The sequence below is a fragment of the Pinus tabuliformis genome, chromosome J (genome assembly GCF_031772625.1).
Source record: "Pinus tabuliformis cultivar Carrire ecotype Pingquan chromosome J, CPIR1, whole genome shotgun sequence".
Lineage (NCBI taxonomy): Eukaryota > Viridiplantae > Streptophyta > Pinopsida > Pinales > Pinaceae > Pinus > Pinus tabuliformis.
The window spans coordinates 406,227,869-406,516,226 of record NC_142295.1 but is presented as its reverse complement, the minus strand read 5'-3'; the positions used below and the strand labels follow the sequence as shown (position 1 = coordinate 406,516,226).

At 38.4% G+C, this 288,358-nt stretch overlaps 1 protein-coding gene across 1 annotated transcript; it reads left to right on the top strand.

Moving 5' to 3' along the window:
- The first annotated feature begins 71,638 nt into the window (after nucleotides 1-71,638).
- On the top strand, nucleotides 71,639-259,884 carry LOC149227542 (clavaminate synthase-like protein At3g21360). Its single transcript, XM_089380531.1, has 3 exons — nucleotides 71,639-71,698; nucleotides 258,774-259,213; nucleotides 259,554-259,884. Exons 1-3 carry the CDS (start codon nucleotides 71,639-71,641, stop codon nucleotides 259,882-259,884), a joined length of 831 nt encoding a protein of 276 aa, XP_089236657.1.
- The last annotated feature ends 28,474 nt before the right edge of the window (nucleotides 259,885-288,358 follow it).

The following is a 288,358-nucleotide window of genomic DNA, read 5'->3' as shown; positions in this document are numbered from 1 at the left end:
TAGTTCGGGGGGCTTAATAGAAACACAAGATCCTAACATAACTGTCAATGGAATTTTAAGTGCCTCAACTCTCATCAATGGAATTTTAAGTGCCTTGACTCCCTGGAAGGTTCCAAAACTTTCTAGGATTGTAAAATCACATTTTGAAGATTGAACCAGATCATGCATGGTTTTGGGATAGTTTCTACCACTAGTTTCAATAGTCATTTCTCACTGGATGGAAGGCATATCTATCACTGATTTCACCAGATTTTTCAACTTCAACAAACCGATTACTAAAGTCAAAATATTCTTCTAATTGCAAATTCAAAGATGAATGAATCAAAGATATTTCATGAGCAAGTCGATTTGAGGAATTTTCTTCATGCAAGAGAAGAGATGATGAGGGATGGAAAGAGTACTCAATGATTCAATTGTTTTCATTTGCATCATGGATAATCTCACTGACTTGTGTCAATTGAGAAGATAACTCATTGGATGAAGAACTTAAATAGCATGGAGTATCTTCATTGCAATTACATGCATTGAAACTAGTAGAGCACAAGGGATAGCGAGATGAAGAGGAAGTTTTGATGAGCACATCTTCTTTGACCAAATCAGATTTTAGATCTAAAGTAAAATCTTCATGAGAAACCAAAAGATTAGTTGATACACCTGTGCATTTGTGATTGCATACATCAATAAAGTCATCATCATTAGAGTTATTATTTCCCAACGCTACGAATTGATAGAAAGAATTGATTACATTTTATTTACTACCGAGATTAGCAGATTGAAAATCATCCAAGAATGGAAGTGCATCTTCTTCACGGGGAGGATTTTGGAAAATAGAAGAAAGATTGAAAGCATCTTCTCCTTCCTACTCCCCTACCTGTGTAATGTGATTGTCTTGTATCTAATCTCAATTTGAACCAACAAGACGGAAATCAAGAGAGCATGAAAAACTAGTTGGTGGAATATATTGCTCAAGCAGATCATGGTACAAAGAGTTATGTCCTGTAGATAATAAGGGATAACAAAAATTGAAATCAGATTCGAGACTCAAATTATGAATAGTAACATCTTCTTATGGAATGGAGGAGTTAATATTCACTGTAGGCTCCATGAGCCAAACTGGAATTTCCTCCATTGAATCTGAATCGTGAAAAGTAGTAGAAGAATGAGAAGATGGATTAGGAATTTGATTTCTATATTTCCCAACATTACAATCACCGTAAGGGGGCACCCACATCGGGACTGGAAAAGGGGGAGGATAAGGAAAAAAGTAATAATAGGTTCCTCCACTAAAATTAGAGGTGTCTCATGATTCACGAGAGTTGGGGAATTGAAAACATTATGAGGTTTAGATTCAAAATGATTCAAAGAAATCCAAACCAAATGTTTGAAATTTTGCTTACAGAAATCCTGATCCATATCTTCTTCAAGAAACTCATAATATAAATGAAGGAATCTATGAGGAAAACCCTGGACTAATTCTTTTTTGAACATCTCAATTATAATACTAATCAAAATCTTGATGAAGTTCCTTAGTATTATGATGAAGAGAATGAATGGAAGTGTATGGTAAGGTATGACACCAATGCTTAACACAACCTTCGACAATGAAGGTGAATAGAATACACAATATATTCATCATTGATATGGAGAGTTTTACAAAACCCAAGAAAATAATTTATGTGTTTGGATAAAAATATACCACCCTCACCATTAAACTTGAATTGAGAAAAGGCATGAACAAGTTCTGTAGAGATCGAAAGTTTTCCAGGGGGTAGGCTAGAAAAACACTTATGTATTATGATTTTGGAAAGAGCCATTTATGATAGGAGATTCAAAACAGAATCAAGGGGCTTAGTTTGTCATCTGGCCCTCCTTCTAGCGCCACTATTGACCGTGTTGGGAATCCATCAACCAAGAGGTCTCTGCGATGTGACATCCCAATTAGACCTCACATTGTTTGTAGTAGGAGCCCCATCCAGAATATCGACCTGGTTTCCAGTTATATAAGGGATATGCCTTGGCTCTAACTGTTAGCAAGAGAGAGGAGTGCACATGCACCTTTAAAAAGGAAGGGGGTGTTCCTAGTGAGTGTTTGATCATATGTGTGTCAAAGTTATTTCACTGCAGAGGCGAGGAGAAGTGAGCCTCTAAGAGAGAGGTAGTAGTACCACCCTATTAGAGACACACATGAACAACAAGGGTTTATGCAACATCAAGCGGAATAGTCCATAGATATGTGACAGTCATTGAAACTAATATAACGAGGAATATTTGTCTAATATCCAACATAATAATCCATGAGGATGCGACAACGATAATGGAAATTACATCAAATTCTCAATATGATAAGTACCAAAATAACTGAAATAGATCAACTACTTTAGCACAGATGAAAGAAAACATGAATTACAAACATTCAAAGAATAGTCTTACAAATATCCATAATCCATGCATGAAGAACATGTTGGCCATGAAGGATTTTGTAATTAAGTAAAATTTCCAACACACATGTATACAATGAACATCACTAACTCCAATAGTGGAGTGTTGGAGCCACTCCTTTCTCCTCAATAAAACTAATTTGTCTCTCTAATGCCTTGCCAGAGGAGCCAAGGTGAAAATTTCTTCGCTCATACAATGAGGGTGTATATATGACCAAGGAGTGATGCTTCACCCTCCTTGTGACTCTTTGACTACCATCATGACTGTTTGACTTCCTATGACTTTTCAACTTACATGAATCTTCATATTCCATTTGTGTCGTTTGGACTTCCACTTTACAATACATTTCGAAAGGTAATTAACTAATCCACAATAATTATGTGGCATATGATGACTTGTGACAGGACATGGCATGACAATGATGAAATGGACTGCATGATGATGTGATAGTGCCAATGTGTCCTTGTTGTTTCTTCTTTCCTTATGTCTTCTTGAACATATGATACATGTTCTTCTTCTTCCTCCTCCTTATGACTTGAAGATGAGAAGTCTTCCATGTGATCTTGATCTTCATATTTTGTTAGAGTTTGATGTTCCTTCGTCTTCTCTCCTACTGATCATATTATCTCTTTATCGTTATATGTGTCATCTAGCATGCCCTCCTTGTTCATCGCCTTCTTCATCATCTTGCCATAGCATGATAGGTTTCATGCATTTGTAATTCACTCATGACAAGATGAAATCAGTCTGATAATCCCCTAGTCTAAAATGTTGCACATTGATCCACTAACTGAGCCGGAACCAGGTGACAGGCTGGGAAAGAGGCTTAGTAAATGTAGAATAGTGTAGCTCAAGCAGTAAGGAGTGAAGATTTATCCTTGAGACTTCACAATGCGTAGTTGAGGCTGGGCTGAGGAAGAAAACTACATAGTCTGGAGATCAAGATGACAAGCTGAGGGGACAGGAAATGGATCAAACTATTGTATTTATAGAGGAAAAATAAGCCCATGTGACTACACAATTGCGTAGTTTAAGAGCTCAGGGATGAGGCTTGAGCCTTGAGATTGTGCAGTGTGAAGTTCAGGCTCGACAGAGGGAGAAAATTGTGAAATTCCGGGGGACAAGGGAGGCTGGGATATTTCAAAAATATGCAGTTCATATGCTCAGGGAATGATATCGTGGCTTTTTTATTCATAGTGCATACTTAGGGCCAAGCTGGGAGAATGAATTGTGAAATTCTGGGAGGCAAGGTTGAGCTTGAGCACTAAAGTTGCAAAATGCATTGTTCTGGGCTTGAGAACTGAAGTTGAAAAATGCGCAGTTCTGGGCTAGAGAACCGAGGTTGTGAAATGTGTATTTTAGGGCTTGAGAACTGAGGTTGCAAAATGCACAATTCTGGAGGGCTAGATGAGGCTAGGTTGCCAAGATTTTTTTGAAATTTTGTTAAATGTGAGGCCAAAGAGACTATTGTGAATAGTGACATGACTTGACTGTGATCACACACTTGAAAAAATTTGATGAAACAACAACATATATCATCCAGAGCGTGTTAACAACATATTTCCCTCAATGCGACAACCTTGCAACAACTTTACGACAAGTGCGACACTAAAAGTACACTTTGTGATGACCATGACGAAACTTTTGCAACAATGCTCAAAACTTTGGGAATGAGTGACTAATTTTTACATGATTAGACCAACTCATTCACCCAAAGATAACCCCTTGAAACCACCAGAACAAGTATACATACATTTTGCACCAGCTAACACGTGAAACGATGAAAATTTCTAAAGTGTGAATCACTCTTATGATATGTGAATCAACAGTGGAAGTAACACATGCCAGAGCAAAGATAACATGAAAAATCTACTAATTAAAGTGAAAGCAAACCAATGTGACAGTTATAAATGTTAATTTTTCATAGGGCTACATTGTTCTTTGCTTTTATAATTGCATTTCTTAATTAATACATTAATTTCACCCCATATCATCATTACATTATTCAGATCTACACCATTATTCATTAGCATATGCAATTATGTAGAAAGAAAATCATCATCATCATCATCAATGCAACTGAATATAAAGGAATAATAGAAGAAAAGCATGCATGCACATAGAGACACCAGGATTGGTCTGAGACCATGTTGGGTCCTTATAATACTAGTGATTACCCCATTACTATTGTAGTTATACCCCTTATTAATAGTGTTGTGCCCCTATTGCCCCCATATTGTTATTAGTGTGCCCCATAGAATCCCTCTATTGTTATTTTTGTGGCTTTATATTATTATTGTTAGGTCGGCTGGATTATATTGTGACTCCTTAGACTCCTATATATAGAAAGGAGGTTTTGTCATTTGAATCATCAAAGAATTGTTCATTTATGTAATGTAAATGAGGTTGCCCCCTCGAAGAGGCTGAATTCTAAGGCGTTGATATATCTTTTCTATCTTTTCTTGAGTTGGTTTCCTAACATTTGGTATCAGAGCTTTGGATTCTAGGGTTTTGCTGCTCCAAACAGGTCATCATGGCATTTTCGCTATAACTTTTTTTCTGTGAAGTTTCAGAAGTTGAAAAAAAAACCCAATTTAGAAGAAATCACGCTGAAACTCAGATCCAAATTTCAAATCTTTTCGCTCTATATTTGCAGAGATATGATCTGAGGAAGTTGGTATTTTTGCAGACTCCTGAATTACATTCCAAACAGGTGACCTGGGGAAAATCGTCATAACTTTCTCTCTGGGTATCGGATTGAAATTTCATAAGAAGGTACAAAAAAAGGATGGACTATAGTTTCATGTTTGCATTTTTTTAGATCCAAAGGTCGAAACAGTGACCCGTGGCACGTCGTATAATTTCTCTCTACTGAACTAGTCTATAATCAAGTCACTGTGGGAGATTTCGCATAAATCTTCCTTGGAGAATCCTATTTGGGTCAGACTTGTGGCATTGGAAAGAGGGAACAGAGGGCTGCTGTAGGTCACAAATTCAGAATTATATGATCTAAAAGTACTGAGATACATCAGAGGCAATATCGAGCTCCTACAAAGTGAAAAAAGGTGTGTAGATTTTCTTAAATTTTTGCTTAAGCTTGGTTTGAAAATTTATTTTGAAGGAATTCAAAGGGCATAATAGAGCATTATTATTGGTAACTGATGCCCCGAGGAAAGAAAATGCAAACACCTAGTAAGGAACCTGAAAGCTCTAGCATGACTCATGAAGAAGAAGAAGAAATGCTATATGATATATCAAAATTACAAGAACAAGTGCAACGAGTGTCACTTGCACAAAAAGCAACAGAATCTAAGATGGATGGTTTAAGGAAAGATGTAGAAGCTAAGATGAATGGTTTAAAGAAAGGCGTAGAAGCTAAGATGGATGGCATGGAAGCTAAGGTGAATGGCATGGACGCTAAAATTGATGGCATGGATGATAAGATGGAGGAATTGAAGATAAATATGAATAAGTTGCTACAAGAAATGGTCACTAAGGGTGAAAGGGTACTAAAGGAAACTCATGATGAGAACAAAAGAAATGTTAATCATGATTCCATAGACTCTAATGTTGGATCGAAGACTCACCATGTTCCAAAAATCGATATGAGGAAGTTTGATGGCAAGGATCCTGCCACATGGATATTATAGATGGAGCAATTCCTCGATCTCAATAATGTGCAAAACACACAAAAGGTACGTATGGAAACTTTATATTTGGAACCAAATCAGTTTGTATGGTATCAATGGCTTTGCTCTCGTAAACAATTTATCACTTGGGCAATTTTTACGGAAGAATTGATAGCACATTATGAGGATACAAAAAGCAACACTTTTTTTAGCCAATTGATAAGTCTCAAACAAAAGGGTTCAATAATGGAGCACATTGAGGAGTTCCAAAAATTGACATAAGGGTAAAAGATATTCTAGAGAAGCATAGGATTGATGTGTTCATAGGGTCTTTAAAGGATAATGTCCAACATGATGTTCGCCTTTGGGAACCTGATTCATTAGAGAAGGCATTCAGGTTAGCAAGAAAAATGGAAAGCAAAATTATGGCAACCAGGAAGCATACCACTCACAACTATAAAGACGGAAGTGTTGTTGCCCCTAGTCTTCCACAACCTATAAGGTTGACACCACAACAATTGGAAGAAAAAAGAGCAAAAGGGCTTTGTTACAGTTGTGATAGCAAATACACTAAAGGTCATAAGTGTGCTGAGAAGAAATTATTCTACATAGATTGTGAAGAGGAAGAAGAAAAGGAGCAAGAAAGGTCAAAAGAAGAGGATATACTCCAGGAACAAAGCCTAGATGAAGAACAAATAAATCTGACCATATCTTGTAATGCATTGGCAGGAATTACCACTCCTCAAACCATCAAGATAGAAGGACAAATCAAGAAGAAAAAGGTAATAGTGTTGATTGATTCAGGAAGCACCCACAATTTTATTCATTGTAAGGTAGCAAAAGAATTGAAGTGCTTCCTATATCCAACACTAGAGTGTCAAGTGATGACTGCAAATGGAGGAACAATAAATTGCTCTGGAAAGTGCCATAATATCAAGCTATCCATGGGAGAATATGTATTGACTAGCTCAATTCTTTCCATTCCAATGGGAGGTGCTGATGTTGTACTAGGAGTCCAATGGCTACAATCCTTGGGTACAATAGATTTTAATTTTCAAGAACTTTTCATCAAATTTTCTACAGAAGGAAAGGAAGTTGAATTAAGGGGTATTGCAGGGAAACCAGGAAAGATAATCAGCTCTAATGGTATGACAAAGCTTCTAAAAAAGGAGCAAAGAGGTGTAATTGCACAATTATGTTCGCTAGATGTTTCCGCATCAGAATCATCTATTTCTCCAGATCTCCAAAAAGTCTTGGAAAATCATTCCAAGGTATTTGAGACTCCCAAAGGTCTCCCACCTATGCGTGATCATGATCATGCTATTCATCTGATTCCAGGAAGTGTTCCTCCAAACATCAGGCCGTACAGATATCCCTATGTCCAAAAGAGTGAAATTGAACGTATGGTTGCAGAAATGCTAGAGGCTGGTATAATTCAACCGAGTCAAAGTTCTTTCTCTGCTCCAGTAGTATTGGTGCACAAGAAGGATGGATCATGGTGCATGTGTCCGGATTATAGGGAGCTCAACAAGCTCACTATTAAAGATAAGTTCCCCATTCTTATCATTGATGAATTACTGGATGAATTGCATGGATCAATTTACTTCACTAAGTTGGATATTTGTTCAGGATATAATCAAATCAGAATGAAGACTGAAGACATTCCGAAAACAACATTTAGAACTCATGAGGGTCATTATGAATTTTTGGTCATGCCTTTTGGCCTTACCAATGCACCTTCAACATTTCAAGGTTTGATGAATTCAATTTTCAAACCATTCCGTAGAAAATTTGTGTTAGTATTTTTTGATGATATACTAATCTACAGCAAGTCTTGGAAGGATCATGTTGAACATGTTGACAGGGTGCTACAACTATTGGAGGAGAAATGATTATATGCAAAAAGATCCAAATGTTTCTTTGGAGTCTAGGAAGTGGAATATCTGGGTCATATTGTATCTCATGAAGGAGTTAAGGTAGACCCTAGCAAAATTAAAGCCATTAAGGAATGGAAAATCCCCACATCCATAAAGCATCTACGAGGATTTCTCGGGTTGACAGGGTATTATCGCAAGTTTGTTAAGAATTATGGGAGAATAGCAACACCTCTAACAACATTATTGAAGAAAGATGCATTTTCATGGACTCCGGAAGCAACAAAGGCCTTTGAACAACTTAAAGAGGAAATGTGCCAAGCACCGGTCTTAGCTACACCGGACTTCACAAAACCCTTATTATGGAATGTGATGCTTCAGGAAATGGAATTGGTGTTGTTCTAATGCAAGATGAAAGACCCATTGCTTTTGAAAGTTGTCCAATCAAGGGAAAGTTTTTAAGAAAAGCTATTTATGAGAAGGAAATGTTGGCAATACTCCATGCACTTAAGAAATGGCGACCCTACCTAATGGGAAGACACTTCAAGGTAAAAACGGATCATGATAGCCTTAAATACTTTTTAGAACAAAGATTATACTTTGAAGAGCAACAAAAGTGGGTCACAAAGATGTTGGGTTATGACTTTGAAATCATCTACAAAAAAGGGAAGCAAAATGTGGTGGCAGATGCACTCTCAAGAAAGGATGAGGATGTGGAAGCATTGTTGTGCGCCATTTCTATTATCCAACCAGATTGGATAAACAAAGCAAGGGAGGAATGGAAGAATGACAAAGAAGTGTGGGCACTTATTCGAAAGTTACAACAAGATTCTAGTACGTCTGATACATTTAGATGGAAAAATGATTCGTTATGGTACAAAGATCGCTTATACCTCTGTAAAAATTCCCAGCTAAAACAAAAGATTCTTATGGAATTGCACACTTCTCCCTTAGGAGGGCACTCAGGATTTTTAAAAACTTACCACAGGGTTAAGAAGGATTTTTTTAGGGATGGCCTTAAATCAGATATTCAAAAGTTTGTGGCGGACTGTTTGGTTTGCCAACAAAATAAAGTTGAAACAATTAAGACACCGGGTCTATTACAACCTTTATCCATTCCAAGCCAACATTGGGAGGAGGTTTCAATGGATTTTATCACAGGTTTACCCAAGTCTGAGGGAAAGAGTGTCATCATGGTGGTAGTTGACAGACTTACCAAGTATGCACACTTTTGTGCATTATCACATCCATTTAAAGCCAGTACATTTTCTACTGCATTTATGGAAACAATTCAAAAGCTACATGGAAACCCAAAGATTATTGTAAGTGACAAAGATCCCATTTTCACTGGAAATTTTTGGACAGAATCATTTTCTTGTCTTGGTACTTAGTTAGCTCATAGTTCATCTTATCATCCTCAATCTGATAGGCAAACTGAGATAGTGAACAAATGTTTGGAAGGATATCTTCGTTGCTTTGTATCTGATAAACAGACACAATGGGTCAAATGGTTGCCTCTAGCTGAATGGTGGTATAACACTTCCTTCCATACAAAAACAAAAATGACCCCATTTATGGAACTTTATGGGTATCAACCACCATCCATCACATCATATTTAAAAGAAAATTCTAAGGTTCAGGTAGTGGAACATCACATCGAACATCAACAACAAGTCCTCCAACTCTTAAAGGATAACCTCGTGTTGGCACATAATAGAATGAAAAAACAGGCAGATCAACATCGCAGTGAAAGAAGTTTTGATATAGGTGATTGGGTATTCCTACGGCTACAACCATATAAGAAAATGTCCCTCAAGAAAGCTAAGAAGGAGCTATGGTCCGTACAAGGTGTTGCAAAAGATTGGTACTATGGCATAAAAATTGGAGCTTCATGCAGCTTCTCGATTGCACCTAGTTTTCCATGTTTCATGTTTAAAGAAGGTTATAGGCGACAAGCTCCCAATTCAAGGAATATTGCCAGAACTTGACGAGGAGGGAAAAATTATATTGGAACTGGAAGCAGTCACAGAAACAATAACTCGGCAGCTACGAAATCGATCAATTTCAGAGTATCTTATCAAGTGGAAGAACTTATCCGCTGAAGATTCCACATGGAAGGATGAGAATTTTATGCAGAAGTATCCAGAACTACTCAAGCGTTGAGGACAACACTTTTTTGAAGGAGAGGGGCATGTTGGGTCCCTATAATACTAGTGATTATCCCATTACTATTGTAGTTATACCCCTTATTAATATTGTTGTGCCCCTATTGCCCCCATATTGTTATTAGTGTGCCCCATAGAATCCCTCTATTGTTATTTTTGTGGCTTTATATTATTATTGTTAGGTCGGCTGGATTATATTGTGACTCCTTAGACTCCTATATATAGAAAGGAGGTTTTGTCATTTGAATCATCAAAGAATTGTTCATTTATGTAATGTAAAGGAGGTTGCCCCCTCGAAGAGGCTGAATTCTAAGGCGTTGATCTATCTTTTCTATGTTTTCTTGGGTTGGTTTCCTAACAGACCAGGTAAAAACCCACTATGGGGAAAACCCTTGGAAATCTTCTTCTTCTTAGATCGTCATCAAATGAATTAGAAAAATAGAGTACAATGATCCATAACTTTATCTATGCAAAAAAGACTATGATATCCATGAAACTATCTAATCATGCTTGGAAACAAAACCCTCATACTAATGGTTGTGATGTGCTGTCATGAACTGAAGTCAACTGTTGGATACTATTGTCACTGAGATGAACACTGTTGAACACTACTGTCACTTAGCAGAATCATCAGAATACTAAAGACTCATATTTGAGTCCTGGACATAGGGAGGAGGAGTTTTAGGGGCGTCTATAGCAGTCATGGATGCTCTCTGTGAACTGTGTGCCAATAGTCTATGGTAGCCTCGATGCTCCCATACCATTTTTTGCATGCGTCTGGGGACCAACTCATCAGATCTGCCCAAAAACCCTTGGATGCTCTCTTCTAGTTATTGGGAATGTGTTCGAGATAACCTAGATGCTCTCAAGACCTCTTTGTGCGAGCGTCTGGGGACCGACACCTCCATATATGCCTCTAAAGCCCTGGATGCTCCCATAAGCCTAAGTGCCAGCTTCCAAGGCTCTTTGGACATTGTCATGACCACTTTGTGCCAATGTCCAGGGACTAAATGCCCTGTTCTGTGCCAACATCCAGAAACCATTAAACCCTAACTCAGAGCGAAACTCACGCCTGTGATTTTTGGACCCTTGCACGAACTCCTTTCATCGAACTTGTGCGAACCAAGAAAAAAGACAGGAGAATATAGCTTGATCGAATGTGTCCAAATAGATTTAAGTATCTTCTATTTATAGGCTTTCCTGAGGGTCCACTTGGGGTTAAGTCTAACCCAAGCAATTACCCATGTGGTTATGGCCAACCCATTCCATAATATATGTATGAATAAAATAACGCAAAACTCAACTTCCGCTTAACCAAATTGGGTGATATTTAGGTCAATTTTGGTCCTCTCGAAAACAAGAATCTATTGTAATCATTATAATAATCATATAAGTTGTCCAAAGTGGAATTTGAAAGCAGTTGCAAAAATTAACACTTGAAAATTTGAAAATTGCTAAAGTGCAAATGACTCTTGCGATATGTTAATCAAAATGAAAGTAACACATGCCAGAGCAAAGGTAACATGAAAATGCTACTAATTAAAGTGAAGGAAAGTGAAAGTGACAATCATAAACATGAAAATAATTAAAACAAAGGTGTGTGGGAGCGACAATTTGCAAAAGTCACCAAAATGGAAGTACAAACACAGCTATAATGTGAAAGATTGTCGTTGTCAGTGCGCATTGACTGTCAACATGGATTGGACATCACACAAGTAGAGTATTGGTGGAACGTGCTATGCTTGTCCAAAATTTTGTAAAATAATGCACTCATGAACTTTTTGTAGTCTGAGCATGTGTGAGTAAGTGACTTCTACACTTCTGATCCAAGAAGGGAGCTTAAATGCATCAGCTGACCAATCGCAAGATCCACAGTAGGCTCCAAAATTTGAGTGTATGAAAAATTTTGGAGAGTGTTTGTCGCAACAACAACATAGTCACAAAAGGGAGATGAACAATCACCCATTTTGTTATAATTATGTCCTGATAGCTCGTGTAAAGGGATTTTGGGAGCCAAGCTTTTGGCTAGGATTTTAGCTTAGGATCAGGAGCTTGGGAGTTTTGTTGAGAGCCTTGGCTTCTCCGTAGCATATAGGGAGTATCTTTCTTTGGAGGAGCAGGTGTAGACTTCATGTTCCACTATTGGGACTAGATTTTTGTCAATGATATATGTATGCTTGGAACTTTCACTTTAATAAAAGCTCAGATCTGACACATTTTCATGCATATGTTGTGAATATAGTAAGACTATTCTTGTTATGTTTGAAATATATGTTATTTCATTTACACTAACACTTATGAACTATTTCTTTTGTATTAGTATGAATATTGTTGAATGTGTTCTATTATTTATTTTTATCATGGTTAACATGAGAACTATCTCACAGGCTAACTCATGATGTATTTTATGCTAATGTGTTCCTTTCAAGCTACGTACTTTTACAGGCTTCCAAGGGGATCATTCACTTTCCCTTCATCGTGTTAGAACCTTCATGCATTGCACTTGAACCTCCGTAGAGTCACACACTTGTTCACCAAAGTCATGAATACACCACTCTATGTGTTATTGTATCCAAGGCACATCATTAAAACCCACTTCTCAGATGGGGCTCCTACTCCAAATGGTGTGAGGTCTAATTAAGAATTCATATAAGGGAGACCCCCTTAGTGTTGGTGGGTCTAGCACTTGAATTATCTTGCCACATAAGAGATATGAAATTCTTACCAAATGATGGTGGATATGTGCCAATTTATAGTTTTTTCCACATATCAAGAGTCACAACCTTTGGGCAGGGTGACATGAAATATTATGAGTCTGACTTGTAACTTTGGAGGGAAAATCACAAATTCAAATTTGATAATTGAGGTTGACATAAATACTTTCCCATATAAATTCATGGCATATTAAATAATAATAATAATTTTTTTTATTTAATCCCATTTGAATTCTTTCTTTGTGGTGAGATGGAATCCTTTTTGGGTAGTTGGGTTTCTATTTGGGAAACTCAACCCATAATTGCCCCAAATTTCAATACTCATTCTCAACTAGGGAGAAGTTTCCAGTTGCACCATGTGTCTCATCCCGGATGTACATGATTCGTTATAAGAGAAGCTCATCTCATCTCATCTCATCTCATAAAAGAAGCTTAATCCACAGCCATAAGATATTGATTTGCCACAATCAAGTATATGACCTCATCTTAGTTGAATAATCATGACTTGATCCAAAGAAGAAGAAGAATGATACACATGACAATAGGGGAGATCAATTTACCAATAGGGTAACAATCCTCCAAACCTTATGTCATACCATGCATCCTGGACTTAAGGAGATCTCATCTCATCTCATCTCATCTATACTGAATAATGACATCCCGATCAAAAGAAGACGAATAATCATAGGGGAGATCAATTTATCAATAGGGTAAATATTCTCCAAACCCTATATTCAATGACAATAGGGGAGATTTATTTACAACTCCTTGGTAAAGATCCTCCATACCCTATGTCCATCGACTCATCCTCATCGACCATAGGGGAGATTGATTTACCACAAGTGGTAAATATCCTCCATACCCTATGTCATATCCAACATGATCCTAATTGATTAAGTGTTTGAAGACTATGCATGTTGGACTTAGGGAGATAAATTTACCAGACTCGTCTGCCATAGGTTAAGATCCTCCATACCTAAGTCTCATCACTCATTGGCCATATGAGTGGAAATACAACAAGCCTGACTTGTGGATAGGACACATGTTGGGGTATGTACCTCGTCAAGTCCTAGACTTGACTAGGGGAGATAAAATTATCAAAATGATATGGATCCTCCAAACCATATAGCTTCTAGGAGTAACCCATGCCCCCAGGAGCTCCCAAAGTTTAGTGTTCATGATCATCTAGGATCCATTCCTTGAAGGGATACTTTCTCCACAACTTCAACTTCTTCTGAAGATAAATAGCTTCCCTTTCGACAAAGGCTTGGTGAGAAGATTAGCAACCTTCTCATCAGTCAAGATTTGTTGGAGCTTGACTACTCCTCTCTATACCATATCCCGTATATAGTGATATATAATCTCAGATTTCTTTGATCTGTCATGGAACACAAGATTCTATGAAAGTCGGATCCCACTCTAATTTTCGCTATATATCGTTGTTGTGTCCAACACATGCTCAAACAACTCTCCAAAGATCTTTCTCAACCACAATGCATCAGAGCTATCCATGTTAGCAACAATGTACTATGCCTCTTCTATATAAAATAAACATACTTTTGATTCCAGCTCATCCAGGAAAACATGGCAGACCCCAAGCTGAAGGAGCACCCAAATGTTCTCTTCTTGTCAACAACATTTCCAACCTAGTCAACATCGGTGTATCCATGAATTCTGACAATGTATCTTAGTTAATGATTAATAGTTTCATGTAAATATATCAATATATGTTTAGCAACAACCCAATATACCTATCCAAGCTCTATCTGGCTCAAAGTACATGATACAAATAAATTATCCATTTGATTTCTTTCTCATTATGGAATTCATCAAATTTGAATATGAAGAGGAGTCTCTTAACTGCTTCAAAATAATCCATCATGCCAAGTCTTTGACAACATACTTCCCTTGACAAGGAAGTCCTCATGATCTCTCTTCAACCTTTAAGATAGGTTGTTATCCACATTAGATGTCCATCATTCTAAGATACCAAGTCTAAAGGACTTGATTCAATCCACAATCATGAGTCTCCTATTAATGCACTTCAAAGCCCTGAGGTAGCTCCAAATATGCTTCTTCACTTACATATGTTAATATTGCATCTGGCTACAGGTGTTAGGATCTGATAATAGTCCTTTATCACTCATGTGGAAGCATCTGACACTACTGAACATTTTTCACATAGAATGGTCCTTGCATGAAGTTCATATTGCTCCTAGCATCTCATTTTACAGTTACATTTATTTTGACAGTCTACTCCTTCTGAATAGGAAGCCTTCTTCAATCATAGATATCAACCTAGGAGACTAGGATACTTCCTTCAATGTCTGAGCTCTTTTCCATTTTAAAGTGCCACTCCAATCATGGGATAGCTCTACATCGTCCTCACTCTCGATATTGAGGACAAGGTCCTTACATCCACCTGATGTACCTGTTGACCCCAAAACAAGAGAAAGATTAATAATAACAAATTATATAAACATAATGAAGGTGTACCTGATTATGAGGTAAGGATTTTCTTTCTTCTCTAGATATGAGAGTGGCTCCTTCATTTTCTTGCTCCAAGTTCCTCTTGGAGATAACTCTTCCTACATTACTCCACATCTTGACAAAACTCAAGATGGATCTTCTTTCCTTAATCACGCTCTCATTCAAGAAGTCTGGGTAAGATGCATTTGGTTAGCAAATTATTCATGCAGGAAGAGAAACAATAATATAAAAGGATAAATGAAAAAAATAGTGTAGAAATTATGTGTATATTTTCAACTTCTCATGAAGTTTTAATCAAAATCATAAGATGCAAACCTACTCTATTGATCTACGGAAAGTAATGCACACAATATTTTTTCGGGGAAATAAATCTACTAAAAACCCTAATGCCTTCTTGCATTAATCAAATGAATAGAGATGTATTACAATTTCTTTGCTCAACTGAGCACAACCTGCAAGTGCATAAACTATCTCTCTACTCACTAAGAAGCTCTGACCCAGACTTAGTTAATTTCTACCTCTGATTGAGCCCCTATTTCCTTGCAATTCAATTTCTATCTTTGATTGAGCCCCTATTTCCTTGTAATAGAGATGTATTACAATTTATTTGCTCAACTGAGCACAACCTACAAGTGCATAAAATATCTCTCTACTCACTAAGAAGCTCTGCCCAGACTTAGTCAATTTCTACCTCTAATTGAGCCCCTATTTCCTTGCAAAATTCTTGAGGAAATAGGTCCCTATTAATTAGGAATTTCCTCCAAAATGCTTGCGCAATTCCTCAAGGGTATCATTTGACCTCATGCAACACCTATACACTCAACTAGTTTATAACTACTGGTTAACTACCTTGGAAAATCCACCACAACTGGGAAAATCATATTATTTGCATGCATGAGCTAATTAAAATCTAATTGATCAGTTAACTAGATGATCGCTGAGTTAGAATGATGACCCACTACTTAACTGACCACCAACTAGTTCTATTAACAGTTAGAACTAGTTTTATTGATTACAACTGAAATTATCTCAACCTAGGGTTTAGGAATCACTAAATACAACTGAACTTCATGCCCTTAAATTGATATAACTAAGATAATTGAGTGACAAGAGCTATTTCACTTCAGTTTACTCCTCCAAGTTGCTTATTGATGTGAAATTTTGATTTTTCTCAAATTTTTCAAGGCAAAATCAAATTGAGAATTTCTTGCTGCATTTTTCAACACTCCCTCCAAGAAATAAAGGGATTATCAACCACCCATATCCTATACTAGTGGAATGTACTGCATGAAACACCTCTCACTGTTTCTATTGCTACTGCAACATCTACAACTGAGAAGCATCCCTAAAAAAAATGAATAAACTGTATCTACAATTGTCTACTAGGAAAAAGTGTTGATGTTTATTCTGCTATTGAGCCTCTTGCTTTGTTGTCAACATTCCTTGGTATCTAACTAAAAATGATCCTCCTGCTACTGGATATTGTTGACCCCTGTAGCAAGGTAATGAACCATGTTGAGAATACCTCAATGGACCTTGCCCATTTTTTGGCAACTCTTGGACTAAGGATCTACATCGCCCCACCTCATACCTAGAGGTATGGTTGCATGTTATCCCTCTACCCATTTAGCTCAAACTCTCCCCCTACTAGAGGTCTCTGCTTGAGTGGATGTATCCATGCTGCCTCTTCTGTACCTTTGCATTTGTGGTTTCTCCACAACTTCCTTAGGCTCCTTCCGAGGCTCCATTTTGAGAGGTTTATCCTACTCCCTCTCAACCACCATATCTCTAATAGTTACCTTTCTCCTCAAGGTTGTGCATGCATATTTTACCTTAAGTGCATACATTTTCTTGACTCAAACCCCGATCTGCTTCACCTATCCCTTGGCTACATCTCTGAGGACTTCCTTTCCTTTTTTTAGTATCACATCATAACCACGATATTCTAAAACTATATAGAGATGATATTTTCTTTAGGCCTGAAATGAACATGACATCCTTGATCTTGAGGTGGGAGCCCGACTCCCTCTGAAAGGTGATTGTACCAATAAAGGTCACACTATACCTTTCGTCATTCCCAAACTCAATATTCATCTGGAGACCTTTCTCCTCCAGGTCACTGAAATATTATCTACACCCAATCATGTGGAAAGCGGTACCCGAATCCAAGTACCACACACTCCCCATCATATTGTTGGCCATGCATGTGATAAGGGTGAAATCTAGCTCAAACTGTGAAGCTAATTCTTCACCCTCTACTGCTACTGCAGACTCCTTCTTACTAGACGTTTTGTGTGGACTCTTAGTAGCATAATGCCCAAATTCATGACAATTGAAGCATTTCATTTTTGACAAGTTTTTCTTCTTTCCCTCTTGGATAGATTCAACCTCACCTTGGGACTTCTTTCCCTTGGCCTTCATTCCTTTGCTGAGTAGAGAAAATTCCTCTTCCTCTTTTTTGGATGAGGTTCCATCTCTGGTATTCTTCCTTATTTTCTCTTTTACCAAATCAGACCATAAACTTTCCCAATTTGGTAGTTTCTCCCTCACATTCACTGAATCTTCATAGCTATGCCAAGTTACTCTTGGGAATGCCTAGAAGCACTAGGCTTACCAAGTCCTCTTCTGTAACATTAACACAAACCCCACCAAGTTCATCACGACATTGTGTGAACCTGCCTAGATACTGCATAATAGTGCCATTCTTCTGCATTATGATACTTCAAATTTTATCCTTGAGCGTTATCTTCTTGTGGTCACTACTATTCTAAAAAAGAATTGTCAGTGATTTCTGCATTGCAAACAAAGTTCCTTTTCCATGGATATTTGAGACAATGTGATCCCATACTCCCTCCAAGATTATTCTCCTCGCCTTGGCTACATCTTTCTTCCACCGGGAAAGGTTATGGGAATCTGATGCTTGTGGTTTTGCAACATCTGTCTTGATTTATTCTAGAAATCCATTGTCATCCAATACTGCCTTCATGCGATCCTTCCATGCAACAAATTTAGAGGTGCCTTCCAAGGAATACTCTAGCATTATTCCATTGAAGGCCATCTTCTCAGCTCTGAAGAGATCTTGCTACACTGAACTCCAAATTCGAACCTCCTGAGAAACAATTTCGAAATTCCCGCTCTAATGTGTATCCTTCTCTGATACCATGTAGAAATTATGGTGTATGTTTGCAACTATTGATGAAGTTTTAATCAAAATCACATGACACAAACCTACTCTATTGCTCTATGGAAAGTAATTCACATTATAGAACAAAAAATTCAGACATGAAATAAGAAATAACACACATGCACACAATATGTTTTTGGGGGAAAGCAATCTGTTAAAAACCCCAATGCCTACTTGCATTAATCTGATGAATATAGATGTACTACAATTTCTTTTCTCCACTGAGCACAACCAACAAGTGCATAACCTATCTCTCTGGTCACTGAGAAGCTCTAACCCAAAATTAGTCAATTTCTGCCTCTGCTCGAGCCCCTATTTCCTTACGTGATTCTTGAGGAAATAAGCCCCAATTAATTAGGAATTTCCTCCAAAATGCTTGTGCAATTCCTCAGGGTTGATCACTTGACCTCATGCAACACCTGTACACTCAACTAGTTTACAATTGTTGGTTAATTGCCTTGGAAACTCCACCACAAATGGGAAACTCGTATTCTTTGCATGCATGAGATAATTATTATCTTATTGATTAGTTAACTGAGTTAGATTGATGTCCCACTACTTAATTTACCACCAACTAGTTCTACTAACAATTAGAACTAGTTTTACTGATTATAACTGAAATTAACTCAACCTAAGCTCCTAAAATTTAGGAATCACTACATACTATTGAATTTCATGCCCATAACTTGAATTAACTAAGCTAGCTAAGTGAAAAGAGACATTTCACCTCAGTTAACTCCTCCAAGTTACCTACTGATGTGGAATTTCAAATTTTCTCAATTTAATCAAGGCAAAATCAAATTGAGAATTTCTTGCTACATTTTTCAATGAACAATGTCATAGAGAAATAACATAAGCCTGTAAAGTACTTATCATTAATGAGGATTATAGAATCTTTAAACCCCCTCTTGATTTTGCTTCCTTCTTAGCCATGAGGCACCACTTTACATCAACCATCGTTTGCGAAAGAAGAAAATATTTCTCTTGAGCCTAGCTCAACTATCGAAGTATAGTATGACCATTGTATATGCATCATACCATCTCCTGTTGGGTAGGAGACATGCCCAACTAGGGTTACTTTGAATTTGTCATAGGTACTAGAATAAATCAATGGCTTCTCTTGAATCGTATTATATTATGAAAAATCTGAGTCATACTATGATTTTAATGCTATAGAACCCAAACCCAAGGCTACTCCTAGGGTTTTATTTGAAACCCTAACTTCTATTTGCAAGAAAAAAGGCTCCCAAGGGTTTCCTTCAAACATTAGAATTATTTTTAGGTCTCCAACATATTCATCTATTTCACTCTGCTTGATTAATAAATCCATCATAGGTATCTTCATAGGGGTGATCTCAATGACTTTTCTTCAGTCCAGCTCTGAAACCATGTTAATTTCAGTGCTAGATTGTTCTATGCTATAGATAATTTCATTTTTAAACATTTTCAACATTTTTTCACAATAGATTCACCCGATATCAACATTAGCAACTATACAGAGGGAATAATAACATCAACAATGCAGTAGAATAGTAAGAAACAATAGAAGAAAATCATACACAATAGAGACAACATGCTTTTTGGTCAGATACCAAGGCAAAAAAACACAAGGGGAAAACTCAGAATCAATTCTTCTACTTCTATAGATATTAATCAAATGTTTAGTTGAGATACAATATGCAAATATAATGAGACATGAGTCTTTCATCATTAACCATATTAGGCCTTTTACGACCAACCATGGATCATATAGGATCCTCAAAAGATGGAAGAAGACAAATATATCAAGGAGGAAATCATAATACCTCTGCTAGGGCTGTGTTCATATCACTGTATTATGATCATATCATTGTCATCACAATTATAAGTATCACTTCCATACTACCATACATCATTGTTACGAGGACATACCTTACATCATTGTTATAAAGGACTCTACCATAAATATCAATGTCACATAGAGACACAACCATACATCAAAGATACACTGCCATACACCAAAAGTCACTTCCATTTCAAGGTTATTACCATATCAAGTCACTGCCATACATCAAGGTCACTGCCATATCAAGGTCACTATTAGACATCAAGGTCACTACCATATCAAGGTAACTGCCATATCTAGGTCACTGCCATAGATCAAGGTCATTGCCATATCAAGTTCACTTCCATACATCAAGGTCACTTCCGTACATCAAGGTCGTGGCCATACATCAAGAAAACTACCATATCAAGGTCACTTCCATACATCAAGATCATTGTCCTACATCAAGGTTATTGCCATATCAAGGTCACTGCCACACATCAAGGTCCATATCAAGGTCACTACCATATCAACGTCACTTCCATACATCAAGGTCACTACCATATCAAGGTAATTTCCATATAAAACCTTGGAACAGAGAGAAAGGGTTGTATACACTATAGAGATAGGCCTCAGGCTCAGTGTTTAACCGTAGAGAATATAGGCATGAACCTTACATCACTTTCATAAAGGACTCAGACATAAATATTAATGTCATATAGAGACACAAACATACATCAAAGATACATTTCCATACATCAAAGTGTCATTTCCATACACCCAAGGTCACTTCCATGTCAATATTACTTCCATATCAAGGTCATTTCCATATTAAGGTCACTACCATACATCAAGTTCAATACCATATCAAGGTCACTGCCATACATCAAGGTCACTTCCATATCAAGGTCACTACCATACATCAAGGTCACTGCCATATCAAGGTCACTACCATATCAATGTCACTTCCATACATCAAGGTCACTTCCATATCAAGGTCACTATCATACATCAAGGTCACTGCCATATCAAGTTCATTTTCATACATCAAGGTCATTTCCATATGAAGGTCATTGCCATACATAAAGGCTACTACCATATCAAGGTCACTACCATACATCAAGGCCACTATTAGACATCAAGGTCACTGCCATATCAAGGTCACCACCATACATCAAGGTCATTGCCATAACAAGGTCACTTCCATACATCAAGGTCACTTCCATATCAAGTTCAATTACATATCAAGCCCTAACACAAAGAGAAAGGGTTTCATACATTATAGAGATAGGCCTTAGGCTCAGCCTTTGACCACATAGAATATAGGCCTGAGGCTCGACCCTTAGCCATAGAGTTTAGCCTTAGAAATTCAACCCTTTTATCAGAGATTTTGCCTCAGAAGTTCGACCCTCTACCATAGAGTACTAAGCTCAAATTAGGCCCTCTAACACAAATATCTAGGCCTCAAATTCAGCCCTCTAACATGGATATCTAGGCCTCAAATTTTACCCTCTAACACAAAGATCTAGGCCACAGTATTTGATCCTTTAACCCAAAGATCTAGGCCTCAAATTAAGCCCTCTAACATAGATATCTAGGCCTTAGATTTGGACCCTCTAACATAGATATCTAGGCCTTAGGATTCAAACATCTAACACAAATATCTAGGCCTATATTCAACCCTTTAACATCAAATATGACCTCAAGGTATTGACCCTCTTTCACATAGAATTATGCCTCATATTTGGGCCTCTTTCCACACCACCAGCCTTAGATCTCAACCTCATTTTGCACAGAAATATAGGCCTCATACTTGACCTCTTTCATAGTACTAGCCTCAGGAATATTCACATCACAAAGAAGAGTATTCTATAGGAAACTTGCCTTATCATGCCTCATATTTATGCCACAAACCTAAATTATCTTACCACACAAAATATCTGAATTTTTTTCCAAACGATGGAGGATAGGTGCCAATTTATAGTTGTTTCCACATATGAAGAGTCATAACCTTTGGGCAGGCCAACATGAAATGTTATGAGGTCAACTTGTAACGTTGGAAGGAAAAACACAAATTCAAATTTTCTAATTGAGGCTCACATAAATACTTTCCCATATAAATTTATGCCATATTAAATAACAATGATAATTTTTATTTAATCCCAAATGAATTCTTTATTTATGGAAAGATGGGCTCCTTTTGAGGTAGTTGGGTTTCTCTTCAGGAAATTCATCCCATATCTACCCCAAATTTCAACATATTTTCCCATATATCTTCATCTTCACCTCTCTCTCTCTCTCTCCCTCTCTCTCTCTCTTACACACACACACACACACACACACATCTAAGTCATGTGAGGAATGAGACTAAATATTGTCACTATACATAGAAATAAAGTAAAAATGGAATGATAATATGGAAAGAACTCACATATTTAATAAATAACAATCATATGGAAAATAAAATAAAGAGAACAATAATATGGTCAAATCCAACTCTTTATTAAATGGAAAAATATTTTACTTCTACATCTTGAAGTGAAAATTGTGTTCTTTTATAAATGAAACCCCATATTTATAATACTTATGAGTACCTTTTCACCAAGGAGTCATGCACTTTGATTATTTGTTTTATTTACAAATACCATGGGCTAAAAAAAACCATGGATGAATACCATAAACCACTAATGTTAAAACTAATGAATTATTATGCACATTAAAATAATTAATGATCATGCAATCAGATTTTCACCACTTCATTAAGATTTATTTTGTTTTGTTTTCTTCCACCTTGTAAATACCATGATTTACCAAAACCATGGGCTTGTAAACCTCCAATTGTTTTCAAAAAATAAATTTTCGTTGTGGTAATTCACTGATATCCACTTGGATCAATCATCCCCCCTTAGGAAGCAATGGTCCCTATTGCATCAAGTTCCGTCATCAAAAACTTATGTTTAATTTGACTCATGGTGAACCACTTTCCTTGATGTTTCCCTACTTTGGCAACCTAATAGAGTTTGATGTTATGTTGGTAGGTGTTTTTCTCTTGGTTTCCATGATTTGATCTGTTATGCCCCACAACCTTTGTGATAGTGTAAGGCCCATATTGGAGTGGCCTAAGTTATTGGTGGGGGCTTATGAGGAACTTTACTTTTATAAATGCAACCAAATCTCAACACCAACATCAAACTTGTGTGGAACCCACTATTGGTCATATCATTGTTTGCACTTGGCATTGGATTTTTGCAAGATATCATCAACCTATTTTTCGAGGTGTTCGAAATGTTAAGAAAAATTGGTTGCTCAATCTACTTTGGTTTGGGTCTAGGAGGAATAATGTTAATGATGATGCAACATGAAGGGATACATCAATGGGGGATAATGGCTAGAACCCCAAACCCATATGAAAAAAATTATTTCGAATAGAGTTGTGGAGAGTTATGTTATAGCCATGCTAAGAATATGGAAGGTTGGCATTCCATGTATGTGGAAGTTTGACTTGGAAGTGTGGATGGACCCTTCTAGGTGAGGTGAATATGTCTATAGACCTTCTGCAATCTTATATAACTAATATTCTATAGAGAAAATTTGTGCGGAAGTTATGGTGATTGTGATGACCTTTTTTTCTACTTCTAGATAAACCATGAATAGGACAACCTTGGAAGTACGAGAGACTATGTTTTGGCATTTTTTGCTAAGATCATTGGATTTCCAGTAGTTGTAACCACCTCTAGTATCCTATAGAGATTCTCCCCTAGAGTAATAATGACACTACAGGGTTGAGACTCATAAAAAATATAATGTTTACACATATAAGGTTGTACTAAAAGAACATAAAAAATTTCAAGTGGGACAACATCTCATAGTGCCTCATCTTGGAAGGATTGGTGCCATAGGACAAACAACATTGATGGCTAACACAAACATATCATTCTTGGCTCAACCAAATAGTTTTGTATGGTTGGGGGTGTGGCACTATTGACAGTTTCAATCTCTTGATGACTTCTATGGAAATCATTTTCTTTTAGGTCCCACTATCAATAATGAAATGTACAGGGGTCCTGAATGAAAGTGTAACAACCCTGGTGAAAATTCCATGTAATAAAAGTTAAAAAATAATAACCATGGTTGATGGCACACTTAGTCCAAGTTGAATGTTGGGTAAGACATCCTAGGGGGTGTTCATTTGGTTGTTTATGGCTAAGGAAATTGGAAAAGGCAATGGCTAAGGCTTTGGAAAGGCAAAATGGAATTTTTGGCACATTTATTTATGAAAATAATGGAAATTAGGAGAAAATGGAGGTGAAAGGTCATAGGTTGCATGTGAGGAGGAAAATGAAGGAAAATAATGGAAAATGAAGAAAATATAAGCCTCATTCATAAAAATGATTTTGAGGATCAGTTGGTAACCTTTTGTCAGTTCAGTTTTGGAGCTCTCTCATTATTCTCTCTCTCTCTCTCACTCTTGGACACTTAGATTTTTCTTGGACCACTTTGGCATTGGAGCAAGAAAGACAAAGAAGGCAAGAGTAAGCAAAGATCAAGCAGGAAAGGCAGGATCAAGCAACTACAACATGATTATTTATAGGTATCGATTTTCATGTGTATTTTCCTTGCTAGATTTGACATGCATGGTGTTGCATGTGGTTTTTTTCTATCATGGCATGGGTTTTTCCAGGTGTGACAATGTTTTCAGCCCAATGTTGCCATTTCCTAGTAGCCTTGATGAGAGGGGTTCTCATACTTTGGTTGAGTTGGATTGCCAATGGATTCGAAGCTGAGTGGGGTGGATCTCTGAAATGACAAACACATGGCCTAGTGGTCCCTAAAACAAACTATGGATCACAGTAAAGCCACTAGCCTAGTAACCCCTGAGCTAGATTGTGGGTTGTGGTACAACCAGGATTATGTGCCTCGGTGGGCCTAGGAATCCTTGTCAATGAATGGCAGTATATACGGTAAAGCCAAGAGGTGAATTTCTGTCTGTTGGGCCTAGTAGTATCGGGATGGGATGTACTGTAAAGCCTAGAGAGTGGTTCTCAGTGTAGGGCCTACTGATACCTAGATCAGACTGTGGATTACGATAAATCCTGAGAGACTAGGAGGCACTCAAATTCCTCACATTATAGGTGGAGAACTCCAGTAGCATCCATTCTTGATCGATTATTTTCAGTTGGTTATGAGTCCCACATTCATGCTTGGAATATGGCACAGGGGTGATTGGTTGAAGAGATACTTGGCTCAGCTAATCTATGGTCATGTGGAACTTGGTAGTCCCATCTCCAGTTGATTTTTGCATTCATTAATGAGAAATTCATTCCCATGGTTTTCATGTGTAAATGTATTGGTTTATGTGTGGATTTTATGGCTGATATATTTATGGTATTTATGTTGTTATTATGCTAGTTATATGTATGTTTTATGTGGTCAATCTAGATGATCATTTCAGGTGCTGTCACTTCTAGGTAGAATCTAATACCTTTCTCCTTCTTTTCATGGTTTCATTTTGTAGTTTCATGCACAATGTTTTGGTTTTTGGAGGCCCTAGGGAACAAATATTGTGCCCCTTGATCTGCACACCCCCAAAAGGTAGAAAGGTGTGTTGATCCTAGAGACTTAACACTGGAGGGGGTGCTACAATGCACTGCCCTCCCCTAGTGGGGTGTGTTGGGTACAAAACCCATTTTTTTCCCATTAGTTTCTCTCAAAATTTATCAAGTTTCTTGCATGGAATTTATCCTAATGAGTCTCTTTGTCATGTTTCAGGACTTCATTTCTACAAAATGTCTTTGATATTGTAGGAAAGAGAACATGAAGAAAAAGATATGAATACATCAAATGGTCGTGCTACCATCTAGGCACTAAAAAAATGTGGATTGCTAAAATTCTTTTGGCTTCATGGAATGAGGCAATAGATGGAATTACTTGAATACATTGTACGTGCATGGGATGTTCAAGCATAGGAATTCAGGCTAGGAGCACATATTCTTGAGATAAAGGTAGAGGATATATATTCCTTGACAGTTCTATCTAGATAAGGTGCGGTCACCTCTTTAACAGGCACGAGAAGGGGAGGAGAAACAATCAAGGATTATGTCGCCACTCATTGCAGAGCTCGAGCCAAACCGACCAAGGATGGGAAAATCAACATAAAATACATGGTCTGATTGCCTCTGAGAATGATACTATTCATTATTGCCAGATTAAAAGGTAGCTCTACACTATATGTGGCCAATAGGTCATACATGAAGTATGATCTAGAATGCATAGAGCCAATTTTCTTCAATTGGAGAGAGGGAGTGTTGGTCAGCACGAAATAACAACTAACTAAAGTAAAATATGGGAGACTAATAATTTTGGTTATGGACCAGTATTGGTCTCCTTTGCTCTAGAGAGGATTTCATTGCTATGGCCATAGCATATCTCACGACCTCAACATATCTCACTTGAGCCCATTGATGCGAGAGTTCCATGGATGAGGAGGTGGATAGATCTCATGTCCTTCCATGCAGGTACATATTCCATGAGCTTTACACTGATTTTCTTCAGATGGATGCACATGTAGTTTATCATGGTAGACGATTATCCATACGCAGGGGTATATTTTTGTGGAGACCCAAAGCTCGCACTTCCTGAGGGAGAGCAATGGGTTGCTATAGGTAAGATATTTTAACCATTTTTTATTTTGAGTTTTACAATTTTTTTTTTGTGTTTTTTGATGTTTCTAAGACAAAACTATTAATTTGTACATGCAGATATTGGACCTGTTCGACCTGTGGGTGTCTCGTATCTCCAATAAGCAAGAGACCCATAACCAGCACCAACACCAATATAGATTGCTGCAGTAGGACGGGAAGTATTACATGATCTCAACATAGTAGAGACCTTAGCAGAGGTATAATGTTATATGGTGTAGAAAAACATGTAGATTCAAAAGCTCATGTAATCTACTAAAACAAGAGACAAGACTCCACTTATACTTTTTACAATGGAAGCACATAAATATTGAGCAAAACAATAATCGAAAAGAGGAAGAAAATCAAGGGGACATAACACAATAAATATCCAGGGAAAGCCACATCTCAAAACCCCACTACTATATTGTATTAATCTGGAAAATCAAGATGAAATTACAATGCTTGTTCTCTCAAGAAGAATCCCAGCACTCAGCGAATTCAATCTCTAATTAATAAGCAAGCTCAAGGCCAAATATTAGCCTCTTCACAAGCTCTCCAAGTATCTATTCCAATGCACAATTCCTATGGAGGATAGCTTGTATTTAAAGGGAAATAAAGCCTCTAAAAAATGTGCAATCCCTTAAGGATCAGTTCCTGAATGTAGGCACTATCAGTTCAACTCATAAAAATATAAAATAAATAGTACACTATCCTTGCACTCTAGTCTCAACTGGGTCTTTCTCATAATTGACATGCATGAGTTTTTGATGAGGGAATATTCAGTTAACTGGAGTAGCACTAGTTGAGTGCACTAATGCATCAACTAACTATTAACTCACTATTAGTTCCTCAAATAATTTGGAACTAATTTAACTGGATTTAACTCAATAAAATGAGTTAACTAATTACAATTCATACTTAACTCATCCTGGACCCCTATAATATAGGGAGAACATATACATGACTTCAGAAAGACTTCCAACTCGAAATTCCTAAGTTAATTAAACTTAATTAACTATTTACAAGTTGCTATGAGAAAATAATTACAATTTAATTCAAGGACAAATTAAATTGGAATTTCTGGATTTTATTTTTAACATTTCTTGTTTCTATTCTCAACACTTCCTCTCAACAAGAAAGGAATTCAACTCGATCCTGATCCTGAACCTTTGGAATGTTTTGCACGCAACACTTCTCTCGAGTGTTGTAGCTCCAACAACTCCAAAAAAAAAACATCCAACCTAAATTAGAATGATGCCTCTCTCATCAAAGTCTCTGGCTACTATTGCCTCTATCAACTAAAAACTCTGTGCTTCTATTGACTCTTCCTTTATGCACTGTTGTTAACCCTCTCTACACTTCTTCAGTATCTGACTACTCTAGCCTCTGTCACTTTGATCTCTTGCTGCATTAATCTCACTGATTCCTCCCACTACTATGTACTTTGGGCTCCCATAGAAAGGTACAATCCATGAGATAAAACCACTCAATGGACCTTGCCCAATTTTAGCCCTCTTGGGACTAGCACTTCACATTGCCCCACCTCACACCTAGAGGTATGGCTGCATGTGATTCCTCTACCACCTGGCTCAAAATTTCCCCCTACTGGAGGTCTTTGCATGAGTGGATGCCTCTATTCCGTCTCCTCTCTGCTTCTATACTTGTGGCTGCTCCACAATTGTCTCAGACTACTTCTTCTGGGGCTGCATGTTGAGTGGTAATTTACTCTCCCTCTCATCCACCAAGTCTCAAACCTTTTCCTTGTTCCTCAAGGCTTTGCATGTATCTTGAACCTCAAGATCATACAGGTTCTTGACCCGTGCACCAATCTGTTTCACCTATACCATGGTGATGTGTCTAAGGAAAACCTTTCCCTTACTAAAAAACACATCATAGCCACGATCTTCCAGTATCGTGACTGAAACAAGATTCTTCTTTAGTCCTGGAACATACATCACATCTGTGATCTTGAGAGGGGAGCCAAAATCCCTTTGAAAGGTAACTGTACCGATCCCGGTAGCTCTATACCTCTCATCATCTCCAAACTCTATGCTCTGCTTGAGGTCTTTCTCCTCAAAATCACTAAAGAGATCTATATTCCCCGTCATATGGAATGAGGCACCGCTGTCAAGATACCACACGCCTCCCATGGCAGTGTTGGCCATGCATGCAATGAGAGAGAAATCAAGTTCGAATTGTGAAGCTAGAGCTTCACTTGCTGCCACTACTGTCGGCTCCTTCTTGCTTGCTTTCCTTTGTGGGAAGTTCTTGGCATAGTGCCCATGCTCGTGACAGTGAAAACACTTGACTTTCATCAAGTCCATCTTATTTTTTCCCTCCTCACCTTGGAACTTCTTTCCCTTGCCCCACTTTTCCTTACTCGCTAAGGCAAAATTCTCTTCCACTTCCTTGGAAGAGGTCCCATCTCTGGTGTTCCTCTTGATCTCATCCTACATCAAATCTAACCATAGTCATTCCCAATATGGCAGCTTCTCCCGACCATTGACAAAGTCTTGATAACTATGCCAATTCTTTGGGAGTCCAAGAAGAGAAATGCTCACCATATCATCCTTAGTAACCATGATTTTGACACTTCCATGTTCATCACAACATTGAGTGAACTCGGTAAAGTAATTTGGAATTGACTCGCTCGCCTCCATCTTGAGTTTTCAAAGTTTATCTTTCAGTGCCAACTTCCTTTGGTCACTGCTTTCTGGAAAAGGTTCTTCAATGCTTTCCACATAGCATGCGGAGTTTCCTTCCCATGAATACTCAAGACAATGTGGTCTCAAAATCCCTCAAGGATTATCTACCTCGCCCTTGCCACACACTCTTCCATTCAGCCAGATTCTGAGCATCCGATGTTGGTGGCTTAGGAATGTCCTGATGAATGAATTCCTTCAAGCCATTATCCTCCAATACGGACTCCATCCTGTCCTTCCAAGCTATACTATTTGATCTCCCATCCAAGGCATACTCGAGCAGCAAAATGTAGAACGCCATTTGTCGATCCTGAAGTATGTATTGCAAATTTGAATTTCACCTGTAATCCAGAAACTCAAAATTTCGAAATATCCTCTAGAGAGTTGATTTAAAATCAACGATATCTCCCTCATCCGAACTCCGATTCGATCGATTTGTTGCTTTGAATTTGGGTATATTTTCCCAAGGAATCCATATCTATAATTTGTTTCTAAAAAATTGTCACATAAATTCTCATATATTCTTTGCAAACCCTCGTCCCAAATTTTTTTTTGCTCTGATACCATGTAGAATTACTTCTAAAAATATACCTCTTATACCATGTACAAAAACCCGTAGATTCACAAGCTCATGTAATCTACTAAAACAAGAGACAAGAATCTACTTCTACTCTTTACAATGGAATCAAATAAATATCGAGCAAAATAATAATTGATAAGAGGAAGAACATCAAGGGCACATAACACAATAAATATCCAGGGAAAGCCACAACTCAAAACCCCACTATTATATTGTATTAATCCAGAAAAGTAAGATGAAATTACAATGATTTTTCTCTCAAGAACAATCTCATCACTCAACAAATTCAATCTCCTACTCATAAGCAAGCTCAAGGCCAAAGCTTAGCCTCTTCACAATCTCTCCAAGTCTATATTCCAATGAAAAATTCCTATGGATGATAGCTTGTATTTAAAGGAAAATAAAGCCTCTAAAAACTGCGCAATCCCTTAAGGATCAGTTCCTGAATGCATGCACTATCAGTGCAACTCAGAAAAATATAAAACAAATAGTACACTGTCCTTGCACTCTAGTCTCAACTGGGTCTTTCTCAGAATTAACATGCATGAGTTTCTCATGAGGAAATATTCAATTAACTGGAGTAGCACTAGTTGAGTGCACTAATACATCAACTGATTGTTAACTCACTATTAGTTCCTCAAAAAGTTTGGAACTAATTTAAGTAGATTTAACTCAATAAACTAAGTTAACTAATTACAACTCATACTTAACTCATCCTAGACCCCTATAATATAGGGAGGACATATACATGACTTTAAAAATACTTCCAACTCAAAATTCCTAAGTTAATTAAGATAATTAAACACAATTAACTATTTACAAGTTGATATGAGAAAAGAAGTACAATTTAATTCAAGGACAAATTAAATTGGAATTTGTGGATTCTATTTTTAACATTTCTTGTTACTATTCTCAACATATGGAGGGGTTGACACATGGCATAGCTGAGACCATGGTCGAACAACTTCCTATGTGATTACAATGACATACTATTGAGTGCTAGGGGATATTGGCTAGCTACTGCGCAAGATAGCTCGTGCAGTGGCATGTTATCATGAGCGCTATGATTAGTCTACTAGGAGACATATTTCCATATTTGCGTGTATATTTTTGGATATGATAGGCCGTGTGGCCATATGTGTCTCAAGCACAATTTTTTTAAAACCAAACATTATATATATAACTATCCTTAGTGTTTCCTACATGTCCATTATCTCTTTCAATTGATGTGATGTGCATTGAAATTATTTACATGTGTCACAAATGTCTATCTAAAACATGATCAGCTAACACATCTCTTAATGTATTTAGATTTCTAGAAATGTGTTGATAATGTATGTAATCAAAGTGTCTTTCTAGAAGGTGAACACTTAAGAACATGTGATGCATTGTTGGACTTCTAACTGATTAGACATTAGTCAATTGCGATACTACAAGCTGTGATTCTAATCTGATGACTATATGATGGATACCATGTGAAATAGAATCAGATAGTAGTTCGATCACAATGCTATACTCAACAATTTTATTGGTAGAACGACTTATACAAATACCTTGTAGACTCACTAACTTTCCATTTGGAGGGAATATGGCCGATACTGCAGAAGATAGGTTATGAGTACTACGACTAGCAACATCAGCATAATTAAAAAATAGTTCCAAGGATGTTGACATCTGAAAACCAAATGTAAACAAGATTAATAGAAACTGAAGGGAATTAAGAAGGGACAAACTACAAACACAATCAACACACCTATATACAACATGTACACAATGTACTATGCAAAATCAAGCATAGTATTTTTTAAGGCACAACCCATTTCTAGGCTACGCCAGTGGAACTCCATCAAAATCTACTAGCTCATAGGCCCCTTTTTCAAGAACACGTTTGAAAATATATGGACCTAGCCACATTGGCTCGAACTTTCCCAAACCCAATTTATCAAACTCTTGATTATAAAGCAGAACAAGGTCTCCTTATGAGAATATGTGAGGCTTGATACCCTTGTCATACTATGCCTTGATACATATTTTATGAGCTTCATTAACTAAAGTGACATCATTTCGTGTCTCATCTAAGCGCGTCAGATGTAAAAGATGTTAATCTTTCATAGAGGTGGCAGGAAGTAGTTCTATAATTAGTTTCAATCATTGAATCTCACATTCTACCAGAAGGATAACTTCCATACCATAAACCAACTGAAACATTGTAGATATGGTAGAAGTCCTAACGAAGGTTCAGTATGCCCACAAGGCAAGAAAAAGAAACAAATGTTAGTCTGATTTATAGACCCCTATCATACATTGAAGGATAGTTTTAAGAACTTTATTGATAGCCTCAACTTGTCCATTCGCTCGTGGATAGTAGAGAGTGGAATTTAATGGGAAATTCCTAGCTTGGAAGTCAGTTCGTTCATCATATGATTCCGGAAATGCTTTATGTGATCCATAACTATGGCTTTTGGAACACCAAACCATGCAATGACATGGTTGAAAATAAATATGTAGTTGTTTCGTTGGTATTGTTAAATGTAGGCATCACCTCATCCCATTTGGTAAAGTAATCAACCACTACAATGATATAGCCATGCCCCTCATCTGAGTGAGGGTTACATGTCATCAAATCAATACCCCATTTCGCAAAAGAACCTACAATGACAACATGATTCTTAGATGCAGGTGGAGCATGGGTCTTACGATAAAAAATCTGGCACTAAAGATACTTTTGGACAACGAGAATACAATCGCGAAAAATGGTGGGCCAAAAGTACACAACACATAGGATTTTATATGCAGTAGCATAACCAGCTAAATTACCACCACATGCTCCCAAGTGACATTCATTAGGGAATTTCTTGGCATCCTCATGGGTGAGGCACCTTCAGAAAACGATATCAATACCACAAGGATAGAGGGTGTCACCAATAATTATATAATCTTTCGCTTTATATTGAATACGTCACTGCTCGGAGCGAGAGGTATTAGACAAAAAAGTCTGGGTCTAGAGATATACAAGGATGTCTCCATACCAAGGGCCAGATGATGAAATCAGAAACAACAACCCATCTGGGATTGAATTTTCATGTGTTGATTCAGAACCACCAGTGGGAAGGTCGTAGATGCTCTCAGCGAAAACTAAGGATTTCTTTGACTGGGATTTAATGAATATTAGGTCAAAATATTGCAGGATGATGATCCATTTTGTGTACTTTCCCCCCCAAAATTGACGCGACAAAATGTATGTCATAGGGTCACACTCTGAAATGACCATAGTTTTTCGGAGTAGTATATAATGGTGGAATCTCTGGACAACGTGAACAACAACCAAAGCTAACTTCTTGACACGAATATACTTGACTTCAATATCATTGAGATTCTAACTTAAGTAGTAAATGGGATGTTCAGTCCCTACATCATCCTCTTGTACTAATACCATTGCAATGGTAGTAACTATAGTGACAAGATACAAGAAATAATCGTGCTTGTAATCCAGGGGATATAACATAGATGCCTGCATCAATGTATCTTCCAAGGCATCAAACATCTTTTGAGCAACATCATCCTAATAGAAGGGAACCCATTTTTTTAACAGGTGAGTGAATCCTTTAATCAAAGCATCGTAGTTAGGGACAAATTTTCGTAGAAATTTAGCTTTCCCTTGGAGTCGTTGGATCTGAAAAAGGGAAGAAGGCGCAAGCAGATCTATGATTGCTTGAACTTTCAAAGGATTGATATGAATTCTATGTTTTGAAACCACAAAACTGATAAGTCATCCAGAGCTAATGCAAAACACACATTTGTGAGGATTAATCGAATATTGTGATGTCTGCATCATAAGAAAATGACTCTAAGATGCATCAGGTGATCAACCCGATGTTTTGAGCGAGAAGGGAGATCATCCAGATAAGGTTTAAAAATGTGTTTGATATCATGGAAGGCACAATTCATCACCCTCTGAAACATAGCAACAACATTCTTCAATCCGAAAGGGATTTTCCAGTATGAAAATGTGTCCCAGGGACAAATAAATGTAGCCTTAGGTTGATTTGTTGGGAGAATGTTGATTTGATTATAGCTAGAAAATCCATACATGAACGAAAATATTTCACAACCAGCACAATCATCAACAATCTGGTCAATGAAAGCGGTGGGATAATTATCCTTTAGACAAGCATGATTTATGTCTCGATAATTAACACATACACGAATTTTTCCTAGTTTCTTCATGACAGGAACAATATTTGATACCCAATCAGTCAATGGAATTGGAGAGACGAAACTAGCACGTAGAAGTTTTTCAAATTTAAATTTAATTGTTGTATCCTTCTTGGGATGCACAAGACAAAGGTGTTGCCAAACTTGGTTTAGCATCAGGATACGTTTTTATTTTGTGAACCACAATGTTTGGATCGATCCTTGACATTTCTCTGTAAGACCAGGAAAAGACATCTCGAAACTCCTGAGATAGAGCTTTATAAGTCTTAATCTCATCTGGAGAGTAAGAAGCACCGATATGTAGATTCTCAACAATGTCGTTTAATTGAGATATTGAGAGGGGTGGTCTCTTCAATATTCAATAGGTTTTTCTCTGAATCCACTTCATGAATGGAGATAGAATTCATAGATATCTCAACGATATTGGGTTGATAAAGTTTGTTAGGCTTATCCTTGAAGGAAAATGATAAGGAGGAACAATGGTGATGATCATCCCATGACGCATTATCTGGCATCATGATCTCCAGGATGCTCTCATTGGTAGGGAAATTGTGAGAGAAAGGATCGGAAGACATGCCATAATCCAATGAGAAATCGACCCAATTTATCAAAGAGACTAAATCAGAATGATTTGAACAAGCTAAATGAATGGCTTCATAATCAAGCTCGATGGGGCCAAGAGGAATACGGTCGCCAAAACTATCAATGTTAGTTTCATCTGGTGCTACCCAAGGATAAGTTGGAATAGTAGAAGAGGATATCATATTGATATAGGAAACTGAAGGAGAGTTGTCAGGAAGCGAAGCAAGAGGAAGAGAAAAGGTTCCCATAAGAGAGGAATCCTTAAGCATTCTGACCCTGACATGTTGATATGGGTGTGGATTTTCCCCTACATGAGGGACACTTACAATAACAGGAGAATTAGAGGTGAAAAATGTGGATTGATCGATGGCTACTATGCCACCTATGTGGGGAAATATGATCATTTGGAAATAAGTAGAAACGATAGTACCATGGTGTAAACCCAGGTGCGACCCAAAATAAGATTATAATTGAGTGGTCCATCAATAAATTCAGCTTCTATGGATACAAATTTACCTCCCAATTCTACTTGTAAGGAGTTCCAAATCCCACAAGGTTTATACATTCTTCCGTCAAAATCTTTCAAGTGGTGGGTGACTGACTCAATTGAGGAGAACCAATGACCTTCCAACAAGACAAGGACCAAATCCCCTCATCCATAATATAACGATTTTTTTTACCATGGATGACAACCTGGATCATAAATTCTAATTGAGTTAGAAGTCTAGGTGTATAGTTCTCATGATTGAAAATGACTAGGATGGAATCTGAAGGATCGATGAATCCAATCGCGGAAAGCAAAGCATTTTTATTGGCAAGAAAATTTTGCAACACCTTGACATTAGACATAGTTGATGGAGACTAAGTCATGTCCTCAACTATGTTGTAATTCTGAGCAACTCTCACATGAGGGTTGAAAGAAGATTTATGGATAACACCCTTTGGAGACTTAATAGTCAATTTTGTAGGAATTGTAAGAGGAGCATAATCTAATGGAGATGCAATTGAACTGGTAGTTTGATCAGTAGCTTGACTGTTTGGGGAATTAACATTACCATAGTATTTATTACAGGTAGCCACCATAATATCAATTTTTTACTTAGTAGAAGAAAACATCAAAACTGAGTTAGAGGAAGTAGGGTCCAAGAAACCAAATGAGTCTCCTGATTTGGAAATAGATCTATCAACATGACATGTGAAGTAGAAGACTTCATAAATTGGTTTACTTCCACCTGGTGGGGACAACCATGAGTGAAGTGTTCCTTATTACAAATCAGGCATGGGTAATGAGGTTTCCATTTCTTGTTAGAAGATTGATTGTTTTGTTTATCTTGCGGAGGAGAATGTTTCTTCTTATTACCTTGTATTTCTTTTTCCTCCCAGTTGGTTTTGAGATTTACCTTTATCATAATGGACGACATTGATGTAGGAAGTAGAAGTCGCAGGAGGATTGGATGGAGGGTTTTGGGCAGTTGTGGTAAGAGAATTACTATATGGTTTACTCACTAACTGCGAACTGGAAAAACTAATCATGCCATCAACAAGATGAGATTATTTTCTAGGACCTTGAGGAAAAATGTTTGAATGTCGTGGAGCGTTTGGTATCTTATCATAAAGTGTGCAATATTGGGCATAAATGAGATCCAAGTATTGGGCACGAGAAATTACTTGCTCTTCAGTTACAACTCCACCTTTAGCTACATATTCTGTTATAGAGGCCAACAAAGACTTAGTAAACCATTTTGCTAACAATTGATCTAGAACATATGTCTTAACCAATCAATGATGATGTCTCCATTCATGAATATGATCAGAGATGTGAGTGGAATCATATTGTTTGAAGCTAGTCAGAAGTTTTGTTCCACTTTCGTATCTGATGGGAGACTAGAAATGTGTGAGGAAGGTGGTATCCAAGGAACTAAAAATTTTTACATGAAGCTCTCGGTAATTCAATATACCATTTAGTTACTGGACCAGTAAGAGTGCACTAGAAAAGATGTAATCAAATCGAATCGTCACTAAGGGAGTTCGACTAACACCACAAATGATAAGTCATGACATGCATCGATGGGTATTCTCCAGGATTCCCATTGAATTTTTGGATATCAGAAGGCAATTTCATAGGAATAATTTACCACTAAGGTGAATGAGTAATAGGATTGTTGGTGAGCCGAGTCAAATCAGGAAATTTGGGAGTTGCCACAAATGACAACTACTTGTTAAAATCCAATAGAGGATAACCTGGATAAGAGGGAATAGCCTGATCAACAGGTATCTGCGCTCCATGATAGGGATGGTTCTAATGAAGATGAACCTAGGCACTAGAATAAGGAGGATTCTAATAGCCAACTTATACATAACCTTGTTTTCCAACTCCAGGATAACCTTTCAAATGTTGGAGAGGTTGGGTTTGGACTTGCTGGCCCTAATAGGGCACTTGAGGAATACCACGATAAGGTTAATATTGTTGCCCTGTGGGATTTTACATCATCCCAACATAAGGTGGATTCAGTGCAGGTTGTACCATATTATAAGCAATATGTCCTATTGGAATTTGAGGAATACCTTTTCCAAGTAGTTGAGATTGTAAGGTACCTTGTAAAGGCTGGGTAAGTGGAACCTGGGGGGTACCAGATACCGATGGAATAGATTGAGTCACAATTATGGTCTGTAAAGGTTGGCTTACATGAATTTTAGCTTGTAGAGTTACAAATTGATAAGTAGGAATTTGAGATGTGAACTACACAGGTCGAGAATTAAAAAATGGATCCACAATTGAACCAGGTTGTATGGGCAAAGTAGGTTTCCAAAAATTAGAAACCATTCCAAAATATGGAGGATTTAGATAAAGTTGAGCACCAATTTGAGGTATACCAACAATAGGTTTCCCCCTTTCCAAAGGAGGAGGGGATGAAGAAGCAACACTAGTTGTCTTAGCCATAGTGGTGAACACATGTTGGAAAACCATAACCGATTTAGTCATGGTTAATTGTCCCAAAGAATATTTCTATGACAAACTCACGGGTGAGCGGGAAGAATCAGGTAAAGGATTTTGTGCTGGAGTTTGAAGAGGAGGAAGAGAATAAGCTTGATGAAAATGGAGTCCACTACAATTAACAAGATTAGAAGGATGGGGTTCTTCCTATGGGATCTCTTCGATACTCACAAGGCTAGGTGGAAGGGGTCCATCGTCAGGTCCAAGATATATATTTTGTGGTTGTGTCTGAGACAGAGGAAGAGGAGAGGGAAGTCCTGAAGTATTAGGTGAATATGGCTGAGGTACCTCAAGTTGAATAATATCAGGTAATAAGGTCTCTGATTTAGTAAATTTGGGTTCAATGATGTCAGGAAACAAAGTTTTAGGTGCTTCGATTTCAACTGTGTTAGATTCACCAACAAATGATGAAGTAATCTAAGGCTCATTACTCAAAGGGAAAGATGATTATGGTAGATCAGATTCAGGAGGATGACCATAAGTGTTCCCAAAGTTCCTAATTCGGTAGTTTGTGTCTTCTTATGCTTCTAACGATGGCCATGAGTAGCCTCTAGTGGAAGAGGAGGCTTATTTTTCATTATACGTGAACAATAGAGAGGAGGGGTGTGTTCTTCCACATTGGATTAATAAATTTTAATAATTAACACAAAAACAAATAAAAAAGAGGGTAAAGTAGGTATAAATATTTACCAAACAACCATGAACTGCAATATACAACTTGGTGAACAAAGGACTTAACGTATGTGCAGGAAATCTCTCTGAATGTTATGTTCAATGTATCATGGTATACAAGGCATCCAGCTTAGTTACCTATGGAAAGGATAGCAACCTATGGTGGAATCCTAAAATATACTTGACGGTACATGGAAATGTAGTCCGTAGAAGTGCTTTTTAATGCATAACTATCCGATGAGAGCGTTTCAATATACTTTTCATGCATGGAGCATCATCCAATATACCCAAAGGTATGGAGAGTATAATCCAATAAACTTACATACGTGGAACGAGATATCACCCCATGGATACAATGCTGGAAAACAATGATAGCTCCTATGTTTAACGATGATGAACACGTCTCTAGCCTAGACCTCTAAATGTTTGCGTTAATGTGATAAATCATCCTTAGGTTGATTCAAAATATTTTAAAGTTTATCTTTGATTAAGTTTTAATTTCACGGCTCACCACAAATTTCACCTGAATATCCTCAAATGCAAGCTAGCATGAAGAAATGGAAACTTTTACTTTCAATGAGAATCTATCTAAGGGAGGGAAGAGACAAAGAATATGCAAAAGCAATAACTAAGTGTAATTCTCTAAATTGCAACTATCCCAATTCAAATTTACTCACAAAATCCTAGATGCCAATGCAAAGAGATTTTTATTTTCAATTTCCTCTTAGTTTTCAAAATGAGAGAAAACTAAGATGCATGTCTAATCACTGATAAAAACAAACTTTTCAGAATGATGACTGGAACATGAATTCTTTCAAGCACTTAATGACTAAACAAATCAGTTTTCTAATGACCTAATGAAAAGAACAAAGGATAATCTAAACAAATTCTCATCAAAGGCAATCAAAACCACAAGAAAACCAAAACAAGACAAATTTTGGCATGAAATAGGGATCAACGTAGGTGCTTAAGAGACACCAGTGCTCTACAACGTGTGCATAGAGAGGGTTGGGGTGCTCTGCAATGTGAGTACAAGGAATGCTAAGGTGCACTGGAACACAATGTCTCCAAAATAGGGGGTGTGCTGATCAAGGAATCTCAATGACATGTCTTCCTATGTCTAATCAAGACTGAGTGAAACTATAAAGATCAAAAAAGAGGCAAAGTAGACACTAAGGGCAAGAGAAAACCACCAAGGGATTGAATCGATCCCAAGTATGGTCACCAATTTGTTATACAAAATTTATGACTACAGACATAGTGTCTTCCCTAGGCCTGGTGGGCTGACCTAGAACAAGATAAAGAAAAGGGCACAATGTATTCCTTAAAGCAATTTAATGATGAGATGAAGCCTACCTAGAATCTGTTGCAAGGTTCGCTCCTTCCTCGGCTTGTATGCTCCAATCCTAGCTTTGATCACCATAATTAGAACTTGCACAATAAAACAAGACAAGCCAAAGATATACAACACCTATGTAGCATAATCCAACCACTTCATTCAATATATCAACATCGTATTGAAATACATGAAATCATAACATCATATATAGGAGAACAATCTACTCTTTGTATTAATAGAAATGGAGAGAGTTACAACCAAAAATAGGAGTTGATCTTGTAGAAGAGATCCCAAGTTGACTTGTCTTTTCCTTCCCACAAAGTATGCCTCTATGTCACCCTAATTCATGGAATAATGACTCTCAAAAACATAGAATGAGGGTAGAATCAATCTCCAAAATCCAACCCCTTACCCATGGATGGTTGTAAATATATAGAGGAGGGAAGTAGTTCATGAATTCTTATCCATTTACCAATATAGACTTGAGATCCACTTGAGATGGGAGGATGAGATCAAGGGATAAGAGGTGAAAAATTCAAGATAGGATAAGATAGGATTCAAGACTCCTATCGAAGGTAAATAGTTGAAACAACCTCGGGAAGCTTCAGGAAGAGGAAGCTTCAAGATTCTTTTTATTTTTCCTGAATTTCTAGAATTAGTTCACCCCAAAGATTGAGCAACATGTTGGTGATTAGTGTAGGTGCAAAGAGGGTCAACCTTGTAGTCAACACTGGTCCCTAAAGAGCCATGGTGTGTTGGGCTTTAAAATATTAGAAAGTTAGTAGTCAAGAGAAAAAAATTAGGGATTCAACACAGTCATGGTTAAGGCTTTATGTAGGGATGATGACAATATGTTGAAGGATGTGAATTGATCCCATTTGAAGGCCTATTGACTAGATGCAATAAAATGGCCTATAAAATAGATGATGATGGAGAGAAGAGAATATTGTAGGGAAAGAAGAAGCCTACATCAGTGGGAATGGTTACAACCATGCAATCTAAGTGCAGTTGTAGGAAAGGGAATGTACTGTTTGTAGTGCATGTTTCTAGTGACAAAGAAAAATATGTTGAGAATGATGAAGTCTTGAGAGGTTTCCTGTTTTGCAATAGTTTAAGGATGTATTTTCTGCATATATCCCTGAGTTACTGCCTCATAGAGAAGTGGATTTTTCTATTGAGCTAATACTAGGAGCAACACCAACATCAAAGGCACCTTACAGGATGAGCACTCCAAAGTTGGTGGAGTTGAAGTTGTAGCTTAAATAAATACTTAATAAGGGATACATAATGCCAAGTGTGTTTCTTTGGGGTGCACCATTATTGTTTGTAAAGAAGAAGGATGGTACTCTTAGATTGTTCATTGATTGCAGGTAGTTGAGAAAGGTGACTATCAAGAATAAGTATCCATTGTTGCAGATTGATGACATGTTTTATCAGTTGAAGGGAGAAGTAGTGTTCTCAAAGATTTATTTAAGATCAGGATATCATCAAGTGTGCATCAAAGAAGAATATATCTACAAGAATGCATTCCATATGAGGTATGCACATTATGAGTTTGTGGTGGTTCCATTTGGTCTTAGTAATGCGCCATCCACTTTCATTTGTTTGATGAACAATGTGTTGTGTCCTTATCTAGACAAGTTTGTGATAATATTCATTGTTGATATATTGATATACTCCAAGAATGAGGAGGAACATGTAGAGCACCTGGCAACGATATTGAGATTGTTGAGAGAGAATTAGTTGTATGCCAAGATTAGCAAGTGAAATTTATTTCAGACTTAGATTCACTCCTTGGGACATGTTGTTTCCAAAGAAGGTATAACAGTGGTCCTGGAAAATATTAAAGTTATCATGGGGTTGCAAGCTCCTAGGAAACTAGACGAGGTCAGACCATTCATGGGACTAGCAGGTTATTATAGGAGGTTCATCAGGAACTTCTGAAGGATTGGCTATCCTACTACATATTTGCAGAGAAAAGGAAAGAAATTGAATGGACTAAGGAGTGTGCAACTAGCTTTGAGAAATTGAAGCATTTGTTTACAAATGCTCCAGTTCTAAAGATTACAAATCCTGATAGGAGTTTTTAGTTTTTATAGATGCTTGCAAGAAAGAACTTGGTGAGGTCCTAATGCAGGAAGGACATGTGGTATTATATGTGTTAAGGAAGTTGAATGAGCACAAGAAGAAACATGTGACTCATGCTCTTGATTTGGAAGCTATCATTCATGCCTTCAAGATGTGGAAGCATTATCGTCTTGGCAGGAGGTTTATTATGATGAGTGATCATAGTGGACTGAGGTACTTATTTAAACAACCTAATCTGAATGCCAAACAAGCTAGATGGTTTTATACCCTCAGTGAGTTCAACTTTGAGATTAGATACATCAAGGGAAAGGAGAACATGGTTATAGATGTTGTCAGTAGGAGAGTGCAGTAAATCATATTTCAACTGTGAGATCTTATGGGACGAAGTTACAAGAGCGGATCTTGCATGCAGGGCAACATGGTGAGAGGTACCAGTAGCTGAAGCAGAGGTTGCAACAATGGGTTAAAGGTGATAGAAATGAGGAGTATCACCTCATGACAAATGACTTGGTCAAATTCAAGAACAAGATTTATGTGCCAGATAGTAGTGAGATAGAGATCTTATCTTGAGGGAGTTTCATGTCAAGCCATATTTAGACCACCCAGGATATCAAAAGAATTTGAAATGTGTTAAGAAGTTCTATTAGTGCTCAAATTTAAAGAAAGAGGTGGCTGAGTTTGTTGCTAGATGATTAGACTTTCAACTAGTGAAAGAAGAGTGTAAGCACCCAACTGGTGTATTGTAGTCTTTTCTGATTCTAGTATGGAAATGGGAGGTCATTTCCATGGATTTCATTACAGGGTTTCCGAGGATATCAAGATAGCATGATTTGATCATGGTTGTGGTTGATAGGTTGAGCAAGATAGCTCACTTCATTGGAGTAAAGTCTACGAATTCAACTAGTGAGGTAGCTCATATCTTCATCGGAGAGATAGTGAGGATGCATGATGTTCCCAAGAAGATCATATCAGATAGATATGCCAAGTTCACTCCCAAGTTTTGGAAGGAGTTGTTTGCAGGTTTGGGGATATAGTTTTCTTTCAGTATGGCTTATCATTCGTAGATAGCTGGACAGACAAAGAGGGCCAACATGATTCTTGAGGACATCTTGAGGATGTATGTCATGCATCAATAGAGGAAGTGGGAGGATTATCTTCCATTGGTAGAGTTTACATAGAATAATGGGTATCATGAATCCTTAAGGATGATTCCATTTGAGGCTCTTTATGGGCAGAGTTGTAATAATCCCATCACTTGGAGTGATACAATGAACAAGGTGTTGATTGGACCAGACATGTTGGCTAAGATGGAGCAAGAGATGCAAGTTATTAAAAGGAATTTGAAGGAAACACAGGATATGTAGAAGAGTTATGTAGATCAACATAGAGAATTCAAGTAGTTTCAGGTAGGGGAGCATGTGTACTTGTGCATCAATCCCAAGAGGAGCTCCTTGAAGATTGGGTCATGTGCCAAGTTGACACCTCGATATTATGGGCCTTTTGAGATCCTTGAGAGGATTGGACTAGTGGCCTACAGACTTACACTGTCACCAATAGTGAAAGTCCATGATGTTTTCCATGTTTCATTACTTACGATATATGTGCATGATGTTGATCATGTGATTGACTGATCTATATTGTAGGTGCAACCAGAGGGAGAGTTCAAGCCAAAAACTTAGTCCATATTATAGTTGAAATAACTCATGCTCTGAAACTGAGAAATAGAGCAAGTTAAAGTGCAAAGGAAGCACTTTTTCTCGATGAAGCTACATGGGAGATGGATGATCAATTGTAGGATTTGTATCTTTTATTATTTGTTGGTTCAAGCAAATAAGTTTTTGGTGTATATATATATATATATATATATATATATATATATATATATATATATATATATAGTTGTAAATACTACAATGATTTGTGTTATAAAGCTTTAATAAACAGTGTGTTTGTTTTTCTTTTCAATATGATGACATTGTAAATATTGCATCGGGCTATGTTATAAATATCCATAGGCAGTATGTTTTGTTTTCAGTGGTTTTTTGGTCATAGGTGTCATAGAACAATGAGGACAATGTTCTTCCAAGGGAGAGGGGTGTATAACAGCCTTGGGTTAAAGTTTCCTATAATAAAGGACAAGAAAGGCAACATAAGACCAAGGTTATGGGACACGTATTCCAAGCTGAATGTTAGACAAACACTTTAGTGGGCATCACTTGTGGTCTAATAATGGATATGGAAATTTGGCAAAGGAATTAGAAAAGGCAAAGAAGCAATAATTGACATTTAATTATAAAAATAAAGAAAAATAGGAGAAAAGGAAGGTGAAGAAACATAAATTTGCAAGCAAGGGAAATTAGAGGAAAATGAAGAAAAAAGGGGATTTTAATGATAAAAAGGATGAGATAAATAGTTCACAACTTTTTCCTTTTAGTTTTGGCTCTCATTCACTCTTGCACACTTAGAGAATTCTTGGAGCACTTTAGCATTCACTTGAATTGGGAGAAAGGTAAGCAAGTAAGCAAAGGAAGGAAAAGGATAAACAAAGGAAAGTGAAGGGAAGCAACAATAAGGGTGGATCAATATCTTCAACAGGAAGATCTTGCAGGCAACAAGTTGCATGTGTGATTTCCTTGCTAGGATGTGAATGCATGGTACATGCATTTGGTTATTTGGTTCATTTGGTGTCATTGGCATGGGATTTTCCTGCTTTGACAGTGTTTTCAGACTTTCCTTGCCACTTCCTGGATAGCCATTATGTGATGGGATTTATTTTTCGTTGAGCTTTGGATTTCTGGAAGGTTTTGGAACTGATTTAGGTGGTCTTAGGAAAATCCCAAGGGTTGGGGGTGGAGAGGGTTTTCTTTAGGAAGCCCTCGACAGGTGAGTGGAGACAAGAAAATTCCTCAAGGTATGGTGAAGAACTTATGAGGCATCTAAGCTTGGTTTGGTTTTACGATCTCAGAACTGGTTTAGGTGAGATCACGGTAGCTTGAGGGTGGAGATGGTTTACCCTATGGATTCCCTATTTGATTATTTCTTGGTTTATCCCATAAGATCACACATTCATGCTTGGAATATGGTGCGAGGGTGATTGGCTGAAAGAAAGAATTGGTTCAGCCCAATCTATGGTTGGGTGGTATGTGGAATTCCCTGACTTGTTTGAATTTTTCATAAGTTAATATGGGTTATTCTTCTAACGTAATTAATGAATAAAAGTACTTGTTATTATGAGGATTTTATGGTTGATTTGTCATGGTTGTTATTATGGTTATATTTTGGTTATATACCTAGTTATACGATGTTCTCTAGCTATGGCTCTTGTTCATGATTTGATAGTTTATTAAATGGTTGATGAATGCATGGGAAAACAAGTGTTGTTTCAACTAGATTGAGAGGGATTGGGCCTTCCTGGTGATTCTCAGATGAAATTCAAAATTTTATGATAAGATATGCATTAATGACCTGTAACTTATATGTTTATCATGTGTTTGACGAAATGTCTATCATGTACTAGGCATGTTCTGGTGAGTATCTTATTCAAGTTTTAAATGGTTAGCCTCTTTATCATGTTATTTATGTCTCTAGAAACCTACAGGTAGTTCTAGGCAGTGGTCTGGAGGCTTGCCTGAAAAAGTTGCATAGATCTTGTGGCTTCATGCATAGAACAAGGGATTTTTGGTCGTAACTGCATGGATGTAGGCTTATGGGTGTGGTTGGAGCCTCATAACTGCATACACAAAAAAAGGGATTTTTGGTCGTAACTACATGCAGGTAGGCTTATGGGTGTGGTTGGAGCCTCATAACCGCATGCACAATGTATCAAGGATACAGTTGGGGTGTTAAGTCAGTGAAAAAGAGTTCCAACTCAAGGATTGATCACTTGGGGTGGTTTTCAAGCTCATGAGTGGTTTGTAGTCTATGAGGGATGTCAATAATTTTTTGTATTGTAGGCCCCACTTCCATCATTGGAACTTAGAGGTTGGGTCATTTCATAGTAGCACTCAACTCATGTTTACTCTGGAGAGCTTGTCAAAGCAGGTAAATGTGGGAGGAGGTGTTACATAATCATATCAGAGTTTCCAGGTTCAAACACTTGGACTTGATGGGCTACATGTGACTATTATGCATGCAAGTTAGTCCTATGTGTATATACTATGCCCACATTGTAGTGGCTATGGTTGTCATATACATAGTCGGTGTTACAGTTTGTGAGATTATGGATGATGTTGAGATGTAGATATGTTGATATGTTGATGTCAATATATATACATGTATATTGTGCTAATCTGGACAAATTTGTGCATATTAGATAGCCTCCCTTGAACTTCTTTAAGGTATGATTTTGATTATGATTTCTATTTTGTTTTTCCAACATGACATGTTTGTAGGAATGAGAAGGCCAAAGATGACCAAGAAGAGTGGTGGATTATAGTTCACGTGAATCTCCTTATAGATCATTTGAGAAACAAGGAGATGAGTATTCTCCTGATATAGAAAATACATTGAGAAGTTTGAAGGAAAAAATCAGAAGTTGCAAAGCAGATAATAATAAGTTGATTGAGACATAGGAAATGTTTTCCAAATCTCAAGAAAAGAAAGCTAAGGTTAATGCAATGATACTTCAAAGCCTATCATATTTGTAGAGATGGGGAAAACTAAGAATTAGTCATGGACAAGAGGAAAGGAATATTGGGGTCCATGGTAGCAGTTCTCAATAAGGATACATGTTGGACAAAGATGAAATAGTTAGAGGTGGCAGATGGTCGGATACACTTGATATGAGACGTAGTGTTTATGGGTTCTATTCTAGTTCTAGTTTGGAGAGACATCATCATCATCACTACCCAAATCCTTATCAGAGGAGTCAGAAGTAGTATTTTCTAGAGGAGTTTAAGAAAGTCAATCCTCCTACTTTTGATGGGGATGTGAAGAAATCAGAAGATGAAGAAGCATGTCTGCTTGGGATGAAGAATTTATTTGGACTGCATTATTATTCATAGAATATGATAGCCAAGACAGAAATCTTCAGTCTCAAGGGAAAAGAAAATATCTGGTGGGAAAATTTGAAGTGTGTCAGAGGCATCAAGGTAGAAGAGTTGAGTTGGCATGAGTTTAAAAGACTCTTCAGGAAGAAGTACTTGTCTAAGAGATTTTATCATGAAAAGGCCAAGGAGTTCTATGAGTTAAAGATGGGTTATATGATAGTTGAAGAGTAAACAACCAAATTTCTAGAGATGTTGATATATGTGCCTTATCTCAAGGATGCGAAGACAAATGTGAAAATTTTCATCAATGGACTTCTATTAACATTCAAGGATCATATTGATTATGATGAGCATTTTTTGTTGGAGGAAGTCATCGGGAAACTGAAGCATTGTTATGAGCATTCAAAGTGCAAGTATGAGCCTTAGCGTGATTGAAAATGGAACGAGAAGGCTATAGGAAGATGGCCTCACAAGTGAGGAAGACCTCAGGATGCAGGTGAGAAAGAAAATGTCTCTACTTACAAGAATTTTAATGTAGTTGAGAAGGGACATGAGCCTCAACTTGCGGAGAAACATAATAAATGTAGATGTAGAGAACCATTGTAGTGTTGGATTTGTGGCAAATACCATAACAAGAAATATTTTCCGTTGTACCAGGGTGGAAGGCCATAGATTTATAGTGCTTAGGAGGAAAACATAGTTGGGGATGTTGGTAAGAGCATTCCTTGGATGTATGCAAAAATTGATAACAGACAAGATGATCATTAAACATTCATTATTGAGATGGAAGGTAAGCTCTATGATCAAGTTTCTTCCATTTTGTTTGATATTGGATCTAATTATTGTTATGTTAGTCCTAACTTGGTGGATACGTGTGGTTTAAATATATAAGTGCATGTAGAGTCTTGGTTGGTGTAGTTGGCTATAGAGACCAAGAAAAGTGTTCATCATTGGCTAAGCATTTTCGCATTTGAGTTGAATGGTATGCCTACATCAACACATCTAAATTTTCTTCCTTTAGGATCATATAGTATTCTTTTGAGCATGGATTGGTTGTTTCCTCATAGGTCCAAGGAGACTGCTATGAGAAGTGTATTGAGTGCTTGGATGATGATGGAGGGAAGAGAATATTGTAGGGAAAGAGGAAGCCTACATCAATGAAAAAGGTTATAGACATGCAAGCTAAGAACAATTGTAGGAAAGGGTGTGTACCGTTTGTAGTGCATGTTTCGAGTGACAAAGGGAAAGATGTTATGGATGATGAAGTCCAAAAGAGGTATCATATTTTATATAATTTTTAAGATGTATTTCCTACAAAGATATTAAAGTTACAACCCGTTGATGGTGTTGGACCCACAAACATTCAAGGGGTCTCCCCAATATGTGGTCCCAATTAGAACTCACACCATTTGGGATAGGAGCCCCATCCAGAATATAGCCTGGTTGTTGGTTATCTTAAAGATATGCCTTGACTATAACTATCAGTAAGATAGAGGAATGAAAATGTGCCTTTGACAAGCAAGGGGGTGTTCCAGGTGAGTGTTTGATCGTATGTGTCTCAAAGTTATTTCACTACAGAGGAGAGGAAAGGTGAGCCCCTAAGAGAGAGGAAGTAGTACTACCCTAGTAGAGACAAACATAAATGAGAAGGGTCCGTGAAACATCAAGATGAATAGTCCACAAAGATGAGATGGTCAGTGTAGCCAATCTAATGAGGAGGATCTGTCTAATATCTTTTGAAATAGTCCACGAGGATGCGACGATAATAATAGAAATTACAACATATTCACAATATGATAATTACCAAAATAGCCAAAATAGTTCAGCTACTTTAACACAGATGAAAGCAAACATGAATTACAAACATTCAGATAATAGTCTTATAAATATTAATAATCCATGCATGAAGAACGTGTTGGCCCATAGGGCTTCTTATATTAAGTAAAATTTCCAAGACACATGTATACAATGAACACCACTAGCTCCAATAGTGGAGCATTGGAGCCACTCCTTGCTCCTCAAAAGAACTAGCTTATCTCTCTAAGCAGGAGGAGACAAGGTGAAAATTCCTTTGCTTTTACAATGAGGGTGTATATATAACAATGAGGAAGTGATGCTTCACCTTCCTTATGACTCTTCATCTACCCTCATGACTGTTTGACTTCCTATGACTTTTCAACTTTACATGACTCTTCATATTCCATACATGTCCTTTGGACTTCCACTTTACAATACATTTTTGAAACATAATTTACATCATTAACCATAATGGTGTGGCATGTGACAACTCATGACATGACATGACATGACACTGCTGACATAGACTTGCTTGATGATGTGGAAATTTCAAACTATTGCTGCCATTGTGTGTTGTAGGTATTTTGCTTTTCACCTCCGCATGGCTTGGTGATAAGGGATCTTCAATGATCTCAAGTCTTGAATGGTGATCGCAAAATGGTGTTCCTTTGATTTCTCTTGATTGATAAAATTGCATATTCTGCTATAGTATGGTATTCATCTCCTTCTTCATCATCTCATCATGGCATAATGAGGTACCTATTCCTGCAATTCACTCATGACGAGACGACATCAATCCAAAAACCCCCTAGTCTAAGATTGAGCATGTTGATCCATTGAGTGAGTCGAAACCAAGTGGAAAGATGGGAAGAGGGCTTAGTGATTTCGTAGTTGTGAAATTGAAGAAGGCAAGAGGAGCCTTGAGCCTTGAGACTGTGAGTGTGTAGTTCAGGCTGAGTTGATGGGACAAACTGCACAATTCCTAGGGTCAGTGTGACAGATTGAGGGATGAGCACTAGGTGAGCACATTATGCACTTCTTGGAGACAAAAGAGGTTGGGCCATTATGCAATTACGCAATTTAGGAAGTCAAGTATGAGCTTGAAGCTAGAGACTACGCAGTGCGCAGTTAAGGCCAAGCTGGGAGGAAAATTTGCACAGTTCTGGGGATTAAGGCTAGGGCTTGGGCACAAAAACTACGTAGTGTAGCATTCCTAGGAGGAAGAAAATGTGCATTGCACACTGACAAGAGGCAAGGTCATAGCTGAGGACTGAGACTATGCTGTGCACAATCTAGGGAGGTTAGGTGAAGGTAGGTTTCTTGGTCGGGGAACTTTCCAGAAAATGATTATGTACATGATTAGTGAGGCTGATGTGAATCAGTGATGAAACTCTTACTGTGATCACACACTTAGAATACTTGACGACACAACAAAATATATCATCTAGGACACATGAAAATTCATTTCCCTATGTGTGAAACCTTTATGAAAACTTTGCGACAAGTGCGACTTTAAGATACACTTTGCGATGACCATGATGACACTTGTGCGATAGTGCTTAAAACTTTGGAAATGAGTGTGAAAAAAGTTTACGTGGTTATAAAAACTCATTTACACAAAGGTGACCTCTTGAAACATCCATAATGGGATTTAATACATTATGTGACAACCGACATGCGAAAAGACGACATTTTTGTCATCTTGCAAAAGGGACAAAAAATAATCAAGGAAACACATGAAATCAGCTTCAAAGTTCATGAAAATAATGTACAAGACCAAACAAGGCTCCAAAATTGAGTGTAAGACAAAATTTTGGAGGGTGTTGTAGCAGTGACAACACTTGGTGACACACTGGTAGGATTTTAGCTTCTCTGCCTTGGTTAACTCTTCTGTGCAGGGTCTTATTTCTTTGGGGAGTATTGATTCATCGTGTGGATCACATTGGTCTCCCCAATTACCCCTTGAATAAACATGATCACCTCTATGAATTTCTCAGTTGAACACATCATAAGATTCAAAGATATCACAATGTTTCAAGTTGGGAAGGATAGTGAAGTTCACAAGATTACGATTTTCAGAGTATGTTTTTTTTTTCATCTTTGGTGCTACTCCGTTTCCAGCAAGCCTAGACAATACCCTGATGGAGTTACTATAGGAACACAAACATTTCTCTGATGTCAGGGAGCTTGGACAGTACCCCGTCAGAGTTTCTTTCTTCACCTCTCTACATAGAAAGCCTTTCTCTTCTTTTTCCTTTATTTATTTATTTATTTTATATCACTTGCATTGGCACTTATTCATTTTATGGGCAGAAGAGGGATCCTGAATTATTGAGAGCATAAGAGGTTTTTCCTTTAGAGAAGCATATAGAGACCTCTGATTTAGGTTTTCTTGTTTAGATTTTTATCCTTCTCCTCCTCTACTAATTGGATAGGAATGACAACACAACAACATAAAAACTGAGTGTGGGCATGAGGTTTTCCTGAATAGACACAAGTTCATGGTTTAACTAAAACTCTCCTTACGGACAAATCATATTTTCCATTAGAACTTCATCGACCAAAAGATATAACCAAGATAGGGAAAACGGAATGAAGGTTAGCTAAATGTTGAAGTGTCAAAAGACTCCCTTTTAACTCAACCACACACAAAGAAGTTAGGAAACACATTGGCAAACAAAATTTATTTATATGACACATACAAAAAATAAAGTTGAAACCAAACAGAAAAGAAGGTACTATGTACATAGTGTAGGGCACAAACCCAAAACTTCATTTAAAATAAAGTTTTAATTCTTGGCCATTTACGAGGAGAGAGTCAATCCTCCCATCAAGTGATTGCAAATGGTACATGTGTTGGCCGAGATTTTATTGAATTGTGAATGGTCTAATCCATAGGGATTGAAACTTGGTGTGTTTTCCTTTGTCCTTGTGGGTTTTGTCCCACATCAATTCTAAGTCACCCACACTGAAGTTTTTCTTTCTTGCAAACTTCTTGTCGAACCACCTCTTGATACAGTTATGATGAAGTGAAAATATTTCTTTTGCTTTCATCCTTTCTTCCTGCAACTTGTGACGAGTTTCCATCCTACGTTTCACTAATAAGCATGGCTTGCCTTGGGATTCTTATGAAAGTTGGAGAGTAGGCAGGTAGATTTTAGGAGGGAGGATGGATTCTTTTCAATATACTAGGAAGTAAGGGGAGGTGTTCAGAGAGAGATTTGGCATGACTCGGTCAGGCTACAAAGCATTTACCAAAGCGGAGTGCCAGTTCAACTGTTAATAGAATATAGCCTTTTTGATGATATGGATAAGGTTCTTATTTGTGGATTCAACAAGACCATTCCCCTGTGGATAATAATTAGCTAAATGCTTCAATACAACTCCATTTTCTAATGAAAAATCATATAATTTCAACGACGAAAAATACGTTGCATTATAAAAAACAAGTGAAGTCAAAATGCCAAACTTGGAAATGATGTTCTGTTTAAGGAAGTTGATGGCTTTTTGATCATTCACATGTTTAAGCAGAACTTCTTCTATCCACTGCATAAATTAATATGTGGTATTGAGAATATAGTGGTGCCACTTTGACGAATGCAGAAAGATTTCTCTAGTGACATCCAAGCCCCACTATTGAAAAAGTTCTTCCATTGCGATAGGTTGCAATGGGGTGGATGGCTTCTCGTTTTGGCTGACACACCTATGACAGACCAGACACTTCCAGGTGTAAGCGTGAGCATATTTGAATAATGTAGGCTAATAAAAATCAACCCGCATAACTTTATAAACAGTTGTGTTACTCACAAAATGTTCTTCCCTAGAGATCACACAATACTTTCTCTTAATCATGTGCTTCCAAACACTTGAGAAATATTCCATTATGGTTCTTTCTAAAAATCACCCCATTCACCAATTGGTTAGATAATGATTTGAGTATAAGTGCCCTCTTTTTTCGTGTGGATAAATGGGAGGGAAAAATTTTGTGCTCAAGGTATTGGTGCACCTCTGCATAGCAAGAGTCTGTAATGTTAGTGGGGGAGGCTCGCTCAACATTGTACATTTTGATTTATTACTCCCATCTCGAAATATCTTCTTCTTCCTTTGCATCCATCACTTCTGCTGCTAGTCAGCACAGATCGTGGCCCTTGATTATGCGAACTGGTTTGAAATCTAAGTCATATTCCTGTAAAACAATCATCCATTTTTCTCTTCTCTCACCTAGCTCTTGTTGAAAAAATGATGATCTAACTATTGGGCGTGGAACAAAGATAATACAATGGTTTTTCAAGAGATAGGGCCAAAAGTGATTCACCGCCTTGTATACTTCATAATCCTATTTATCAATGGCAGAATAATTGAGTTTGGGTCCTTGAAGGCTAAATCTCATAAAGGATATAGGTCTCTCATTGTTCTGATCATTCTTTTGCGTAAGCATGACGACAAGAGAAGTGTCAGAAGCAAAGGTGTAGAGAAAAAAATATTTACTTAAATCTGGGTTGTATAGTGCAGGCGCTTCTGTGATAACTTGTTTTATACAAGAGAATGCATATTTTCCCTTTTATCCCATTTGTAGGTTGCTTCCTTCTTGATCATATCCTGTATTGGCTTGACAATGTGAGTGTAATCAGAGATGAATTTACAGAGGAAGTTGATTTTCCCCAGAAAGGATTGCATAGATTTCTTGTTTACTGGGAAGGGAATCTATGTGATTTATTTGACCCTTTCCGGGTCTACTTTAATCCCACTCTTAGCAATGATATGGCCCAAGGGATTACCCTCAGAAATTGCAAATATACTCTTCTTGGGATTAAGATATATCATGTACTTGCGACATCACTCGAAAATTTTCTTCAAGTGGCGCATGTGATTAGATCTTTGTTTGGTGAACACCATGACATTATCAAGATAAACCACTATTCTCTATCCAATCAATCCATGGAATGTAATGTCCATGTCACATTGGAATGTTGCGCCAACATTAATCAACCCAAATAACATTCTCTTGAATGCGAACATTCCCCACTTTGCGAGGAATGTTGTTTTTCGTTTGTCAGGCTTTGAGACTGGAACCTGGTTGTATCTCGAAAACCCATCCAATAAAGAAAACATTTCTGACCTCAATATTGGTTACAATACCTGCTCCATAGACGACGTGAGGTAGTTTTCTTTGTCTGATGCATGATTCATATTATAGAAATGAACACACAAGAGGATTTCCTTGGATTTATTCCTTATTGGGACCAAGTTTGACACCCAAGTAGAATGTCACACTTTATAAATGATCCAAGCATCCAAAAAATTCCTTAATTCCTTTTGGATAAGAGGCTCAAGGATAGGATGTACCTTCCGCAACTTTTGTTGGAATAGCTTGACCCCTTTTTTTATTAGAATTACATGTTGGATCATTCGTCGTAAGTTATGAGCTTGTCATACATCCACGCGAATACATCTCAATAATGCTTGAATAAGAGGATAAAAGCTTTCCTCTCTTGTGGTGTGCAACAAGTACCAAGATTGACATACTTTTAATCTTTTTTTGTTCCCAAATTTATCTGCTCATGCGAAAATGTTGAGTTTTGGGTCTTTGCATTAACTAGCCCCCAAAAACGATTGTGCAAGTCATACAAATTTTCTAATGATATCGCGCATTTCGGCATGAGGTTTCCTTTGCTTGTGCTAGCTACATCTTGCAACGCCTTCTCATGCTCATCTTCATCAATCACTGCATCTTTGAATACATCAATGTTTTCCATAAAAAACAGTATCTGTTGATCATCATTGAAAACTCGTAAATTAGTAATATTACCAGGGGCGAATGGCTTATAAAGAATTTTTACAGAAAACCTATCCCTAAGTAGTGACAACCTAGCAACAGGATTTTCCAAATGCATCTACAACTGCGTTACACATTATATGAACAAAGATAATATCAAAAACTTGGAAATGTGAAATCAAATGCTATAAGTGTTGTTGGTAACTTTTGAGATGAAGTGAAACACAATGTATAGTATCACGTACTTGTCATACAATAATTTCTGAATCACCTGTTTCTTTAAGGACCACAATGTTGAGGTCGATGGATCTTTTTAAACCCAATATGAGTGCTTTGTATTCCACAATGTTGTTCATGCAATCGAATTCCAAGCGGATAGAGATTATATGTTTTCTTTGTCGCAGGTCTATTAAACAACAACCAACTCTAGGTCCCTCTTTCATTTTGGAACCATCAAATACAAAGTCCATATATCATATGTACAAGGGCTACATACTACACTAGTATTATTATTATTACTACTGCTAATTGTGCAAACATCATCTTCACCCGTTGGACTAGGAAGGAGCTCCAAATGTGTATTTTGTAGGTTTTAACCCTGTATAGAAATTACGTGCATACAACTTCTAAAAAACAGAAAATAAAAAATACTAAGCGAGAGAATAAAACATAAAACAAATATACACAGAGATTTTCCCCTGGATCCCGAAATCGAGACTACCAGATTGATTTTTCATTATGTTCCTTTCAATGTTAAAAGACATATATATACATGCTGAAGCATCCAATACCATGGACCAAAAACCATCGCACCCAAAACCATCTGCGAAAACCACACACAAAACCATAAGAAGGTTCGCCCACCTAATATAGGGTCCAAATAAAAAAATTCCCGCGGTGCTGCCCCAGACCCCATAGAGGGGGGCTACCGCCCCCCTCATAGCCCCTGTATAGGGGGGGCTTCCAACCCCCCCGCTGCACGTCAACACAACCAAGGGGGGGCTCCACCCCCCCTCTAGAACCCCAGTTAAACTATTGGGGCTAGTCATGGAAAGAATACAACACAACTGAATAATATCCCACTTGTTGTTTTCTTTCCACAAGGGGCCATAGGAGAGCTTAGTTATTTATCTAGCCCTGCAACGCCCATTGTTTCTCTACACCAAGAGAAATTCTTCGAGCTCACATATTTTGTCAATGCATCTGCAGTATTCTTCAAAGTGTCCACCTTTACCAACAACACCTTTTTTTCTTCTATCATATCCCTCACAAAGTGATACTGAACATCAATGTGCTTTCTCTTTGAATGGTAAGGAGGGTTCTTTGCCAAGAAAATTTCACTTTGGTTGTCACAATCTATCCTTATAGCTCCATGTACTAACCCCATACTTGAACACAATCTCTGCAACCAAACTACTTCCTTGCTTGCATGAGTAGCTACCATGTATTTTGCCTCTGTAGTTGATAATGCCACTACAGATTGTTTCTTACTCATCCAACTTACTGCACCTCAAAATAGGTTAAACACATACCCACTTATAGATCTTCTCTACTCCAGATATCCAGCCCAGTCTACATCAACAAAGCCACGGATATCCAAAAGTCTCTCCAATCCTAGTCTTCCTTGGTAGCACAAACCATAATCACTAGTGCCACGCAAATACCTAAAAAACTGCTTCACTGCTGTCTAATGCTCCTTCCCTAGTTTTGACATAAACTTTCTCAATACTCCCACTGCATGTGCAATGTCTGGTTTAGTACAAACCATCACATACATCAAGCTACCCACTGCACTTGCATATGGAACACGGGACATGTCCTGTTTCTCTTCTTGTGTCTTGGGACACAGTTCAACAGATAATTTTACACCTACAGTAATAGGAACCTTCACTGGTTTACTATCCTGCATATTAAACCTCTGCAATATTGTCTAGACATACTTCCTCTGGTTTAACCAGAGCTTCCTCTTTTCCTGATATCTTTTAACTTCTATGCCCAATATATAGTTTACAACACCAAGATCTTTCATGTCAAATTTGGAGGACAATTGGGTCTTCAAATCCTGGATAATTTCTTTGTCATTTCCAACCACAAACATATCATCCAGATACAAGACTAGATAAATAACATGGTCACCAATTAATTTAAAATACACACATTGATTTGCTTTGCTTCTGGTGAAGCCAATCCCCATATAAATGTATCAAATTTCTAATACCACATCCTTGGTGTCTGTTTTAACCCATACAGAGACTTTTTTAACTTGCATACCTGTTCTTTCTTACCCTTCACCGCAAAGCCTTCAGGTTGCTTCATGTAGATCTCTTCTTCCAGATCCCCATGAATAAATGTTGTCTTCACATCCATCTATTCTACCTCAAAATAAAAAGAAACAACAACAGATAAAAGTAATCTAATAGAAGCTACCTTGGCAACAGGAGGAAAAATATCACCAAAATCAATTCCCGGTACCTGGAATAACCTTTTGCTACAGCTTTGTATTTCTCCACCTTTCCTTCTACATTCATCTTCTTCTTGAACACCCATTTGTTGCCAATGGGTTTCCTTCCAGTTGGAAACTCCACCAGATCCCAAGCCTCATTTTTGTGCAAAGATGCCATTTCATCAACCGTGGCCTCTTTCTAGAGTTTTCCATCCTCTGAATCTATTGCTTCCTTCACAGTTCTGGGATCATCATCAGTAACAAATAAAACAAAATTTGAACCTAAATCAGATGGACTATACCTTTCTGGTTGCCTTCTTTCTCGAACTAATCTTCTCACAACCGGAGTTTATGGCTGTTCATCTTCTGATTCCTCTTCTGCTATAGAGTCTGTGTCTTCCTCCTGAAGTTCAAACTCTATCTTCTTAGGTTCCTTTGGTTGGAATTCATGTTTAATAACATCTTTCACCTCTTTGAACACCACATATCTGTTGTACACAACCTTCCTTGTTACTGGGTTCCAAAGCTTATAACCCTTTAAACCATCCTTATACCCAATAAAGATGCACTTTTTAGATTTACTATCCAACTTTGTTCTTTTCTCCTTTGGAACACGTAAGTATGCATCACATCCAAATACCCTCAGATGTGAAAGAGAAGGTTTCTTACCAGTCCATACCTCTTGTGGAGTCTTATCCTCCAACACTGATGAAGGTGATCTGTTGATCAGGTAACATGTAGTCTCCACCACCTCTACCCAGAATTCCTGTCCTAACCCGACACCACTGAGCATGCTTCTTGCCCTTTCCATCAACGTCTTGTTCATTCTTTTTGTAACTCCATTTTTTTGAGGTGTGTATGGAGTAGCCTTATGTCATGTTATACCACACTTCTTACAGAAATCTTCAAATTCCTTCTTGCAAAACTCTCCACCGTTATCTGTCCTTAGCACCTTTATCTTCTTCTCTGTCTAGTTTTCCACCAGAGCCTTAAATTCTTTAAACTTATCAAAGACTTCATATTTCTTCTTGAGAAAATATATCCATGTATTCCTTGAGAAGTCATCTATAAATGATGCATAGTACATAGACTTACCCAGTGATGGAACCTTCACAGGTCCAAACACATCACTGTGCACAAGCTCTAATATCTGTTTCACCCTCTTACCACCAGAGGGGAAATTCACCTGATTCTGCTTCCCATATACACAATTTTCACAGAAATCAAAATCTAGAGAGCTATTAGTCATGCCTTCTACCATACCTTTACCATGAAGTATTCAAAGTCCCTTCTCTCCAATATGTCCAAGCATTTTATGCCATATCATGGTATTTTCTCCAGAGACCACTAGATTTTTTGCTCCGCTTTCAGGAACCACAAAAATGTTGCACCCATCAATAACAGTGCTAACTTGTAGCTTGTATAGAGTTCCAATCTGAAATACCCACATCAATACGAGTGCTCCCTGAACCATCTTGTAGGTATATTTCTCGTACACTGCTTTTACACCTGCATCATCCAGCTTGCTTACAGAAATCAGATTTCTAGCCAATGCATGAATATGCAGAACACCCAGAAGTGTTCTAATCCTTCCACCTTGCAACTTCAACTTTACTTTTCCATGACCAATCATTCTAGCCTTCCTATCATCCCCTAAGAAGACATCACCACGATCATATTTCTCATACTTGCAGAACCACTCTCTATGGGGAGTGAAGTGAAAGGATGAACCTTAGTTAATCAACCATGCCTCATGATCTACATGTGTACTTGAAGAAGAAGCCAAGTACACATCCCCACCTTCATATGAGGTGGTTTTCATCTTTGTAGAAGGAGCATCATCAAATCCATTTCCTTGTCAGGAGCTTTAGATTTACAGTCCCTTTTTTAGTGCTCTTCCTTTCTGCATTTATAACACACCTTTACAAATTTTCCTGGAGATTTAGATCTCCCACTCAAGGACTTATTTCTGTTTCTATTCTGGGAATGTCCTTGTACAGGCAAGGCATCACCATTCTGGCTCTCCATATTTTTCTGTCTCATCTCCTCCGTCAGCAAAGCTGAGAGTATTTCATCAAACTGCAAGGTAGTTGCATTACTACCTATTGCAACAACAAGACTATCCCACGAATCTGGTAGAGAACACAAAAAACTAATGCAATTATCTTCATCTGAAATTTTAATATCAACAGACAATAACTGGCTTACCACAATATTAAATGAATTTATATGCTCTGTCACTGAGTCTCCATCTTTCATCCTTAGGTTATACAACTTTTTCCATAGGAACAATTTATTCATCAGAGACTTAGATTGGTACAAAGTCCCTAACTTGTCCCACAAATCCTTCATCGTAGCTTCCCTTGATACCTCAACAATACTGAATCTGAGACACACAATCATGTTGTGCTCTTAGCCTTCCGATCCAACTTCTTCCATTCTTCATCGGACACTCTTGTTGGTTTAGTACCTGGATCTATCGTAATCCACTAATCTTTGTCCACCAACAGATCCTCCATCTTGAGTTTCCATAACTCAAAACTTTGACCATTAATTTCTTGATCTCTATCTTTCCACTGCTCGCCATCTTATTTCACCACCATAATCGATCCCATAGATCTCCCACTGAACAGGGTCTGCCACAGGCCCGAGTGAAACCTCTCAATAACAAAGGCGTCCCCTTGAAGCCAAAATAGCTCTGATACCAAATGTAGGTTTTAACCCCGTACAGAAATTACCTACATACGAATTCTAAAAAAAAGAAAATAAACAATAGCGAGAGCATAACACATAAAACAAATATACATAGAGATTTTCCCCTAGAACCCAAAACCAAGACTACCAGATTGATTTTTCATTATGTTTCTTTCAATGTTATAATAAATATATATACATGCCAAAGCATCCAATACCATGGACTGAAAACCATCATGTCCAAAACCATGTGAAAAAACCATGTGCAAAAACCATGCACAAAACCATAGGTAGGTTCGCCCACCTAATATAGGGTAAAAAATAATATTCCCAAGGCGCTACCCCAGACCCTGTAAAGGGGGGCTACCTCCCCCCTCGCTGTGCATCGGCCCCCCGGTTGAACTATTGGGGCTAGTCATGGAAATAATATAACACAACCCAACATATTTGGTGGGACTAGGGATGGTTGAGCAAGATAACACCCCAGTTTAGTTTCTAAAAATAAGGTCCATGAAATCCATTAGTTCATTCTTTCCATTCAAGGGAGTAACAATATGTTTCATGTATCTCTTTCGGTTCACTCAAATCTAATTATTTCTTCCCTTGTGCAGAAGCTATAAATGTGAAGAGTATGTAGCAAAGAACCCTTGTAGCTTGCTGGACCAATGTTTGCTTAACAATACTCCATATGCTTCTGGTATGTCAATAACTAATATGTTTATACATTAGTGAAATCGATCATCGGATGATAAAGAGATAAGCACATCTCTAATTTCACCAACTCCATGGAAAAGAGTCTTGTCCAGTTGAATAATTTGGGCATCTATTTTGTCCCATTTTTTGTTGATTTTCTTTGTGACAGATAGAGGAATTACGTTTACTGATGCACCAGAATCAACTAAGAAATTGCATACATTATAATTGAAAATTTCAAATGTTAACAAAAATAGAGGGCAAAGAGTATTTACATCGAAATTTAAATCATTAAGTATGGACTCCAATGAACTAGAGGAATTACTAGATTTGGCTCCCTTTTGTGAAGAAGCATTGTTACCCGAGATGGGGTGTCCAAGTGCATATAGGAGCATGTCCCACTGATTCACGATCTTTGTTAGCTCAAATAGTGAGTATTTCACATGAGCCTTCTTGATTTAATCAACAATGTTGTAATCTAGTGTGGGAGAGCTTGTTGAAGTGTCTGGAGGAGTTGGATTGTCTGCTACTTCTGAGGTAATGGACTTACTTTTACTACTTGTGGAAGTGATTTTCACTGTGACTTCATTTCTAGACTTGTTATGAGTATTCTGTGTTGAGTTGATGGGCGGAATAATCTTTGATCTGATATTCACCCTATGAGTGACATCAGTTAAAGATTTATTAAACAAAGGTATTACAAACTCATGTGCTGGTGTGTGTTTTGTGTTATTGAAGCAACGGATCAATAATTTTTCCAATACACAGACAATAAAATGGAAAGACAGCAGAGAAATACAGTAAGCAAACACAAAGACACAAGCAATTTTAATAGGGAGTTCACCCTATTCTCCAGGGCTACATCTCCGGTCCAGCTTTCAGTGGTGGCCTTGTTTTATTATGCCTTTGGGAAGAGAATTTACAATACAGGGACTCAATGTGAGTTCACCTGAAGCAGGTTTTTCTTGGCAGGGTGGTCCTTGGATTCTCCAAGCCAGTGGAGTACACAGACTCTTCTTCTTCCTACCAACTCTGTGACCTTCTGGTCTACAGTGGAAAGAGCCAAATGTGATGCTCAGTCTGGACAGATTCCTCTATGGGATGGCTTGAATCTTCAAGCTCTCTGGTGCTCGATGCTGCTGCTGATCAGCTCGGCCCTCTGTCTCTTCTGCTTTGCTTTACTATTCTCTGTGTTCCGTCCTCCTCTCGGGATTCTGGTTCCTTTCTCTATCTCTCTTCATCTCTTGGACTTCGACTTACTCAACCGACTGTCTTCTTCCTCTGTTCATGGCTTTAGCCATTCGAACCAATTCCGGTTCGGTTCCTCTTCTGCCTCTGTCTCTTCTCCTTCTGCAGCTGCGATTGGAGTTCCCTGTTCGGTGTCATCATGAACGCTCAGGGAGTTGCCACTTACCTTCCTCTAAACGGCGCCAGCATGCTTCATCGGTTTGTTTCTTCAGTTACATTGTGGATGCATTCTTTCTCCACCGTGGTGGTCAAACGAATTTCAAATCCCTTTAAAATGCGGCTTGCTTCCCTATCGATTCCGCTTCTTCCCATCAGGCGTGATCTCAGCCGTCCAATCTGGGCCCTCCAGATCTGACGCCATACGCACGTTTCACGCAGTTGACTTGCTCGATGGATAACGCGCGATCAACGAATGTTTCTCTCACCTCCGCCTACCACGTGTCGATCGTTGTATGGAATTGCTCCGCTTTCATTCAAAACCTCTTACCATTTAAGGGCACCCTGATCAAAACCGCTGGTTTCCAAAGCACGGGTCTTGCCTTGTACGATTAGCACTTTTTCCCTTTTCCGCCCGCGGTCCTCTGGTTCCCCCACGTGACCGAGTGCTTGGGCTTTTCCATTATGGTCCTGTTTTCCCAGCGCATCAAAAATCACCTATTTTTCCCATTCCAGGGCTACCGAGGGCTACTTTGGCCTCCCGCACGGTCTCCATGGGCCTTGGTCAACGTGCTTTGACTGAGGTCCTCGTTGTTCCATGTTGGCTGCCATTGCCACTGGTTCAGGGTCTCTTTGATCGTTGTTCTGGAATTCTTTAGAGATTTGTTCGACCTGATACATTCATGGTTCTTTGACAGTCTTCTATGGATCCAATTCGGATCAATCTTACTCAACAAATGTTCCTTAAAATTATGCTTTGTCAACTCTTGTGTAGGAGCCATCCCTTGGCTTCTCAAGTTGTATCGAGTGGTCTTGTTATGGGTTGGGTCATTACTCAATGGTTTCTTCTTGGAATTTTTTTTCCAGCTACGAGTATGCAATTGAGTGTTTTTACTGCATGCCCTATGCTTGGAGTCTCTTCGGTCACAATAGTTTATTCCTTTTCTTTTGTAGGCTTAGTCTGCTCGTAAGTAAGAACTGTGTCAATAAAGTTCTAAGCCATTGCATTCATGCTATGGTTCCACTGTGGGCGTGTTTTATCTAAGTGATATTCTTTATGAAATGAACAATATTAATCCATGACCATACTTCCAATATTCATCACAATGTTTTAGCTTTGCGCAAACTTGGCTGGCTAGTTGTTGTTGCTGCCAGAGTTGGAATTCCTTCTAAAAAAATTAAACTTAGGAAGCTTGCTATTCACGGTGGCCTTGTTTGACCTTTGTTTCAGTTCTTCTAACTCATTGGACAGAGACTTGATAGTGTGGGTTAAGCTTTCAAGCTCAATTACTTCCTTTTCTTTGTCCTTGCTTACTGTTGGGTGCAGGAATTGCACTTAAGAAATCTCCTTCAACACTTAATTGTCAGCCCAGGGGTTTCATAAACTTAGAGACGAAGCACAGGTAATTCCAGAAATGGTATGAAATTTTCCTACTTCTTAATTGAAATCTTGCAGAATCAAACAGAAAAATCTCAAAGGCAACTAACGCCAAAGTAATTCTAGTGTTGGAATGTAAAAGAATGAATTTGCGAAGAAACCAAAAAAGGAACTTTCACACTGCTATAAACAATATTAATTGATGAAGTAAAACTCTATGTTTATCCTCAGTATAGGTGATGGCAGTTTAACAAGTGGGCTCTTGAAAAGATCTACCTTCTAAATGATTTTCCTTCATACTAAGTGGTTGTTCTTGTACTCTTGCAATTTGCTTTCACTAGTACAGTTACAAAACATATGTGAGAAGTATATTTTACACTTATACTGAAGACTTATGTCTTCATGTAGGGGCTCTAAGCCTCGAGGCTTGGGGCACTTTGTTCCTGTAACAAGACACTGGTCCTTGTACCAGAACAGAGCTTCCTACACCAAGTATTCCAATTTACTTTTGGGTAAAATAAAAGAGCATGTTAACTATAAAAGGAATTGAAAATGCGAGCAGAATCTGAAATAACTTGCACACGAAAAAGAATTCTTTAATCAACTGAATCTCGCAAATAGAAATAAACTTTTAAGATGAAAACAATATTCAAAAGTTAAAGAAGACTTTCTTCAGTCAAAGGGTTTTGCATGCAATCAAATCTAACTCAAAATGGTTCACTATAATATTTCATATTACTTTTAATCCTTTTCCTTAAATCATGAGGTGCAGTCATAAATTAAGATATTGCAACAACGTTCTTTTCTTATCTCATGAAGTCATCTTTAATCTTGAGAAGTTTAACCTTTAATATTAGAAATGCTTCCTTCTGATGATGAACGCTTACTTTGCAGAAATAGATTAAATCATATAAAGGGAAAAGAATAAAACACTTGCTGTAAATAAACTAGCAAACCAGAGTGTAGAATCCTACATGCACTAGTGTAGGGATAATCTTAACTGCACGATCCAAGCGAAAGCAAACCAGAAAGGAAATTATAGGGAGTAAATTAATTCAACTTAACTTTAAAACAATAGATCCATTCACACTTTGATTGTTTTAATGAAATAAATCAGAATTCGTAAGCAAGATCGAAAGTAAGATTCAAACCACGCTTCTACAATTAAACAGAGTTAACACACCTTTAAGATAATGAAAGCAAGAGGGTGAGTTGGGTTGGCTGTGCCCTGGACAACCAACTCGTTTCTTGTTTTAGGAAACAAAAACCTTCAACATGTTAATAACATATCAATGAAGAATTAAAACACAAAATAAAAAATCATGGCGCAGCTCCTTTTATTGATTCCAATCAGCAAATATACATTTGAGTTCAAGTCCAGCCTAGAACGAGGGTGGCAACGAGATTACAAATTAACCAGAAATTACAACTGTAATGCTATCGCTATCGCTTTCTAACCTAGTTCTATCTGAAAGATATATTTTATACAAGCCTTCAACCTGTGGTTGTAACCAAAAATTATATAGTCATTCCAAATCAAGCCTTTCGGCTAAAATGGAATAACAAACAAAATTACAAAATAAAGCCAGTGGTTATAATAAGGTGTGAACTATTTGTTGGCCGTAGACCTGATCCTCGGCTATATCCTTGACTATCCTCCACTTTGAGTTCAACTTCAGATTACCACAACTGAACTGTATGACATGGACCAAGATGCCCGTGTGAAGTGATCGAGATGTTGCGGAGATCATGGAACGGATATTTGTCGATGGTGCAGGAATCTACCTGCACTAGATCAAGCTAGTATAATGATTAATACTTTAGCTTATCAAATACTTTAGGAAAGTAAACATAAGTTACAAGAAATATTAAATGCACGAAATCTATTTAAAATTATTAATTAAGCACCTAATAAACCTTAAAAATGAAATATGAAGTTTATGTATGAATAGACATTATTCTTGGACTATTGTAGGAATGAGGAGGTTTATGAAGATAAACAAAGGTTAATGATTGTGGTTTTGTAAATAGGAAGGGGGTAAAAATAGAGCATTTCAGCTACCAACATCCTCCCATCCCTAAGTTGTTGTGTGTCCTCACACAACCTTTACCTGCTACAAAAATCTTCAACATAGGGAGCCATCTTTCAATCTTGCACTTGGATATTGATCCCTACTTTCACTACCTTCGTCTTCTTACCTCGGGCTTTCTTAAGTTGTTTGGTCACCTTCTTGAGGTGCTTGTAGCATTTAGAAGCCCGAAACTTCCATACCTTCACTTGACGTTTCTGTTCTTTGACCTCTTCTGCCAACTCTATCTTGCCTTGCTTCTACTAGGTCTGCTCCTTCATGACCTAGTTTAATGCCTCCAAGTCATGAACTTGTTGTTCGAGCTCTACTATCTGGTTATTCAGATAGAGGGTAGAGGTCTCTATATCTAGATTTTTTTCGTGTAAGCACTTTTTCTACAACTGATTCATAACATGTACCGTCATTGCCAAGATCAAAGTCATCTTGGCCATCCAGTGTCTACATCATAATATCACCAAAGGTTTCTTTGCCAGTAGCTTCCTTGTCACTGAGGGTTTCATTCCCCTACGCATCTAACTCATCAGGGGTTTTAGTACCCTGTTCATTCACCTCATCAGGGGCTTTAGTACCCTGTTCATTCAATTCATCAGGATTTCAGTACCCTATTCATTCACCTTGTCAGGGGCTTTAGCACCCTGTTCATCAAAACTATCGAGGGTTTCTATGTGCTGCGCCTTGTCATCTACCTGACCCTCTGCCGAGTCTCTACTTGCACTTGGTGCCATTATTTTCTTCTTCAAATTATTTAGGAAGGTCGAAAATGGTATGTTGTCCTCCTTCTCTGCATTTTCATCATTCACCACAGTATGAGCTGCTGCATCTACAAGAATCGAGAGGTTGTGATCTCTAGGTGAAGCCTGGGGTGACTCGTCAATCAAAATTGGCGAGCTCAGCTGAGCTCGACTTTCCCTCGAAGAGACAATACTTTTCTTTGTCGAGGTCTTGGTCGTTCTTCTTTTTGCTGAGGACGGAGTTTCTTCAACAAATTTCTCCTTTGCTTGCACCCAATTGTCCTTGATTTGTCTTGGCAGGGCATGGAGTCTCGAACTTTCTCTTCTTTCTTGCACTCTTTCCAGTTGACTCCCCTCCACTTCTTTCCCAAAATTCTTTCAAGAACGCCTCCCAAGTTATTTCCCTAGCCTCCATATCTTTCTTAACCAGGATTGCAATGAGCCCATGAAGATACAGTTTATCTACAACCCAGCTTGCACCCCCATTCTGCACTCCTTTCGCCATTTTCTCTAAACTTTGGAGCATGTAATAATTGAAATTGATGTGTTTCCCTGATTCAAAATGCAACAACAACCGGATATGGTATATGAATGTTAATGTGTAATGTCCCTCACAGATCAGAAGCTTCTATAATATGTATAGGAGGTCTCGCCGTTTCCCAAGCATGGCACTCTATGGAAGCCCTTTCTTCCAGATGACTTTGAGCTTCTAGTCGACCATAAATCGACGCCATCTTTTCTTTTCGATCCTCTCCTTTTGAACCATTTTTCCCCAGTGGTTGACAAGCCTGTAGCTCATGCTATAGATTCTTTCATGACCTCAAATTCCAGTGAGCTTACCTTAGCTCGGCCTTCCTCGAATGTCTTTGCAAATTCCAGAGCCACGGAAGTATCGAACCCGTCGAATTTATGCAAAAATGGAAGAAATCCTAATTCTTGTAATAGTGCAAGACTACTTCGATATTCGGCCATATGTTCTATATCCTTCAAAGATTATGGTTCATATCTCAGGGGAACCATCTTTGTTTGAATCCACCTAAATTCTCTATCACAACCTTAGGAAGGTTTCACACTACAAAGTGCAAAGGGGTTGCTGACAATTTTATGATGGTGTTGACGGTGTTGGACTAGCCAACATGTCAAGGGAATCTCCCTGGTAAGAAATCCCAATTAGACCTTAGACTATTTGGTGTAGAATTCCTAGCAATGGGTCATAAGTTAATGCCTTGACTGCGATGTTGCACAGAGGCAAGTAAGATAACTTTGTTACTAGCAAGGGTGTAATTGCTGTAGTGATTAAGGAAGGTGTATGAGAGGTTCTAACACATAAGGGGGGAGATAAGGGTGAAGGTGAGTTCCAGGTTGAAAGGGATCAGTCCCAACTCATCTAGGAACACACAACCCAAAAGGACATACACAGCTTTCGGTGGAGCAGTCCACTCGGATGCGGTAGTCAGGTAAGATAACATGTACAACACTCATGGATCAGTCCGAATGAGTGTAGCGGTTGTTACAACAAGGTTCAGGCGAAAGGTCTGTCTGGTGTCGGCAGAGTAGTTGACATGGACGGGACAACATTAACAACATGTACAACACATTTGCAACAAGATTCATATAATTGCATACAAATTAGTTCATACACAAATACGTAAGTTAAACAACATATATCATTAAGGCAATTGGAGCAGTCCAACTACAATAACAACATATGTATGAAAATGTGTTGGCTCTTATTATATAAAAGTGTAAGCTCCAATCATACAATACATCCATGTAAACTTGCTATCCCCATCAATGAAATGTAATAGCCACGTCTGCCTGCTCCTCCAAAGAGATGTACTAGCTCTGTGTAGTAGAGAAGCCAAGGCGCGTTACAATACTGTCCAAGATTTCTTCAAGATAGTCTTAATAGAAGCTTGGTTGACCAAAAGCGTCTACAATGAGTTATGAGGGACTATTTATAGAAAAGGGTGGGGTGACCCTTGACATTCCCCTTTGTGACCATTCAACTACCCTCATGACTCTTCACCTACTCTATGACTGTTACATCCACTATTGAGACTTGACTTACACTTGACAGGACTCAACATTACAATGCAAATGTACCCATGTGAATAATGGCTTGAACAAGCCAAACTAGACATCATTATGAATTAGACAACTATAGAAGTACAACTGCTCGACATCCTCATGTTGATCAACAATAACATATTGATGCCAAGATTGGTAGTCCTTGATAGTTTCTGTGTGTTCTGGCGTGACATCTATCTGAAACCTGAACCTTGCCTCCATAGCATCTGGGTATACTGCTCGAGCTCCTATGTCCAACTCATCTGGGATCATGTACATCATTGTCTTCAATATGGCCAAACCAGCAATGTACTTGCGCATGATGTCGCCATTGATAGGCAAGTTTGGGCTGGTGGTGGTGCACATCAACTTGTCGAAGTACGAGTCAAGATCCTGTCAGACCTGCTTCTTTGTATTCACCTGGGTGAGATTCCCAAGTGATGGGATCACATGAATGTGCACTATAACATCCATGCTCTTCAATACTCGTGCATGGGAAACCTGTATGCTAGCAATGAGTTACATTAGGTCTTCATAGTTCCGGATCTGACTCCGGATACGTGCTTGCAGCTCGACCGCATTGGCCCTCATCATATTTGGCAGGTGATGCAAGCCTCCCTTGTACTTCATCGCCCATGCTTGCATGTTATAAACAACAACATGTATGTTCCTTAATACGCATGCTCTTCTCACACATCGCTGCTGCCATCCATGGAGATGGACAATTGCTTGGTGCATGGTACCAAACTTGGAGTACAATGCTCGAATAACTGTATCAAGGGAAAATACTTCATCTAGTCATGCCTTCTTCAATTTAGCTCGGGCAATAATTGTCACCAAGTCTCCTCCTTGCTTGGCCACCTGTAGCTCCTTCGCCATTCACTCATTCTCAGCTATGAGGAAAAGAACACTTGAGCTAGTGGCTTTGGCATATACTCTAGTTGCATCGGCCAAAGCAGATGGATGCTTGTGCACATCAGTTACGATCACTTGTTCTTCAACTTGTGCAAGAGATGTTTGGTCCTTCGGAGTCGGTACTCTGTAGACTGCACAACTTAGTGATGAGAGTCGTTAAAGGAGATGTTGTGCACCTCTGCTTCCAGTTGACTATCAAGGATTTGAGTGCCTCCATGGTCATTCGAGACTTGGTCATCATCTAGATGCATCGAAGTAGGTGATTCAACCTATTTGTGGTGAGGCATGAGGTTGGTGTCTTGTTCCAACTCCTGTTGCTTCATGTCTACATCCAACTGTTTAAGCGCCTGTTCTATCTCATGAGAAAAGTCTTACCCCTACGATGGTCCACCCTATTCACCTGATGCCAACTGTTAAGATGAATCAACCACTTGTACGGGCGCTGCTTCGTTTGTCTACATGTGATGCACCCCCTATTATATCTGTTTCTGCTGTGCTTCCTTCTCCTGTTGGCACAACTCTTGTTCTTTCCGAAGTTTCTCCCTCAGCTCATGCAACTCCTTCTCTGCTTCTTCCATTCTCTTCTTATCCCTCTGCCTTCGTGCGATTCTCTTGTCACACTACTACCTCTTTGCCTGAATAGCCATAGCTGCTTGTTCTACAAGTGGATCTACTCGAAACTTGTAGCTTTTCTCCTCCTCCATGCGGTCGACAATTTTCCTCTTCCTTTTGTTGTGCATAGGTATGCTTGGCTCTACTACTACTATTGCCACTACTATTGCTGGTGCTCTCCATGATGCTGCTTCATGTTGCTTTCCTAACCACTCTACGGCGAAGCCGACCTGTTCATTGGATCCAGTTGAACTGAACTCTCATGTAGTGATCCTTCAAAATGTAATGTGGGTCATACAGGTTGAAGCTTCGGAGGTCAAACGGGTACTTCTTCATCTGTTCTACTTCAACATTCACTTGATTGATACTTAGGATCTCATATAACCCAATCTGCAATGAAAGAGTGGGCCAAGGTGCCTTCTTCTTCTGTTGCGGTCTAGTTGTCAATCCTTCTGAGATGTGATATGATACTTCTTGCATGACAAGTAAATCCAAGGCAAACTTTGGAACAACATGCGGAGGCTTCTCCGCACTGAACATTCGGATGAAAGTGTCGAACAGTGAGGCATACCAATATACAATGACTAACAACACCTCTAATGCTTTCCTTGACATGCAGGGTGGATCTTGTTCGAATATCAACCTGTACACTGGGGTGAAAAAATGGTTGGAAAACTGTATGATTACTCCCTTGAAGCTACATTCAGAAAACAACTTGAAATATGTGTTCACAACAGTTTTTTCCAGTGATCATGCCCACTCCAAGACCGAGAACTCATGTCGGGCACAGACTGCATCTAGGATGTAGGCCGACATGTAAATCTTTGCATGCATACCCTTAGGTTATTGTCGAGCCTTCGTGACTTGTCCCTTCAACTCATGGGCTAGTATGTCGGACTAGTTGCATGGTCTTCCTTCTCTAGCCAGTTGGTCCAATGGTGATCACCCAACTTTGAGGAAAGGTTTCAGTGCTTTCTTGGCGCTCAGTCGACATGCGAATATGACCAAGTATTGGTACGCCTTCCTCAATATCATTTTCTTGTAGATCTGGTTGGGTGTCATCCTGAAACAAGCTGGCTCCTTTACCCATTCCTTCAAAATGTCTCTGGAGTTATCACTGCTGTTGGGCAAGATGAATGGAGGAATCATGACTGTCGCGGGCTCTGACATCTGATACATCTCATCATAATCTCGTGCCCAAAAGGTTGCAAGCTTCATCCCATTGACACTGCTCAAGGTCATTGTCTCAGGGTCAGTGTGAGAGATGATCCAGTGAATCATGTCCATGCATGGGAATGCAGGGTATATGCATGCAATCCGATCCAAGTCGGACTTGTGAATGTTCACGTACACCTGGCTGTCTTTGAGGTCTTCACAAAAAGTTCATGTGAATGTTTCATTAAGCTCTTGCCACTTCAATTTAATGTCCTTGTCTAGATACAACTTCGTATCTTCATAGATTGGTAGACTAGAGGACACCTGCTCAACTATTGTTCCAGCTGCAACACGATTAGTGTCCTATGATCCTGTTCCCTTGGAAGCCACTGAGACAGATGAACACCTGAAATATTTGGAAACAAGCAACATGCATGGCGAGAAATACGTCAGTGGAAACAAAGAAAATCCAAGGAAGGACATAACACATACCTAGGGAATTGATGAGAAAGATTGCGCAAATTTCACTCGAAGGCTAGGTGACTAGCTACCAGAACTGTGCAAAAGGCAGTTTGGGCTATCTGGGGGGCAGGATTGGCTGTTGGATCTGCGAAATGCGCAATACAATTAGGCAGCTGGCTGTTGGGATTGCGCAATGAGCAATTCCACCTGGGAAGGACTGCTGGCCCAGGGACAGATTTGCACAAATTCTTGCGCCAAGCAGCCACTGTCCTCCAGAAATGCGGAAAACGGTCCTGGAGTCTAGTGCTGGGAAAGAATGCACATTTCTGGAGAGGAAGGTGAGACTTTCTCCCCCAGATTGCGTAATGCAGCCTTGGTGAAAGTAGAGTCCGAGCCAAGGTTGGCTCGACTCACCGATGGGCAACTGGAAGCAAATAAAACAGTGAATGCATGGCGACACTAAGTGATAGCAGAAGTGATTGACGGTGCATGCAAAACATGAATGAAAGATTCAGAAAACAGATCAACATGCATGTGGGTGATGCAGTTCGCTGGTTGGGTGAACATCCGTGCAAAACAGTTTCATGCATGCGACAGTAGTGAGATGGCAACAAAGATTGATACATGTAAACGATAACAAGCATTCAACGAAATCAAGCAAACAACACTCACACAAGCGAATACACAAAAAATGATAGAAATGCAGAAAAAGACAAGTTGAGGCCACTTACCCATGAATAGCTAAGTTGGATGTGTCTAAGCATCCTAGATGTGCTGTGGGATGTAGAGCTCCAAGATTGATATGAATGAATGAGCTCTGATGCGTCAAATAAATAAGTTTGGTCTCATGACGCGCATGCCACAAATCTAGGAAAAAGCAACACTTGGAGGGAAACTTCTAAAACAACTTTGCATGTAACCCCCGACTACTAATAATAGCTCCCTAAATAATGGGATGCCTTTTTCATGTTGTCTCTTGCTATTTCGGAAGAGCAAGTCATGCATGCATGCAAGTCAAGTTTCCTTGGTCTCGGATGGAACTGGTCAACCAGACTGTTCGTGCATGCAGTTGCTCAACTGCTTGGGAAAAATGTGCATTCCTGGCTGGGAGCTAGGCTGAATACCCAAGAGGATTGTGCAATTTTTGGGCAGAGCTAACTACTACCCAAATTTGCACAAATCCTGGGCTGAATAGCCATGTTGGGGAAATCTGTGCAAATACTGTTGGGATTGTTGGCTAGCAGGATTGCGCAATCTTGGAGCCCAGTAGGCTTCCAGAGAGGATTGCGCAATTTCTAGAGGGAAGGCTAGCTACCCTCCAGAAATGTGCAATTTGCAAGGGGAAGCTGCTCAGTCTGCAGCTGGACCAAGTCTGGGTGAACAACCTGTGAGGGAAATGGATCAACTGTGATCGACAGGCTGCCTTTGTGCGAGGAAAACACCAAAGCTTGAGTACTTGACGAAGCAAGAAAAAGTGTTGTGAAAGGTTGGTAGGGAGGCTCCAAAATAGGTTAAGGCAAAATTTTGGAGGGTGGTTGTAGCCGCTACAACACTTGGCAACACACTGGTAGAACTCCAGCTCTCTGAATAGACCTTGTTCGTGAAAAGAAAGTCTTACACCTCTGGAAGTATTTTTCAGTCTTCAACTCATCTTGGATTCACACTAACTTGATTGTAAAATGTAGCATCTGCCAAACTCTTGGTTGATTGACACACATTCCAAGCCAAGGAAACACACTTGTTTCAATTGGGTTGAGGGGTATATAAGTGCACAAGTAGTATAGTCGTCAGAGTCTTAGGTTCATCTCTGGTGTTGCTCCACTTCCAGCGAGCCTGGACAATACCCTGGTGGAGTCACATAGGAACACAAGCATGGCTCTGCTTCTAGCGAGCTTGGTCAGTACCCCAACAGAGTTACTTGCATCACCTCCTTGTGTAGGAAGCCTTTCTCTTCTTTCGACTTATTCATTTTTCATTTTTTTCATTTTCATTTTCATTGTGCATAGAACTTATTCATTTCAGAGGTGGAAGAGGGATCCCGACTTATTGAGAGCAAAAGAGGTTGTTCTAGCATAGAAGTAGCTTATTGTATCTCTGATGTGCCTGTTAAGGTTCCCCCCTCACCTTACTTTACTTGACTAAGATGACAAAGGTTAATCCAAAAACAACTGACTAGAGAAGGTGACACTAGTTAGCGCGCAAACGTTGTGTTTTCACCAAGGTTCACTTTGAACAATACATATTTTGCTTTGACGTATCATGGAATAAAAGCAAAAATATCATCATACAGAGGCAAGATGACAGATAACCAAGTAGTGATAACTGTACAAGCCCTCTTGTATTTTACCTAGCTTGCTTCAAGAGTCATATATGGTTTCATGCAAAACTATCCTACGAATGAAACAAGTGAACTGATAAACAACAAAGAAAAGCAAGAGCAGAAGAAAAAGTAAAAGCAAAGCAAGTAAACAAACAAGCAAGCAAACAAACAAGAAAATGAAGCATGTAAGCAAACAAGCATGCAAGCAAGCAACTTAAAGCAAACACTACTCCTACTTCTACACTAACGGTGTGTTGGTTTGTGTTATATTCTTTCCACGACTAGCCCACGTAGTTAACGGGGGGGTTAGAGCGGGGGCGGAGCCCCCCCTTCGTTGTGCCGATTGCGTAGCAGGGGGGTCACAGGGGGTTTGAGGGGTGTAGGTAACCCCACTATATGGGGTCCGGGGAAGCACCTCGGAAAATTTTGGTTTTGGATCCTATGTTAGGCTGGGCGGACCCACCTATGGTTATGTGCATGATTTTCACACATGTTTTTGGATGCGATGGTTTTCGGTCCATGGTATTGGACGCGATGGTTTTTTGGTCCACGGTATTGGATGCTTCGGCATGTATAAATATGTATTGTAACATTGAAAGGAACATAATGAAAAATCAAGCTGGTAGTCCCGGTTTTGGGATCCAGGGGAAAATCACTATGTATATGTGTTTTATGTGTTATGCTCTCGCATTGTTTATTTTATGTGTTTTAGAATTCGTATGCAGGTAATTTCTGTACGGGGTTAAAACCTACACGGTACATGGGCCTAATCATGTGAAGTGATACTTCCAACACAACCATCGATGCAATGGTAGACCCATGTTGGTGAAGGCTTGGTCCACGAGCAACCCAGTTGTGCGAACAAACAAGAAGGATATAACAATGAAGACAACCACACTTCATGTTTCAAAGTGCCCACAGGACATAAGTGAGTGCATGTGCATGAAGGGCAGTCTGTGGAATTACCATGGTGATGTGTGACACTACGTGCAACTTTGAAACACAAGCACATTCTTGAATATGACATGAAAGCAAACGAAAGAAACATAGATAACTTGCGTCACGAATGAGTGTTTGCAATGTAAGACTCCTCCAATGCATGGGCAATGGGATCGTGCAGTTCAAGTGGAGAAGTGTGATTTGTGAGTGAGATGGATCTTCAATGCATACAGATGAGTGATGAGGAGCCTTAGGTGATTAAACAATTTCATGATCAGAAATGAGACTAACCCCAAGAGAGTGAGGACCTGACATAACCATCAACTCGGGCTGAAGTGCCTCGACAATCTCAGGTGTCTCAACTTCATCATTAGGTAGATCATCATAAACTGGTGGCTTCGAAAGATCAACTACCATAGAGTCATGATCATGATAAAAAATGGGAGTAAATGGATCACGACCTCCACGATCAAGAAAATCAATGAATTCTTCGGAATCCTCATGATCAGATAAATCAAATAGAGGGGTAGATGAAAAGTGAACAAACTCATATTTTGTGTCTCTAGAAAATACAAATGAAGGATCAAGTTGATCTTCAATGAGTAACTTATCCTCTCCGTTGTTGAATGATGTACTAACATTTGGTGAGTCCTGCGAGTGATCAACAATGGGTGCATCTGTAGATGAAGACACACATGAAAAATCATGGATGGTAGGTTCACCAAGAGGTTAGGAAAGAACAGAGGGGGCTCAAACGAAATGGAGTCAGCGTTCGCCGAGTGTCGATGTTCAAGCTCCCACTCATACTCTTCATGAATGACAGTTCATGTTGGTTGTGCAACACCAACTCCGTCAATGGGTTTCTCCTCATTCACAACAAGTGAAGAGTTTGGAATAGACAAACACAAGACAACATCATTTGGAGGAACACCGAAGTACAAAGACGGAGGTCGTAGAAAAGAATGCATATGAGAAATCAATGGAATCACAACCACATCTGTGTGAAAATTGAGTGAAGTGATGTTGGGAGAGTGTGAAGGATGGACATGTGTGTGAGTATGCTCTTCAACATCACTCAACAATGGTGGAGCAGTTGAATGAGAGGGAGGCAGACAGTCAGTTGAGATGGTGTCTGCATCCACATGAGATTTCGCAGCTCCATCAATGAAGAATGTTGAACAAGGCTTGATTTCAAACTTTCCCTTGGGACAGGCAGATTTCTTAAGGCAATACTTGAACCGGTCCCAAAGATAAGGAAATTTCATCTGGCTCCTCAGAGCTTGAAATTGCAAGTCATAGAAACGCTACAAAAAATCAATAACCGATCCATGCAGAGCCCTCTGTTGTTGTAACCGTTTCCGGTCAAGATGGTCTAGATAAAAATGATAGAACATGTCTTCATTAAGATCACAAAAGTGCTCAAATGAGTGCACGGTGTGAGCCAGTAGGCTAAGAAACCAACGAAATGGAGATTCGTGAAGTGTGTATGCAAGCACAAAACTAGCATGTTTGTCAGAAAACTCATCTTCCTCATGAAGCATGGAAATAAAGTTATGTAAGTGCTCAGGCCAGGCCACTTCGCCTTCACCACCATACATGTGAGAGGAAAAGAGATTGAAAAGATTCCCCGTGATGGAGACATCTTCACGATTTGAAAAACACCGCAGGGGAAGAAGAGTGCAATGTTGAAAAGTGTGCAACAAGAAATGCTTGTTGAGAGTGCAACAAGATGATGGAGCTTAGTGAAAAGAGTCGCCTTCACTAAGTGGGCCCGCAGGCTATTTTTGGCGCAAGTCTATTTTTAGACTATGTCTATTTTTAGACATATGGATCATGTCTATGGATGATTGATCAAGTTGGGAAAAATAGATGGACTTCTATTTTTGATGAAAGTGTGAGTGATCACAGTGTGAGTGATTACAGTGTGAGTGATCACAGTGTGAGTGATCAAAGTCAAAAATAGAAAAGTCAAATATTATTATCTCACAATAATATTTGGACTATAAACTTAATCTTATTCTCTTGGAGCACTTCAGTTTGAGCTACGGAAGTGGCACATGCAGCTGTCAGAAGGAAATTCGTTTTTCTTATGAGTCAGTTGAGTTGTTGCATGCATGACTTCAGTTAGAACTCAAGTGAGTTGAGTTTAGTGGACTGGAGGTACAGTTGATGGAGTTGTGTTCAGTTTAGCTTTGTTAAACTGGTTGTATTTAGTCTAACTGATCAATAGACTAAAGATGAGTTGGGTGAATTAGTTATTAATTAATTCACAAGTTATTAACTCATAATGCAACTATAGAATACATCAGTTAACTCAGTTGCATGTCAGTGCATGTTCAGTTCAGCAGGGACAAGTGTTAGAGGATCAGATTGCTATCAGTTGTGACTATAGCTGTGCATGATGATTTGCACAATCAAAGGATTGAGTATGCCAATGAGTTTGCTCACGTATCTTCATGATATTATAGCTGTTGCTCACGTCCAACATAGTGTGGGTGACTATTTTGCAATGTAAAATCGAGTTTGGGAAGCAATTCTCATCAGTTCTCGAGCAGGTTTGAGCAGTGGAGGCAGGCAAGCAGTGGGATAGATTTGGAGATCAAATCTGAGCTGTATTGTGTGTAACAGGTGGAGATACTTGTGAGAAGTATTATGCTTTGTAATGTTACATGATTCAATCAATATAATATACAGATAGTGTGGGGTTTTTAGCGAGATGCTTTCCCCGGGATACATACTGTGTTTATGAGTTTGATTGATGCTTCTATCTGTGCCTGTGAATGTTTCTGCTTCTGTAAATTGATGATCAACGTAGAGGAGATTATGTATTATACATGTTCCGCTTAAATTGTATGATCAGGATAATCTCTATTGAATATGTGTCATATTATTCAAAATTTCTACATGGTATCAGAGCAGCTTGATTTGTAGAAGAGATTTTTACAGGATATCAAGCGAGGATTGATCATCAGATCTACTATTCAGGAAGTGTTTACATTCTATTTCTCTAGGCAGAGCCTGTAATCGGGCCAGGTAGCCTCTGGATTCATCCTTCCTTTGGAAGGTGAAATATCCGGTGAAAGCCCATACAGTCAATCTCTGTACGAGAAATATTTTGTTCTCACGAATTCTAGATCGGAAGCAGTTGAGTTTTGTGCTGGTGGAATTCGAATTTAATTCCAAAGCAAGAGATAAAACTCAGAAACATTCAGTTCGAGAATGGAGATAGTATGCCCCAGTATCTCACGAGGTTCACTCAGTGTCGAGATGAGCTGGGAAGTGTGGGGGTTACTGTTGATGATGAGGATGGTGAGTCTAGGACTCCTTGACCTTCCTAAGAGTTGGCATAGCTACCAGGACTCGGTGAATGGAAGGGAGAAACTGCCAGGATGGGAGAGACTTTGGTCAGATCTTGTGCAGGAGGAGATTAGACGGAGCACCAGAGACAGTTCTTCATCTATGCATGATGAGGAGAACTGTGCCTTAGCGAGTAAGGCGAAGAAGGGGAAGGAGAAGGTTTCTCTTTTCGAATCTTGTTCTTCCAGTGATGGGAAGAAGGTTGACAAGTCGAAGGTGAGATGCTTTCGTTGTCATGAGATTGGTTTACGGGTCAGGAACCTGTATGCTCTTGAGGTTCAAGATGCATGCAAAGCCTTGAGCAGCAAGGCAACTGATGGAGACTTGGTGGTTGAGAGGGAGCGTATATTACCTCTCAACATGCAGAGCCAGAAGAAGTCTCAGACGATTGTGGAGGAGCCACGATTGGTGCAGCAGCTTCAGGAGATTGTGGAGGAGCCACAACAGGGGAAGCTGAGAGGAGATCGAGTAGAGACATCTACTCATCCAGAGACCTCCAGTAGGGGGAAACTTCAAGCCAGGTGGGCTGAGGGATCGCATGCAGCCATACCTCCAGGTAGGAGGTGGGGTGATGTGGATTGATTGTCCCAAGGAGGAGGGGCAGGATCCTTGAGGTACCCAACCTCTTGGATGAGACCTTGCTACGGGAGCCCCGATGTGTAGTAGCAGGAACTGACTGATTGGGTAGAGACAGATGCAGATGGAGCGGCAGAGAGAGCGACAGTGCAGGGAATCCCAGGACAGCGCATAGCTAGCAGGCTGTAGCAATGCGAGAGGCACAAGTGTTTTGCACAGTGCTAGGTGGCACAGAGAGGTGTGCAATGGTGCGAGATGCATGGAGATGTTGCAGTAGCGCAGATGTCAGAGAGGGAGCACTTGTTAGCAGCAGGTAGAGCTTCAGCATCAGAGGATGTTTCTATCCCAACAGGGAGGTCAGTTGGGAGGTGCAGTGCGGATGCAATGCTGGGAGATAGAACTAGCAGCAGCACGGATGCAGTCAGAGATCAAAGTGACAGAGGCTAGAGCAGTCAGATACTGAAGAGCACAGAGATGCAGAGTTTCAGTTGACAGAGGCAATAGCAGTCAGAGACTTTGATGACAGAGCAAGTGGACCGGCCAGATGTGTTGCATGGAGAACATTCCAGAGTTACAGGATCGGGTTTGAGAGGAAGCCTTTCTTGTTGAGAGGGAGTGTTGAAAAGTGTGCAACAAGAAATGCTTGTTGAGAGTGCAACAAGATGATGGAGCTTAGTGAAAAGAGTCGCCTTCACTAAGTGGGCCCGCAGGCTATTTTTGGCGCAAGTCTATTTTTAGACTATGTCTATTTTTAGACATATGGATCATGTCTATGGATGATTGATCAAGTTGGGAAAAATAGATGGACTTCTATTTTTGATGAAAGTGTGAGTGATCACAGTGTGAGTGATTACAGTGTGAGTGATCACAGTGTGAGTGATCAAAGTCAAAAATAGAAAAGTCAAATATTATTATCTCACAATAATATTTGGACTATAAACTTAATCTTATTCTCTTGGAGCACTTCAGTTTGAGCTACGGAAGTGGCACATGCAGCTGTCAGAAGGAAATTCGTTTTTCTTATGAGTCAGTTGAGTTGTTGCATGCATGACTTCAGTTAGAACTCAAGTGAGTTGAGTTTAGTGGACTGGAGGTACAGTTGATGGAGTTGTGTTCAGTTTAGCTTTGTTAAACTGGTTGTATTTAGTCTAACTGATCAATAGACTAAAGATGAGTTGGGTGAATTAGTTATTAATTAATTCACAAGTTATTAACTCATAATGCAACTATAGAATACATCAGTTAACTCAGTTGCATGTCAGTGCATGTTCAGTTCAGCAGGGACAAGTGTTAGAGGATCAGATTGCTATCAGTTGTGACTATAGCTGTGCATGATGATTTGCACAATCAAAGGATTGAGTATGCCAATGAGTTTGCTCACGTATCTTCATGATATTATAGCTGTTGCTCACGTCCAACATAGTGTGGGTGACTATTTTGCAATGTAAAATCGAGTTTGGGAAGCAATTCTCATCAGTTCTCGAGCAGGTTTGAGCAGTGGAGGCAGGCAAGCAGTGGGATAGATTTGGAGATCAAATCTGAGCTGTATTGTGTGTAACAGGTGGAGATACTTGTGAGAAGTATTATGCTTTGTAATGTTACATGATTCAATCAATATAATATACAGATAGTGTGGGGTTTTTAGCGAGATGCTTTCCCCGGGATACATACTGTGTTTATGAGTTTGATTGATGCTTCTATCTGTGCCTGTGAATGTTTCTGCTTCTGTAAATTGATGATCAACGTAGAGGAGATTATGTATTATACATGTTCCGCTTAAATTGTATGATCAGGATAATCTCTATTGAATATGTGTCATATTATTCAAAATTTCTACATGGTATCAGAGCAGCTTGATTTGTAGAAGAGATTTTTACAGGATATCAAGCGAGGATTGATCATCAGATCTACTATTCAGGAAGTGTTTACATTCTATTTCTCTAGGCAGAGCCTGTAATCGGGCCAGGTAGCCTCTGGATTCATCCTTCCTTTGGAAGGTGAAATATCCGGTGAAAGCCCATACAGTCAATCTCTGTACGAGAAATATTTTGTTCTCACGAATTCTAGATCGGAAGCAGTTGAGTTTTGTGCTGGTGGAATTCGAATTTAATTCCAAAGCAAGAGATAAAACTCAGAAACATTCAGTTCGAGAATGGAGATAGTATGCCCCAGTATCTCACGAGGTTCACTCAGTGTCGAGATGAGCTGGGAAGTGTGGGGGTTACTGTTGATGATGAGGATGGTGAGTCTAGGACTCCTTGACCTTCCTAAGAGTTGGCATAGCTACCAGGACTCGGTGAATGGAAGGGAGAAACTGCCAGGATGGGAGAGACTTTGGTCAGATCTTGTGCAGGAGGAGATTAGACGGAGCACCAGAGACAGTTCTTCATCTATGCATGATGAGGAGAACTGTGCCTTAGCGAGTAAGGCGAAGAAGGGGAAGGAGAAGGTTTCTCTTTTCGAATCTTGTTCTTCCAGTGATGGGAAGAAGGTTGACAAGTCGAAGGTGAGATGCTTTCGATGTCATGAGATTGGTTTACGGGTCAGGAACCTGTATGCTCTTGAGGTTCAAGATGCATGCAAAGCCTTAAGCAGCAAGGCAACTGATGGAGACTTGGTGGTTGAGAGGGAGCGTATATTACCTCTCAACATGCAGAGCCAGAAGAAGTCTCAGACGATTGTGGAGGAGCCACGATTGGTGCAGCAGCTTCAGGAGATTGTGGAGGAGCCACAACAGGGGAAGCTGAGAGGAGATCGAGTAGAGACATCTACTCATCCAGAGACCTCCAGTAGGGGGAAACTTCAAGCCAGGTGGGCTGAGGGATCGCATGCAGCCATACCTCCAGGTAGGAGGTGGGGTGATGTGGATTGATTGTCCCAAGGAGGAGGGGCAGGATCCTTGAGGTACCCAACCTCTTGGATGAGACCTTGCTACGGGAGCCCCGATGTGTAGTAGCAGGAACTGACTGATTGGGTAGAGACAGATGCAGATGGAGCGGCAGAGAGAGCGACAGTGCAGGGAATCCCAGGACAGCGCATAGCTAGCAGGCTGTAGCAATGCGAGAGGCACAAGTGTTTTGCACAGTGCTAGGTGGCACAGAGAGGTGTGCAATGGTGCGAGATGCATGGAGATGTTGCAGTAGCGCAGATGTCAGAGAGGGAGCACTTGTTAGCAGCAGGTAGAGCTTCAGCATCAGAGGATGTTTCTATCCCAACAGGGAGGTCAGTTGGGAGGTGCAGTGCGGATGCAATGCTGGGAGATAGAACTAGCAGCAGCACGGATGCAGTCAGAGATCAAAGTGACAGAGGCTAGAGCAGTCAGATACTGAAGAGCACAGAGATGCAGAGTTTCAGTTGACAGAGGCAATAGCAGTCAGAGACTTTGATGACAGAGCAAGTGGACCGGCCAGATGTGTTGCATGGAGAACATTCCAGAGTTACAGGATCGGGTTTGAGAGGAAGCCTTTCTTGTTGAGAGGGAGTGTTGAAAAGTGTGCAACAAGAAATGCTTGTTGAGAGTGCAACAAGATGATGGAGCTTAGTGAAAAGAGTCGCCTTCACTAAGTGGGCCCGCAGGCTATTTTTGGCGCAAGTCTATTTTTAGACTATGTCTATTTTTAGACATATGGATCATGTCTATGGATGATTGATCAAGTTGGGAAAAATAGATGGACTTCTATTTTTGATGAAAGTGTGAGTGATCACAGTGTGAGTGATTACAGTGTGAGTGATCACAGTGTGAGTGATCAAAGTCAAAAATAGAAAAGTCAAATATTATTATCTCACAATAATATTTGGACTATAAACTTAATCTTATTCTCTTGGAGCACTTCAGTTTGAGCTACGGAAGTGGCACATGCAGCTGTCAGAAGGAAATTCGTTTTTCTTATGAGTCAGTTGAGTTGTTGCATGCATGACTTCAGTTAGAACTCAAGTGAGTTGAGTTTAGTGGACTGGAGGTACAGTTGATGGAGTTGTGTTCAGTTTAGCTTTGTTAAACTGGTTGTATTTAGTCTAACTGATCAATAGACTAAAGATGAGTTGGGTGAATTAGTTATTAATTAATTCACAAGTTATTAACTCATAATGCAACTATAGAATACATCAGTTAACTCAGTTGCATGTCAGTGCATGTTCAGTTCAGCAGGGACAAGTGTTAGAGGATCAGATTGCTATCAGTTGTGACTATAGCTGTGCATGATGATTTGCACAATCAAAGGATTGAGTATGCCAATGAGTTTGCTCACGTATCTTCATGATATTATAGCTGTTGCTCACGTCCAACATAGTGTGGGTGACTATTTTGCAATGTAAAATCGAGTTTGGGAAGCAATTCTCATCAGTTCTCGAGCAGGTTTGAGCAGTGGAGGCAGGCAAGCAGTGGGATAGATTTGGAGATCAAATCTGAGCTGTATTGTGTGTAACAGGTGGAGATACTTGTGAGAAGTATTATGCTTTGTAATGTTACATGATTCAATCAATATAATATACAGATAGTGTGGGGTTTTTAGCGAGATGCTTTCCCCGGGATACATACTGTGTTTATGAGTTTGATTGATGCTTCTATCTGTGCCTGTGAATGTTTCTGCTTCTGTAAATTGATGATCAACGTAGAGGAGATTATGTATTATACATGTTCCGCTTAAATTGTATGATCAGGATAATCTCTGTTGAATATGTGTCATATTATTCAAAATTTCTACATGCAAGACTCCATGAAAGGTGTGCAAAGGTTAAAAACTGGATCAGAGGACACAGTTGTCATCAAGCCCTCCTTCTAGCACCAGAAATGTTGATGGTGTTGTACCTACCAACATTTCAAGGGGATATCCCCGATAAGAAGTCCTAATTAGACCTCAGACCATTTGGTGTAGGAGTCACTGTAGTCGGTCGTAAGGTAATGCCTTGACCACGATGTTGTACAGAGGCAAGTAAGATAACTCTGTCAGTAGCAAGGGTGTGACTGCTGCAGTGAGTCAAGGAAGGTGTATGAGAGGTTCTAAAACATAAGGGGGGAGATAAGGGTTAAGGTGAGTTCCAGGTTGAAAGGGATCAGTGCCAACTCAACTAGGAACACAGAACACAAAAGGACATACACAGTGTCCAGTGGAGCAGTCCACTCGGATGCGGTAGTCGCAACATACAAGGTAAGATAACATGTACAACACTCATGATCAGTCTGAATGAGTGCAATGGTTGTTATAGCAAGGTTCATGCAAAAGGTCTGTCTGGTGTCTAGCAGAGAAATCGACATAGTCGGGACAACATTAATAGCATATACAACACATTTGCAACAAGATTCATATAATTTCATACGAATCAATTCATACACAAATGCGTAACTTAAAACAACATATATCATTAAGGAAACTAGAGCAGTCCAACTATAATAACAACATATGCATGAAAATGTGCTGGCACTTATTATATATAAGTGTAAGTTCCAATCATACAATACATTCATGTAAACCTGCAAGCCCCATCAGTGAAACGTTACAGCCACATCCGCCTGCTCCTCCAAAGAGATGTACTAGCTTTGTGCAGTGGAGAAGCTAAGGCGCGTTACAATACTATCCAAGCTTTCTTCATGAAAGTCTTAATAGAAGCTTGGCTGACCAAAATCCTCTACAATGAGTTATGAGGGACTATTTATATCAAAGGGTGGGGTTAACCTTGACATTCCCCTTTGTGACCATTAACTACCCTCATGACTCTTCACCTAATCTATGACTGTTACATCCACTATTGAGACTTGACTTACACTTGACATGACTCAACATTACAATGCATATGTACCCATGTGAAAAATGGCTTGAACAAGCCAAACTAGACAACTATAGAAGTCCAACTACTCGACATCCTCATGCTGATCAACAATAACATATTGATGCCAAGATTGGTAGTCCTTGATAGTGTCCATGTGTTCTGCCATGACATCTGTCTGAAACCCGAGCCTTGCCTCCATAGCATCTGGGTACACTACTCGGGCTCCTCTATCCAACTAATCTAAGAGCATGCACATCATTATCTTTAATGTGGCTGGACCAGGAAAGTACTTGTGCATGATTTCTTCACTGATAGGCAAGTCTGGGCTGGTGGAGGTGTGCATCAACCTGTCGAAGTACGAGTCAAGCTCCTGTCGGACCTGCTTCTTTGTCTTTGCTTGGGTGAGAGTCCCAAGTGATGGGATTTCATGAGTGTGCACTATAACATCTATGCTCTTGAATACTTGTGCATGGGAAGCTTGTATGCTGGTGATGAGTTGCGGTAGGTTTTCATAGTTACGGATCTAACTCTGGATATGTGCTTGCAGCTCGACCACATTGGCCCTCATCATCTTTGGAAAGTGAAGTGGGGCTCCCTTGTACTTCATCGTCCATGCTTGCATGTTATCAAAAGCAGCATGTATGTTCTTTAAGAGTGTTCTCTTCTCGCACATTGCTGCTGCCATCCATGGAGATGGACGACTACTTGGAGTACAATGCTCGCATAACTGTATCAAGGGACATTACTTTATCTAGTATTTCCTTCCTCAGTTCAGCTCGGGCAGACATTGTCACCAAGTCTCCTCCTTACTTGGCCACGTATAGTTCCTTCGTCATTCACTCATTCTCAGCTATAAGAAAATGAACACTTGATCTAGTGGCTTCAACGTATACTCTATTTTCATTGACCAAAGCAACTAGATGCTTGTGAACATTAGTCACGATCACTTGTTCTTCAACTTGCACAGGAGATGTTTGGTCCTCCGGAGTCGGTACTCTGTGAGACTACACAACTCGGTGATGAGATTCGTCAAAGGATATGTTGTGCACCTCTGCTTCTGGCTGACCACCAAGGATCTCAGTGCCTCCTTGGTCATTTGAAACTTTCTCATCATATGGTTGGATCGAAGGGGGTGAGTCAACCTCTTTGTGATGAGGCATGAGGTCGGTGTCTAGTTCCAACTCCTGCTGCTCCATGTTTGCATCCAACTGTTCAAGCACCTGTTCTATCTCATGAGAAAAGTGTTTCCCCTACGATGGTTCACCCTATTTTCCTGATGCCAGGTGTTCAGATGAATCAACTACTTTTATGGGCATTGCTTCATCTGTCTACATGTGATGCTCCCCCTATTGTATCTGCTGCTACTGCGCTTCCTTCTCCTGTTGGTGCAGCTCTTGTTCTTTCCGGAGTTGCTCCCTCAGCTCATGCAACTCCTTTTCTTCTTCCATTCTCTTCTTATCCCTTTGCCTTTCGCTTGTCGCACTGCTGCCTCTTTACCTGAATAGCCGTAACTGCTTTTTCTACAAGTGGATTTGCTTGAAGCTTGCATATTTTCTCCTCCTCCATGTGGTTGATAATCTTCCTCTTCCCTTTTTCACGCACAGGTATGCTTAGCTCTGCTGCCTTTGTTGTTGCTGCTATTGCTAGTGCTCTCCGTGATGCTATTTCATGATACTTTCCTAACCACTCTATGGTGAAGCCAACCTATTCGTTGGGTCTAGAGGAATTGTAGCAATACCTCCATGAGTCTTCCTCGGCCCAATGAAATGCCCCATGGATCCAGTTGAACTGAACTCTCATGCAGTGATCCTTCACAATGCAATGTGGGTCATATGGGTTGAAGCTTTGGAGGTTGAATGGGTACTCCTTCATTTGTTTTGCTTCAACATCCGCTTGATTGATACTTCAGATTTGATATAACCCGATCCGAAACGGAAGAGTGGGCCAAGGTGCCTTCTTCTTCCACTGCAATCTAGCTCTCAATCCTGCTGAGATGTGATACGCTACTTCCTGCATGACAAGTACGTCCAAGGAAAACTTTGGCAAAACATGTGGAGGCTTCTCTACACTAAACATTCGAATGAAACTGCCGAACGGTGATGCATACCAATCTACAATGCCTAACAATGCCTCCATTGCTTCCTTTGACATGCAGGATGGATCTTGTTTGAATATCAACTTGTACACTAGGAGACAAAATGGTTAGACAACCATATGATTACTACCCTGAATCTGCATTTGCACAACAACTTGAAATATGTGTTCACAACAGTCTCTGCTGGTGACCATGCCCCCTCTAAGCCGAGGAACTCATGTCGAGCATAAATTGCATCTAGGATGTAGGTGTACATGTAAATATCTGCATGCATACCCTTAGGTGCTTGTCGAGCCTTCATGACTTGTTCCTTCAACTGGTGGGATAGTGGACAAGTTGCATGGTCTTCCTTCTCTAGCCAGTTGGTCCAATGCAATCACCCAAATCTGAGGAAAGGTTTTAGTGCTTGCTTGATGACTCGGTCGACATGTGAATATGACCAAGTATTTGTATGTCGTCCTCAATATATCTGTCTTGTAGATCTGGTTGAGTGTCATCCTAAAATGAGTTGGCTCCTTTACCCAATCCTTCAAAATGTCTCTGGAGTTACCTTTGCTGTGTTGCAAGCTTAAATGGAGGACTCATGACAGTCACAGGCTCTGACATCTGATACATCTCATCATAATCTCGTGCCCAGAAGGTCGCAAGCTTCGTCCCACTAACACTGCTCAAGTTCATTGTCTCGGGGTTAGTGTGAGAGACGATTCAATGAATCATGTCTGCGCATGGGAATGCGAGGTATATGCATGCAATCCGATACAAGCTGGACTTGTGAATGTTCACGCATACCTGGTAGTCATTGAGTTCTTCCCCAAAAGTTCCTGTGAATGTTTCATTAACCTCTTGTCGCTTCAGTTTGATGTCATTGTCTAGATATAGCTTCATATCTTCATAGATCGGTAGACTAGAGGACACCTGCTCAACTGTTGTTCCAACTGCAACTCCATTAGTGTCCTGTGATCCTGTTCTCTTGGAATCCATTGAGACAGATGAACACCTGAAAGATCTGGAAACAAACAACATGCATGGCAAAAAATATGTCAGTGGAAAGAAAGCAAATCCGAGGAAGGACACAACACATACTTGGGGAACTGATGAGCAAGATTGCGCAAATTTTACTAGGAGGTTGACTGACTGGTTGCTAGAACTGCGCAAAAGGAAGTATGGGCTATCTGGGAGGCAGGACTGGCTATTGGATCTACGAAATGCGCAATCTAGTTAGGTATATGGCTGTTGGGATTGCATAATGCGCAATCCTAGCTAGGAAGGACTACTGTCCCAAGGACAGATTTGCACAAATTCTTGGGCCAAGCAGCCACTGTCATCCAGAAATGCACAGTCCTAGAGGCCAGTGCTAGGCAAGAATGCACATTTTTAGAGAGGAAGGTGAGCCTTCCTCCGCCAAATTGCACAATGCAGCCTTGGTGAAAGCAGAGTCTGGGCCAAGATTGGCCCGACTCACCGACGGGTGGCTGAAAGCAATTAAACAATGAATGCGTGGAAACACTAAGTGATAGAAGAAGTGATTGACAGTGCATGTAAAACATGAATGAAAGATTCAGAAAACAGATTAACATGCATGTGGGTGAGGTAGTTCGTTGTTGGACAAATGTCTATGCAAAACAATTTCATGAATGCGACAATAGTGAGATAGCAATGAAAACTGAAACAGAGCTAGGAAAAGCTAGTATACATGCAAACTACAGCAAGCGTTCAACGAAATCAAGCAAACAACAAATACACAAGCGAATACACAAAAAACAACAAAAATGCTGAAAAATACAAGTTGAGGCCACTTACCCATGAATAGCTAAGCCGGATGTGTCGAAGAGTCCTAGATGTGCTGTGCGATGTCAGAGTTCCAAGATCAATGTGAACGAATGATATATGATGCATCCGATAAATAAGTTTGGTCTCATGAAGAGCATGCCACAAATATAGGAAAAAACGACACTTGGAGGGAAACTTCTAAAACAAATTTTCATGTAACCCCCGAATGCTAATAATAGCTCCCTGAATCATGGGATGCCTTTTGCATGTTGTCTCTATCTATTCTAGGAAGAGAAAGTCATGCATGCATGCAAGTCAATTTTCCTCGGTCCCAGGTGGAATTGGTCAACCAGACTGTTCATGCATGTGATTGCTCAATTTCTTGGGAAAAATGCGCATTCCTGCCTAGGAGATGGGATTTAGCAATTTCTAAGCAAAGAAGCTGACTACTACCTAGATTTGTGCTAATCTTGGGCTGAACAACCCTACTGGATAAATTTGCGCAAATCCTGTTGGGGGTGTTGGCTGGTAGGATTGTGCTATCCTGGAGCCCAGCAGGCTACCAGAGAGGATTGTGAAATTTCTGGAGGGAAGGTTGGCTACCCTCTAGAAATGCGCAATTTTCAAGGGGAAGTTTCTCAGCTTGTAGCTGGACCAAGTCCGGGTGAACAACCTATGAGGGAAATGGACCGGCTGTGATCGATAGGCTGCCTTTGTGTAAGGAAAACATCGAAGCTTGAGTGATTGACAATGCAAGACAAATTGTTGTGAAAGTTTGGTAGGGAGGCTCCAAAACAGACTAAGGAAAAATTTTGGAGGGTGGTTGTAGCTGCTACAACAGATGGAGATCTGATTGTTCCACCGTCTTGTTGATACCTTCCATGTAATCACATTCAATCATTAAAATCACCCCTTCAGGATTGATGCACACACATATCAATCTGCTACAGGCAGGAAATGATAATTGGAGGAGGTTGAAATTTTTACAGCAGCGGTGTAACGATCATAGGGGATCAGATTATGAGGTAAGGCTATCATGAACAAGTGATGGAGGATCTTTTCAAATGGAGGTAAGTGTGGGATTTCGAGTAGATCTATACTATCCTCGTTTGTTGTAGGTTTTAACCCCTTACAAAAATTACCTGCATATGAATTCTAAAACACAGAAAATAAAAAATGCAAGGGCATAACACATAAAACATATATACACAGAGATTTTCCCATGGATCCCAAAACTGGGACTACCAGCTTGATTTTTCATTATGTTCCTTTCAATGTTACAATACATATTTATACATGCTGAAGCATCCAATACCATGGACCGAAAACCATCGCGTCCAAAAACATGTTCGAAAATCATGCACAAAACCATAGGTGGGTCTGCCCAACCTAACATAGGGTCCAAAACCAAAATTTTCTGAGGTGCTGCCCCGAACCCCATAAAGTGGGGTTACGGGTACACCTCAAACCCCTTGTTAACTACGTGGAAAGAATATAAGACAACCCAACATTCTCCCACTTGTTGTTTTCTTTCCACAGGGGGCCATAAGAGAGCTTAGTCATTTTTCCAGCCCTGAAATGCCCATTGTCTCTCTACACCAAGAGAACTTCTAAGAGCTCACAGATTTTGTCAATGCATCTGCAATATTCTTCAAAGTGTCCACCTTTACCAGCAACACCTTTTTGTCTTCTATCATATCCCTCACAAAGTGATACTGAACATCAATGTGCTTTGTCTTTGAATGATATGCAGGGTTCTTTGACAAGAAAATTGCACTTTGGCTGTCACAGTCTATCCTTATAGCTTCCTATACTAACTCCATACTTGAACACAATCTCTGCAACCAAACTGCTTCCTTGCTTGCATGAGTGGCTACCATGTATTTTGCCTCTGTAGTTGATAGTGCCACTATAGTTTGTTTCTTACTCATCCAACTGACTGCACCTCCAAATAGGTTAAACACATACCCACTTGCAGATCTTCTCTGATCCAGATCTCCAACCCAGTCTGCATAAACAAAGCCATGAATATCTAACACTCTATAAAATCCTAGTCTTCCTTGGTAGCACAAACCATAATCACTAGTGCCACGCAAATACCTGAAAACTGGCTTCACTGCTATCCAATGATCCTTTCCTAGTTTTGACATAAACCTGCTCAATACTCCCATTGCATGTGCAATGTCTGGTCTAGTACAGACCATTGCATACATCAGGCTATCAACTGCACTTGCATATGGAACATGGGACATGTCCTCTTCCTCTTCTTGTGTCTTGGGACACTGTTCAGTAGACAACCTCACACCTACAGGAATAGGAACCTTCACCGGTTTACTATCTTGCATATTAAACCTTTGCAGTATTGTCTCAACATACTTCCTCTAGTTTAACCAGAGCTTCCTCTTTGCCCGATCTCTTTTAATTTCCATGCCCAAAATATAGTTTGCAGCACCAAGATGTTTCATGTAGAATTTGGAGGACAATTGGGTCTTCAAATCCTGGACAATTTCTTTGTCATTTCCAACTAGAAACATATCATCCACATACAAGACCAGATAAATAACACGGTCACCAATTAATTTAAAATACACACAGTGATCTACTTTTCTTCTGGTGAAGCCAAGTCCCCGTATAAATGTATCAAATTTCTGATACCACATCCTTGGTGACTGTTTTAATCCATACAGAGACTTCTTTAACTTGCATACCAGTTCTTTCTTACCCTTCACCACAAATCCTTCAGGTTGCTTCATGTATATTTCCTCTTCCAGATCCCCGTGAAGAAACGTTGTCTTCACGTCCATCTGTTCTACCTCAAAATCAAAAGCAGTAGCAACAGATAAAAGTAATCTAATAGAAGTTACCTTGGCAACAGGAGAAAAAATATCACCAAAATCAATTCCCGGCACCTGGGAATAACCTTTTGCTACCAACTGAGCTTTGTATTTCTCCACCTTTCCTTCTGCATTTGTCTTCTTCTTGAACACCCATTTGCTGCCTATGGGTTTCCTTCCAGCCGACAACTCCACCAGATCCCAAGCCTCATTTTTGTGCAAAGATGCCATTTCATCAACCATGGCCTCTTTCCAGATTTTTCCATCCTCTGAATCCATTTCTTCCTTCACATTTTTGGGATCATCATCACTAACAGACAAAGCAAAATTTGAACAGCAAGTAGATGGACTATACCTTTCTGGCTGCCTTCTTTCTCGAACTGATCTTTGCATAGCCAAAGTTTATGGCTCTTCATCTTCTGGTTCCTCCTTTGTTGTAGAGTCTGATTCTTCCTCCTTTAGCTCAAACTCTATCTTCTCAGGTTCCTTTGGTTGGACTTCATGTTTAATAACATCTTTTACCTCTCTGAACACCACATCTTGACTGTACACAACCTTCCGTGTGACTGAGTTCCAAAGCTTATAACCTTTTAAACCATCCTTAGACCCAATAAAGATGCACTTTTCAGATTTACTATCCAACTTGGTTCGTTTCTCCTTTGGAACGTGTACATATGCATCACATCCAAATACCCTTAGATGTGAAAGAGAGGGTTTCTTACCAGTCCATACCTCTTGTGGAGTCTTATCCTCCAACACTGATGAAGGTGACCTATTGACCAGGTAACATGTAGTATCCACCGCTTCTGCCCATAATTCCTATCCTAACCTAGCACCACTGAGCATACTTCTTTCCCTTTCCATCAACGTCTTATTCATTCTTTCTACAACTCCATTTTGCTGAGGTGTATATGGAGTAGTCTTCTGTCATGCTATACCACACTTCTTACATAATTCTTCAAATTTTTTGCTGCAAAACTCTCCACCGTTATCTGTTCTCAACACCTTTATCTTCTTCTCTGTCTGGTTTTCCACCAAATCCTTAAATTCTTTAAACCTGTCAAAGACATCATATTTCTTCTTAAGGAAATATATCCATGTATTCCTTGAGAAGTCATCTATAAATGATACATAGTACATAGTCTTACCCAGTGACGGAACCTTCACAGGTCCAAAAACATCACTGTGCGCAACTTTTAATATTTGTTTTGCCCTCTTACTACCAGAGGGGAAACTCACCCAATTCTGCTTCCCATATACACAATTTTCATAGAAATCAAAATCCAGAGAGCTATTACTCATACCTTCTACCATACCCTTACCATGAAGTATTCGAAGACCCTTCTCTCCAATATGTCCAAGCCTTTGATGCCACAACATGGTCTTCTCTCCAGAGACCACTAGATCTTCTGCTCCACTTTCAAGAATCACAGAACTATTGCACCCATCAATAATATTGCTACCTTGTAGCTTGTACAGAGTTCCAATCCGAACTCCCCGCATCAATATCAGTGCTACCCAAACCATCTTGCAGGTATCCTTCTTGAACACTGTTTTTACACCTGTATCATCCAGCTTGCTTACGACAATCAGATTTCTGGCCAATGCAGGAATATGTAGAACACCTGGAAGTGTTCTAACTCTTCCACCTTGTAATTTCAACTTTACTTTTCCGCGACCAATTATTCTAGCCTTCCTATCATCCCCTAAGAATAAATCACCACCATCGTATTTCTCATACTCGCAGAACCACTCTCTATGAGGAGTGAAGTGAAAGGATGCACCTGAGTCAATCAACCATGCCTCATGATCTACATGTGTACTTGAAGAATCCAAGTACACATCCCCACCTTCATCTGAGGTAGTTTTCACCTCTGCAGAAGGAGCATCATCAGATCCATTTCCTTTATCAGGAGCTTTAGATTTACAGTCCCTTTTGAAGTGCCCTTCCTTTCTGCATTTCCAGCACACCACCTTTACAGGTTTTCCTGGAGATTTAGATCTCCCTATAGATTTAGATCTCCCACTCGATGAATTATTTTTGTTTCTGTTCCGGGACCGTCCTCGTACAGACAAGGCATCACCATTCTGGCTCTCCATATTTTTCCGTCTCATCTCCTCTATCAGCGAGGCTGAGACTATTTCATCAAACTGCAAGGCAGATGCATTGCTACCTATTGCAATAACCAGACTATCCCATGAATCTGGTAGAGAACACAACAAACTAATGCACTTATCTTCATCTGAAATTTTAATATCAACAGATGCTAACTGACTTACCACAGTATTAAATGCATTTAGATGCTCTGTCACCGAGTCTCCATCTTTCATCCTCAGGTTATATAGATTTTTTCGCAGGAATAGTTTATTCACCAGAGACTTAGATTGGTACAAAGTCCCTAACTTGTCCCACAAAGCCCTTGCCATAGCTTCCCCTGATACATTCAGTAATACTGAATCTGAGACACACAATCATATTGTGCTCTTTGCCTTTTTATCCAACTTCTTCCATTCTTCATCGGACACTCCCGTTGGTTTAGTACCCAGATCTACCACGATCCACTAATCTTTATTGAGCAATAGATCCTCCATCTTGAGTTTCCACAACTCAAAAATCTAACCATTAAATTTCTCGATCTCTATCTTTCCACTGCTCGCCATCTTCTTTCACCACCAAAATCGATCTCGCAGATCTCCCACTGAACAGGGTCTACCATAGGCTCGAGCGAAACCCCTCAGCAACAAAGGCGTCCCCTTGAAGCCAAATTTGCTCTGATACCAAATGTAGGTTTTAACCCCATACTGAAATTACCTGCATACGAATTCTAAAACATAGAAAATAAACAATGCGAGAGCATAACACATAAAACAAATATACACAGAGATTTCCCCTGGATCCCAAAACCAGGACTACCAACTTGATTTTTCATTATGTTCCTTTCAATGTTACAATACATATTTATACATGCTGAAGCATCCAATACCATGGACCGAAAACCATCGTGTCCAAAAACATGTGCGAAAATCATGCAAAAAACCATAGGTGGGTCTGCCCAATCTAACATAGGGTCCAAAACCAAAATTTTCTGAGGCGCTGCCCTGGACCCCATAAAGTGGGGTTACGGGTACACCTCAAACCCCTTATTAACTATGTGGAAAGAATATAACACAACCCAACATTTGCTTCATAATTCACATAAGGTGTACTTCGGTACTCATTAAAAAGATTAGACCTCAAAACCTAAAATATATTGTACTTTAAATGATTTCTCCCTAAACTAGTAAATGATAAGCAAAGTCTTAACCAAAATTTAAATAATATAATGTTATGATGTATCACTATGGTATTCATTCATCTGCAGAAATAAAAAGTAAATTTCATCAAGTGTTCTGCATCAAGCGCTCTTGTACTACGTTAATCATTTTTGCACTATGTTTTCACAGTCGAGCACCTGTTTGCACTAATCGTGCTTGGACTAAACTTTATTGCACTCCAATGTGCTTGCACTAAACCTGCTTGCGCTGCAACATGCTTGCACTGAACCTGCCTACACTGATCATGCGCGTTCCTACACCGGGGGATTCTGTAGCATCGAAGAAAGAGGGGATAAAAAATTCTGATAGAACTTAGTTCTTTGGCTGGACTAAAAAAAATTGCCTAAATATACAAGAGAAGTTTTATTCACCATTCTTTGGTGTTTCATGAGCATGCCTTTTGATTTGACTGCATCAGATCCTACAGTTGATCCATAAGGGAACAAAGAAGTGGGAAGGGGTAATTTTCAGAATGGGGAGGAATATCATAACAGGGATTCCAAGAATAATACTACCAAGGGGGATAAATGAAAATGGGATGTGGAAAAATTCAAGGGGGAAAAGAGGGATTTTACGAAATCAAATAGGGATAAATTTTTTTTTTAGAAGAAAAAGGAGGGTGATTCATTATGGAAATAAGAAAAGAAAATTAGTGGGAATTATGGCACTGGAAAATAGAAGAATGACATAATTTTGTCTTCAAGATCTGCTTGCACTGGTGTCGGAAAAAGTAAATGCAGCGGGAATTAAGCATTTACTTGGATAAAAATTTCCATGCTAGTTACCCCAAACTTGGGTAAGGGCTGGGTTCCTTGAACATGCTTCTTCTTGGTGATAGCCATCATATCTAAAAATCAAGTAACATTCCCTTTTTATTGAAATTTTGATCTTCCTACCAGCATGCTAGTTTTCAGGTTGATCATATATATATATATATATATATATATATATATATATATAGAGAGAGAGAGAGAGAGAGAGAGAGAGAGAGAGAGAGAGAGAGAGTCATTTTTTTCTCCTTTTTATTTTTATTTTTTATTTTATTATATGAGGAAAATAAAGAATAAGATATTCAGCGATTTGGTGTTTCCACCTACCAACTCCTTTTCAGATTGTTGTCGGACTTGCTGTATAAAATCTCCTTTAGTAAGGGGCTGAAAATACACCTTCAATCTATGCCCATTTACCAGGAACACGAAATTCCGTCCATCAATAGTTTTAATTTCTACCGCTCCATTCTCAAACATTTTGACCACCTCATAAGGCCCCATCTAGCGTGTATGGAATTTCTGTTTAAAATATTTAAATCTAGAATCGTAAAGGAGTACCCAATCACTTGGTTGGAACTGCTTCTTCCAGATAGAATTGTCATGCACTTCTTGCGCTTCTATTGAACCAATATGTTCTGCTAAACAACATCCCTTTGAAATTAATTTAACTCATTCAACTATAGAATACAATGTTGTTGTTCTTCAGAGAGATCTAGCCCCAATTGGACTGCAGTCCTAAAAGTCTTGATCTGGAATTCTATCAGCAAGAGGACTTGTTTCTCGTACACCAGCTCATATGGTGTGTGTCTCGTGCTATTCCTCTAAGTGGTTCGGTATGCCCACAAGGCTTCCGGTAATTTGTTAGCCCAATCCTTTTTGTGGATATTTATTGTCTTTGTGAGGATGGAATCAATCACCTCGATTGTGGACTCCACCTGACCATTTGCTTGTGGGTTATACGGTATAGATTTCATGTGCCAGATTTTTTACTACTCCATCACACCCTATACTAGATTAGAAATAAACTGCGGTCTATTGTCAGAAACAATTTCTCTAGGCACACCAAATATGGTAAAGATTTTAGTAAAAAGAAAATCAACAACAACTTTTTCAGTAGCAAAAGAAACAGCTTTAGCTTCTACCCATTTTGTAACGAAATCTGTACAAACCAAAATGTGCTTTTTATTTAATTATGTTGGATTTATTGGTGCTACAAAATCAATGGCCCATTTTTCAAAAGGCTCAATCATAACTTGAGGACATAAAGGCATTTCATCGGTTTGATTAGGTTGGCCAATTCGCTGATAGCTATTACATCGCTTGACATATTATTTGGCATCCTTAATCAAGGAGGGCCAAAGATAGCTAGCTCGTAATACTTTGTATGTAGTTTGCTTATCAGCGCAGTGACCTCCGCAAGGTTCGTCATGGGCATATTTTAAGATATTAAACACTTCTTCCTCTCTTACACATCTACGGATAATAAGATCTGGTCCAATGTAAAAGAGGTCTCCTTGAACCCAAGAATATGCAACACTTTTCTGTATAATACTCTGCTTTTCACGAGTGCATAAGTGAGGTGGTGTTTTTCCAATGACTAAATAGTTAGCTATGTCAGCGAACCATGGGGATTCTGTTGACACAGCAAAAACATGTTCGTCAGGAAAATCATCATCAACAGGAATTGCTTCACCAGGATTATTTAATCTTGAAAGATAATCTACTACTACATTAGATTTTCCTGGTCTATCAACAATAGTAATGTTAAATTCCTGCAACAATAATAACCACCTAGTCACTCTACCACTAGTTAATGGTTTATTCATCAAATATTTTATTGTGGAATGGTCAGTATGCACAACGACTTCATATCCTGTAATGTAATGTCTGAATTTATTAATGGAAAAATTTACAGCTAAAAACTCTTTGTCAGTAACCGTATAATTTAGTTTAGCGGTTGAGAAGTTTTTACTAATGAAGTAAATAGCATAGGATTTTTTGTCTTCTTCTTGTCCTAAATCTGCACCAATAGCAGTGTCCAAGGCATCAGAGGAAATATGAAATGGTAGGGACCATTTTGGTCCTCTCAAAACTGGTGCCTGAACTAGTTTTTCCTTCAATGTCTCAAATGTCTATTGGCAAGTTGTGGACCAAGAAAACTCACTATCCTTAGCCAAAAGTCAGAAAAGGGGGGTAGCTATCCTTGAGAAATTCTCAATGAATCTCCTATAGTAGTCTACATGTCCTAGAAAGCATCTCACTTCCCTTTGAGTTTTGGGTACAGGAAGACTCAAAATAATTTCTTTTTTTGCAGGGTCAACCTGGATACCTTTGTCGGAAATAAGATGGCCAAGAACCACTCCTGCCTTGCACATTAATATGCATTTTTTGTCACTCAAGGCAAGATGAAATTCTTGGCAACGAAGAAGCACTTTTTCTAGATTTTTGAGGGCTTCCTAGAATGAATCACCAAACATAGAAAAGTCATCCATATATATTTCCACAAACTCAAGGTAAGCAAAAATGGCCAAGACTTCCCTTTGAAAGGTAGTTGGGGCATTACATAGCCCAAAGGGGAGAACTCGGTAGGAAAATGTGCCCCATGGACATGTAAAAGTGGTTTTGTCTTGATCCTCGGGTGTAATCTGTATCTGGTTATAACCACTAAAGCCATCTAGAAAAGAAAAGTACTTCTTACCAGCAAGGGTATCGAGTACCTGGTTGATGAAAGGAAGGGGTAACTAATCATTAAGAGTGGCTTTGTTCAATTCTCTATAGTCAATGCAAATGCACCATCTCCCATATTTTTTCGGGACTAATACCAATGGAGAGACCCACTAGCTATCAGAAATAGGATAGATAAAATCAACATCCAAGAGTTTTTGCAATTCTTCCTTTACAACATTTCTTAGAGCTAGGTTCATATGCCTTTGGGGTTTTCGGACAGGTCGGGATCCATCCTGAATATAGATATGGTGAGTACAAGTTTCGAGAGGGATGCCTTTCATATCTTCATAGCCCCATGTAAAGGAATCAAGATGGTTTCACAACAAATTCACAAGCTTCTCTTGCTGGGATGAATCCAAGTCTGAACTGATATGCAAGGATTTTCTTGGACTAATCTCAACAAGAGTGGTATCAGGCTCAAGAGTACACAAAGGTTTTGCTAGAGATGGTGGTGAGGGAGGTAGAGAGTCGCGAATTTCCTGAAAATCTAGACTAAAAATCTGACTCAATAACTCAAAATTGGGCATGGTGTCTAGATTGTTCAGGAAGTCACCCTCCTGTGAAGACTCAACATACTGATGTATCAAGGAAACAGACTGAGTCTCCTCATCACTACTGTAGTCTAACCACAAAGTGTCTCGAAGCTCCTGAATGGATCTAGCAGGTGGATTAAGGTGACCTTCTTCCTAGAATTTCCATGGGAAATATACATGTCACCATAACGACATCCAATGTACGCATCAGTTGTAGCAAGCCATGGTCATCCAAATATCAAGGGATGTCCTCCCACAAGATTCTTTGGCTGAAGCACAATGAAGTCTGTGGGGTATTCCCAAGAGTTTAATGAAACTACCACATCATCCAACACCCCTTCCGGCTTGATTTTAGATCTATTCTGCCAATTCAAGCACAGTGGGAGTAGGACGAATATGGACCAATCCAAGTTGATCCATGGTTTGCTTGGTAATAGAATTAATGGTTGCCCCCAGGTTTATAAGTACATTAGAGACAAGGACATCACCTATATGAACAAAGAAAATAGGGTTTCCGGGGTCAATATATTTCTCCATGTGCATACACCGCGTCATTAACTCTGTTGCTCTACCAACAAATTGAATAGTTTGAGGTTCCAATATTCTCCTTCCTGGCTTATTGAGACATAGTTCCCTAATGATTTTTGTGAAAATGAGGATATCTTTGATAGCTTGGAGCAAAGGTACCTTTATGAAAAGGTTCCTAAGCTCAGAGGCTAGTCTAGACTTAGGAATGGGGCCATTCTTCTCCACAACTAACCTCTCCGGATAGGGAGTCCCGTTGGAAGAAGATGGCGAAGGATTTGAGGGTATAGGGATGGGCTGGATGGTGACATATTTTTTAGAATGATCAGGAGTTTCCTCCTCACCTTTCTTGTCGATAATCACCATAGGCTACTTCTGATTTTCTAAGGTTATTATCTTCCTTGGTCTCAATTGGAGATCATTGACTCCAATTGGCATGGACTGATATCTAAATGAAGAAAGCAGGTTCATAGAATGGATCATTTGTACCACTTTGTTATTGGGGTTGGGTAAGGGTTGGGCAGGTAGCTGAGGAGGTCGAAACGATGGAGGTAAAGGCAATGGTGGCATTAGATGACTTAGCTGAGGTAATGATGGTTGTGGCATTGGGTAAGGTGCATATATAGGTGGGTATGACTGCATAGGTGCAGGATAGGAACAATGTGAATGGTTTGGCCCTCTTCGTCCTTGTTGCCAAGATTGGGAGGGTTGTCCATAATGATATTGGTTCCCATGCTGCCAATGTTGAGAGTGACCAATGTTCGGATAGGAATATGAATGCGCATTATAACCAAAAAAATCCAGTGGAAGTTCAGGAGCCATACCTGCACTTACCTGAGGTCAGCTTCTTCGTGCTCCCATAGCATGCAATGATTTGGCTTCAGGTTGCCCTCTTTCAATTACATCTCTCAGCCCAGTTATGGAGGGACATTTTCCCCTGACATGGTTGTCTATACAAATTGCACATTTATTAGTTCCTTTAATATCAAGAGGACATTCTCTTAAAATATGATTTTTTCTACATTTTGGACAAAAAATAGACAATGACTCTTGTTCCTCTACAAGTTTTTGCTAAAATTTCAAAGAGTCTATTTGTTTGCTAACAATATCATTATTTCAATTTTCATATTTTTACATTTTGTTCTATAATCAAATAATCATAGCAGCAGTAGATTCTGTTAGCGCTTGAAATTTCACCTCAGGCTGAGAAAGGTAAACCTCAAGGCAACATCAAACCACTTAGCCTCGTAGCTAGCCCTACGGGGCAGGAGAGGGCTCTCTCCGGTCTATCTCGATAAAGATCTTTAATGGGCAAGATAACCAATAGGGTAACACTAATTTTAGGCTAGTAAACTGATCAAAAGGGTTGATTTGGGATTTTTAGGGTTTTTGGTGGCAAATTGAGGAGTGACAATTTTGGGCGCGGGGATAGGACACAGTTTTTGCAGGGGGTTCTTTGGGGCGAGGTAGGAGACAGTATTGATGCCTTAGTTTGAGGTGAATGGATGAGAAAGACAGGTGAGGAGCTAAGGAGAGCAAACAATAACTTTGAATTCTCCTTAAACAGTAGAAAACATTGAAATTAAACAAACTTAAAAGCAGAGCATGACAGTCATGAATTCTACTTTAACACTTCATTTGTTTAATGTGCAGAAGGAAAAGAAAGGAAATGATTCACATAAAACACTTACAAGTACATAGAGAAACACACCATCAATACATGTAACCACAAGAATCCCAAAAAGGACTGCAAAACCCTGGTCTTCCTTAGCCAAAAATTGCAGAGATACAGTGAATAATACAATGATAGCTTCTCCCTCAAGAGTCCAACCATGAAAATGAGCAAGAAATTACATAATATAGATCATCTAACATCTTTCCCTGCCTCTAGGGTCGAGCTCACTATCCTAGGAGATGTTTCAACCACTTCTAAACTAAGTACTGAAAACTAGGCAGTCAAAACAACTTGCCTCTATAAGCTAGGAAACCAATTCATTCATTTAATTTTCACATATTTCATGAATGAATCTTCTAGAAGAGATACATAAGTGTAAAAGTATCAAAAAATCACATTATTTACATCAAGGAGGATAACAATCCACTCCAAAAAGTCAAACATGGTCAAATCTGCGTTTTTCTGAGCTGTACAGTGAAATTTTGAGAAAATTGCCTGATAGGTCGCGCACCTCTGCCTGACAGGTCGCGCGCCTTTGAGGGAACTTTTGGGGCACTTCTAGGTGTCCAAAGTGGGCAAGAGTAGGCTTGTTGGAAAGGGCTATGAGTCTACTTTCCAACCCAACTGGAATTTCTTAATTTGGTGGTCATTTTCCCCTCCAAAATGGCAATCTCCCAAGACTGCTTTCTGTGTCTCAAAAATGTGGCAGAAAGTCATTTTTTGCTTGTTTTTTGACTTTCTAGAGGCCCAAAACTTCATAAAATCTCTTGGAAATGGATGAGAATATGTAACTTTTCATGGAAAATCTGGAAATGCTGAGTTTTTGCAAAATGAAGCTGCCAAGAGAAAGGGTCGCGCGGGGGGTGAGACTCGTTAAAGGGACAAAACCTGTAAATTGTCTGAAAAAACCAAAATTGACCCAAAATGTTCAAAATTTCTTTGGATTTGTGCTGTGGCTGAGCTATTTAGTGCCTTGCTCCTTCAAGGAAGCCTCGGCCAAAATGTGGAGGGGATCGGGCCTCTTTCTCCCTTTTTGTGCCTTGGCCAACCGCCTTTGGAACATCTTCATCTTCGCCTTGCACACGTGCATCCGCGCCCAATAATGGTTCTTCATGTTTCTCAACAATTTCTTATCTTGGTTGGCCTTAGCCAACAACCTCTCCAAGTGAGCATTGAGCTGGATAAGCATGGACTCTCGCTCAGCGGGCAATAGATCACCGGGTCTTCTTCGATTCAAGTTGCGGTCACTACGAATCCTCCACAACTCATCAAGAGCTTGCTCATCCTCCAACTGTTTGTTGCGCTGCTCTAGATATGAGATTGTCCATTGTGCCCCCTCTAATCTCCTCTGCAATGCATCATTTTCAGCTCTAAGGTGCTGAATGATCTCCTTCGACTCTAGGCTAGGAGAACTGACATCAAGATCAATAAGCTCTATAGCTGGAACACCTGATGGCCCCTCATCAATCTTGGGCTGCTTGCCCCTCTGTGCTGCCTGTGTTGCTGAAGAAAGCGAGGCCCCTTCCACCTGCTGTGGAGATAACACTCGCTGAGTCGATGAAGAAGGCGAGACCCCTTCCACCTGCTGTGGAGAAAGTACTCGCCGAGCTGCTGCAAATAAGGCCCTTTGCCCTCTCTGATAAGTGACCAATGGTGAGGAGCTGACATGTCTAGTCACGGGGATGTCATGCTGCTGTGATGGTCCTCCCTCCTCGTGAATAACCTCAGGATGTGGCGGTGGTGGTGTAAAGAACTCACGAGAGATGAACTCCTCCCATGAGATGCCCTGCTGAGCCAACTGATGTAAGACCACAAGCTGAATCAAACCATAATGGTAAAGGCTCCTATACTACTATGCTGGGCTCTTCCACTGCATCACAGACACCGTCCTCTTAATGTTCTGGCAGAAGAAAATAGGGATGTTCATCATCCGTACCCGTGTGAAATGCATCAATAGGCGGATATGGTACAAATATACCTGTGAAAATCTACCCTCATAGGTAAAATAGAGCATGATGAGCCTCATCATGGGAGCATACTCGCTCCTGAGAAATCTGAAGGGGAACACACCTGTCAAGTGTCTTATGAGTGCGGGTCTAACGAAAGGCTCAAAATGAACACTGTCCAACACCTTGAGCTTATTCCATACCTCTCCGACATTAGGTATCCCTGTGGCCTGTGCAATCATCTCGGGTGTCAATGTAAAGTCCACCCCGGCAAGGTTGACATGTTCATCATGAAAATGTAAAACAAATAGGCGAGCCAACTCTCTATGATGCTGAATCCGAGAGATCCTCTCGCAAAACTCATAACAAGACATATACTGGAAACATGATACTGCCATAGGACAAGCCTGTAAATCTGCCAAAGAAGTGGGCTCCTCTCTCTTAAGATGACCACCCTTTCCACCCTTATGAGGCCTCCTCTATACCTCAAACTCTGAAGCTGATGCCTGGTCATCACTTTGCTCGTAATTGGTTTCGGTTTCTGACATTGTTTAAGGAGCAAAGTGGCTGAAATGTACTGCTGTTTCTGCTTGATAAAATGCTGATTAAAATGTTGTTTCAAGGGGACAAGGAGAATGAGGGGAATGTTAGGGGAGGGACACTTTAAAGGGAAAATGGGAATAAATATATAAAACAGGGATTTTGGGAAAAATCATTACAAAATCATTGCATATGCATCATTATATAAATTTGTTTACATGGGTATTATGAGAGGTAGGATTAGGGCATGATTTTTTTTATTTTTATTTTTTAGGGAAGAGGGGTAGGGTTTAGTTTTTCTTTACAAATTTAAAAGGGAAATTTACATAGGAAGACAAGGAAAATAAAATGGGAAATGGGGAAAAATGATTACAAGGGAATACCTTAAAACAGCATAAAACCCTAGCCATTTTTTTACAATATTAAACCACAGCCATATGGAGCTTTTCTCTTGCAAATATAGATCTTTAAAAATGCAATCACGATTTCCTTTGACCATAATAGTGTTATAGACATTTTTGTGCCTTACAGCATGAAGCATGAAATGTCAATAATCTGAGGGATCCAAAGTCCATAAACATGTTGTTCCTACCCCTAGAGGAACAAGGTCAGCAAACCACAGCACTGAAAATCAGTTCTCCACCTGAAAGCACTCAAAAACAAGCTAATTCTGGATCATGTCAGCTGCTCCACTGAGCATCTGTGCTGAATGTCAACTGCTCCACTCTGTACCTGTGCTGAATGTCAAATCTAATGAAGGCTACCTGCGCTGGGCGAGATTGGCCAAGTGGCACAGTCATTCTGCAAGGTGTCAAATGCCCAGGAAGCTTCCAAAATGACACTTGGATCAGGGAATTCGCCTTGTGATGAGTAAGAGGATCTAGATCTCCAAGTGGAAGCAAGAAACTCCAAGTGGAATCAAGAACTGAAGTATAACTGAAGTGGGAGAGGACACTAGTCAGCTTCATGCCAAGCTCAAGCTGACTCATCCTTTCTCCAAAACTCCTATATATAGAGCTCTCTCATGAGGTCTATGGATGCTGGAATTTTGTGAATGTAAGGAAGTGCTGTTGGTTTGTGCATAGAACTATTGGGTGATTGCTTTGAAGGAGGTGAAGAGGAGATTTCTTTCTGCTGGGAGGTGTTGCTGGATTGGGCCTCTTATGGTTGTAACACTCTCAGAACTTTACTTCTTCCATTAATAAAGCATTTGAGGTTCTTCTATATGCATGTGTCTCTGTGGCGTATTGATGCTTGTATATTTGATTTATTCTAATCCTTGAATCAATTATGGATGTATGCTTCTTGTAGTTTCCCTTTCTTGTGCTTTTGCAGGATCTTTGCGTAGCTGGGCCAGTGAAAGAGCAAGGAGATGGGAGCAAGCAGCAAAGAGGGAAGATTGGATCAATCATTAGCGGAAGATAACGGTTAGTGGATCTCTTTCTCCTCTCTCTTACATCTCATAAAGAAGTAATCTCGAATAGCTTTGCATTCGGTTGTTGCTGAGGTACTATCACCCTTAGAGTGGGATAGGGTCATTCCGTATTGGATACTTTTCCCAACAACAAATTGGCGACTCCGCTGGGGATCGTATCTTGTTGGTTGTTTGTGTTTTTGCTATTCATTTCATAAACAAAGGGAGTACCGAATCGAACTGCATTTGGATCTTTCAAATGCAAAGTAGAGGGCAGCTACTCTAGCTCAGTTTCTGGGCAAGATTATGATTTGAAGAGCTGATCCACAAGGACTCTAATAAGCTCTTAGTGATAGCTTTTCATCCTCCTTGTCATCCCTTAGTGTGTCCTTGACTGATAGCTTCTGATTTGGCCAAAAACTGTGAATTTTTGAGCAATCTGTGACCCGGAAACCAAGAGAAACGAAAGTTTCGTTCTTCAGTGCAGCTGCTGTGAAGGCTGCCTGCATTTCAGCGCAGTTCCCGAAGGGGCTACCTACGCTGAAGGTCAAACAGACAGTGTCCCACCTGCGCTGGACCAGTCTTGCCTTGTGCTACTGGGGTTTCCTACTGTTTCTTGCCCTGTTTTCACTCTTGTTTTTGCTGCCTGTTACCAGTCAATGTGCCTATCTGAAACCAACTTTCCTTGCCACTATTCCGCCTCGGTTGTATAAAGAAACCGTGTTTGTTCTTTGTGTATTTCTTGTATCATTTACAGTTTCCCATAACGAAAGTGAACTAGTCTTGCTGTGACCTCTTAGATCTAGACCTGTGATAAAGTGTTTTTTTGATCTTAAGAGTTAGTTTATTTGTTGTTCATAGCTGATTGAGCTTTTGCTTTCATCATATGGTTTGAATTTATATATTTCTGGTGTCAAAACAAGTAAATCTTAAGGTGTCTTTGGATTTTGGACAAGCTTGTTTGCTTTCGCTTGAAATTGAATTCAAAGTTATACAACAGCTTTCTTTTTGTGTCGCACAAACATTAAGAAAGAGAAAAGAAATACATGCATTATTGCATTTTGCATATAAGTTTGTATGTTGATTTAGGGAAAAAGTGCATTAGTGAGTGCTCTTTGATCTGTGTGAAAAGATTTTGTCTCTCTTTTCCCTCAGTAGTTAAGATTTTCATAAGTCGAAAAGATTGAAAAAGCTTGCTTCTCATCTTAGACTGCATTTAGGAATTTGTATCAATACATCTCGTGGTGAACCTTGAAAGGCAAACTTTAAAAAGATCAACTTAAAATATATTGAATGAACCTAACAACGCTTTGAAACATAACGCAAACATCTAGAGGTCTAAGCTAGAGACGTGTTCCGGCGTCGTTAAACGTAGTGACTGTCGATCTCGACGAAGGTGGGTGATTCCTCTTGAGAGTCGGTGGCACTAATACGGATTTGTGCTCCCACGTACCGTCGCGTATATATTGGGAGACCCCTATAGGCATATATATTTTATCCTTAGGAAGCCGTGTCGTCCGCCCTACTGATCGCAATGCAGTGAACACAGCATTCACGAAGGTCGACCACTCGTACCGTAAAACGTATTCTGTGGTTTTGTGAAAGGTTTGGCACACCCTCTGCCTAGAACTCCAAGCAGTTTCTTTTGGCCTTTTTCAAACTCTATAACTGAAAAAGTCCATCCGAGCATTTGTCACTTCGAGCTCGTTAATACATCGAAGGAGACTAGAGTCATCTTTAGCTTTTTCTCGACTCTTAAAAAGTGAAAAAGCAAGTTGTGTCTAAAAGTGTCTAATAAAATTCATTCAATTCGGAAACACAAATTTCCCCTTTTAATATTTTAGTTGATCGAGTAATCCGCAATCGTGGAAGAAAGTCAATTGAAACCCCGTCGTTCGCGGAGGCTTACGAGTCAACCGTCTTTGTCTCCGGAATCGAAAATAGTACGGGCAAAACGAACTCGTTTAACTAGTTCAAAATCCCCTTTGAAAGTTAGGACAAGTGTTACAACTGCATCTGAGGTTCCGGTTACTCCTAACATTTTGGAAACCCTGCCTCTATAGAAGAAGTTCAACAGCCACAGAAGGACAATAATACTGATCCTAGTCTGGGGGCAAATACTTGTGTAACTGAACCAGTTCCATCTGTAACCGGTCCAGAAAGTTTTGTTCCTCAAACAACTGTCGCTGTCGAAGCAACCACTTCTTCGGCACCAGAAATATTTTACGGACCTGACGGTCTTCCTCTTCCACCGGGTTTGATTGCGATAGAGGAAATTGCGGAGGATCCGCAAGCAAGTACTCCAACCCATTTTGGAGTCGGGATCACTCTATTTCCTTCATCAGAGGTTAATCCACCACAAGTGGAAGTCCCTGTAGAATCGCTAGGCAATCTATTGGATAGACTTAAAATGTCTGAACAACCGTCATCGTCTAGGACTGTGTCAAATGACACAATGACAGCAGAAGCCCCTACCATCACTCCAACGATGTTTGCCGGCATACCAGCTGTCCCAAATAGCTCTCAACAGCTAGAAGGAGTCCACCAAGGGACTATTTCGACAGTATGGTCTGTTCCAGTTTGTTCATCCGGAGTAATACCCGACAACTCTTATGTTGAAACTCGACAAATTGATCCTCATGGAGGTCAATTTGGTCCATCCAGTCCTCAAGGACTAACAATCCCTCTGAGTTCCGGATTGCTACCATATGGGGGGCAGTATGCCCTTTCATTACCTCCTTCGGGAGGATATCCATATGGAAGTTCTCAACAGTATTCAGGTTATACTGGAATTGCATCAAGTAGTTGGGTACCTATGCTACCTCAACAACCAAGGGTTGTATATTCTATGCAACAGTGTGTACCTGTGACGAACATCCCAACCACACCGGCTATTGTAACAGTGTCACAAGTTCAAGCGATAACTGTTGCATGTCAACCTCAGGTTTCTCAGGTTGTAATGCAACAGTCACTTGATCATGGGTCACAACCACAATCGCCAGCTGGTGGGGCAACACAAGTACAAACGGGTACCATTACCCCACACCTCGGTCCAACGGTTAGCATAGCACAACAAAACATGGCGTTACAACCATGGCTTGTGCAATACCAACAACCGCAGTTCCAGCAAGTGTACCAAGGTTCTGAGCAGTAGATCTTTGCGAATAGTGGACAATCGTATATCCAAAACGGTCAAAACCAACCACTTTACAGTGGTCAAGTCCACCAACTGTATCAGTCATACCAACATCAATTACATTATGCTGGTATGCAAAGGCCCACTGCTCAAGCGATTCCATCGTACCCTGGTTACGCTTCGCCTAACCTGAATCAACAGTTACCATTTGTGGCAACTTTAGAGTTACCCGATTTACACCGTTTAACCAACGATCCGATTGCTTATGCCCCTTGGTGGCCAGCGATTCCTCATAAACTTCCATCTGACATTCCTAGATTCAATGGAAATCCAGGTGAAGACCCGTCGAATCACGTGATGACTTTTCATCTGTGGTGTTCGTCGAACACCCTAAACGACGATTCGATAAGGCTTCGCCTTTTTCAGAGGACATTGACAGGTCCAGCGGCTAAATGGTATATTGAATTGCCAAGAGCCTCTTTCGACAATTTTAGTTCCCTAGCCACGACTTTCCTAACCCACTTTCAATTACCGATAAGGTATGAAACGGGAACAGAAATATTAACCAACTTCAAACAGACAACTGCTACCCATATATCTGATCATATACATGAGTGGCGTCGTCGTCGTAGGATGGTGAAAACATATGTTCCTGATCAGCTATTAGCTGAATGGTTTATAAAGTCGTTACTTCCGGCTATTACAGAAGATGTGGCCAAGGGGGGAGTCGTAACAGAGGAGCAAGTTATTGCTCGCACGCAGTATTTGGACTTAGTTTATACTCAGTCCGGCACGCTCTATGACAAAATACCTGACGCCCCTAGACCGGAATTTTCAATTCCTCCCCCTCCTAAATCAAATAGTGACTCTCATGCCGGTGATGGCATGATTGGCACAGCAAACACGAAATCGATAAAGGCTTCGTCAAAGAAATCCCGTAAGAATTCGGATCAAAATGCAAAAGAAGAAATTCTTGCTTCGGAAGTAAATGCCGTATCAGAAGATAAAGGCAAAGAAACCAATCAACCAGGAAGCAAGAAAAAGCAAAACAGAGAGAAAAAGAAGAAACAGGGTGAGTCATCTCCTGGAAAAAATTCTTCGAACTCTCCCAGGAAAGGATAACCAAGAAGTCCATGTTTTATATGTGACGAGGATCATTGGACAGCAGACTGTCCATACAAAGCTGAGATAAAAAGATTCTTTAAGAGTCCGAAAAACCCAGCTGTGTTGACTGATCCGTTTCCCAATCCAGGTCAAAATCTGGTTGATAGTGAAAATGCTTCCCGGTGTCAGGTGCTAATGTTGTCGACCTCTGAGCAACAGGATGATGCTTTGATTTCGACAAGAAGCAAAGATTGCGGGAATCCGCAGTTGTCGAACGGCAAGGGAAAAGATCAACCAAGCAGTTCGACGACAGCTTCGGTAGAAGCTGTGCCACCTTTCATAACAGGAAGCATTCCAAAGATCCATAGAAGCAATCATCCTCTCCAAAATATCGGAGTCATTTTCCTAAAAGACCCTACTTTAATGGGTACTTTTGCCTTACCGCCTCCAAGTAATCTAGCGGAAATGGCCACAGTGGAATATGAAACCTTCTATTTCTAATGGATCTAAAGCTTCGAGGATAGTTCCCATCTCAGGTCAACCTCGTTAAAAAATGAAGAGTCAAGAGGATAGTTCTTTATTGTGTCGACCTCATTAAAAAATGAAACGACCCCCTGAAGTCTAGGGGGCATGCAAGCTTTTCGAGCAGTTTTACCGCGGAATTTATGCTCGTTAAAAAATAGAAAATCGAGATCCGAGCAATTTTAGCGCATAGTTCATGCTCGTTAAAAAATAAACATAAGATTGAGCAGTGTTTTGGCGCATTCAAGCTCTTTAAAAAATGAACCAAGTGCTGGTAAATAACCATTGTGATCGTAAATTTATTAGCCATAAAAGCCTTGGTCGTGTTTTGCACCCGCGACCTCCATTCCATTTGGCCAATCGTTCACCTCCATATGATTGTTTACCTATTTTGAGGAACAGCTGCGAAGAGTGATTTCACCTAGCCATCCTTGTGACACTGTCGTGATTGGAAAATTCCAACCTGTACCTGGAATCTGCTGCTATCCCTGTTTATCACTCGTTCCTCAAAAGACGAGTCTTCTTTGAGCTCTTTTCATCTGACTCGTAAAATATGAAAAGTTTGCCGAGCTTTGGCCTTCCAGCTCGTTAAAATGACCGGAAGAGCTATCCCTCCTCTAAATTTTAATCTTTTTGGACCTGAGGGATTATTGCACAAAAAGGTCGAGCGCTTGTTTTATTCGGCTCGTTAAAGTTATCGAAAACTCATCCCTTCTGTATTGTTTTATACTTTTTCGGACTTAAGGGATTAGATGATGAAAAAGGAATTTTGGAGTTAACTTTCTGTACCTTTTCAGACTCTCTAAAAATGAAAAGGACTGAGTTTTCCTTGTCGTTAGACTCGTTAAAATGATTAAATAGCGACAAACTTGTCTTTAGACGAGAACGAGTTTCCCTATCGCTAAGCTCGTTAAAACATAGCGATGGGCTTTCCCGAAGGGCAGGTTATAGAACAAGAATATGTTATCCTCCTCAAGCTTGACAAAAATAAAGAGGTACTGGTCATAAATGACTGGGGAAAAATTGGGAGAACCTCAAAGCTTTAATGGTAGCAAGTCGCTCTTGAACATGACACTTTGTCCTCCGTATCACATCGGGTTGGGTTGTTTCATTCACCGGTCTCATCACCACGGTCCTCGCCAAACCATCCGCATTTGGGGTAATGCTACCGATCCATCACATCAGTGTCGTTATATGTTCAAGAGATGTGTTCAGAAAGAGTTAACCGTGTCCCATCCACTGCCATGCATTATCCTTCATCCACCCATGATCGCCACCCTGAATCATATCTCACAGATTGTTTTCACCTCCACTAAAATCATTAGCTCCGTTCCGTGTCATTGATGTGGGATTCATTAAGGCCCTCCTTTGACGGATCGCTTCTTGTCGACTTCATCTCATTATCCAAGAAGTTGATCTAGGAACAAACCCCCCAGTACTTTGAAGCTTGCATGCCTCAATGGCAAGTTTCTCACTTCCGGTGACAGGTATACATCAATGACCTTCGACCAGAAGATTTTGCGTGGTGTTCGACGCCAAGTCCTTTATTCACACCACGTGAATTGTACTGCAGTACCTTGAGGGTCATTGTCATTATTGGTGATTCCTCTCGCGCTTGTTAACGGTTTAAATTATTGACCGGTAATCAAGCGATGTCTTTCCATGTTCGACTTCAGCGCAATTCTCACATGGATCGACTTGTACTTAGAGTGAAGATCGAACGAGTTTGAAGACCCAGGATCTAGTTTCATCCATCCGGGCTGCGATATATATTCAGGATATAAAGACATTTGATATGTACATCATTGCAGCAGATGATCATCCTACTCAAAGGATGATAATTTCAGCAGAGAATTATCAGTCTAACATCAGACGATCGTCTGTTCTATGTACCAAAATGAATTTATAAAGCTGAGCATGAGAATGCCCGCCTCAGCTAGATCATGAAAGCAGAATGAAAAATAATGTATTGTATTGTATTTTATTACAGGTACCTCTCAACGATTGAATGAACTTCGGATCCTCCTGATAAAGCATTTCACCCGATAAACGACCTCATACTTTAGGGGGCAGCTGTTATAGACATTTTTGTGCCTTACAGCATGAAGCATGAAATGTCAATAATCTGAGGGATCCAAAGTCCCTAAACATGTTGTTCCTACCCCTAGAGGAACAAGGTCAGCAAACCACAGCACTGAAAATCAGTTCTCCACCTGAAAGCACTCAAAAACAAGCTAATTCTGGATCATGTCAGCTGCTCCACTGAGCATCTGCGCTGAATGTCAACTGCTCCACTCTGTACCTGCGCTGAATGTCAAATCTAATGAAGGCTACCTGCGCTGGGCGAGATTGGCCAAGTGGCACAGTCATTCTGCAAGGTGTCAAATGCCCAGGAAGCTTCCAAAATGACACTTGGATCAGGGAATTCGCCTTGTGATGAGTAAGAGGATCTAGATCTCCAAGTGGAAGCAAGAAACTCCAAGTGGACTCAAGAACTGAAGTATAACTGAAGTGGGAGAGGACACTAGTCAGCTTCATGCCAAGCTCAAGCTGACTCATCCTTTCTCCAAAACTCCTATATATAGAGCTCTCTCATGAGGTCTATGGAGGCTGGAATTTTGTGAATGTAAGGAAGTGTTGTTGGTTTGTGCATAGAACTATTGGGTGATTGCTTTGAAGGAGGTGAAGAGGAGATTTCTTTCTGCTGGGAGGTGTTGCTGGATTGGGCCTCTTATGGTTGTAACACTCTCAGAACTTTAATTCTTCCATTAATAAAGCATTTGAGGTTCTTCTCTATGCATGTGTCTCTGTGGCGTATTGATGCTTGTATATTTGATTTATTCTAATCCTTGAATCAATTATGGATGTATGCTTCTTGTAGTTTCCCTTTCTTGTGCTTTTGCAGGATCTTTGCGTAGCTGGGCCAGTGAAAGAGCAAGGAGCTGGGAGCAAGCAGCAAAGAGGGAAGATTGGATCAATCATTAGCGGAAGATAACGGTTAGTGGATCTCTTTCTCCTCTCTCTTACATCTCATAAAGAAGTAATCTCGAATAGCTTTGCATTCGGTTGTTGCTGAGGTACTATCACCCTTAGAGTGGGATAGGGTCATTCCGTATTGGATACTTTTCCCAACAACAAATAGGCAACAATTTTTAAGTTGGAGGGCCTACCTTAGGCAATTCGGTGATTTTGGTGGTTCCTTGGATGAATTTGCAGGCAGTTTGATAAGGAGGGCGCTGACGGGTCGCGCGCCTCACCCAACGGGTCGCGCGCCACTGACGGGTCGCGCCCGTTAAAAAGTTGCACTGTCGGAGGGCGCTCAACGGGTCACGCGCCTGGTCTGACAGGTCGCGCGCCTGTCCAGCTCTCAACTTTGGCCAATTTCTCACCCAATCTCTCTTGCAAGTGACTTAGGTGCACAATGAGGCTCGATGGAGGGAGATTGGACTTTTATAACCTTGATTTGAATTAATTTCATGCCCAAACCCACTTTATAATGTTTTTCTTTGACACTTTATAAACTTGATGTTTTTGGTTTCCTTTTATCCTGAAATTGACTAATTTGATGCTTTTGCTCAATACTTTTTGCAGGGATAACATCTGAGGGATTTTGGCAAGGGAGCCAGGGTTACATGCTGTCCTTTGAAGCCTTTTGAAATTTTACCATTTTTTACAAAATTTTGAAAAATGACCTTGGCTTTAAAAACAGGGTTTTTAAATCCAAGGTGAAAATTAACTTTACAAGATAGAAATTTGCGAAGAAACACCTTGAAAATCATTCCTCTGGCTTGCTGAGCACTTATTGACCTTCAGAGACATGACCTTGAAGACAAACTTGACCAAAACCCTAGACCTAGAATTTTGACTTCAAGACAAGACAAGTAAGCTTTAAAAGAGTTTAAGGACTGAAACAACTTTGATCCAGAAATGCCAAGAGGGGGACAAAAATGCCAGCTCCTCCATCAGGGTTATGGCATGCCTAATGGAATGCAAAAATTGACACTGATGAGACACCTACTTATGCAAATGCAAAGAGTTTTGATCACTGATGGAGGGCTACTAGACTGACTCTAACATTGGCTCCAATGGGGATGGTAGCTCCGTGGAGGTACCAAGAACCTTAGACCTCTGGGAGAGTAGACCAGTGCTTTATCATCATTGGGCAATGGAGTCAATATTTACACATGTGACCCAAATTTGGACAACTTTATTGACCTTGACAATTGACTGAAATTTGAACAAACTTTGACACAAACTGACTCACTTTATGCAGAAAAAAGACTGATTAAACAGCTTGAAAAACTCACACAAACTAATCACCAGCTTCAGAAATATAGCCTTCACCGCGGGCCCCAAACTAAAGATGGAAGATCAGTTCACACTTGCTGCAGAATGAAAGTAAAATGGTAATTACAATGAGAGTGATTAGAGCAGAAAATGCTCAAGCATGATACCTTTTGAGCAGCCGGCCATTCACCGACCCACCGAGACAATCATCACCGTTCATTTCTTTGAGTAGAAAGGCATTAGGACCACGGTATGCTGCAATTTTGTAGGGACCTTTCCACAAGTTGTCGAATTTTCCATGTTTCCCTTTGTCTTCATTTCGGGCATCCCATCTCAGAACAACATCATCTATCTGAAAATCATCCGGCTTTGCTTTTTTGTCATAAATTTTCTTTATGCGCTCCTGCAAATTAAGGGAATTTTGAAGAACCTCCTCTCGTGTCTGCTGTAAATGAATCATTTGACTAATCCGCCGTTGCATAGGATCCTCCTCGCCACCGGCTTGCTGAAGCAACTTTGCTACCGGAATACTAAGAGAAGTAGGAAACACTGCATCTATCCCATAAACCAGTTCAAAGGGTGACATACCAATTGACTTCTTTTGACTTACCCGATCGGCCCATAATGCATTTACTAACTTTTTGTGCCAGCTCTTCTTATTGATTTCCAGCAATTTCTTTATGATGTTCACTAGAGATTTGTTTGAAGATTCGGCCAGCCCATTTCCTTGCGGATGGTAGGCGGTCGAATGCCCCAAGCTGATGTTATATTTGTAGCAAAAATCAACCATTTTCTTCGACTTAAAGGCTGTTGCATTATCTGTAATCAACTTATGTGGACAGCCGAAACATGACAATATGTTATTCTCAAGAAAAGAAATAATTACCAAGTCCGTAGCCTGCCGAGTGGGAATGGCTTCAATCCACTTTGTGAAGTAATCTGTGGCGATCAAGATCCATCGATGCTGCCCGGAAGATGCTGGGTGGATTTCACCAATAAAATCCAAGCCCCATTGCTGAAATGGTGCGCTGATTTCAATGGGCTTGAGAGGTAACGGTTGTAATTTCTGCTTTCCTTGAAAAATTTGACATTCATGACAACTCTTAACTGCGTTATAGACATCAGAAAATAAAGAAGGCCAATATAAACCAGCTCTTAAGATCTTATTGGTCGTGGTCTTCCAAAACAAGTGACCCCCACAGTCACCTTTGTAAAAATCCTCAACAGCTGTCTTAGCTTCTTCTTCGACTAAACAATTCAGCAATATGCCACCAGGTCTTTCCAAAAAAGTGCAGATTTGATAATGCAAAATTTGGCAGCCTTTAACTTCAATGTTCTAGCTTTGTTTCTAGGCATCCCAGGGGGTGAAGACAAATTTTGAAGCACATATACTATATCAGCATACCAAGGAGAGGAAACAAAGATATCTGATACCTGTAGGGCTGAATTCTCTTCATCTTCATCGGATAAGGCAACAATCAAATTGATGTCAAGGACATGAAGATTCGTTTCAACCATCAACTTAGCAAGACCTTGACCCTTGATCAACTTGGTAGGCTTAATTTCCACATCATATTCTAATAGTGTAGCGATCCACTTACCCCTTCTTCCTTCCGGTTCCGCTTGTACCAAGATATCCTTGACAACTGCGTTGGGAACATATGCCAAAATATGAGAATTCAGTATGTATACCCAGAAATCTTTCAAATCTTTTATCAGCGCCAATGCTTGCTTTTCAATGATATTATAATTCAGCGCTCCGTCCCTTATGATGCGGCTGAAAAAAGTTATGGGCTTCTCAACTCCATCTCTCTTTTGCATTAACACGGCTGCCAACGTATGCTCAGAAGCAAATGAAAATAAAATAAAATCTTGTGTATAATCCGAGCTAATCAAAGTTGGGGCTGAAGATAAGATTAACTTTACCAAGTTGAAAGACTTTACCGCCTCTTCGGTCCATTTGAGCTCGCTGTCCTTTTTGAGCATGTTGGTTATTTCTCTAAGATGTTCGGCAAGATTGGGAATAAAGCGACGCAGAAAATTCAATTTACCATTGAAGGACTGAATCTCCTTCTTGCTTCGGGGCTGCTCTAATTGCTGAATTGCTTCCACCCGTGCAGGATCGATACGAATGCCATCTTTAGAAATAATATGACCCAGCAGCTTGCCTTCGCTCATAGCGAAAAGGCTCTTCTTCGGATTCAACGAAATACCATACTTTCTGCACTTTTAGAACACCTTAGTCAAATGAAAAAAATGCTCTTCATCAGATTTAGAAAACACGGTCAGATCATCAAGATAAACGACCAAAAAGACATCTTTCTCATTAGCAAAGGCCATGTCCATTGCCCGCTGAAATGTGGTGCCTGCATTCTTCAATCCAAATGGCATCTTGGCATAATGAAATGTCCCCCACGGAGTAGTGAATGTTGTCTTGTCTCGGTCATATTCATGTACCAAAATCTGATTATACCCGGAATAACCATCAAGTAATGACATCCTTGATGCCCCAACTACCCGCTGCAATATATGATCCATTTTGGGCAGCGGATAATTGTCCTTCAGCGACACCTTATTGAGATTTCTGAAGTCTATACACAAGCGAATCTCACCGGTCTTCTTTCTCACGGGCACCAAGTTGGAAATCCAATCAGAAAATCGGATTGGCACTATGATTCCAGACTTATATAACCTGTTGAATTCCTTCTCGATCAATGGCAAAAACTTAGGATTAATTCTTCTCAACTTTTGTCGGAAAGGCTTTTGATTTGGCTTTATGGGAATGGTATGCTGAATGATACTTGTGTCATAAGTTTTCAAATCTGAATAGTCCCATGCAAAAACATTAGAAAACGAAGACAACAATCTGATATATTCTTTCTTTACCTTGGGCGACAATGCTTTCGAGAGCTTCACCATCTTTGGATTTTCAGCTGTCCCGAGATTCACATCTTCGACACCTTATTCCGTTGGCCTCAAAGTTGGTTTGCGGGCCACATCATCTTGATCGAACAATTCTTCTAAAGGAATTAATCCTTTAGGAATGTAATTGTCCTTGAGCTGCAACACATCCATCTGATTTACTCCTTTAGCTTCCATGTCTATTGAGATGTCTTCGAATTTACCCTCAATTTGTAGAAAATCTTTGATTTCTTCGTCATCTTGGAAAACTTGCCAACACCTTTGATTATCTGGAACTGTAGGACGATGCTTCACATATATCTCAAACTTATTGCTAGAATTCATGGGTATTTTCAGATTACTTGCTGCCTTAGCCAATGCATCCGCAACACCATTTTGAATCTGGGGCACACATGTCAAAGTATGTTCTGAAAACAGTTTTAAGATATCTAAGACAACATTTCGATATGCTCGCATACGAGGATGTTTGGCCTGAAATTCACCTTTCACTTGCTTTATAACCAACTCGGAGTCGCCATATACCGCTATCTTCTTTGCCTTCAACTTCCGAAGGATTTTCAGACCAACAATAAGAGCCTCGTATTCCGCCTCATTATTTGAACAATCAAATGCCAATTTATATGAAAATACCCGTACCTTGCTTGGAACTTGGTTTTGAACTGAAAATGGGCTTCGAATCCACACACCTATACCAGCACCATCGCTGCCCACCGCGCCATCAAAATCCATGGTCCAAAGACCATCCTCATCGTCTTCTAAGTGCTGAAAATGTGATGTTGATGCATTCTCTGTTTGCTGCCCATTTATTTCAGCTATTGGCTTTATGACAAAAGACCTTTCTTCACTTTCCTTTCTCAAAACTTCTCTGAAATTTTCTGAAATGTTTGGTATATCTTCTGCTTGAACTAACTGACTATCTATCTCATTGAAATTATCCGCAAACAAAACAAAAGATTCTAAATCTGTTTGTACATAATTTACTGGATGATTGACGGGCTTTTCCTTACTAGTGATCATGTATTTCATCTTTTGTTCCCGATACAACTTCCTCATCTGACCAAAAATGAGAATTGTAGCATAGGAAAAATCGAGCTGAAGTGTACCTTTGAGCTTGGCTCCCCATGACCTCGAAAGCAACATGCCAAATCGCGGAGGAATATCTGCCACCACCACATCCATCAAAACATTCTTTGTTGGGATTTGATCTAGACTCACCACCAAGTCCTTGATCAAACCAATACATTTCACCCGGCTGGAATCAAACGAATAAAAATCATGATACTTCCTTGTGATGTCAAGTCCCAGCTTCTCCATAATCGCTTTGGGCATAAAATTATGTGAAGCTCCCGAATCAAACATGGCATTGTGTAGCACATACTCATGTAATCGCAAACTGATATAGAACAGAGGAACATCACTCTCGGGAGACTCACCATCTAAAGCGGGCCCAAAAATAAGCTCAGGCTGATCATCTTCTACATTCACCGTGTCTAGCATTGGATCGAAATTCAGCATCTTGGAAATCTGGCCTCGGTAAGTGCTATTCTTCATGATTTCCGTCAAGGGAATAGACACCTTCAACTTTGCAATCTCATTCTCCAAGCTGAAAGCTGAAATCTTCTCACCTTCTTTAGCCGGATTGTCTCTTTTTTCACCTCTATCTCTTGGTGCATTTGATGGCTGATCTATCTTGGCTGCTGATGGTGATTGAATTGCTGAAGGACCAACTATGTCTTTTCCTGTTGTGTGTGGGGAAGCTGAATCATTCTTTGCTAATGTATCTTTCCTCTTCTGAATGGGATTTATGGGAACAACTCGGTTTCTCAATTGCCTTTGCTGACCTTGTTGAGCTGATAAAGCATGCAAATACCCTCTTTGATACTCTTCGGATTCTTCTTGAAGTGCTGCATCGTTTGACAAAATATAATGCTCATCTTGGGGAATGATGGAATTACTCACCAACTCTTCCTCTTCTGTAATATAAGTGGGCAGATCATCAGGAGTGAAGAAGTAATTTTCCTCTCCAACATTATCACCTTCATCCTATGATTCTTGGCTAACAAAATTCTGCTGAAAAGGAGGTTTCATTTGCTGCTGAACTACTGCCTCTTGTTTTGTTTCACGCTGCTTGATTCTATATTGCTGCTGCTGTGCACCTCGGAAATTAGGATTACGGATCTGCGGTTCCGGCTTGTCAAGACGAACATTTTCAAGTGCCCTCTTTAACTGTTCAACATCACGAAGTAGCTAATTTGAGGTGGATGCTTCCTCTTTGATTGTGACTCGCTTTTCTGCCTTCATTCTTGCCCTTTTATCATTTAGGTTTGCCTCAACGCTAACAACAATTTTCTGCATATCCTCCAAGGTAGGAGGATCTCTGTCTCTCAATGAGTAGGCCATCTCCGGATCAAAGCCATCCGGGAACTTAAGAAGTGCTGATTTTCTTGACGGCTTCAAATCATCGGGAATAGAATTATAAACTGTATTGAATCTGATTATGTAATCTTGAACGGACTCACCCGGATTACGCTTGAGGTTGTTGTATTCGGCATTAATCTGAAGCGGATCCTTTTTGATTTCCCATCGATCTAAAAACTGATTCTGAAGTGCTTCCAAGGTGGCAATGATTCTAGCTGTCAACCCTCTGAACCACTTTCTAACTTCTCCTCCAAATGTTTGCACGAACAATCGCATAGTAACATCTTCTTCATCTATCTCATATAGATCAAAGAAGGTGGTCATTTTGTCAATATGTTGCTGAGCAGAAATACTCTGTGGAGTACCATCAAACATAGGGATTTTACTTTGATAATCGGCTGGCATATCATCAAGATTTTGGGGAAGAGCCAGTGGGGCAAACCGGGCAACCATTGCTTTAGGAGGGGGAGTAGGATGAGTATGAGGAGGAGGAGCTGTGATAGCAGGGATTATAATAAGAGGAGCTGTAGTTTGTGGAGTTGGGGGAGTCGGAGGGGCAGGAGGAGTAGGAGGGGTATGGGATGTAGAAGGAGAACCGATTGTGGATTCGGGATAGGTGATTATAGGTGAAACTGAAACATAAGGAGGATAAGATTCTTCGTGAGCCGTGATAGTGGATCCAATATGATCAGAGATATTCTCAACAAAATCAGCAAGGGTAGTAGCTTGAATATGTATCTGGAGATGTCTTAAGATGAAATTTTCGACCAACCTGTTGTGTCTCTCAAATTCAATGACAGCTGCAAAATCAGGGTCAAGGACTAGAGAATTGAGCGCACTTTCAGACTTGGCTTTAAACAGGGACAACTCAAAGCTTTCGTCAAAGTCTAGATCTTCAAAATACTTGATAATAGCTGGAGATGAATGGGATTTAAAAATGGGTCTAGGATCTGTAGCCAGCTTGTTTTTCTCAAAAAGACTAGGAAAGAAAAACCATTCAGCCTGTGAAAACTCTCAACCTATCATCAACAACTCAGAGTTAACAATTATACTGGGACAAAGTCTCAATGAAGCGCTACGTTCACAAGCTCACGGAGATTGACTGAAGCAGCGTTTATCTACTAACGCTGATGTAAAACAAGAGCGTTTTCGAAGGCTACCTGGAGTAACTTCAGGCTCCGTCTAAGACTTATGAAATAACACGTCAATGAGCAAACGATTAATGTGTTCTCCCCAGTATGGTCGCCAATATGTTAGCGCTTGAAATTTCACCTCAAGCTGAGAAAGGTAAACCTCAAGGCAACATCAAACCACTTAGCCTCGTAGCTAGCCCTACGGGGCAGGAGAGGGCTCTCTCCAGTCTATCTCGATAAAGATCTTCAATGGGCGAGATAACCAATAGGGTAACACTGATTTTAGGCTAGTAAACTGATCAAAAGGGTTGATTTGGGATTTTTAGGGTTTTTGGTGGCAAATTGAGGAGTGACAATTTTGGGCGCGGGGATAGGACACAGTTTCTGCAGGGGGTTCTTTGGGGCGAGGTAGGAGACAGTATTGATGCCTTAGTTTGAGGTGAATGGATGAGAAAGACAGGTGAGGAGCTAAGGAGAGCAAACAATAACTTTGAATTCTCCTTAAACAGTAGAAAACATTGAAATTAAACAAACTTAAAAGCAGAGCATGACAATCATGAATTCTACTTTAACACTTCATTTGTTTAATGTGCAGAAGGAAAAGAAAGGAAATGATTCACATAACACACTTACAAGTACATAGAGAAACACACCATCAATACATGTAACCACAAGAATCCCAAAAAGGACTGCAAAACCCTGGTCTTCCTTAGCCAAAAATTGCAGAGATACAGTGAATAATACAATGATAGCTTCTCCCTCAAGAGTCCAACCATGAAAATGAGCAAGAAAGTACATAATATAGATCATCTAACATCTTTACCTGCCTCTAGGGGTCGAGCTCACTATCCTAGGAGCTGTTTCAACCACTTCTAAACTAAGTACTGAAAACTAGGCAGTCAAAACAACTTGCCTCTATAAGCTAGGAAACCAATTCATTCATTTAATTTTCACGTATTTCATGAATGAATCTTTTAGAAGAGATACATAAGTGTAAAAGTATCAAAAAAATACATTATTTACATCAAGGAGGATAAAAATCCACTCCAAAAAGTCAAACATGGTCAAATCTGCGTTTTTATGAGTTGTACAGTGAAATTTTGAGAAAATTGCCTGATAGGTCGCGCGCCTCTGCCTGACGGGTCGCGCACCTTTTAGGGCACTTTTGGGGCACTTCCAGGTGTCCAAATTGGGAAAGCGTAGGCTTGTTGGAAAGGTCTATGAGTCTACTTTCTAACCCAATTGGAATTTCTGAATTTGGTGGTCATTTGCCCCTCCAAACGTGCAATCTCCCAAGACTGCTTTCTGTGTCTCAAAAATGTGGCAGAAAGTCATTTTTTGCTTGTTTTTTGACTTTCTGGAGGCCCAAAACTTCATAAAATCTCTTGGCAATGGATGAGCATATGTAACTTTTCATGAAAAATCTGGAAATGCTGAGTTTTTGCAAAATGAAGTTGCCAAGAGAAAGGGTCGCGCGGGGGGTGAGACCCGTTAAAGGGACAAAACCTGTAAATTGCCTGAAAAAACCAAAATTGACCCAAAATGCTCAAAATTTCTTTGGATTTGTGCTGTGGCTGAGCTATTTAGTGCCTTGCTCCTTCAAGGAAGCCTCGACCAAAATGTGGAGGGGATCGGGCCTCTTTCTCCTTTTTTGTGCCTTGGCCAACCACCTTTGGAACATCTTCATCTTCGCCTTGCACACTTGCATCCGCGACCAATAATGGTTCTTCATGTTTCTCAACAATTTCTTATCTTGGTTGGCCTTAGCCAACAGCCTCTCCAAGTGAGCATTGAGCTGGATAAGCATGGACTCTCGCTCAGCGGGCAATAGATCACCGGGTCTTCTTCGATTCAAGTTGCGGTCACTACGAATCCTCCACAACTCATCAAGAGCTTGCTCATCCTCCAACTATTTGTTGCGCTGCTCTAGATATGAGATTGTCCATTGTTCCCCCTCTAATCTCCTCTGCAATGCATCATTTTCAGCTCTAAGGTGCTGAATGATCTCCTTTGACTCTAGGTTAGGAGAACTGACATCAAGATCAATAAGCTCTATAGCTGGAACACCTGATGGCCCCTCATCAATCTTGGGCTGCTTGCCCCTCTGTGCTGCCTGTGCTGCTGAAGAAAGAGAGGCCCCTTCCACCTGCTGTGGAGATAACACTCGCTGAGCCGATGAAGAAGGCGAGACCCCTTCCACCTGTTGTGGAGAAAGTACTCGCCGAGCTGTTGCAAATAAGGCCCTTTGGCCTCTCTGATAAGTGACCAATGGTGAGGAGCTGACATGTCTAGTCACAGGGATGTCATGCTGCTGTGATGGTCCTCCCTCCTCGTGAATAACCTCAGGATGTGGCGGTGGTGGTGTAAAGAACTCACGAGAGATAAACTCCTCCCATGAGATGCCCTGCTGAGCCAACTGATGTAAGACCACAAGCTGAATCAAACCATAATGGTAAAGGCTCCTATACTGTTGTGCCGGGCTCTTCCGCTGCATCACAGACACCATCCTCTCAATGTTCTGGCAGAAGAAAACAGGGATGTTCATCATCCGTACCCGTGTGAAATGCATCAATAGGCGGATATGGTATGAATATACCTGTGAAAATCTTCCCTCACAGGTAAAATAGAGCATGATGAGCCTCATCATGGGAGCATACTCGCTCCTGAGAAATCTGAAGGGGAACACACCTGTCAAGTGTCTCATGAGTAAGGGTCTAACGAAAGGCTCAAAATGAACACTGTCCAACACCTTGCGCTTATTCCATACCTCTCCGACATTAGGTATCCATGTGGCCTGTTGTTATAGACATTTTTGTGCCTTACAGCATGAAGCATGAAATGTCCATAATCTAAGGGATCCAAAGTCCCTAAACATGTTGTTCCTACCGCTAGAGGAACAAGGTCAGTAAACCAAAACACTGAATAGAAGTTCTCCACCTGAAAACACTCAAAAACAAGGCAATTGTGGATCATGTGAACTGCTCCACTGAGCATCTGTGTTGAATGTCAACTGCTCCACTGTCTACCTGCGCTGAATGTCAACTGCAAAGAAGGCTACCTGCGCTGGGCGAGTTGGGACATGTGGCACAGTCATTCCTCAAGGTGTCAATGCCCAGGAAGCTTCCAAAATGACACTTGGATCAAGGAATTCGACTGGTGATGAGTAAGAGGGTCTAGATCTCCAAGTGGAAGCAAGAACCTCCAAGTGGACTCAAGAACTGAAGAATAACTGAAGTGAGAGAGGACACTAGTCAGCTTCATGCCAGCCTCAAGCTGACTCATCCTTTCTCCAAAACTCCTATATATAGAGCTCTCTCATGACCTTATTGACCTTCAGAGACATGACCTTGAAGACAAACTTGACCAAAACCCTAGACCTAGAATTTTGACTTCAAGACAAGACAAGTAAGCTTTAAAAGAGTTTAAGGACTGAAACAACTTTGATCCAACAATGCCAAGAGGGGGACAAAAACACCAGCTCCTCCATCAGGCTTATGGCATGCCTAATGGAATGCAAAAATTGACACTGATGAGACACCTACTTATGCAAATGCAAAGAGTTTTGATTGCTGATGGAGGGCTACTAGACTGACTCTAACAGATTCAATTTTCTTATTTCTATTCTAAATTCCTTTACCGGATCTATATTGGTTCCTCAAGAATTTCCTGCACAAGTCACAGATTTGATCAAAATATTTATGAGAAATATCGCCTTGTCCTAACAGATTTAGATTATTCCTAGCATCATCAGTAAGCCCATGTAAGAACAAGGTTCTAATGGTACTTAGATCAAATTTGTGCTTTGACCTCTGGAGGATGTACATAGATCTCTCTAACTAGTCCTCTAGAGTCTCATCATCATTTTGCACAATAGTAAAGATATCATCTTGAATATCTCTAGTTTTACAATATTCTTGATATTTTGACAAGAACACTCTCTTCATTTGTTCCCAAGAAGATATAGTATTTCCTCCTAGTCCCATGAACCAGCGGGGTGCTGCGTCCTTGAGAGTTGCAGGAAACAACTTTAACTTCTAAGCATCATATGAATAATCATAACTTCTACACAAAATATCAAGCTCAAATAAAAAAGAGTCTGGGTCTTCATGTACCTTACCATATAAATGAGGAAGAGTTGATGGTGTAATTTTTCATTTGTACTTGTGTATCAAGGTCCACAATTGGGAATCCAAAAGTGGGTTGTTTCTCATTTACCTGATTTTCACCAGTTCCTTCTACATGGTCTTCATGATCTACCATTGTTGCTCCTCCAAGCGAACCACTCTCAACAGGCTGAGAAGGCTAACTATGGGTTCTAATAGTCCCCTTCTTCCCCTTTGTGGGTTGTGTCACACTTGGACCGTTTCTGCCAGAGTTCAAGTAGACTATTCCTGCATGATGACACTGGGTTTGTTTGGAATTATTTCCTACAAAAGAAGGCCCAATATGAGATTTGATTTCAGATTTATTAGTATTTCCTTGGCCCCTAGTGGGCTTTGGACCCTTACCTCTTTTAGGCATTCATTTCAAAAAATGACAAAACAAAATTCCAATAAAATGCAGCAACTCAAAAATAACTAAACACCTATAAATTCTTTCAAGCTTTAGAAGCACACTGCAGAAAAAATAATAGTAGACTTACTCTTATTGCAAAAATGGAAAATTCTTACCAATTCAAATTGCTTCCCTGGAAATGGTGTCAAAATGCTGGGTCCAAGAATTGCACTTAAGCAAGCTCCTTCAACACTTAATTGTGAACCCGGGGGTTTTGTAAACTTAGAGATGAAGCACAAGTAATGCCAGAAGTGGTATGAAATTTTCCTATTTCTATTACTACTTCTCAATTGAAATCTTGCATAATCAAACAAAAAAATCTCAAAGGAAACTAACACCAAAGCAATTCTAGTGTTGGAATGTAAAAGAATGAATTAGTGAAGAAATCAAATAAAGAAACTTTCACACTGCTGTAAACAATCTTAACTGCTGAAGTAAAACTCTATGTTTATCCTCAGTATAGGTGATGGCAGTTTAACAAGTGGGCCCTTGAAAAGATCTACCTTATAAATGATTTTCCTTCACACTAAGTGGTTGTTCCTGTACTCTTGCAATCTACTTGCACTAGTACAGGTACAGAATGTATGTGAGAAGTATATTTTACACTTATACTGAAGACTTATGTCTTCATATAGGGTCTCTAAGCCTCGAGGATTGGGGCACTCTATTCCTGTAACAAGACACCGGTCCTTGTACCAAAACAGAGTTTCCTACACCAAGTATTCCAATTTACTTTTGGGAAAAATAAAAGAGCATGTTAACTATAAAAAGAATTGCAAATGTGACCAGAATTTGAAATAAATTGCACGCGGAAAAGAATTCTTTAATCAACTGAATCTCGCAAATAGAAATAAACTTTTAAGATGAAAACAATCTTCAAAAGTTAAAGTAGACCTTCTTCAGTCAAAGGGTTTTGCATGCAATCAAATATAAATTGAAACAGTTCACTATAATATTTCAGATTACTTTTAATCCTTTTCGTTAAATCGTGAGGTGCAGTCATAAATTAAGATATTGCAACAATGTTCTTTTCTTATCTCATGAAGTCATCTTTAATCTCGAGAAGTTTAACTTTTAATATTAGAAATGATTCCTTATTATGATGAACGCTTACTTTGCATAAATAGATTAAATCATATATCGGGAAAAGAATAAAACACTTGTTGTAAATAAACTAGCAAGCCAGAGTACTGAATCCTACATGCACTGGTGCAGGGATAATCTTAATTGCATGATCCAAGTGAAAGAAAACCAGAAAGGAAATCATAGGGAGTAAAGTAATTCAACTTAACTTTCACACAATGGATCCGTTCACACTTCTCCTGTTTTAATGAAATAAATTAGAATTCGTAAGAAATAACGAAATTAAGAGTCAAACCATGTTTCCGCAAATAAACATAGTTAGCACACCTTTAAGATAATGAAAGCAAGGGGGTAAACAATTTGGGTTGGTTGGGCCCTAACCAACTAGCTCGTTTCTCATTTTAGGAAACGAAAACCTTCAGCATGTTAATAACATATCAATGAAGAATTAAAACACAAAATAAGAAAATCATGGCACAACTCCTTGTATTAATTCTGATCAACAAATATACATTTGAGTTCAAGTCCAGCCCAGAACAAGGGCGACAATGAGATTACAAATTAACCATAAATTACAATTATACTGCTATCGCTATCGCTTGCTAACCTAATTCTATCTGAAAGCTATATTTTATACAACCCTTCGGCTTGTGGTCGTAACCAAAAATTACACAGTCATTCCAAATCAAGCCTTTCGGTTGAAATGAAATAACAAACAAAATTACAAAATTAAGCCAGCGGCTATAATAAGGTGCGAACTACTCGTTGGCTATAGACCTGAAGGCCATATCCCTAACTATCCTCCACTTTGAGTTCAACTTCGGATGACTGCAATTGAACTGGACAACGTGGACCAAGATGCCCACGTGAAGTGATCACGCTGTTGCATAGATCACATAACGGGTAGTCGCCGACGGTACAGGAATCTACCTGCACTAGATCAAGCTAGTATAATGATTAATAATTTAGCTTATCAAATACTTTAGGAAAGTAAAAATAAGTTACAGGAGATATTAAAGGCATGAAATCTATTTAAAATGAATAATTAAGCACCTAATAAACCTTAAACATGAAATATGAAGTTTATGTATGAATAGACAATATTCTTGGACTAATGCAGGAATGAGGAGGTTTATGGAGATAAACAGAGTTTAATGATTGTGGTTTTGTAAATAGGAAGGGGGGTGAAAATAGAGCATTTCAGCCTACCAACACTTACGGAGGCCTGAGACATTTCCCTTGTGTCTTTGGAGTCTTTTGTTACTTCATCATCTACGATGCCTCTAATTGCACGCATGTCCTTCTCAACTGTGATTGCCTCTTCAAAATTTTCATCTAAAGTTGGTTTCATGGTTCTTTTCACAAATTGTGCAATGCTTGATGGTAAGGTAGACGTGAACTAGTCAATTGTGATGGAGTCAAGAGGTTTCGTGTTTGGTGTAAATATGTTCAAGATACGGTTAAACCTTTGATTGAAATCTTTCACATTTTATTTATGCTCTATCTTGAGGTTTCACGACTCTTTCAAAAGCATGGTGGGGGTCTTATCATCAATGATTTTTTCAAGAAATAATTTCTTAAAACCCCTCCAATTCTGGATCAAGTTAGGAGGAAGGTTATGATACCATACAACTGCTCTGCCATCTAAGGTACATGGAAACAATCTACGTGCAACATCATCATAACATACCTAAAGTGTTTGTAGATGTAGGTAGAAGTTGTCTAAATGGTCCTCTGCCTTTATTGCTTTGTCAGGGTCATACTTCATTAGTAGATTCTCCAAGTGCCTTGGAATTTTGTGTAACACACCCAATAGTGCAAGTGGGCCCTAAGTCATCCAGTACAGATCTTGGTCTGTTATGTCTTTGTTGTTTTCTTCCCCTTCTTCTTCAGAATTTGATTGGCCTTCTTCTTCTTCTTCTCTGCCCAACCGTGGAATATATCATCTGAGAGCACTACGTTATCACTGTCACCACCATTGAATGTTAGAGGTTGTTTTTGTTTTTTTGCGTTTTCTTCAGAACCTGCTAACTCTTCAAGGGTGGAAAGAACCAATTATTCAACTATTGAGACCACTATCCCTGTCAGGGAGTTTTGGTTCTTCTTCAGAAAATATGGAAGAGTTTCTATTCTAGGTATCAATACAATAGCTCTCGCGAAATTTTGGGTGATGGGGTAGATGGCCCATATTTGATCGTAAGAGATTAAGGTTGCATAGTTCCAGGCTAAGAAGAATTTCTAACTTCATGCATGTGTGTAGGGTATTTGTTGGGATTGTTACTACATTTACTAGAGGAAGTAAGATTGGGGTTGGTGGGGTTATCAACCATAAAAATTTGGCCTCCCTCCTCCTGGCACCAAAAATGTTGATGGTGTTGGACCCACCAATATTCAAGGGGTCTGTTATAGACATTTTTGTGCCTTACAGCTCTAAGCATGAAATGTCCATAAACCAAGGGCTCCTAAGTCCCTAAAAGTGTTGTTCTAACTCCTAAAGGAACAAGGTCAACAAATTACAGCTTCTCCCAGAAGTTCTCCACCAGAAACTGCTCAGAATTAGTCAAATCAGGATCATTTCAGCTGCTCCACTAGCCAAGTGCGTTGCATAGCACCTAAGTCCACTAGCTAGGTGCGTTGCAACGCACCTAAATGCACTACCAGGGTGCGTTGAGCGGGAAATGACAAGTGGCAGAGTCATTCCACGAGGTGGAGAGACAATGGAAGCTTCCAGAATCTTCTCCAATGACACTTGCCTCACTGAATTCGACCAAGGATGAGTAAGAGGCTCTCAGTCTCCAAGTGGAAGCAAGAATTGACAGAGAGAAGCCACTAATCAATTCATGAGCTGACTCATCCTCCTTGCATACATCTATATATGGATCCCTCATCCCAGAGATCCAGAGGCTGGAATTTTGCACATTGTAAGGAATTGCTGTTGGTTTTGAGATACATATCAGAGAATTGGGTGATCTATGCTTTGTTGGGGTTGAAGAAGGGATTTCTTTGCTGGGAGGTTGATGCTGGGTCAAGAATCATTGGTTGTAACTCCTCCTGGATCTTCTTGTATATCAATAAAACTATTTGAGTTTCTTCTCCATGCTTGTGTTTCATTGATGCTTGTTACATTTGTATGGTTAACTTAAATCTGATCCTAAGTTATTTATGAATATAAACCTATGTCTTTGTATAGTTTCCTTCTTCTGTGATCTTACAAGTACTTGGTGAAGCTGGGCAAGTGAGGGAGCAGGTAGCTGGGAGCTGTTGAAGAGAAGAGAGATTGAATCAAAGGACTAGCGCAAGACACAGGTTGGTTCATCCTATTCCTCTTTGTTTATAGTTCATAAAGAAGAATACAAAAGTAGTTTTCTCTGTTTGTTTCTAAGGTAGCTGTCACACCTTAGTGGGATAGAGTAGATCTAAATGGACACTTTTCCCGATAACAAAATGGCGACTCCACTGGGGATCGAACCCAGAATCTCTGGTTTCGCAGACCAGAGATAACAAAATGGCGACTCCGCTGGGGAACGTGTCTATTTAGTTTGTTTGTGTTTCTCCTGTTGTTTGTTTCATAAACTTAGAAGTAGCAATCAAACTGCATTTGCCATTAACAAATGCAAAGTAGACATTTGCTGCTTCAATCCATTCACTGGATCTGTTTATGATTTGAACAGCTGATTCATAAACTAACTGATTGCCCTTGTGATAGCTCTTAGAACCCCCCTTAGATCTACCTTTGATTGTGCATTACTGATTTCTTTTACTCGGCCAAAAACCATAGATTAAACTGCAAACCGTGACCCAAAACCTGGATAGAATTCTCGTTTCTACCCCAGCGCAGGCTCTGTGAAGAGGTTCTGCATTTCAACGCACTTCCCGAAAGGGCTACCTGAGCTGCAATGTAGTTTCTCTGTGTAACAGGTGCGCTGATCAGCCTAACCTTGTGCAGCTGAGGTTCTTTGCTTCATTTTTTCAGTTTTGTCTCTGATTTTTTGCAGCCTGTGATCAGTATTTCACTGTTTCAAACCCATTTTCCTTACTGATATTCCGCCTTAGTTGTACAAAAGAAACTGTAGATTTTTTTATGTGTTTGTTGCGTCGTTTACAGTTTTCCATTGCAAAAGTAGAATAGTCGTGCTGTCGTCCTTTGATTTAGATCTATCGCAAGTGTCGATTTTGATCATAGGAGAAAGTTTATTTGTTGTTGATAGTCGATTATGCTTTTACTTTTGCCTTTGGTTTGAATTTGTGACTTTCTAGTGTCGAAACGAGTATTTATTTCAAAATCATAAAGTGTCGTAATCGTCTCTACCTTTTGATTTCGAAAAGAAGCTTGTTTGTGTTTGTCACTTGAAAGCAAATTCAGATTTGTACATCAACTTTCTTTTTAGGCATCAATATTAATAAAGTGAAAAACAAAACACATGCATGTGCATTTTCATATTGGCAGTCTATTTGGCTTGGTTTAGGAAAAGTGCATTTACAGTGTGCTCTTTGCTCTTTGCGAAAAGATTGTGTCTTTCTTTTCCCCTAGTAGCTAGGATTTTCATTGCTGAAAAGAGATAAAAGTTTGTTTATCATCTTTAGATTGCATTTTAGGAATTACATCTACATCTCGTGGTGATCCCAAAAGGCAAACTTCATAAGAAAGATCAACTTAAAATAAATCCAATGAACTTAACAACGCTTTGTAACTTAACGCACAACATTTAGAGGTCTAGGCTAGAGACATATTCCGGCGTCGTAAAGCCTGGTAACTGTTGTCCTCACTGATGGTTGGGTGATATCTCCACTTTGAGACGATAAGTGCCAGTACGGACTTGTGCTCCCACGTACCATCGAGTATACATTGGGAGACCCCTATAGGCTTAAAACCTTTATCCATAGGAAGCCGTGTCGAACGCCCTACTGATCGCAATGCACCGAACACAGCATTCGGGAAGATTGACTGCCGTACCGTAAAAAGTATTTTGCAGTTTTGTGATTGGTTTGGTACTCCCTCTACCTAGACCTCCAGAGCAGTCCCTTTCGTTCCTTTTCAGACTCCTTAACGGAAAAGGTCCATCTGAGCACTTGTCACTTCAGGCTCATTAAAAATCGAAGGAGACTAGAGTCATCTTTTGTTTTTTCTCGACTCTTAAAAACTGAAGAAAAAAGTTATGTCAAAAGCATCTAAAATTCATTTAATACGAAAACATACCTTCCCTTTTATTTTAGTTGATCGAGTAATCCGCAATCGTGGAAGAAAGTCAATTGAAACCCCATCGTTCGCGGAGGCTTACGAGTCAACCGTCTTTGTCTCCGGAAGCGAAACCAGTACGGACAAAGCGAACTCGTTTAACCGGTTCCAAGTCTCCTATCAAAGTTAGAACAAGTGTTCCAACGACATCAGAGACTCCGGTTACTCCAAACATTTCTGGAATCCCTGCCTCAACAGAAGAAGTTCAATAGCCACAGAAGGACAGTGGTACTGATCCTAGTTTGAGAATAAACACTTGTCTTATTGAACCAGTTCCATCTATAACCGGTTCAGAGAGTCTTACTCTTCAAACATCTGTCGCTGCTTCTTCGGCACCAGAAATATTTTACGGACCTGACGGTCTTCCCCTTCCACCTGGTCTGATTGTGCTAGAAGAAATTGTAGAAGATCCTCAAACAAGTACTCCAACGCACTTTGGAGTCGGGATCACTCTATATCCTTCGACATCAGAAGTTAGTCTACCACCAGCGGAAGTTCCTGTAGAATCACTAGGTAATCTTTTGGATAGACTACAAATGTCTGAACAACCGTCAACATCTAGGACTGTGTCTTCTGACACAGCGACGACAGAACTCCCTGCTGTCACTCCGACAATGTTCGCCGGCATACCATCTGTCCCGACTAGCTCACAACCGCTAGAAGGAGCCCACCCAGGGGCTATTTCGACAGTCTGGTCCGTTCCTGTTTGTTCATCCGGAATAATATCCGGAAACTCTTATGTTGAGTCTCAACAAATTGATCCATTTGGAGGTCAATTTGGGCTGTCCGGTCCCCAAGGGCAAACAATTCCCTTGAGTTCTGGATTACCACCGTATGGGGGGTAGTATGCCCTTTCATTATCCCCTCCGGGAGGATATCCATACGGGAGTTCACAACATCATTCAGGTTATATTGGAATTACCTCAAGTGGTTGGGTACCTATACTACCTCAACAATCAAGAGTTGTGTATTCGATGGAACAATGCGTACCTATGTCGAACATCCCGACTACGCCAGCTATTGTGACGGTGTCGCAAGTTCAAGCGTTGCCTGTTGTATGCCAACCTTAGGTTTCTCAGGTTGTAATGCAACAGCCCCTTGACCCTGCGACTCAACCACAATCGCCGACTAGTGGGGCGACACAGGTCCAGACGGGTACAATTACCCCTCACCTTGGTCAAACGATTAGTATCGGGCAACAACACATGGCTTCACAACCATGGCTAGTGCAATACCAACAACCGCAATTCCAACAAGTATACCAAGGTTCTGAGCAGCAAATCTTTGCGAACAGTGGACAGTCGTACATTCAAAACGGTCAAAATCAACCATTCTACAATGGTCAAGTCCACCAACCTTACCAAACATACCAGCATCAAATGCATTATGCTGGTATGCAAAGACCAACTGTTCAGGCGATTCCATCGTATCCTGGGTATGCTTCACCTAACCTCAATCAACAGTTACCATTCGTGGCAACTTTAGAGTTACCTGATTTAAACCGGTTAACAAAAGATCCAATTGCTTACGCCCCTTGGTGGCCAGCGATTCCGCATAAACTTCCATCAGATATTCCTAAATTTAATGGAAATCCGGGTGAAGATCCATCGAATCACGTGATGACCTTCCATCTATGGTGTTCATCAAACACCCTAAATGATGATTCGATAAGACTTCGCCTCTTTCAGAGGACGTTAACGGGTCCAGCGGCAAAATGGTACATTGAATTGCCTAGAGCTTCGTTCGACAACTTCAGTACCTTAGCCACAATCTTTTTAACCCATTTTCAATTACCAATAAGGTATGAAATGGGAACAGAACTACTTACCAACTTCAAACAGACAACGACCACTCACATATCTGATCATATACATGAGTGGCGACGTCGCCGTAGGATGGTAAAAACGTACGTCCCCGATCAGCTATTAGCTGAATGGTTTATCAAGTCATTACTGCCTTCCATCACGGAAGATGTGGCAAAGGGGGGAGTCGTAACGGAAGAGCAAGTGATCGCTCGTGCACAATATCTGGACTTGATTTACACTCAGTCCGGCACGCTCTACGACAAGATACCTGACGCCCCTAGACCGGAATTTTCAATTCCTCCTCCTCCTAAATCGAACAATGACTCTCATGCCGGCGATGGCGTGATTGGCACGACAGACACGAAATCGACAAAGGCTACATCCAAGAAGGCCCGTAAGATTTCAGGTCAAAATGAAAAAGACGAACTTCTTGCTTCGGAAGTAAATGCTGTATCGACAGATAAGGGCAAAGAAACCAAACAACCAGGAAGCAAGAAGAAAGGCAAAGGGAAGAAGAAGAAACAGGATGAATCATCACCTAAAAAACCTTCTGCAAACCCTTCTGGGCAAAGGAAACCCCTTGCGGGGTGTCATATATGTGATGAGGATCATTGGACGAGATATTGTCCATACAAAGCTGAGCTTAAGAAATTCTTTAAAAGTTTGAAAACCTCAGCAGTGTTAACTGATCCGTTTCCAAACCCAGGAACGAATCTGGTTGAAAGTGGAAATGCTTCCCCGTCTCAAGTGATAATGTTGTCGATTTCAAAACAGCAGAATGATGCTTTGATTTCGACAAGGAACAAAGATTATGGGAATCCGCAGCTGTCGAACAACAAGGATAAAGATCAACCAAGTAGTTTGACAACAACTTCGACAGAATTTGTACCACCCACCATCCCTGAATTGACGATAAAACCGCCGAAGGGAGTAGTACACAAGTCGACATTTAATCCCTGCGCTAGAGCGGCGCAGCATTATAACATAATGGAAGATTTGGCCCAATCTCCATTCGCTATGTCGACTCTTGAAGTACTACAAAATTTCCCATCCCAAAGGCAGGCTTTATTATCGGCCATTGGTGGGATTGATCCAAAGGATTCCAATCTAGTATCCTTCAACCTCAAAGGATACGATCCACAGTTACCGGCTCAACTAGCTTTCCTTGTACAAGTGAAAGCCCTCAACAAAACTGTTCATCGAACAATTATTGATGAGGGGGCATCTACATGTATTATGTCGATGAGTTGCTGGAAAACTTTAGGATCTCCAACCTTGTCACGGTCTGCGACGACATTAAAAGCATTCGACGGAAGGACATATACCCCATACGGTATCCTAAATAACTTGAAAGTTGAACTAGGAGGGAAAACAGTAGAAATAGATGTTGAAGTCATCGATGGGAATTTTGATTACAACATCCTACTGGGACGACCATGGATATATGCCATGGCACCTGTTGTGTCGACCTATTTTAGAAAGATTGCATTTCCCTTTCAGGGAGGGATTACAATCGTCGATCAACAAAACTTCCTCCCCAATGGTTCTCAAGTTACAGGAAGCATTCCCATGATCCATGGAAGCCCCCATTCGCTTCAGAATATCGGAGTAGGCCTATTAAAAGATCCTATACTAATGGGAACTTTCGCTCTTCCACCTCCAATCAATCTGGCGGAAGTAGCGTCGATAGGAACCTGCAACATGATATCTTCTATAAAGATCTCAGAAGACGATATCAACATGGATCATGCAATGGTTTTGCCCCCGAGCCCAATAGAAATATTATAGCAATCAATGTTTCTAGCATGGGGGGCAAACCCAAATCAACGCTCATCAAGCATTTGGATAGATAGGTCTAGAGAATATGGTACTCCTTCAGATCCTTGGTCGCAAGTGCATGTCACCGACGAAGGAATTCTCCAAGCTATGGTAATTGAAGGAGCACCATGGAATGATTCCCACCATCGTTCTCTTCTTCCAGATTACGAAGAAGATACTCAAAATGACCTTTACCATCCTTCGGTAGTTGATTTTCTATCAAATACTGTAAATACGGTGGATTCCAAGCGAAACTTATCCAACATTGAAGAGACTATAGCCATAAATATCTCGACCAAAATAGATGTTGTAGAGAATATTTATGTCGGCAAATGTTGTTCTCCTTCAGAACTGGAAATATATAACGCTCTTTTTCGCGAATTCAGAGATGTCTTTGCTTGGTCATACAGTGAAATGCTAGGCATCGACTCGAGTATCGTTGAACACGAAATTAAGATGTATCCAGATGTCAAACCAATACGACAGCGGCTAAGGCAGGTTCACCCCAAGAAAGCCGCTGCCATTAAGGCAGAAGTTGAAAAACTTATCCATGCTGGTTTCATTTACCCGGTTCCGCTAATCGATTGGGTATCGAATATTGTCCCTGTTATGAAAAAACAAGGGACAATTAGAGTGTGCGTCGATTATAGGGATGTAAATCAAGCTTGTCCAAAAGACAACTACCCTACACCCTTCATTGACCAAATAATTGATGAATGCACCGGATGCGAAATCTTTTCATTCATGGATGGATTCTCCAGGTATAATCAAATAAATATCCGCCCATAGGACCAGTCAAAGACTGCATTTATTTGTCCGTGGGGCACATTCGCATATCGAAAATTACCCTTTGGTTTAAAGAACGCAGGGGCGACGTTTGAGAGGGCAATGAATTATGCCTTCCATGACATCAAAAACATCGTTCAACCATACCTCGACGACCTTCCGGATCATTTGCGAAAGTGGACTGATCATCCGCAACATTTAAGAGTGATATTTCTACGTTGACGACACTACAAGATACGACTCAATCCGCACAAATGTGTATTTTGCCTCAGTTCTGGTCGTTTACGTGGCTTTGTAATCTCCAAGGATGGGATTCGTCTCGACCCGTGTAAGGTCCAGGCAATCATAAATTTGCCTCCACCTTCGAATTTGCTTCAGATTCAGAAACTCCAAGGGAAAGAAAACTTTCTGAGGAGGTTCATTCCAAATTACGCTGAACTTGCTAAAGGTTATACTTGTCTCTTGAAAAAGGAAGTACCCTTTGTCTGGGATCAGGTTGCGCAAGCTTCCTTTGATGCTTTAAGAGATTCCCTAATGAAAGCATCATTAATGTACGCCCCTGATTATCAAAGAGATTTTAACCTGTATCTGGCTGCAGCAGATACGACCATCGCAATGGTTTTAGTTCAGGAAGTCGATGGAATTGAACATCCTATTTATTATTTAAGTAATAACTTAAATGATACAGAAAGAAAATATTCTTATGTTGAAAAACTAGCGCTTGCAGCTGTTCAAGCGATACAAAGATTTCGACACTATGTCCTCTTTCGGAAGACTACCATTCTGTCAGATTGCAACCCCATGACTTATATATTGTCGCGACAGTTGCTGGGGGGCAAATATTCAAAATGGATAGCAATCCTTCAAGAGTTTGATCTGGAATTTGTAAAATCCAAGTCAAAGAAAGCTCTAGTTTTCGCAGAATTATTATGCGATCTCCCATCGTCGTCCAACGATGAAACATCCGAAGAGTCAATCGTGGATGAAAGTTTGTTTCTGATATCTACAAGAAATGAGTGATATGGGGATATAATCATTTATCTCCAAACCCAAAAATTTAGGCCAAACACCACCCACTCTGAACAAAAACATATACGATACCAAGCAAAAGACTACATGATTGTCGATGATACACTTTACCGTCGTGGTATTGATACAGTTCTGAGAAGGTGCCTCACCCATGAGGAGGCCGAAAAAGTCCTGAATGAGTGTCATTCAGGCACGTGTGGGGGGCATCAATCTGGATATGCTACAGCACAAAAAATCTTACGAGCAGGATACTTCTGGCCAACAATGTTCAAAGATTGCATAACCGCAGTCAAAATTTGCCATGCTTGTCAAATTTTTGATAGCAAAACCAAAAGACCACCCATGCCTCTACAGCCAATAGTTGCTGTTGGGCCATTCGCCAAATGGGGCATCGATTTCATGACATGTAACCCCACCTCGACCGGGGGGCATGGGTATATCATAGTCGAAGTTGACTATTTTACCAAATGGGCCGAGGCGATGCCTACATTAGATAATACTGGTGAAACAGCTGCCCTCTTCTTTTTCAATCATGTAGTCGCCATATTCGGTGTACCACAGGCTATAGTCACAGATCATGGATCGCATTTTCGCAATCACATGATGGTTGAATTAGCTGCCAAACTAGGGTTGTCTCACGACATCTCTACTCCATATTATCCGCAGGCCAACGGACAAGTTGAAGCGATCAACAAGGTCCTGAAACGCATGCTGCAAAGGATGATCGGAGTTCACAAAAGAAGATGGCACCTAAACTTGTACTCAACTTTGTGGGCTTACCGAACATCGGTAAGGAATGCAACCGGGTTCACACCCTTCCAACTGGTATATGGCCTGGAAGCAGTCTTACCAGTCCAGTGTGAAATCTCGTCTCTCAAACTCGCAATTGATCTCCTCCCCAGAACTTCAGAAGAAGAGGCTCGTTTCTTGGAATTAATCCAATTGGATGAAACCCGTCGTGACGCCGCTTTGGCTAACGAAGCCCATAAGAAACGAGTCAAGGCGCAGTTCGACAAAAATGTCAAACCCCGTGTCTTCTCAGAAGGTGACTTGGTCTTGCTTTACGACCAAGAATCCGATAAATTGGGAGCAGGTAAATTTAAGTCTTTATGGATGGGCCCCTATATTGTTAAGCGGGTGTTAGCAAAGGGAGCCTATGAGTTAATGGATTATGACGGAATTCCACTGGCGCAACCTCGTAATGGGTTGTACCTCAAGCGTTACTACGCGTAGTAGTAACCAATATGCTTTTGTTATATTTTTGTTTTCGCTAAAGTGTTTGTTTTGGTCGAGTAATCCACCTTTTTACATTTATTGCAGATGTCAAACCCATTGGAGCCATGTGTTGGATATGCCGACGGAGCGAGTCGTAGTTCGCGGAACCTGTCCTCCGCAGCCTGGGCCATTTTTGATCCAAGCGGCGAGTTAGTAAGTTTCAGAGGTGTATGTATTGGTCGATCAATGAATAATATCGCTGAGTATAGCGCGTTGATAGAACTTCTCTCTGATGCCATCACTCATGGTATACGCCGACTAAGTGTCAGGCTAGACTCACAGCTCGTAATACTACAACTCAATGGTATATATTCCGTCCGAAACCCAGCTATTTATCGCATGTTCCTAAGGGTTAAGATTTTGGAAAGACAATTTGATCTTATTCAATACCAACGTATTTCCAGAAACTTAAACACATTAACCGATTCATTAGCAAACTATGTGTTAGATAGACATTTGCAACATTTATAAAAGGAAACACATCATCAATGTTTTACATGTGGATCATATAACTCAACCAGAATAAAACTCCGAAAATCAAAAATATATATAGCTGTTTATGGTTTACATATAATGTTCTGTAACCAAGACAAAATCGGTCACGCAACCCAAAAACTCAAAATGCTTGGGGGCACCCTAGTCTAATGATGCTCGTGATAGCAAGTCACAGCCTGTGCAATCATGCATAGGAGACGAGTCCATCGTCTGGGCACACCAGTAGTATGCCGCTGTAACCGCAAAGGTAGCTTGTCAGTCCTCACATCTGGTATACCAAGAGTGAGGCCCTCAACCTGCTCCTGCAAAGCTGTGAGAGTCTCGGCCACATCGAGGTCGCGAAGAATAGCCCTTTCGGTGGCCTCTCCTGCCGGGGCGACAGCTGGTACTCTCAGGCGAACTACTGGACGAACAGGATCAACATCTGCATGTACACATGAGTTTGATTAGAGTCTTGATAGAACAAAGCACAAGGACATTATAAACGAAAACAGTAAACAACAATATGGTTATTTCCAATAGCACCCCACTGCTCGCCATCCGGCAGTACTAAATTTGGATCACCCTGGAAGTCCATGCCAGCATATGGATACTCGGCATAAACCATCTCCTGACGATCAAACCACCTAAAGAAGGTATCAGAAAATGAAATCTGAGATTGGCCAGCATGCCTAGACATATGGTCAACCCATCTCTGCATACGTGGTTCAGTAGGAGAAGGTAAATCGAGTGCAATGTACTGCAGCTACATCAGTGGTATCTTCTCCAAGGCAAAGGCGGTCAAAATAGAACCGTACCCAAAGTTCTTCAACCTCCCGTTCTTTATCTTGGTCAACTGTTCTTTCATCACAAGAAGTACTGCGTCGCACCAGTTGAACACCTTTGGTTGGAGGCATTCCAAGGCATGCTGCATATAGGATCTGTTGGCTACATGAAGAGACGCACTACCGGCCATCCTACCAAAAGTAAACAGGATAGTCCTAAGGGACCTGTCAGTGACATCACGGATGATGATCTTGCCGTCTTTACTCGGCTGAGATCCTTCCCTGCAATACCGGCGGACATAATCTCTCACAGAATCGCCTCCTCGGGCCGAACCTGACAAAGAGATGGGGGCACCCTGCCTCGACAAGCTAGTCAAGAAATAGATGTCTACTGCAGTCAAGGGGATAGATTTGCCGCTAATCTGGAAAACCTGATTGATAGGATCCCAAGCATCGAGCAAATACTGCAGTAAGTTGATCTGTTGTCTCATGCTAGAAATACGGAAGAACTTCAGTAAGCCACAATTCCGCAGCGCGTTCACTGTAACTGGATCATGTACGGCAATCATGTCCTCTTCTTCATGCTCACGCTCTCGCCATGTAAGGGTCATCTTGCTCCAAGATCTCTGAAAAACCAACAAGAGAGGAGTTAGATCCTGATTTTGGTGAGAAACAGGCAAAAAATTCCATAAAAAATTGTGCAACAAATTCCCTTTCTGCGCCCAATGCACCTGCAGCAGTGTTCTAGGTGCGTTGAATGTCAAAATGCCTTCATACAAGCCAGCATTCAACGCAGGTTTTGATGCACTGGGGGTGCGTTGATGGCAGAATGAATCCCTCAAACCCAAAGGCTCAGAAAAGCAGGGAATAAGGCTCAAAATTCAAAATGGAAGCCATGAAATGAAAGAGCTCAGGTTTAGCTCCTACCTGGTCCAGACGGCGCCGAGAATCGTCCACAGAATCTCCCGAAATCAACTGATGAAAATCGAGGGGGAAAGCACCTCCAAAGCTCCAACAAACCAAGTTCAAACGAAATGGTAAAATGAGAGGTAAAAAACACTTTTTATTTACTTTTACGTAGTTAAAAGTAAAATATTAGCGTTTTAATCTCGTTTTCAAGCAAATATTTTTCATTTCTAACTAGTTTGATGAAGCAGTTGAAAATACAGTACGACCTTTGGAAGGACAAAGCTATTTATGGTAAAAAAATAAAAACAAGACCATCTGATCAAGTAGTTTTAGCGCATAGTTCAAGCTCGTTAAAAAATAAACATAAGATATGAGCAAATGTTTCCACCCGCGTTTAAGCTCGTTAAAAAATGAACTATTCCCCAGTAAATAACCACCGTGAATGTAGCATTTCAGCCATTAAAGCCTTGGTCGTGTTTGCACCATCACCTCCACTTTTCCATTGGCCGATCATTCACCTCCATTTGATTGTTTACCGATTTTGAGGAACATCTGCGAAGAGTGATTTCACTAGCCATCCTTGTGACACTGCCGTGATTGGAAAATTCCAACCCTTACCTAGAATCAGCTGCTACCCATTTTATCACTCGTTCCTCAAAAGACGAGTCTTCTTTAAGCTCTTTTCAACTGACTCGTAAAATATGAAAAGATTGCCGAGTTTTGGCCTTCCAGCTCGTTAAAGCGACAGGAAGTGCTATCCCTCCTCTAGATTTTAATCTTTTTGGACCTGAGGGATTATTGCACAAAAAGATCGAGCGCTTGTTTTGTTCGGCTCGTTAAAGCTAATCGAAAATTCATCCCTTCTATATTGTTTTATACTTTTTCGGACTTAAGGGATTAGATGACGAAAAAGGAATTTTGGAGTTACCTTTACGTACCTTTTCAGACTCTCTAAAAATGAAAAGGACCGAGTTATCTTTGTCGTTAGACTCGTTAAAAAGATTAATAGCGACAAACTTGTCTTTAGACGAGAACGAGTTTCACTATCACTAGGCTCGTTAAAACATAGCGATGGGTTTGCACGAAGGGAAAATTATAGAACAAGCATATGTTATCCTCCTCAAGCTTGACAAAAATAAAGAGGTACTGGTCAGCAATGACTGGGGAAAAATTGGGAAGAAAACTCAAAGAATCTTTATTGGTAGCAAGTCGCTCTTGAACATGACACTTCCACTCCGTGCCCGAGTCGGGTTGGGTTGTTTCATTCACCGGTCACATCGCCATGGTCTCGCCATACCATCCACATTTGGGGTTAATGCTACCAATCCATCACATCAGTGTCGCCGACATGTTCAAGAGAAGTCATCCAGAAAGGCCACCTATGTCCCGCCCACTACCATACATTATACTCCATTCTTTCATGACCGCCACCCTGAACCATATATCATCAGATCGTTTTCACCTCCATCAAAATCATTTGCTCCGTTCCGTGTCATTGATGTGGGATTCATTAAGGCCCTCCTGTGACGGATCACTTCTTGTCGACATCAGCTCATTATCCAAGAAGTTGATCTAGGAACACCCCATTTAGTACTTTGAAGCTTGCATGCCTCAATGGCAAGTTTCTCACTTCCGGCGACAGGTATACATCAATGACCTTCGACCGAAAGATTTTGCGTGGTGTTCGACGCCAAGTCCTTTATTCACACCACGTGAATTGTACTGCAGTACCTTGAGGGTCATTATCATTATCGGTGATTCCTCTCACGCTTGTTAACAGTTTACATCATTGACTGGTAATCAAGCGATGTCTTTCCATGTTCGACTTCAAAACATTTCTCACATGGATCGACTTGTACTTCAAGTGAAGATCGGACGAGATTGAAGACCCTGGATCTAGTTTCATCCATCCAGGCTGTGATATATATTCAGGAAAATAAATACATTGAAATGTACAGCATTGCAGCACAGATAATCATCCTAACAAAAGGATGATGGCTCTATCAGAATCATGAGTCTACCATCAGACGATTGTCTGTCCTATGTACATGAAAATGAATTTATAAAGCTGAGCATGGGAATGCCCGCCTCAGCTAGATCATGAAAGCAGTATGAAGATAATGTATTGTATTGTATCTTATTACAGGTCTCCTCCCAGCATTGAAAGATCTTCGGATCCTCCTAATAAAGCATTTCACTCGATAATTGGCCTCATACTTTAGGGGGCAACTGTTATAGACATTTTTGTGCCTTACAGCTCTAAGCATGAAATTTCCATAAACCAAGGGCTCCTAAGTCCCTAAAAGTGTTGTTCTAACTCCTAAAGGAACAAGGTCAACAAATTACAGCTTCTCCCAGAAGTTCTCCACCATAAACTGCTCAGAATTAGTCAAATCAGGATCATTTCAGCTGCTCCACTAGCCAAGTGCGTTGCATAGCACCTAAGTCCACTAGCTAGGTGCGTTGCAATGCACCTAAATGCACTACCAGGGTGCGTTGAGCGGGAAATGACAAGTGGCAGAGTCATTCCACGAGGTGGAGAGACAATGGAAGCTTCCAGAATCTTCTCCAATGACACTTGCCTCACTGAATTCGACCAAGGATGAGTAAGAGGCTCTCAGTCTCCAAGTGGAAGCAAGAACTGACAGAGAGAAGCCACTAATCAATTCATGAGCTGACTCATCCTCCTTGCATACATCTATATATGGATCCCTCATCCCAGAGATCGAGAGGCTGGAATTTTGCACATTGTAAGGAATTGCTGTTGGTTTTGAGATACATATCAGAGAATTGGGAGATCTATGCTTTGTTGGGGTTGAAGAATGGATTTATTTGCTGGGAGGTTGATGCTGGGTCAGGAATCATCGGTTGTAACTCCTCCTGGATCTTCTTGTATATCAATAAAACTATTTGAGTTTCTTCTCCATGCTTGTGTTTCATTGATGCTTGTTACATTTGTATGGTTAACTTAAATCTGATCCTAAGTTATTTATGAATATAAACCTATGTCTTTGTATAGTTTCCTTCTTCTGTGATCTTACAGGTACTTGGTGAAGCTGGGCAAGTGAGGGAGCAGGTAGCTGGGAGCTGTCGAAGAGAAGAGAGATTGGATCAAAGGACTAGCGCAAGACACAGGTTGGTTCATCCTATTCCTCTTTGTTTATAGTTCATAAAGAAGAATACAAAAGTAGTTTTCTCTGTTTGTTTCTAAGGTAGCTGTCACACCTTAGTGGGATAGAGTAGATCTAAATGGACACTTTTCCCGATAACAGGGTCTCCCCGATGTGTGATCCCAATTAGACCTCACACCATTTGGGATAGGAAAACCGTTCAAAATATGGATGGGTTGTTGATTATCTTAAAGATATGCCTTGGCTCTAACTGTCATCAAGAGAGAGGAGTGAAAATGTGCCTTTGAAAATCAAGGGGTGTGTCTAGTTAGTGTTCGATCATATGTGTGTCAAAGTTATTTCACTGCGAAGGGGAGGAAAGGCGAGCCCCTAAGAGAGAGGCAGTGGTACCACCCTAGTAGAGACACACATAAATGAGAAGGGTCCATACAACATCAAACAAAATAGTCCATAGAGATGCGAAGGTTAGTGCAACCAATGTAATGAAGAGGATATGTCTAATATCCTGTGGAATAGTCCATGAGGATGCGACAAACATAATAGAAATCACACCAAATTCTCAATATGATAAGTACCAAAATAACTGAAATAGTTCAACTACTTTAACACAAATGAAAGAAAAATGAATTACAAACATTCACAGAATAGTCTTACAAATATCCATAATCCATGCATGAAGAACGTGCTGGCCCATAACGATTCTTATGTTAAGTAAAATTTCCAAGACACACGTATACAATGAACACCACTAGCTTCAATAGTGGATCGTTGGAGCCACTACTTTCTCCTCAATAGAACTAGCCTATGTCTCTAATGCCTTGCGGAAGGAGAAAAGGTGAAAATTCCTTTGATCTTACAGTGAGGGTGTATATATAACAATGAGGAAGTGATCCTTCACTTTCCTTATGACTCTTCATCTACCCTCATGACTATTTGACTTCCTATGAATTTTCAACTTTACATGAATCTTCATATTCTATACATGTCGTTTGGACTTCCACTTTACAATACATTTTAGAAACATACTTTACATCATTAACCACAATGGTGTGGCATGTGACAACTCATGACATGACATGACATGACACTACTAACATAGACTTGCTTAATGATGTGGAAATATCAATCCACTACTACCACTATGTGATGTAGGTATTCTTCTTTTCACATCTGCATGGCTTGGTGATAAGGGATCTTCAATGATCTCAAGTCTTGTCAAATGGTGATTGAACAATGGTGTCCTTTTGATTTCTCTTGATTGATAATATTGTGTACTTTGCTACAAGATGGTATTTTAACATGTTGCACTCCTTCATCTCCTTCTTCATCATATCCTCATGGCATAATAAGTTACATGTTCCAACAATTCAATCATGACGAGACAACATCAGTCCGAAAACGCCCTAATCTAAGATTGATCATGTTGATCCATTGCCTGGGCCGAAACCATGTGGAAAGATGGGAAGAGGGCTCAGTGTCTACGTAGTTGTGTAGTTCAAATAGGCAAGGGGATCCTTAAGCCTTGAGACTACGCAATGTGTAATTCAAGCTGGGGGAAAAACTACACAATATCCAGGGTCAGTTGTGAGAGGCTGAGGGATGAGAACTGGGTGAACACATTGCACAATTCTAGGAGACAAGAGAGGCTGGGCCATTGTACAATTGCGCAATTTAGGAGCTCAAGGATGATCTTGAAGCTAGAGACTACATAGTGTATAGTTAAGGCCATGCTAGGAGGAAAATTTGTGCAAGTTTTGGGGTCAAGGCCAGGGATTGGGCAAAGAAACTACATAGTGCAACAGTCCCGAGAGGCAGGAACTGCACATTGCACAATGACAAGAGGGAAGGTCATAGTGAGGATTGATACTGCATAGTGCACAGTCAAGGGATTCTGGGTGAACCTAGGTTTCTTGGTCAGGGAACTTTCCAGAAAATGACTAAGTGCGGGATCAGTGCGGTTGATGTGAATCAGTGATGAAAATTTGATTGTGATCACACACTTAGAATACTTGATGAAAAAACAACATAGATCATCCAGGACACATGACAATGTATTTCCATCCATGTGACAAAATTACGATAACTTTGCGAAAAGTGCAACACTTAAGATACATGGGATGACCGTGACAACACTTGTGCGGTAATGCTTACGTTTGTTTACATGGTTAGAAAAACTCATTTACACAAAGGTGATCTCTTGAAACTGCTAGAATGAGATTTTATACATTATGCGACAACCGACATGTGAAAATACCACATAGTTTCCCATCTTTCAAAGGGGACAAAAACTCTTCAAGAAAACACATGAAATGCGTTTCAAAGTTTGCAATGAAAATGTATAAGACCAAAGGTCCGAAATTGACCGTAAGTCAAAAGTTTGGAGGGTGTTGTAGCAACGACAACGCCACCTCATAGAGAAGTGGACTTCTCTATTGAGATAATACCAGGAGCAACACCAACATCAAAGACACCTTACAAGATGAACACTCCAAAGTTGGTGGAATTGAAGTTGCATCTTAAATAAATGATCAATAAGGGATACATAAGCCCAAGTGTGTCATCTTGGGGTGCATCAATGTTATTTGTAATGAATAAGTATGGTGCTCTTAGATTGTGCATTGATTACAGAAAGTTGCACAAGGTGACTCTCAAGAACAAGTATTTGTTGCCACATATTGCTGACATGTTTGATCAGTTGAAGGAAGAGCCAGTATTCTCAAAGATTGATATTAGGATATAATCAAGTGTGCATCAAAGAATAATATATCTACAAGAGAACATTTCGTACTAGTTATGGACATTGTGAGTTTTTGGTGGTTTTGTTTGGTGTTACCAATGCTCCAACCACTTTCATGTGTTTGATGAACAATGTGTTGTGTCCTTATCTTAAAAATTTTGTGATAGTGTTCATTGATGATATATTGATATACTCCAAGAATTAGGAGCATGTAGAGCACCTGACAACAATGATGAGATTTTTGAGAGAGCATCAGTTGTATGCCAAGCTTAGCAAGTGCAATTTCTTTCAAACTCAGATTCACTACTTGGAACATGTTGTTTCCAATGAAAGTATACCACTGGACCCGGAAAATATAAAATCTATCATGGAATGGCCAACTCCTAGGAATGTGGATGAGGTCAGATCATTAATGGGACTAGCAGGTTATTATTGGAGGTTCATCGAGAACTTCTCAAAGATTGGATATCCTATTACATCTTTGCAAAGAAAAGGAAATAAGTTTGAATAGATTGAGGAGTGTGCAACTAGCAGATCCTAATAAGGAGTTTGTAGTCTATGCAGATGCTTGCAAGAAAGGACTTGGTGGAGTCCTGATGTAGGATGAATATGTGGTATGTTATGAGTTAAAGAATTTGAATGAGGACGAGCAGAACTATGGGACTCATGATATTGAGTTGGAAAATATCATTTATGCCTTGAAAATGTGTTGGCATTATCTTCTTGATAGGAGGTTTATTTTGATGAGTGATCATAATGGACCAGGGTACTTGTTTGACCAACCTAATCTAAATGTCAAGAAAGATAGATGGTTGGCTACCCTCAGTGAGTTTTATTTTGAGATCAAATACATCAAGGGAAAGAAGAACAGGGTTGCAAATGATCTCAATAGGAGAGTGCAAGTGAATCATATTTCAAACATGAGCTCTTTGGGATATATTTATAGGAGTGGATCTTGCATGCAAGGAAACATGATGATAGGTACCAACAGTTGAAGCAGAGGTTGCAGTAACGGGGTGAAGGTGATTGAGATGAGGAATATCACCTCACCGAAGATGGCTTTGTTAGATTCTAGAAAAATATTTATGTTCTAGATAACAGCGAGCTCAAGAAGCTTATCTTGAGGGATTTTAATGTTAAGCCATATTTAGACCACCCAAGATATTAAGATACTTTGACATATGTTAAGAAGTTCTATCATTGGATGAATTTGAAGAAAGAGGTGGTTGAGTTTGTTGCTAGATGCTTGGACTATTAGTAGGTGAAAGAAGAGTGTAAGAACCCATCTATTCTATTACATCCTATTCCAGTTCCATAATGGAAATGGGAGGTCATTTCCATGGATTTCATTATAGGGTTGCCGGGAACATCAAGGTAACATGATTCCATCATGGTAGTGGTTGATAGGCTGAGAAATATAACTCACTTCATTGCAGTGAAGTCTACAAATTTAGCTAGTGAGGTAGCTCAAATCTTCATCAGGGAGATAGTGAGGTTGCATGGTGTTCCAAAGAAGATCATATCAGATAGAGATTCCAAGTTCACTTCCAAGTTTTTCAAGGAGTTGTTTGTAGGTTTGGGGACAAATTTGGCTTTTAGTATGGCTTATCATCCACAAACAGATGGACAGACAAAGAGGGTAAAAAATTCTTGAGGACATGTAGAGGATGTATGTCATGCATCAACAAAGGAAGTGGGAGGAGTATCTTATACAGGTAGATTTTTCATATAAAAATGGGTATCAAGAATCCTTAAGGATGAGCCCATTTGAGACTCTTTATGGGTGAAGTTGTAATACTCCCATCAGCTGGAGTGATCCAGTGAATAGGTTGTTGATTGGATTGGACATGTTGGTTGAGATGGAGCAGGAGATGTAGGTTATTAAAATGAATTTGAAGGCAACACGGGATAGGTAGAAGAGTTATGCATATCAACATAGAGAATTCAAGGAGTTTCAAGTTGGGGAGCATGTGTACTTGTGCATCAAGCCCAAGAAAAGCTCCTTGAGGATTGGGTCATTTGTCAAGTTGGCACCTCAATATTGCGGGCCTTTTGAGATCCTTACAGTAGTAAAAATGGGGAAAAATCCGACAGCTATTAGTCAGATATGGGACTTGTTAGCATCAACTATCCAACATATTGGTGCTCATCAAATCGTCACTAGAATTTTGTCAAATAGTAGGTAGTTTAGTAACTACCAGATATTTGATGGAACAAATGTCAATTATTTGACACAAGAAAAGGCTGAAATATTCATTAAAATACTGAAGTTTTGAAGTCAGTTTTGTGAACCTAACAAGTGTCAAATATCCGATGCACTAAATGTCAAATATCGACAAGTCTCACATTATTTTGTTGTCTGATATTCGACACATAGTTAGTTTCGTCTGATGGGAAAAATCGACATTAAGTGTTAGATAAACGGAAATATAGGTAAATTGTGCAATATGAGTGTTACGCTTTGAAGCTCCCTTCCATTGGTCTTCAATGACCCATTTGATGTATATGCGTTGGATAATCGACGTCAAGTTGAATTAGTTTGATAGGAGTTTTGAATATCATATGCGTCGTTCCGTCGATTTGGGGCACGCAGACAAACTGTGAGACATTGAATATTCAACGGTTGATAGTTCTATCTGACGTGAGTGTCAAATAATTGATGCTTTTATATCTCAATGTGGCTTTGATTATTCAGTGATTACGCTGACCGATGGGCGTCGAATATTTTACGAACAACCCGTGCCATCGAATATTTGACAAAAGTCGACTTTTAAAAAAATATACCTATAATTTTCACCTACTTTGATTCCTTTATATTTTTGGCTTTGTGATGGAAGTTTGCATACATTCTTCGCATCAATTATTTATATAGTTCGTATGGCATGCTTCTCTAAGAATTATGGCTTCTATACCAAATACATATGACCTAAATACAAATTTTGTTTTGGCTCTATGATGGAAGTTTGCATACATATTGGCATTGATTATTTATACAGTTCATATGGTATGTCTTCTCTGAGAATTTCAGATTCTATACCAAATACGTATGACCTCAATATAAAGTTATTTTTGGCATGGCATGATTATAAAAATTATCCTAGTGTAATTTTATTTGAATCATAAGAAAGGCTACATCTTGTGCTCCTAGATCTCATGTTCTTGTCTTTGTGATCTTCATGTTGGAATTTATTTGATGAAAGGAACACTAACATAATCAACATATAATTTTAAATGTAAATGTCAAGATAAGAGAAATCAAATTGAAGAATCTAACTCACATAATGCCTTAGATTTCTCAACATGGTATCAGAGCTAGGGCTTTGAACAGAGGGAAGAGGTAAAAAAGAATATCATTTTAGCATCATTTCATCTCATGGAAAAGGTATACTCTAGAACTAATTTGTGAGACTAAAGGCTTAATTATCATGGGCACATACACTAGTGAAAATAACAAAGATATTTTTTGTTCTAGAGGACCAAAAGGATAATTTGGTAACCTAAGGCAGAACAACAAAGGTCCTAGTCTAATCTCCATTAGAAGAATCTGAATAGGTGGAAAAGAAACTCTCTCTAGACCAAACTTCCTGGGATATAGATCGAAGTTTTGAGCACACTTGACATGCTCTGAAATCACTCCAAAAGATCTGAATTATGTGTTGTTTCAAAAATTCAAGTTTTGTGTTGTTTCAAGAGGACTGAAACCCATTTTGTGCATAAAAGAAACTCAAGGTCAAGACTTCTAAACTGATCTATCACTCTCCTTCATGTCATCATCTTGGAGAAAGTATTTCGTTGATATTATAATAGTATGTCACATCAAATTTGGTGGTAAAGACCCTTTGTTCTAGGAATATATATACACAATACTATTTTGAAGACTATAAGAAGTGACATCAGTCACCATAAGACCACCTTATAAGCATAAGTATATTAAAAGGATTCAATCATAGGAACTGATATTTCCCACATTATTTCTGAGCATAAAGGAGACTAAGAGTGAAGGCTCATTAGGCCTATCATCTAGCTATAGTCACCTTAGAAGATAAAATTTGTAGTATAAGTTCTATGTAGAGTTGCAATGTCAATATTGGTATATATGTATACACATCTCAAGCCTATACAAGTTAGCGAGACAAGAAAATCTACAAGTGTCTCTCTTGAAGATCTCTACAAATAAGTTTTGATATAAGCAATTGATATCTCAACACATGTACACCACATAACCAAACAAGAAGGACGTCTACAGTTAGAATTCTTCGCATGGCATTAATCAAAGTCACTATACCCCTTGAAGACAATCTTTCTTATCATGACATGTAGGAGTAGGCCTAAGATCAATCTCCATGATCATAAAAGAAAAAGATACAATCTCTAGGAAGGAACTATATCCTTTATTTGGTGATGGGAACTTCAAGTTCTGTAACAGTAAAGATATGCTGACAAAGACTACCTATTACAATCACCTTCATGAGGTCCAATTCTAATCAATAGTGAATATAACATATGTATTTATATAAATAAGTAGAAATAACCATGGAACAAACAATTATAAGGATCAAAGTTTACAATCAAGTGATGTAGATCATGAAAAAGTTATGGGGAATTCTCTCTGGCATCCTTGGACCCAAGACCACATATATCTTAGGTAAGTACTTCCTTTATCTTTTTGTTTTGGTTGTCCAACAAATTGTCTTTAGTTTGCAAAGGGAAATAAGCTCAATGAAAAAAAGAAATGAAAATGTATGTATTTATAAGATAAGTGTGATCAATATTTGAGTCATCTTAGGGTTTAGCAAATTTAATATTGGTAGTTTCTATCAAATAGTGTAAAACCCTAGGTAACTCATGAAGAACCCTAGTCATAGGGTTTGTAAAATATATTTTGATTTCCAAAGTTTGTAATTGGAAACTTTAATTTCCTAGGAAACACTAGATTGACTTCACATTTTTTGGTATCATATATTTTTCTTTGTTGTACTTTTCATTAGGTATTGCAGGTATAAAATGTGATTCATGAGAGAGAACACTCCAAGGAAAAACCCTACAAGGTTTGTAAAAGCAGTAACTTTAGGTATGTCTATTTGCAAAAACTTGTTTATTAAAATTATTTTAGAATGTTCCTTGTATTACTAACTATTTTATGTTTAGGATTTTGAATTGTAAAAGATTCTTGTTAGGAAGATCAATCACTAGATTGAATCTACCTTTGTCATATCTCTTGTCATTTTTTCATTTTTATGGAAACCATAATTTTTAGGGTTCACCATAAAATTCTAACTTGTTGATGCTTAGAATATATTGTCAATAATATTAAAACCCTAGGCTACTTAGGGTTTGTAAGTTTAACAATATTTAGGTCTTTTGGTAATACTTTGGTAAAACCCAAATCTTTTAGGGTTTTCATAAAACCATAAACCTTTAGGGTTTGGTGAATTATTGAAACCCTAGCCAAAATTGCTAAGGTTTAATGTTTGTATCCATGCAAAAGATTAGTATGAATGAAACCCTAAATGTAAACTTGCTAGTTCTAGGGTTTGTAATAGTCACCTAGTAAAGTCTGTCATGAAATTATAAAAAGAACATCGTTGAAACCCAAGATGTACAATATTTTATTTGTGGGTATTGAGTCTAGTTTATGGGACTTAAATAATTTCATTCACTATTAAGTTGTTAATACTTAAGATTTGACGTTGGAATCTAGAGATTATGTCAAAAAATGTAGAAAAAGATCTCAAGTTGGATATGAAATATTATTCAAGTTTAAGCTATGAAATTTGACTACTTATGATTGATACTTTCTTCATGTTGATATGGTAACCCTGTATTGATATCATACTCCTGTTTATTTGTATTTGGTTACAATATTTGCAGGTTCACAATGTTCAAAATGTTGAAGATGTTCACATATCTTGAAAATGACTTAATGATGAGCATGATGAAAAGAAGAACCTGATAAAGTCTATTACTGAGTTAAGGGGGAGATTGGATACCCTCCATGAGTTCATAAGATGTTGATAATAAAGTTGAATAAGATTTGAATGTTTTTTTGAAAAATGTAACAAGATATATGAGCAACATCAGGATAATTGAAGACCCCTAAGGTTTGTATTAATGTATATATGTATTGAAAGGTTATTGCTAATTGGGGTTGTGTTTGCACAAGATCTCTCCATGATAAAATATGAATTTTTGGAAGCATGATTGACTAATGGATATATATCTAGTTTATACGAAGAGATGCAAGCATTTGGGGTTGAGTGCCTGATGCTTCGGAGGATATTTGGCCTACCCATTGTTGATGTCTAGATCCAGAAGTAGGGAGGGTGGCGTTGGTCATGGATCTTTGACCTTGGATATGGACCTAGATCCCTAGTGTTTTGGAGAATTTGGTATCTACGGATAAATACTAACTCCCTAGATAAGTAGCCATATCTAGAACAACAGTTTAAAGCACTTTAGCCTTTTCCTATAAGAAATAGATAAGACAAAGAAGAGGAGAATACCTACTTATAGTTCCACTTTTCTCTTGTCTCCTTTGTATCGATCCTGCCGCTCCTTCCCATACTTAACACACTTGAGAAGTACCTGTAAACACAAAAAGAAGACAAAGAACTGATCAAAGCAAAATATCTATTGAATATAAGTGAATGGAATGAGATGCATTTCACACATATAAGCATCATAAGGCAATACAAACATATGGGAGAAAGGTTCAAATACTTTATTGAATAGAAGAAGGAATTACAACCATTGTGTCTGATTCAAATCCATTCCTCCAGCTTGGATCCCATCCACATCACATCAAAAGCATGACAAACTTTTAGCATTACAATACTTGCTTCAAAACCAATTCTCATAGCAACATTATCTCCTTACAATTCAACATAGTCTAGCCCCTGATCAATTAGATGAGTGGTCAATTTATAGGGAGATGAAGTAGGTTTTGTCATAAATGGTGGTATTTAATGGCCTTCCATACTTAGAATTAGTTCCATGGAGAAAGGGATGAGAGGATAGGATGCATCTTAACATTCCTCATCCATTTTCGAGCTCATAGGAGTTGATAAGTGAGGGAACCTTATAGATGACTCCAAAAGATAAGAATATTCCCCAAACCCTATGTGAATTTCACTCAAACTCGCCCAGTATAGGTAAAAGGAAGCCTAAGTGATTTGTAGAGCACCCTGGAATGGAGTTAACTGCTCTACAGTGCACCCTTACATGGGACTACCTATGCTGGTCCCACTAGAGGTCATTTCAGGATGTCTTCATGTCATGAAATTGTTTGGGAATGAGGCATTCAAAAGGGTGACTTGTTTAGGGCATGTAGCAACTGAAATTAGGGTTTGATGAGCCCTAAAACACTAATCTGGTTTATGGGAGTGATGTGCCCAAATGGATTTCTAACAACTGCCCACTAAAGCATGAAGTCAGAAAAATGCCAATGTCGAATGAAATGATTTACGATGTGATGAGGAGGTTTCCAAGTGGAAGGTGACTTGCATCAATTACAATACATATATCATGATATTTTGATTTTTACATGAATCGCTAAGGGAAGGCACGCCCATGCTCAGCTTATAAACTTTCATTACATGTACATAGACAATCGTCTACAGATATAGACCCATGCTTAGAATGACCATCAATGTAAAGCCATTGTACATATGATTTAGTACTCCTGAAATCGTAGCCCAGATGGATGAAACTAGATCTGAGGTCTTCTATCTCGTTCAATCATTCACTCAAGTACAAGTCTAACCATGTGAATATGTGATCTGAAGTCGAACATGGGAAGACACCGTCTTATTACTAGCTAATAATGTAAGTCGTTAACAGATGTGAGATAAATCACCGATAATGATAATAATCCTCAAGGTACTGCAGTGCATTCTGCATGATGTGGATGGATGATTTTATGTCGAACACCATACAAAGTCTTTCGTCAAAGGCCATTGATGTAAACCTATCGTCTACCTACCCTTGATGTATGCAAGCCTCAAGGTACTGAAAGGGTGTTTCTAAGTCAAGATAATGTGTTGATGTCGACAAGAAGCAACTCATCACAGGATGATGTATACATCAATGAAACGAAATGAGTGTAGTGATTTTGGTGACAGAATTTGACTGACGACACAAGGTTTAGGAATGGCGGTCATGAAAATGAAGGTTTATGGTATTGCAAAGGATGAATTTGACTAGATGACTTCTCTTGAACATGTTGGCGTCATTGAAATGAATTGGTAGCATTGACCCAAAAAAAAGTGATGGATGGTATGATAGACCAGTAATATGATAACCATCAAGCTGATAACCCAACCCAAATAGTCACGGTGATGGAGTAAAAGTGTCATGTTCAAGAGTGACTTACTACCATAAAGTGGTTTTTCCCTTTTTCCCATTTTCCCCAGCCATTGCTAACCAGTACCTCTTTATTTTTTATCAACCTTGAGGAGGATAACATATGCTTGTTGTATAATTCCACCCCTGGGGTGAATCCATCACTATTTGATGTTTTAACGAGTCTAGTGAAGGTGAAACTCAGTATTGTCTGGATGGACAAGTTTTTCACTATTTGATGTTTTAACAAGTTTAATGACAAAGATAACTCAGTCCTTTTCATGTTTAGAGAGTTTGAAAAGGGACAAAAAGAAAGCTCCACAAGTTATTTTTCATAAATTAATCTCTCAAGCTCGAAAAAGCGTAAAACAATACGAGAGAGATGTCATTTCCAATCTGTTAATGAGATGAAAAGGACAAGTGCTCAATAATATTTTCATGTTTAGAGAGTCTGAAAAGAGCTTAAAGAGGGCTCCAAGGGGGTTCCCTTTTCATTTTTAATAGAGTTCAAAAAAGAGATAAAAGTATGCTTTGTGGTCAAAGGTACAATTTACAATTGAGAACATCAAATTTTGTAAGTCAGCTGTAAAACCTACTCAAAACACCACCAAATGGATTAAAAATACTTGTTTCATAGGAAAAAATAGGCAAATACTAATGTTTACTCGATTAATGAACATGAAATAAACATAAAACAAGTTTTTACCTTGACATTTTTACCATTTGGAACTTACCATTTAGTTTTGTGCTCTGGGCTAGTTTTTTACCTCAAACTTCATCAGCTGATTGCAAGAGATTCTGCAGACCATTTCTCGTACTATCCAGACCAGGTAGGAGATCTACCCCTCCTATTTCTTTTCAGGTCATTCTTTTGTCATTTCATGCAAGTTTTAAGGTTTTTGGGGCCTATAGGGTTTCATTTTCTCACCCTGGGATCAGCGCAAGCTTTCACATCGAAAAATGTGCTAAAGAGCACCCAGATAGAAGGATTCCTGCTTTGCAGCACACTGTCTCTGTGCCTGGGCTGTGCTGGGCAAGTTTCCCAAGTTTTATTTAGCTGTTTTCTCCAAAATTTGACCAGTTTTTTGCATGGAAATGATCCTAACTAAGCTTATGATTGTGCTTTAGGCTTTCATCGGATCAGAATGTCGATTACATGGTGAGAAAGAGAGCATGAAGAACAAGACATGGTTTCCCTAAACAATCCAGGTACAGTTGAGGCCCTCAAAAACTATGGGTTACTCAAATACTTCAAGTTGTCCGGAATGAGGCAACAAATAGAACTATTGCAGTTCCTTGTTCATGCATGGGATCCGACAGATCAAACATTTCGCATAAGGGACAAGATGGTCCCTATTACCATTGATGATATTTACTTTCTTATCAGACTCTCGAGGTGATGTGCCCCCATCTCACTTTCTGGATTTTCCCATGGAGGTGAATCGGTGAGAGATTACATTCGACAGTTTTGTCGGCCAGGTACACAGCCTAGCAAGGATGGGAAAATAAATATTAGGGATCTAGGTGATTTTCCTTTGAGAATGATCCTCTTCACAATCGCAAAATTGGTTAGTAGTGTGACACTACATTTGGCAAACAAATCATATATGGAGTATGCACTTGAGTGTTTAGATCCAAAGGTATTCAATTGGTGCGAGGCCGTGATTTCTTCACTGAAAGAACAACTAACTAAGGTAAAAAGTGGTAAGATGAAGAATTTCTGCTATGGTTTGATCTTAATTTCTTTTACCTTAGAGAGAATCCCATTGATGCAAACACAACATGTATCACTAGGTGTACCTGGTCCTAGATATCCACGTATGCAGAGGTGGTTTGAATTGATGGCTCGACATGCGGGTCAATCAACAATCGTTTTTTCCACTGATTTCTTTAGTTGGCTCAATTGACAACATCTAGTCATTGAGGAGCATCCATACTCAGGTATGGATTTTTGTGGAGATCCAGATTTGATTATACCAGTTGGAGCACAATGGGGTGCTATAGGTAAATTGTTTGACCACAGTGTTTTTTATTTTTTCAAAGTTTCCACATGTTTTTGTGTTTTTAATGTTTTCAAGACTAAAGTAAAATCATTCTCATGCATGCAGATGTGGGTACTGTTCAACATGTGGGGCACCAACAAGGTGCAAGTGGGCCAGCGTGGAGAAACATTGGGAGATCAGTTCTCCAGGACTTGGATTTGGCTGAAACCTTAGTAGGGTTGCAGGATCACATAGAGGGATTAACCCTTGGTATTTTGGATGTCCGGATTGATGAGTTACCTATGAGGCTACAACGCCACACTATTTGTGTTCCTATCTGTTGGGCGAGGCTTTTGCGCATGATAAAAAAGGTTGTGACCTGTTATCATGAGCACCACTATATCTACTTAGGATTTTTTGCATGCATTTTGAGTTTTTTGGGTCACATGACCAAATGTCTTGGACACAAATTTTGTAAAAAAATTCTAAACACCTATCTATTTTACTTTCAGAGTTCTCTATGGTTATGTGCAATCCTCTTCAACTGATGATGTGAATTGAAAATATTACTTTTACATGTGTCGCGTATTTAACACATAATTCGCTAGAGAATCAGTTAATGTGTTAAAGTTTCTGGAAATATGTTGATATTGAATGTATTCAAAATACCTTTCCAAAATACGAACTCCAAGGAATATGTGAAGAATTTTGGATTTCAAACAGTATAAAGGTTTGTCAGTTGTAGTACAACAATTTGTGAGTCCAGCCTAACGATGATTTGGCGAATGCCAAGGGAAATGGCATCAGAGAGAAGTTCGATCAACGTGCTATACTCAGTGATGTTGTTCGTCGATCGACCAATACAAATCCCTTGAAAACTCACTAACTTGCCACTTGGAGCGTAAATGGCCCATGTTGCAGAAGATAGATTCTGTGTACTACGACTAGCACCATTGGCGTAACCAACAAATGGTTCTGAAGATTCCAACATTTGCAACAAATGTAAAGCGGATTACTAACTAGATAAAAAAAATCTAAAAGACACACATTGACACACACACATGCAATGAAAGCATATATACAGTGAGTTTTACTACACTCAATTAAGCATAGTAACGTTTCAGGTACAACCCATTTCAGGGCTGCGACAATGGAATCCCATCATAATCTACTAACTCATAGGCACCTTTTTCCAAAACACACTTGACAATATAAGGACCCATCCACATTGGTTCAAATTTTCGTGCTCCAAGTTTATCAGCTTCCTGATTGTAAAGAAATACCAAGTCCCCTTCTGAGAAGATATGAGGCTTGACATTTCTATCATATTGTGCCTTGATTCGTTTCATATGCGCTTTGTTAGTTAATGCGGCATCACGAAAGGTTTCATCCAGATGGATTAATTCCAAGAAACGTGCTTCCTCTTCAGAAGTGTCGGGTAATAGGTCAATCACGCGTTTGAGAGATGAAATTTTGCATTGTATCGGTAAGATTGCTTCTAAACCATACACTAGCCGAAAGGGTGTGAATCCAGTTGCATTTCTCACCGAGGTTCGATATGCCCACAAGGAAGAGTACAAGATTAAATGCCAATTTTGTTTATGAACCCCTATCATTCTTTGCAACACCTACTTCAAGACTTTGTTGATGGCCTCAACTTGTCCATTCGCTTGTGGGTGAATTGCCTGCGGGTCTTCAGATCTCTTCGGTGAATTCGGTGAATTGCCTGTGGTTCTTCAGATCTCTTCGATCAATTCGGTGAATTGCCTGCGGTGAATTCGGTGAATTACCACTCTACGACGGCTGGGTTATCACTTCAGATCTCTTCGGTGAATTGCCTGCGGCTCTTTTTCGATGATCAGATCTTTCTCTTCGATGATCAGATCTTCAGATCTCTAAATCTGGTGCAGTTCTTCAGATCTCTTCAGATCTCTTCGGTGAATTGATCTGCGGTTCTTCAGATCTCTTCGGCGAATAGACCTGCGGCTATTTTTTACATTAATACCTCTTCATTCAGATCTCTTCGGTGAATTCGGTGAATTGCCTGCGGGTCTTCAGATCTCTTCGGTGAATTCGATGAATTGCCTGCGGTTCTTCAGATCTCTTCGATCAATTCGGTGAATTGCCTGCGGTGAATTCGGTGAATTACCACTATACGACGGCTGGGTTATCACTTCAGATCTCTTCGGTGAATTGCCTGCGGCTCTTTTTCAATGATCAGATCTTTCTCTTCGATGATCAGATCTTCAGATCTCTAGATCTGGTGCAGATCTGTGGTATAGATCTGCTCGCATTTACAGTTTATTTCACGGTTAGGTTTTAGATCTGAGGCTAGATCTAGGCGGCTAATTTCTGCGGTCAGATCTAGATCTAATCTTATCTTCTGTCTTATTTGTCTACGGCTGGGTTCTACGAGCAAGTAAAATATGGCTCCGAGCTTCGCAAAAATAACTGGTGGCTCATCTGCCTCTGGAGGGCAATCTCCTGCCCATATCGTGAGTGAAGCCCCAGCTCCCACTATCCAAGTGGTCAAGGACTCACTCGATGAAGCTTTGAAGTTCTCCGAAAGTGCCCTAATTTGCCGGTTCAATGGTTTTTGGCCGCGGCTGATAGCACTCCACAATTGGATCTCGGAGGTATGGAAGCCTATCATTTCTGATGAAATTAATATCTACCCCTGTGCTAGAGGTTTCTTTATAGTAGATTTCGAAAATCCTGAAAGCAGACAATGTATTCTAGATTCCGGGCCTTGGTTTTGGGAAAAATCAGGGCTATTCATGAAGCCATGGAACCCATCATTCGATCCCTCTACAGCAGTGATAACCTCAGCACCAGTTTGGGTGAGATTGCCAAGCCTACCCTTGCATCTCTGGAATCTCTCCTCGCTAAAAGCCATCGGAAATGCAATTGGGAAATTTTACTGCAGGTGCCCAGAAACAGAGGAATATGCCAGAACCACCTATGCACGCATCTGTGTGGAAATGGATTTCAGCGCCGGATTCCCAGCTGAAATAAACCTAACAAGTAAAGACTATGTGTGGAACCAGAAGCTTGATTATGAAAGCGTCCTCTTCAGATGTCGATCGTGCTTTGAGACGGGGCATCTAGCCAAAAATTGCCCTAAAGCCTCTGAGAAAAATTTTGCTAGAAAAAACCACCACAGATCTACATGGTGGGAAGGAGCACAAAAAGAACACTACACTGTCATCAAAGAAGAAGAATATTCTAGAGAAAATGAGTCACAAGAAATCAAGGAAGAAGGAAACAACTCTCAAAACAAGCAAGGAGAAAGCCCGTCCCAACAAATCAACAGTTATGAGGATTTGAATACCGCGGAAAACAAATCTTCATTTAACAGCAAAGCAGATCTCCTAAACCAAACTTCTTCTCCGACTATTTTCAAAAGAACGAACACAATAGATCGCGAAGCTAAGACACCAATGTCCCAAGAACCACAAGAGATGAAGGAGATGCAAGACAAAGGAAGTTGGAAGACCGTAGAGAAAAGAAAGAAAGTTACAACACCAATCTCGCCAAGAAAGACGAGGAGCCAGACAAGTAAAAATTAAGAAAATTGTAGGTCCGATAGACCAATTTGGTCTCAGTGGACGTTAACCATCATCATCATCATCATCATCAATAAGGGGTAGAACTATCATGTGACATTCCTAACCTAGCAGTCAACTTAGCCATCATGTGGTTGCGAAAATGCAACACATGATCTATAACTATGGCTTGTGGTACACCAAACCAGACAACCACATGGTTAAAAAAGAAAAGAGCAACTGTTTCACCACTGTTATTTAATGTTGGCATCGCCTTAGCCCATTTGGTAAAATAGTCAACGACGACTATAATATACCCATACCCCCCGGCCGAGGTGGGGTTACATGTCATGAAGTCAATGCTCCATTTGGTGAATGATCCAACAGAAACAACTGGATGCAATGGTGCAAGTGGTAATCTAGTTTTTTGGTCATAAATCTAGCATGTGTGACAAATTTTGATGACAATATTACAATCTTTGAATATAGTTGGCCAAAAGTCACTTGCACGGAGAATTCTCTATGCGGTAGCATATCCAGATAAGTGTCCACCACAGGAACTTGAATGGAAATCATTCAATGCTTTCTCGGCTTCCTCATGTGTGAGGCACCTCTGTAAAATCATATCGATACCACGACGGTAAAGAGTGTCACCAATGATAAGATAATCTTTGGCTTGGTATCGAATACGTCATTGTTGCGAGTGAGAGGTATCAAGCTGGAAAGTTTGGGTCTGGAGATAGATCAATATATCTCCATACCATGGGTTAGATGATGATATGAGAAACAAAGACTCATCCAAAATCAATGGTTCAGATGTTGAATCAATGGAGGTCAAGGGAAGGTCACAAAGTAGCTCGGCGAAAACGAGAGATTTCTTTGATTTGGACTTGATGAATTCTAGATCAAACTCCTGCAAAATGGCTATCCATTTTGAATATTTGACCCCCAACAATTGACGTGACAAAATGTATGTCATAGGGTTGCAATCTGAAATGACAGTGGTCTTCCGAAGCAAGATGTAATGGTGAAATATTTGAATAGCTTGCACAGTTGCTAAAGCTAGTTTCTCAACATAAGAGTACTTACTTTCTTCATCATTAAGATTGTGACTCAAATAATAAATCAGATGTTCAATCCCATTTTCCTCTTGGACTAAAACCATGCCAATGGTTGTATCTGCAGTGGCGAGATACAGGTAATAGTCATTTTGATAATTAGGAGAATACATTAATGACGCTCTAATCAGGTATCTTTAAGAGCATCAAAGGAAGCTTGTGTAACTTGATCCCAATGGAAGGGTATCCCCTTTTTCAAAAGTCGTGTAAAACCTTTAGCCATCTCCGCATAATTGGGAATGAACCTCCTCAGAAAGTTAGACTTCCCTTAGAGTCTTTGTAACTATAAAAGATTTGAAGGTGGAAGCAAGTCAAGAATTGCCTGAACCTTTAATGGATTGAGTCAAATTCCATATTTAGACACTACAAATCCAAGCAATCGACCAAAACCAACACAAAACACACATTTGTGTGGATTGATTCGTATCTTAAAGTGTTGACACCATAAAAATATTGCTCTCAAATGCTGCCGATGATCAATCTGCTTTCGTGAATGAGCAGGTAAATAATCAAGGTAAGGTTGAACAATGTGCTTGATGTCATGGAAGGCATAGTTCATTACCCTCTAAAATGTAGCCCCTGCATTCTTCAAACCGAATGGGAGTTTCCTATATGCGAATGTGCCCCATGGACAAATAAAAGCAGTTTTAGATTGGTCCCGTGGGCGAATATTGATTTTATTGTAGCCAAAAAAACCATCCATAAATGAGAATATTTCACATCCAGCACATTCATCAATAATCTGGTCGATAAAAGGAGTAGGATAATTGTCCTTTGGACATACCTGATTGACATCCCTATAATTGACACACACTTGAATTTTCCCTTGTTTCTTCATGACAGGAACAATGTTTGAAACCAAGTCAGTAAGAGGTACAGGGTAAATGAAGCTAGCAACGCAAAAGATTTTCAACTTCTGCTTTAATGGTAGCAACTTTCTTTGGATGAACAGGTCAAAGCCATTACTGTACTGGTTTGACATCAGGATACATTTTTATTTCATGTTCAACAATACTAGAGTCAATTCCTAGCATCTCCTTGTATGACCATGCAAATATATCTCTAAATTCATGAAAGAGAGTATGGTAATTATCAAGTTCTGATGGAGAACAAGATTTGCCAATATGAATGTTTTCTACAACATTAGGTTTGGTCGAAATATTAATAGAAATCATTTCTTCAATATTTGATAGGTTTTGCTCAGAATCTAATGTGTCTATAAAAAAAGAATTCGAAAGGAAATCAACAACTGAATGGTGGTTTAGTACATTTGAATAATCTTTGATATCATCTAGAAGATGGGAACGATGATGATAATCTTCCCAAGGTTATTCTCCTATCATCATTGATTGGACGATTCCTTCATCCGTAGTATGTATACGTGAAAAAGGATCCAAAGAAGTACCATATTCTAACGAATGGTCTACCCATACAATTGGTGAAAGTGGATTTGGGTTTTCCACACAAGCCAGAAAAATTGATTGTTATGCTAGCTCAATGGGGTTTAGCGGCATAACCTCAGTATTACTATCAACTTCGTAATTGTTGGTAATCCTCCTTAAATCAGATGAGGTGGAGGAAATCATGTTGGAAGTCTCTACTCTTTCGACTTCCGCCAAATCAGATGGTGATGGTAGCGTAAAAGTATCCATCAGGGAAGGATCTTTAAAGAGACCTACACCAACACTTTGAAGTGACGGCAGGGGTCCGTGTACCAACGGAATGCTTCCAGTAGCCTAAGAACTAGATGCAAAAAAGGCAAGCTGATCAACAACTATCATTCCACCCTTATGGGGTAATGAAATAGTATGAAATTACATGGAAACCATAGTAGCCATAGTATATACCCATGGCCTTCCCAATAAAATGTTGTAGTCAAGGGGTTCGTCAACTACCTCAACCTCAATAGTAATTGTTTTTCCCCCTAGTTCGATTTGTAGGTTACTCAAAATCCCACAAGGAGTATATGTTTGTTCATCAAAAGCTTTTAACATGGTTGGTGATCATGACAACGACGGTGAACCAAGTGTTTTCCAACAGCTCATTGACATAATGCAAGTAGATGACCCCTCGTCAATAATAGTTCGGTGAAAATTCTTATTGAGAGCTTTTACTTGTATTAGGAAAGCTAATTGCGCCGGTAACTGTGGTGTATATCCTGCATGGTTAAAAACCACAAGATTGGAATCCATAGGGTCTATTCCACAAATTGCCGACAGTAAAGTCTGCTTCTGGGAGGGACAATTTTGTAACAGCTCGAGTGTCGAGATAGCAGAAGGTGATTGAGAAAGCTCTTCCACTGTGTTATAGTTCTGAGCTATTCGAGCTCGAGGTTAAATGTCGATTGATGAACAACTCCATTTGGTGTTTTTATTGTAAATTCTGGTGCAATATGTGGTGGAATATTTTTAGATGAAGTTGAAGTCGAAGGATTAGGTTGATTAGTGGCCTGATTATTCGACAATGACAGTGGATTTCCATAGTATTTATTTCTCGTTGACACCAAAACTTCGTTTTGTGGCTTTATGATGGATAACATAAGTACTTGGGATGTGGAAGCATGGTCTGTTGCAACCAAATGTGTCTCCGATTTGGAAACGGATCAGTCAACACTATAAATGTGTTAGAATTATTTAGAAGCTTTGAGACTTCTGAGAAATGTGGACAATCTCTTGTAAAATTCTCATCATTAAAGATTAGACATGGACAAATAGGTTTCCTTACCGAAGTAGAGGAATCATATGATTTCTCTTGAGGGGATTATCTTGTTTCTTCTTGTTTTTCCCCTTTTTCTTGCTTCCTAGTTGCTTTTGATTTTTTCCATTGTCAGATGACACGACATTGACCTCGAAGCAAGAGTGTTTTTTGATACATTGGTAGTTTGATTAGACATGGAAAGAGTTTGACTAGATGGTCTCCCTGTCATTTGTGTGCTCAAAGAACCAATCACACCGTCGTTGGCATGAGATTCCTTACTTGATTGTGCGAGAGGAGGAATAGTGAAAGCTGGTTGGGGTGCATTGGGAATCTTGTCATAGAGCGTGCCGGATTGTGTATAGATCAAATCCAAATATTGGGCTTGAGAAATTACTTGCTCTTCTGTGACAACTCCACCTTTTGCCACATCCTCAGTGATTGATGTCAACAAGGATTTTATGAACCACTCAGCCAAAAGCTAATCAGGAACATATGTCTTAACCATTCGATGACGATGCTGCCACTCATGAATATGATCTAATATATGAGTAGCAGTAGTCTGTTTAAAGTTGGTTAGGAGTTCCGTTCCAGTCTCATATCTGGTAGGTAACTGGAAGTGAGTGAAGAATGTGGTGGCTAAAGTTGCAAATTTGTTGAAAGAAACCCGTGGTAACTCAATGTACCACTTCGTAGCCAAACCAATAAGCGTTCTTTGGAAAAACAGAGTCTAACTGAGTCATCATTTAAGGAGTTTGATGAACACCACAAATGAAAGGTCATGACATGATTCTTCTTTGGGATTTCCATTGAATTTTGAAATTTCAGAAGGTAATTTATGTGGAATTACCGTCCACCAAGGTGCATATAAGATTGGATCATTAGTGAGTCGATTTAAATATGGTAATTCTAGAGTTGCTACAAATGTCAATTGTCGATTCAAGTTAGGTTGAGCATACCCAGTATATGATGGAATTGCTTGAGCAATAGGTCTTTGCATACCAACATAGGGCATCTGCAGTTGGTAACCTTGATAAGGTGGTTGTTGATAACCACGTTGAATTTACGGTTGTCCATAACTAGCAAAGCCTTGTTGACCAGGACCTTGGTAAGCTTGATATTGTCCAAACCCAAGTTAAGCCTATTGGGCAGGTCCAAATTGGGGTTGGAATTGCTGGAATTGAGGCTGTTGAAATTGGGGTTGCCACGGTTGTTGAATCAACTGTTGTTGTTGGTATAACTGTTGTTGATTTAACGGTTGTTGTTTCCCAATAATGAAAGGTTGGCCAGGTTGTGAATAAAGTATACCAGTGTAAGCCTGAGTCACTTCGGATAAAGGTATACTAACCTGAGGTTGTTGGATCCCAAACACAAATAGTTGTTGTATAACAGCGTGAGAAACTTGAACTTCTTGACCCAAAACTTGTGATTGCGAGGTAGAAGGACTAGTTTGTATAGATTGAGATACAACTGTTTGAACTTGTGAATGCGGTACAGTGGTAACAACAAGTGTAGTAGGAATAGCTAACACAGTTTACATTGGTTGTGTTGGATACACAAGCCTTGGTTGAACTAGCATTGTCAGTTTCCATTGACAAACTCAAATTCCAGGTTGACCTGAATACTGCAAGATACTACCATATGATGGTCCTCCAAGATATGGAGGATAAGGCGAATAAACATATTGCTCTCCATATGGTGGAAATCTAGTATGTAATGGATACATAGGTCGTTGTTGATTAGATTTCCCAGTTTGATATTGTATGTAGGGTCAATCTGTTGAGTTACCATTAAAGAAAAACCAGGTATAATTCTAGTTGAGGACATGGGTGATGACCATGGTGTAGAAGAAACATCTGAGTGGGTTCCAGATAAAGATTGGTAACCAACTGGGACGAATGATTCACCATGTAGGTTTGACTTAGGTGTAGAAGATTCTGTTGCAGCTGCATTAGATGATACAGTCTGGGATGTTGACGGTTGTTCAGCCATAGTTAACTTACCCAAAAATTGTCCTAAAGAATCAACGGGTAACTAAAAAGAAGTAAGATCAAAAGGAGAAGTAAAATGAGGAGTATAAGGATAAATATTAAGCCCGGTTCCAAAATGGAATGGGGTTCCAGGTGTGGAATCTTCTTCCAATTATTCCTCGATAGCAATTAAACCAGGTCGAAGAACTTCACCGTCTGGTCCATAATAGACTTCTGGTGTTGATAAAGTGGAAGTTTCAGTAGTTACCGATGTCTGAGGGGTAACCGTTTGATCGTTTTCTGGTAAAGTAACAACTTCTTAATATTCAAATTCAAAGTCTAGATGTTCTGGTAAAAGAACAACAGTTTCAGGGAGAGGTTCCTAAACAACTTCAGGATTGGATGTAACTTTTTCTTGAACTGTGATGGTTCTGGATTAAATTCTGGTTGAACTTATTCAAGTTCAGAAGTAATTTCTTATTGAGAAACTTCAAGTTGAGGACCAACTTGTTGTTGAACAAATTCGGTTACTATTTCACTAGGATCAGTGATAATGTCCTCAGGTAATTGTGAAACTTATTCTTCAGAAACGGATGTACCAGAAATAGTTGGAGTAACTGGAGTCTCAGTAGTTACCGAAATGGATGATTCAGCTAATTTAGATGAAGAACTAGGAGTTCTTGATGTACTTGACTCAGTTAAGTGAGACCGCTTTGACTGAATAGGTGTAGCTTCAGGCAACAAAGGCAGTTTACTCATTGTTCTCTGCGAACGATGGAGTAAGGGTTGATGTTCCTCCACGATTTTTGATTAATTTTATTATCAAAAAAGAAATAGACAAAAAGGGGTAAGCTAGGCAAAAGGTTTACCAACCAACTGTGAACTATAGAATACCTCTTGGCAAACCAAGAAGTATGGGTAGGTAATCTCCTTGAATGATGTGTTCGGTGTATCATAGTGTACAAGGCGGCCACCTCAGTTACCTAAGGATGGATAGCAACCTAGTGTTTTCCTCCCATATATACCTGAAGGTACGTGGAGGCCTAATCCATATAAGCGTTGTCTAATGCAAAACCGCATAGTGAGAGCATTCCCATATACTTTACGTATTGTAACACCGCCCTATATACCCGAAGGTATGTGGATGAGCTACGATATACTTACGTACATGGAATGAGGTATCACACTCGGGATGTATTGCAAAAAAGTTAGCGACAGCTGCTCTGTTTTACGACGCCAGAACATGTCTCTAGCCTAGAACCACTAAATGTTTTTTTTTTAATGAAAATGCTCCATTAGGTAAATTGATGTTAATTTTAAGTTGATCTTGCTTAGGAATTTTCCTTTCAAGTTCACCATGTGATGTATTATGAAATTCCTAGGAATGAAACTATTATGATAAGCATTCTTTCCATTCAATTTAACAATGAAATCCTAGCTACTAGGGATAGAGCAATTAGATTTATTTCGATCAGAGAGCAAGGAGCACAATCTAATGCAATTTCCCTACACTATTCCTATGAGGACACACAAAAATTTTCAACGCAACATGCATGTATTTCTTTTCAATTTCCTTAATGTGAATGTGAATAAGAAGGAAGCTATGCACATACAATCAATCAATCTTTAACAAGAACGAAGACTTTACGACAATTCTGTTTCGAAGGAAAAGAAGACTTTTATGACACTTTCTTTCGAAAAAAGATTAATCAACTATATTCTAACTTTGACTATGGATAGATAATGACAAAGAAAACATTTAAGAAAAATTAATCAACCAAGTCAAAGTAGGGCTAGCAAAGGAGATAGAAACTTGTTCTCTAAGACATGACATTCAATGATCAATTAGCAAGCAAACAAACAATAAAGAGTTGGCAAAAACTCATTCCAAAGGTGGGAAACTAACCCTAGGAGGATCAACACAACCCTGAATGGGGGACAGTGCACTTCAGAGCACTATCGCTAAGACAAGGGTGCTCTGCAGCGCACTGTGTCCCTCACAAGCCTGTGCTGGTGATAGTGAGCCATTTCAAAAGGCAATTTGACATAGTTTTGACCAAAATTCAATGCAAAAGAGTTGAAATACAATCAATGAACACAAGTAGGGTCTGCAAGAATGTCCTAGGAGGTGGATAAGCTACTAGGAAGGATGATCTTCCCCAGTGGAGTCGCCAATTTGTTTTGGAGAATTTGGTATCTACGGATAAATACTAATTCCCTAGATAAGTAGCCATATCTAGAACAACAGTTTAAAGCACTTTAGCCTTTTCCTATAAGCAATAGATAAGACAAAGAAGAGGAGAATACCTGCTTGTAGTTTTGATTTTCTCTTGTCTCCTTTGTATCGATCCTGTCGCTCCTTCCTGTACTTAACACCCTTGAGAAATACCTATAAACACAAACAGAAGACAAAGAACCGATCAAATAAAAAGATATATTGAATATAAGTGAATGGAATCAGATACATTTCACACATATAAGCATCATAAGACAATACAAACATATGGGAGAAAGGTTCAAATACTTTATTGAATAGAAGAAGGAATTACAACCATTGTGTCTGATTCAAAGCCATTCCTCTAGCTTGGATCCCATCCACATCACATCAAAAGCATGACAGACTTGTAGCATTACAATACTTGCTTCAAAGCCAATTCTCATAGCAACATTATCTCCTTACAATTCAACATAGTCCATCCCCTGATCACTTAAATGAGTGGTCAATTTATAGGGAGATGAAGGAGGTTTTGTCATAAATGGTGGTATTGAATGGCCTTCCATACTTAGAATTAGTTCCATGGAGAAAGGGATGAGAGGATAAGATGCATCTTAACTCATTCCTCATCCATTTTTGAGCTCATAGGAGTTGATAAGTGAGGGAACCTTCTAGATGACTCTAAAAGATAAGAATATTCCTCAAACCCTATGTGAATTTCGCTCAAACTCGCCCAACACAGGTAAAAGGAAGCCTAAGTGCTCTGCAGAGCACCCTTACATGGGCTTACCTACACTGGTCCCTCTAGAGGTTATTTTCGGATGTCTTCATGTCATGAAACTGTCTGGGAAGGTGGCATTCAAAAGGGTGATTTGTTTAGGGCATGTAGCAACTGAAATTAGGGTTTGATGAGCCCTAAAACACTGATCTGGATGATGGGAGTTGTTATCACTTAAGAGGGTCTTGAGTCAAGTATGCATTCTCATTCATCACTGTTCATTCTCATTCATCACCGGTCTCATATCCATGTGTCAGTTTGGTTTAAAAATTACAATGTAACACAAAGCCTTTTAGGTGATTTCCTAGCGCATGTAACCATCCTAAAGTGTTTTAGCAACGGATTAATCCTTTTTGGCAGTTTCGCAGCACAAAAGTCCATTAGATGATTTCGTAGCACGAAATTCCATTAGGTGATTTCGCGCAATATGTTATTAGGTGATTTCGCAGTGAATAATTAAAATTTACACTGACCGCGCTGCGAAATCGGAGATTCGTGCATTCTGTAGCGAATCTTTCCCAACTGTCAAATATGTCAAGTTAATCTATGCTGCGTCATTCATTGTCAATTTGTGCACTCCACATATCATGTCCAACCGCTTATCTCCATTATTACAACCACCAGGTACATTGATACACACGAAATACAAGTTCCAAGGAAAGCCAGGTATGCACAGTTTTAATGATGATTGTAAGCCTTGCATGAGAAACAAATCTGAAAGATTTCAATTTGAAAACATTGTCATCAAGCGAGGCAGCTATCAAGCGAGGCAACAATTCAAGCGAGGCAGAGTTTGGAGTTTGAGCAGTGCTAGAATTTCTAGCCTCCATTACACTGAATCTTCATGGAGGGATCGGCAGAAAGTAAAGACCACATATTAGGCAAATGTCTGAGAAACGAGCCTGAAGGTTTAGATATAACCTTGAATAGCAGAGAAGTCGAGCATGCATTTAAACAAGCTGGATGTTGGAATTTTTGCAAGAAGCTTCAGGGAGGTCATGCACAAGTTACTAAGTAATTTGCACTGAATTTCACAGGACTAAACTCAAAGGTTGGCATGCTAGAATTATAGGTCTCACCAGACATGATATCCACAGTTACAGAAATTCGAAGAGGGCAAGAAAATTGGTTCAAGAATTTCAAATTTGACATGAACCCATGCAAAGAATTTTTAAAGAAGGAGTTCATTAACTCAGATTTGAGCAAGTCCTAGAATTTATGTCAAATAATCATATGCTCATTTGCTTACTTGTATACAGAAGTACTTGACCTATGAAGGGAGATATAAAAAAGTGTATTCATACCATTTTAAACTTCTGTTGCATTTCACATGGAAGACATCTATTGATCTACCTTTTTACTTATTCCGCAGCTTAAGTAAAATTTGTGACAAGGTAAAACTGAGAAAAGAAGCCTGTGAGACTTCATTGTTCCACCATGGCTTGGTTAAGTTGATTGTTCTGCGTGAACTCCAAAGGGTAGGCAGAGATTGGGACACATTCATATTCATGTCCGGTTTCAAGAGCAAGACTGGTCTCAACCCTCAAGCTGCAAAAGAACCTTCAACAACAACCGGTCCTCAAGCAGAAACAAGAGCCAAGAGGATTTCAAAGTTAAAGGCAAGGAAACAAGTAAGAGAATCTACCAAGCCATTGATTATTTAGGATACACCCCAGTAGTCAATTAAAGAGAAAATTCAGGTCAAAGAAATTGCACATGAATCAAGCACACCTGGAGGAGTTCAAAGAAGAAGGACTAGGAGCCAGGTGGCTAAAGAAAAAGGTAAGTCAGTGAGTATTGAAGAAAGCCCTGTTTCAAAGGGAGACTTAAATGATTTATTGCAAGCAATTGACATTGAAGAGTCCCCACTAGTTCAATCTGAGTTGATATAGTTAGGAAAAGAGGAGGCTAAAAGGGTCAAAGCCTCAAAGAAACTCAAGTTTGATGATCAAGTTGATCAATTTGTTTTTAAGCCCAGGAGGCCCATAACAAGGAAGTTCAAACAAGTACAGGAGGTACCACCAAGAGCTGATGAAACAGGGGAAGTGACTCGGCCTCATGAAATAAAGGATAAAGGCAAAATAGTTGCCACTCAAGAAGAAGGTAGTGTGGAAGACTTTAAAAGGAGATTGGAATCTACCAACTTTGAAATTGCTAGATTGAAGAAAGCTGCTAGGAAATATGCAGCTAAGGAGGCTTATTTCAACCAAATGCAAGCTCTGTGGGAGGACCAAACATTTCAAATTCCTGAGGTGGTTGATTTTAATGTTCAATTCCATAGTTGGACTACTCCTACAATAAAAGAAGCTCAATTTGTCAAAAAATTCAATACAAACCTCAGGTCTGGGATCAAAGTAATGAAGAAACAAATTGAAGACTTAAAGATACAATTGAGCCAGCAAAAAGAATTGCCATAAAGAAATCTCACTTCAAGTAAGGATATGTTTCAAAGTTTTGATGGTTTTGCTTGATATAATATTTTCAAACATTCCCATTCAGCTTTGAAAGGTCTTGGAACAGTTGAAAGAATGTTTAAACAACAAAGTGTTCAAATAGCAAAGTTCTGGGTTGAAACTGTGATTTTTGAAACAACTCAGCAGTTTCGTAGCGCGCTACGAAACTGCTGAAGGTGATGACTAGAGCTCAACAGTTTTGTAGCGCGCTACGAAACTGCTGAAGCTAAACAATATAATATTAATCAACCGGTTATGACACATAAGCGGGAATTTTGAAAAGGGAATATATACAAGGCATCATCTGAAGCTATCAAAATTCAACCAAGTCAAGATAGGTGGAGAAAATATGGATTCAAATCCAACTTTAAATTTTTGTCATAAAGTGAGCACTTTTACCACAGTTCAAGATAGTTAAAAACAGCTTGAAAGAGTTTTTGCCTTTACACATAAAAGAGGTGGACAACACATCAATGACGTGGCCATTTGTTACATTTTGGATAATCAAGGATAAAGGACATGCTTCTTTGGATTCGAAAATTTTGAGGCAAAATAAAGACCGATGAGCAAGGGTAGTTTCCTATGTTTCAGGGAAATGGAGAAGATGCAACATTGAAGACCAGCATGGAGTTTTGAACATTCATCACAGCCAAACTAAAAAGGGACTAGATGTCAAAGAACGAGAATCATTGTAATCAAGGCTATTATTAGCATAACATGGTGTTAGAATCCTACTTGATTTAGACCTCTATAAAGTCTAGTTGAAGTTTGTTACATTAAATAGGTAGTTAAAAGTTAAACAGGTGTCATTAGAAGTATATTTTGATTTCCCCTAAGGTTTAAGTAGGAATCTTAGTCGGGTCTATATATGGGAGAAAGGGAAATGTAATAAGGGTTGGAAGTTTATGTAAAAAAGCTCTGTTGTCAAGCTTATGTAAAGACTCTGTTTCTTTTGGTAATACAGTAAATGGCTTCTGCTGCTCAAGAATCATAGTGACTTCAATGTATGAATTCCTCTTGTTGTCTTTCATGTTGTATACAGTATTATGAGTACTTGATTACTTAGAAATCACTTGCAGTGTTCTAATTTCCTTCATATGCTCAAATACTGTCCCTTTTGTATCTGTTGTACTTTATCTATATTGAAGTCTGAATGCCTTGATCTTATTGCAAAGCCAATTCACTGTTGATGCTAAATGACATATGACTCCATGAGCCCAATGGATGCTTGTTAATTTAGATTTTACCAGCCTCATTCTTATTTGTTTTATAAAGAGTTAGCCATCTCAATTATAATCACAAACCTTAAATCCTTTGAGAGAGCCCTCTCAGGCTAAGGAGGCTAAGCCTTAGCTAAAAGATTGGTCTGAAACAATTACTTGAAGTCTTCCTGGTCTGCAGCCTTCCAGGGCCTGATTTTGAGATAACATGAGTGATGTGCCCAAATGTATCCGTAACACTTGGGTTGGAGTTAGAGTGTGTTGAAGGCCCGAAAACTGGGTCTACAACAAGGGGGATACCTGCCTGGTCCAGACTTTGGTTGGCAGCTCCTTATCCATTTGGTATAGCGGGTCCGACTGGGGATATGGGACCATTTTTCCAATTTATGAGTGTGTGTGTGTAGAATTTGATGTTCCTGATCTAACGGTTCCTAATTAAGATATTCTAATTCTAACTTTAATCTAATGCTATGCTATTGTACTCTAATAAGCATCAACATCTAAGTCTATACTAACCCGGGGTGTAACTCTTCTATTTTTTGATCTAAAAAGATTTCAAATAACAACTGGTAATAAAGATCATTCAGCTATTATGAGAAAAGAAATCAATAAGGATGAACCACTTCGTATAAAAAGTTAGACGAAACAATTGTGAAAAACATATCGCATAATGATCTATTCATACATTAAGCATAAATAAATAGTTATCACCGTACAAAAGTGCCAAATGATAACTTAGGCATTCATGCAATAATATATAAACAACTAAAAACTATATATCACTTTAACACATAAGCAGAAATGGTTAAGAGATAAAAGTACCATTTATAACTAGTCCTACTCATGAGCTTCAAGCGACAATGATTTATCTCTCCTTGATCTAACATCCACTAAGAGTACTGAAGTGCAACATCAGTAACAGATATTAAATGCAAACATCAACAAATCCTGTTCCATTCATTCATCAAAACCTCCTTGGAGGGTGCAAAAGTGCATGTTCTGAGGACAAGTTTTTGAAAAATTTCTAGACCCTTCTCTAAATGCATGAGAAGGGTTTAAATACTACTAACTAAATCTAAAAATAACTTATTTACGAAAATTTAGGATGTGGTTTAAATGACCATCCTTTTTCTAAGCAAAAATAAAGCAAAACTGTTTCTAAAATTAAATCTAATATCTAATTATTTCTGCATTTTCTCCTTAACGTTGCAAGCATTCAGTATTTGCTTGAGTAGAGTCGGCTGACTGTCTTCCGCTTTTAGTTGAGCTAAGCAAACAAAATCAGCAAGATCTGGCGCCATCTTCTCAGCAAAATGGATGATATACTTGAGAGTCATTCACTAACTATGTGGCTTTACCGTGTATGCCCAGTAATAATCCCAGTTCAACTTGGTTAACCTTTGGATTGCTTCTACCTTTTCTTTAGCTTTCTGTTTCCAGTTTGTTTTTATCATTGCTTTCTTGCAATTTTCGGGGCTTGCAGGTGACTGAGCAATTAGAAGCTTTCCTTCTCGAGCAATTTTCTCAGCGATGCGCGATTAGCGCTAATCGCGCATTTGCTTCCGTTCCTTGATCCGGGCTTCTCTAATGCGTTTTTCGCCTTTTGCGCCTCTTTCTCTTATCGGGTATAAAGCTCAAAATTTGTAAAAATAATGATTTCGTGAGCTCTTGACCCTGAGCATTAAACTGTCTATTTATGATATCAGCATTTTTCAGTACCCATTTAACCATGGTTGTATATGAGAGATCTGTAATGGATGGCTCAGCAGAATTCTATGAATCTGTGGCTCTGTTGCATGCGGTGTCTGTGTATAAGGGCGCCATTTCTCTGTCTTTGGACATTGGAGCCTTACCCTTTTTCCCCATAGTTTCTTGCACATTTCTTTGTGTAACTTTTGTTCTTCGTTCCTGCAGTTCACAAGTGAGGTGAGAGTAATGATAATAAATAATGACAGGAAATATTTAAATGCCAAGGATATGCAAAAACACGCCACCTTACGTGAACTGGCTCTTCGGAAAACACAAAACCATATTTTATTAACAACTGGCATGTAACTCATTAATTATCATTAAAGCGTGTAAACGATTCTTGGTTTATGGAAAAATCTTTTTGAATAATGAGCCAGAACCAACTGCGATGGAGAGATTTTGTGATTTGGTTTGCAATATCGCAGATCGCTGCATCACATTACCACAATATTATCATGTTGTTCTATCGCAAGGTTGCTTGATCGCAATATCACAATATTGCAAGATCACAGTATCATCTAATCGTTACTGTTGATGTGCTTTATGCGAATTGCGATTTTGCGATATGCGACATCGCATATTGGCGATTTTGAGGTTTCCAATGTGAGTGCTCATTAATGCATGCGATGCGATGGAGTTTCGCGTCGAAATCTCGCATTTTTTATCATTTTGGCTCATAATAAGGTATGCTATCATTCTTTGCACGATGCGATATTTCTTAAGGAGTGACTTTACTTTCTTCATCATGAAACTTAAGCTTTTTAGATTTTTCAAAAGTATTTTCTTAAGTCCATGATGGTAAGTTTTATCCAAAAGGAAATATAAACACTAATTGATTTTTTTAAATTTTTTGACTAAGGGTCCCCACTTATATAGTGTTATTGCTAATAATAAATAAGGAGGGGGGTTTTTGGTGGCCACAACAGTTGGCGATTCACTTGGAAGAACCAGTTATCTCTGTTTTTATATTGATTTTTCTAAACTTCCAAAACAGAAATTTTTTTAGACAGTTAAACTTTATTATGGAAAGGTAAAGTACATTATGCTCTAACATGTCAATGACATTTTGTTTCAACTATTTTCAACTTTGATTATTTGCTCCCTCAGGTTAGTCCTTGTATTTACATCAGTCATTACTTGGTCTGTAAAGATAAAACAAAGTCTTCTCTGTAAGCCAGTTTTAAATATGCTCATTTTTCGTAGGTAGAACCTTTGCTGCCAGCAAGCATTTATAGCCTCAACAGGGTTACCTGTTACCCAGCAACGATCCTGTATCCTACTTAAAGCAACCTACAACTCTCAAAGAAGAATCCACATCCACACTTATTGCTTTGATTTTCTCTTTACTCTTAAAGAACAATGTCTTGGTTTGATAGCCAATTTATGACACAGTGATTCACTTGATTTATAACTTTGCTGAACAAGCTACCTCGTGATGAGACCCCTTGTCTTTTGATTGCAATAATCTTGAGTCATTGCTCTGTTGTGGTGTACAGTATTTGGAAAAGTCAACAAGTTATAATATCTGTGATTATGATAAGCCAGCTCATGATGAGACCTCTTATTCTTCAAGATGAAGTGTATCCTTGGGTTGTTCCTCTGAAAGTTGTGATTTCCTTAGCAGGGATGAAGTCATTGTTTCCTTAAGATAGCTCTGGACAACAATAGTAGAGTTTTTGGAAATAGATATTCTACAGAGAATCTTTATTTTTTTATTGATACCTTTCATTGTACTGACATAAAACAATTTCTTCACTAAAGGTTGTTTTCATCAAACTTTATGAAGTTGAAACTAGTATCATATCTAGGCTAGAGTCTTTAACTGTATCTTTCAATAATAAAGATCAATTTTCCAAAAAAAATTGCTATTTATACAAGCGAAAAATCAAAATCTGAAAGAGAATTGGTGTCTTATTCGTAAATGCCTAATGTAACCACTCACAACTGGTTTTATTATGAAAAGAAAAACAATTACTCTACAAAATAGAAGAATAATCTTCTATGGAAAATATTTCTTGAGAATTTTTCCGTTAACAGGCAAAGAGTCTCTCTTACCTGCTAAATCCTGTAACACAAACGTTGATGGACCTATGACTTCTACAATTTGAAAAGGACCAAGCCACATTCTTTGAAATTTTGTATGTTTCCCTTTTTCTTCATGAGCCTTGTCCCATTTTAAAACTAAGTCTCCCATCTGAAAATCTTTTCTGGTCATTATGTTTGAATCAAAAGCGGATTTTACTAGTGCTTGATGATGAGCATGAGTTTTCTTAGCCTGTTCTTGTTGTTCTTCTAATTTGATTATTTCCATTTGTCTTAGCTGTAAGGAGGAAGTTGGTACTTCATCAATGTATTGAACTAGAGACAAAGAGGGAATTGCTAAATGAGTCGGAAGAACCACTTCTTTCCCATAAACTAAATTAAAGGGAGAAGTGCCAATAGAAGCTTTTTGCTTTATTCGGTCTGCCCATAAAGCATATATTAAAGTATTATGCCAATTTTTATGATTTTGGTCAACTGTTCTTTTGATAATCCTGATTAGGTTTTTATTTGTAGACTCAGCTAATCCATTGCCTTGTGGGTAATAATTGGCCAAATATTTAAGTTTGAATCCTCTTTTAAGTGCAAATTCAGTCATTACATTTCCAAAAAAGTATGATTCATTATCAAACATTAAAGTGGAAGGCAATCCAAACCTGGTGATTATAAATTGATCTATGAACTCAATGATATTTTCAGCATTAGCTGTCTTGAGTGGAACTGCTTCTACCCACTTAGTAAAATAATCTGTTGCAGTAAGGATATATCTATGCTGCTTAGAAGAGTGAGGAACGATCTCACCTATTATGTCCAATCCCCACTGACTGAAAGGTTGCTCAATGTTAACTGGCTGTAGTGGCAAGGATGGCTTCTTTTGTCTCCCAGCAGTAGTTTGGCAGACTTGAAATTTCCTCACGTAACTGTGCGAGTCTTTGAATAACGTGGGCCAGTAATAGCCTGCACGCAAGATTTTATGTGTAGTAGCATCTCCAGCATAGTGTCCACCTGCTGGCCCATCGTGGAGTTCCTGTAAAACTTTTTCAGCTTCAGATTTCTCAAGACATCTAAGGAGAACATAATCATAATTTATTCTAAAAAGAATATCATTTATGAGCTGATATTGTTTGGCTTTCAACCTTAGAGCTCTTTTCTTAGTATGATCGAGGTGTGAAGGAGCATACCCATTTTTAAGATAATAAATGATATCAGTGTATAATGATTTTGCATTGTTTAGGCTTACCTCGTACATTTGTACCTCTGCAGATGGAATTTCAGAAATTTGTGACGCTCCAGCCAGCATTTTGCAAAAGCCTTGACCTTTACAATGTTTGTTGGTTTAATTTCTATGTCATATTCTTGTAAGGCAGTAACTCAATTGGCCCTTTTCTCACCCACATCCTTCTGTACTAGAAGATTCCTTACCGCCGGAAACGGTACTATAATTTTTGTATGGGTTTTGAGTAGAAGAGGTCTGAATTATTTAATTGCTTTGAAAACAACATAAGCTTGTTTCTCCACATCTGAATAATTTAATTCAACGCCCTGTAAATTTGAACTGAAAAAAGCAATTGGGGCTTCCGCTTTTTCTTGATTTGCTTGAGTGAGTATCACAGCATATGACCTATCTGAGGCAAATGTATATAAAATAAAAGGCTCTGAAAAATTCGGAGTTGCTAAAGATGGAGCATTAATAATAGCTCGTTTGATTAGGTTGAATGCTTCGTCTTCATCTTGGCCCCATTTAAAATTTGAGTTCCTTTTAATCATGGCTTGCAAAGGAGACACGATTCATGAAAAATCTGGAACAAATCTCTTTACAAAGTTGATCTGACCAAGGAAAGATTGCATGGATTTTTTGTTGTGAGGTAAGGATATTTCATAAATCTCTTTGATTCTGTTGGAATCGATGTGAATTCAAAATTTTGACATTATGAATCCTAGAAGTTTCCCTTCACTTAATGCGAAAAAGGATTTTTTCGGGTTAAGTGAAATTCCATACCTTAAACAACGTTGGAAGATTTGTTTTAAATCTTTAATATGGTCGCTTCGTTTCTTGTAATACACGGTTATATCATCCAAATAAATTACTACAGATTTATTGACTAAACCTTTGAATGCGATGTCCATGGCTCTCTGAAATGTGGCACCAGCATTAATCAAACCAAATGGAATCTTTCGATATGCATATGTGCCCCATTTAGTTCTGAATGTGGTTTTTAATTGATCATCAGGATGTACCAACACTTGATTGTATCTTGAAAATCCATCCAAGAAAGACATTAATTCTGAACCCGCCATTGCCTGCAATATCTGTTCCATAGGTGGTAAAGGAAAATTATCTTTTTAGCAGGCCTTGTTAAGGTTTCGAAAGTCAATGCAAATCCTAATATCTTTGTTTTTCTTTCTAACAGGTACCATATTGGAGACCCATTTAGAATGCCTGACGGGAAAGATTATTTTGGCTTTCAATAACTTATTGGGTTCAGTCTTTATCTGATTTTCTAAATTGGGATGGATCTTTCTCAACTTTTGTTGGACAGGTTTTTCATTATCGATCATTGGAATAGTATGTTGGATGATGGAAGTGTCGTATGTTTTGAGTTCATCATAGTTCCAAGAAAAAACATTTTTATATTGTCTCAAAAGACGAATATACGTTAATTTTTCTTCAAGGGCTAGGCCGAGACCTAGATTAATGTTTTGTGGTTTGGCATCGGTTCCTAGGTTTACTAATTCGTAATTCAAAGTTGAACTTTGGAGTTTTGAATTGGTGGACCTTTTAACCGATCTTTCAAATCGTATAGGTCTTCTAACTTGACTACCGACTTAGGTATAGCATTGTTAGTGCTATCTTGTTGCAATTGTCGATCATGTTGGTCTTCGTCAATTATTTGATTGGAGTAGGATCCTTCAGATGTGAAGAAATTTATGATATCATGATCGTAGTTGAATATTCTCCAATTTGTGATGTTATCAGGAATAGATGGTCTAAAGATTAATTCTATTGAGAATCTATCTGGACTAAAATCTTCTGAAGGAATAAGCTTAGAAGCTACGTTAGCTAAAAGGTTTGCACTTGCATTCTGGAGTCTGGGAATTGAAGAAATATTAAATGCTATAAAATGCTCAGTCAGATCTTGAACTAAGGATTGATAATGTTTTAAATGACCTGATAAGCAATGTATAGTATTACGTACCTGTCTGACTACAATTTCAGAGTCTTCGAAAACTTGAAGGTACTTGACGTCTAACCCGATTGCTTTGTACAACCCTTGGACTAAAGCCTCATATTCTGTTGTATTGTTGGTGCAATCAAATTCGAGTCTGCATGTTAGCATAATTTTATCTCCTTCTGGAATAATTAGAATGCATCATGCTCCTGCTCCTTCGTTAGATTTAGAACCATCAAAAAATAATTTCCAAAACAAAGATTTATTTACAGGACTATCTAAAAAATTGATACATTTTGAACTGTCCGTTTGAGAAAAAATTTTGACTTGGGACAAAATAGAATGTTCTAAGTAAGGTGACGTATGAGCATTAAAATTGCCAAGGAAAGAATCTACTGAGTAATTTCCAATAATTCTCTTGTTATATGCTACTGGTTCATTTTCCCCCTCTAGCTCCGTTACTATGTATTTCTGATGTAGTTCGTTCAACTTTTATTTGATTTGGTTTACCATTGTAGGGCAGCCACATGTGCGACCAATCAGTTGCGAAGTATCCATGAAGTTTTTCTGACCAATCCCTACTAAGAATTAAGCCATAAAATTCTGGAATGTCAGCAACTAAAATGTCAATAACTTGACATACCTTTGGGTTGGATGACAGCCTTATGGTTACTTGATTTAGTTCGCCAATCACTTCGACTTGAGATCGATCTAGCTGAACTATGCGCATAGCGGATTTCTGTGGTTGAACATTTAATTTGGCACATATGGACTTTGGTAAAATATTAGATGAAGCACCAGAATGCACTAAACAATTATGCACATTTTTATTGAAAATTTCACAAGTAAGGAGAAATGGGGGAGTATGAGATCTCGATCTTCCTCCAATTAAAGCGATGTCAATTGGATCAATCTTAATGGTTGCATTAGTTGGAGGTCTTCCCATGTTATGGGAAGCTTGAGAAAGTACAGCGGCAGGCAAAGGTGCAACTGGCACAACATGTAATTCTTTCAACATTATCTTTTGTTGATGCTTTAACTTGCTCAATTCGTAAGAGTGATGTTGGCCCTAGTCTTTTTCATATCTTCTATAATATTGTACTCCATTTCATCCGAAACGATCAACGTTTTAGATGGAGTTGATGAATCTGTTTGGACTAGGCTGGTTTGAGTCACTTTAGATGTCGTTTTCTTTGTTGCGACTTTATCCTTTATTGCAGAGCTTGCGCTCTTTGGCTTAGGGATAGCTTGGGGAGGATCAAGTTGATTTCTACTTCGTGTGCTAACTGGGAATACTTCTTGATCTTCTTCTTGTGGGAGGATGAAATCCCACATTCCTTGTAACTCTACAACTTCTTCTTCATCGGTTTGCCCTTTAGTGGCAATTTCCTCTTCCTCTTCTTCGGATTCAGCATTTGTAATAGCATTGGGTGGCTTTGAATCCGTTGAAGGGCCTCTTTTAAAAGCTCTGTAGGGCTTTTTTGAAGAATTTTCTACTACTTGCTTCTTGATGTCAACCATTTCGTTGGACATGGTCTTCAGAACTTTTTGCAATCTTTCTAAATCGAATGGATCTTTTGTTTGTTTCTTCTTGGAATCTTCCTTGAAGGTGGTTGTCTTGGATTTTTGTTCCTCTATCACGAATTTATTCTCTAGGGCTATTATACGTTTCTCTACTGCTATTGCTTCTTTCATGTTTTCGGCTAAGGTTGTTTTATTAGCCTTGTCCATGAAGATTGCTATGTTTGATGGTAAAGCAGTGATATACCATTCACTTCATACTTCTTCGCTAGGCTAGGAAGCAGTAGGAATTTTGTTTAGGATTTTATTGAAACGTAAATTGAAATCTTTGATAGGCTCTCTTGACTCGGCCCTAAGGTTAGATAGGTTGTTGATTAGCATTGCCGTAGACCTGTCATCACCAAACTTGGTCAGGAATTGCTCTTGGAAGATGTCCCAACTAGTGATAGATCCAGAGGGTAATGAGAAATACCATGATCCGGCTATTCCTTGCAGAGTATAAGGAAAAAATCGAACAACAACATCTTCATTAGTAACCCCATTGAGATTAATGGATAGCATAAAGTTGTCTATATGCTCTTCTGCTAGCATGCCAGCCTCGGGATTAAACTTAGGCAGCCGTTTCTTAGGATGGGCCGGTATTTGACTCAAGGGTGCAGTCATTAAGACTGCCCCAAGGTTATTCCATGGAGTTTGCGCCATTGCTGAACTACTAACAGAGGAAAGTGTAGAAGATGATCCTTGCGGTTGGGAGGATGAGGATATTACGATTGCAGATGATTGAGGAGGAGTTGTGGGGGTTCCAGTGGGCGGATGGACAATGATCTGAAGTGGAGGAGTGGATGGTTGACTTCGTGGTGAAGAGGTTGAGATGGATGATGATTATGAAAGAGTCTCGCTATTGGACTCTTTAGGTGATTTCCTTGATCTTTTCCTTTTGGGAAGAGGTAACTTGGTTGGTTGAACGCCAAATTCACTCTTTAGTCTGGTCAGGGGATGAGCAGGGTTATATTGCGAAGTCATGATGCCTTGAGATTTATCAGATCTTTGAGGAGAAATAGAAAATCGCTGAAGTTTGTGAATGAGAGATTCGACTTCAGGAGGTTCAATAGTAGATTGTTCTGAAATGTCGGGGTTTGTAGCAGCGGTTGATGCTCCAACGACTTCTAACTCTGGATTTAAGTGTAATGGAGAAGTCGGGGTAGATGGTGAGGGTGATTTACTCTTAGAATGGTATTTAGATTTAGATTTACTTGCCATTCATAGTTCAGGCCCTCCTTCTAGCGCCAAATATGTTGAAGCCCCGAAAATCGGGTCTACAACAAGGGGGATACCCGCCCAGTCCGGACCTTGGTTGGCAACTCCTTATCCGTTTGGTATAGCGGTTCTGACTGGGGATATGGGACCAGTTTCCCAATTTATGAGTGTGTGTGTAGAATTTGATGTTCCTGATCTAACAGTTCCTAATTAAGATATTCTAATTCTAACTTTAATCTAATTTTATGCTATTGTATTCTAATAAGAAGCAACATCTAAGTCTATACTAACCCGGGGTGTAATTCTTCTATTATGCGATCTAAAAAGATTTCAAATAACAACTGGTAATAAAGATCATTCAGCTATTATGAGAAAAGAAATCAATAAGGATGAACCACTTCGTATAAAAAGTTAGACGAAACAGTTGTGAAAAACATATCACATAATGAGCTATTCATACATTAAGCATAAATAAATAGCTATCACTGTACAAAAGTTCCAAATGATAACTCGGGCATTCATGCAATAATATACAAACAACTAAAAATTGTATATCACTTTAACACATAAGCAGAAATGGTTAAGAGATAAAAGTACCATTTATAACTAGTCCTACTCATGAGCTTCAAGCGACAATGATTTATCTCTCCTTGATCTAACATCCACTAAGAGTACAAAAGTGCAACATCAGTAGCAGATATTAAATGCAAACATCAACAAATCTTGTTCCATTCATTCATCAAAACCTCCTCGGAGGGTGCAAAAGTGCATGTTCTGAGGACAAGTTTTTGACAAATTTTTGGACCCTTCTCTAAATGCATGAGAAGGGTTTAAAAACTAAAAACTAAATCTAAAAATAACTTATTTACAAAAATTCAGGATGCGGTTTAAATGACCATCCTTTTTCTAAGAAAAAATAAAGCAAAACTATTTCTAAAATTAAATCTAATATCTAACTATTTCTGCATTTGCTCCTTAACGTTGCAAGCATTCAATATTTGCTTGAGTAGAGTCGGTTGACTGTCTTCCACTTTTAGTTGAGCTAAGCAAACAGAATCGGCAAGAGCTGGCGCCATCTTCTCAGCAAAATGGATGATATACTTGAGAGTCATTCACTGACTCTGTGGCTTTACCGTGTATGCCCAGTAATAATCCCAGTTCAACTTGGTTAACCTTTGGATTGCTTCTGCCTTTTATTTAGCTTTTTGTTTCCAGTTTGTTTTTATCATTGCTTTCTTGCAATTTTCAGGGCTTGCAAGTGACTGAGCAATTAGAAGCTTTCCTTCTCGAGCAATTTTCTCAGTGATGCGCGATTTAGGCGCTAATCGCGCATCAGAAACTTCCTCCGTTCCTTGATCCAGGCTTCTCTGATGCACTTTTCGCCTTTTGTGCCTCTTTCTCTTATCGGGTATAAAGCTCAAAATTTGTAAAAATAATGATTTCGTGAGCTCTTGACCCTGAGCATTAAACTGTCTGTTTCTAATATCAGCATCGTTCAGTACCCATTTAACCATGGCTGTATATGAGAGATCTGTAATGGATGGCTCAGTAGAATTCAATGAATCTGCGGCTCTGTTGCATGCGGTGTCTGTGTATAAGGGCGCCATTTCTCTATCTTTGGACATTGGAGCCTTACCCTTTTTCCCCATAGTTTCCTACACATTACTTTGTGTAACTTTTGTTCTTCGTTCTTGCAGTTGAGGTGAGAGTAATGATATTAAATAATGACAGGAAAGCTTTAAATGCCAAGGATATGCAAAAACATGCCACCTTACGTGAACTGGCTCTTTGGAAAACACAAAACCATATTTTATTAACAACTGGCATGTAACTCATTAATTATTATTAAAGCGTGTAACTGGTTCTTGGTTTATGGAAAAAGATTTTTGAATAATGAGCTAGAACCAACTGCGATGGAGAGATTTTGCGATTTGGTTTGCAATATCGCAGATCGCTGCATCGCATTACCGCAATATCATCGTGTTGTTCTATCGCAAGGTTGCTTGATCACAATATTGCAATATCGCAAGATTGCAATATCGCAAGATCGCAATATCGTCTAATCGTTATTGTTGATGTGCTTTATGCGAATTGCGATTTTGCGATATGCGACATTGCATATTGGCGATTTTGAGGTTTCCAATGTGAGTGCTCATTAATGCATGCGATGCGATGGAGTTTCGCGTCGCAATCTTGCATTTTTTTATCATTTTGGCTCATAAGAAGGTACCCTATCATTCTTTGCGCGATGCGATATTTCTTAAGGAGTGACTTTACTTTCTTCATCATGAAACTTAATCTTTTTAGATTTTTCAAAAGTATTTTCCTAAGTCTATGATGGTAAGTTTTATCCAAAAGGAAATATAAGCACTAATTGATTTTTAAAATTTTTTTGACTAAGGGTCCCCACTTATATAGTGTTATTGCTAATACTAAATAAGGAGGGGGGTTGTTGGTGGCCACAACAGAGTGGAATCACAATAATACCTATAGCGATTGAAGCTTGGAACACACCTTAGTCACAACCAGTTAGATACCTTGATCAAGTATCTAACGCGAAAGCGTTGTGGTGCAGTATGACTGTTTATCTTTGTAGATCATTTCATTTTGAGTTCATCCTTGTACCTATATGTAAAAATTATGAATATCTCCCTAGTTAAGGGGGAGTGTTGAAGAATGTAACTAGTGTCGGTCTTCATAATTATATTTGAGTCGTAAAAAAGAAAAGAAAATTATTTTTATTGACTTATTAAAGAATGGGTTTCATTCTTAGGTCAATGGTCAATAGGTCAAGCCTCCATTGTAGGCTTCTAATACTTTTGTTGAGTCAAAGTCAAAGTAATTTTCGTAAGAGACCTTTCTTGGGCTCCTTAAGGTAAAGAAAGGAATTATTTTGTTTGTGTCAAAATATATCCTCCACCAATTCAATTCCTTCTCCCAAAAGGATTACCATTCATCCTTCAAATTTTGCCTTTAAACAAAAGATAATCAAGTTGACTTTCATTACAAGCCTACAAGTCGAATTCAAATCAAATTGTTCATGTCAGATCAAATTCATAGTGACCAATAAGTATAAATAGCCTACTATTTCACTATTTTAAGGACATAAGTAAAGAATTCATTGAAGAAGTAAGAGAAACTATTATAGGACCGAGAAATGTAGAGGAAGTCGAGAACCTTAGAAGACTATTATAAAGAGGAAGTAGAAAATGTGAATTGTAGAAACAATTACAGGGAGGCTAAAGTTTCTTGTTGCAGAGATGATTCTAGAAAGGGTTGAGACTATTGCAGAAGGAAGGCCAAGGTTTCTAAAGCATTAAGGTCGAGATTTCTAAAGTGGGAGGGTTGAGACTATTGCAGAAGGAGGGTGAAAATTTTGAAGTTGAAATAGAAGGAGCCAAGAACCATGATTGCTGAGACAATTGGAAGAGGAACTCCTCTAGTGGTTGGAGTAATTCTATTTCTTTAGTCAAAGGGTCAAGTGTGTTTAAACCTGATTTAATCTACTAGAGAAAGAGTTGACTGAGTTTTCCCCTTCATAAGGGGTTTTCCCTAACTGTGCGCCTACATTTTGTGTTCTTGTCTTTTTTATCTTCATGTTGGCCTTTATTTAATTAAAGGAACAATAACATAATCAACATATAATTTCAAAAGTAAATTTCAAGATAATATAAATAAAATTGAAGAATCTAACTCACATAATTCCCTAGATTTCTAAAGAAAGGATAGCTATTGGACCTCATTTGAGGCACACAAGTAATTCGGTCTATTCATTAAGTTGAAGGAAAATTCAGAGTGATAAAGAGGTGAAGGATATTGAGGAAAGAAAGAAGGTCTATTTTTTTTGTCTTGTGCATCAATTCTTTGTTTGGAAAGCTCACACGTATGGGAAGAAATCTATCTTTGTTCAAATTTTGAGCTAGAGAAGAGCAACAAACTGAGTTATAGAGAGAATCATTTGAATGGTTGACCTATCACTTGGTGATTTGTCTTGATCAAAGGTCTTGGAAGTATTCCTTGAATTTCTATAAAAAGAGAAGTCTTTTGGGTTTTTCCCCTATGGAGGGGTTTTGTCTGGCCTGGAGCCTATTTCTGGTGTTCTTGTTTGCATTGTGATGTTCTTTATTTTCATTGCCTTGATGATGAAAAAAAAAATAATGATGATGATGATGAAATAACATTATAACACAATAATTGTAAATATAAAAAGAGAAAACATTATAAAAGAAACCCTAATTTTGTTTTCCCTAATTTTTCTCAACATCTATGGTCTTGGAATAGTTGCAATGTAGAAATAAAAAATTGCTTGAAATCAAATGCAACACAAAACTAAAACACGCACCTGGTAGACAAGAGCTTGGTGGCTTAAGTTGAGCAGTACTTCGATGATTTTTTTTTTTCGTGTATATGGCTCTAACCCTAGTTAATCTTTCAAATCCAGATATGCAAATGAAAGTACCTGTAAAATAGATGAAGGAAGGGAAGTTAGATGCGATAAACCATTAATAAAATAGAAGAAAAATCATACCAGTTCCTTATTCCCAATTAATAGAGTAAGAGTTTCTCCTATTTCCCTTCATGAAAAATGATAGTTTATGGTCTTTCGCTCAAATAAAAATACAATTGTCAAAGAAAGACAAATACTACATGATTTGTTTTCATGGAAAAGTTTGTTATTTATTATAAAACTTTATGTAACTCCCACTCATCCAAGACATACAACAAAACTATCAAACAAATTTTTTTGTCTCACCTAAACCCTTACCATTTGGAGCTATTTTCTTTAGATAGTTGTTCCACATCAACATTTGAATTGAAACTAGTTGTCCTACACCTATTCATGAGACCAATGAGGCAAACTTGTATTCAAATTTACCGAATATTAATTTTAATTGCATGAATAAATAATAATTAAAAGGAATTTTGTGCATGAATACTTGAATGAGCTCCTCTTGGTTTCGAGAATAAATTGTTGGAGTAGTTTAATCTTAGGGAAAACCTCCCTCCACTCGATGAAGAAACAACAAAGTCAACATCGAATTTGTTGTTTCTATGTTGGATTGAGGATGTTTTGCTCCAAGATGATCTAAATCCTAATTTATTCTCTACTAAATGCGGCCAAACATGTGAGGTGGAAGCTCTCATGGCCCTCCCCCCCCACCTTCACACCACTCTCAATTCCCCAACACCCAATCTATATACTATATAGAAAATAATTGAAAGAAAGACATTAAGATACATAAAAAAAAAACAAATAGAAAACATTCATTCATTCATTCGTAAATCCACAAAATATTTCATCTCGATAAATTTTATCATAAAAAACATGTTTACATAATATGAAACAAGGTCATGTACATAAAGAGACATATAGAAATTATTCATTAACATATAACATTCATTCATTCATTTATTAATCATAGACACAAAATACTTCATCTCAAAAAAAAATATCATCAAAAATATGTTTTCATAATATGGTACGTGGTGTTTCTAATGATATAACTATTACAATCATTTATTTTTCTTTATATTTATTTTTGATGGTCTAGTCGTGTACTCATAACGTTTTCAAGGTTGCCGCAAGAGGGGTGGATCATCAACTATAACAAGAAAGAAATGTTAAATTGATGTTTTTTGTTATTATTCATTAATAAAAATAACATTATAGTTTTATTTACATTGTGCACTAGTCGAAACTGTTATAATGGCTACTATATTTATTTTAACTAATCTACATATTGGTTGCATTTTCTAATATATATTAGTCTAAAAAATTTCTAACATACATTAGTTGTCAATTCACAATAGTTTTTAATTATAATGAAAATTTAAGTACATATGAGTATAATGTCCATGATGGGATGTATGAATTGTCCTCCACACATTGCCCATCAACAATTATAACCTTGAATGGGATAACACTGGTCTATCATCACCATCTCAAATTGACCCGGCAAATGAAAATTTACCATGTCTTTCATCGTCACTTCACAATGTCTCATATATTACCCCTTCTAAAGATTATATGCATGAATTTCTGGTAGGTCATCCCCTCTACTTAGCCTATGATTACTATTGAGCACATGTGATCAGATTATAATTTATAAGTAGGGGGTCTTGTAAACAAATATCTGTCAATTGTCCTTTATTCACTTGTTGTCACAATCAATTATAGGATAGGTAGAGGGGATGGTCCTCCATAAATTCATGCATATAATATGTAGAAAGGGTCATTCATGACATAGTGTGAAGTGATGATGACATAAATTGTAAATTTTCATCTGTCAGGTCATTTTGAGATGATGATATAAACCAATGCTAACCCATTTAAGGTTATAATAATTGATGTGCAATTTTTGGAGGGCAATTCATATGCCCCATCATGGACATTACACACATATGTACTTAAATTATCATCATAATCACAAATTGTTGTGATTAGACATTAAATTAGGAGTATTTAACACCTAAATTAGGAGTGTGGTAGTGTATAATGGAGTTGTTGAAAATAGCAACAAGAAATGCTAAAAATAGAAGTGTTATAAATAGCAGTTCGGGTACCAGTGTTGGACATAACAACAAGGAATGAAAAATGGAAGTGCTAAAAATAGCATTGCTATAAATAGCATTTTGAGATGGATTCCAATTTTAGTTAGTCCTTGAACTAAAATTGAGAAGTAAATTTCAAATTTGATCTTAGCAGCTGTTTGTAAAATAATTAATTCATCTTGAGTTAATTAGTTGTAGGAAATCAAACATGAAGTCTATGTGAAGGCATGCAACAGTTTCTCCATTGATTGAGGAAGTTATCCCTTGATTAAAGGATATCAGGATGAGTTGTACTTTGAGTTGTAATTAGTTAGCTCAATTAACTAAGTTAAGTCCAATTAGATTAGTTCTAACAGTTTGGAGAATTAATTGTGAGTTCAGTTAGTTAATGCTTGCATGCATGTAACTTCTACTCTCCAGATAATTGAATATTCTCTCCTAAATAACTCATGCATGTCAGTTCAGTCAGAGACCTAGTTGAGATCAGATGAAGGGACAGTGTACTACCAATTGGAGGATTTTTCCTATATAGGAAACTCATCCATGCAGAAGGAATTATCTCCTTTAGGATTGCGGAGTTACTACTGAGCCAAGTGAGTAGTGTGAGGTGGGAATTCACACAAGTGGAAGCATTGGACCCCAGGAAAAACTATGCAAGGAAATAGGAGGCTTGGAGGGCAGAGGAGAAGGTTTGTGAGAAGCCTTTAACTGTCTATGAGAAGCAGAGGGATTGCAGAGAGAGAAAGATAGCTTGTGAGTTGATTCTTTTTGTAATCTGAACATATTTCCACTTGCATGATATTACAGAGATCGAGGTTTTAGGCTGAGGCTTTCCCCAGAGTATTCTTCTGTGTTCATGTCTGATTTCTTTCTCATTCTTAGTTATATGTGTTCTATTTGATCTTGTTCATATGTGTTCTATTTGTTGTAGAAGTAGATCTTTTATTTTTCTTTAGTATATTGCATAATATATTGATCTACAGTGGGAAGTTCTACAGGAGTGGGATAAGTACACAAATTAGTGATGGTTGACTTATCACAGGCATGGATTATGTAAAATATTAGGTTAACACGTGAATCTGATTATAGGCTCTTGGTGTTTTTAATAGATTTAATTGACTTATACCACAAATTTATCAAATATATGGTATTCTACACCCTCCTTGTATCTGAGGTTAGTGAAAAAGGGTTATCAAGCACGGTGGGATAACATATCCCTAGTGTATAGCCTAACCCTACCTATCTCTCTATCTGTATGGACCAAAGTGATGATCTACAAACCTATTTGTGCTAGCCAAGATGGATCAACTATGAATTTGTGATGATTGTATTAGACTATAAATATATGAATGACCCATCACATTTATCCGTAACCAAAGCCATGGAAGGATATAAATCTTAAGAAAGTGTCAAATATTAAAGAGAAATCAAGTTAATATTTAAACTAACTCTTTGCCCTAGATTTCTCAAAAAGGTAGAAAATATAGGTTTTGAAGTGACGGTAGAAAATAAGATCAACTTGGCACCATGTCATCTCAAGAAGAGCGAATTCCTTAATTCGTATTTGTGGAGGCAAGAAGAACAAAAATATGAGCATAATTACTAGCCCTAATTGCAGAGATAAGGTTAATAGTATACAAAGAAAGGAGAAAGGGGTTTTGGAGGGATATAAGCACTTTTATATATGAACGAATATCTAGAAGACCTTCTCTCCCTGGACTAAACCTATCAAACAAGAAAGTGAAGTTCTGGGCTTATTCTAGTAGCCCTCTTCTCTGTGACATAACCTCATACTTACTCAAGAAGTGCGAAAGCTTAAGGACTCTGATATTGACGGATCAAAAGGATATTTGATGAGCTCAAGAAATTCCAAGACTTTTGACAAAGTAAGCGAAGATATGAGGTAATTTTACAAGATCTAAAGTCTTCAAAATCCGTCTATCAAGCCTTCGTTCTGGACGAATTTTGAGTGATTAGAGTCTCAAGTTGAAAGGTATGTGCATGAGTCTCTTTCAAAAGCCCTAAAAGGGTTTCCATTTTCATGACCTTCTCAAAGGGAGCCAAAATCACTATTGAAAGAGGATACACTTATGCATAAAAGAGATCCAAGATTGATGGTATTGATGACCTCATTCTGGGCTTAAGTCTTGTTGAAATAATTCCAAAAACAATACTCTACACCTGTGCATAAAGACATAGAAATTATGAGCACGTAAAGAGACATATAGAAATTATTCATTAACATATAACATTCATTCATTCATTATTCATGCTTTTTAGGGTGTCATCATTCATTCATACATCTACAAAATATTTTATCTCAAGAAATTTTATAACAAAAAAAAAGAAGTTTACATAACATGAAAAAAATCGTTCTATTTTTTTGCAACGGAAAAGTCATAACTTTTTATTAAGATAGCCTAAAGTTACATATGCATATTCCATGAGGCATTCAACCTCTCAATAAAAAATGGGGAACTCAAAAAAATGAGCTCTAAATAAACTAGTGCAGTCGTTTTTAATCATGTTTCTTTCTCTTTTTTAATATGAAGTTAGCAAGGATGTCTTGATCTTGGCCCCCTTCAGTTGTTGTGGTCTCTAGTGTAATATGACTTGTTGCTAACCTATTCGTATGACTATGTTGTTTCAAGTGGACCGAGCATCAACTGCAATAAGAAAGAAATGTTAAATTCATATTGATAGTTATTAATATTACAAATGTTTTATTAATAAAAATAGTAGTAGAGTGTTCTTTATCTGCTTCGGTAGTGGAGGGATGCAAAATACTTTCGGATGGGCCATATGTTCCTCCTCTTCTCTGGCCACATCCTATACATCCTCTTGTGTAGAAACAAGAAATGTTATAATTAATACACCATTTGCATTTAAATATTTTTAGTTGTATTCCATACTACAATTTTTTTATAACACATGAAATACCTCTAGTACCGAGTTGAACATCAATCTTAAGATCAAACACTCCACCGTCAGTAGGCTCATGTTTTGTATCTACATTGCTTTCCTGCTTTTTACAATCAAGCATATTAATTTATGGAAAAAACTAATAACCAATAGATTGTATAAGTGATGATTTATAAATTTCATTCATTGCTTTTATTTCGCTGAGTGTTATGTTGGGTGGTGGAAGGCAGTGAAGATGCCAAGCTTGTCCTCCATTCAACCATAACTTCATAGTCGTACTTGAAAACAAGATTTAGGTATTCCTTTGTGGGAGCCTCTTTGAATTGTGACCCCTACAATTTTTCATTAGAACATGATTTTTTCTTCTTTTGTGATATTAAATTAAAATTGTTAACAATTTATAATTTGGATGCAAATTATTTTTTTATATACTTACAATTTTTGTGGCCAATTTCAAGTAACCACTCGAGCCAAGATGATGTTGCCCATGTTTGGCTATTCTAGCCATTATGGCTTTGGAAGTATTTGGGAGCCTATATTTAAAACATTGAAAAACTTAATTAGATGTCGCAATGATGATAAAACATCATAATTACATTATTAAAAGTGCCTCATACCTTCCTGGTTTGGGTGGAGTCTTCCCTTCTTTTCGAAGTGCCTTATCGTGTGCATTAGCCACGAGCACTCTCCACTCCATATATGGAATCAATGGGGGTTCTCATGCGACCTAACCCTTTCCAATTGAGATCTATACTAGTCTCGCAAATATTATAAATGTAGGCCTGCCTTTGAGGTACCTCTAGATTTGTCGAAGGTAACCAAACAGGTGAACCATCCTGTTAATAAGTTCATCTTTCAACTTGGAACTTTGGGATTTCTAGTTTGTGTGAATGGTCAGCCCAAATATTTCCAATTTTATGTCATACAAACGCCTATAAAATACATCATTTCCTACAAAATGATATTATCATTAGTTTAAAATAATCACAGACTATATACATTAACTTCATTTAGGTTGTACTTAATATTTAAAACACTTCTTAAATACCTAGAAGTTTCTCTATTTTCATGGGGACATTGTCATCATCTACCAAAAGCGTGATTGGTAGTGATCCCATCCTAGTAACACAGGAAGATCCAGGAAATCTCATTTCAAATTGTGTAATCATATCATGCTCTGCAACCACCATAAATCATGTGTACATCCTGATGTACGTTGTTCAGGGGGTGAAAATCCTACTATGAAGGTTGAGAAGTTGTACCGCTCTCAATGCCTAGTAACTCACTCACAAGTGGAGCATCGACACTGCTAACAACATCAGCCCCCATATTCATAGCATGAGGATCGTACTCCATAAAAAAATATTGTAAAATTAAGAGTTTTTTTTTAGAAAGGATGAGATAACTAAACCATAAACAAATAATTGGGATAATTAAATGAGTTTATCACCCCATACCGAAGAACTTATTGTAGCAAGGTTCTAATTTCTCCTTTTATCTCATCTATTTGAGGCTCAATCATAACTCAATAATTAAGTTTCTTGTTTTCTTTGATTTTAAGCTTATTTACTGCTTGGATTGGATCGACAGACATAAAAATTGCATCATCAGTAACCTCTTTCTCACGAGCATCTTTGGACTGCTCTAAGGCTGGTGACTTCCTCTTATCACCCTGCTTATCAAATAAGTGTAATTTTCAATTCATCCACAAGTATTCACCATTATATTAATAATAAAACCATTATTTATATATGTCTAAATTTATATAGAAACTTCACGTTATATCATGGCCAATATAAAAGGTTATAAATTTATAAAACTTCATCATCTTGGAAGGCTCTTGCAAGAGGCATTATGACAAGATCAATATATATTCCATATTGTATAGAAACAATACTTTGAAAAGATGAAGTAATGAATTTTCTCAAGTTGGTCATATGCATAATGAATCTTCCATTAATAGTTATATGATGCGTAAAAATATCAATTTTACTTACTCTATAATGGATATAATTCTACTTGTATATATCTCTCATGGATATATTATTTTACATACAACTACATTGATGTTTAACTGCCGTGATTTCGGTACCCTTTGACCTTGATCAACCTGACACAATATTTTAACCATGGCATATTAAAATGTTTCCTCAACTTACAAAATGTCTAACAATATATTATAGTAAATGAAAATCATAATATACAATAGACATTGCTTACAAGTTGGGTAAAATTGAATACATACTGCCCAAATAATAGCAATATTTCTATTTATTTTTGCAAATTGTAATCAATGAGAAACTCTTCCCTTGTAACTATTGATTTAATGGCACATACAAATTCACAGTTTCCTTCATGAACCTCGAATATGTGATTGGGTTTCTTATTTTTGGTGACAAGTCGTGTACTATTTATAAACCCTGCAATATTCCCCATTGCTTTTGAACTTCCATAAATATACATAGTTGCACCTTTATTTTCATCATTTTCTTTTAGTTTTATATAATTTGCAACCACTCCATATCTTCACATAATTTTGGTATATTGAACTAGTCATACGCAATCATTGTAGTTGTAATAGGGTTCGACATACTCCATCAATTCAGTTAATCCTCCGTAACATACCTTTATGTCATCCATGGAAAATATCCCCAAACCATGTAATGAAAATGGAGCAATGCAGTATATCCTTTCATTGAAAGAAAAATCAGTGTTTATTTCAGGAAGATCCTTGGGTTCCCATTGTTTCACTAGATTTTTGTACCTCAAGGGCACCTCGATGTCATCTATGCTCTCATTATCATAATAACATGACCCCCCTTTAGCGAGAAAAATTTCCATGCGTCTATGGAATTTTATTCTAATATTTTCACCTATAGTGGATCTTCAATTTCTAGACGACATAGCAAATGTTTGGTCAATTTCTTCTATCCTACATAAAATTTTGTCACTCAACGAAGATAGATCTGACAAATACTTGTATGGTTGAACGTCCTATAACACTCCATTAAATGAGAGAAAGTATTAGCGAGTTTCATAAGGGATGTTGAGAAACGTCTTGATGAAAGCACAATAACATTATAATAGTACAAGTGAGTTACGAGGAAGTTCTTTACGTTTAAAATATTCAAGTAATATTTAAAAACTTGAGAAATTGAGAACCTATTCATACTAACCAATGAACTCACTCGATAACTTGATAATTCAACATAATATGATAGCATTTAATCTTCCATTACGAAAAATTACCCACATACTTCGATATGTTGAAGAATGTAACTAGTTTCGGTCTTTATTATTGTCAATTGACTCATGTCATGATGTAATTCTTATTTATCTATCAAAAGAAAAAATAAAATGATTTTTGTAGAGCATGGGTTTCATGCTCAAGTAACTTTATCATTAGGTCAAGCATCCATTAAATTCTTCTAGGGTTTATGATGAGTCAAGAGTCTTTGTCATATTGTAAAAGACCCTTTCAGGATTTTGTATCAAGGAAAGAAAATTTATTTTGAAATTAGAAATGTTTATAAGACTCCCAAGACCAAGTAGGCTAGTTAAGGAAAAGTCGGCTTAGAGAGGGCTAGTGGAACCTCTTGGAAAGGCTATATAACGTAGAATCTTCAACCTATTGAGAGACACATCAAGATTTTGAAAGTTTGTAATTTGTCTTCTAATGTTCACACGTGTGAATACCCTAGGGTTTCTAGGGTTTCCCTGGGTCCAATATTGTAGGAGGTGTTGCAGGTTTCCTTGGTGAGAACAAAAGGATAGAAGAGCCACTAGCTTGAAGAGATCTTGTTGCACTTCCCTTGGAGATCTTGTTTCACTGCACTTGGAGGACTAGACAATCTCATCATGCAACATATATCATGAACCATAGTTCTCTTGTTGTCATCATGTATCAAATGAAACTTTGTCCCAAACTGAGCGAGAAACTCAAAATGGAAACATAATCAGTATTGCTACTATGGCTTAGTTGAATAAACATGCTCCTGTATGTTGGGAAATGTAACTAGTTTCAGTCTTCATAATTGTCAAATGTCTCATGTCATGATGTAATTATTATATATTGATAAATAAAAAAAAATCTAAAAATATTTTTTTATAAAGAATGGGTTTCATGCTTGAGTCTTTGGTCAATATTGTTGACACCTAATCCTTGTGATTAGGTGAATATATGTAAATAGATAAATAAGAAATATGAACAGTCATCGGGAGATGAACTGAACAGTATCTCCCTCATGTATATAATGAAGACCTACCTGATGGAATAGAACTCAAATCATTTTTTCCTTACGGAGTTACTACCTGGCCTGACACGGTATCAAAGCCAACTCCATTTTTTTAGCTTTTATGCCCTTTGTAACTCCCTATTCTGCTCCTCTGCTCTCCATTCAAAATAGCTGTCCATACAAAGTTCTGCCTCTCCATTCAAAAACGCTACCTGTTCATAAACGTTGGTAGCCTGATCCACACTGTCACCTGACATTCACCTGAACGCTACTCCACATATTCTCTGCTGAAACGTTCCTCTGCCACAACCCAACCATATCCTCTATAGTGTCTAGTGTAGCATTTGGACAGACCATCCACATTCAATACATTTTTGAATGCGTTGATTTCTATTATTACGTTGCTCTTTGGTGTCAAAGCGCTGCATATTGCACTGCTCCTCCATCCTCCATGTCTCAGATATCAATATCGCCCTCCACTTCCAGTAAATGGTAGCGAATGAACTCCAACATACTTATGTTGAGACTCGCCTCTGCAACATCCATTGAAAATAGTTCTGGTGGTTGACGGAGTGACCAGAAATTAGGAATAACATGACATCCTGTGAGTACACCCTGACCTGGTTTGCCCACATGTCCTTAGCCAGCTTGATGCCTTCCACTTTAATTACATTTCCAGCATATTCCATTGTCTCTACCAGTGGCCGAGCACGTCGTAATATTTAGTAAATCACGTAGTTGTCAAATATAAAAGAGATGAGCATATGAATATGGCAGGAAACATGAGAACCACCGGGAATTTGTTGCAGAACTGTGTAAATACCAGCAATGATGATAATAACAGAAAGGTCCAATCTGCGACCATACTCTTTATCCAAACCTAACTTACTTTCTCTTTTTGGGGCGTGAAATTTCAGGTAATAATGTTGACTAGTGTTTCGTTTTATTATAGCCAAGTATTTGTTTAGAAACTACTGGTGGTAGAATTTTGTTTGGGGATCATAAACTTCTAATACTATGCTGCACTGGTGCACTGGCTTTGAAAATTAAGGCATATGGTTTTTTCTAGTTGAATCATTTTGTAAAGATCTCGGAGCAACTCCTTCTGTAGTATTGTGCTTCTTGAAGTTCTGATAAATATTACAACTATTTTGCTGTAAAAAAAAATTACCACTAGAAGTACAATTTTACAGTATATCGACAGAAGTATTTTTCTATTAGCAGAAGTAATTTTTTTTACATAATGCATTCAATCATATCTATGGTGGGAATAGTTCTCACTGGCAAGGAGAACTATCCTAAATGGTCCCAAGTGATAAAACACACCCTCATTTTCAATGAGTTGTGGAAAGGAGTGTGTGTAGGAGACGGAGACAATGAACCAGTATAGCCTACCTCAGACAAACAGCTCGTCATTTTGGAAACAAGAATAAAAAATATTATGCATTAATCGCAACATTTGTAAATGAAGAGGTCAGTTGCCATATTTCGTCATATTCAACTACCTTTGAAGCCTTACAAAAGCTAAAAGAACTCTATGACTCACATTCTGCACTTGAAGTTGTTCAACTCATGATTAAAATCTTCACTCTTGAACTGCAAAATAATGATCCTATTGCTCTTGCATCTGAAGTAATGTCTATAATGTATGATATCAAATCCACTAAGGTTGAATTGGATATTCCTCTTATTGCTTTTCTCAAGGCACTTTATCCTACTTACTCCAATTATCTTGAGTCATTGTAAGCAAATAGAAATCTCAAAGATATAACCTTTGACTCTCTTGTGAAAAAGTTTGCTGAAAGAGAGAAAGCTTTTGGAAGGAAGACATCCCCTGAATATTCTGAAGAGGTTGTGTGCCTTGCTCATAAAGAAAAGCATCCTGCTCAAGATTATACAAGAGCAAGAGGTGGTCGAAGAGGAAGAGGAAGATATTTCAGAGGCAGGGGGGGCAGACATTCTCAAGGAGAAAAGGCATATTTTCACTGCATACGCTGCAAAAGAAATGGATCACATGATGCCTCTACATGCAAGCTACCATGGGACAAAATTGAGCAGAAAAGAACCCAACAGAAAGGTAAAACTGATGATATAGACAAAGGTAAAGCACCTGAATCCGCTCACTATGTTGTGGCACAATGTAACATTGGAGTAAATGAAGATTTATTTAATGCTTCACTTGCTTCTTGGAAAAATGATTGGTTGCTTGATTCATGAGCAACCTGCCACATGACTCATAGAAAAGATTTTTTTGAATATTTCACTGACAATGTTGATGGAGCAGTATACTTTGCGGACCAATAAAAAATCAAGCCATTAGGGCTTGGCACAATCAGGCTTAAACTTCCTGGTCTTCCAGACTTTCTTTTGCATCATGTTCTATATCTCCCATAGCTCAAGAGAAACTTGTTGTCCTTGGTCTACATCCACCAACAAGGTCACTCCATTCATATGTTTGATGGCGAGCTTGAGGTAAGAAAAGCATCTGACCACTCAACTGGTCATGAGGGGAATAGAAGAAGAAAGGCTTCTCAAGCTGCAAGGAACCTCTGCTCGTGCACAACATTTCTCATACAATTCTCATCATAAAGAAGGTACACTTCCATCAAGTTTATTATGGCATGCTAGATTTGGACATTTGAACTATGACAGTCTCCACTTGTTGAAGAAAAATGGTGTTGTTGGTTTGCCTACAATTCCTAGGAAACTTAAGCAATGTGATGCTTGCATTCTAGGAAAGCATAGAAAACAATCTTTTCATGATTCACATTCAAGAGTACATAGAAAACTTGAACTCATTCATTCAGATTTATGTGGTCCAATGCCTGTTCCTTCTGCAAATGGAAATAAATATATCATGACATTTATTGATGACTACACCAGAATGTGTTGGGTTTATTTATTGAAGAACAAATCTGATGCTTTTCAAACATTAAAGAATTTTCATAAATGGATTGAAAATGATGCACAATATCATATTGGCTCTATTCGCACTGATAATGGAAAAGAATACACATCAAATGAATTTGAAAATTATCTTCGCCAACATGGGATCAAACATCAAACAACTGTGCCTTATAATCCCCAACAGAATGGTGTAGCTGAGAATGAATAGGACAATCTTAAATATGGTACGATCCATGCTCTTCTTCAAAAATGTAAAGATAATGTTTTAGGATGATGTTGTTCTATGTGCTGCATATATAAAGAATAGATGTCCATCTAATGCTATAAGAAACAAAACTCCATATGAAATGTGGTATGGACATGTTCCTTCAGTAAAGCATCTCAGGGTCTTTGGTTCCACCTGTTATGCCTTGATACCAAAGGTACATAGAAACAAACTTGGTGCTAGAAGTTGTAAGTGTATCTTTCTGGGGTATTCAAACACCTCCAAATCATACCACCTCTATGATGAAGTAAATAAGAAGTTTGTTGTATCTAGAGATGTAATTTTCCTTGAATCATCCAAAACTGACAATTTTGTTGAGTGGCAAATTGATCGCTTGGATAGATTCGCAAAAGAAAAATAAATTCAAGAATTTGATAATCAGATTCCACATCTTGAGGGGGGGATTCCTATACTAGATAAACATGTGGAATATTCTTCTGAAGAACACTCTCCCCCACATGAAACTCTAACAACGGATGATGTTTAAGTGATTTGATTGATATAATTGGGAGACTCAATCTTGATTCAGTCCCAACTCAATCAACGGAGCAGCTTGGACCATCTGAGAAAGGTCCCCCAAAGTGGCTGACAAAGACACTTGAAAGTGTTCATCCTGATGAAGTTGGAAAGACAGGAACTAGAAATTCAAACTGGCAAAATGGAGGTGATGTGGATGACTCTAATTCACCTGTTGATATGGATGTTTCTTATGATTGTGAATTGAACTTGTGTACAGATTTTGAACCATCTTCCTTCAAAGAAGATGCTTCTCATGATGAACGGAAAGAAGCAATGAAAAAGGAGTATGATGCCCTCATCAAGAACAACACTTGGAAGCTGGTTGATCCTCCATTAAGAACCAAACCAATTGGCTGCAAGTGGGTCTACAAGAACAAGTATAAAGTTGATGGCTCACTTGACAAGCACAAAGCTAGGCTTGTGGCAAAAGGTTTTGCACAAAAGGAAGGGGTCGATTATGAGGATAATTTTTCCCCCACAGCAAAATGGGCTACCATCCGGACACTCTTTGCACTAGCAGCTCAAAACGGTTGGAAAGTCCACCAAATGGATGTAAAAACTGCTTTCTTAAATGGAGATCTAAAAGAGAATGTTTTTATGTCCCAACCGGAAGGATTTGCTGTGAAAGGACATGAACATAAAGTATGCAAACTGGTGAAGTCCTTGTATGGCCTCAAACAAACACCGCGAGCCTGGTATGAAAAACTAACTGAGCATCTTCTGAAACTCAATTTCAAACATTATGATCTTGATGATGCAACTTTATTTGTCAAGAAAGTTGGCAAAACAGTTGTATATCTTGTGGTATATGTAGATGATCTTTTGATGACAGGGAACAATGAAAGCTACATTGCATCCATAAAGAAGGAATTGGGGAAAAGTTTTGAAATGATTGATTTGGGCTATGTTCATTACTATCTTGGCATTGAAGTAACCCAACATCCAATGTCCATATTTCTTTCTCAAAAGAAATACAGTGGAGATCTGTTGAATAGGTTTGGCATGACAGAGTGCAATCCTCTTACTACTCCAATGGAACAAAACTTAAAGCTCACATCTATTGAAGGAAAAGAATTTGAGGATGCAACAAAGTATAGACATCTTGTAGGAAGTCTCAACTACATAACTACTACCAGACCAAACATTTTGTTTGCTATTAGAATCCTCTCCAGGTTTATGCAAAAGCCTTTTGAGGGACATTGGTCTGCTGCAAAAAGAGTTCTGAGGTACTTGAAGGGAACTCAAGACTTTGGAATTAAGTATACACATGTGGATGACTTCAGCTTGATTGGATACTCTGATTCAAAATTCGATGGAGACAAAGAAACTGGGGTATCAACTTCAGGATATGATATGAGTCTTGGATCAGGAGTTGTCTCCTGGAGATCACGCAAACAATCAGTTCCAGCAGATTCCACAACAGAAGTAGAATACGTGGCAGCAGCTGAAGCAACAAAAGAAATTGTGTGGCTCAAGAAAATTCTTGAATATTTGTAGGTAAAACAAGTACAATCAACTCCACTCATGATTGACAATACCTCTGCAATAAATTTGGCTAAGAACCTGAAGTTCCATGATTGAACAAAGAAAATCAATACTAAATATCATCTGATTTGACATCATGTTGAGGCCAAAACAATCCATCTCTGTCATTGTTCCATAAATGAGCAAATTGCAGACATCTTCACCAAAGCGCTTGGAAGAGAAAAGCTTGAACGATTCAGAATGATGCTTGGACTGACCAACATCCCTTCAGATTAAGGGGGGGAATGTTGACACCTAATCCTTGTGATTGGGTGAATTTATGTAAATAGATAAATAAGAAATATGAACAGTCATCGGGAGATGAACTGAACATTCTCTCCCTCATGTATATAATGAAGACCTATCTGATGGAATAGAACACACAAATCATTTTTGCCCTATGGAGTTACTGCCTCTCCTGACAGATATATTAGACATCCATTTGTTACCTTTAAAATTAATAACACATAAAACATGATCAAATTATGTCCAAATTTGTATTATAATTATTGTTTTTGATTGCCACAATTTTAATATCTATGTGATGCTAGAAAACAATTCTCATTTCGCTTGTGCATGTGTACCTAAAACTGAGATAGAAAAGGTGAGGAGAATTGACGGTCGTATTAAAATTAAATCTATTATATGTTCTCTTAATTATGGCTAATTTTCCTTTTGGTTAAAGAGGAAATTCCTAATAGCCTAAGATTTTTGTGGGCATGATATTCATACTTGTTTTTACAGAGGTGCTTTCCCTATACAATTTGAATGTGGACATTATTTTATCATCCTGAGTTGGTTAGTCAACATATGGCTGATACAAGTTTATAATTGAAATTTTTTGGATTTTTGGATTTCAATAAAGAAAAATTATTTATTGAAGAATGAGTTTATTTTCCATTAATTATTTTATTAGTTTTGGCACCCATTTTATTCCCTAGGGTTTTGACAAGGTCTAGGTCAAGGTCATGATGTAAAGTCCCTTGGAAGGCTCTAGGATCACTGTAAAAGACATTATTTTTAATGTAAAAATGATAATAAACCACCAAGTGATGGTTCAAACAACCCACCAAGCCAGCCCCACAAGAAGGAAGTTGCACCACACCAAGATGCTATATATAGAATATTCATTCGACCTCCAAAGACACTAATCAAGTTCACATCTCTTGAGAAGTCTGAGATAAATCAGAGCGAAGAAGAGGAGAAAATTAGTGAGGAAAAAGATAAGGCTTCTTAATTTATTTTGGGCATATTTTCTTGTTTTGGAAAGCTCACACGTGTGAGAAGGGACGCTGCCTTGGTTCAGATTTTGGCCTAGAAAAGAGAAGCAGTTCGAGTTGAAGAGAGAAGAATTGTTATTTGATGGTTGGTCTATCACTTGGTGAGTTTTTTATATCAAAGGGCTTGGAGTATTCGTTGAGAATATATAATAAGAGAATTTTTCCAATTTTCCCTTATGGAGGGGTTTTTCCCTGGCGAAAAGCCTATTTCTAGTGTCTCTATTTGCATTGTGATCTTCTTAAATTGGCATTATGTTGATGATAACAAACACAATATAATATTACTAATACTTGGCTAATAGTATCACTTCATCAATGCATAGTCCATCACACATATTTTTTCACTGCATTTTGACTCATGTGCTTACAACTTAATTCCATGACACATGAACTACATACGAAGTGATCGACATATATATTACAAAAAAAATTCATCTAATTTCTCAGGGCCAAAGAGGTTGCCTTAAGCAAGACTATTTCTTTTAAAATAAGAACAAGCATTGGTAAGGAACAACGATTGGAAATTCTTTCTTATTAAATGGTTGGTTAATTGCTAAAGGATTTAGGGCCTTCATTGGTCTGGAGGACTTTAAAGGCATAATAATCACTTTACTCTAAGCTATCATTAATCATTGATAAATGATTTTGTGTAGACATTATGTGTGAAAGTGGCCATTATTTATATGATATTGTTGACTTGTAATTTATAATGGATATTCTTTAAGGAGAATTGGTTATAGAATGGGGAATAAATAAGGATGTATGTCACACTTCTACTTTTATAATAATGATTAATGTTTCATGTTAATTATGTGAAAGTAATTGTAGTTTATTTTGATATTGTTTACCTATGATATAGAATGGACATTGTTTACATATTCATTATTGATATGGAATTGATCATAGAATGTGGAATAAAGTAGTATGCATATCAATGAGTCATGAATGAAAACATCACTAAAAAGTGAAATGTGATATTCTAACTCATGAATAAAACACGTAATGATAAAAATGATATTTGAATGAGAGCTATGTTTGATGCATAGATATTAATGATTAATATTGGATAAATATTGGCATATATGTGTATGTGTGTGTTATGAGCATGAGACTTCTAATATCGATCAAACTAAAAAAATATAAAATATGAATAACCTACAGGATCCCATACCTATGACGAAATGTTTGCAAGATATTTTGAATATGGATTGAGGACAATAAAGTACCTTCATTAAACCTATACTAATTAACCTAGACTTAGTGTACCACTTGAAGCTAGAGAGTCGTGCAAATAGTGGAAGGCTACAAGCCTTATAAATTGCCAAAATTTGAATAGAACTTCAGAGAAATATTATGAAATTCAATGATTATGGGATAAAGCATGAGACAAGTTGATACACCATCCCATGAAGCATCAAGATTAGTCCCAACATAGAGACTTGTGCCATGGTGAGTGAGGCCACTCACACACCATGAAGAGGAAAACTAAGGCTTGTGAGTGAACAAAGGTTGATTGATTATTTGAGCACCAAGAAGGGTGAAATTGTGCCACATATGAAGAAATATGATCCGGATTTAAACGGGAACGCAAAAATTACAGAGATAACCATATACACCAAGATGCAGCGGAAATAATACTTCATTTCATTAATGGAAAAGTACTAAAATATGCTTACAACCAGAAATGGAAATAAACCAGCTAGGGCAATGGTAGCTTATCTCTGAGAAGAGATGTGATGGCTACATGCCTCTGAACTGTGTTACAATGAGGCACGAAGGCCTATTTATTGTTGGGAAACAATGGAAAACCCTTAACATTCCAAAACCTAACCCTAGGAGATGAAACGCCAAACTGTGGGCCCCGTTTGGGGGTAAATTGGTACATCAACTTCCCGGTGTCGTAACTTTGGCATATGATCTCCGTTTGACGCGTACAATAGCTCATTAGAAAGATCTATCTGAGCACTATCATTGTTGGAATGAGCAACATCGGTCCATTCCATGGACCGAATGTTGCCCCTGGATTCCCCAAAAAACGTCGTTTAGGGCCTCAAAACGGCCCCGGAAGTTCAGGACCCGAAAAACTGCTAAAAATAGTAAGTTGTGCTACAATTAAGGAAACTGAAAATGCTGAGAAAGATAATGGTGGGGGTTCAGGTGGACTTGGCGGGTGGCCACCAATATCCACCTGGATCATTCCTCCCCCCTTAGGAAGCAATGGTCCCCATTGCGTTGAGCTCCTCCATGAGATGAGGAAACTTCTGCTGAACTTGTTCCTTGGTGAGCCACTTGCCCTGCTGAAGGAGTTGGCCTACTTTGACAACTCGATATAGTTGGATATCCTGTTGGCGAGTGTTCTTGATCTGTGTGTCCATGATCTGATCAGTTGCAACTTGTTCCATGCAATCTGGATTTAATTCTGTGGGTTTGAGCTGTTCTGCAATGTCGGATGTGTCTAGCAATGGTGGAAAGTATGGCCGAAGGCGGTCCACATTGAACATTGGGTGCAGGCCAAGGAATAGGGGAATGCTGAGCTCAAATGCATTGTCTCCCATAGCCTTAGTAATGGTGTAAGGACCATATCGGAGTGGTCTCAATTTCCGATAGGCTCCAGTAAGGCGTTCCTTTTGCAAATGCAACCAGACTTTGTCGCCCACCTGAAACTTGTGTGGCACCCAGTGTTGATCATGTCGCTGCTTGTACTTGGCATTTGATTTCTCAAGAATGTCATGGACCTGCTGGCGAATATGTTGTATGCGCTCAATGAAGCTGGTGGCCTTATCTGTTTCGGACTGGACATGAGCTGAATTCATGTGAGTAGCTGCAAGGGGCATGGCCACATCAATGGGGCATAGTGGCTGGAATCCCAAACCCACCTGAAAAGGGCTATGGCCAGTGGAGCTGTGAAGAGCTCGGTTATAGCTGTGCTGAACATAGGGGAGGCTCTCGTCCCATGTGCGTGGATGCTTTGAGTTATACATGCGCAGAATGTGCACAATCATCCTGTTGACAACCTCTGTCTCACCATCAGTTTGAGGATGGAAGGCTGTGGACTTCGTGAGTTTGGTGTCCAGCATTGACCAGAGACTGGACCAAAATGTGCTGAGAAACCGACTGTCCCGATCTGAGATGATAGACTGTGGGATCCCAAAGTGCACCCACACTCGTTCAAAGAAGAGTTTAGCAGTGGCTTCTGCTGTGATATTCTTCTTGCAGGCCATCATAATGGCCATCTTCGAGAACCTGTCGACGACCACAAAAACACAGTCATTTCCATGCTTAGTGGAAGGAAGGCCTGACATGTAATCCATGGAAATGGATTCCCAAGGTCGACTAGGGTTAGGCAACGGGGTATAGAGGTCGTGCTTCTTAATAGTCGGTTTGGCAATGGCACAGGCAGTACATGATTGGATGTACTTCCCAACATCCTGTCGAAGATTCGGCCAATAGAAATAATTTTGCAGTACTCCCACTGTTTTCTCGACCCCGAAATGCCTAGCAGCCCGACTGTAGTGTGCTTCCCAAATCATCTTGGCACGCTCGCTTGAAGGAACACAGAGGTGACCGAGGTGGCATAATAGGGTGTCCTGGAGGTGAAAATCTGCAACCTGCCGACCCTCCAAGAGTGTCTGGTATGTGTGGCCAAATTCTAGGTCGCTTTTGTAGAGAAGTGGCCAATTAGCAGTCTCGTGCCCACAAGAGTTGAGCACGGTGGTTAGCGCCATGATCGGTGGCCGACTGAGGCAATCTACAACATTATTGGTGCTGCCCTTTTTATACTTGATATTCAAGTGAAACTGTTGTAGGTATGTAGACCACTTCTGATGGCGATCATTCTGCAATTTCCCTTGGGTCTGTATGAACTGCAGAGGTCGGTGGTCTGTGTGGATGACCGTTTCCTTCCCCAAAATGTAATGCTTCCATTGTCGGCAGGCCTGTACAATGGAATACATCTCTTTATCATAAGTGGGGTACTTCCGGACTGTGTCTGAAAGTGTTTCACTGTGATATGCCACTGGATGTCCATGTTGAGTAAGGACTGCCCCAATAGCATAGTCAGAGGCATCTGTCTCGACCTCAAATGGTTGTTGTAAATCTGGTAACGCGAGCACTGGTGCCGTGCAGAGGCGATCCTTCAATTCCCTGAATGCCTTCTGTTGAGATTCAGACCAAAAGAATTTTGCTTTCGCCCCGCCCTTGGTGACTTGACTCAAGGGCCAAGAAATATGAGAAAACCCCAACACAAACCTGCGGTAGAAGTTGGCAAGACCTAGAAAGCTGCGGAGCTCTGTTAGAGTGGTTGGAGAGGGCCAATCCCGAATGACTTGGATCTTGGCCGGATCAACATGCACCCCCTATTCATCAATGATGTATCCCAGATACTGAACCTGGGTCATGCCAAAAGTGCATTTCTCCAAATTGGCACATAGCTTGTGTTGTCGCAGCGTTTGGAGAACCTGTCGGATGTGGTGGAGGTGCTCTTCCCAACTCTGGCTGAAGATCAGAATGTCATCCAAGTATACTACTACAAAGGAGTTGGTGAATGGCCGCAAGATGTCATCCATTAGCCTCATAAAGGTTGCAGGAGCATTCGTCAATCCGAAAGGCATGACCAACCATTCGAAGAGGCCCTCCTTGGATTTGAAGGCAGTCTTCCACACATCGGAGGGTTCGATTGGTACCTGGTGATATCCTGACTTCAGATCGATCTTGCTGAAATATTTTGCCCCCTTTAGTTGGTCTAGGAGGTCATCAATCCGCGGAATCGGGTACCTATTACGGACAGTGATCTTGTTCAGCGCCCGATAGTCAATACAGAGTCTCCACGTCCCATCCTTCTTCTGTACCAACACGATCGGGCTCCCACAGGGCGATGAACTCGGACGGATGTGACCTTTCTGCAGGAGCTCCTGAATCTGCCTCTTGATTTCATTGTTCTCAAGAACGGAGCGCCGATAAATTGGTCCATTGCGTAGCGGAGCACCTGGGGTCAGATCGATGGAGTGCTTGACTTGACAGTGCAGCGGAACCCCTGCCGGGGAGGTGAAGATGTCCTCGTACTCCTCCACAACCTTGTCCATCTGTAGTTGTCGTGCAGAGGGACCCCGTTTGGAGGCCGCGGCCACTGTCTTCTTCTTTCCTTGAGGGCGTATCATCAGGAAAAAAATTTCCTGGTTTTGGAAATGATCTTACTGCATTGTTTTGCAGTAATCAAAGAGATGGCGGCAGGTGGTGCTACCTCTGGTATCCTGAACAACTTATTTCCCAATGTAATAATAACAACACGGGGCCTTGATTCATACACAGCATGTCGCTTCCACAAGTATGGTTGTCCTAGTAATACATCACAAACTTCAAGGGGAGCAATGTCACACAATACCTCATCCGTGAAGGGCTTGATGTTGTATGGAAGGCGACACTGCTAGCTCACGCGAAGATCTCGTCCTTGGTGAAGCCACCCAATGGTGTATGGTTGTGGATGTGCTGTGGTCGGTAAGCCCAACCGCTTCACGACCTCTGCCGAAATGAGGTTCTTTTGACTCCCGCTATCAACAATGAACTGCATCGGGGAGCCCTTTACCCACATCTGGGAGTGGAAGAGATGCTCCTCCTCCTCTGGATCTTCGGGTTCATTTTTCTGGATCTTTGCGGTAGCAACAGTGGCGGCTGGGATCCGCATCAATGATCTGCTTCCCTTTTTCATACCCCTTATCGAGTTCTGACTCAGAGTCGGAACATGCATCTGATTCTGAAACCTTTAGCTCAGCCACCAGTGACTGCTTGGCCCGACACTCACTTCTGTTGTGAGTGGAGCTCTTATGGAACTCGCACCATTTTCCAGTGTCCTTTCTCGGCTTCGCGACGTTGTTCTTTGCTTGCGGCTTCAGCTGGTTGTCTTGGGTCGTCCCGCCTTGGCTTTGTCCTTTGCTCTGTGGTTTAGGGGCACCTTTCCCCTGCTTTAGACCTTGACGGCATATCGGTATGCTGCGCCGAGCGAGGGGATGTTTAGGAATTGTATTTCTTCCTGGATGTACTTGTGCAGGCAGCCACGGTATTTGAGTATCAAATGTTGCTCCGAATCCTTGATACCCAACTTTGTGCGAAGGGTATGGAAAAGATTGGTGAACTCCGGCACGTCTTGGTCCCTTCCCTGCCGCAGCGTGGTCCACTTTATGTATTCATCCTCATAGCTTTCGACAGGGTAGTACTTCTCCTTGATGGCATCCCGGAACGAATCCCAGGTGGGTGCGGCTGAAAATAGTGAGCCAGTACTTTCATCCTTCTGCTCGCAGTAGGTTTCCCACCAGTCCTTGACGTGGGGGGCTGCTTTGAGAAGAGCAAAAACAATCTTTTCCCGACTCGAAAATTCATGAACAGAAAAATAACCCTCTAGCAGATTTAACCATTTATCTACGGCATCTGCATCTATCTGACCCTCGAATATGGGGATTTCAAAATTAACTTGTACCTTAAAGGGTGTGGCGTTTCCAGAGTAGCTGCTGGAAGCCGATGCGTTGCTTCTGGGTAGCCGTTGAAGGATCTGGGCAAAGTTGTCCATTATCGCGTTCCGTTGTCGCTCGAGGGCTTCTTCGAGCAAGATTTTGATGGGATCTCCTGCCCCTCGTCTTTCTTCTCGTCCGCCATGGGAGGCCGTCGGGATTTGCGAGGCTGGTCTTGCAAAGGTTCAACCAGTTCAAGCCCTAACTCCTTATATCCCGACCTTGTTGGGGACATGCAAAGAAAAACAGAGAAAAAGCAGACCGCTCTGATACCACTGATCCGGATTTAAACAGGAACGCAACAAATTACAGAGATAACCATATACACCAAGATGCAGCGGAAATAATACTTCATTTCATTAATGGAAAAGTACTGAAATATGCTTACAACCAGAAATGGAAATAAACCAGCTAGGGCGATGGTAGCTTATCTCTGAGAAGAGATGTGATGGCTACATGCCTCTGAACTGTGTTACAATGAGGCACGAAGGCCTATTTATTGTTGAGAAACAATGGAAAACCCTTAACATTCCAAAACCTAACCCTAGGAGATGAAACGCCAAACTGTGGGCCCCGTTTGGGGGTAAATTGGTACATCAACTTCCCGGGGTCGTAACTTTGGCATATGATCTCCGTTTGACGCGTACAATAGCTCATTAGAAATATCTATCTGAGCACTATCATTGTTGGAACAGGAAACATCGGTCCATTCCATGGACCCATGTTGCCCCTGGATTCCCCAAAAAACGTCGTTTAGGGCCTCAAAACGGCTCCGGAAGTTCAGGACCCGAAAAACTGCTAAAAATAGTAAGTTGTGCTACAATTAAGGAAACTAAAAATGCTGAGAAAGACAATGGTGGGGGTCCAGGTGGACTTGGCAGGTGGCCACCAATATCCACCTGGATCAAAATATCAAAGGAATAAAATTAATGATCTATAGTTTTTGTTTACATTAATAGAAATTGTTGCACAATCATCTTGTATTGCACATATTTCCATCAATAAATAAATGGTTAATCACAATTTTCATGCATTATATATTAATTGGAGTTGAATTGATACATCAAGATCCCTATTACAATGAGGTCATTGTCATAAGGATAAGTGCATTGCTATTATCTTCATGTAGATACATAGGTGTTCCAATTCACTGATGTACATATGAATTACTGCATGCATAAGATTGACTTTCTATGTATGATTTCTCACTTTCTTGATGATCACTATAATATGTCAAGAATATCATCAACAACCAATCCTAAGGTTTCTAGTATAGGGTTTCCTAGGGTAATTGTTCATATGTCCTTTAGAGATTCCATCATTTCATATGAGTCATAGAAGAGAATTATCAAGGAGATTTTTTTCATTTGAATGTTTGAATTAAGATTGCAAGCCTCCTTAGGGTTTCACTTTAGGGTTGATGATAACAATATCTCAACATATATATATTAGAAAGAATGTGATATTGAGAAAATACAAGGTTTCGATGCCATCAACCAAATCATAAATTAAAGACTTTCATATTGTAAGTAGATGCCATTCAAAATAAACTTTATATTGAGGTCATATGTATTTGGTATAGAAGCCATAATTCTCAGAGAATACATGCCATACGAACTATATAAATAATCGATGCCAAGGCTATATGCAAACTTCCATCACAGGGCCAAAACAAACTTCATATTAAGGTCATATGTATTTGATATAGAAGACATACCATACAAACTGTATATATAATCGATGCCAAGGTTTTATGAAATCTTCCATAATAGAGACAAAACAAACTTTATATTGAGGTCATATGTATTTGGCATAAAAGCCATAATTATCATAGAGGACATACCATACGAATTGTATAAATAATCAATGCTAAGACTGTATGCAAACTTCCATCACAAAGCCCAAAAAAAATTTATATTGAGGTAATATGTATTTGGTATAGAAGCGATAATTCTCAGAGAATACATACCATACTAACTATATAAATAATCAATGCAAAGACTGTATGAAAACTTCCATCACAGAGCCAAAAAAAACTTTATATTGAAGTCACATGTATTTGGTATAGAAGCCATGATTCTCAGAGAATACATACCATACAAACTATATAAATAATCGATGCCAAGACTGTATGAAAACTTCCACCAGAGAGCCAAAATAAACTTTATATTGAGTATTTGGTATAGAAGCCATATTTCTCAGATAAGACATACCATACAAGATGTATAAATAATCAATGTCAAGATTGTATGCAAACTTCCATCACAAAGCCAAAACAAACTTTATATTGAGGTCATATGTATTTGGTATAGAAGCCATAATTCTCAGAGAAGACATACCATATGAACTGTATAAATAATCAATGCCAAGACTGTCTGAAAAATTCCATCACAAAGCCAAAACGAACTTTGCATTGAGGTCATATGTATTTGGTATATAAGCCATAATTCTCAAAGAAGACATACCATATGAAATGTATAAATAATCGATGCCAAAACTATATGCAAACTTCCATCACAAAGGCAACACAAACTTTATATTGAGGTCATATGTATTTGATAGAATCCATAATTCTCGGAGAATAAATATCATATGAACTGTATAAATAATCGATGTCAATATTGTATGAAAACTTCCATCACAAAGATAAAATAAACTTTATATTGAGGTCATATGCATTTGGTATAGAATCCATAATTCTCAGAGAAGACATACCATATGAACTATATAAATAATCAATGCCAAGACTATATGCAAACTTCAATCATAGAGCAATACATACTGTAGTAGGACAATACAACTGTGCATATGGATTGTTCCATCTGAATTGCATCAGAATACCAAAAAAAGTTCCATCTGAACTATATAAGAATACCATACAAAATTGTGATATGAATTGCATAAGAATACCATACAAAAGTGCCATCCAAACTTATAGTCACGGGTAAGGGTTTCGAGCTTACAATCATGGGTAAGGGTTCACACCATTGAAGGTAAGGAGAATAAGGGTTTCATGCTTATAGTAATTGGTAAGGGTTTCAAGCTTACTCTATCAAAACATTTGCAGACTGTAAGCTAAATTTTAAGGCTTCTTTATTCATTGAATAAAAAAGAAAAATTATTCATTAGATTGAGATCTCCTAAGGCAATGCTCTTCATCTACAAATATGCATGTGTTCTTGAGACCCCAACTATAACATAATCTCTCAAAGAGCATATGCACAGGGTAAGAGGCACCAATCTTCTAATGGATCTGTTTGCAACAATAATAATACTTTTCTAGTGAATTGGTGAAAACATAAGCATAAGTCATAATGAGGCTCCATACAAAAATCATAGAGCAGGAAAGAACGCGAGCGGGACCAAGTCCTAACACTCGACCCCTATGGCCAATTTATCACGAAACGGAGAATGGCCAAATTATAATCATGGGTAAGGTTCACCCCATTGCAGGTAATACGAATGAAATGGTTTCGAGCTTACACTCATGGGGTAAGGGTTCACCCCGTTGCAGGTAAGACGAACAAATTCCCTGGGTGGAAATAGGTGGGTAACTTCAAGGTAGAAAAATGCCTAAGAATGATAAGAGAGATGGGTTCAAGCTTATAGTCATGGGTTAAGGTCTGTGAAATGGTTCTTAAAAAAATAACAAACAAAGGAACCCGGTTTCAAGCTCACTACCATATAGGTGTCCTATGCTGCCTTGCTCGAATGCCCTTGTGCCCATTGCTCTAACCTGCTTAAATGCACTCATTCCCTTAGCTCAAATACCCTCGTGGCCTCCTTAAGTTCCCTCTTGCCACCCTGTGGAATGCCCTCACGCTCTTCTAGAACCCGATTATGCACCCTTTGCTCTGCTATGAACCTATATATGATTATGCCCTCTGCACTTTTGATTATACATTATATATTACTCTAGTATATAATATATAATATATAAAATATATATGATATATAATATTATATATTATATACAATATTATATATTATATTATATACAATATTATATATTATTATATATGTCCTATGAGTGGTGCAATATCAGAAGTACTTTTGTCCATTTTCACTTAATCGGTGGATGGAATTTAGATTGATTTTATGATTTCTCACATTGATTACTAAGCCAGGGGAGTTGGGTGATGGATAAGCTAGCATGACCACATAGTAAAAGCGACATGCTAGTGCATGATTATTTAGTAACTACAAATGTACACATGTAGATCTAAGACTCAAAGGAAGCAGGAAGCCAATTCTACAATCATTCATTATTAAGGGGTTATCCTTGCTTCATCTGCGTAGTTTCCCACCATATCGAAAGAGGTTTAGGGGAGGAAGGCAGTGAAGATTCCAACATCATGAGAGTCGTGAAAAAGAAAATTCTAAAATTATTTCAAACATGCTCCTAGATGAAACTATGTCACACTTGCATAGGTGAGAGCACATTTTTTCACAAAAACACATGATAAATTCCTCATATCCATTCTTAAAGAAATTAACAAAATTTATAGAATGTGGTGCACATAATTAATCTTAATTAAGATTAATTAATTATCGCTAAATTTATTAATAGTGGTCAAGCAAACATAGATGAGTTGGTCAAAAAAATCATGGATGAATTTTGTGAGGAGAAAGCAATACAAGAAGGCATCCCTCGATGATGTTAAAATAAAATTTTATGAAAAATTATATGACTAGCTCCTCTACATTGTACCTACTTTAATTCACAAATTCTTGATTGGCTGAGGCATTTGGAACATTGTTGAACCCCCAATCTCCACTAACAAGACTAACTAGTACCTAATAGAAAAAATGACAACCTAGGTGGGGAATATTTTTTGAATGCTAGTTGAAAAATTGCTCAAGAAGCTTAGGAATACTTTAGAAATGAATGGATAATTGTGGTAACTTTCTCGACTAGTAAAAGTGATTTTGGCTTTGTGGTGGGGGGTAAAAATTTGTGAGAATGCCTAAAATGGAGTAACCTTAGTTGATACATTAAAGAATCATTATGCTGAGGAAAATGAGGAACTCAACTACAAGAGAATGAGAGTATGCACTAGTTGAAGAAAAAGACAAAAGGATGCTCAAAAGAATGCAATCATACAAAACAAAGATTAATATTCAAAATGTTGGAAGGGAAAAAAGCCAAAGGAAAAGCATAGTGATGCATGATGTTGCAAACCATCATCAATCCCAAAGAAAAAATCCTCAACAGTGGCAAGTCATTGGAGTGCTAAATAAGTTCGATGATTATATAGATGTCACATGGGAAGAATCCATGACGGTTTCTGAGTTGAATGAATATATAAAGTTGGTAGAGGTAGGCATTGCCACCCTTTGATTAAAAAGAATGTTGAAAGCATAGAGGTTGAGAGTTATGACATATGATACGTAATCATAAAAATCCTTGTACAAATTCCCACCTGTAGATCACCTAATAATGCAATATACTAAAGCAAAATACTTGATCTACTTCTACAACCAATTTAGTGGAAGCTTATTCGAACATGAGCAACATCAATTGAACACATATAACTGATAAGAAGGAATCAATCACACATAACATAGAAGAAATAACCCAAGGAAAGCCTCAGCCTAAAACCCCAACTCTGTATTATCATACAAGTAGAAATATAACCAGTATTACAAAAAGAATCAACTCAAAATCTATCTTGCTCTCTCTGCAATACCTCTGCTACTCATAGATAGTCAAAGGCCTCTATCTAACCTTTGTTCTACCCTCCAAGCCTCCTATTTCTTTGTGCAATTCTGATTGGAGTCCAGTGTAGCCACTTGTGTGAATTGGCCTCTTCACACACTCACTAACCTCTGATCCAACTACGCAGTCCTGAAGGAGATAAATCCTCATCATGTATGAGCTTCCTTTATAGGAAAAATATGCATCCAACTAATAGTACACTATCCCTTCTCTGGTCTCAACTGGGTCTCTGTCTGAACTGACATGCATGAGTTATTCATGAGAGAATCTTCAGTTATCTGAAGTGCAACAGTGATATGCAAGCATGCATTAACTAACTGAACTTACTTAATTTAACAAATTGTTTAAATCAAATATAACTGGACTTGACTCAGTTAACTGAGCCAACTAATTACTACTCAAATTAGAACTCATCCTTATCTCTTTACCTGATGGATAAATTCTTCAATTAATAGATAATCTATTGCATGTCCTCAATTAGACTTCATGTTTGATTTTTCACAACTAATTAACTCATGGAGAATTAATTAATTTATTTTCAAACAGCTATTAATTTCAAATTCGAATTTTACTTCCTATTTTTAGTCCAGGGACTGACTAAAATAGGAATCCATCTTGAACTGCTAAAAATAGCAATTCTATTTTTAGCACTTCCATTTCTCATTCCCTGTTGCTCAATCCAGCATTGGTACCCAAATTGCTATTTTTAGTAGTGTTATTTTTAGCACTTCTATTTTCAACATTTCTTGTTGCCATTTTCAACAATCCTTATGTAACAATTCATCTATGTTCAATAATTCCTCGTGTTGAAGAATTTTTTTGGGAACATTTAGAAGTATGTTCTTGACGATCTTCATAGTGGCATCAACTATACAACCATGTAAATGTGAGAGATACATTGTTCTTTGGAATATCCCAGAAAAAAGTGAAATGGGTTAATATTGAAGGAGTAATAACATACTACTCCACATAAAAGATATTAGAACTATATCCCTTATATGATTTACTATTTGAGGAGGATACCTCAATTCTTTTCAACATTACAAGGAAGTGATGCAACCACAAACAAGGCAATTTACATATTATAAAGATCAAAATTGTTAGATCGATGAAATAAACCTCAATTAAGGGAATTTTGAGGTCTAAAATGGGCCTCCTAAGGAAATTATGAAATAAGATTAGATTACATCATCAAATTTTAAAGGGAAAAAAGAAAAAAACTACTTTTTCAACTCGTATTTTCAACTTATCTCCCAGTAGGTTTACTCAAATTTCGAGCGGGAACACTCGTTGGATGCATACTTTGATTCCTCATCCAAGGAGTACTCATGTTGCGTACTTTCGATGGACCCTACCACACGAAAAATGAGAAATACATGAAAAATGTGATTGCGATCACGTTTTCTCATGTATTTCTCATTTTTCATGTAGCAAGGTCCATCGAAATTATGCAACATGGGTACTCCTTGGATGAGGAATTAAATTTTGCATCCAACAAGTACTCTTGCTCGAAATTTGAGTAAAACTTTAGGGAGATAAGTTGAAAATACAAGTTGAAAAAGTAGTTTTAATATTTTATTATTTTATAATTTTTTTTATTTTTTTACTCCAAAAATGGTGAATCATCCCCCATGGTTGACATCATCATCTTGAATCCTATTGGTTCTTATAGATTTTATTTTGGTTGTACATTTTTCTTAGGAGGTCCATTTTAGACCTCAAAAGTTCTCTATTAGGCTAGTAAAATCAACTGAATTTGATCAATTAAACACTAAGAAACCATTAACCACCCTATGAAAAGCTCCACCTACTACAATATAGTTAAAAAAATCTCCTCCTTGAACAAATGTTACATCACCATCTACCACTCTACAAGGGTGATGACGATATTAAAAATCATTGGTTCATATGTGAGAAAAAATGGGTTATGATGGATATACCACACACAAAGCAAAGAAAATTGCAAAGTGTGTTGTGCATTAAAGAAAATAATGTTAACATGATTTATGAATTTTAATGAGAATTAAACCAAAATAGAATTGAAGGACAATTTTTTATCATTCCTTAAAACTCAATTTGTCAATCATCTAATAGCACAAAAAATTAAAGGCACTAATTAGATGCCTTGAGAACTTGTTTTGGAATAAAATGAGAGGTTTATATATATTCTTAGCCATATGCCACATATAATCAACAAGGACTTTCTCATAGAATGGTTTATAGCACGACTTCAATAAAATATAAGGGGTACTCTTTGAATACATGAAATACAAACTTTCCAAGGTTCCCTAAAGAAAGAATAACATATGGAATCTTATGAATATTGTTCTATACCATCATAATTTGATAGAAAATTTGAATAAAAGCTTTCGATGTTTCAAAAATGACTTGCATACTTGACCCTTTAATGAAGTGGCCTATGGTGTACAACATGTACAAATGAAGTTCACTCTAATTAAGACTTTTTCAAATATAGAATTGACTAATAGAGACCCAAATGTTAGCTTGAGTAAAAGTTGTATATTTCTACAAGATATGCCAAAATATTACAAGTCACAAAACAAAAGATTGTCTACATAATTTAAATAATGCAAAGCCAAAGTTGTGTTCTGTTTGTTGAGAGGAGACTCATTCTATTCAAGAATGCTGACGAAGCACCATGGATTGAAAACAAAAATGTGATTAATAAGTTAAGTGTTATAGTGTTTCTATGGTGAGTTTTCCTCACAATTCAATATGTTCATTATTTATGGCTCTTTAATTGATTATATTTATGCTTACAATTGTTTATCAATTCTAGGGGTATATTAATAATTTATGCTTGTGAATGGATATGAGTTGTTAAATAGGTTGTATTAGGCTTGGAATATGCCAAATTTAGCTTATAACATGTCAATTTCAGGATTTTATTGGGGATGGGTATAATTTGAGATCAAAATTTGGGGGTATTTCCACTTGAACACCTAAATCCCATGGAAACTAAGTGAATCATATCAACTATGTGTGTATTTGGAGAACACCAAAAAGTTTTAGAGGGTAAGTTTGTTTAAGGAATTTGATTACTGCAAGTAATAATGAGAAGAAGTAAGTCACCTTTAAAAACTTTTAATGAAACCTTGAATAAATATTCTACGTGATCAACAAAGTGAACACTAGAATTAGATATAATAGGATAATAAATATTTATACAAGGTTTCATACCATGAATTTTTTTATGTGACATTGTTTATCAAGTCTTTGTTTTTAAAGTTTTATTAAACCACTTTTTCTTGACCACCATGTCCCATGGTTCACTTATCGCCCAACTCGCCTGGTACAAAGATGATGATGATGACAATGATGAAAAATATGATGATTAAGGGTAAGAAGTTTTCTCAAATGGAAGGGTAAGGAGTTTTCTCAACCTCTAGACTATGAATAACATTATAAGCCTGCAACTGGTAAATAGTAATAAATAATTTCATCTCCTTCAAATTTATATATGTTCTAATTTTTTCATTTAATTTTAAAATTATTTGTGAGTCGTATTTGAGTCCCAAAACCCTCCCATATCATCAATGTGTGCATCTACCATAACCATGCCAAATTTCAGTGCATACAAGCACAAAATGAAAAAATTTCAACATTGGCCCCATTCACAATTCATGGGAAATCATGTATGTATGGGAACAAATTACTTATTCTGTAGAGGCACCCCTTTCAATTCAGGCTCACCCACCAACTCGTCACATGGTAACCCCTACTAGGTGGGTTCCATGGCATGCCCAGCAAGTGACGCCCCCATGGGTGCCCACACACCCCGCCATCGTGCGGGGATGCCCAAGGTGCGAGTGTTCGCCTTGATGTGAAAATCAATGAACAAAAATCATTAGATCATCAATGATCACAAAAAAGTATATGTTCCATAATAAATCAATTATAAACTATCTTTTAACACGTAAACATTAATTTAGTTAATTTTCTAAAAATCATTATGGGATCCCCTTGTGGGTAGTCATGCGCAGGGGTTACTTATTTTAAGTGGGTACACCTTTCCAATTCGAGTCGACCCACCAACCCGTCACCTGAGTGCCCCTTCCGGGCAAGCGCCTTGGCCGCGTGCCTAGCATGTGATGCCCCCATGGGCACTTGGGTGCCCCGCCTTTGTGCGAGCATGCCCATGGCATGAGCATTTGCCCTACTGTGAAAATCAATGAACACAAATCATAATTAATCAATGAAAACAAAATGTTATCATTTTTTATTTCCAAGTTGCATGATCAATCAACTAAAACCGACTTTTAACACCCAAACATTAATTTAATCAATTTTATAAAAATCATTATGAGACCACTTTATGGGAAATATTTTCATGGGCAGTTATGGGTTGACATTACTTCTTTTATGCAGGCGCCCATTTCCAATTTTGGCTGACCCACTAACTTCTTGCATGGAACCCTTGCCAGGTAGGTGCCCTCGCGTGCCTAACACACGATGCCCCATGGGCGCCCATGCACCTCACCTTCGTGCGGGTGCGCCTAAAGCGTGGGAATTCTCCCTACTGTGCAAATCAATAAACACAAATCATTAGCTCATCAATGAACACAACAAAATATTATCATTTGTTAGTACATGCTGCATAATCAATTGATTATAAACCAAATTTTAACACCTAAACATTAATTTAGTTAACTTTCTAAAAATAATTATGAGACTCCCTTGTGGGAACTATGTTAATGGGTAATCATGGGTTGACATTACTTATTTTGTGTGGGCGCCCCTTGCCAAGTTGGTTCAACCCACCAATTCGTCGCATGGGTGCCCCTGTCAGGTGAGCACCTTGGTTTCATGCCCAGCATGCAACACCCACATGGGCGCCCGAGAACCCGCAAATGCATATGTTCACCCTGTTGTGCATATCAGTGAACAAAAATAATTAGCTCGTCAATGAAAACAAATTATTATCATTTTTTATTTCCATGTTGCATGATCAATTAATTATAAACCAATATTTAACACCCAAACATTAATTTAGTTATTTTTCTAAAAAGAATTATGAGACCCCCATGTGGGAACTCTATTCTTGGGTAGTCATGGGCCGACATTACTTATTTTGTGTAGGTGCCCCTTGCTAAGTCAGGCTGACCCACAAACTCGTCACACAGGTGCCCTGGCATGCCCAACACATAATGGCTCCATGGGCACTCGCGCAACCCACCTTTGTGTTAGCGTGTCCAAGTCGCGAATGTTCACCTTGATGTGTAAATCAATGTACACAAATCATTAGATCATAATGATCACAACAAAATATTATCATTTGTTAGTAACATGTTGTATAATCAATCAATTATAAACCAACTTTTAACCCCTAAACATTAATTTAGTTAATTTTCTAAAAATCATTATGAGACCCCTTTGTGGGAACTCAGTTCATGGGCAGTCATGGGCTGACATTACTAATTTTGTGTGGGAAACCCCTGCCAAGTCGATTTGACCCACCAACTCATCACATGGGCACCCCCACCAAGCGGCTGCCTTGGTGTGCCTAGCACAGGATGCCCCATGGACGCCGAGGCGCCCCACCTTCGTGTGGGTACTCCCAACATGTAGACATTCACCCTGCTATGAAAACCAATGAACACAAATCATTATCTCATCAATGACAACAAAATAATATCATTTGTTATTTCCATGTTGCATGTTAAATTAATTGTAAATTGAATTTTAACACCCAAACATTAATTTAATCAATTTTTTAAAAATCATTATGAGACCCCCTTGTGGGAACTTTGTTCATGGGTAGTCATGGGCTGAAATTACTTATTTTGTGTGGGTTCCCCTTTCCAACTCTAGCCAACCCACCAACTCATCACACGGGCTCCCTTGTCAGGTGGACACCCTGGCGTACCCAACACATGATGCCCCCATGGGCACCCACGTACCCTGCCTTTGTGTGGGCGCAGGCATTCACCTTGCTATGGAAATCAATGAACACAAATCATTAGCTCATCAATGATCACAACAAAATATTATCATCTATTAGTATTGTGTTGTATAATCAAACAATTACAAATCAACTTTTAACACCTAAACATTAATTTAGTTAATTTTCTAAAAATCGTTATGATACCCCCTTGTGGGAACTCAGTTTATGGGAAATCACAGGCCAAAATTACTTATTTTATGTGGAAACCCCTTTCCAAGCCAAGTCAACCCACCAACTTGTCGCATGGGTACCCCTACTAGGTGGGCACCCTATTGTGCCCAACATGCGACACCCCCATGGGCACCCGGGCACCCCATGTTCATGCGAGAATGCCCAACACAGGAACTCTAAAAAGTCAATTTTCTAAAAATCATTATGAGACTCCCTTGTGGGAACTCTATTCATGGGCCGTGATTACTTCTTTTATGTGGACGCCCCTTTCCAAGTCAAGCTAACCCACCAAATTGTCACACGGGTGCCCCTATCAGGTGGGTGACCTGGTGTGCCCAACACGTGACACCCCCATGGACATTTGCAAGCCCTTCCTTTGTGTGGACGTGCCCAAGGTATAAGAACTCGCCCTCCTATGAAAATCAGTGAACACAAATCATTAGATCATTAATGACAACAAAATATTATCATTTGTTAGTACCTCCATGTTGCTGAATCAATCAATTATAAACCGACTTTTAACACCAAAGCATTAATTTAGTCAATTTTCTAAAAATCATTATGAGACACCCTAGTTGGAACTCAGTTCATAGGAAGTAATGGGCGAACCTTACTTCGCACATTTTCCTGAATGTTGTGTCACCTAGTTCACCCGTCGCCCAACTCGCCTAGTACACATGCCTAATGAACCAAAGTCAAAATTGGAACTGATGGCATAAACATAAATGAGCTTCTCTTCATTGCAATAATAATATATTCTCTACTTAACAAGGAAAACCACGTGAAGGTGGAAGCTCGTATGGCACCTCCCACCCTCCCCTCACATCACTCTCAATTCCCTGATACCCAATATATCTACTATAATATATTTGAAAGAAACACAGTAACATTCAAACATAAAAACTAAGAAAATAAAAATTTAAGGTGAATGAAAGAGAACAAACCAACTGAAAACATATAAATACATACCTTGTACTTTTCAACATTTTGATATCATTAATATTCTTCCTCATCCATCTCATCATCTATATCATCCAGTTCAAAATTCATGTACAAAGGATTCACCATATCAGCATCATCATCATCATCATCTATATCATCATCTGGAACATGCTCTTCTACATTTGGTTCAACTTCTTTAAGTTCTTATTTCGACACAACATCAATATCATAATGTTTATCCAAATTAACATTGTCTCGATTAACATATATTCCTTGAACTTCTTCGACATCTTTGTTTGACACTGCATGAACCCCTTGCTCCTCTACATCATCTTCTTCCGCTACATTATACTTTACGGGCCTTCCTCTGGGATCATATCTAACAACATATGACCATCTCACTTTACTTGGAACATCTACATAAAATACCTGTTCACATTGGATAGGAAGAACATATCACTCTAATCCTAACTCAAGATTCCTTGTATCAACCATGGTAAATTTGTTAGCATGCTCAATGGTAGTTCAATAAGGGTCACATTCATGGATTTGTATCCTAAACCCTTTGACATCAAACACAATTATTTTGAAGGATTCAAATTCACATTCAAGTATATCATGCATATACCCATAGTATCGATTCTTAGAGAGTTATGGATGTTTGTCACCTCTAGAGGAAACATTGATAAATTGAAATATTGCAGTTATCCTACTATCAGAAGTTTTCATCTTTTCATCCAACCTTTTTATGATGTGGCCATTGCACCACATTTTGTTGTGATGTTTCAACTTCAGTATGTCAAACACATTAAAAATGCATTGTCAATTAATAAACATGCATATTTATACTTGAAAATTAAGAAAATTAAGAAAAAGACGCACAATATGTATCAATATAATTGTAAAAAAACTAAGTAGTATGGGTGAATATGCTTTCCTTATAAGCTTTTAAACCATATGCTAAATCAATTTCCCTCTATGTAAGATTGGTATCTTCACTATGTTGATCTTATTTGACCAATGGAGACATACCATACCATGATAACCTACCATTATTATCTTGTTTGCATCGTTCAATCCATACCTTCATCCAATATTTATTGTTCACAATGTATAAAAGTATTGCATCCCACTCTTGACCGACTATATTAAAACAAAACAATTCACATATATATAATTAATTACCATGTTATACCTTCATAATAATGGATTATGCGGGAAGACTAAAACTTAAATAAGTACGATATACATAAAAACAAAAATGTCAAATGTGCTATAAATCTCCACCATCTACTTACATCACTTTTCTCATTCTACCTTTCCCCAATAGGTTCTGTTATGACACCAACTCAAGAAAAGATAGAAAAGATAGATCAACGCCTTAGAATTCAGCCTCTTCGAGGGGGAAACCTCCTTTACATTACATAAATGAACAATTCTTGGATGATACAAATGAAAAGACCTCCTTTCTATATATAGGAGCCTAAGGGGTCATAACATAATCAGAGCCGACATCACAATAATAATGTAAGGGCACAATAATAACAATAGTGGGCTTCTATGGGGAACATTAGTAACAATATGGGCACTACATGGGTACATCAATATAATAAGTGGGTTGTACTAATAACAATAAGGGGTTACACTAGTAGTATAGGGGCCTAACATGCCCCTCTCCTTCAAAAAGCGTTGTCCTCAACGCTTGAGTAGTTCTTGATGCTTCTGTATAAAATTCTTGTCCTCCCATGTGGAATATTCCAGCGGGTAAGTTCTTCCACTTGATGAGATACTCTGAAATTGATCGATTTCGTAGCTGTCGGGTTCTTGTTTCTATGACTGCTCCAGGTTCCAATATGATTTTTCCTTCCTTTTCAATATCTGGCAATATTGTTTGAATTGGGATCTTTTGCAACTTTTGAATAAGTGGCCATACTTCTTTGTCCTTCTTCCATTCATCCCTTACTTAGTTTATCCAATCTGGTTGGATAATAGAAATAGCACAACACAATGCTTCCACATCCTCATCCTTGAAGAGTCTTCCCATTCGGTAAGGTCGCCATTTTTTAAGTGCATGTAGTATTGCCAACATTTCATTCTCTTAAATAGCTTGCTTTAGATGTAGCAGTAAAAATACCCAATCGCCTACATCAAAACATTTTTCACTATGATGTTGATCTACCTGTTGCTTCATTTGATTTTGCACCGAAGTGGGGTTATCCTTTAAAAGTCGGAGAACTTGTTGTTGATGCTCGATGTGATCTTTCACTGCTTGAACCTTTTTCTTCTTGATATGTCCTTCTATATTTAGAGTTTGAGGAGTGGTAATTTCTTCCAATCCTTTACAAGATATGGTCGGATTCATTTCTTGACGCTCGATGTGATCTTTCACTTCTTGAACATTTTTCTTCTTGATATGTCCTTCTATCTTGATAGTTTGAGGAGTGGTAATTCCGACCAGTGAATTACAAGATATGGCTGGATTCATTTCTTCTTTCTTGATGTGATCTTTCACTTCTTGCACCTTTTTCTTCTTGATATGTCCTTCTATCTTGAGAGTTTGAGGAGTGGTCAGTCTTGCTAATAGTTTACAAGATATGTTCTGATTCATTTCTTCTTTCTCTGGGGTCGGGTCCTGGCATATATCCTCTTCTTTTGATGTTTCTTGATCCTTTTCTTCCTCCTCTTCATACTCTATGTAAAATAATTTCTTCTCAGCACACTTATGACCTTTAGTGCATTTGCTATCACAATTGTAACAAAGCCCTTTTTCTCTTTTTTCTTCCAATTGTTGTGGTGTAACCCTTGTAGGTTGTGGAAGGCTAGGAGAAACAACACGTCCATCTTTAAAGTTGTGAGGGGTAGACTTCCTTGTTGCCATAATTTTACTTTCAAATATGTCACAAAGCCCTTTTACTCTTTCCAATTGTTGTGGTGTTGCTCTAAAGAAAGTGTTGCTCTTTGTATCCTCATAATGTGCTATCATTTCCTCCGTGAGAATTGACCACGTAACAAGTTGTTTACGAGAAAAAAGCCCTTTATACCATAAAAATTGATCCGGTTCTAAATATGAAGATGCAATACATACCTTTTGTAACAGTGGTACACCATGTAGATCAAAATATTGCTCCATCTGAAGTATCCAATTTACCGAATCCTTGCCATCAAACTTCCTCATCTTGCTTTTTCTTGATTTTAGGACCTCGATCTTGAAATGACTATAACTTTGTACTTGCGGATATTTAAGTTCTGAAATTGCTACCTGTAGTATCCCTCTGTGTCCTCTTTCCAATGCCACTAGTCTGATCCAAATTGGATTCTCCAAAAAAGAGTTATGCAAAATCTCCCAAGATGACCTGATTATAGACCTTTCTAGAAGAGCGAACTTGTATGAAGTGCCACGTGTCAATTTTTCGACCTTTGGCTCTAAAAAATATATAAAAGAAACTACAGTCTTTCCTCTTTTTGTACCTTCTAACGAAATTTCAATCCAATGCTCAGAGATAAAGTTATGACTATTTTCCCCAGGTCACCTGTTTGGAATGTAATTCAGGAGTCTGCAAAAAGACCAACTTCTTCAGATCATATCTCCGCAAATATAGCGCAAAAAGCTTTGAAATTCGGACCCAAGGTTCGGCGTGATTTCTTCTCAAATGGATTTTTTGGCAACTTCTGAAATGTCACAGAAAAAAATTTATAGCGAAAATTCCACGATGACCTGTTTGGAGCAGCGAAACCCTAGAATCCAAAGCTCTGATACCAAATGTTATGAAACCAGCTCAAGAAAAGATAGATCAATGCCTTAGAATTCAGCCTATTCGAGGGGGAAACCTCCTTTACATTAGATAAATAAACAATTCTTGGATGATACAAATGAAAAGACCTCCTTTCTATATATAGGAGTCTAAGGGGTCATAACATAATCAGAGCCGACATCACAATAATAATGTAAGGGCACAATAATAACAATAGTGGGCTTCTATGGGGCACATTAGTAACAATATGGGCACTACATGGGTACATCAATATAATAAGTGGGTTTTACTAATAACAATAAGGGGTTACACTAATAGTATAGGGGCCTAACAGGTTCTCCCCTTCAAAATTGTCCACAAGTTGACATCCCAAATGTGATCCAATACATTAATAATTTTTCCTATTTCATCACTATATTGACGAATATAAACCATGGTTTGATATACCACATATCCCTCTACCATAGAACCCTCAAAGCATTCTCTTTGTTTGACTGAAGCCTTAAGTAATTTCAAGTGTCTCTCAACCATCCACATTGATCTTGCGTGTACAAGTGCATAATTTTCAATCTCTTCGACTTGATGTATGAGGTAGTGTCCTTATGCATTGAGAAATGCTAGAGGTAGATACTTTTGCATTTCACACGTTAGACGAGGAATTTATTTTCTCCAATACTTTATATCTTATTTATAAAAAAATTTAGATGACAACCCTCTACACATGAAGCAAGCAAATCACAGGTTTCAACAAAAAAGTATAATATAGTACATGATGACAAGAAAAACGCATGCAGTAAAAAATATGTGACACAACAACTTATTGAACAAATTACACTTTGCACATAAATCTCCACTTACCTCATGTATTTGCTAAGATCATATATAACTTGTTTTACTTTATTGTCAAAGTTTTCTGGGAGAGATAAAGGTAGAAAATATTAAAACAAAAATAATGATTGATCATTAGTTTCTCCCAAATTAGTAGAAAAAAAACACTAATTAACAAGATTTTTCACCTATGTATAAAATATATGTACACCAAAATAATTACGTTAATGAAGGTATGCCAATCATGATTTTTTACCCCACCTAATTCACCTTTCTTAGTTAGGATATTCTTTATGTTTGACGAAAATCCAGTTGGATTTTTTTTTTTCAATAACCTCTTTAACATGCTTTCTTTGTTGCTCTGTCAATAACCATGGAAGGGTGCTTACATTTTGACCGTCTCCATCACTATTTGAATGAATCACACTTTTCAATGCATGGTCGACATCCTTAATGTCATTACAAACCTTGAATTTTTTTCTTTATCTCTCCTTCCTTCTAAGATTCACCATAAGGTCTCTATTACATTCTTCTTGATGTGCATTGTATCAAACAAATGAATAATTTCTAGGTGTTCATAGTAGGGGAGTCTATTGAATTTCTCGGGATAACTTTTCATTCCTCATGGAAGTGCCCAGTAATCATTGCCTTGATGACCTACAACAAATCATAGTTAAAGATATTATCACAACAACATAACCTATCAATTAGTGCAATGAAGAAAATGATATAAAAGATAAAATAATCCAAACATATCATGTATATTGATACATAGAAAATTCGATCCATACCTTGAGAGACTCTATTATATTGCAACTTCCATGCACGAGGTGTCATTCTCCGTGGTCTTAATCCAGTATCTTCTTTCCCATTGAAAATATGTTTTTCAGTACTTCAGTACATATGGTTCTTAGAAAGGAAGTTCCTATACTCATCAAACACCTCATTTCCTAAGCTTATTGGACAATGAGATTTCATCTTAGGACCAAAAACTCGACAAACAAATTTACCCTTTGTTTGAAGACTTTCAAGAAATGGAATAACTTTTATATCAATTATTTTGAGTATTTACAATGAAGGTAGAACTATTTAAAAAACATAATTGAAATGAACTTCATAAAATTAAACACTATTAAAGTGCAGGGTAACTTTATAACATACTACAAAAATGTGTTAGCCCTGGGCCATCCTGAATTGTCCATACAAGCATTGCATGGAATTCAAATTCCCTTTGTGCAACTATTGGTCTATAGATATCATATATAGTGACACCATTCTATAACTCCACTAACTCATATCTAAGAGGCTTGAAATATACATTCATATCTTTGACCTGGTACTTACCTAATTGATTGAACATACAATACATAATTACTACATATATGAGTAAATACAAAAAATTATAAGACATAAGTATAAGGAATAATTGAAAATATATGAGTAACTTAAAAAAAAATATAGGGCATAATTATGAAACAATCAAGACAAATGAGATGTTATTGTGCTAAAAAAATGTATTCTAAACAAATTCATACATGGAACAATCATTGTCAACATTATGTGCTCCCTCTTTATTGACTTCCACGGAGGAACACTATTGTTGATAACAAAAACGAGCCACACCAAGTAAGTAGATTTGGGCTCTCCAAATGGACTGACACTGTCAGCTGCTAATGAAAACCTAAAATATTACGAGGTTCTCTTCTAAAATCTGACCACTTTTCCTCTATATTCGTAAATGCAGATACATCTACAGGCATTCGAGGAACACCATCTTCACTTCTATTTCTTGCATGGTAATCCATAAGTTTTGCTATGCTTTTGCACATGAAAAATTGTCGTAGACATGGAATTATGGGAATATAGTGAAGAACCTTGCGAGACACCTTTTTTGTTACTTTATCAGTTTGATATATACTCTCATCACATTTTGGGAATTTTTCTTTCAGCGCATATTCTTTATAATAGAGAATATAATCATTAGGCCATGCATGAATAGCTTGATACTCCATTCCAATATCTTTCATAATGACATGTAAATCTTGGTATGTACGAGGTAAAATATTTGACAGTGGTAACAAAAAGTCAACTAATAATATATACCATAAATATAAAATAGTATTGATTAATGTAATAAACAATATTAATCGTACATATTGCATCCAAATGTTACAAATTAATGAAATGATGCAGATCAATGTACTAACATTAAAAACATGTGAAAAATAATTTCTTTATCATGTATATAGTACGAAATGTCGCAAAATGTATTACATACCTTAGGAGTTGTGTCACACATGAGTTTGACAAGCCATTCACCACCTTGAACTTGCTGACCAAAAATAATACAATAGAGAGAAGAGATTTTTTTGAGCCTTCATAAAGAGGTTTAGTTGCCATATCAAGTACAAGTAAATCAAAAGAATGGTCATCATACTAGTTGTCATCATCATCCATTCCAGCATTATTAAATGTCTCTTGGATCAATCCATTTGTCCATATTCTTCAACTATGTTATCGGCATCATTATCTTCTTCCATAGGATCATTAGCTTGATCCTCAATATTAATCGCGCCATGTTCTTGAACAGACGCTTGTACTACAACCACCTCTTCATCGTCAAGCAATTCCTTAGGGGGCTGATACTATACAATTACAATTAATAAATTCATGTTAGTATATATAACAAATATTGAAACGTTGATGTAACAACAGTTTACAAATATAATATATAAGGAAAACAAAGACAACAAAGACAAAGATATGGGAAACTTAGGTGAGAAAAGAAACAAATGCAACAAATCAATGATGATGCTTATATAATTTATCAAGATATTTATGAATATGTTGAAAAAATCTAAGAAATATGTTACTTTTCTTGACATGTAGGAAGTGAGACACTTTTTGAGACATATAGTCATGACCATAATAAAAAACATATTGGTATTATTTTTCATTCATCATTATAATGTCATATTCTTTATTAATGTCATATTTTGCATAATATACTTTAAAAAATTATTAATAATTCTTCATAAAAACCCATGATTAAACAATCCTCTAGGTCCAAATTAATTCCCTAAATATACATTAACCCCCTAACACCTTAAATCCATTCCTCTAAACCCTTAACTCCTAACCCCTAAACCCTTAAATATGAATAACCCCTTATCCCTAATCCCATAAAGTAATTAACACCTAACTCGATGTAACCCAATCGAAACTAACGAAAATAATCAAGTAATATTTATAGTCCACATCAAGATGACAACATAGTTCAAACACCTCTCAATAGAATATTATAAAATACATTTACAATAGAAAGATAATACAATTTACAATACAAATACATACAATCTAAAATAAAATATACATATAAACATTTACAAAAACAATCTTCAATAAAAAGACATAATAAATAACTTTCAAATGGATGATATTCATGTCTGCCTTAAGCGTGTCCATAGTCTCTACAATGTTTTTTAGCTGGTTTTATTAGAATTCTCCTTGGTCTCAAGCTCTTGAAATTTTCTACAAGGGAAATGACATTTTCAATCCTAATAATCCCTCAACGCTGATCCCTACACATATCCTTGGTCTCCTTGAGGAATGTTATGTGACATTTTTTGTCACCAAACTTTCAGTGATGATTTTGTTAAAAAATTAACCTCAAAATAAGCCTACAACCTTTCAAAATAATCACAAATAATATATATAGCAATTATGTCAAAATTATATGATGTTAGGGCCTCTCTCTCTCTCTCTCTCTCTCTCTCTCTCTCTCTCTCTCTCTCTCTACACACACACACACACACACACACACACACACACACACACACATATATATCATATAATATTATATTAATATTAATATATTATAGATGTTAATATTAATATACATTATTTATATATTAATAATATTATATTTAATTATACTATTAATGTTATATTTATTTTAATTAGTTAAATTGATCAACGTAAAGCGGTCCCATATTAGACGTTGTCAGTGAAAAAGGCCATCAACGGTGGAATTGAATGTTATGCAAAGGTTATTTTCTATTTCTCAGAAATTGGAAAACACATTTTCATATTGGATATAGCATTAGATATCCAATGGTAATAGAACTACTGTCGGATATTTGATGACAAGAGGGATTATAGGAAACCGTCGGATAATCGACGGGATAGGAAAAATATATCAAATATTAGATCATTGAAGAAATATTGTAGGATATTTGACGGGTGTCAAGATTTTAGAAAAAAAAAAACCTAAAATACATTTAACTTTTGAAACTTTTTCCTATTTTATCCATTCCATCGGATTTCGCCTTCAAAATTTATTCCCAAATGTATTAGTGTTGAGAGGGTTAGACAATGGCCTAAAAACTTGCACTGCTGCCAATAGTGAAAGTCCATGATGTTTTCAATGTTTCATTACTTGAGAGATATGTGCAAGATGCTAATCATGTGATTGATTGGTATGTATTACATGTGGAACCAGAGGAGGAGTTCCAACGATAACCTCAATAAATATTGCAATGGAAAAAACTCATGCTCTGGAACCAAGCAATAGATCAAGTTAAAGTACAGTGGAAGCACTTTAGGCACGATGAAGCTACATGGGAGATGACTGATCATATGTGGGTTTTGTATCCTTCATTATTTGTTGGTTCAAGCAAATGATTTTTTGGTATATATAGTTGTAAATAATATAGTCTCTTCTTTCCTATTGAAAATATTTTTTTCAGTGCTTTGATACCTATGGTTCTTAGGAAGGAAGTGCCTATACTCATCAAACACCTCCTTTCCTAAGCTTATTGGACAATGAGATTTCATCTTAGGACCAAAAGCTCGACAAACAAATTTACCCTTTGTTTAAAGACCTACAAGAAATGGAATATTTTTTATATCAATTATGTCAAGTATGTACAATGAAGTTCCAACTATTTAAAAAACAAACTTGAAATTAACTTCATAAAATTAAACATTATTAAAGTTCAGGGAACGTTATAACATACCACAGAAATTTGTTAGCCCTGGGGCATCGTGAATTGTCCATACAAGTATTGCATGGAATTAAAATCCCCTTTGTGCAACTAATGGTCTAGAGATATCATACATAGTGACACCATTCCACAACTCCACTAACTCATCGCTAAGAGACTCGATATATACATTCCTATATTTGACATGGTACTTACCTAATTGATTGAACATACAATACATAATTACTACATATATGAGTAAATACAAAAATTTATAAGGCATAATTGAACATATATGAGTAAATTAACGAAAAGCATATAGGGCATAATTATGAAACAAACAAGACAAATGAGATGTCATTGTGCTAAAAAAAATTATTCTAAACAAATTATTGCATGGAACAATCACTGTCAACATTATGTTCTCCCTCTTTATTGACTTCTGCAGAGGAACGTTATTGTTGATAACAAAAATGGGCCACACCAAGTAAGTAGAGTTGGGCTCTCCAAATGGATTGACACTGTCAGCTGCTAATGAAAGCCTAAGGTTATGAGGTTCTCTTTTAAAATCTGACCACTTTTACTCTATATTTGTAAATGCATATCCATCTACAGACATTCGAGGAACACCATCTTCACTTCTATTTCTTTCATGGTAATCCATAAGTTTTTCTATGCTTTTTCACCTGAACAATTTTCGTAGACATGGAATTATGGGAATATAACAAAGAACCTCCCGAGACACCTTTTTTGTTACTTTATCAATTTTATATATACTCTCATCGCATTTTGAGAATTTGTCTTTCAGCGCATGTTCTTTATAATAGAGAATATCATCATTAGGGCATGCATGAATAGCTTGATACCCCATTCCAATATCTTTCATAATGGCGTGTAAATCTCAGTATGTACGAGGTAAAATTATTGACAGTGGTAACATAAATTCACCTAATAATCTACAACATAAAAAAATAGTATTGGTTAATGTAATAAACAAATTAGTTGTACATATTGCATCCAAATGTTACAAATTAATGAAATGATGCAAATCAATGTACTAACATTAAAAACACATGAAAAAATAATTCCTCTATCATGTATTTAGTAATAAATGTCACAAAATATATTACATATCTTGGGAGTTGTGTCACGCATGTGTTTGACAAACCATTCACCACCTTGAACTTGTTGACCAACAATAATACAACAGAGAGAAGAGATGTTTTTGAGCCTTCATAAAGAGGTTTAGTTGCCATATCAAGTACAAGTAAATCAAAAGAATGGTCATCATACTAGTTGTCATCATCATCCATTCCAACATTATTAAATGTCTATTGGATCAATCTATTTTTCATGTCTTCTTCAACTATGTTATCAACATCATTATCTTCTTCCATAGGATCATTATCATGATCCTCAATATTAATCGCTCCATGTTCTTGAACATGTGCTTGTACTACAACCACCTCTTTGTCATCGAGCAATGCCCTAGGGGGCTGGTACTTTATAATTACAATTAATAAAGTAATGTTAGTATATATAGCAAATACTGAAAAGTCGATGTAACAACAGTTTACAAATATAATATATAAGGAAAACAGAGAGAACAAAAACAAAGAGAAATACAACTTAGGTGAAACCAAGGAACAAAGACAACAAATCAATGATGATGCTTGTGCAATTTATCAAGATATTTAAGAATATGTTGAAAAACTCTAATAAATATGTTACTTTTCTTGACATGTTGGAAGTGAGACACTTTTTGAGATCTATAATCACGATCATAATAAAAAACATATTGATCTTATTTTGCATTCATCATTATAATGTCATATTATTTTTTAATGTCATATTTTGCATAGTATACTTTAAAAATTTATTAATAATGCTTCATAAAAACCCATGATTAAACTCTAAATCCTCTAATTCCAAATTAATCCCCTAAATATACATTAACCCCATAACACCTTAACCCCATTCCCCTAACCCCTAAACCCTTAAACATTAATAACCCCTTATTCCTAATCCCATAAAGTGTTGGGTCCCTATAATACTAGTGATTACCCCATTACTATTGTAGTTATACCCCTTATTTATATTGTTGTGCCCCCATTACCCCCGTATTGTTATTAATGTGCCCATAGAATCCCTTTATTGTTATTTTTGTGGCTTTATATTATTATTGTTAGGTCGGCTGGATTATATTGTGACTCCATAGACTCCTATATATAGAAAGGAGGTTTTGTCATTTGAATCATCCAAGAATTGTTCATTTATGTAATGTAAAGGAGGTTTCCCCCTCGAAGAGGCTGAATTATAAGGCGTTGATCTATCTTTTCTATCTTTTCTTGAGCTGGTTTCATAACATTTGGTATCAGAGCTTTGGATTCTAGGGTTTCGCTGCTCCAAACAGGTCATCGTGGCATTTTCGCTATAACTTTTTTTCTGTGACATTTCAGAAGTCACAAAAAAAATTTGAGAAGAAATCGCGCTGAACCTTGGGTCCGAATTTCAGAGCTTTTCGCGCGATATTTTCGGAGATATGATCTCAGGAAGTTGGTCTTTTTGCAGACTCCTGAATTACACTCAAAACAGGTGACCTGGGGAAAATCGTCATAACTTTCTTTCTGAGCATCAGATTGAAATTTCGTAAGAAGTTACAGAAAGAGGACGGACTGTAGTTGTCTTTTATATATTTTTTAGAGTCAAAGGTTGAAATAGTGACACGTGGAACTTCATACAAGTTCACTCTACTGAACTAGTCTATAATCAGGTCACTGGGAGAGATTGTGCATAACGCTTTCTTGGAGAATCCAATTTGGTTCAGACTAGTGGCATTGGAAAGAGGACATAGAAGGCTACTACAAGTCACAATTTCAGAACTGTATGATTCGAAATTACAGAGATACATCAGATTCAATATCAGGCTTCTACAAATTAAAAAAAGGTGTGTAGTTTTTATTTTTTATTTTTGCATAAGCTTGGTTTGAAGGAATTCAAAGGGCATAGTAAAGCATTATTATCGGTAACTGATGCCCCAAGGAAAGAAAATGCAAACACCTAGTAAGGAACCTGAAAGCTCTAGCATGACTCATGAAGAAGAGGAAGAAATGCTACATGATATATCAAAATTACAAGAACAAGTGCAACAAATGTCACGCTCACAAAAGCTAACAGATGCTAAGATAAATGGCGTGGAATCTAAGATAAAGGGCATGGAAGCTAAGATGGATGATCTGAAGATAGATTTGAGGACAGATTTGAAGACAGACATGGCAGATTTGAAGACAGATTTGACAAATTTTCTACAAGAAATACTTACTAATGGTGAAAAGGTTGTAAAGGAAACTCATGATGTGAACAAAAGAAATGTTAATCATGATTCCATAGACTCTAATGTTGGATCGAAGACCCACCATATTCCAAAAATCGATATGAGGAAGTTTGATGGCAAGGATCCCGCCACATGGATATTACAGATGGAGCAATTCTTCGATCTCAATAATGTGCAAAACACACAAAAGGTACGTATGGCAACTTTATATTTGGAACCAAATCAATTTGTATGGTATCAATGGCTTTGCTCTCGTAAACAATTTATCACTTGGGCAATTTTTACGGAAGAATTGATAGCACATTATGAGGATACAAAAAGCAACACTTTTTTTAGCCAATTGATAAGTCTCAAACAAAAGGGTTCAATAATGGAGCACATTGAGGAGTTCCAAAAATTGAACATAAGAGTAAAAGATATTCCAGAGCAGCATAGGATTGATGTGTTCATAGGGTCTTTAAAGGATAATTTCCAACATGATGTTCGACTTTAGGAACCTGATTCATTAGAGAAGGCATTCAGGTTAGCAAGAAAAATGGAAAGCAAAATTATGGCAACCAGGAAGCATACCACTCACAACTATAAAGACGGAAGTGCAGTTGCCCCTAGTCTTCCACAACCTATAAGGTTGACACCACAAAAATTGGAAGAAAAAAGAGCAAAAGGGCTTTGTTATAGTTTTGATAGCAAATACACTAAAGGTCATAAGTGTGCTGAGAAGAAATTATTCTACATAGATTGTGAAGAGGAAGAAGAAAAGGAGCAAGAAAGGTCAAAAGAACAGGATATGCTCCAGGAACAAAGCCTAGATGAAGAACAAATAAATCCGACCATATCTTGTAATGCATTGGCGGGAATTACCACTCCTCAAACCATCAAGATACAAGGACAAATCAAGAAGAAAAAGGTGATAGTGTTGATTGATTCAGGAAGCACCCACAATTTTATTCATTGTAGGGTAGCAAAAGAATTGAATTGCTTCCTATATCCAGCACCAGAGTGTCAAGTGATGATTGCAAATGGAGGAACAATAAATTGCTCTGGAAAGTGCCATAATATCAAGCTATCCATGGGAGAATATGTATTGACTAGCCCAATGCTTTCCATTCCAATGGGAGGTGCTGATGTTGTACTAGGAGTCCAATGGCTACAATCCTTGGGTACAATAGCTTTTAATTTTCAAGAACTTTTCATCAAATTTTTGTGGAAGGAAAGGAAGTTGAATTAAGGGGTATTGGAGGGAAACCAGGAAAGATAATCAGCTCTAATGGTATGACAAAGCTTCTAAAAAAGGAGCAAAGGGGTGTAATTGCACAATTATGTTCGCTAGATGTTTCCACATTAGAATCATCTATTTCTCCAGATCTCCAAAAAGTCCTGGACAATCATTCCAAGGTATTTGAGACTCCCAAAGGTCTCCCACCTATGCATGATCATGATCATGCTATTCATCTGATTCCAGGAAGTGTTTCTCCAAACATCAGGCCGTACAGATATCCCTATGTCCAAAAAAGTGAAATTGAACGTATGGTTGCAGAAATGCTAGAGGCTGGTATAATTCAACCGAGTCAAAGTTCTTTCTCTGCTCCAGTAGTATTGGTGCACAAGAAGGATGGATCATGGCACATGTGTCCGGATTATAGGGAGCTCAACAAGCTCACTATTAAAGATAAGTTCCCCATTCCTGTCATTGATGAATTACTGGATGAATTGCATGGATCAATTTACTTCACCAAGTTGGATCTTCATTCAGGATATCATCAAATCAGAATGAAGATTGAAGACATTCCGAAAACAACATTTAGAACTCATGATGGTCATTATGAATTTTTGGTCATGCCTTTTGGCCTTACCAATGCACCTTCAACATTTCAAGGTTTGATGAATTCAATTTTCAAACCATTCCTTAGAAAATTTGTGTTATTATTTTTTGATGATATACTTATCTACAGCAAGTCTTGGAAGGATCATGTTGAACATGTTGACAAGGTGCTACAACTATTGGAAGAGAAACAATTATATGCCAAAAGATCCAAATGTTTCTTTGGAGTCCAGGAGGTGGAATATTTGGGTCATATTGTATCTCATGAAGGAGTTAAGGTAGACCCTACCAAAATTAAAGCCATTAAGGAATGGAAAATCCCCACATCCATAAAGCATTTGCGCGGATTTCTTGGGTTGACAGGTTATTATCGCAAGTTTGTTAAGAATTATGGGAGAATAGCAGCACCTCTAACGACATTATTGAAGAAAGATGCATTTTCATGGACTCCGGAAGCAACAAAGGCCTTTGAACATCTTAAAGAGGCAATGTGCCAAGCACCGGTCTTAGCTACACCGGACTTCACAAAAACCTTTATTGTGGAATGTGATGCTTCAGGAAATGGAATTGGTGCTGTTCTAATGCAAGATGAAAGACCCATTGCTTTTGAAAGTCGTCCAATCAAGGGAAAGTTTCTAAGCAAAGCTATTTATGAGAAGGAAATGTTGGCAATACTCCATGCACTTAAGAAATGGCGACCCTACCTAATGGGGAGACACTTCAAGGTAAAAACGGATCATGATAGCCTTAAATACTTTTTAGAACAAAGATTATCCTCTGAAGAGCAACAAAAGTGGGTCACAAAGATGTTGGGTTATGACTTTGAAATCATCTACAAAAAAGGGAAGAAAAATGTGGTGGCAGATGCACTCTCAAGGAAGGATGAGGATGTGGAAGCATTGTTGTGTGCTATTTCTATCATCCAACCAGATTGGATAAATGAAGCAAGGGGGGAATGGAAGAATGACGAAGAAGTGTGGGCACTTATTCGAAAGCTACAACAAGATTCCAGTACGTCTGATACATTTAGCTGGAAAAATGATTCGTTATGGTACAAAGATCGCTTATACCTCTGTAAGAATTCCCAGCTAAAACAAAAGATTCTTATGGAATTGCACACTTCTCCCTTAGGAGGGCACTCGGGATTTTTAAAAACTTACCACAGGGTTAAGAAGGAATTTTTTTGGGATGGCCTTAAATCAGATATTCAAAATTTTGTGGCAGAATGTTTGGTTTGCCAACAAAATAAAGTTGAAACAATTAAGACACCGGGTCTATTACAACCTTTATCCATTCCAAGCCAAAGTTGGGAGGAGGTATCAATGGATTTTATCACAGGTTTATCCAAGTCTGAGGGAAAGAGTGTCATCATGGTGGTAGTTGACAGACTTACCAAGTATGCACACTTTTGTGCATTATCACATCCATTTAAAGCCAATACAATTTCTACTGCATTTATGGAAACAATTCAAAAGCTACATGGAAACCCAAAGATTATTGTAAGTGACAGAGATCCCATTTTCACTGGAAATTTTTGGACACAATTATTTTCTTGTCTTGGTACTCAGTTAGCTCATAGCTCATCTTATCATCCTCAATCTGATGGGCAAACTGAGATAGTAAACAAATGTTTGGAAGGATATCTTCGTTGCTTTGTATCTGATAAACAGACACAATGGGTCAAATGGTTGCCTCTGGCTGAATGGTGGTATAACACTTCCTTTCATACAGCAACAAAAATGACCCCATTTATGGCACTTTATGGGTATCAACCACCATCCATCACATCATATTTAAGAGAAAATTCTAAGGTTCAGGCAGTGGAACATCACATCGAACATCAAAAACAAGTCCTCCAACTCTTCAAGGATAATCTCGTGTTGGCACAGAATAGAATGAAACAACAGGCAGATCAAAATCGCAGTGAAAGAAGTTTTGATGTAGGTGATTGGGTATTCCTACGGCTACAACCATATAAGCAAATGCCCCTCAAGCAAGCTAAGAAGGATAGTAAATTATCACCAAAGTATTATGGTCCGTACAAGGTGTTGCAAAAGATTGGTACTATGGCATACAAATTGGAGCTTCCTGCAGCTTCTTGATTGCACCCAGTTTTCCATGTTTCATGCTTAAAGAAGGTTATAGGCGACAAGCTCCCAATTCAAACAATATTGCCAGAACTTGACGAGTAAGGAAAATTTATATTGGAACCGGAAGCAGTTATAGAAACAAGAACTCGACAGCTACGAAATCGATCAATTTCAGAGTACCTTATCAAGTGGAAGAACTTATCCGCTGAAGATTCCACATGGGAGGATGAGAATTTTATGCAGAAGTGTCTTGAACTACTCAAGCGTTGAGGACAACACTTTTTTTAAGGAGAGGGGCATGTTGGGTCCCTATAATACTAGTGATTACCCCATTACTATTGTAGTTATACCCCTTATTTATATTGTTGTGCCCCCATTACCCCCATATTGTTATTAATGTGCCCATAGAATCCCTCTATTGTTATTTTTGTGGCTTTATATTATTATTGTTAGGTCGGCTGGATTATATTGTGACTCCATAGACTCCTATATATAGAAAGGAGGTTTTGTCATTTGAATCATCCAAGAATTGTTCATTTATGTAATGTAAAGGAGGTTGCCCCCTCGAAGAGGCTGAATTCTAAGGCGTTGATCTATCTTTTCTATCTTTTCTTGAGCTGGTTTCATAACATAAAGTAATTAACCCCTAACCCGACGTAACCCCTAAATTGACACTAAAGAAAATAATCAAATAATATTTCTAGTCTACATCAAGATGACAACATAGTTCAAACACCTCCCAATAGAATATAGTACAATACATTTACAATAGAAAGATAATACAATTTACAATACAAAGACATACAATCTAAAATAAAATATACATATAAACATTTACAAAAACAATCTGCAATACAAAGACATATAATAAATAACTTACAAATGGATGAGATTCATGTCCGCCTTAAGCGTGTCCATAGTCTCTACAATGTTTTTTAGTTGATTTCATTATAATTCTCCTTGGTCTCAAGCCCTTGAAATTTCTACAAGGGAAATAATATTTTGTATCCTCATAATCCCTCGACGCGGATCCCTCCACATATCCTTGGTCTCCTTGAGGAATGTTATGTGACATTTTTTGTCACCAAACTTTTAGTGATGCTTTTGTTCAAAAATTGACCTCAAAATGAGCCTACAACCTTTCAAAATAATCACAACTAATACATATATAGAAACTATGTCAAAGTTAAATGATGTTAAGCTCTCTCTCTCTCTCTCTCTCTCTCTCTCTCTCTCTCTCTATATATATATAATATATATATATATATATATATATATATATATATATATATATATATATATATATATATACTATATATATATATATATATATATATATATATAATATTAATACTAATATATTATAGATATTGATATTAATATTAATATACATTAATTATATATTAATAATATTATATTTAATTATAATATTAATGTTATATTTATTTTAATTAGTTAAACTGATCTCTTTATGTCTCATATTAGATGTTATCAGCAATAAAAACCATTAATATTGGAATTGGGCGTATGCAACGGTTATTTGCTATTTTGTTGAAAATTGGACAACACATTTTCATATTGAATATAATGGTGGATATCCAATGGTAATAGAACTCTTGTTGGATATTCAACGACAGGAGGGATTATAGGAAACTATCGAATAATCGATGGCATAGGACAATCTATGAAATATTCATCCATTAAAGAACTCTCATTAGATATTCGATGGGCATCGAGATTTTAGAAAAAAAAAAAAAAAAAAATTATATACATTTAGCTTTCGACACTTTTTCTGATTTTATCTGTTCCATCCGATTTTGCCTTCGAAATTTCTACCCAAATGTAGTAGTGTTGAGAGGATTGGACTAGTGGCCTACAAACTTGCACTACTGCCAATAGTGAAAGCCCATGATGTTTTCCATGTTTCATTACTTAAGAGATATGTGCAAGATGCTAATCATGTGATTGATTGGTCTATATTGTAGGTGGAACCAGAGGGAGAGTTCTAACCATAACCTAAGTGCATATTGCAGTGGAAACAACTCATGCTCCAGAAGAAAGCAATAGATCAAGTTAAAGTACAGTGGAAACACTTTAAGCCGAATGAAGCTACATGGGAGATGACTGATAAGATGTGGGATTTGTATCCTTCATTATTTATTGGTTCAAGGAAATGAGTTTTTGATATATATATATATATCGTTGTAAAGACCACAATGAGTTGTGATTTAAAGCTCCAATAAGAAGTATGTTTGTTTTTCTTTTCAACGGGATGCCATTGTAAAAACTACATCGAGCTATGTTATAAAGATCCATAGGTAGTATGTTTTGTGTTAAACAGTTTCCTAGTCATAGGTGTCATAGAACACTGAGGAAGGTGTCTCCCCAAGGGAGAGGGGCTTGTAACAACCCCAGGTTAAAGTTTCGTGTAATAAAGGATAATAAAGACAAAATAGGAGAATCACATGTGGTTTAATAACAGATATGGAAATTGGCAAAGGCAAAGAGATAATAATTAGCATTTAATTATGAAAATAAAAGAAAATACGAGAAAGGAAAGTGAAAAGGTACCAATTTGCATAAAAGAGAAATTAGAAGAAAATGAAGAAAAAAGGGGACATCAATGATAAAAAGGCATAAGAGAAACAGTTCACAACTTTTGTCAGTTTAGTTTTGGCTCTCATTCACTCTTGCAAACTTAGAGCATTCTTTGAGCACTTTAGCATTCACTTGGATTTAGATAATGGCAATAAAACAAGCAAAGGAATGAAAAGTACAAGCAAAGGAAATCAAAGGGAAGCAAGGAGAAGGGTCGATCAACAACACTAGAAGGAAGATATTGCTAAGTAACAGGTTGCATGTGTGATTTCCTTGCTAGGATGTGAATGCATGGTACATGCATTTGGTTATTTGGTTCATTTGTTGTCATTGGCATGGGTTTTGTCTAGTTTGACAGTGGTTTCAACCTTGCCTTGACATTTCCTGGATAGCCATGGTGTGATGGGATTCATTCTTAGTTGAGCTTTGGATTACCGGAAGGTTTTGGAACTGAGTGAGGTGGTCTCTGGAAAATACCAAGGGTTGGGGGTGGAGATGGTTTTCTTCGAGAATCCCTCGACAGGTGGGTGGAGACAGGAAATTTCCCAAAGGTATGGTGAAGGAATTTTGAGGCATCCAATCTTGGTTTGGTTTTGTGATCTCAAGACAGGTTTAGGTGAGATCATTTTATCTTAAGGGTGGAGGTGGTTTAACCTATGGATTCTCTATTTGATTATGTCTTTCTTTATCTATGAGATCCCACATTCATGCTTGTAATATGGCACGGGGGTGATTGGCTGAAAGAAATATTTGGTTCAGCCCAATCTATGGTTGGGTGGTACGTGGAAGTCCCTGACTTGGTTGGATTTTGCATAAATTAATATGGGTTATTATTATAATGCAATTAATGAGCACAAGTACTTGTCATTATGAGGATTTTATGGTTGATTTGTCATGCTCCTTATTTTTTTTATATGTTGGTTATATACCTGGTTATATGATGTGCTCTACCTATGGTTATTGTTCATGATTTGATAATTTATTGAATGGTTGTTGAATGTATGGGCTAATAAGTGTTGTTACAGCTAGCTTGAGAGGGAATTAAGCTGTCTTGGTGATTCTCAGATGAAGTTCAGAATTTTATGATCATATATGCATTCATGACCTATAACTTATATGTTTATCATGTGTTTAACGAAATGTATATCATGTACTAGACATGTTCTGGTCAAGATCTTGTTCAAGTTTTGAATGGTTAACCTTATTATCATGTTATATATATCTTTGGAAACTTACAGGAAGTTCTAGAAAGTGTCTTGGAGGCTTGCCTAAAAAAGTGGCATAAATATCATGATGGCATGCACAGAACAGGGGATTTTTGGTCGTAAACGCATGCAGGTAGGCTTATCAGTGCGATTGGAGCCTCATAAACGCATGCAAAGTGTGTCAAGGGTCAATTTGGGGTGTAAAGTTAGTGAAAAAAAGTTCCAGCTCAAGGATTGATCACCTGGGTTGGTTGTTAGGCTCCTGAGTGGTCTGTAGTCTCTTAGCAATGTAAGTAAGTTGTCAGATTGTAGGCTCCACTTGCATCACTGGAACTTGGAGGTCAGGTCATGTCATAGTAGCACTCAACTCATGTTTACCTTTTAGAGCTTGTAAAAGTGGGTAAATGTGGGAGGGGGCATTACAATGGGCTCAACATGAGCCTCCAACTGCTCCTCAATAGAAAACCCATCATGCAAAACATCCTCACCATGCTCGATGTCAGGAATCATCACCACATAGTGGATCTTGCCCTGATCAAAATTTTTATCTGTGTTTTTTCTTAACTGAGTAGAAGGCATATGATTAAATTCATTGGTAAGTAGTGACTTATTTGTTAGGCCATCTATGGCACTATCTATACAATCATTTTGGACTCCCCCTTCAACTACAAGAGTTTCATCATGTGTCAATAATCATTTTGTGTCATTTTCCTTTGGAATCTCTTCTAGTTTCTCCTTTGGGTCTTGGGCTTAAAACCTGCAATCATTTATCTTCCTTGCTACCCATGATGATACCCATGCTCCCATAAGTTTTTTCATCTTTAGGAAAGCGCCACTGTATTCATCGAATTTTTGAGCAATTTTTTCTTGATTTGAAAACATATTAGAATTCCCTCGTATTTCTTGATATTTCTTGGTTTTAGACTCACAGTTGGCCAAGAGGATTCGCTCTAATACCACTGTAATATTCCCTCCTCAGAATGTCTTGAAAACCCACAATTTTTTCTAAGTTTATACAATTTGGCTCACTATAGAATTTCTACAAAAAGTTCGTATGCATTGTATTGTAGATGTCCTTTCATTTGTTTAACTCAAATAATGTGTACAATAGTCATTACATGCCATGAGAATGTTTCCCAATTAACCATATTGATTTATAACCCGCTCAAAGACACCTAAAGAATGTTGATACAACATTAAATGACATAAGAGACAACTTGAATTAGGAAATGAGAGTAACACCATTGATAAACATTTGCTACATCAATAAGAACTCATAAGATCATTCACACCAACAATATATATGATAACAAGAGTGTTGTAGGTAGACAGGCAGTGAACAAATCTGAGTGGGGAATGTTAGCTTTGCTACAGATTCACTGCTTAAGGGTCAAAATCAGGTTGGAAAATGCTGGTTTTGGTTGCTAAGGAGCTCATGGCAGTTCATTTTACCCTTCCCCTTTTCATTTTTCCCTACTCTCCGTTAACCCTGTTCTTGCCATTTTCCTCTATTATCCTTATAAACCTGTTATAATTCTATCTCCCGGGCTCGCTCATGTTTAAAACCCTTTAAACCTCGTTACCCTTTAATAAAATCCCGCCTAAACCCTGTTTAATCAACTCCCAGGTCATATTTTGTTTGAACACTATTGAACCTTTTAAATCCCATAACCCGTTTAAAATCCATATAACCCATGCTCCATTTATTCTCGAGTGCTAAAGTCTTAATCCATACAACCGAGTGCATATAATATAATTCATAACCCAGCGGGCCCGTACATGTCACATCATCCCGAGACATGTGTGTTAAATTCGATCTGCCCGATCCTCCGCCTTCTCATCCGATGATTGACGCTTCCCCCACTCCGCCCACCTACTCGACTGATAACTCATGGGGAAGTGGTTTCCCACCGGCCGCGTGTCATTGTTTGATTGTGTCGCGCCTCCTTGTATGAACACTGTTGCACCCGATAAGCGGTGTAGGGAAACCTTCCGCCCGCTATACCACCGAACCCTCAATCGTTAATAACCGTGCATCTTCTGCCCCCGATCACCGTCGGATCTACCCGATGGTGATCTAACGGTCCTCATTGCATATTCTTTTCCACCTCCCGATAGCTCCTCCCGCGCAATCTCTGCCGTTGATTTTTATGATCCAATGGCTGGGATTCATTCCGTCGTCTATTCTGCCTCTATGTCTTCCATTGCCTCCCGCCAGTTTCCTGTGTAGTCTTCGTGTTTATGGCAATCCCGTGCACCCGAATAAAAGGAGCTCATGGTTCAATTCTCAGTGCATTCAATCTCCAACCACTGCATTCAAGAGACAGCGTACCTCCGAAGGACAAGAAGGACCACCTTGAGCAAATAAAGGACTGCAGCAATTATGGAAATGCATTCAAATCATATTTTACCTGTTCAAAGAGTACAACAAAGTACCTGAGAATGTCAAATTTGTTAATTAAAACAGTCAGAATGTATCAGAAGCCCATATCTAACTGTAAATGTGGTTGGTGGCCAATTAAGACACCTCCACGCATAGCCTAGCAGAGTAATTTTGTAAACAAATTCTATATATACCCAAAAAAATGATGTAATCAGGTTGATGAGTGTTATTCTGTTGTAAGCTTCAACTTCTGGAGACTGTAACTATTGTGTAACCTGCAGCTTCTGGTCTGCATTTCTAGCTAATACAAGCTTCTTTTGTTGTTGATTGCTCACTTTCCACTTCTTATTCTTGCTCCAAGTTGTGCCTATTTTACATTTGTTTATGTGTTGTTAATGTTTAGCATTAGAGGGGCTGTCATCCCACCTCTATGTTAGGATTTAACATGTATCATTGAAATTTGTTTGCAAGTTTCTATTATCTTAATACCAGAGAGCTATCATCCTGTCTGTGTATTAAAAGACAGATTTACAGACCCTTTAACTGGTTGCAGCTGGCCATCACAGGGTTCTGTGCATCTGCTGGTGTGATCAATCTTCTCCATCATCACATTTCCCTTAAACTATAAGTAATTGGTGGTCTAAAGCCTTGTAGTTTGGGGGTGTTCACCCATGTATGGGGTCAATCATAGTGGGAGTGGTTATCTGGCTTGAATATGTAACATTTCTCTCATTCATCCACCATTTATCCAACTTTTAGTTGAGTTTGTAATGTTTCCGAGCATCTCTGATATACAACCTAGGAGAGTTTCTTGGGGTGATAACATTAATTGGCGCCGTTGCCAGGGAGAGGAGAATTGAAGCTCAGCTTCCCTGGGAGAACGACACAGCTTCAAGCTTTGATAATAGACAAGGTTTGAACACAGTTTCTGGTTGTAATCATCTGTCTGGCGACTCCATTGGAGGAAGACCATCATTTGGCAACTCCACATTGAAGTTCTGGCTCAGTTTGTGAGACACACTCGAAGAAATCCTCAGAAATCTCCAGCTGAATCATTGCCTGACCCTAAGAGGACTGTTAAATCGAAGAAAGCATCGCAGAAAGGGGCATCGGGATCAGGTAAGCCTAAGAAGTCTCATGCATCTCTGAAAGATAAAGTTGTTGCTGAAAATTTACAGATTGAAGATTTAGAAATCAACACTGTTAATAAAGAAAAACCTTCAAATATTAGTTCATCCCCTTGTGCAATTAGTTCCCCTTTGAATCTCAATCCAAAGAAAGCTTCCTATTCAGTCCAAAACATCCCTTTCTCGCTGCAATCCATCACATTTCTCCCTACCATTCAAGATGCTAGTATTCTTCCACATTTTCCAATCATGGCAGGACAACAAGCACCTACGAGGATTGAGAGAATTGTAGCTGCCAGATATGGACCATTGGTATTGCCCGTGCCTTTAAATCCTATGTCTATAGTAGAATATCAAAAATATATGCCTAAATTCACTCGAACAGAGGGAGTGACAGCAGAAGAACACCTTGAAGCTTTTTATAGTTATGCTGATAATTTAGATATAAGTGAAAATGATGTGTGGATGAGAGCTTTTGTTCAGAGCCTTGATGGAGAGGATAGGAAGTGGTTCAGAGAATTATCCCAGAGATCTATAACAGATATTGAAGCATTAGATGATGCATTTTTGAAGCAATGGGGAGATAAAAAGGATTTGTTGTATTACCATACTGAGTTTGGTAATCTGAAGAAGGAAAATGGTGAATCAATACCTAATTTTAATAAAAGATTCAATTGAATGTATAGTAAGATACCAGCTGAGGTAAAACCTACCCCCACTTCTGCCAAACTCACTTATGCCAATGCTTTTGACTCTGATTTCTACCTGTTATTGAGAGAAAGGAGATGTGCTACACTGGTAGACATGCAGGATGCAACTCTAAAAGTAGAATCTAATATCATGGTTGCAGAGAAGCTAAAGTGTCAAGTTGACAGGAGAAGACAAAGAAATCAGGCTTCTACTTCTTATGCATCATCTTCAGAGCCTAAATTAGATAAAATGACCAAGATGATAGAGTCATTGGTTGCTGAAATTTCTAAGCTGAAAGTGGAACAGAATTCAGGGAAAACAAGGCAGCAAAACACATTTGCTCCAAGAAATCCAAATCCATTCAGAAGAGAAAATGAACAGTTACAAATAATGCAAAGGGGTGAAGAATCAAAAGAAGATCAGAAAGTTAAGGCTCCTTTCGAAAATGTATTCATGGAGGAAGAACAATTTGAAGAAGATGAGGATGAAATTCACCGCATGGAAGATAAAGGCAGCGCTGCATTTTTGACAATGGCTGAGTATGAACAATCTTTACTGCAAGAACAAAACAGTCAGGGGTGGGATAGAGAAGCTGTCCTACAAGCTGAGCAGCAGCAAAGATATAACCTGAGGTCTAATGCAAAGAATATCAAGGAGAATGCTGCCCGAAGAGCTGTTGTCCAAATAGAACCACAGAATATCAAGTAGAGAAGACCAGCAGCTGATCCAGTCATCCTCAAAGCTCTAGTTCAAGAGGTAAAAAGTTCTGATAAGTCATCTTCTTCTTTCAGCTTTGAGTCAGAAGTTTAGAAATTGAAAATATCTGTCCCTCTGGTTGAGTTGGTGAAGAGTGAAGTGTTTAGAAAGCCCATCCTTGAAGCCCTTGAGCTAGGAACCACACAAACCTCCACCGACTCTGTTAATTTGCAAGATGAAAAACCTGCCATTGTGCTCAGCCCCATGATTGAACCTGCTAATAATAATTCTCCATCTTTTTATGTCTCATTGACCATTCATGACAAAATCCTCCACAATTGCCTGCTAGACACAGGGGCCAGCCACAATTTGATGCCTAAAGCTGTCATGGAAGAGTTAGGCCTTGATATCACTAGACCCTATCATGATTTATTTTCTTTTGATTCAAGGAAGGTGAAATGTCTTTGATTGATTCAAGATCTGGCCATTACCTTAACTCAGCTGCCCATGAAGAGCATGATGATGGATATTGTGGTAGCAGATGTCCCTCCTAAGTTTGGCATACTGTTGTCTAGAGGTTGGATTAAGAGACTAGGTGGGACATTACAGAATGATTTATCTTATGCCATTGTCCCAGTGTTTGGAGGAGAAAGCAGGAGACTGTATAGAGAATCACAATTGGCATACATCATTAGTGATGAGAAGAATCCTACAAATCATCCTATATATGCAGTGGACACTGATTTTGGAGCATGTATTCTCCAAATAGAAGAATCTCAGAAGGCCGAAATGCAGCTTAGGAAACCAACAGTTCATGCTGAGCAAGAGCAAAGAGGTCAGGTTTGGGAAATGTTCTTTGATGGGGCATGTTCTAGGGAGACTGCAGGAGCAGGGGTGGTGCTAGTTTCTCCACAACAAGATATCATTCAGCTGTCTTTCAAGCTGGTTTTTGAGTGACAAACAATATAGCAGAATGTGAAGCACTGTTATTGGGTCTTAATGCAGCAAAATACAGAGGAGTCAAGAGTTTAAAGGTATTTGGAGACGCCGATTTAATCATTCAGCAAGTAAATAAAACATTTCAAGCAAAGCACCCAAGGCTGAAAGCATACAAAGATGAGGTATGGAGAATCAGGCATTCATTTGATTATTTCTGTATTTCATATATTCCTAGAGCCCAAAATTAGCTTGTTGATTCCCTTATTGTTTCTGCTAGTCTGTTTATACTTCCATGCCTCCCAGATTAGTTTATGAAGTCCAAATCAATTACAGACCTTCCTTGCCTGATAATGTCCAGCATTGGAAAGTCTTTGAAGATGACGATGAGTTGAGTAGGTTACTTCAAGTCATTGATGAGTTTTCCGAAATGCAAATTGACCAAGAGAATGATGCCTTGTTAGAAAACCCCTAGTCCCAGCTTAGAAATAAAATTGGTAAAGACAACATAGTCCAGCTTCCTAGTAACCATATTCCTAAGGGTCTAATTCCTCTTGAAAGATTGTTTGACCAGAATGATGTGCCTTACAAGGTTGCTCAAAAAGAAGACCAATCTGCAGTCTGTAAGCATGATATAGGAAGCCCAGGTCAGCCTAAATATGTAAATCTGTCCACTTATTTGTCTGTTGATCAAAGTGCTGAGTACTGCAATTTAATGAGGCAATTTGCTGATGTGTTTGCTTGGAAGTATAGTGACCTAAAAACTTATGATAAGAGCATAATTCAGCATAAAATCCCTGTAGAAAAAAGATACTATTCCTTTCAAACAGAAGCTGAAACCAATAAATCATATGCTTCTTCCACTGATTGAAAAAGAAATTAAAAAATTGATGGCTGCCAAGATCATTTTCCCTCTAAGGTATTCAAAATGGGTAGCCAATTTGGTGGTGGTGAGGAAGAAGAATGGAGAAATCAGAGTTTGTGTTGATTTCAGAAATTTAAACAAATGCTCTAAGAAAGACAACTATCATCTGCCAAAAATGGAGCATTTGCTACAAAAGGTCACAGGAGCTAAAGTAATGTCTTTCTTGGATGGATTTTTAGGCTTTAATCAGATTGTTGTGCACCCAGATGATCAAGAAAAGACTGTGTTTACCACTCCTTGGGGCACTTTTATGTATGCCAAAATTCCATTTGGATTAATGAATGCTGGAGCTACCTTTCAGACAAATTTGTGCTTATCTACCTTGATGATATAACAATTTACTCCAGCAGCCATCAAAATCATTTGAAACATTTGAAAAAAGTGTTTTTGAAGTGCAGAGAGTTTGGAATTTAAATCAATCCCAAAAAATCACAATTTACTTTAAATGAAGGCAAGCTGTTAGGACATATTGTGTCTATTGCAGGTGTTCAGGTTGACCTAGAAAGAGTCAAAGCAATACAGACTTTGTCTGTCTCTAGATCAAAGAAGGATATTCAATCCTTTTTGGGAAAAAATAATTTTGTTAGGAGGTTTATCGCAAATTTTTCAGAACTAGTGAAGCATGTGACTTCCATGTTGAAGAAAGGATCAGAGGTAAGATGGACTGATGCAACAAGAAAATATTTTGAGTCCATTAAGAAAGCCATTATGGAAGCTCCCACACTAAGCAGCCCAGATTACAACAAGGAGTTCCATATTTTCTCATTTTCCTCTGAAGACACCATTGCAGTTGTTTTATTGCAGGCAGATGAAGAAGGTTCAGAGCATCCAATGGCATTTTTCAACAAGAATTTGAGGGATGCTGAACTAAGGTATGGTATTATAGAAAAACAAGCATATGCTCTTATTAAATCTTTGAAGGCTTTCAGAGTTTATATCTTGCATTCAAAAATAATTGCATATGTGCCTTTTACTGCAATAAAATATGTCCTAACACAACCTGATGTTGATGGAAAAAGGGTAAAATGGATTGCTAAAATGATAGAATTTAATATAGAGCTGAAGCCCACCAAGCTGGTTAGAGGTCAAGGTCTTGCCAAGTTATTGGCTAAAGAAAATTGCAAGTCTTTAGATGTTGATTTCCTGTGCACAATTGCAGAAAATGGTCAGACAGATGAAGAAGAGAGAACAACTGAAACAGTGAGGAAGTAGTTAGTGGCCGAGAGTTTAGCTTCATGTAACTGGTATGCTGAAATAATTAATTTCTTGCTGAAGCTAGAAATCCCTTCGGAATTTACTCAAAGTTAGGCTAGAACTTTAAAACTTAGAGCAACAAAGTATTGCATTATGGAGAACCTGCTCTACTGGAGGGATCCAACTGAAATATTTTTGAGGTGTCTAGACAAAGAACAGTGAAAAGAAGTTATGCAGCAGTTTCGTAATAGCATGTGTGGAGGGCACCATTATTGGAAGACTACAGCTCATAAAATTCTCAGAGCTGGGTACTATTGGCCCACTTTATTTTCTGATGTGTTTTCTTTTATTAAATCTTGTGACAGGTGCCAAAGATTTGAAGGAAAATAGCAGTTGAAATCCTTGCCCCTAAAACCAATTCAGGCAAAAGGACCCTTTCAGCAGTGGGGCTTGGATTTTATTGGAGAAATCAATCCACATTCTAGTGGCCAGCACAGGTGGATATTTGGATATTAGTTGCCACTGATTTTTTCACAAAGTGGATTGAAGCAATCCCTGCAAGTAAGGATGATCATAATGTGGTCATGAAGTTTTTGACAGAAAATATCTTCAGCAGATTTGGTTGTCGACATAAATTGATTACAGATAATGCAGTAGCCTTCAGGGCAAAAGATCTGGTGGCAATGTGTGACTGGTATCAAACTTGTTCATTCCACCTCATACTATCCACAGTGAAATGGTCTAGCAGAATATTCTAATAAAAGCCTGATCAGGATAATAAAAAAACTATTAGAGGACAATAAAAAGAATTGGGATTCAAAGCTCAAATATGCACTGTGGGCTGACAGAGTGACCATTAAGAAATCCACAGGCAATTCTCCTTTCAAGCTGGTATATGGCACTGAGGCTATATTTCCAATTCAGCTAACTCTCCCTGTGGCAAAGTTCCTTCAAGAAGAGCAGGATGAGGAAGAAGACATGGAAAAGAGAATCACTGATCTAGCAGAAATACATCAGATTAGAGAACAGCTGGTTGAAAAAGCTGCATCACATCAGAAAAAGGTCAAGGAAACCTTTGACAAAAGGGCAAAAACAGATAATTTTCAAATTGGTGACTTGGTCTTGAAATGGGATGCACTTAAGGAGAAGAAAGGAAATCATGGGAAATTTGATGCTTTCTGGACAGGGCCTTTCATCATTTCACAGGTTCAAGGGAACAACACCTTCATACTGAAAAGTATGGGAGGAGAGACAGTCTTTAATGGCCCAGTTAATGGGCAGTTTTTGAAAGTTTAGGTTCTTTAAGGTCTTTTAGCCTTAAAGGCTATAGATACTTTGTTTTTATCAGTTTTGTGTAGGCAAAGTAGACTCCATGCCCAATGGAACACTAGGAATTTTGGTAATTGGTTTTCAGCTGGAAAGGCAATGGTCTGCAGGTTCTTGAGACCTCACAGGGAGGATCTCATCCCCATAAGGAGCCAGTGTTAGCTCTGTTATAGATTCACTACTTAAGGGTTAAAATTAGGTTGGAAAATGTTGGTTTTGGTTGCTAAGGAACTCATGGCAGTTCATTTTACCCTTCCCCTTTTCATTTTTCCCTACTATCCATTAACCCTGTTCTTTCCATTTTCCTCTATTATCCTTATAAACCTGTTATAATTCTATCTCCCGGGCTCCCTCATGTTTAAAACCCTTTAAACCTCGTTACCCTTTAATAAAAGCCCGTCTAAAACCTGTTTAATCAACTCCCGGGTCATATTTTGTTTGAACACTATTGAACCTTTTAACTCCCATAACCCGTTTAAAATCCATATAACCCATGCTTCATTTATTCCCGGGTGCTAAAGTCTTAATCCATACAATCGAGCACATATAATATAATTCATAACTCAGCGGGCCCGTACATGTCACATCATCCCAAGACATGTGCGTTAAATCTGGTCCGCACGATCCTCCGCCTTCTCATTTGACGATTGCCGCTTGCCCCACTCCGCCTACCTGATCGATTGATAACTCGCGGGGAAGTGGTTTCCCGCTGGCTGCGTGTCATTGTTTGATTGTGTCGCGCCTCCTTGTATGAATACTGCTGCACCTGATAAGCAGTGAGGGGAAACCGCCTGCCCGCTATACCGTCGAACCCCCGAGCATTAATAACCGTGCATCTTCTGCCCCTGATCATCGTCATATCTGCCCGACGGTGATCTAACAGTCCTCATTGCATATTCTTTGCCACCCCTGATAGCTCCTCCCGCGCAATCTCCTCCGTTGATTTTTATGATCCAATGGTTGGGATTCATTCCATTGTTTGTTCTGCCTCTATGTCTTCCATTTCCTCCCGCCAGTTTCCTGTGTAGTCTTCGTGTTTATGGCAATCCCGTGCACCCGAATAAAAGGAGCTCATGGTTCAATTCTCAGCGCATTTAATCTCCAACCACTGCATTCAAGAGACAACGTACCTTTGAAGGATAAGAAGGACCACCTTGAGCAGATAAAGGACTGCAGCAATTATGGAAATGCATTCAAATCATATTTTATCTGTTCAAGGAGTACAACAAAGTACCTGAGAATGTCAAATTTGTTAACTAAAATAGTCAGAATGTATCAGAAGCCCATATCTAACTGTAAATGCGGTTGGTGGCCAATTAAGACACCTCCACGCATAGTCTAGCAGAGTAATTTTGTAAACAAATTGTATATATACCCAAAAAAACGATGTAATCAGGTTGATGATTTTTATTCTGTTGTAAGCTTCAACTTTTGGAGACTATAACTACTGTGTAACCTGCAGCTTCTAGTCTGCTTTTCCAGATAATACAAGCTTATTTTGCTGTTGATTGCTCACTTTCCACTTCTTATTCTTTCTCTATGCTATGCCTGTTTTACATTTGTTCATGTGTTGTTAATGTTTAGCATTAGAGGGGCTATCATCCCACCTCTGTGTTATGATTTAGCATGTATCATTGAAATTTGTTTGCAAGTTTCTATTGTCTTAATACCAGAGAGCTGTCATCTTGTTTTTGTATTAAAAGATAGATTCACAGACCTTTTAACTGTTTGCAGTTGGCCATCACAGGGTCCTGTGCATCTGCTGGTGTGATCAGTCTTCTCCATCATCACATTTCCCTTAAACTGTAATTGGTGGTCTAAAGCCTTGTAGTCTAGGGGTGTTCACCCATGTCTAGGGTCAATCATAGTGGGAGTGGTTATCTGGCTTGAATATGCAGCGTTTCTCTCATTCATCCACCATTTATCCAACTTTTAGTTGAGTTTGTAATGTTCCCGAGCATCTCTGATATACAACCTAGTAGAGTTTCTTGGGGTGATAATAGGGATTATATAAATATCATTGTTCTCTAGTTGTACACTTCAACAAAAGATGACTAGCCTCATGAAATATCAGATTGCATGCTTCAACTCAAGATATTTTTTCTTGTTTCCTTCAACATAATAGTCAGTCCCAACATTAATGTTACTCATTAGGAAGAACCAAGAACAAAGGCACCTCTTGGATGGGGAGACTTCCGATATTAAATATATCAATCCCACCTCAATTGAGAGGTATAAAAGGTGTCTTTTTAACTCCTAATTATCTTCACATTAGTTATCAATCTGGGCAAGACTTTCTATTTCAAGAGTGTACACAGTGTGTGGTTGCTATTTACTCAAGATTAATGTTTCTAAATTGCAGTACATTGCTTTCAAATACAAGGGTAAATAGATGCAGCTAGTGAACTCAAATTACAATTAAAAGGAAGCTTAACTTGCTAATGAAACCAAATCAAACATTCATTCAAGTATCAGTCAAGAATACAATAACAATAACTCATTTCTCTTTGAACTTATTGATATTCCAAATGTATTTTCTAATCTGAACAACAGGGATCTCAGTCTGAGAGCGTAGACAACAGTAGTCAATGCTCTTTACTGTGGAGAATCTCAAGATAGCACATTGAACTAACTTACTAGATTGGAAATATACTGCTGAACTCAAATGACTAAATCTGAAATAAAAATAAGAAAATACTGAAGCAAGTAACTAAATACAGCACGTAAAACAGAGTAATTTCGTTAAGTCTAGGAATACGAAATAGCAAAGCGATGCGATTACAATAAATGGAAATCAAACCAAACCATCACACGACAGAAATTATAAAAGAATGATATAGGAATAGCAAGTGAATCCACCAGGGCCAGTCCCTTAGCCGCTAGTGAACACTGCCGAATTACTTTAGTATGAGAGAAGGAATAACAACTGTATTATATATTAATCATTTGAAAAATAGTTACAGCCAGTTCGTACTTTGTTTCAACAATGAGAGTCGATGATCAAAGTAAAAATACAATAGTAATTTCTGAATAATCTCCCCCTCGTTCTCTTTACAATCGCTACCTTTTATAATGGCCAAGTGGTAAGAAGCATAAAATAATAACATTGATCCCTCGGGATCAAGAGATCCTGAGGGATTCGAGCAAGCTTCCATCTTCAGTTAACTTTTTGTCTTTGTGCTGATGTTGTGATCTCCTTTGTTCTTATCCATAACTGCGTGCTCCATCCTTGGCTTTTTGCCTATACGTCGTTTCTTGGCTAGGGAACCGTAGTTGTTCCATTTCATCCTTTTCCTGCATAAGGCATGATAACAGTTAGCTAAATCATGATGATAGATAATTTCCTTATTTTTACCATAATCCTTTGATATATTAACATTTTTAGGTTGTAGAAGGATATAACTAAAGAAAATGGTAATGAAATAAATAATATATATATATACATTTTCCATGACTCAACATACTCCCCTGCTTACCCTTTTTCATGTCCTCATGAAAACCATATAGTTTGTATGCAGAGTAATCAAGGAATAGCCCGGAGAAGGATTGTCATGAAGTAGCCTGAACCCATGATTCTTGGCCAAGGTTTCAAAAATGTGTCATATCTATCCTTCAGGTCATTCATATATAGCTTTATAGTCTTCTGTAGGATACCAGACAATATGACTACGAAATTGACAGCCTAGCCAATATGGGCCTTCCCTCAAGATGAGGTTGCTATAAGTAACAAAGCGATCTGCGTCCAATTTAAAGTTTTTATAGTTGAATGGTTCTTTGTCCTGTACATTATGATTGGAAATTATCCATCTAAATTTAGTTGTTGCCAAGGAGTTGTCTTTGATAGAAAGAAAATACTCTACCCCCTGCTGGACAATTTCTTTGTGAATGGGCCCCAATACCTGGATTACTCCTTCCTTTCACATCAAACTTTTGTGTTTGGCCAGCATTTGCAGTGGGTTTTTCGGTTCACACCAGACCCAAAGGTCTAATCCATTTTCCTGCCTCTGGAAAGTATTATGGGCTTTGAACCATTTCAACTGGTTAACAGCAAATGAAATGTAAGCTTGAAATTGTATGTCCCCCACAAAAGGGTTGGGAATCTTCTCCATTTCTTCTTCCAATACAAAATTATGCAAATAAAACTCACAAAGTAATCGTTGAACTTTCACTACATGGTGTTTACAGCAATTTATGAAATCTTCAACAGTTTTCAATTCTATGGGTTTCCCTGCCCTGAAAGCCTTAATTTTTAACTGTAAATACCTTTCTAACAAAAATAAAGCATAGTTCTTGGTAGGGGACCTGCATGTTAAAACATCTGTGTCTAGGGAACCGAGAGTATCCATTTGACACATGACTGTCTCTAGTCTGACCTTTATTTTCTCAGTTCTTTCTTCTACCTTCTGATATTTATCGAAGGCCTCACTTTCCGATGCATTAATATCCCACAATTGCCTTTGTAATTCCTGGTACCTCTGTTGGGGAACAGTTTCTTCCTCAATCCTTTTTATGGTCAGCTGAAACTGTGCTAGATTCTCTTGAAGATTTGTCATACCAGGATCGCTGCATCTCAAAACATCTTTGGCTTGGATATCTATCTGAGTGTTTTTATTATGAGACTGAGTACCTATAGTCTGCGTACTCTTATCATGGGATGGAATGCTTAAAGTCTGCATTCTTTTATTATGGACAGTCAAACTTTCTATCTGGGTGGCCACATTGTTGGAGGATATTGCCTCCGTTTGAACAACTACATTACAAAAATGTACATTCTCTGTTTGGGCAGCCACTTTTGTAACGGTTGCATGTTGTTCCTTATCAATTTGAATGAATATAGGCTCAATTTGAGTCCCAATAACCCTTGTATCATGGAATTTAGTTTAAATGGTTGCATTCACCATTGTCAGGATTCTACTTGAAATTTTCTCCCTTTTTAATGTCCTTATCTTTTGTTTGAGTCTTTTCACTAAATTCTATAGCTTCTGTTGTTCCTTTCTCAACCTCTTGATTTTGTTTTTCTTCTTTCTGGGAGGAATAGCTATTTTACTAACCGTTTCTACTCTTACCAAGCTCGGTTGCTCATTTGGGTTTTGTTCTCCAAGGGTTGTGTCTTTACCCTGACTGGTTTCTATTTCCTTTGTTTGGCCCACATATTCTGTGTTTAAATTGACCTGACTAGGTTCTTCTAGAGGGGTATCCCTAGTTTGGTTCGCCTCTTCCTGAGTGGCTTCTTCCCCTGTTTCTACTTCACCAATTATTTCTTCTGATATACTCCTATTATGGGCAGAGTTTTCTTCTGATTGTGCTGATTTAACATTTAGGTTGAGTGGACTTTTGGGGTGTATATATTCACTCATATTGGCCAAAATATGGGTCAATTCAACCTCATATAATGGGTCTTGTGGTGGACTTGTGCTGGGAGTTAAGGGAAGTTCTGTTTCATCCTTCTCCTCTTCACTAGTATGCTCTGTTTCCTCCTCAAGTTCTGACTCTAGGTTATCTCTTCCTTCCAGTTGTAAAGGTTGCTCGTTTTCAAGGCTAGATAATTCTAAGGGTTGGCTGCTAATACCCAGAATGTTTTTGGTTGTTCCTTGACTTGTCTCGGCATATCGTCTGCATTTTTGTGGTCTATTTACTGTGTTGGTAGTCCATTTCCTTTTTGGGGCAAGTAAGGCTAACCCCCCCTTATAGTAAACACTAATTCTTCCCAACTGGTTTGTTGTTGGACTAGGTTGTAGCTTACTATCAACCTAATTAAACAATGATAACTTACAACAGTTTCTATATGTTGGGATTTCTTTATGCTTTGCGCAGCGTCATGCAACAAGAATTTCAAATATGCAGGCAAGTTTACAGAACATTTATGTTTTAAAACTACTAATAATTTGAGGTGGTGTGGTCTTACCACATCTTTTCTTCTGTCGCATGTGATATAGCTCTAAACGATTCTAGCCAGCTCTATCCATGGTTCTCCCAGAGATGAGGGTTGAACTCCTTTGCCTTTGACAATCAGGTTCTATCCCTCATCCCGAAAGGCGGCAATGGCGTCTTGTAGCCTCAATTTTTTATGCATCCATACGGGTCCAATTGCTAGTAATCCAGACACCTCCATTATTACTGCATCCGTTACTGTCATTCACCTTCCTCTTATTATAGAATGATCATCCTACAAATTCTGTAAAAATTCGATAGCCACAGTTTCATTGGGTTGCTACAGTCGTGTAAAATATGCGACCCATCTAGCTCGTACTAGAATTTCTCGGGCAGCATCAGAAACAGCTAGTGTCTATGGCTCATTGTGAACTAATCGTCCTCCCATTTTTGCCTGAATTTTTCACATTATTAGCTTTAACACAGGTAACACAGCAATACACAGAGCCAGCAATGGAACAACAAGTTGTTAAATTCAGATAATACCTTTTTTAACATAGATACCGTTAAAAACTTGTTATTATGGGATATCATGTAGCCCGATACAACCAAATAAAAGACTTACACGTATGCAAAAGTGGTTTGGAAGTCACCCACGCCCCCTTGAAAAATGATAGGTCGCTTTCGACCGGTTAAATGAAGGAACGACGTAATGACGGCAATCGTATAGTGGTAAAAATGGCAAGCTGTACTTATTTATGACAAGATCACAAAAATATCGAGTTGCTGAAATCGATACATAGCATGAGAATTACGAATAAATATAGAGATGCCATGGAGTAATTTTAAAAGGGGAAAGGACATCTGACGTGGGTACGATGCTATGCGGTCATTATTCCACTTAAACCATTATGATTGACTTTTTAAATGATATTTCATGCATAAAGGTTCAAAAGGATTTGGGAACATAATCTCTTTTGAAATAAAGATAACGAAATAAGAAAAGGGGTTATAATTACTATTGATGTTGACAAACATGACTCCAATACCATTAGCAGAGCTCTGTTGCCCACAGGTGTTTATAACCTTGAGTTGCTTTTTCACCCTTTGAAACCATGATCCTTTATGTATACTTAGGAAAGTGCCTTGTGATGTCAGAATGGAGGCCATTGTGCTAGCTTGGTAACCAAATGGATCACAATGCCATTCACTAGGAAGGAGTGAAAGGTGGGTAGGCCGGCTCATGAGGAGACCTCCTGTTCCAAGGACTTTTATTTTTCTGATGTGTCCATTGGATCATATCCCTGGTGTGGTGGCCATAGTGGGAATTCCACTTCACCACTTTCTTATGATCATGGTAGATTGGCTCATGATGAGACCCCCTATCCTCCATCTGACAAATCATAGAATTGTTAGTAAAGGTATATATATATATTTTTTCTTTCCTTATTTTTTTCTTTTCTTTTATATAGCACTTCCTATTTATATATAGAGGATGGCTCAACACTCCTTAACAGTAGGGATGGTGGAAGAAGTCTGAACATATCAATAGAAGAAAATATGCCCTTGTTCTTATTTAATGATAATAAGCAAAGAGAATTATGAGAATTAGGGAAGAATTAGCATGTACAAGTAATCAATCAATTTGAGTTATATTGAAAATAAGGACAGCAAAGTGATATAAATAGTTGTGTCCTCCCCTTATATTTTTGGGTGAAGATGAGGCTGTAATATTTTTTCACACATTTATAGATCACTTCTACCCAGGAACAGTTCAAATTTAAAATGCAATTACCATTTTCAATAATCAAATTGTTCTGAAATAAATTGAAATTGATGATCATGTGGTAAGGTTGTTGCTTCCAGGCTTATAAAGTCAGGTGTTCCAGTGTCCAAAATAACTTGGGCAGATGATGGCACAATGTTTTTGGAATTGGGACCTATTGTTTCTATAAAACCTGTTGATGGAGATGCAGACAATAGGAAAGCATGGTTCAACCCTTCAGCACTTCCAGAGATAGTCCCAATGCTTGCAGATGGTTCCCTCTTTCCTGATGAGGCAATTGAATCATACCTCCAGATAACTAAAGAAGAGTGTGTGGACATCACCTGGGAAGTTGGTGATGTTCTGGTGCTGGACAATATGGAACAGAGGTACCCAGAACTTGTAAAAATTATGGAGCAGGGGTTGATCTATTCTTACAACATTCCTCAGGAAGACGATCCTCAATCCTTTTTAAAGGGCTGGCAATCCCATTACCAAACCAGTAACAAGCAGGAAGCAGAAAATAGGTAAGAATAAAATGACAAGTTACATGTAGCATCTATCCATTTTCATTTTTATCTTTTAACTCAGATTTAAAGATGGGAAAATTCTTGATTTTCATAGATAAGGAGTGGAGAAATAAAAAATCTGTGTTACTTTTTTTTAGCTATTTAAACTTGAGATAAATTTATATTTTTGGGTGAAGATGAGGCTGTAATATTTTTTCACACATTTATAGATCACTTCTACCCAGGAACAGTTCAGATTTAAGATGCAATTACCATTTTCAATAATCAAATTGTTCTGAAATAAATTGAAATTGATGATCATGTGGTAAGGTTGTTGCTTCCAGGCTTATAAAGTCAGGTGTTCCATGTCCAAAATAACTTGGGCAGATGATGGCACAATGTTTTTTGAATTAGGACCTATTGTTTCTATAAAACCTGTTGATGGAGATGCAGACAATAGGAAAGCATGGCTCAACCCTTCAGCACTTCCAGAGATAGTCCCAATGCTTGCAGATGGTTCCCTCTTTCCTGATGAGGCAATTGAATCATACCTCCAGATAACTAAAGAAGAGTGTGTGGACATCACCTGGGAAGTTGGTGATGTTCTGGTGCTGGACAATCGCTTTGTGCAGCATGCGAGAAGGCCTTCAACCCCACCTAGAAGGCTACTCGCTGCCTTCTGCAAATAGTATGGGTGTTGTTGGATCAACTGTCAAGCATTTGCTGTAGTATTTCTTTCCATTATTAAGCATTGTTGTTGTTGGCAAATAATCTGAGAGGTTAACCTCTTACTGCCCGTACTGGAAATATGCAAATAGATCTTTCAGGGTTTATTCCTGAAAAATTTGTACTTGGGCTTAAAACCAAAGGTCGTTTAATAATCGTTTGCCAAAGAGTTTTTACAAATGCTCTGGACGGGGAAGTTAGCCCTTCAAGATTAGAATATAAAGGTTACAATGGAGCCATTGATATATTGGTTATATAAGTTTGTGATATAAGTGATGTCCTACATATATGTTAGGTTATTTTTGCTAGATTATTTTCTTAATTACGCCGTAAGGCGTTTCCATTTGAAATCAACTTTGCTTTTGGGTTACGTGTACATGTCTTAGCCTTTGATTTTAAATGTTAGACGATGAAAATGATCTTAACTATCCAATTGATCAGACTGGTATACAATGCGACCCCGTGGGTATACGATGCAACCCAGCAGATCGATGCTTGCCCTCGCTGGACGCTGCGCTGCTTCCACTTCCAGGTGACGCTAGGCTGCTTCCACTTCCAGGTGCTTCTCGGTATGGATACCTTGCACTTGCCCTCGCTGTACATATCTTCCAGGTCGAATTTTACAAGCACACAAATTCCGTGGACTCACAAAAGATGAAGCCGAAGCTGAAAATTCAAGATTCTAGCAACAATACCAAAGGTTCAACAATATCGTGTAAGACAGCCACAATTTCTGAGTAAACACTCTAGGATTCTCTACATTATCCTGGTGAGAGATATCGAGAAAACACAAGAGGACAGGACTTGTGATGACCATGTAAGATACTTTCATAAAACCAAGAAAAGTTGATCTCGCGGCTCATAGATCAAAGTAGACAAACCCAAAAATAGTTACTTCCAATTCTTATTGTTTTCTTCTGAAATTTACTTCTGATTCCACACTTGGAGAGATCATTTTACAGTTATGAGTAATGACAAATAGAAGCAAGAAATATTTTGCTAAATTTTACATGTTCTATAAGTGTTTCTCCTTTAGCATGGCGAACTTCAGTAAATCCATACAATTCTGATAACAATGCAACAGGTGCAAACATTATTTAAATGTTATGGAACAACATGTTGAGCAGTTTTTGTGACATATTTTAGGCCCCAGTGCATTCAACAAAGCAGTGAGGGTGCAACGGTGGTTATGTTATAGTTCCGCAATATTGGATTATTTAGAGAGCACATGCATGTGCCAACCTCAGTTTCTTAATTGATATTTCCAACAATGCAGATGATGGTTATGTGTTACATGTATACCTATCTGAAGAGTTTCAATCATAGTAGAACAAAGATGAAACAGACCTATAATTTATCGATATGTTATGTTAATACAAAGCCAGAGATGATTGTGTTACAATTCAGAATGGAATGTTCTTCAATATTCATGTTCCAAATGTGTATGATTGAATGTATCGTCTGCTTACTCCAAACATAATATTAGATTTTCTATCTTTTGGCAGTGTTAACATAATTCCTATGTAATGGCAGTGTTACAGTGTCGACAACAGAACAATATGCATTACACCTAAGTCTGGAACCAAGGTCGATAACATAGCAATATGCATTACACCTAAGTCTGAAATGTTACAATGGATGGTCTGGATCATTATGTCTTTCAAAATTATTAAATTTTTTATTTCCCCTGGCACTTTTACATAGTTTGTACAAGTATAACGGATGCCATAGTAGAGGTGTGCGCTGCAAATAAGCATTCATTTTATTGCATCTAGGACAGAGCAATCATCTTGAAGGGGCTATAATGGATTAAATGATTCAAATAAATTCCAATGAGATTGAATTCAGGATGTTATAATAAAGGAGGACAATGCATCACATACCAGGCAAGGTTGAAGGTGGTAGTTAAATTGCAACTTCAAACTCTGGTTCTTGATTTCCAAGTTAAATCTAGAATGTAAATACAATGAACCTGCACATATGATTTTTGATTTACTCGGAGGTAGGTATCATGAGAGCCACAAGGCAAGGGAGGGAGTTAGTTTCTCATACTGACCAGTAAAATTAAGGGGCCACAACGGTCTTAACGTATTCGGAATTAATTATGTTTCATGTTTTGTCGGCCAGCAAATTTTTTCTTCCAACCCATGACAAGGTTGTAATGCGTGTAAAAGCGAGAAGTGATTTTTAAATCGAGGGCAGAATTCGTTGAATTCCAATGTAAAGTATACAACTGATTTCCAAATCCTGCATTTATGATTTCCTTGCAGATTGATATTTCCCATGAAGGGATGAATTTGATGTTCTATTTGAGATATTTGTTGCTCTGTCCATGTGTACTGACAACAAAATGGGTGGATCGAAGTGTGTCGCGTACTAGACGATCTCTAATACATGGAAAGGGTGTTGATTATGAAATAAGGACTCCCTATGACCTGTGCCATTTTTTTGACAAATTTTCGTGGATAGAGAGATATGAATGGAGGGAGGGAGAGTAGTTGATTGTTCTTCTTGTGCGGCTCAGAGTTTTGTATGAGCGTAGTTACTGTGTTTCCAACCTCTAGATGCAGGTCACTTTGTCTTGGGTTATGACTGTGTTACTATAATTTACCAAGTATGTCCAAAGAGATATAGGTGGTAGGCACTTCCTCCAATACCCTATGATCGAGCTCTGACTAGAGGGAAAGTAATTTTGGGTGTCGCATCAGCAGTCATGCAAGGAAAGCTTTATGTCATTGGCGGTGCTCTATTTTGTAAAGAAGCAATAAGGGATGTGTGGATGCATGATCCAACGAAGAATAAGTGGACAAAGATGGCATCCATGTCAACTCCTCATTTTAGTTGCCTCATAGGAGTAATTGACAACAAACAATATGTAGTTGGAGGGTCTAGTATGTGCCATCTCACAGGTTATTCCCTCCTTTGCTTCTAAGTTTATGATCCCATTACAAATGCATGAAGGCATGAAATAAGTGCACGAGGTGCCATTGCTAGCAATATTTATAGTCATCTTAAACATGTAGTAGTGGTAGATGGGAATTTATGTGTAACAGGACCACACAGAATTTGAGGTCGTATGAATGGGGGCATGTACATTCTCATTACAAATACATGGTTTGAAATAAAGCCAGATTACATGAAGCATGGGGAATCCAAACACCATTATGGATGGAAAGATATATATGATTGATTTTAATGGTTATAAACAATATGTTCATAGATGCACATAACTCCAAGAACGACCTAGAAATACAAGTTAGGGTCGGAAAAAATATTTTTACACCGTAAGGCGTTTCTATTTGAAATCAACTTAGCACATTCAGTACTTCATGCATGCATCTTGCCAAATGGGTGCTCTAATTCCATCAGAAATTTCAGTTGTATATGAGAATTCAGGCTCTCTTGGGTTGGTATGGGATGCAGATACAAAGAATAATGATGTTGTCTATCAAGTCCAGAATTTGGGGGTTTTGAATGCTCATGTGTAGGACGTGTTCGAGGACTCTACATGCAGCTTGTCTTCTCCTACCAGTGGAGATGCGAGGTTGGAGGGTTTGGATGCCTAGAACAACTTAAGAATTCCAGAGGTCCGAAAATTTTCTCATTGAACGCAAAACATGCATAAAGAAGATGATTGTAAAGATCTTGTATTTCTTCAGTAACTGATTTTGCATTAATTATTAGCGCATTTAGTACTTCATGCATGCATCTTGCCAAATGGGTGCTCTATTTCCATCAGAAATTTCAGCTGCATATGAGAATCCAGGCTCTTTTGGGTCAGTATGGGATGCAGATACAAAGGATAATGATGTTGTCTGTCAAGTCCAGAATTTGGGGGTTTTGAATGCTCACGTGCAGGACGTGTTCGAGGACTCTGCATGCAGCTTGTCTTCTCCTACCAATGGAGATGCGAGGTTGGAGGGTTTGGATGCCTGGAACAACTTAAAAATTCTAGAGGTCCGAAAATTTTCTCATTGAACGCACAATACGCATAAAGAAGATGATTATAAAGATATGCATGCATCATCTGTGAGCTTACTGAAGTTCACATGACAGATTCATTCAATTTATTAGTTAACAATGGTTTTGCTGCTGGACAAGTGATATTCCATGTAAGGCATTTTAAGATCTTGTATTTCTACAGTAATTGCTTTTGCATTAATTATTATTCATTGGAAGACTAATATTTTTGTCATGTGTATCTGAAAAATGCGACATGATCATTCCAGACACATTTTCACATTATTCCCAGAAGCATGCATGATAAACTTTGGAGGTCTTCCTAGAAGCATGCATGATAAACTTTGGAGGTCTGAGGTAAGTACACAAATGCATCTTGTCTTTAATGGTCACGAGTAAGCTCATACATTTGAAGACCTCAATAGAAGGCATTAGAATAAGATATAAGAGAGTAGTGACGTCTTTTAATCTACCTTATTGCAATGGGGGTATACTTGTTTCAATCAAAAAAGAGTTAAACAAGATGCCAAGATGCTTGAGGCCATGAAGTTCCCCCTAGATAACGCCTGGAAGTATGATCGTAAGTATATAATGGCTTAGTTAAAGGGAAACAAGTAGCCAGGGGTAGCATAACTTCAGAGTTATTGCATGTAATGAACTTGACACCTGGGTGCTTTGATTTTGATGCTTCTTACATAGATTTTAAATAAAGAGTGTAAATATCTGTTGTATTCAAATAGATGCAGTGTATTTGTGTTTTTTTACACAACTTTTTTAATTACATGAAAGTGAAAGGAGATTTACAATATTGCACTTATTAGATATTAAATAAATTTTCTCATTGAACACACAATATGCATAAAGAATATGATTGTAAAGATATGCATGCATCATCTGTGAGCTTACTGAAGTTCACATGATAGATTCATTCAATTTATTAGTTAACAATGGTGTTGCTGCTGGACAAGTGATATTCCATGTAAGGCATTTTAATATCTTGTATTTCTACAGTAACTGTATTTGCATTAATTGTTAGCGCATTCAGTACTTCATGCATGCATCTTGCCAAATGGGTTCTCTACTTCCATTAGAAATTTCAACTCCATATGAGAATTCAGGCTCTCTTCGGTCGGTATGGCATGCAGATACAAAGAATAATGATGTTGTCTATCAAGTCCAGAATTTGGGGGTTTTGAATGCTCACGTGCAGGACATGTTCAAGGACTCTGCATGCAGTTTGTCTTCTCCTACCAATGGAGATGCGAGGTTGGAGGGTTTGGATGCCTGGAACAACTTAAGAATTTCAGATGTCCAGAAATTTTCTCATTGAACGCACAATATGCATAAAGAAGATGATTTTAAAGATATTGTATTTCTACAATAACTGTTTTTGCATTAATTATTAGCACATTCAGTACTTCATGCATGCATCTTGCCAAATGGGTTCTCTACTTCCATCAGAAATTTCAGCTGCATATGAGAATTCAGGCTCTCTTGGGTCGGTATGGGATGCAGATACAAAGAATAATGATGTTGTCTATCAAGTCCAGAATTTGGGGGTTTTGAATGCTCACGTGCAGGACGTGTTCGAGGACTCTACATGCAACTTGTCTTCTCCTACCAATGGAGATGCGAGGTTGGAGGGTTTGAGAATTCCAAAGGTCCGGGAATTTTCTCATTGAATGCACAAAATGCATAAATAAGATGATTGTAAAGATATGTGTGCATCATCTGTGAGTTTACTGAAGTTCACATGACATATTCATTCAATTTATTAGTTAACAACGATGTTGCTGCTGGAAAAGTGATATTCCATGTAAGGCATTTTAAGATCTTGTATTTCTACAGTAACTGTTTCTACATTAATTATTAATTCATTGGAAGACTAATATTTTTGTCATGTGTATCTGAAAAATGCGACATGATCATTCCAGACACATTTTCACATTATTCCCAGAAGCATGTATGAAAAACTTTGGAGGTTTGAGGTAAGTACACAAATTCATCTTGGCTTTAATGGTCATGAGTAAGCTCATACATTTGAAGACCTTGATAGAAGGCATTAAAATAAGATATAAGAGAGGAGTGATGTCTTTTAATATACCCTATTGCAATGGGGGTATGCTTTTTTCAGTAAAAAAAGAGCTAAACAAGCTGCCAAGATGCTTGAGGCCATGAAATTCCCCCTAGATAACCCCTGGAGGTATGATCGTAAGTTTATAGTGGTTTAGCTAAAGGGAAACAAGCAGCCAGGGGCAGCATCAACTTCAGAGTTATTCCATATAATGAACAGGACACCTGGGTGCTTTTATTTTTTATGCTTCTTACATAGATTTTAAATAAAAAGAGTAAATCTCTGTGGTATACATTTTCAAAGAGGTGCAGTTTATTTGTGTTTTTTTGTACACAACTTTTTAATTACAAGAAAGTGAAAGGAGATTTACAATTTTGCACTTATTAGATATTAAATAAATTTTCTTATTGAACACACAATATGCATAAAGAAGATGATTGTAATGATATGCGTGCATCATCTGCGAGTTTATCGAAGTTCACATGACAGATTCACTCAATTTATTAGTTAACAATGGTGTTGTTGCTAGACAAGTGATATTCAATGTAAGGCATTTTAAGATCTTGTATTTCTACAGTAACCGTTTTTGCATTAATTATTATTCATTGGAAGACTAATATTTTTGTCATGTATATCTGAAAAAATGTGACCTGATCATTCTAGACACATTTTCACATTATTCCCAGAAGCATGCATGATAAACTTTGGAAGTCTGAGGTAAGTACACAAATGCATCTTGGCTTTAATGGTCACGAGTAAGCTCATACATTTGAAGACCTTGATAGAAGGCATTATAATAATATGTAAGAGAGTGGCGTCTTTCAATCTTCCCTATTGCAATGGGGGGTATGCTTTTTTCAATCAAAAAAGAGCTAAACAAGCTTCCAAGATCCTTGAGGCCATGAAGTCCCCCGTAGATAACTCCTGGAAGTATGATCGTAAGTTTATAATGGTTTAGCTAAAGGGAAACAAGCAGCCAGGGGCAACATAAACTTCAGAGTTATTGCATGTAATGAACAGGACGCCTGGGTGCTTTGATTTTTGATGCTTCTTACATAGATTTTAAATAAAAAGAGTAAATCTTTGTTGTATACATTTTCAAAGAGATGCAGTGTATTTGTGTTTTTTTTACACAACCTTTTTTAATTACAAGAAAGTGAAAGGAGATTTACAATATTGCACATATTAGATATTAAATAAATTTTCCCATTGAACACACAATATGCATAAAGAAGATGATTGTAAAGATATGTGTACATCATCTACGAGCTTACTAAAGTTCACATGACATATTCATTCAATTTATGAGTTAACAACGATGTTGTTGCTGGACAAGTGATATTCCATGTAAGGCATTTTAAGATCTTGTATTTCTACAACAACTGTTTTTGCATTAATTATTATTCATTGGAAGAATAATATTTTTGTCATGTGTATCTGAAAAATGCGACATGATCGTTCGAGACACATTTTCACATTATTCCTAGAAGCATACATGATAAACTTTGGAGGTCTGAGGTAAGGACACAAATGCATCTTGGCTTTAATGGTCAGGAGTAAGCTCATACATTTGAAGGCCTTGATAGAAGGCATTAGAATAAGATACAAGAGAGGAGTGACATCTTTTCTAAGTGATTAGATTTAGATATTGTTTGGAAGGGTAATATTTCAGTAAAATCTCAAACAATATTTCCTTGATCCCTCTTGATTCGTAAATATGTATTGTTGTTGCAATAAATTTTCATCATTTGTTGTTGAATGGTGAATATTGAAGCACACTTTCAGAAAAAGTCTAGACTAACATAGCTTTGATTGAATAATTCACAGTTAAATTTACTTTCAGAGGTGAAGGAATAAAAGTTGGTTGGCATTACTTACAAAGAAAACAATAAAATCTTGGGAAAAAATGATGGTCTTGTTATTAAAGTTGGTTTATCTCTGGTTATTATCCCTGAAATATTCTTGTATATTTTACAGAATGTTTGTTGGAGATACCTCTATTTGAATCGAAAGACCTCTCTTCTTGCAGAATGTATTCGGGGAACATTATCAGCTCTGCAAACAGCATAATTTGGGCCATTCTAAGAGAATCCAAATTCTTGTTTAGCTGCATATGGTTGTCTAATTGATGTTATTAGACTTTGATTCTACAGGTTCATGTAATTTTCAAACATGTAAGCTGAACAATAAGCTATGTTTTGAAAGATTCAACTTTTGCCATGGTGGTGAAGTCATACTAACATATTTACAACAATTCTTTATGGAGTCCAACTTATAAGTGCCAATACCTTTACTCTTTCCTTTAGGCCGTGTCCTTACAAAGGTCTTGAATAAGGAATGTAAACTAGAACAATATTATATGAATTTTTTGTTATTTCCAATTATTTCTCTAATTTCAACACAATTTGATATCGTAGTCTACGGGTTGCTTCAATTAATCTGCGGACATTCATTTATAGACATTGGTAAAGTATCCATTAGTTGATTTTGAAATTTGAAATACACCCATGACACTGGTAATGCCTCCTTCACGATCATAATTTTGTTAAACTACTGGTTGATTTTTATTAGATCTGGATAGTGTCATTGTAACACTGAACTTGAGAGTTGTGAAATAACTTTACATGGCTATAAAAGAGAGAGGAATGGTCTAGAAGCTTCTTTGCAGAGAGTTGGTCAAGAAAAAACAAATTTGGAGGACCACCTTAGCTCACTGAAATAAACATTGAGAAATTCAGATACTGGTGTGGATACGTTGAAAAGTTGTCAAGATGAGCTAGAGAGAACAGTTTCATCCCTCGAGTTCACATTGGAGGACAAGCTTACTTAATTATCAGCCTTTTCTGAGATAAATCAGGCTTATGATACTCTGTCTGATCCACAAAAGAGAAAAGCATATGATAATCTGCACCTCATACCCAAGTTTGACATTTCCGGGGTTGCTTTTGGTTATGTATTAGAGACGAATAAGACCTTTCAAGCTCGTACATTCTAGAGAAGGCCAAGGACCACGATCTGTGGTGAAAATTTTCAGGCTGCTTGAATTTACTTTTGTAATCTGCTCCCTATTTATGTATGGTGTGATGCTTGGACCCATGCCCTCTTGTTTAATATATGTTATTATGTATATAGTTCTTTATGATGGGCCGACCTTGTACTTAGTTTTGGTGGGATATTTGTCTAGAGCATTCTTACTGCTATCATAGTATTCAATATGGTCACTAATCACATGCACATCATTGGATAATGGAGATCATCACAATGCAGCTTGCTGCAAGAATGCTTGGAACATTGAAGAAGCCATCAGATTTTTTGTGCCTCTTTCCATCTGTCCCTTCCCTCAACAATGGCTTACAACATCTATGGTATTTTATACAAAATTTTATGCAAGAACAAGATATCCATGCCTAACAATCAACTTGACTTATCATGACTTTAATCTTTATATAAAAAAACATAGATAGATAGATACATTGATTTTGATTAGAATTGTAACTTGTTTCCAAAATTGATTTTTATACAGTATCTATCATATGTTTATTGTAAATATTATCTAGCACCATTCATAAGTTGTTTCCAAAGAAAGTACCTTCATCATTCTCATTTGTGTCCTCATACACTCATACAGTGATCACAAGCCTATTTCCCAGGTCTTTATATTGTTATTTGTCATGGTAATAAATGTTGATTGAATGATCTTGAACATTGTAAATATATAATTTTGAAACATTATAATGATGTGTAGAGATTGCATTGATTTTACAAGACACTTCAAGCTACTAGTTCCTTTTCTATTGCCTTACGGCGTGTTCTTTGCAACATATGGTGCAAATGCTAGTTCTTATTTAATGATAATAAGCAAAGAGAATTATGAGAATTAGGGAAGAATTAGCATGTACAAGTAATCAATCAATTTTAGTTATAGTGAAAATAAGGACAGCAAAGTGATATAAATAGTTGTGTCCTCCCCTTTTCTAATCAATACAAAGCAATCTCATTAAAGATGATAATTTCTCTTTGATTTGCTTATTCCAATAACCTTTAAATTTTGTATCCTTGCATATATGTTTGTATTCTTGCCTTCAAAGGATCATGAAGAGTGAAACAATATTTACACCAAAAACTTCTCAAAAAGAGTGTTGTTCTTTAGGAGGAACAGCAAAAAATGCACACAAAAAGGGGTGTTGTTCCATAAAAGGAACTGATGTTGTTCCTTAGGAGGAACAGAAAAAAAGACAACTACACACAAAACTGTTGTTCCTTAGGAGGAACAACAGAAAGACAAAAATTGCACATGAAACTGCTGTTCCTTAAGAGGAACAACCGTTGTTCCTTAAGGGGAACAGCGAGAAAAAGGACGCAAGAGAAAGTTCTGATCTTTCAGGTAACAAAATTAAAACAAACCGAAGCAAAACTACTGTTCCTTAGAAGGAACAGCAACAAGCAAATCATGACGAAACTATTGTTCCTTAGAAGGAACGGCAGTTGTTCCTTAGGAGGAACAGCAACTGTTCCTTAAATGGAACAGCGAAAACAAATGTAAATGGAATTGTTGTTCCTTAAATGGAACAGTTGCTATTCCTTAGAGGGAACAACAGCTTTTCCTTAAATGGAACAACAGAAAGAAATGCACACGAAACTGGTGTTCCTTAAATGAAATAGCAAAAATACAAACACGCGACACTGTTGTTCCTTAAATGGAACGACTATTGTTCCTGAAGAGAAATAGCAGTTGCTCCTTAAATGGAACAGAAAAAGAATAGAAATAGGCAAGATTTTTGTTCCTTAAAGGGAAGGGTTGTTGTTCCTTAAGAGGAATAGCAGTTGTTCCTTAAACGGAACAATAAAAATACAAACACGCGAGATTGTTGTTCCTTAAATGGAACGGTTGATGTTCCTTAAAAGGAGCATCAGTTGTTCCTTAAATGGGACAGCAAAAATACAAACACACGAGACTGATGTTCCTTGAGAGGAACAACACACACACATCTGTTGTTCCTTAAATGGAACGGCTGTTGTTCCTTAAGAGGGACAGCAGCGGTTCCTTAAATGGAACAGCAAAAAGAAAACGTCCGGAAAACTATTGTTCCTTAAATGGAAAAGCGGATGTTCCTTAAGAGGAACAACAATTGTTCCTTAAATGAAATAGCACAAAGAAAACACACACGGAACTGTTGTTCCTTAAATGGAACGGTTGTTGTTCCTTAAGAGGAACAGCAGTTGTTCCTTAAATGGAACAGCAATAAGAAAACACACGCAAAACTGTTGTTCCTTAAATGGAACGACTGTTGTTCCTTAAGAGGAACAGCAAAAAGAAAACACACGCAAAACTTATGTTCCTTAAATGGAACGGTTGTTGTTCCTTAAGAGGGATAGTCGTTGTTCCTTAAATGGAACAGCACGAAAATCGTATATACAGGGGACTGTTTTTCTGTAAATGGAACGACAGCTATTCCTTAAAAGGAACAACAACTATTCCTTAAATGGAATAGCACAAAAATTAAATAAAGAGAAAACTTTTGTTCCTTAAATGGAACGGTTGTTGTTCCTTTAAGAGGAACAGCAGCTATTCCTTAAATGGAATAACACGAAAATCTGTACAAAAAAATACAGCTTATACAAGAAAATTTAAATAGAAAGAAAAGTCTATATACAAAATTCAAAAACAAATGAGTTGTTCACTGGATTGATGCTGAGGATGGGTTATCCTCTTCAGCGAGAATTTGCATGGTGGAATCTTCCCGTAACTGTTGGAAAAAGGACTCTTGGTAAGTTGTTTGCGATACAATCACACTCGATGACCATTCGCTTTAAAATAATAGCCAAATCCATCAATGGTTGCCAATGTAATGGTGCCATTATCATGCCCTTTTTGTACCTCATAAGGTCCTAACCATCTGATCTGGAGTTTTTCGGGGAAATCTTGGAGCCTGGAATCATATAGGAGTGCCCAATCTCCTTCGTGGAAGATCTTCTTTTTAATAAGGGCATCATGCCATTTCGCTCTCTGTTGTTGGATTAATGCAGTGCGTTGAAGAGCAGATACCCTGATTTCATTTAATTCATTGATTGTTGTAATCTATTGATCTAAGCTTCATTTAAATGCAAACCCACCTCTTGGGCTGTTCTTAATGTTTGAATCTAGAATTCGATTGGGAAGATGGGTTCTTTACCAAATACTAACTGATATGGTGAATATCCTGTGGTATTTCTCCATGTTGTGCGGTATGCCCACAAGGCTTCTGGCAATCTAGAAGCTCAGTCACATCTGTGTGATGCAACTATGTTTGTAATTCTTGCCTCAATTACCTTATTAGTACTTTCTACTTGGCCATTTGCCTGTGGGTGGTATGGAGTTGTAATTTTGTGAAGAATATGGTAATTTCTCAATGTTGCAGCAATCTTGTTACCTACGAATTGTGGTCCTCCATCTGTAATTATGTCTCTCGTCAAGCCATATCACACAAATAATTGGAAAAGAAAATGTATCACTGAATCGTCAGTAGCTCTTGGTAGCGGCTCTGCCTCAACCCATTTAGTAACATATTATGTTGTAACCAGTATGTATGTTTTTTTATTAGATGATGGGTTAATGGGACCAATAAAATCTAGCGCCCACCGCTCAAAAGGCTCGATTACTAATTGCGGGTTCAGAGGCATCTCATCAGATTGCCCAAGGCATCCCACCCTCTGGCAGCTATCACAGGCTTGAACAAAATTTTTAGCATCTTTAAAGATAGTGGGCCAGTAATAGCCTCTTTGTAAGACTTTGTGACCGGTTCTGCGGTCTGCAAAATGTCCATCACACAGCCCATCGTGGCATGCTTTCAGAATTTCAAACACCCCTAAGAACCTCTAATGTGCATATCTACCCCTGTATGGAATAAATAACCCCTGATCCAAGAGAATCTGTTATATACCTAGGGGGGATAATATGGGGTACCAAGGGAGGTACCCAAGGTAATAATGTAATAATGGGATGGGCCATAGTAATAAATAAGGTGGTTAACCCATATCATGTAAGGGACCACAAGTAGTTAATAATAATGTAATGGGCCCATGGTATTAGTTTGATGGTATGAGGGAACCATGGTAATGATCCATGGTATTATATGTATGAGGTCTATATAGAGGCTAGAGACTCCACATGGAAATATAGTGAAGAATTATTGTATGAACAAGCATATGGCTTGTGGAGTGTTCTCCTTCCTTAAGGAGTGAATGTATGGTGTTGCCCTACCTTAAGGGTTTGATAATAAAAAAGAATTTATATCTATTTCTATCTTGTTATTCTTGGGTTATTTCTATTATCATAATATCTTTGGGTTAGATCTTCAACAAGTGGTATCAGAGCCAAGTTATAGATCTAACCCCTTGTTGTAGATCTGATACCACTTATTATAGATCTAACCCGGAAATACTATAGATCTGATATGAAAATATAAGATAATGCAAATAAACCCAGAAATAATATGAAATGATTCTTTATTGATCAAACCCTTAAGGTAGGGCAACACCATACATTCACTCCTTAAGGAAGGAGAACACTCCACAAGCCATATGCTTGTTCATACAATAATTCTTCACTATATCTCCATGTGGAGTCTCTAGCCTCTATATAGGCCTCATACATACAATATCATGGATCATTACCATGGTTCTCTCATACCATCAAACTAATACCATGGGCCCATCACATTATTATTAACTACTTGTGGTCCCTTACATGATATGGGTTAACCACCTTATTTATTACTATGGCCCATCCCGTTATTACATTATTACCTTGGATACCTCCCTTGGTACCCCATATTATCCCCCCTAGGTATATAACATTCCACCCCCCTAAGCATGTTTCGTCCCTGAAACATGGGAAGAACACAAATAATAAGATCTACTCAAAAGAGTAGTCCACTGATACCATGCACGTGCATCTAGCCATCCGAGAGAAAGGTGAACCCTCGATCTCGCTGATGCCTTGCTCGCTTGAGATGGAAGTTGACCGTGGTAGCTCTTCTGTGTTGATGTGTAGTAGGTGGATCTTCTCTCCTCGCTATTCGTCATACGGGGATTGTTGTCCTTGTGACTACTTGGTTTCCATCTTGATGGTTGTCTTGCGAGGTGATGTGGGTGATGATATGTTGAAGTTTTAACCCACGATGTCTTTTTCTTTAATTCACCCTACTGTGGTGCTTGTTGTGGTGTCTTCTTTTCCAATATGACTTCAACCACTGAACCCTCATCATATGTGTCAGCACCTGTTACCTTTTCTGCTTCAGTCTCTGTTTGTGTTTGATTGTCGATCATCAAAGGCTCATCATCTGATATGTCAGTCCTTGGAACATCTTCTGATTCCGCCTCCATGTAATCTACCTGTTTATTGATGGAAATATCCTGTAATGTAATTTTCTTCTTTTTATACCAGAGCTTCAGGAATTTCTTCTGCACATTAATATTGATAGTACCCATAGATTCTATCCAAGGATATCCCAAAACAACATCCATATTATCCATCTCTGAAGTATAAAAATCACTATGCAACACATACTTATCCATAGAAATCTTCAAATCCTTGTACACTTGAACATTCTCATCATCAACCTGTGTATTTTCAATGTGTTTTGTTGGAACTTGCAATTTTTTGCCAAATTAACATTGATGAAATTATGCTTGCAACTAGGATTTATAGAAACCATGATTTTCTCTTTCTGAATCAATCCATGAACCTGCAGTAAGGAGACACCCGTATCAATTAACCCCTTATGTATCTCATTCTCCTTTTTTCTAGCCCGAGACCATTTGTCCAAAAAGACTTTTTCAAATTCTACATCTGAAAGTTTGGTCAACTGCTTGTGGTCAAGTGATAACCACCAGTTTTCAGCCTCATCTCTCATATTAAGCTTCATTGAAATCTTCCAATATGTCCCATGTATGGACTTGTATCTCTGTATGAATTCTTCAATAGTAGGACCATCATCTTTCCCTGTAAAATATAGCATCTCCATGAAAAGGGTTTGAGAAAAATTCACTTACTTGGCAAAAATTTGAAATTGTCACAGTTTCGTCAATATTGCTCAGAATCCCTATTATGACCTGTTTTCAGAAATGGAACAATCATTCTGCATCTGCCCATGTGTTAGAAATTTTGATCCAAGCAGTGAAATTTCAAATCTGCACTGCAACTCTCCCATCGTCACCAAAATTTCTGCAAAAAAGAGTTGATTTTAAATCAGCGATATCTCCATCATCCGGACTCCGATTCGACTGATTTTTTTGTTTGAAATTGGGTAATTTTTCTCAAACAATCTAGATATACAATTATATTTTGTAGATCTTGCACCAGAACGTCCAGATCTGCGCCGCAAATTTGCTACCCCGAAAAATTTGTCTGCAACCCCACTGATTTTTAAATCAGCGATATCTCCTTCATCCGGACTCCGATTCGACCGATTTTTTTTTAAATCGGGTATTTTTTCACATAGAATCCAGATCTGTAATTAGATTTTGTAGATCTTGCACCAAAACGTACAAATCTGATCTGCAAACTCGCCGCCCAAAAATCCCTGCAAAAAAAAAAAAAAAAAAAAAAAAAAATCTCCACTTTTGTGCCCAAGAAAGTGCTATGATACCACTTGTTATAGATATAACCCGGAGATATTATAGATCTGATATGAAAGTATAAGATAACAGAAATAAACCCAAAAATAATAAGAGAGAAATAGATAGAAATGATTCTTTATTGATCAAACCCTTAAGGTAGGGCAACACCATACATTCACTCCTTAAGGAAGGAGAACACTCCACAAGCCATATGCTTGTTCATACAATAATTATTCACTATATCTCCATGTGGAGTCTCTAGCCTCTATACAGGCCTCATACATAAAATACCATGGATCATTATCATGGTTCCCTCATACCATCAAACTAATACCATGGGCCCATTACATTATTATTAACTACTTGTGGTTCCTTACATGATATGGATTAACCACCTTATTTATTACTATGGCCCATCCAATTATTACATTATTACCTTGGGTACCTCCCTTAGTACCCCATATTATCCCCCTAGGTATATAACAGAATCGGGTACTACATTGCACTATTTGTTTTCTTTCATTAGGCGTTAGGTGCTTGGGTAATATGCCTACTGCCAAGTAATTTGCAACATCCGCATACCATGGTGTTCTGACAATAACAGAAAATAAATTTTCATCAGGAAATTGATCCTCAACTGTTGTTGCGTCGGCTGGCTTTGGCATTCGTGAGAGAAAATCAGCTACAGGGTTTTCTTTTCGAGGTCGATCTTTAATTGTGATGTCAAATTCCTGCAAGAGAATTAACCATCTTGTCACTCTTCCATTTGTAACAAGTTTATTTGCTAAATATTTAATGGTAGAGTGATTTATATATAAAACTACAGGATATCCAGTTATATAATGTCTAAATTTATTTACAACATATATTATAGCTAAAAATTCTTTTTCAGTCACAATATAGTTTAATTCAGCATGAGATAGATTTTTGTTGATATAATATATTGCATATGGCTTTTTATCTTCTTCATGTCCAAGAATTACTCTGATCGCTGTGTCTAAAGCATCAGATGAAATCTGGAATGACAAATCCCAATTTGGGCCCCTTAGCACTGGGGTTGTTGATACAAGCCTTCTTAAATCCTCAAAAGCACTGTCACAGTTATCTGTCCAAATGAAATCAATATTTCTTGTTAGTGCATATAATGGTGCAGAAATCTGAGAAAAATTCTTTGTAAATCTTCTATAATAACCAGAAAATCCCAAAAAATTGCGTACCTATGTTTGTGTGGTAGGGGTAGGTATTAATAGAATTATTTGAATTTTAGCCGGATCTATCTGTATTCCAGCTGCTGAGATATAATGACCTAAGATGAGTCCCTTGGTCATCATCATATGACACATTTCATGGCTTAAACAAAGCCTAGTGGCCATGCATCTTTGCAACACTTTTTCTAATGTTTCTAATGCTGGCTCAAAGTCATCCCCATAAGGTGTGAAGTCATCCATATACACTTCGAGCCCTTCATTTATCAAATCTGAAAAAATGTTGAGTACAACCCTCTGAAATGTGGCAGGTGCATTGCATAGCCCAAAGGGTAAGACCCTGTAAGCAAATGTTCCCCAAGGGCAGGTAAAAGTAGTTTTGTCCTAATCTTCAGGGGCAATCTGAATCTGATTGTATCCACTGAAAGTCTGAAACCATCTAGGAAAGAAAAGAATTTCTTCCCTGCCATTGTGTCCAAGACCTGGTCAATGAATGGAAGGGGAAAGTGGTCTTTCTGGGTTGCTTTATTCAATTCTCTATAGTGAACACATATCTGCCACTTTCCATTCTTTTTCGGCACCACTACTAATGGAGAGACCTACTTGCTGTCAGATATTGGGTAGATAAATTTTACATCTAAAATTTTTTGCAATTCAGCTTTCACAATGTCCTTAAGATGAGGATTTAATCTCCATTGGGGTTGGCGAATGGGTCTAGCATATTTTTCTGTATAGATGTGGTGCGTACACAACTGGGGATCAATTCCTTTCATGTCCGGGTCATCCCATGCAAAGGCTTCTTTATATTTTCTCAGGAGTTGAACCAACTTTTTCTCTTGGTCAGCTGTCAGGTTTTTGTTAATGTTCAAAGTTTTTCTTGGCTTAATTTCTATGGTTTTATTGTTATAAACAGAGGTGGTTGGTATTGATTGATCGTTAGTATCTTTTAGGGGACCTTCTTCTACTTCACTATCGAATGTTGCTTCGATCATGTGACATTTTAGATGGGATCTGCCTTCTAGTTGGTTAATGTAGGCATTAATGATGTCATCTTATGTTTGATCTTTAAATTTGGGAGCATCTTCTATGGTTAGTAGTGATCTAATGTTTTCAGTTAGGTATGATACAGGTTGTTTTTTGGTTTTGATTATTGTTAAACTTAGCTAGGTTGGAGGATATAAGGCTAAATTATTTACATTACTTCCTCTTGCTATAGTCATGCTGCCTGTTCGACAACTAATATAAGCATCCGCAGCTGCTAGCCAAGGTCTACCTATAATTAAGGGGTGTCCATCTAGTGGGTTTCTAGGATTAATGATTAGAAAGTCTACAGGGTATTCCCAAGAGTCTACAAACACCATTACATCATGTAATGTGCCTTCCAGTCTGACTACCGATCAGTTAGCCAACTCCAATAAGGTTGTGGTTGGGTCTAATGATGTAATGCCAAGATTTTGACAAGTGGTGGTTGTAAGAATATTGATTGTTGCTCCTAAATCAACTAAGGCATTGGGGAAGGAGCATCCATTTATTTGCATCATGACTATAGGGTTTCCTGGGTCCTCATATTTTACAAGTGTTTCTCTCCCTGATAGTAAATCAAATAAGGTACAGTTGGATTTGTTGTTATTTTCCGCTTTGGCTTTTTCATACATAATTCCTTGATGGTTTTTGCATAAATCGGGATGTCTTGAATACCCTGGAGGAGTGGTATTTTAATACACAAATTTTTCAATTCTCCCAGAAGATCAAAATCAGGGTGTTCAATTGGGTGAGGTATGATTAGTCATTCTAAGAATGGTGGAGAAGAGATGGTTGCTTATTCATGAGTTTTCTGTCTAACCAGATTCTCTTCTTGTGGTGTTTATTATATAGGTAACGGATTTTCAATTTGAACATTTTTATCCCCTTCTGATTCTATTATACGCCTAGATCTTAATTGAAGGTCATTGCACTCCCTTAACTCGGTTTTTGGTCCTGGTCCTTCAATAATTTGCATAGATTGAACCGATCTATTGTTGGGGTTCGGGTTGGGTTGGGCTAGTAGCTGCGGTCTTAATTTGGTATGGGGATTTTTTTGCAAAGTGTATGGTGCTAGCAGTGTGGGTTGAGATAGGGGGATCATTCTTGTTGGCTGATTTGTGGGTCTTTTCCAGTTCGACTGCCAGTTTTGACTCTGTGAGGTGGAGGGTGACCATTGTGATGAATATGCATTATTTTTCCAGAATGGTGGACAATAAGGAAAGTTTGGCCAATTGGTTTGATTTGTTTGATTTGGCCATGGTGGCATAGGGAATGGTTGTTGTGGCCAACTAGGGAAAGGTGGTTGATTCTGCCACGTTCCATTATATTGTTGAGCATTATACTGAGGAGGCTGAAAAGAAGAGGATGGATCAACAGGGATACCTATTTGTCACGACTGCCACTGGCAGCACTGATTTAGTAGGTAGACCAGTTCCGTCTCTTCTTCTGCTTCTTTTTATACTGCTTCCAATCCTGGGAGTGATGGGCAGCTTTCTGTGGCGTGATCTTTCGTACAGATGGTGCAGATTTGGACTGTATCCAGTGGGCACTCTTTGTGGCTATGCTTCTTTCTGCATCTAGGATAGAATATCACCAAGTTTTGTTCTGCTTCTGCTTGCTTTTGTTTGGCTTGCATAATGTCCAATTGCATTGTCAGAGTCCCTAGAATATCAGTTTTGAAATCCTCTAGCAGATTTCCAATTTCTGCGTGGGTTATACCTCCACCAGAGATTTTGTTATCCCTTGTGATTATGTTGTGTTTTGTTGGCTTCAGTCTTGTGCTGCCTCTTGAACACCTGATACACAAATTAATGATGTCAGCAAAATTTTCCTGATATATATCACCTTTACCCATAATGTTTAATGTTTCAATCCATTGTTCTTTCATCCCTTTAATTAGTGTAGTTTTTAACACGTTATCAGGCAAGGGTAAAGATGCATAGGGAGATCTCTGGAGATTGTATTGAAAGCGTTCTACATATTCCTCCAGTGTTTCACTAGGTCTTGTTGTCATTTGAAATATCTCATCCTTCAATTCCCTGGATCTGCAATAGTCCTGATATTTCTTTAGAAAAACAGTTTTCATCTGATCCCAGTCATTTATAGTGCCCCCACCTAATCCCATAAACCATCGTAAAGCTACTCCTTTCAATGTGGAGGGAAATAACTTTAGTTTTTGGGGATCGGTGGTATAGTCATACCCCTGGCACAATACATCAAACTCAAACAAAAATGTGTCTGGATCCTCTGATGTCAGCCCATGAAAGGTAGGAATATTCTGGAGAGGAATGGCTTTCATAGGTGCATTAACTGTTGTGTCAACGATGGGATACTGCAGTGTGGAGGTCTAAGGTGTTTGTTGATTCTGGGCCATTTGATCAAATATGTGCCAATACCCTTCTGGGATTTCTAGAGAGTTATTCCTAGGATGACTAGAAGGGATGGGAATGAGCTTAACAGCACTTCCCTGGTCTGGGACAATGAGTGTTCCTTGTTGAACTACTACCTGGGGGGATCTTGGCTCCTTGGTTTCTCCTTCTTCTTTTTGGATAAACTTAACAGCACTCCCCTTATCTGGGTTGCTGAGTGTTTGAATTATTTCATGAGGGGATCTTGGCTCCTCTGTCTCCCCTGTTTCTCCTCCTCCTTCATGGAGATTACTAGAATTCCCTTCTTGTAAAGAAATTGGGCGAGAATTTTCAATTTCTTGAAAATTTTGCTCAGTTTCTTTTGTTTTGTTGTGTACCTCAGCAAAGGCTACAGATGGTGAGTTTGTGGCTCGAAGGGAGCCAGTAGGTTGTCTAGAAGAAACTTTCCTAGGGCCTACTGATGGTTGAGATTCAGCTTTCTTAATGATATCGTCTATGAAGGTTGATCGACCAAGGGTCACTGGTCCCTTAGATTTTTCGGGTTTGGGTAGTGGATTTGGATTATTTTAAGGTTTTTTCTTCTTAGACCTACACACAACTCAAATATTTACTTCTACCCTAAGTTATTTAACAATTTTGCTGGAAAGCGAGCAGGGGAGCAGGCATTTTATGTGCTTCGTATGCAGGTTCTTACCTTTCATTTTTAATATCCAATTCTCTCCTAACAGGCAATCATCATATGCACAATACTCCTTAGAAATGGCTACACTCTCCCCGGCAACAACGCCAAAATGTTGAGGTATAAAAGGTGTCTTTTAAACTCCTAATTATCTTCACATTAGTTATCAATATGGGCAAGACTTTCTATTTCAAGAGTGTACATAGTGTGTGGCAGCAATTTACTCAAGAGTAATGTTTCTAAATTGCAGTACAATGCTTTCAAATACAAGGGTAAATGGATGCAGCTAGTGAACTCAAATTACAATTAAAAGGAAGCTTAACTTGCTAATGAAACCAAATCAAACATTCATTCAAGTATCAGTCAAGAATACAATAATAATAACTCATTTCTCTTTGAACTGATTGATATTCCAAACATATTTTCTAATCTGAACAACGGGGATCTCGGTCTGAGAGCGTAGACAGCAGCAGTCAATGCTCTTTACGGTGGAGAATCTCAAGATAGCACGCTGAACTAACTTACTAGATTGGAAATAGACTGCTGAACTCAAATGAATAAATCTGAAATAACAATAAGAAAATACTAAAGCAGGTAACTAAATAAAAACTTGAACCAATACTTCTGCAGCATGTACAATAGAGTAATTTTGTTAAGTCTAGGAATACGAAATAGTAAAGCGATGAGATTACAATAAATGGAAATCAAACCAAACCATCACACGGAAGAAATTATAAAAGAATGATATAGGAACAACAAGTGAATCCACCAGGGTTGGGCCCTTAGCTGCCAATGAACACTACTGGATTACTTCAGTATGAGAGAAGGAACAACAACTGTATTATATATTAATCATTTGCAAAATAGTTACATCCAATTCGTACTATGTTTCAACAAAGAGAACCGATGATCAAAGTAAAAATACAATAGTAATTTCTGAATAATCTCCTCCTTGTTCTCTTTACAATCGCTACCTTTTATAATGGCCAAGCAGTAAGAAGGGTAAAATAGTAACAACGATCCCTCAGAATCAAGAGATCCTAAGGGATTCGCGCAATCTTCTATCTTCAGTTAACTTTCTATCTTTGAGCTGGTGTTGTGATCTCCTTTGTTCTTATCCATAAATGCATGCTCCATCCATGGCTTGCTGCCTGTACGTTGTTTCTTGGCTAGGGAACAACAGTTGTTCCATTTCATCCTTTTCCTGCATAAGGTGTGATAACAATTAGCTAAATCATGATGATAGATAATTTCCTTATTTTTACCATAATCCTTTGATATATTAACACTTTTAGGGTGTAGATGGGATATAACTAAAGAAAAGGATAATGAAATAAATAATATATATATACCTTTTCCATGACTCAACACATTGGCTGCTCCAAATAAGTTATGTACATATATGGGTGCCCAAAAAACAATTCGACTAGCAATATGAGAGGTTTGACCTCTGTTCAACCAACACTATTAATATGAGACTCGATCCCAACACAATTATGAGGAAATCGACTTCTTCTTAGCAATGGAAAATGACCTCTACAATCCCACTCGACCTCTAAAAGAGTATGCTCACAACTAACAAATAGATGAAGAAATGATGAACAATTCAACCTGTGTTGTTGATTATAAGAAACCCTCTTAAGGCAATTTGAACAGTGCAATTCACCTCTGCTACATACTTTAGACCTGAGATTATACATTTTGAATGAGACTGGGCATCACATTTGAGCAACTCAGCCTTGTTATAAACGAATTTATACTCCTGACAAATGAATAGATCAACACTTTAGCTCTTTTATAGGTTCAGTCTTGGCACTCATTTGGAAATGCACATGTCCTAGGCACCTTGGAGTCTTTACAAGAACAATCTCCCTCCTTAAATTGACACTTAGCCTTTGATTTCTTAACAAATAAATTGGCCTTGAGGCTACTAACTCGGCCCTCTTATCTTGACTGGAAATTCAGTCCCTCTCCAACAATTGTTCCTACAATAAACACAACACTGAAGCCTCTTACAAATAATTAATTTAAAGGTTAAATATCCTCTGCAATAAGCACAATGGAAGATTTGAAATAATGTTCCCAACAAGCTAACTAGGGTGGCACTCAAAGTCCACCGAAATTAGCTATTGAGTTTCGCTTGAAACTCTTGAAACTTGCTGGAGCTTCTTCACAATATCAAATAGAAAATGATAGAATAGAATCCTTTGCAGTTGAGTTCATACTCTATTTATAATTCTCCATTGAGCCTCCTTCTAGCTTCTAGAATTTTTTTTCCCTATTATTTTATTGGTGGGGCCCATTTTCCACTAGGAAAGTTTCGCTGCCAATTTGAATAAAATAACAATTGGCCTCCTTTCTTAATAAAATATTATCTTTCCGCCATTATTAAATAACATAATAATTTTCCTCCAATCCCCAATAAAATATTTCCTTTTTCTCCCACAAAATTATATTTCCTCCTTTTTATTTAATATCCACAAAAAATTATCCCCGATCGGGGTGCGTACAAGACCCTTGACGCAATCAATGTGTTTAATGGGAGGTGCCTCGAAAGAGAAACTGACCACCCTCCACATGCATTGCATGGTTGGTAGGGTCGGGCAGATGAGAGATTAATAAGAATGTGGGTGGCGGCAGGAGTCGAGATCAATCTTGGTGTGAGGCATTGGGAGAGTGCATGAAGAGGTGGGAAACTTTGATTTTGAATGGAGATTGTGGCTGTGGAGAAAGGAAGGACCAGGTGCGAGCTCACCTAGGCATAGCGTTGGTGAATTGGTATGTTGTTTACTCCCTTTCAATTTTTGCCATGCTAAAAGTCTGCTAGAATTAGGATTTGGGTTGGTCGGGTGTAATTCTGTGGGGTTTTGAGAGTCCGGGTCCTGTAATGTCTATGCTTGCATTGGGTCGGGGGTTATATATTTGGAATGGGCCTGGAGGTGTCACTATTTTAATGCAGTTCGACATATGGCTGATCCGCTAGGGGATTTTCTTAGCGTGGTATAAGATAGGCAAATGGTTGCAAGGAGAGGGCAGGGTGGGTTTACAAGGTTTGGGGAATAGAATGCATGTGACTCGCCTGGAATTTGTTTGAATGGACTTGGGGAGCTACTTATGCTAAGGGGTATGAGCGAATTCTTGTGACCATAAATCTTGGCCTACTCATGAAAACTGCGGCCATGGCTCTGCATCTAAGCGAGGCTGACCCAACAGGGAACTAGGAAAATATAGCAAAACCTGTGAACGATTGGTGCTGGAAGCCTGAGGGGAATTAGGACGAGGGGTAATAGGGTAAATGGGTGCGTGGGGATTTTGTTGTGGTTGTAACTTCCTGGTAGCCTGGAGAGGGAAATCCTTCGAGTTGGACACACGAGAGATGGACTGTGTGGAGCCAGGTTTTTGGAAATCATAATTCTGATTACGAGTTCGAACCCCTGTTTTCTTCTGGAAAACATGTTAAACTTTGTTTTGATCCTCGGAAGTCTAGCAATAATTTTTATTTTTTTTCTAGTTTTACAAGTGCTTGTTGGTCTCTGTACAGGTCAATAGGTTGGCAGTATTTCTAGTTACTCAAAAGGTTGGGAGCTCATATCACCCACGAGCATCCACCGCCATAGAACATCTTGAAGGAATTTGAACAAAATGGTCCGTGCGGCGCCCTGAACTCGCAGCCCAATCCCGCGTGGCTGCAACCGAAAAAGTAAGGGCGGACAAGAGAAAAGGAAATATAGCAACACAGGGGGCAAGCCAAGAGGTCATAAACCGTCTGTCAACATCATCAATGAAGCAGAGGATGCCTATCATGGGCATAGATGAATAAATTCGAAAGCTAATAGAGGAGTGGGACGAAGACATGAACCATTAGGCAGGATCCATGGAGATTGAAGCAGACGACTTGAGGATCTTAGTTCCTGACCCAGGGCATACTCAAGGCCGAGTGACCCAATTCAAACACACGTTGTTCCTCTACTGGTCAATGAAAAGAATTCTGGGCAAGGCCCTGGAACAAATTGCTTTGAATATGGTCGCGGGAGTGCAAACATTCTTGGATTACGAAAAGGACTTCCAGAAGCTATTATTTCAAATGCAGATGCAGGACGGGTGCCTCTAGCACATTGAAAAGCATTTTCCTTGCATTTTAGCATCGACAGAACTCCCAGGATTGACTACAAAAGACCCGGCTCTAGTTAAATCTGCCTCAGCTGAGGAAGCAGAACAATGAAATTGATGTTTCTCTTTTTGTAGATTTTGATCCGGATAGCTTTCACTTTTACTTGTAATTACAATTATGCTAGTAGGCAATTAGATAGCGAGTGTTGGAAATAATACTGATAGGGGGGGTGAATCAATATTATCAAGTCAAATATTCCCCTTTTCAAATCCAGATAATATACGCTACTTCAGTTAATTAAACCTGCGTATATACGCAACTATGTAGAAGGAAACCCGCGTATACAATGCAAACTTATAATTTAATTTATCTTTCAGATGTTGATTGTTAATCTGTGTATCAGAATTAAATAACCAGTAACCAGAAACAGTAAAACAGAGCAGAAGACAATCACACACAAAAACACAAGATATAAGGTGGAAACCCAATGTGGGTGAAAACCACCTGCTGCAATTCGTCTCTATCTTCTTTTAATTAGAAACTTCCTTTTACAATGTACTGGTGCAGTCCTTTACCAGTATGCAGGCTACAACCTGCAGAGAGCTACAACCCTCTCTCGTTCTCCAGCTTCTCCTAGAAGGGAGCTATAACCCCCTTAGCTCTTGCACTAGCCAAGATACTAGTACGTAGGTGTTGGCCTACAGAAGGCTACAACCTTCTCTTTCTTCCAGGGACCATGTTTCATAAATTTTCAGACTGGATCCATGAACATCAATCAAGAATTTATGCTTCAATCAATCACCTTTTCACCAATCAAAACTGAATCAAAAATAAACACTTCTCTGACAGTTGTACCGAGAACACAATAACTGTAACCATACACTAATTCTGAACCCAAAATACTGCAACAATAAACAGAAGCAGCTAGAACATAAATCAAGAGATGTACGCTACTTCACTGTTCAGAAACCTGCATGTATATGCTTCTATGTCAAAGCCAACCTGCGTATACGCTTCTTTCCCTTACCAAAACTGCGTGTATACGCGTCTTCGCTTCACTGAACCTGCGTACAAATCTATAAAGGATAATTCAATCTTTCAAATGTTCAGAGAGTAATTAACCCAGATTTATAGATCAAACCTACGCCACATATAACAGATCAAAATCATACAAAGATACTATCATTCAAGCCTTAAGATTATGACCCATCAATAGAACGTATCCTTCTTTGTGCGCTAAGGTTCCTCCTTCGTTCAAATCCAGATCTGCACCATAACCCCAATCACCAATATTTCAGATCTAGCACTTATTAGATATTTAATTCATTTAGATAATCCTTGCCAATGATCTCCTTCCTCTTTTATAGTCTGAGGCCTTTCACAATACCATGGTCCAAAACCATAATAAAACAATACCATGGACCCATTACTTGGGATCAACGCTTCTCACGAGATACCATGGTCCAAAACCATAAGTTTAAATACCAATGACTAACTACCATGGACCAAAAGTAGGTTCTCCAACATATATGCGCTTTTCCTTGCATGAAAGTGCGTGTATACGCATACGTGCCTTTGTAACATCTAACCCGCGTGTATACGCACCTTTGTCTTGGTGAAACTGTGTATATATCTTTTTCTTCATTCTGAAAGCATGAACTGAGATCTGTCACCAAAGAGAGTTGCCATCAAGGACAACACATGTGCCATAGCTCCAAACCTGTGCCATAATGCCAACAATCTCCCCCTTTGGACTTGATGGCAACCCCAAGATCCTCAAAGTCATTCTCCCCCTTTATCATCAAGGGCAAAGGGTTGTGCTCCCCCTGAGTACATGCTGAAATCTCTGCCCTGTTGTGCTGACCATGCTCCCCCTGACTATAAGCAAGATCTGCAAAAAGATGTTCTTCAAGAGGAACCATGACTTATACATCATAAAATACCTAAAAGACTCAATACATACATCCATAACCCAACCAAGTGGGGATCATCCACCCAGCCAAGTGGGGATACATCAGACATTTACATATGACAACCAAGTACATTACATCTTCATTCCAGGCATAGTGGGGAAACCAAAATAGGTCGTTACATGACCTTGACACCTTAAAAGAGATACATGACATAGAGACGAAATAACTAGAGAAAGACTTATGAAAGTCACCAATAACTAATATCTGCAGCATTTGTCAATCACCATTTAGATCAGCAACCAAGATTTCCTTCTGTTCTCCCTCTGTCTCTGTTCCACTTGAAACCAACAACAGCTGTGAACTAGAACAAAAAGCTTCTAAGATAATGCCAACAATGCATTATTAGAAGATTATCTGCTCCCCTTGAACCTGTGTCGGATGTTCTCTCCCAGACCCATATTAGAATATCTTCAACCAAAGCCTGTCCCTACTGATATCCATCAAACCTCCATATACGCGACTGTCTCTGCACAAACTGGCGTATGTACGCGGATCCTCCTCAGGCAACTCGCGTACACCCATTTTTCTCTGAAACAGACAAGATTTAACAGCAAGATGATGCATCAACTACTCCCAGCTTCTGTCTGAGGTATTCAAAAGTTTCCCTGGGCAATGGTTTAGTGAAAATATCAGCAACTTGTTCCTTAGAAGGAACATACTCCAATTTGACCTTTTGTTCCAACACTTGTTCCCAGAGAAAGTGATACTTGATCGGTATGTGCTTGGTCTTTGAATGCATGACTGGGTTCTTTGAAATGTTGATTGCACTTGTATTATCACATAAGATGGAGATAGGTGGTGTAAAATTGATTTGAAAATCCTGCAAGGTCTGCATCATCCAAAGGAGTTGAGTGCAGCAAGATGTAGCAACCACATATTCCACTTCAGCTGTAGATAAAGCAATCGAACTCAGTTTCTTGCTGAACCAAGATAGTAATCTGGAACCCATAAAGAATGCACCACCACTTGTGCTCTTCCTGTCATCTATGCTTCCGGCCCAATCTACATCTGTATAAGCATGAAGAGTGAGATCTGTATCTCTAGGATACCATAAGCCATAGTTTTGAGTTCCTTGAAGATACTTGAAAATTCTCTTCACTACCTGAAGATGGGTTTCCTTGGGATTTGCCTGAAATCTTCCAACTATTCCAACTGCGTGCATGATTTCTGGTTGGGTACCTGTCAAATAAAGTAGACTTCCAATCATGGATCTATAGGTTGGTTGATGCACTTCTGCTGATTCATCATTTGCACTGAGGCTGCATCCTGTAACCATAGGGGTACCTACTGGTTTTGAATCTTCCATGCCATACTTCTTCAAAATCTACTTGAGGTACTTGGTTTGAGACAAAAAGATACCACCTTCATTTTGTTGGATTTGTAGACCAAGAAAATATGTTAGCTCTCCAAGTAATGACGTTTCGAATTCTTTCTGCATCACCA

What these genes read in the sequence shown, in the direction of transcription:
- LOC149227542 (XM_089380531.1), top strand. Translation starts at nt 71,639, where the DNA reads ATGCGGAAAACGGTCCTGGAGTCTAGTGCTGGGAAAGAATGCACATTT. An exon ending in GCACATTTCTGGAGAGGAAG is followed by an intron (nt 71,699 to 258,773) that starts GTGAGACTTTCT and finishes TCATGTGGTAAG; the next exon opens with GTTGTTGCTTCCAGGCTTAT. An exon ending in AAGCAGGAAGCAGAAAATAG is followed by an intron (nt 259,214 to 259,553) that starts GTAAGAATAAAA and finishes TTATAAAGTCAG; the next exon opens with GTGTTCCATGTCCAAAATAA.